The sequence below is a fragment of the Muntiacus reevesi genome, chromosome 7 (genome assembly GCF_963930625.1).
Source record: "Muntiacus reevesi chromosome 7, mMunRee1.1, whole genome shotgun sequence".
Classification (NCBI taxonomy): domain Eukaryota; kingdom Metazoa; phylum Chordata; class Mammalia; order Artiodactyla; family Cervidae; genus Muntiacus; species Muntiacus reevesi.
This window is the reverse complement of record NC_089255.1, coordinates 47,977,736-48,266,093: the sequence shown is the minus strand read 5'-3', so window position 1 is coordinate 48,266,093 and position 288,358 is coordinate 47,977,736. Positions and strand designations below refer to the sequence as shown.

At 39.7% G+C, this 288,358-nt stretch overlaps 3 protein-coding genes across 4 annotated transcripts; all 3 read right to left on the bottom strand.

Annotated features, from left to right (window-relative positions):
• Positions 1–8,684: 8,684 nt before the first annotated feature.
• Positions 8,685–53,283, bottom strand: ANXA2 (annexin A2). Its single transcript, XM_065941629.1, has 13 exons — positions 53,185–53,283; positions 42,075–42,133; positions 38,666–38,765; positions 23,202–23,296; positions 19,921–20,034; positions 16,706–16,796; positions 15,705–15,784; positions 14,308–14,367; positions 12,563–12,656; positions 11,889–11,984; positions 11,408–11,466; positions 10,040–10,162; positions 8,685–9,053 (listed from the first exon to the last, which is right to left on the bottom strand). The coding sequence occupies exons 2-13, from the start codon at positions 42,120–42,122 to the stop codon at positions 8,994–8,996; spliced, it is 1,020 nt and encodes a 339-aa protein (XP_065797701.1). The 5' UTR covers positions 42,123–42,133; positions 53,185–53,283; the 3' UTR covers positions 8,685–8,993.
• A 27,642-nt stretch (positions 53,284–80,925) lies between these two features.
• On the bottom strand, positions 80,926–140,395 carry ICE2 (interactor of little elongation complex ELL subunit 2). Of its 2 annotated transcripts, XM_065940921.1 has the most exons (16): positions 140,284–140,395; positions 139,237–139,371; positions 137,033–137,137; positions 131,141–131,402; positions 130,140–130,259; positions 120,527–120,664; positions 119,803–119,919; positions 119,470–119,629; positions 118,332–118,513; positions 109,871–110,870; positions 109,006–109,181; positions 103,806–103,935; positions 88,957–89,041; positions 87,433–87,483; positions 84,741–84,999; positions 80,926–83,059 (listed from the first exon to the last, which is right to left on the bottom strand). In XM_065940921.1, the coding sequence occupies exons 2-16, from the start codon at positions 139,275–139,277 to the stop codon at positions 82,937–82,939; spliced, it is 2,949 nt and encodes a 982-aa protein (XP_065796993.1). In that variant the 5' UTR covers positions 139,278–139,371; positions 140,284–140,395; the 3' UTR covers positions 80,926–82,936. The 2 variants fall into 2 exon arrangements, with proteins under 2 accessions (XP_065796993.1, XP_065796994.1); XM_065940922.1 differs by lacking the exons at positions 80,926–83,059; positions 84,741–84,999; positions 87,433–87,483; positions 88,957–89,041 and adding an exon at positions 97,172–100,710.
• Positions 140,396–145,260: 4,865 nt separating this feature from the next.
• On the bottom strand, positions 145,261–253,295 carry RORA (RAR related orphan receptor A). The gene is made up of 11 exons (XM_065940159.1): positions 253,132–253,295; positions 191,584–191,669; positions 171,529–171,670; positions 168,553–168,948; positions 162,333–162,454; positions 160,610–160,742; positions 158,887–158,994; positions 157,325–157,435; positions 156,250–156,362; positions 154,460–154,620; positions 145,261–154,236 (listed from the first exon to the last, which is right to left on the bottom strand). Exons 1-11 carry the CDS (start codon positions 253,160–253,162, stop codon positions 154,056–154,058), a joined length of 1,584 nt encoding a protein of 527 aa, XP_065796231.1. The 5' UTR covers positions 253,163–253,295; the 3' UTR covers positions 145,261–154,055.
• Positions 253,296–288,358: the final 35,063 nt, after the last annotated feature.

Genomic DNA, 288,358 nt, shown 5'->3' with positions numbered 1-288,358 from the left:
CTTCTGGTTCACTCTCCCTTTGCCCTATACTGTGGAGAACGAGACTGGGCAGGATGATTAGGGACACATAGCTGGTAACAGCACAAATGCAAAAGAGGACTTGCAAAGGGGAAAGTGTGTTTTTTTCTGTTTTAAGAAACCTGCTGACATAGGGAATGCTTCCGTTTTTCTGCAGAAATGCTGCCTTCAGTGGACAAAATTCAGCCACAATCAAGCTAATTGAATGCACAAATGTAATATTTTTCCAGGGCACCTCCAATTTAATGCTTGATGAAATCGTGTCTTTCGCATATATTTACAAAAGCTTTTCTTCATCCAGAAATGTCTGTTAAAATTGCTTATAGATGCTGAGATAGCAAATCACTCTTCTAATGTAATGAGATAAGTCATCTCTATAAACTTTGCTTGCTCAAATGTACTCGCATAAAAGAAATCAGGCTACAGGCTTTTTTCAATAAATAGAATGAACAACTAGAACTTGATGGCTATAGCATGTTCTGCCTCATTGCTAAGAGATGTTTAAAATTGCTCCCTCTCTCTCTCTCAAGCAGCGCAGTTTTCATTTTGGTAGTTGATGGAAAAAGGAGGTCAGATAAACTGATGTGGATAAGAAGCCAAAGCTGTTTGTCAAAATGTGGGGAGAGGCCTAGAGATTGGAGTCATTTTAAAAACTAAAAATTGATTTAAAAGATTTCTGTCCTCAAATCATTTTTCTTGCTAAATGTAGCCACTTTGTGAGCCTGGTTTCCTCTGCTCCAGCTATCTTTACTAATAATTTATGCCAAGGGAATTTCACCTACTGGGAAGAATCGTATGTACAATCATTGGTGCATATCACAGTAAGACAGGTCCAAAGATCAGAGTCCATGGAAAAGATGAGGCCTTGAGAGCTTTAGCCATCTGTTTCTTAAGATTTGTCTTCCAACTCTAATCTGGAAGCCAACAACGTGGCACAGAGGTTTAGTAGCCCACCTCACACACACCCAGGGTCACCACATAGGGCTGTGATGTATGGCTGCTCAGGCCGTGCACTGTGTAACTCTGAGGGGGCATGCCATTCACATACACTGCAACGTGAAGGGTGTCATCTGGAGCTGTGTAATGCGACAGTCCTGTCCAGCCCACCATGCGGGTCAGGAGAGGAAGAAAAAAATCATATCTTCTCATTCATAGTTTAATAAGTTATTAAATCATAGTTTAATAAGTTTAATAGGTTCCCATGGCTACACTGCATGCATTTATCTTTAACTTCTCCAAGAATACAATCAGAGTGCCAAAGTAAAATTGGGAGAAGAGTCAAATCCCCAGATGGTTCTTTACTTCAAGAAACGGTTTGGACAGCGGACTGTGGAGGACAGGCTGGAATTCAGAATACGAGATCGAATTCCATGTGCCATTTTTGTTGGCTTTGGAAAACGCTAGGCAGCCACTGACCCATTCAGGGGAGACAGCAGGCAGGATCTGGAATGGTGCTCTGGGGGCCTTCCTTTTGCCAGTCTGTCTCTTGGATTTCCTTTCACGCCTGCTGGGGGGTCTAGACCAGCCAGACCACTGCCCGGGAGAGCCTGCCCAGCCCTGCCTTCTCTCTCCAGTTTTCTGTCTGCTGGGGAACGGAGCCTAAATGCTGCTCAGCCCCATCCCTTCTGAGGCCAACACTAGGCTGTGAGGGGAAGCAGAAAGTCTCCACTTTTTAGGCAGTTCTTTGAACTCTGACCTCAAGCACATGAAAAAGTCTATTTTGGGATGAGAGGAATCAAATCTAATATGCATAGGAGGAAACATTTGAGAAAAAAAACCCATTTTTAGCCTAACTTGCATTTTTCTTTTTTAAAAAATGTTATTTATTTTTTATTGAAGGATAACTGCTCTACAGAATTTTGTTTTCTGCCAAACTTCAACATGAATCAGCCATATATCCCCTCCCTTTTGAGCCTCCCTCCCATCTCCCACCCCATCCCACCCCTCTGGCTGATACAGAGCCCCTGGGCTATCTATTTTACATATGGTAATGTAAGTTTCCATGTTACTCTTTCCATACATCTCACCCTCTCCTCCCCTCTCCCCATGTCCGTAAGTCTATTCTCTATGTCTGTTTCTCCATTGTTGCCCTGTAAATAAATTCTTCAGTACCATTTTTCTAGATTCCATATATATGCGTTAGAATAAGATACCTATCTTTCTCTTTCTGACTCACTTCACTCTGTATAAGAGGTTCTAGATTCATCTACCTCATCAGAACTGACTCAAATGCATTCCCTTTTATGGCTGAATAATATTCAATTGTGTATATGTACCACAACTTCTTTATCGATTGATTTGTTGATGGACATCTAGGTTGCTCCCATGTTCTAGCTATTGTAAACAGTGCTGCAATGAACAATGGGATACATGTGTCTTTTTCAATTATGGTTTCCTCAGGATATATGCCTAGGAGTGTGATTGCTGGGTCATAAGGTGGTTTTATTCCTAGATTTAAGGAATTTCCATACCGTCTTCCATAGCAGCTATCTCAATTTACATTCCCAACAGTGAAAAAGCATTCCCTTTTCTCCATACCCTCTCCAGCATTTATTGTTTGTAGACTTTTTGATGATGGCCATTCTGACTGGTGTGAGGTGATATCTCATTGTAGTTTTGATTTGCATTTATCCAATAATGAACAGTGTTGAACATCTTTTCATGTGTTCATTATCCATCTGTATGTCTTCTTTGGAGGAATGTTTGTTTAGGTCTTTTTCCCACTTTTTGATTGGGTTGTTTGTTTTTCTGGTATTGAGTTGTATGAGCTGCTAGTATAATTTAGAAATTAATCCTTTGTCAGTTGTTTCATTTGCTATTATTTTCTCCCATTCTGAGGGTTGTCTTTTCACCTTGTTTAAAGTTGTCTTTGCCGTGCAAAAGCTTTCAAGTTTAATCAGCTCCTACTTGTTTATTTATTTTTTTTATTTCCATTACTCTAGGAGGTAGGTCATAGAGAATCTGATTTATTTTATCAAGTATTCTGCCTATGTTTTCCTCTAAGAGTTTTATAGTTTCTGGTCTTACATTTAGGTCTTTAATCCATTTTGCGTTTATCTTTATGCATGGTGTTACAAAGTATTCTAATGTCATTGTTTTACATGTAGCTATCCAGTTTTCCCAGCACCACCTATTGAAGAGGCTATCTTTGCCCCATTGTATATTCTTGCCTCCTTTGTCAAAAATAAGGTACCTATAGGTGCACTGGTTTATTTCTGGGCTTTCTATCTGGTTCCATTGGTCTATATTTCTATTTTTGTGCCGGTACCATACCTTCCTGATAACTATAGCTTTGTAGTATAATCCAGGAAGGTTAATTCCTCCAGCTCCATTCTTCTTTCTCAAGACTGCTTTGGCTCTTCTGGGTCTTCTGTGTTTCCATATGAATTATGAATTTTTTTGTTCTAGCTCTGTGAAAAATGCCATTGGTAATTTGATAGGGATTGCATTGAATCTATTTCTACCATTTTATCTTCCAGCTCACTAATTTGTTCTTCTGCTTCAGATATTCTGCTATTGATTCCTTCTAGAGTATTTGTAATTTCAATAATTATGTTGTCTCTATATGTTTATTCTTTAATTCTTCTAGATTTTTGTTAATTGATTCTTGCATCTTCTCCATTTTGTTTTCAAGGTTTCTGATCATCTTTACTATCATTATTCTGAATTATTTTTCAGGTAGTTTGCCTATTTCCTCTTCATTTATTTGGACTTCTGTGTTTCTAGTTTGTTCCTTCATTTGTGTAGTATTTCTCCGCCTTTTCATTATTCTTTTTTAACTTATTGTGTTTGAGATTTTCTTTTCCCAGGCTTCAAGGTTGAATTCTTTCTTCCTTTTGGTTTCTGCCCTCCTAAGGTTGGGCCAGTGGTTTGTTTAAGCTTCATATAGGGTGAGATTTGTGCTGAGTTTTTGTTTGTTTGTTTTTTCCTCTGATGGGCAAGGTTGAGTGAGGTGGTAATCCTATCTACTGATGACTGGGTTTGTATTTTTTGTTTTGTTTGTTGTTTAGATGAAGTGTCCTGCACAGGGCACTACTGGTGCTTGGGTGATGCTGGGTCTTATATTCAAGTGGTTTTGTTTGTATGAGTTCTCACTATTTGATACCCCCTAGGGTTAGTTCTTTGGTAGTCTAGGGTCTTGGAGTCAGTACTCCCACTCCAAAGGCTCAGGGGTTTATCTCTGGTCAGGAACAAAGATTCCACAAGTGGTTTATTATGGAATTAAGTGAGATTAAAACAAATATCTAGTCAAGGCTATGGGTTTTCCAGTGGTCATGTATGGATGTGACAGTTGGACTGTGAAGAAAGCTGAGTGCCAAAAAATTGATGCTTTTGAACTGTGGTGTTGGAGAAGACTCTTAAGAGTCCCTTGGACTGCAAGGAGATCCAACCAGTCCATCCTAAAAGAGATCAGTCCTGGGTGTTCATTGGAAGGACTGATGCTGAAGCTGAAACTCCAATACTTTGGCCACCTCATGTGAACAGTTGACTCATTGGAAAAGACCCTGAGGCTGGAAGGGATTGAGGGCAGGAGAAGAAGGGGATGAGAGAGGATGAGATGGCTGGATGGTATCACCGACTGGATGGACATGAGTTTGAGTAAACTCCAGGAGTTGGTGATGGACAGGGAGGCCTGGCATGCTGCGATTCATGGGGTCACAAAGAGTCGGACACAACTGAGCAACTGAACTGAACTGAAAACAAATATCCAAAAACAAGAAACCAAAGATGAACCCCAGAACAACGGCAGTTCCAAAATCAGGCAAATAATAATTAAAATAATGGAATATACACCCATGAGCAAAGTAAAAACAGTCCAACAAAAACAGATTATGTAGATTGACCTGGCAAACAAAGGAAACCAAAAATTATATCTACCAGTTAAGAATGAAACTAATTAAAGCACAAACTGGAAAACAAAACTAAAGCAAGGTGCCAAGTGGGGAATAAAGCAATGAAAGCAAAACTAACAAATATGTTGAGAGGAAAGGAAAGAAAGAAAAGAAAGAATAGATATGCAAAGTTAAATAGAAGTAGATGAAGAAGATTTTCATACATTAAAGATTAACTGCAAGGGGAAAAGAACAGTAGGAAAGGCAAACAAAGGAATAAATGTAAAAAATATATAATAGGTTTAAAAATTTAAAATTATATAAAAAAGGAAAAAATGGAAGAAGAAAAAAAGGAAAAGGAAAACTCTACAGAACTGCAAAAGCCCAACGTAGAGGCAGAGGTTTATAACAACGAAAATCCCATGGATGGAGGAGCCTGGTAGGCTGCAGTCCATGGGGTTGCAAAGAGTCAGACATGACTGAGCAACTTCACTTTCACTTTTCACTTTTTTGCATTGGAGAAGAAAATGGCAACCCACTCCAGTGTTCTTGCCTGGAGAATCCCAGGGATGGGGTCGCACAAAGTCGGACACGACTGAAGTGACTTAGCAGTAGCAGTAGCAGTGCCAATAAAATCAACAACTACAACAGAGGGGGGAAAAAGGGGAAAAAAATCCAAAAGATTCTATAGAACAAGTCAAAAGATAAGAATAATAAATGTTTTTACTGTCACTGCTGTCAAGAGTCCTTTCCCACACTGGGAGTCACAGTCCACCTCATCTCCCTAGGATGCCCTTCAACACTCTGCTGATCTCTGGCCCTGCTGTGGGGGCAGCTGGTCCTGCTCCTGTGTGTTTTTGCCTCCAATGTCCACAGTTATCAGCACTAGTGCATTTTCTTTTGTGGGAGCTCTCAATGGCTTTTTATATATTCCAAAGACACAGAGTCTATCTAGTTGATCGTGTGAATTTAATCTGCAGCTTGTATAGCTGGTGGGAAGGTTTTTGGTCTTCTTCCTTAGCCACACTGCCCCTGGGTTTCAAATGTGGTTTTATTTCCACCTCTGCATGTGGGTAATCCACTGGGGTTTGCTCCTGAGGCTGCCCTGGAGGACTGGGGTTTGCCCCTGTGAGGGCCAGGTGTGGAGGTGGTGCAGCTGCTTGGGTCACAGGGGTTCTGGTAGCACCAGGTACTCAGGGGAGTTGGCGGCCAGGGCAGCAGGAAATATACTGCTCTATAAGGGTATGGCAACCAGTATTGGTCAATATGCTCCAGAATCCTTGCCTGAAGAACACCCCCTCCCTGACAGAGAAGCCTGGCAGGCCACAGTCTACAGGGGTGCAAAGAGTCGGCCACGACCGAAGCGACCCTGTGTGCATAGACGCAAGGCTTTTTTGGCCTGTGGCAGCTCGGCCCCAGTGAGAGCTGAGCATGAAGCTGGTGCAGCTGCTTGGCTTAGGGGGACCCTGTCAGTGCCAAGTGTGCAGGGACATGGACTGCCTTGCCACAGGAGTTATGGCCCTATCAGAGCCTCTGTTCCAGCCTCTTGTAGCTGACGATCAGGCCTCTTTGGCCAGTCTTTCTCTGTAGCTCCGCCTGTTCAGGCACTTAAAAGGCTCCGTGCCTGGGGTCCTTCTCTGTTCAGCGTATCAGGCACATAGAGGGGCCCCCTGGCTGGGGTCCTACTCCATGAATCAAGGCGGCAGGCACTTAAAGGAGCACCCTGGGTGGGGGTCCTACTCTGTAGTTCAGTGCCTTGGGTGCTTGATGGGCCAGCGTCTCTTTTGTTCAGCTGCCGATGCTGGTGTGTGCGGAGAGAGGCTATGGTGATGGCTCCACCCCCTATGCTGGACTCAGTGGTATCGCCTTGCTTCCATGGCTGCAGGGGTTTCCTCCACAGGCATTTTCCCCCACAGTCTCCTCCCTCACATCCCCTCGATCCCTCTCTCCACAGTCAACAGTAGCCCTCACCCTGGGATTGCTCCACAATCCCGACTCCAGCTCCCAGCCGCTGCACCCTCCAGGGGACTAGCGTTCCTGTCTGGGGTATATACGGCGGCGGCAAGGACTGTCTGATTCTCATCTTATTTAGGCTGCCAGAGATCAGTTGTTTTACTCTCAGCCTTAAATGACTTTTCTCTGCCTCAAACAATTGTCCTGATGTGGGGATCAGACCCCTGCTTCAGTTCCCCCACCTGTCGAGGGCAGGTCCAGTCCTAACATTCCTGTTTTTCCCCCTGGTTCCTTCGTCCTACCAACAGACATGACTCTATATATTCTTGTCCACTGGTCAGGTACTCCTGTTCACTCTCAAGTGGTGTTCTGCATGCACTTCTGTGTCTGAAGGTGTACTCCTGATGTATCCACGGAGAGAGATGCACTCCAGGTCCACCTAACCTTCTGCCATCTTGTTCTCCCCCCTAACTTGCATTTTAAAGAATATCTCATTGGATTTACAGGCACTTCATGGACCACTAGGGACTCAGAGAGTCATGTTCCATCTGAGTTTCTACCTAAAGTTTGCCAAAGGTCAAAACAGGAAATCAGTCAGCTCACAGATGTCTCATCATGTGCTTAATGTGGTGTTGTTTTCACCAGATCTGAAAGCTGAAAAGTGGGGCAGAGGTTCTCTAGATTCCCCTCTGTCCAACCAGCCCATTTCACACCTGCATTTCCATTACTGCCTAGACCTGCAGGGCTCTAAGTGCACTGGACATTAGCCAGACGTCAAGAATTAGCGACTGCCAGAGCATCCTCTACAAACAGGAAATGTAAGAATTTAGGGACAGTTATCAACACTGCCCCAGCCCTACCTCCAGCTGAGGGGAGGTACCTGTATGAGCAAGCTGTCCACAGGGTCCTGGGCTAGAACCTAAGAACAGCGTCTTCACCTGGTGAACGGAGATAGGTACATCAATACACATACCTGTTTAGCTTGCAGCCCAGCCTATCCATGGAAGGAAGGACCAGAAACCACGTGACTCTAGGAAAGCACCTGGCTGGTTGAGAGGAGAGTGGGAGGGATGTAATTTACACTGCACTGACCCTTTGTGCCTTGTGAAATGTGAACCAGGTGTAAGGATTAGCTCTCCTCCATGATCAAGACCATGTGAAGTGTGTGGAGAGCTTCCTCCCAGCTGTAATGCTCTCCCTTAGATTTCAGGGTGAGGTTGGAATGTCTCCTCTGGGTCATCCTTCTCAATCCTCCCAGGAAAACTGCTTTCTTCTCTGTGCCCCTGTCCACTTGCATCACACTGCCTGGACAAGAATGCTGTAGCCTGACTCACTGACACATGAGCCCTCGAGGTTGGGACAGGATGTTGTTTATTCCTCTGACTCTTCTGGGAACATTTGCAGTATTTGGAGAACACACCATCCCGCCCCTTTTCCCAGTTTAAGGCCCCTGCAGATACTGGTTTTCACCTGTATAAAGATGAGCAGAGATGGAGGGGGTCATCCTGGGATTTCTCCCAAAGGTACTATAAATCCCTTGGGTAAACAGATGCCCAACACAACCTTCTGTTTATAATGAGAAGTGCACCCATCCACTTTTGCTATGCTGCCTGTGCTGTTCAATACACTACGTGCTAACCACATATGGACACGGATTATTTGAAATGTCGATAGCATGACTGAGGAATTGAATTTTTAAATTATTTCATTTAAGTGAACGTAAATGTAAACAGCCACATCTGGATAGTAGCTACCATATTGGACAGCTCCTTTCAAGAGCTTTCTTCCTCGAGGGGATAGCCTTACCAGCTGAACAAGACAACCCTGAAGCAAGTCTTGATTTTGAAACAATTAATTGAGAGCAAGGTCCACAAGTACCTGTTCCTAAAGTAAAAATTCAGTTTATTCATCTGTTTATGACACAGTACTCGAGAGGCAAAGTGTTTCACATCATAGATTTCACTTCCAAATCCTTGGAATGTTCATTTCTTTGGCTATAAAGAGAGACTAGCCGGGAAAGCCAGGTAATGCATAGGAAACTAAACTAACAAAAGAGCGGGCGGGGTGGGCAGCGCTAATGTCATCCTCCCAGGGATGGGCACAGGGGGCCGTTAGCTGCAAGCTGATTGTGGAGAACCGTTAGCTGGAGCACGCAGCAGCCGTCCTGGATGCTCGGGCCGTCGCGGGGGCTCAGTCATCCCCACCACACAGGTACAGCAGCGCTTTCTGATAGTCGCCCTTGGTGTCTTGCTACAAATGGCCGAGGAGAAAAAAAGAAATTCTGGGTAAGGAGAAAGATCCAAATTCTGCAGGAACAGAGAAGCAGGCCCATGGCACATGAAGGTCCTGTGGGACCTACCCAGATGCCCCCAGCCCATCAGAGGATCCCCAGAGAGTGGTCCAGGGGGATTACTGCCACAAGCGTAGAGAACAGCGGGTTCTGGGATTAACATGGTAAGTGACCAGAGGACGGAACCTGGTCTGCTCCTCCTGCACTGAGGTCCTGCAGACACTACCCTCTTTCTCCCTGGCCTACACCCTCCCAGAGAAGACACACAAGGCCCCTTCCTGTCTCCCTGTGTTTTGTGGACTTTTAATGTCACACGGGAAGAAGCTGATAGATTAAGGCCATAATTACTTAGAGTCTAAATGGCCCCAGAATTTTAAACATATGCCCTGTGAAACCTAGTTGTAGTGAACTCAGCTCTGAATTCATCCCTGGTGACCACTGGCATGCCTTTGACATTTTCAGAAAAAGGGGTTTGCAGCATATGTCTGAACTAAACACAGTGGGAGGGACCACAGTGACTGCAATCAGTGCTTATAAAAGGATGCTCCATCCCTCCGAAACGGAGACAGGCTAGACCAGGGGAAGAGACGGAGGTTCTGAGTGAGGAAATCTGGCCCAGGCTTATCACAGAGGAGTTTCAAGAAATGGAAATATAATAAAATGCAGTTTGAATCGACTGAAGTCTTTTCAGGATGTCAGCAAGTCTTACAGGATCACTGTCATGAATGCCAACTATCACAGTGGAATAGGTATGGGAAATATAAAATATTTGCCTGATTCTTTAACTTTCCAGGACATGTCATAATAGCACTTTGAGAACAAACCCTGGTATTTGGTGAGTAGCATCTCTTCCCTGGGGACTTAGGAAACAGAAGACCACCACGTTGCCATTGCTCTGCCAGAAACCTGCCTGGGACCCCAGCCCCCTGGCGGCCGGGGGGCTTACCTGAATGTAGTAGTAGAGGGACTTCCCGTACTTCTTCTTGAATTCAGATCTAATTTTCAGCATGTCCACTTCACTGCGCGAGACCATGATTCTAATCAGCACCTTGTCGCGAGTGCCCTTGCCCTGAAAACCAAATGCACACTCCAAGTTACAATTCACTGACAGTGTTAATCATTAAGAAGGAATCTAGCGGGGACTTGGTGATCCAGTGGGTAAGATGCCAAGTTCGCAACTCAGGGGGCAGGGGTTCAATCCCTGACTGGGGAACTAAGAGCCTGCCTGCTGCCCAGGAAAAAAAAAAAAAGTCTAGTCGGTTCTCTTGCACATGGAACTGACCTAGGTTCTTGATGGTGCCCTAAGAGATTACAATAACAGTGAAACTGCTCCCTAAAGAACAATGAGCATCTTGGAATTCCAAATACACCAGTGGCACAAACCCCTGCACACCATGCATTTAAAAGCGTGAACTGAACACTAACTACTGCAGGGCTCAGAGTTAGAGCATGAGCGTTCACACGTGTAACACAAGGCTCCTGGCTCCTGGGGGCTCGGGGAGCACACGTAACCACGTTCACCACAGCTCTGCGCCATCATGAATGGCACAAACAATAAGGCACAAACCACTGAGTTTACTGAGTTTACTTCCAGAATCTTATACCAGACAACAGGTCAAATGTGACATGGAACCTACAGGGAAAGGGAAGAGAGGCCGTGTGGATGAGAGGGTGGCCCAGGAAGAGGCGGCCAAGGGATTGGAAGCCAGAAAGCATGAGGCACATGTGACAGGTGGAAAAGGGGATGGGGCTGTGGGAAGAGACAGCCACTGAAGGGAAAATCGCAGGGCTGGCTTTGGACTCAGACAGATCCAAGGTTCAAGTCTGGCTATGCAACCTCAAGCAAGCCAAAAGCTTTCCAAGCTCCATTCTCCTCCTCTAGAAAGAAGATGGCCACACAAGCCCCATAGATTTTTCAGTAATGATTAAAGATGAAGTCAGCAGCACAATGCCTACTGCACAGTGGTTGCTTAATAACCTCTCTCTTCCTCGCCCATTCTTACTCTGCGACACCAGGAGGGAATCGCTGAGAAATCTGAGCAGGAGTCTAATGTGATCACCATCTGGCATTTTCTATCCTACGGCACTTTGTTCTCTACCTGTCCACAAAAACACACTGAAGTCGCTGGGAGAGGCAGAAGACTGAAAACCACTGGACTGTGGGTCTCCATCTGGCAGGGACGGGCACAGCTGACCAGCGTGGTCACCTCGACAATGGGGTCTCTTCCGCCATCCACTAGTTAAGGAGACTTTGGGCCACAAAGAAAGGAAAGCCTAGTGTGGAAACATGGACCTCTCGGCCTGCTGTTCTTACCTTCATGGAGTCATACAGTCTGTCAGCAAAATACAGGGGCTTGTTCTGAATGCACTGGACTGCGGGGAGAAGAAAAGGGTCAGCACATGGGCTGCACAATGGAAAATGCTCAGGGAAAACTAGGGATCCTCTAAAGCCCTGCATGCTTTTAAACCAGGGGAGCCTGAGGGCCACAGAAACCGATGCATATATCTGCGTGCCCCCCAAGGAGAGAGCCCTTTCGCTGGTTATCTTATTCTGCCTGAGAAGCTCTCCATTTTACCAACGTAAGCCCTTCTTCAGTCCTACATCTTAAATTCATACGGTGAAGATTATGAAACTACCTACAACACGTAAAGAAGTCACACTTCCCAAAGCCACTTGAATGATCAGGATGGTCATTCGTTACTTCTCTGCTTCAGCACAGTGGACTGAAAGCTGACGTCCGCTAGGATGGGGCAGTGGCGGGGCTGGGGCATGGAAGGGGTGCACACTTGCTTACCCAGATTCAGAAAGGCATTTTCCAGGTCTCCTTTGACCTCCTTCTTGATGCTCTCCAGCATGTCATAAGGGCTGTAGCTCTTGTACCTTTCAAATACTGAAGAAGAGCAACAATTATTGTAACAGAGCCAATAAGAGAGCTGCCAATGGTCACCCACACGGTTACACATCACACACACACGGATGATCACAGCATTCTAGGGGTGAGGGACTGCCTTGTGAACCAGGGCCAACACTGCTCCAGTTGCCCTGGGACAGCCCTACCATGCATCCGTCCTGAATGGCACAGCCCAGGGCATGTATTTTGACCATCTTCATCTCTATAGAGTGGAACCCATTTTATTCAAGCTACAAGAAACAGTACGTAGCACCCAGCCAAGTCCCTTATTTCAAAAAATATGGTAAGATAAAATGACCTAGACAAGAAGAGGCAGCTCACCAAACAGGCACTAAACATGGAAAATATTTAGGGGGGAAAAAAGGATCCAAAATGGGAGAGAAGGTTGAATGGATTTGGTGAGGAAAAATGCATGAGATTACAGGGTACAGAGTGGAGAATGAACTCTGTTCTGGCAGACCCAAGCCTCAACACAGACACCTGTCAGCAATGGCCCAACTGAGAGGGCCCCTCATTCAGGCCCTGGGACTCTAAGACCTCCCCAGAGCAGCACCCACCTTTCTGGAGGTGGCACACGCTCCGCTCGGTCATGATGCTGATCCACTTGGGAACATCAGTTCCTTTCCTCTTCACACCAGCATCATAGAGATCCTATGAGCACAACCAGCCAGGAAAGTAAACACCACAATCCAGAGAGCAAGGTCATTAAAAACACATCATGCGAAAAAAAAAAAACAACCAAATCTATGCGTTCAAAATGCTAAGTGAGAAAGGAGGATGGCACTGCAGGTGCAGGAAAAATGTGCTATTTTCTTGATCAATGTCAAAATCTTGATCAAGAGCAGTCTTCCCGAGGCAGACATGCAGTATGAGACTAGGTTGTTCGTGAGGCTGATGCTGAACCAGTCTTCCCTGAACGCCGAGGGAAGAACTAAGAGCTTCTACTCATCTACAGAAGGACAAGCCAACGCTCACTAGCGCCTTCCATCTGCTGAAGACAGCGGCAGGTCAGGCACCCACCCCGGGCTTCTTAGAGACTGAGAAAATGATGTAGCTGGGAAAAAAAAGCAGCTTCAACCACATTCTCAGTTTCTAGAAAATTTAGGGGCTACAAGTAATGCTAAGAATGTCAAGGAAGGAGGGAGAAAGGCTTATGCAGGAGACAATACTCATTGAGTGACCGCCCACTATCTGGGTGCTGCAAAGCCTAACTTCCATTTCTTTATTAAAAAGCCTTTTCTACCTCCTGCTAAAAGTGCTGTGTGAACTATACTGAATTTTAAAACTAAAACGAATTAAAATTAACCTTGTTCGTCAGCTCCTGTGAAATACATTGAGACAGCTGTCGACCCTCTGGGAAAGGCAGGCAGTTCATAGTGATCTGCATCAGCTCCCCAGCTAGTTCTCAGTGACCATGGGATGGGAAGCAGCAGGACTTCTATCTGGCCAGAAAGGCTGACCTCTGCCTCCCTCGTCTTCTCCCCCGCCACCGGGGCCGTGAGCTTCCCTGCCCCTGGCCACGCCTCTACCATCTCCTTCCGCTGTAGCGTGCTGTATGCTGCATGAGGGTTTGTTTGGGGCGACTGCACACCAGTGCGCACAGCGGTAGCGCCCCCTGCGGAAACTGGCTCCTCCATGCAAAGCAAAGCTTGGACGAGCAGATGTGGGTCAGATGCCGATCCTGTAACTAACACCAGCATTACAAGGTCTTATAACTATGGCTCCCAGAAAGTGAAAATGAAGTCCACAGGTGCCTTGACATTTCTCCCTCCTAAAACATGGAGCCTACCTCTCTTCCGCTGTCTGGAGGGCTAGACCTAGGGACTTGCCTCTAATGAACAGAGTGTGACAGAAGTGACAGTGTGTGGCTCTTGAGATCACATCCTAAATGGCACCTGGCTTCCTCCGGACACTGACTCTCTCGGATCACTCCCTCTGGGAGAGCCTGCTGTCATGCTGTGGGAACACTCAGCCCCTTAGCGAGGCCCATGTGGAAAGAGACTGAGGCCTCCTGGCAACAGTCACGTGGGTGGGTCATCCGGGAAGCCTCCTGACGCAGTCAGGCCCTCAGAGGATGCAGCCCTGGCCAACAATTTGTCTCCAACCTCATGAGAAGCCCTGAGCCAGAACCACCCAGCCAAGCCACTTCCCAGTGCCTGACCCGCAGACACGGAGGGATAATACATGCTTGTGGTTCTATGCCACTGAGTTTCAAGGGAATTTTGTTACACAGGACAGATGACTACATTGACTATCCAGAGACTAGGAAACCAAACATCAAACCAAGAAGCTTGGCACTGACCCTGGCGTCCTGGTCAATCAGTTCATAATCAATGACAGAGCCATCCTCTGCTCTCCGACCCTAAAAAAAAAAAAAAAGAAAGAAAGAACATTAAATGTATATTTATATACATTTTAAAAATGAAAATGTTGATTTCTCCCCAACTCATGTAAGCCACTATTTACTGAATGGACAGCCTCTGAAAATTCTTCTTCACTTAAAAGTCTAGGCAAGACCAAGGACTGTTACAATGATTGAGGCAGTGAAGTGGGGCGCTGTACCCCCTGTGGTACTCATTCCTGGGCTAAGCACCTTACAGAATCCACCCTCTGTCCACCCCCCAAAAAGGTAATGATATCTAAATTCCTTCCCTCGGAGAGCACACAGTCCAGAAGGAGAAATAAGGATGGGATAAATAGTAGAGCAACACAGTATCTGTGGCTCTAAGTAGATGTGAAAAGCAAAAGAAGGCAGAAATCTGTCAAGCACCATCATCAGCAAAGTCTGTGGACAACGGACTACAGCTGAGGTAAACCCAAAGGATGCGTCAGATGAGGGTGGTACGGGGGAACGGGAGAAAGCCCCTCCACGCAAGAGGAAGGGCTCAGAGGAGTGAGGTGAGCAGGGGGAAAGCCTGGGGAGGAAGACTGAGGGAGGGCCAGGTACAGAGGATGCCTGAAGGCAGCTGAGAGCTTCTATCTGATACAGAAGAAATGAGTTTTGACGGGGGGGGGGTGAAATGGTACAAGTGGATTTTAAAATGATGGGTGGGTGGCCGTACCCAGGGCAGGTGGTAGAGAAGGGAGCTAGGGAGGGCGGTATGGAGCTGTGACAGCAATGGAGGTATGGGGGCCAGGATGGAGCGTGCCCACTTGTCTTCAGGGTTCCTGGGTGAAATTCCTCTTCCCTTGCAGTGCTCATAGGCATTAAACTGCACATGGGTCAGAACTCAGAAAGGAAATGCCTTTCATCTACAATTAATGTGTCAACCTTGGCAAACAAGTAAAGACCTTCTCCCCAGGCAAACCACTACCTGGGCAAACCATCCCTTAAGAAATGATAACAGATGAAAGAAACAAGAGGGTCACTTCCCACTGGGTCCTATGTGATGACAGAGAGAGGCAAAATGACTTTCCCCGAGTCACAAGGCTGGCACAGAAATCCAGGCCAGGAACTAAGAGCTGCCTCTTCCTCCTCTGGCCCCAAAGTCCACCTGACCATACGGTTTTGCAGGATAAGAAATCCTATTATACAAAAATGACAACTCTGCAGTTGACAGTGCAAACACACTGTCAAAATACAGCTGGAATTTCTAATGCAGGCCCAGAGGACTGAGTTAATTCGCTCCCAAGTATAAAATGAGGTATGCAACTTGCTTTGGGAGGAAGCAAGGGCAAAGAAACAAACCGGAAACTAACCTTCGCGAGGGCGACCATCAGCTTGCGGAAGTCGCCAGATGTGTCGGAAACGATGTCCTTCTCCAGATCGGTCTTGTACACTTGGAAAACAACACATCTGGTTTAACACTTCCTGCCTACGCAGCCAGCCACCCCACCCATCCCCTGCCCACTAAGCCTCTGAAAAGCAGATATCTGTGGCAGCGTGGATATACCCCTAAAAATGAGGGTGGATTCTCAAGAAGGAATTTTACCCTCATAAAATCAGAACTAGTATTATTATTTTATTATCACTGACAGGGGATACACAGAGCAGGATCAGACAGGGGATCCTCAAGCTCACCTTTGATCAGGGACCTCCTGTCTAGCTAAAATACTATTTCCCAAACTTCTTCATTATACTTATTTAGAACATCAAAATATTTGGAGGACTACACACACACACACACACACACAATTGTGCTTTTTATCTACTGATTGAGAAAATGCACAATGGCAAAAAACTAGTAAGAATTAAAGGGTACTTTTGAATGAATTTGTATTTTACTACTCAAAATAACACCTATGTTGAAATGAAGTACCACATATCAGGTAAGCTGCATCATCTACTCCACCTCTGGCCTCCTACACTGCTTGGTGCACATGGGTCCTCCTGCCTCCTGAAACAATGATCCGGAGTCAAGTCTGGGAATCTCCTCAGCAGAAACTGGACAGCACTCAGTACATGATATCCATGGGGGGTACTTTCTACTTCTCCCCATCAGATCTCTTTTGTTTCATAGTCTCTGCTTTCCCTCCTGTATATCCTTTTGCACTAGTTCTAGGGGGATGTAATCACAAAGCCCAGGCCATCAGGAAATGGAGGAGAGTGACCTGGTCACAGCAAACCCCTGGGCAGGCCAGAGGGCAGGTGTTTCTACATACGTAATCCAGGGATCCTATCCTGAACCAGACCAGGGGGCCAGGAGAGTGGTCCCAGAAACAAGGTGGAGTGGGAGCACCATGGACCTGGGGCTACTCACTTTCCTTGTAGACTCTGTTGATTTCCTGCAGCTCCTGGTTGGTCCTTGAGCAGATGATCTCAATGAGAGAGTCCTCATCAGTCCCTAGGCCCTGGGGACCAGGCAGCACAGACATTAGCAGGGAAACCCCCCAGCCACTAGCCCACTTCTCTGAACTCAGTCAGGTAAACTGCACACACGGGCTTGGTCTGCAGTGCGCCCCTTTTTGCATTCCACCTGAGGGATATGTACTGATTCCTTGACACAAGGTAATGTTATATTCTATTCCTTTAAAAAAAAAAAAAGCTTCACTAGAATAAAGGATGGTTTAACTGGCATGTTTTTTTTTAGCTCAACTATATATATATACACACATATGTATATATATACACACATATATATATTTCCCCACTATATATAAACATATAGTGAAATGGGAAGAGACAGTAATGGAATACACCAAAATGTTAAAATACAGCCCTTTTTGGCAATGGGTTTATAAAATGAATAACTGCATCTTCTCCCTATGTTTCTTTATTTTTCAACTCCTCTAATAATCTGCCATTATTTTCATAGACAAGAAATCATTTTCTTTATTACAGAATTCTGCTCATTAATTTAAAATAAAGGAATATAGAGATTTTGGGCTGTCGTTGGCGGCCAGCATTGTTAGACTGAAATAAGTCTTTTATGAGGGAAAGGTATAGATAAGATAAAATTTTTAGCTTTACCTCTTTGAAATGTAAAACTGGGTTAATGTTAAAAATTTCATTCTTGTACTTCCATTTTTGCTTGATTACTATGCACTCTTCAGGCATTTTAGAGAAGCAAAAGGAAATAATGAAGTGCCAAATAAACCTAGACACCAACACTTTATTAAGGAATGAGAATTTGATGGGTGATGTATTCAAATTTAATATATACACTTTTGAGCTGGCATGCCAGATAGCTTGAAAGGACTCAATGAAACATGTATTTCAAAGCTGGCTTCATGATCAAAGTCAAGATTTAATAATCAGGATTCTCTAATACTCATCTTTCCGAATATGGAAATATCACTTTGAACTAAGCAGAATTACAACTGTTTAAAATGTAAATCAATTATAAGGTGTTAATACAATAAGAAACTTACTTATCCACATGAAAAGTGTGTCAGCTATTAATTAAACTTATTAGAGTTTATATGCCCCTAAAAAAGTGGTTTGTATAATATGAGCTAAGCCTCAGGTTAATAGTTAATTCTGAATTTTATTCCTCAATCTAATCTATGAGCCAAGGCCTCTTCTCCCAGAGTTTTTAATCATGATTTGTAGAGGTGCTTGCAAAACCAAAATTCCTTCCCTTAGCAAAAGGTCTACACAACATTCTATATAAATATTATAGAGAGACTACCAAGCATCTTCAGATATTTTAAGGGGCAGTTTGTCAATCTTGAATGTAAATATAGTCTAAAAAATAACTCATGCATTGGAAGAAATGTTATTTCTTAACATTGTTGAAATATAAAACAGGTATAGCAACATAGATTTGTTTTCTTACATCACTGATATGCCCATTTTAACATAGGAAAATTCTGACAGTGTTTTTTCTCTATATTTAAAAGTGTGACCTTGGTTATTTCAAACTTGGCCCAAGCTCTCCACAGACTGTCCACAGCTCCCATCACAAGGGCAATGTCTACTGTAACATATGGCAGATATTGCCAGTGGTATTGCCAGAAGTCAAAACAGATTTTTTTTAAGCATTGTTCAGTTAATGTCACTCGGAGCTTTATGGATTTCAGAAGGGTACTCAGCTGTGATAGCTAATGGACGAGCTGGCCCAAGGTCAAAGATCCAGCAGTCAAAGCACCTTTCATTGGACCCAGTTACAGAGGTTACAATGGTGATGGACAGCTCTTTCAGGTCCGTTTCAGGTCACTAATACCTAGTAACAGATACAAGTAAAATTATACAAATCACAGCTAAATGAATTCTTGGAGAAAATAAGATAAACTGATCTGAAGTGATGATGGTCAGAAGAAATCTAGGAGAGGCTGGTTCATCCACAGTCCCAAAGGTCCCAAGACTGAGTGTTTTCAGTGTTCTTTTTATCAAGCAGGACCTTTAAGTGTTGTTGACATCTTATTCTTAATTACACCTTCCCTACAACATAGCCTACTTAGATAACTCAGAGCAAGTCTGCTCAAATAAACTGAGCACAGCTCAGACTTAAGCCGGAAAACTGATTTCAGAGCAAATAGCAGCCCTGAGCTATCAACTTCTGGGCCCTGGAAATGCCTGGCTGGGAGGCTGCCTCCCTTTCAAAGTGTTCTGTGGGAAAAGTGATGACAACTGAACTGTAACATTAGCTAGTGACAGGCTTACAGGTCTGTCTCTCCATTAATTCAGAAACGGTGGCATCACAGAAAACACACTCGGACTTAGAATGAAACATCAGAACTGAAGCTTTTCCCTCTATACTGAGGCTTTAACCAGCTTTACCAGCAGAGGGCAGTGACACATTATTCAAAGTGTCACAGGCACTTATGAAAAGGATTCTATGTTTTGCCGTAACATGCGTTTATGTTTCTGTATCTATTACATTTATATAACACTTGATGTTTCAGGTACACATAAAATACAGAGGCACTTGCAACCTAGAATTTTTACTATCTACTTTAACCTTAAAATCCATGTTCAAAATAACTGCAAAAATACAAACAACACTCAGTAGTATGTGCTTTGAAAACACAGGAACCATTCATGATCTGAAATCGCCCTTAATATCCACAGTGATATTCTGATTTTGCCCAAAATTTGAATCAAACAATGGGACCAGCAAGGAGAAGGTCAGAAGAAGAAACAACCAAAAAAGCATCAGCAGATTTCTGTTAAGCTTCACTTAACAAAAGCTACGAGTTTTACTTTTGCCTTAATGTCATAACAAATCTTTTTTAAGGAGGAAGTGTAATCAAGGAAGTAGTTTTTCCAAATGGTATTCCAATTGCCCAGGTGCCAAGCAGTAGCAGCTGGTAACTGACTTCTCTGCATCATGAAATTTCTTTACAGTCTTAAAAAAAGTAATTGAAATATTTTTGGTACAAATCCTGAGACTTAAAGCTTCAGTTCATTCCCCCAAAATGACTCCAAATGAGAATTCAACAAAACCGAAAATCACCTAATTATACTCAGAAAGCTGTAATTCACAAATATTAATGGCGGATTTGACAGAGATTGCATCTTACACGTGTTTACCTTCATGGACGCTTTCAGCTCGGAAGCATCATACTGAGCAGGTGTTTTCAATAGGCCCAAAATCACTGTCTCCAGGTGGCCGGACAAGGCTGACTTCAGTGCTGATGCAAGTTCCTTCAGAAAAACGGGCGAGAACATGGAAAAGTTGGTTGTTAACCGATGGTCCCTTTAAAACTAATAAGACAAAAATAGAGGCCTGCATTTGTAAAGCAGGCTGTGATTCTTTGACAACTCTGGGGTGTCGGGTCAAGGTATTCTTCAACTGCATTCCCTTTGGCCAGACCCAAAGGTCAGAAACTGGAAGATCAGACTTTGCTCTGATGATATCCAAGTTGATTTTGCCTTGTCCCCCATAAATAAAATGAAACCAGAGCAGCACACAGCCTCAAAAAGCTATGAGTGAATGCCTTTCATCACAACTTGCTTACACTCACCCGTCATTCAGCCTACAGAGGGCAGGGCCCTTTCCAGGGTCAAGGGCCTTGCTAAGAAGGAGGCAGTCAGAGTAGGGAGCTGCCAGAGAGGCAGAGCCCTCGAGGCCTGCTGACAACTTCCTGTAAAAGACTTTGTGCAACTGTGCCAGAGGTGGTTCCAGAAAGTCTCCAGTTGATACCAGAGGCTACCACGTGGCTGGAAGTAGGCTCATGAAGTTTTCCTATGCAAAACACTTCACCTATTAAGAGAACCTGTTTTCCATGCCAAGTTAGAATGGTGTTGACAGAGGTAGTGAGGATAAAGTCCCCCCATTCACTTCTTAACTTCCCCATTGTGTACTGTTTGTGTGTGTGTGTGTGTGTGTGTGTGTACTGTTTCTTAAAGGTTCCACTGTCACCATAAAATATCCACTGACTGATTTCAAGTCAGAGGCCTGAGTCAGCAACACACATGCAGACAGATATCCCAATTCGATGTGGCTTTTACAGATGCTTCTTCAGGGATTAAACTTCCTACAAACCATGAGCAGAGTGATGGCCGAACTCTCTTGTTAAAGTAACTTTTGTTCTTTCTTTTCCCTTTTTCCCTCTTCTTCTGTCCCTTCTTTCTTCCTCCCCTGCTCTCTAGCAGCACCCATGGCATCTATGATGTTTAGCCTCTAGAGGTGCATGCAGGCTCTAAGAGGTGATGGCAGCCTGCTTCAGAGAATCTTCTTAAATCATTCACAAATGTCGAGGACTGAGATGGGTCTTAGAGATCGTCTGGACCAACCCTTTCATCACCTACTTTCTCCGGCTTCCCCAAGTCCTAGTAACACCTAGCACTTAGGAGGGGACTTTCAAAGCTACTCCTTCCAATTATAGCATCAATTTTCTAACTTGGAACCTTGAGGTTAGGTAATTCCAAATTTAGTGTTCCCTCCATCCGTTCTCTGTTCAGATCTCAAATAGCATCTGGGCACCTACTGACTTCTTCCACTTCTATAATAAACTTCTCATGGGCGGTCAACTTCCTGCTTCTCACACTGTCAAGCACAGGGCTTTGCACTCTACAGAAACTCCAGATAATTTTGACAAATAAAATACGACCATTCCTTGTACAGAGAAACCTGGCATCTGCTTGGACATGAAAGAAACATTAAAATCAATCCTCTGTCACAGCGCCTGTCCACTTCTACTAGCTGTGCCCCTGCCTGCCTCTCACCCAGGCAGACTTGGTCCCTATTGTTAAAGACTCCACAATACAGGGCTTTCCCCATTATTATGCAAACAATACGGTTCTGCTTTGAGGATTTCCTTCAGAAAGTATCTCAAGGGACTTCCCTGAAAGTCCAGTGGTTAAGACTCCATGCTCCCAATGGAGGGGGCACAGGTTCGGGGAACTGAGATCCCACAAGCCGCACAGTGTGGGAAAAATAAAACAAAAATAAGTGTGCAGAAAGTTATCTTAAGTATTTTATGTATCTCACTTTAAAATAAGGACAACTTTCCTGAGTCCAAGGCTGACAGACATCAAGAATCAGTAGGACAGTGAGCTGACCCCAGCCCACAGCAAAGCTTGTGACGTCACCAAACCCAGCATGATTCTGTAGTATCTTCCCTCCAGCAGGGTATGTAAGAGCTTGGTTCTCCATCTATCTCATCTGAAATTGAGATCCAGGCTTCTATGATTCAATGTACACTTGTGTGTTCACACCCAACTGTGTTCGAAGATCACGCCCTGTGAGCAACAGCTGAAGGAGCAATTACAGGCATTTTCTGCAAAGAGTTGGGCCTTCTGCTCCAACTGAACTCAGCTCTACCAGTTCACAGATCCTTTTGGGAAAGTAGAGAAATAAACACTCCCTTCCATGCCTCACTACAGTAGGTGAGCAGAAGTCTAGGTGGAAGAACAGCTTTATTGCATATGAGAGGAAAGAAACCACATACTTTCTTATTTATGTCCTTTCCAACTGTTTGAGGTTGGGTTTGGGCTTGACCTGCAACTCCCTGGACCCTGGGGGTCATGTCACCCCACGTGTATGAACATCTTTTCTGGAATCCTTTCAGCTCACCTCCACTGTGACTATGAGTGAAAACTATAAAACGGGAGCTGCGGGAAGCCATGCTTACGGCACTGTCCAAGAATAAATCAAATGCTTTTAATAGCAAGAAGTTAAAAATAAAGCAGCTTGTCCTTAAAAATAAAATTTCCTAACACTGCGACAAAATAAAGGATGAACAAGTGCTGGGCTGATCCTTAGCCGCTAGTGGACAAGCAAGTGAAAAAAGCCAAAGACCCTTTCAGCAATGGCAGCATGGCATGTTGAAGATAGCCTGGAGACCAAATAAACTACACTAACTAAATCCTGGTGGTTCCAAAGGTCTTAAGAACTCAAGTGAATATTTTTTTTTACCTTAATGAGAGGTGTATGTCAGGATCAATACTCAATAGAGGTTAGTGTCCTAAGATTAAATTAAAAACATTTTATCAAGAGCCAGCAGAACTCATGAAGATGAAATGAGTGGCTACATGTAGAGAAGCGCATGCCCAGCACAAAGCAAGCATTCAGTAAACGATACCTGCTGCTGCTTTCCCCCAGCCTTTCTATTTCTATTTCCAGAACTGTTGCCTCTACATGCTCTGGCTTGGAAGAGGCTGTGGTCTTTATGAATGAGCTCCAAGCACCCCAGGGGCCACACATGTGTGAGTTGTGACTCCTACAAGGATGTAAGGGGAAAATTTTGGATCCCCTAGGGGTCCTGAAGGCGCTTGCTGGTAAGAGCCAGAATTCATGAAACGAAAAACTAACGGCTGAGGAACTGAAATTCAACAAGCAATGCCCTACAGCTCTGAGCCTGCTGTACCTTCTTGGTCCTCCTCTGGTAGGCGAAGGCAATATCCTGTCTCTGCTCATTGCTGCGGTTGGTCAGGATGTTGACGATGGTGACCTCATCCACACCTACAAAGATACAAGTTGTGAAGAGTTACTCAACCATATGCTCTAGTCCTTTGGGCTTACAAAGAAGGGTTTAAGCATTTTTTTTTTAACCTGATATATATATATATTGTTCTCTAAACTGAAATACCAAGACATTAAGATTTGTTCTCTTTTTTTCTGTCAGCACCCTCCACCCAATATGTACATCCTCTTTTTTTTCCTGACAGGCTCAAACCTCAAGTCCAACTGGACCTCTAAAATATCTGTATTAAAAAAAAAGAACTATTTTATTCACAAATTGCTTTCTGAAATCAACAGTAGGAGGTGCATTTGTGGGGCTTTGGCAGTCAAATGAACAACAAAGATTTAGAAGGATTTTAAATGAAGGTCCCCGAATTGCCATTTAACTGGGGATTTAATAGACAGTAACTGCGACCTGAATTAATAGAGACAATTATTTATATTTATTGCAGGATTATGGCTATATAAGAGTTAGGTATAATTTCTATAATTATAGAAACTGTCATGACAAATGAGTCAGATTTAATATGGCAGTTGTATTTTAATAGCGTAATTGATTAATACAATCCTACTTACAGAAGACTAAATTGTTTTGTAAGGAAAATAAACGTTCCACTGCTTTTAATCTTCAATAGGCAATTTTAATAATCAATTTTATAACTTTATTAAAAAGAGTAAGTGTTTTAATCTAAATTAAATCTAAATTGGGAGCTTTGAAGTGCCACCAAAATATTTTAGTACCTATTTTAATTGAAACATGTGTATTTACAAAGATAAGCAATGCCTTCTGGTATCTGAAAGTTTCCAATTTTACATCAGAAATACTCCTAACATGCCATTTAACTGAAGAAAGCACAATTTAAAAAATTCAGAAAGTGAAAGGTCTCTCTCCTGACTGATGATGAACTTTGTTTAACAAAAGGAAGAGCCTTTGCCATAATAGGATAGGTAATTTCTGAGTGAGAGAGAGCACAGTGGTTAAGCCTACAGGGTCATACATAAATTGCAAACAGCCTGGCCTCAAGGAAATCAGGAGTTGCCAAGGTCAGAACTGTCATGCTCTGAGGCAGAGGTCATGAGCAGACTGACAGAGAAGATACTCTAAACTCTCAAGTGTCTTAGAAAGATCAAAAGCAGAAAGTTAGAATTTCTGGGTATAAAAATAAATAAGATTTATTTTTGTATTTATATACTCATTTTTAAGTAATTTTATGCCCATGTTAGGGCTTCCCAGGTGGCTCAGCAATAAAGAATCTGCCTGCCAATACAGGAGGCATGGGTCCTATTCCTGTGTCAGGAAGATGCCCTGGAGAAGGAAAGGGCAACCCACTCTGGTTGCCATTCCTGCCTGGGAAATCCCAAGGACAGAGGAGCCTGGGGGGCTGTAGTCCACAGGGTAGCAAAAGTTAGGATGCAACTTAGCAACTAAACAACATACCAGTATTAGTCAGTTACCTTAACTGCATTTATACCTTTAGCCAATGTCAGTGTAGAAACCCAACTGCTGAATATGAAATTATTTCAAAGATGTTTATTTCAGCACAGCATATAATAAATAAACAGGGAAATATCTAATAACTGATTAAATAAATGTTTTTGTTCATATAATGGGGTACTATATAGACATTTTAAATGATGATATTAAGTATTAACTGACATGAAAAAATGTTCACAATATACTGTTAAGGAAAAAAATGGGTTGCAAAACAGTATGCTTAATCTAACCTGATTTTTGTAAAATGAATGGTCGTGTGTAAGAAAACATAAAAACCTCTTTAAACCAAAAATAAATTTTTTAAAATTTCTATTAGAGTATAGCTGATTTACAGTGTTGTGTTCAATTGTAATAGTGATCATCTGAGTGGTAGGATAGATAATTTCAAGTTTTCATCCTTTCAATTATCTAGAGTTTCCAAATTCACCATGATGAGTATAAAAAGGGTATTTTTTAAAAAACATACAGTGAAAGGCATAAAACCACTGATTTAGAGTCAACTAGTGGTTTCACCTCACGAGACTCCTAGTGTGGTTCTAAATAGTTTAGTTAGAATAAAACATGATATGCGTGACAGTCAGGAACTGTATCTGCATCATTCTCTTTGCTTTCTAAAGCATCCTAACGCAAACCATCTTACGTAACCTTCACAACAACACCGTGGCAGGGTGGTTCTTTCCCTTCCTAGTTTACAGGTGGGGAAGCTGCGGCTTCAGCTACTGTGACCCAGGGAAACGTCTGCCCTCCTGGGGTCCCGGTCTCTACATCTGCATGAGAAGGGATTTGAACCACGACCTCCAGTGCTGCTTCCACAAAACACTAACACATAAAATTGAACTTGAACCTACATTTAGTCTCAATTAGGTACAAGCCTGACAGATTTCCTCACAGACTCATTAAGGCTACGGGACTGCTTTGGGGTGTGTCTGGGCATGTGGGTATGCATGGCTACCCGCACAGGTGTGTTCACAGCTGCTCTCTCTCAACATTCTACAGCTCTAACTTTATACTAGAAAAACTGCTTGCTTATTTTATTTTTTTTAGCTTTCTTACCCAAATCTGAAAATGCTGGGAAATAACAAAATACAATTATATTCTCTAACCTCAACTCTAATATGTCCTGAAACCAATTTGGGGTTGCTGACCTGAATGCAGGCCAAGAATACTGACTCATAAACAATTATTCTCCCCTGGAAACAAATACAAGGTTGTGTTCGTGTCAGAAACAAATACAAGGTCCTGAGCCCACCTGAATGAGAATCATGTGAAGCTCGTTTTAAACACACAACACCCTGGGCCCCATCCTGAGATCTGATTACAGACAGTTGGGGACACGGGACCTGGGAAGCACCATGTCAACCAGCTCACTGGTGATTCTTGGAGAATCACCACTAGAGGTGGAAAAGCATGGGTAGGGATTGGAAAGGCTGTGATATTAAATTGCTTCTACCAACTGCTTCATACCATTTCTGTTCTTTACTGAGCCCATCTTTGCATGAGAAATTCCCTTGTGATCTCTAATTTTGTTGAAGAGATCTCTAGTCTTCCCCATTCTATTGTTTTCCTCTATATTGATCACTGAGGAAGGTTTTCTTATCTCTCCCTGCTATTCTTTGGAACTCTGCATTCAAATGGGTATTTCTTTCCTTTTCTCCTTTGCTTTTCACTTCTCTTTTTTTCTCAGCTACTTATAAGGCCTCTTCAGACAGCCGTTTTGCTTTTTTGGATTTCTTTTTCTTGGGGATGGTCTTGATCCCTGTCTCCTCTACAATGTCACAAACCTCCATTCATAGTTCATCAGGCACCCTGTCTATCAAATCTAGTCCCTTAAATCTGTTTCTCACTTCCACTGTATAATTGTAAGGGATTTGATTTAGGTCATATCTGAATGGTCTAGTGGTTTCCCCTACTTTCTTCAGTTTAAGTCTGAATTTGGCAATAAGGAGTTTATGATCTAAGCCACAGTCAGCTCTCAGTCTTGTTTTTGCTGACTGTATACACCTTCTTCATCTCTGGCTGCAAAGAATATAATCAATCTGATTTTGGTGTTGACCATCTGGTGATGTCCAGGTCTAGTCCTCTCTTGTGGTGGTGTTATTTGTTTTTTTTTTTCTTGTGTTGTTGGAAGAGGGTGTTTGCTATGACCAGTGTGTTCTCTTGGCAAAACTTTATTAGCCTTTGCCCTGCTTCATTCTGTACTCCAAGGCCAAATTTGCCTGTTACTCCAGGTGTTTCCTGACTTCCTACTTTTGCATTCCAGTCCCCTATAATGAAAAGGACATCTTTTGGGGGTGTTAGTTCTAGAAGGTCTTGTAGGTCTTCATAGAACCGTTCAATTTCAGCTTCTTCAGAATTAGTGGTTGGGGCATAGACTTGGATTACCGTGATATTGAATGGTTTGCCTTGGAGATGAACAGAAATCATTCTGTCGTTTTTGAGATTGCATCCAAGTACTGTATTTTGGACTCTTTTGTTAACTATGAGGGCTACTTCATTTTTTCTAAGGGATTCTTGCCCACAGTAGTAGACACAATGGTCATCGGAGTTAAATTTGTCCATTCTAGTCTATTTTAGTTCACTGATCCCTAAAATGTCAATGTTCACTCCTGCCATCTCCTGTTTGACCACTTCCAATTTACCTTGATTCATGGACCTAACATTCCAGGTTCCTATGCAATTCTGCTCTTTACAACATCGGACATTGCTTCCATCAACAGTTACACCCACAACTGAGTGTTCTTTTTGCACATCAATAACCTCAGATATGCAGATAACACTACCCTTATGGCAGAAAATGAAGAAGAACTAAAGAGCCTCTTGAGGAAAGTGAAAGAGGAGAGTGAAAAAGTTGGCTTAAAGCTCAGCATTCAGAAAACTAAGATCATGGCATCTGGTCCCATCACTTCATAGCAAATAGATGGGAAAACAGTGGAAACAGTGAAAGACTTTAATTTTGGGGGCTCCCAAATCACTGCAGATGGTGACTGCAGCCATGAAATTAAAAGAAGCTTACTCCTTGGAAGAAAAGTTATGACCAACCTAGACAACATATTAGAAAGCAGAGACATTACTTTGCCAACAAAGGTCCCTCTAGTCAAGGTTATGGTTTTTCCAGTAGTCAGGTATGGATATGAGAGTTGGACTATAAAGAAAGGTGAGCGCTGAAGAATTTATGCTTTTGAACTGTGTGTTGGAGAAGACTCTTGAGAGTCCCTTGAACTGCAAGGAGATCCAACCAGTCCATCCTGAAGGAAATCAGTCCTGAATATTCACTGGAAGGACTGATGTTGAAGCTGAAACTCCAATACTTCGGCCACCTGATGCGAAGAACTGACTCATTGAAGACCCTGATGCTGGGAAAGATTGAAGGCAGGAGGAGAAGGGGGTGACAGAGGATGAGATGGTTGGATGGCATCACCTACTCGATGGACATGAGTTTGAGTAAACTCTGGGAGTTGGTGATGGACAGGAAGGCCTGACGTGCTGCAGTCCATGGGGTTGCAAAGAGTCTGACATGACTGAGCGAATGAACTGAACTGAATTGACTGAACTGACCAACTGCTTCTGTGAGGTGCAGGGTCAGCTACAATCTTAGGGAAAGAAATGCTTACCTTTGTTCAAAACCCCAGGTAAGAAATAACACCTGAAGAAAGTTCACTTCACAAACTTCAGTGCAGCCCCATGCTCTTGATCAATGAAACCTCTCTTAGCAATCAAACAATGAAACTTTCTATTCACAGCAGCTTAGCGTTTAGCCAACAGTCAGAATCCAATCCAAGTACTCGAACTCCCCATAAAGAGCCTGGGTGGTTAACCTGAATCTCACCTGGGAGACAGCAACAGCTATAGCCTGAAGGCATCTCAGTGTATTTTACCTAAATTATTTATCACGCAAACAGCCTGCTGTGATGCAGTATTGAGCATGCTGGGACCCCTGACCAGTGAAGGATCTGATACATTACACAAATGCTAATACCAGCAACTGTAGACAACTGAAAATTGTCTACCAGTGGAAGCCCCTCCTCCTTCTGAGACCCTCACCTACATCAGCTGTTTCTCCCCTACCTTTGTCTTCAAGTTTCAAATTGAACTAGAAAGAGGAAAAAAAATCACAGGGTCTAGGATCAATGGTTGAGTCAAAACCACTTAAGGCATATCGTATGTTGGAACAGCAGAATGCAAACATCTGCCACTGGGATTTAATCATCTTATCTTCAGAACACCGCTGCTTCCTCTCGGACCTGCTATCGTAATTGGTAAGATGGTAATTCCTGCGGAAAATGGTTCAGTCCAGGTTGAAGCTGCAAGGGTCATCCGGTGACTCATCACTTCTGCCCAGGATGCAGCTGAAGGATGATGGCCGAACACTCAGCTGCCTATGACAGCACAATCACCGTCAAAAAATACACAGCGAGTACCAGCACTCCAGGAAACCTCTACACTGAACAAAGTTAATCCCGGCGCGGGTGCCTCTGCCACTCTGGATCTCTCTTTTGTGCCTGTGTGAAGGGAAGTGTTTGCCGAGAGAAGAAGCCCAGCTCAAAAATAAACTGTGTGAGTGAAGCAAAAGCATAAAGAAAACAACAAAGTTGAATAACGCCTCTTTCCTCTTCCCATTCCTCTTGTGTTGGATATGGACGGTCACAAAGTAATGTGAGCAAAGCCTCACCCTGGGAAACAGTCACACGGATAGGCGATCCCACAGAACGTGGGTGCAAACACAGTAAATTCTGTGATTAAAACAGATTTCTTTAAAATGTTTTTTCAATTTAATTTTTATTTTATATTGGAATATAGGCGACTTACAATGTTGCGCTAGTTTCAATGTATAGCAAAGAGATCCCATTATACATGTACATCTATCTACTCTTTTTCAGATTCTTTTCCCATAGAGGTTATTACAGAATTGAGTTCCCTGTGCTACACAGTAGGTCCTTCTTGGTTATCTATTTTATGTATAGTAGTGGGTATATGTTAATCCTAGCCTCCTAATTTATCCCTCCCTCCAACCTTTCCCCTTTGCTAAATATAAGTTTATTTTTGAAATCTGTTAGTCTGTTTTACAAATAAATTCATTTGTATCATACTTTTAGATTCCACATTTAAGTGATATCACATGATATTTGTCCTTCTCTGACTTACTTTACTTAGTATGATAATCTCTAGGTCCATCATTGATGCCACAAATGGCATTATTTCATTCTTTTTTATGACTGAGTAATATCCTATCATATATGTGTACCACATCTACTTGATCCAGTCCTCTGTCAACGGACATCAAATGTCTTTTCAGCACTAATAGAAGTTAAAATTTTTAAGACTGGTGAGGATCTAAGACACACATTTATTTGGCCCCGAGAGAAAACAGCACAGAAGTTTTTAAGCATTTATTCCTTGAATGAAAATGGCCGGCCAATCTTCTCAGCTAACTATAAAAATAGTCCACTCTGAGCTAGGGCATCTGGAAAATCAGTCCCTGATCTAAGTGTCAGTCACCTGAAGCCACAGTTCTGGCAAGTGACACCGTGGGAAGGCACCAGTGACAGCAGGGTTCACACAGAAAACTCAGGGGTCGTGGGTCTCCTAAACCATCAGTCATGGTCTTAAAACAAAGAACACTTGCAGTCTAAAATAATGGCTGAATCCAAACCCACAAAATGGGCCTCCTGGAGTCTCCTCCTCTCTGGGGTAAAAACCCCAGGCCTGCTCCACACGTGGCATTCCATGGAAAATGCGTATCCTTACTGACCATGGCAAGGAACCAAGAGGTCATTCTGAACAGGATGCTGACTCACATCTGCCAAGACACAATGGTTGCACAGAGAAAATAGATTTCATTCTGCTTGATAAAGGACTCAGGAGGCCCTCAGGGCAGGGCTGACTGGTTAGAAAATAAAGGAAAACTGCCCAGATTTGCTCCTTATCTAGATCAGAGGAAAAACCAGGACTTGGCTTAGGTTACTGGGCATATCAGTATCAAACCTTGGAACAAGGTCAAAGGAAGGCCACTGGGAGAGGAAGGCCATGGACCCATGGGTTTTATTAAAACAGTATCAACTATTCACTGAATACCTACAATGTGCCAGACATTTTACGAGGTACTTTGTAGAAACCACTCTCTATTGCAATTGTCACCACGTCTGTGTGTGAGGGGTGTTACGGTCACCTCTACTGCACCCGATGGGGAAACCAATGCTCACAAGGCAAGGGCTCACCCCAGGTCACACAAGGAAGGCATCTGCAGGGCTGGGGTTCAAGCCAGGATTAAAGAGCTGCATTGGGCTGTTCTGCTTCCTGTTAGAGAAAACTATCCAGAACTAAAACACGAGGCAAGAGGAAGGGAACATGTCCCCTGAGTGCGGCTACCTCCCCCCCAAGACTGTTTCTCCAGGGCTTGCTCTCACTCGACTGGCTACTCATCACTGATTATAGCACAGGTTCTATGCATTAGGTGTTCACTTGTAGATTTTGGTCCAGTAGAAAGGATAGTTCCCAAGATTATGGCTTCAGTGCCCTCAGATTCATGAACGGTCTTGTATCCAACCCAGTAAACTTCTTCTAACCTTCTTTTCTCAGTACTTATAAACAACCAGCCTCTCAAATTTCCCTTGAACCAACCCTACCTCAATGAATTAATGTTTGACATGTGTTTATTCTGTATCACGTGAGTATACTGTATACTCTAATGAGTCATATTTGTACCTTTCTGAAATTATACTTTGGTGCTTTTTTACACGACACTCCTCCATCTTGTTCCTAAAAAGCATCTGAGACAGTAATGCATCTATTTGTCTACAGAACTGGACTTACTGTTCAGAACATACAAAGGTACAACCATCAAATAATCTTTAGATAACATTTGCCACACAGTAACAATGCCCAGCCACTGATGAGATAACCTCACTGAGGTTTTTTTTAAGAGAAAGAGCTAGAAGACCCTCTTCTGAAAATAGCCATTCATAACTCTTGCGGGAACCTAAAGTGCCAACAAGAGTGATTTTAGGGACAGGGAAGCACGTGCATGCACGCGTGCGCGCGCACACACACACACCATGCCCAAAGTAACCCTCCTACCATCTGACACGGTGCTACCTGGCCTGATTCAGAGAAAGCACAGTTTAGCTAAGTACCTCGAAGGAGGAGGTTTGGCTGAGAAATTAAATTTCTTCTATTTCCACTCTGCTCTGGTTTCACCTCAGCTGAGTCCCTTAGAAAGGATTTAAGCATCATCTCTTTGGTAATCCCATGGATTCTTTAATAATCTAGAACCCTGTAGGCCTTCTGTGCATAATTATATTTCTGCGATACTACAGGACCAGCAGAAAAGCACAAGGGCCACTGCTCAAGATCCAAATCAAATAAAACTGCAAATGAAGGATCGTGCATAAAATGCAAGCAGCAATTTGTGCCCTGTCGCTCTATCAGCCTCCTGAGTCAGAAAGTAAAACATCTGAACAGACGCAAGAGAAACTGCCACACTCACCCTGAACTCAGCTGACAGAGAAGTTACTATTTATTGCCCCAGCACTGCAGACACCAGATAAGAACGCAGTGACTTCCATGGTCCCTGGGTGTCACTGCTATTTGGTTTCCTCAATGGACAAGAGGTAAGGGTTTTTCACAAAAGAAAGAACTGAGAGGCAGGCGACAACAGCCAAGGCCTACAATGAGAAAGGCACCATGGAATCCTTTACCCAGGTTTCACAGGCTCCTTAGCTTGAGTGTGGCCTCTACATACCTGAGTAGACAATGATCTTCTTGAGGAAAATCAGAAAATCTGTGCCCGGAATAAAGGTGGCTATGACTCAGCACTGGTCACTGTTCCCAGCAGTGCTGTAAGATGAGAACTCAGTCTAGAGTAAACTTGAACACAAAGAGAAAGTCTTCAACGGGAAGGTTGTGTTCCCTTCTGTTCAACTCCCAGGATGGTGAGAAGGCCCCGGGCTACGTGAGTCACAAAGGTCTTTCCCACAAGCTGGCTCGCACTCAAACTTGGGGGTTCTTAGTTTGGGCCCCCACCTCCAAAGCCCCTCCCAGAGGAGAGAGGCTACTTTTCCCAGCCAATCTGCCTCCCAGCATATTCAAGAAAATATATTCCTAATCGCCGTCTCAACTGAATGAATATACCTACAGGTATGCAGATGAAACGCAAAACACACATCCTGGCTTGCTTCCCACTGCCATGGGATGTTAGTCTTCTAGCCATGCTGGAAAACTTAAGCAGTTCCATTTTAAAAGTATACGAAAAAAAAAAAGTGCAAAAACTTGCAGCATTTATGCTTCTATACTTGTGCTAATAAGAAGTGGGGGAAAAACACCCGCTACTGCAACCCTTCCGGAGAACACAAATACAGCTAAAATCAAAACTGGCAATGATAATAGGGCAACTCATTACCCTCCCCTTCCAGAGAAAGAGAGACCAAAGCTGTACCAATTTATTGGCACTTACTCTAACTCTCGGGTTGTGCTGCTTCTAATTACAATCTATTTTATGGAGTCTAGATTCATCCTTTTCTAATTTAGCTGACTTTCCTTTCTAGTTATTTGGACCCATATGGTAAACCACTCACAGCTGTGTTGTACACTCCACAGTATATATTTAACCCAAGGCCAATCTAGACCAAGAGACTCCTACAGATTTAAGTCTCAGCAACCTCTTGTTAATTAAGCAATATTACTACTTTTGCACGACTTTATTCAGTTTCTAACTAGACATTAATTGAGGTAAGTAATTGCAGAGTCTACCTCAAGCCAGAACATACACAAAACAATCATGCATTTGGTTGAGGTGAGATACACAGACTACTGAGACCCCTTAAAACCAGAAACAAAGCAGACTTCCAAGGCATGAGCAAAATTCACTTTGGAAAAAAGGATCAAACCTCTCTAGGGGACTGTTAATCCTTTGTGGATATGGTCCAGATTCCGGATCTGTCTTTTGCTGCCTTATCTTGCCAGCCACGTGTCCACACTCACCTTTAAGCTCTGGTATCTGTGTGCATTTTCACTACTATTCAGGTTAAATATGTACGTTCTCACATGATCCCAGTGGCCTGGGTGTTAGAAAAGGTTAATGAAGTGAAGCCCTCACCCTCAGTGAGCTCACATGCTGGCATGAGGAGACAAATCCGTAGATAAATAACTTTAATACAATGTGACAAGAGCTATAAATGAGACGAAAAGTATTACAAGACACAGTCAAGGAATAATTGATTCTGCCTTCCTGCTAAGAGAAAGCTTGGAGAAGAGGCTTGTGCATTGGCTCAAGTCAAGAGATGAGTGGGGGGACTTCACTGTTGGTCTAGTAGTTAAGACTCCGTGATTCAAATCAGGGGGTGGTGGGTAGGAAGGTTCAATTCCTGGTTGGGGAACTAAGATCCCACATGCCACGTGGCATGGCCAAAAAAAGTTTTCCGAGAGAGAGAGAGAGAAATGGGAACTGCCCAGATGATAGAAGTGGGATAACACTCCCACTAGAGGAGGGCTGCATGCTCCTGAGAGAGCAAAGGCTCTATGCAGGGCATGAAGTAGCCTGGAGATGAGGCTAGACAGAGAATCTGTCATGAATGAGGCAAGGAGGCTCTTTAGAAATAAAGACAGATGCCCTCGCAGCCCAGATGAGAGATTGTAAGGGCAGAGGGGAAGGGAGGGATGAGAGCTACTTCGAGGCCTTCTGACCAGTCTATGCAGTCCCACCCTACAGATCTCAGCCAGGCCTGCCCCTCCTCACCCTCCCCACTGCAGGCTTGCCCCAGTTCACAGTTCTCGTGTTTAACAGCAGTGAGAAACCCTCAGCCACAGGTGACCAGCTCGCAGCCCTTCTTCCTTAGACCACTCAGACCACAGGACGGTCGATGTATGTTAGCAGTACAAGTAATGCCCAGCAAGCTCTACATCTGACACACACACGCACACACACACACACACACACACACACACACACACACACACACAAGTATGCACACACACCTGGGCTATACCATCTGAGAGGGAGGCCACAGACAGTCACCTTTCCATGGTCCTTTGGCTTTTGTTTGTATCAGCATTTGAGGTTTACCCTTTGTTTCCTTTGCTATCAAGGAAGCACCAATTAATTTGCACTGTGTTCTGGAAAAGGATTTGAGGTGGAAGCTGGGTAAGGCGTGGCACAAGCTTTTAATTACATTTAAAGTGAAAGGCATTCTAAAAGGGAAGGTAAGATCTTAATTAGCTCATTTAAAAAAAAAAAAGTAGTGTTAATATCTAAAAAGATCAAGAAGGAGGAGAAAAAAAACAAAAAAGGATGTGACTTTCTCAACTATAGCTGACCCTTGAACAACTCAGGGATTTAGGATGCTGACCCTCCCCACAGTGGAAAATCCACATATAACTTATAGTCAACCCTCCACATAACTGATTTCACACCCATGTATCTAACCAACCTCTGATTGTGTAGTACTTACTATTGAAAAATATCCATGTAAGTGTAGTTCAAACCCATGATGTTCAGGAGTCAATTGCAATAACTTCATTTGTTTTTAATTTGGTTTATTGCTTCCCGTTACAAAGGTAATATATGTCATCATAGAGAAATTGGAAAATACAGAATATATTGAATTATATATACACACACACACAGAATAACGCCTTATTTCTTCTTTCTGACATAAAAAAAATTGTTGTGGTGTGATCACACTGTATATACTATTTTGGGGAGAGGGAGCTTAACTGTGAGTCTTGTGAGATCTTAGTTCCCTGACCAGGAGTTGAACTTCAGGGGTTGAACAAGCCCCTGAAGCAGAAGCATGGAATCCTAACCAGTGAACCACCAGGGAATTCCCTGTATTTACTATTTCATGTCCATTTTTTATGCAACTGACAAATCTAAGGTGAAATTTATGTTAAAATGAGTGTTGCAAAATTGATTGCAAGGATGGTTGCACAAGTCTGTGAATATACTAGGAAAAAAAACAAACATTGAATTGTACATTTTCTATAGGTGAACTGTATGAGATGTGAATTTTATCTCAACAGCAATGTAAAACAACTGTTAATGAACTTTACTTTTCATATTGTGGTGACATTCTACAGATATTCTATAGAGAGCTATCATAATTTACTAAGTCACTCCCCAGCCAGAAGAGAGACCTGGGTTTTGTCACCATCATGACCAATACTGACAATAACATCTTTGCTACATCACTGAGCTCTGAATGGGTATCAGTCTTTCCTCTCAAGAGTGTCCTAGAAGAATTTAAGGTTCTAAATACACCAACAACCTAGAAACTATTTTATTTTATTTATTTATTTATTTTAGAAACTATTTTAAAGGGTCAACAGATTTAAGAAAATTCAGTTACTCTTTAAAACCACTAGGCACCAAAAATAAGTAAATAAAAAGCAGTCCTAAGTGGGACTCACTGGGCATTAAGTTTGGGAAAGACGACGACAGGGGACCAAAAGCTGGACCTGCAAATACGACATATATCTGATATCTCTAAGATCACAGACGGAAAATGGTCTCATGCCTGAACACAACTCATGGCCAAGTAGGAAGTCTGGTCCTGCCAAGCGGGTGGCGTAACATTAGGGTACGTGAGAACACAGCCCTGGGGCTGGACCGAATCACATTCAAATCCCAGTCTGAACCACAGTCAAGAGACCTGGAGCATGCTAATCCTCAGTTGTGTCCTCCATAAACTGGGGATGACAGCACCTAGTATAAGAGGATTAATCCAAAGTTCACCTAGGAATAATGGTCCTGAAGGGCTAGGTGCCATGCCAGCCCATAATGAGCAGCACTCAGTAAGGAGCTCCTGCAACCCTGATAACGGGTGATGTCAGCTGCATTTGACCAAACTGGAATGTAGGAATCCAAATCTTAGCTCTCCAGACGTTTCTGCTTAGAAACTTGAGTATTTTTCTAACTCAGAAAGGACCTGAAGGTATTTTTATTACCCTGGGAGTTTCAGCTGTTACCAGAGTTCACTTGTGCAATCTTTACATTCCAGTGCACTAAAAGCTTTCTCATGCAGGGATAAAAGCAGCCTTTGTCTCAAGCTTGTAAAAGGCACCATCTTTGTCAGATGAGTGAGCTGTTAAAACTTCGATTGTATCTCTACAATGGCTTGTTGGGAAACCCTAGGAATATAGGCACATCCAAATAGTGAGACGGGGTGAGTTTATAGGAGAGCGGACTGTGTGTGTGTGTTAAGGTAACATACTCTGAGTTGTCTATATGGCAGGCACCACGCTACGTGCCTCATACTTCACAACAACCCTGTGAGGTGGGAACTTTTATTAGCTCCCCCTTTATAGTAAGGAAGTTCAGGCTTAAGGAAGCTAAATGTTTTCCCAGAGTCTGTAGTTAGTAAATTAGCGGCAGAGCTAAGATTTGAAACCACAAACACATATGCTCTCATCCACCAGGTTCCACCAAGTAGAACTGACTGCAGGGAGATAATACCTGCAGATTTTAGTTTCACTTTCTGATCAGTGACTTCCTGACTTCCCAGCCTGGCCTTTGACAAGTACGGTCATTTAAAAGCACCAAAAGAGATGGCTTTTTGAAGGTTAGTTAGTTGGCCAGGCCAGATGTGCCCACAGTGTCCTCATGGAAACTAAGGTTGCTTTGAGGCTGATGATGCAAGCGTATGTCGCATCAGAACCACAGGACCTAAAGGATCTTTCTACATTCCTTCTTACCCCTGGAAACACAGTATTCAGTTTTTCCAAGGGTTTTAGGAAAGGTGACTATGCAATTTATCCTGCAAAATACAGCAGTTCTGAGGGTGCAAGGGGGCACAATCAGTAAATATGAAGGCAAAACGTGGACATATGGTTATCCCAGTTTTAGGCCCCCAGGTTACCCTGACTGAGGTCCCCAATCTGCAGTGACCTGTATGTGAACTGTTGGGGTGTGTCAACAAGCAAAAACATTCCATCATCCTAAAGTCCTGCGGCTCGTGAACAGGGGATGAACCAGCAGTCAGAATAGCTGCTGGATCACATCTATGTCTCACAAGCTTTGCATGTAAAGAAGTGCTTTGTCCAAAGTGGGGAAAGAGTGTGGTGAATCACAAGCATCACCACAATCATCGCAGTGTGTCCAGGGATCCAGGGATGGAGCAACCCCAGAGGTACATGCTTTATCAACAGAAACCTGAAAGTCTGGTCACAGGCTTTTGTAGACACAGAAAACAGCATGATGACCTGAACAGGTCCTTGCTCAACTCTACCTGCAAAATGCTTTATCTGCTTTATTTCAGAACGGAAGCTTTTATGCCTCCTGGTCCTCTCTTACTCATCCTGGAACTCTAGGAAATACAGTCATCCAGTCATACAGACAGCTCTTTAAATCTGAGCTCCAGGCCTAAGGAGTGACAAAACTCGTGGAGTTTAAAAAAAAAAAAAAAGCCTGGATTTTTTGCTCATTAGATCAATCTAAGAGCAAAGCAGCAAAATGTACCCAGCAATTTTCCAACAAAAGTGATGAAATTCAAGGGGACTTAGGACCAAAAAGAGGCCCTTAGGGATCACCATGACCAATTTCTTCCTTCCAATTCCAATTCTTCCAATTCCTTCCTCAGAGGCTGAAGCCTCTGAGCCCAAAGCACACACTCAGGGGATCAGGCCTCCTGGCCCGGAGATATAAGCCTATTTCCATGTCACTATGCCATTCGGTTAATTTCTCATGCTTTAAATCCTCTTCTTCTCTCCTAGGGGGGGAGGGAGGGAGGAAGGTGGAAGGAAGAAGGGAAGGATGGGATGGGGTAGGTTTGGATCACTTCATTAAAGCTCGATGACAATTTCAAATGACCTATGTATGAAGATGAAAGACAGAGACTGATAACATTTTTATGAGAGTCTGACAAGAGGATAAACACATGGCTTACCTTTGGTCTTGATGGCTGTTTCAATGTTCAGAGCATCCCGCTCAGCATCAAAGTTAGTGTATGCTTTGACTGACCCGTATGCACTTGGAGGTGTGGAGTGCTGAGGTTAAAAGGCAAACACTGAAGTCATACACATTTAAAATCCTTTGTTGAAATGTCAATTACTAAAATTTTTTCTCCTATTGTTTTGTTTTTAGCAATTCACATCATTCTTAGGCCAGGGAACTTGTAAGTATTAACACGCCATCACACATAGAATATAAAACTTCCTTGTTTCCAATGAGAATTCTTCAAAGGTTCAACTAGTTAAGAATTTGATAAATCTATTTTTACTTTTCATCTTACTTTGTGTGCAAGCTCAAAGTGGACAACGCAAAGCTGGGCACTTGAAACCACCTGTTTCTCTGGGGAAGGCTTTGAAGAGCACAAAACCGGGCTGGCAACAATTTGAAACAAGCTGGAAATGTGGAAATGCCTGAATGACAAGTGTGTTTCGCCAAGTTTTTGCTACAGGCACATGAATTTCCACTGGGCCTGTATCACAGTCCTTTAGAAAGCAAATGCAGAGTGCCTGCCTGCTTGTCTCTGACTATCTGGCAAGTGAGGGAAGTGTCTTCCTCCTACCTCCGACTTTAGCCACAGCCGTGGCACCAAGGTGGTCAGGCCATGTGGCCCACATCCTCTTCATACTGGCCAAGTTCTTTCTCTTTTCTCTCCTCTCTCTACCCTCCCTTCTGCTGTCTTTTCTTCTTTTTTTTAACTTTTTACTTTATATTGGGTGTATAGCCAAGTAACAATGTTATGATAGCTGCAGGCGCACAGCAAAGCGACTCAGCCATACATGACATGTATCCACTCTCCTCCAAATTCCCCTCCTATCCAGGCTCACTGAGCTCTACTCAAATGTCACATAACATTGAGCCGAGTTCCCAATGTATACATATTTCTCCAGACAAGACATACAGATGGCCAAGAGGCACACGAAAAGATGTTCAACACTGCTAATTATTAGAGAAATACAAATCATAACTGCAATGAGATATCACTTCACACCAGTCAGAATGGCCATCATCATAAAACCTCTCTGCTGTCTTTCACACAATCCCTTCCACCAACTATTCTTCCTAGAATTTTGTTTTTCTGTCTTTTAAACCATGCACTCACTCTTGCTTTCCAGGGCTTTAAAAAGCCCTGTTCTTGACACTGTTCTTGATCTGAGGGACCCACCCTAGACTGAGGTAACAGCACGGTTTTACATCAGTTCTCCTTTCCAAAATGTTAACTTTCTCCTTTGAAATGCTCTTGCAGCTTTATTCCCTCTTGCTATCCACTCTGAAAGCGAAGGACAGACTAAACAGCATTGACAATGTTCTTTAGGCTGGCTGAAGGGAGGTGGAGCTATCCATCACCTTCAGCATCAAGGCTCCCCCATCCTACCTCCTCCCAGAATACACTTCCCATCATACATGACTTTGTCAAGGCTCAGTTTCTGGAAAGAGTGAGACTGAGTCACCCCGACTTACCTTCCCACACACACACATCATGTTACAAGGCATCCCAGCATGTATTACTAATAGCAGTGAGGTTGCACAGGTAAACAACTAAGATGCCATCCTTTCAAATGTTTCCCAGGACAAACCCACAAATCTAAGTTCATGACTGGACAAAATATTTCAGACTAACTTGTGATCATCTTGGCTAAGCAGTAAATCCAGTTAATATATATAACTGAAACACAGTGGATTATCAAGGTGTTTTCATTATAATTTCACTAAACTTTCCAGTAAGATTAACTCAATGGAAATAGAGCACACAATCAAGAAAAGGTAAGGACAAAGTATTATTCTGAAATACGATTAACTCAATGGAAATAGAGCACACAATCAAGAAAAGGTAAGGACAAAGTATTATTCTGAAATACTTACTATATATGTTAGAGGGGCTACAAAATAAGTTAAGAAATCCATGGGAACACATTTTCTTATTTATTAACAATTCCAACCATTAATTACAAAAGGCAGGCAGTCTAGTCATTGAGCCATATGAAATGTGGCTTCGTATAGCAGGTGCTATGTCATCTCATTTCAAAAACAACATGAGTAGGGAAAAGTTTTGCACACTTTTATCTCTGGAAATAAAATTAAACGGGCAATTGAAGCAATCATCTGTAAAATCCATTTATCTGAACATCAAATTAAGAAGGCAAAAGTAATGTTTCTCTTCCCTCAATGTACTGAAGCATACATGACGTTTTCTGTTGCAGTCCCATCTCTGCCCACCAAGAAACACATCATACCTGAGGAACTTCAAAGGCCACCTGAAAAGCCCTCCTATGAAACCTGATACTAAAAACGAATTAATGATCTACTCCATTAAGAAAAAATTTATTTAGCCCTTAGACTTGTCTGGACCTCAATGTGCCACTCGTATGGTTGCAGCAACAGTATGCACAAGGTCCAAGAGGAAAGATGAAAACGGCGTAGGCTTTACACGCCATAAAACTTGTGCTTACACCAATGACATCATTGGAACAGTTTATTGGTAAGCACCGGGGACGGAGGATTCTGTTCCTCATGACCCAGGCTGCTGTCCACCCACTTGAGTGCTTTGTATTTTAATTTCAGTGATAGCATATTTTTTTTTTTTTAGTGACAGCATATTTTGAAATATCTGTAAGATATGCCTACAGACCAGTGTCACTGCTGAGTTTCTGTAAAAGCCAGTTCTGCCAAGATGACCTGGATGATGTATGGTATTACTAGGTAATTTACACATTCACAACTTATATTCTAAAAGCATTTGCAATGACTTATAATTTTGCATATAGCTTTCAAAATTTTGACCATAAAACAAACAAAAAACCGAATGCATCAGAATTTCTAGGTTCCTGTGAAACACAAATACAATTCTGAGCTCCCTGGTAACCAAAGCAAAAAAGGCATCATGATGAATTAGAATATAGAATACTTTTATTCCTTAGTTTAAAAAAATTCTAGCGGTTTTAGAGAAAAGCTTTTCCAAAACATGCAAGATCATTTTCAATATGGCTGCAGCTTGATGCAGCCATTAATAAAGTCTGAGGGCATGATGCTAAAAGTTCTGTGTCATCATAACAAGTACTATCACTGGCATGTTAAGTATATAGCAGGATAAAGTTCCAGGCACATCAATGTCACTAGTGTATGCCCAATTTTGATCTGACACCAAAACAGTTTCTGAAGCCATAACATTCCTTTCAAATTGAACTACTAGGAATAGCTAAAGTAATGGGGAAGACAGGAAACAAGAGGGGAACGAGTATCTTAATTCTGTCCTCATTTTCTTTAGATGCACAAGGAAAAGAAGGGGCACAGTTACCCAAAGATGCCCAACCATCAAAAATTACACCAAATGAAAATTATATACTTACATCACCCTCCAAACTGAGCTTGCACAGAATTTCATGAACGGTAGACATTTTGAAAGAAGCTGGAAAAAAAGTACAACAAAAAGTCCTTATTATGAAGAGACTTTCCTTTCCCCTGAAGCACAGTAATTCATTATACTAATCTCAACTTCTTGGACCATTTCATCTGGTGATATTAGAGTAATATTTGCAAATAGATGCAATTCTCATCTTGTGACTGAGAAAATTAAAGCTGAGAGATGGTTTGCACTGTTTGGGATGGATTACAGAACTAGCTAGTTTTGTTCCTGTTCTGCTTAAAGAGAACTTGGCATGACTGACTTATAAATACAAAAAACAAAATGCTTCCCAACAGCAGTGCAACTTGTCCAAACAGGATAAGACTGAATCTTTTGGTTCTCCTAAAAAACGGTAATCTTGTCAAACTAGCCGTTACTTCGGTATTTTTCACCAGTAATTTAATATATTGCAAAGGGTCTGAAAACTATGGATGTGAACTGAAATCAGCAGCCTTTTCATGGTGGCTCATTCCTAAATAGAGCCCTTTATTACTATCCCTAATGATTCTCTTAGCTCACCAATGATAAGAGGTATTAGAAGATATTAAATTGTTCATGAGAAAGACAATGGACATATCTTCTGATGTTAACTTATCCTATGAAAGAGTAATGCTTGTATTTAAGATTCAAAATGGCTGAAATGATGTCATCTTCCAGTTAATACACTTAACCGGGCAGTGATAACACAGCCTGATGAATTGGCTTTCCAGCTTTGCGATCACAGTTCTCGGAATTGATGCACCAACCCCTGCCAAAAAAAGTGCTCAACTGGCAGGAAATTTACCTCAGCTGAGACAAGACAGGTCATTCAGCAGCAGCCTCCCCAAAATAAAGAAAATAGAGCAGAGCTGTGTCCTCAAATAGTGGACATGACCTCTGAACTACAGCAACTTCTGTTTTGCTCTTTTATTGCTATTTTTATGTTTTTATACATTTGCACCAGGTCCCAGTCATGGCATGTGGGATCCCCGATCCTGAGGAAAGCAGAATCTTCAGCTGCAGCATGTGAGATCTAGCTCACCGAACAGGGAGAGAACCTGGGCCCTGCATTGGGGGTGCAGAGTCTTAGCCACTGGAGCACCCGGGAAGTCCCTGCTCTTCTTGCTTAATGTTCTTTGATCAAGAAATAGTGCCCATGCGATTCAACTTTCAGTTTTCTTCCAATCGTTTGCTTAGTTTACATGTTTTCATAGAACTGGCTTGGAGGGAGTATTTTGACACAGATATTTTCTCATTTATCAGAAGGCTCTGGACTGGCAGATTCCAGGCTCTGTGGAGAGTGAGTTATAAGAAAGTAAGAGAAGAGGATTTGCCTTTATTTGTGGTTATGGAAATATTTCTGCAAGACTTTCACAATGAATAGAAAAAAAAAAAAAAAGACTTTCATAATGAACTCTGTCCTACACCAACTCTTCTCTCTCAACTGATGCTTATAGATACTTTTTAAGCATGGCAAAAAAGAAAGTCACAGCTATTCCAACTCCTCCATTCCCACAACTCTCAGACACTAACACACATACACCCATTCCCTGCAATATACCCCACCACTGGGATATAGTCCTGATTTGTAAAGTTGTCCTCCATAAATAAACTGTGGTACCTCCAGATAATGTAGTATTATTCAGCACTAAAAAGAAATGAGCTAACAAGTTGTGAACAGACACGGAGGTAACAAATGCATATTACTAAGTGAAAAAGTCAATGTGAAAAGGCTACATATTGTATGATTCCAATTATATGCCATTCATGAAAAGGCACAACCATGGAGACAGTGAAAGGCTCAGTGGTTGCCAGGGACTAGAGGGTAAGGAGGGAGGGAAGAACTGGCGGAGCAGAGACTTTTAGGGCCGTGATACTCTAACAGTGGATACATGTTATTATACGTCTGTGAAAACCCATAGAATTTACAACGCCAAGAGTGAAGCCTAATATAAACTATGGGATTTGAGTGATAATGATATATCAATGTAGGTTCAGCAATTAAAACAAATGCACTGGTCTGGTGGGGGATCTTGAGAGTTAAGGAGGCTGTGTGTGTAGAGGGGGTGCTGGAAATACATACAAACTCTGTACTTCGCACTCAATTTTTCTGTGAACCTAAAACCGCCCTCAAAAGTCTACTTTCTTTAAGAGTAGCTAGACTATCCAAGGGCTTCCCTGGTAGCTCAGTTTGGTGAAGAATCTGCCTGCAATGCAGGAGACCTGGGTTTGATCCCTGGGTTGGGAAGACCCCCCTAGAGTAGGAAAATGAATACCCACTCCAGTACTCTTGCCTGGAGAATCCCTATAGACAGAGAAGCCTGGTGTGCTGCAGTCCATGGGGTCGCAGAGTTGGACACAACGGAGTGACTAAACACAGCACACAGCACAGACTGTCCAATATACTAGCCACCAGCCACATGGCTACCAGACATGGATAGCCATTTGATAGCCACCGGCTATCAAACATTGAAGGGTGCTCAGTCCAAACTGAGATATACTTAAGAGTAACGTACACACCCGATTTGGAAGACTCAGTGTGAGAAGAATATAAAATCTAATAATTCCTAACTTCACCTTGGGCCAAGAAACATTTTATAGGGTCACCTCAGTCTCCCGCTGAGATTCACCAAAGCGGAGGTGGATCCCCTAGGACATGGACCACCTGGCCTTGACTCACTCATGGGGCTCAGTCAGAACTGGACTAGGTCTCCGGTGAGGGATAAACTGTTATCCTCTGCCTTGTGGAATTCTAGGCCTCACTGTAAGCAGCTAAGAAATAAAAATGCCAAAACAAAAAGAAGACCAGTAAATCAGAACTGTTTCTGGATGGATTTATTAGACCAGGCACTTCACATCAGTTCTGATATTCAGGAATCCGCAGCCGGAGGCAGGTCAGGTTCTGCCAGGTAGCTCTTCCAAGTTGCCTTTCCGGCTCTGAGCACCAGCCTGGGAGACAGCTGCCTCACCGTGCCCTAGATGGATCCCTTGGTGCTGGGCAAACCACAGAACATGTGATTCAACTAATCCTTCTCACGCCCCCATCACACCGACACAGAAAATCAGGATTTTAAAAGGCCCACAGACTTCCCTTCCCATCCATAGTCGTGCTGCTCTTTCACCAACTCAGTGGCTCTTTCATGCCACCATCAACTACATTCCTCTATTTTATCTTGTCACAACAGTTCACTATCCATCCTTCTGTGATGTTCTCTAACTGCAGCTCCATCCAGCCCGCTATCGATTCCCTAGCACAGGTGGACTTGAAAGACTTCCCTGGTGGTCCAACAGTTACTTAAGAACCCACCTTTCAATGCAGCAGTTGTGGGTTCGATCCCTGGTCAGGGAACTAAGATCCTACACGTCGGGGGGCATCTAAGCACACACACCACAACTAGAGATGACCACATGCTGCAACTATTGAAGCCTGCATGGTACCAGGAAGAATCGGCACAGCCCCCTCAAAAAGAAGAAAAAATAAAGTGGACTTGAGCCAAATTGTTCCTTGCTTCTCCTCACACATACCGTAACTACTGTAATCCACAGCATCTTGACTCGTGTCTCCTATCTCACTGTCTTCCCCTCATCTTCTCCTAGTTACAGACTCTTCCCACTTCTCAAGTCACTAGCACTTTGGCATATGCTTCAATAGAGTGGTTGCAGCCCCCTCCCTGCAACCCTGTCTCCCACCTTTCGGTGTCAGAAACACTTTCTGATGCCACTCAACTTACTTGCCGTGAAACAGTATCCTGAGTTCCTGCCATGCATCACATATTCAAATGGCAATGACACAGTACAATTCAACAAAACAGTCATCTGCTGGACAGATGACCAGTTCCCCAACAGATTTAGGAGGGCTCTTCACACTTTAGATGCTAAATAAACTTTCAGAAACAATGAATTGATATTTTGCATAATTAACACTGATATGTTACTATTTACAAGCATTCTGCAGAAAAAGAATATCACAATAACCAAAAAACAAGATCCACGAAGCTTGCTATTTCTCCATGCAAGTGTGCTTCTGCATCCATATAAATACTTCCTACTTCATGCAAGCTTAACAGCAAAGACATTTTCACCTTAGAAATAAACATGGCCCTCAGTTCTTCACTACCGCCAATCTGTTTATTTCTTCCCCATATCCAGGTCTCTTCACTACATCCAATCTCCTGGCAATGCAAAGTCATTTTGCAGGTGATTAATTAATCTCCAGAAGAAACAGTCGGCTTTGCCACTCATAATATTTGTTAAAACATTAGCTTAATATAGTGCATTTGATTAATGAAAAGATGTCAGGTTGCTGCTACCCTTGAAAGTGGAAAGAGAAAGTCTTGGCAGGGCTACTGTAGGTTACAAACACTGGTGACACCCAGGAAATCAATCAACAAGCCCCTAACACACACACATACACACACACACACACACACACACACACACACTCCCTCAGCCTGCCCCTCGTTAAAAGCTGAGACAGACACACACAAAACTATGTAACACCGACTGCACTTCTGCAGGATTTTCTAGCTCTCTTCCTTTCTCGGCCCAGGAAGACAAGACCAGGCCACCCAGCTAATGAGGGAGGCAGGGGCCCAGGTCCAGGTCCTCAGACTCAAGGGCCCTTTCAACTTCACCACAGTGGGTCTTCATTCCAAGAGAAAGAGAAGAGAAGAGAAGAGAAAGATAAGAGCAGCATGCATGACGCTGGCTAAATATCTGAGAGGTGACATACTGACTAGTTTGAGGGCAATCACTCACTCTGGAAGGCTCAAGATAGAACAACAGGGGAAAGTCAGAGGAGATGAGGTGCGGGTGAGTATTCCGGGGTTGTGAAGACACAAGGCCAGGTTTAAAGCCAGCCACGTCTAATGTGGTGGCCTGAGAGGTAAGTTTCTGGATGGTGCATATTTAACTGTGGCTGTGGAAAGGGATTTGACCCCAATACTCACAGTATCCATTCACAGTATTTGCTCTGGAGGCTGAACTTTCTTACTGAAACAATAGCTCTGCCATGGTGTACCTATTGTTAGGAAGGTAACTGTCCATACCATAGGGTACAATTCCACCCCTACTGACCACTCATTACAATGAAAAATTCATAAGCCCATTATAAGCAGAACCACTACTTCTTTTCTGGCAGATCTCTCTATGGAACATGAAAATTGCATCACTCTTTCCAACACTACAGCCTCGCCCAGATCTCCAACTGGTTTCAACTTGTAGGAAAGGAAAAAAAAAAAAATCAGCAAATTCCATCTGTTGATGAGTACCTCCACATAACAGAGAAGGGCTGGGTGACTAAACAAGACTGTTAAAATTACCTTTATCAGGTAAAGTTTTTTAAGAAAATAGCCAGAGGGGTACAAGGAGACTGACTGAAAGAGCCACACCCATTTCAAACTGGCTTGAAATAACTCATCACTGGGAAGGGAACTCAGACACCCCACCTTAAAGAAGGGAACAGAATGGTTTCCTCTGGCCTTGAAAATATTAATAAATGAGGCTGTTAATTGCCTGACTACCAAAGATTTTAGAGTGCAAAGCTAGATGTTCAAGAAAGCTGTGCAGCTGCTGGAAAACAGGCAACTTACGTCGAACATAAAGATTATTGTAAGGATAACTTAAGGGTTTATCTTAAAAAAAAAAAGAAAGATTACACTGTACTTCAATGCTTCACTTCCACAACAGAGTTGCAACAAGTCGTACAAGTAAAACAGCCTTAAATTCTCCCCTAATCCTCACCCAGTAAAAAGTAAAACAAAGCTTGCAAAAAGGTAGAAAACAAACAAGCAAAGAAAACCAGAAGTGAGCATTTCAAATAATAAAAACAAGTTCTACTGATATGAATTATGAAGAACCAGATCCAGAAAGCCCAAATAGCAATTTGTACAAACAAACAAAAACATACTGCAACAGGTTCATCTGCACAACACAACGTGAGTATAACCCAGCAGTTTCGCGGGCACACCCACTTTGAAAATGTGGAGTGTTGATGTGTTACCGAAAAACACATCCCTAGCAACCATGATGAATCAATCAGGAACTGGATGATACAAACGATTTTTAAAACCAAAAAAAATGGGTGAGGGTGAGGGGGTGGAGGGCTGGGATTCCCCACCAAGCCTTTATTTGCAGTCCTATGTCTACCGGACCAGACTGAAATTTTAAATCAAAAGCAAGGGAAAAAAAAAAACAATGCATGAGTGGGGGGGAAGAGGTGGAGCTCCCACTATACTCCACTCTCCACCCCTTCCCCAAACCATTTTTATTTAACAGAACCTTTCTGAAAGCACCCAGTTTTCTCCTTGGTTTTTATGGTCTTGATTAATGCCTGAGTCACAGGCGCAAGTCATTCCCGAGAAATCCTGGAATTCTGCCCAGTGGCCTTGCTCAAACAGAGCAGGATGGACACAGCAGCACTTGCTCTGGCCTGTCCCTTTTGCTGCCTGATCTGAATCAATATTTGTTTGCTAACTTCAGACACAACGCAGCCTCGAGCTCTCAGAGCCTCTCAGTCAATCTCCTGATGCAGGGTTAGAGTAGGCGGAAAGAGACATGCAGAAGAATGATGTCACTTGGCTCCAAGCACTCTCAGGGTTGAGAAATCGAGGTCTTCGCATCTACAACTCAATTTCAGTGTTTTATGGTCCACATATTACATTTCCAGTGGGGCCCTGCTACTTACAGTAAAAAGTCTACACAGCATTCAAGATTATCCACACTCTGGACTCTACCTACTTTTCCTTAAATAAAGCACATGCATACACACACACACGCACACACACACACACGCACACATACAAGCATGTACACACACTCAGCACCAAAGTTGGAATGGATTGGTAATTCTCCAAACACACTCAGTGCTATTCCGTGACCTCCATGTCTGGGTTTTTCAAGTCCCCAGTACTGGGAATGCTCAATGTGGATCAGCTGACATCCTCATGCAACTTCAGGGTACAAAAATTACTGTGAACTTTCTCCTGCAGCTCTCCCTGCTCTAGGTTCCTGTCTCTCTTGGCGTGTCTGTGAAGTATCAGAGCTGAGAGTATAAACTCAGTCTTCCACTCAATTCACCCCTAGGGTTTCCGTCTTATTCACTGCCATTTCCCCATAGGTCTGAGCACAGTGCTCAGCACACTGGAGGTATTCACTAACATTTTGGCATGTTTTGCACACACTGGGTCTTCCCACATTCTGTCCTTTTCCCCTTCTTTTCCAAAACACTCTCGTTTCTCAATTTTCTTTCTCTTCCTCAGACTGAACATCTCAAATGCAGTTCTAGTTCCACACACACAGAGCTGGCGGCATCAATCCGCAGCCTCCATTCACATCTTTGTAGCTCCAGGTAGATCCGTTCAGGGGACAGACTCTCGCTCGTGATCTGCAGCTCTTCCCAACTCCCACAGCCCCTCACTTATACCACCGTTATACCATCAGGGCCCCCTGGGGCCTAGCTCTGTCCACAGGAAATGTGGAAAAGTAACCTACATCTGCCATGGCAAGCAAAGTGGGAAAGGAGGCAGGAGGGAGTAAGGGTTTGCAAGTGGCCTTGGGACTCTGATTTCCTCTGAGCTGGGAGTGTGGAGACGGGTGTGGCAGGAGACACAGGGCAGGGAGTCCATGTGACAGACACTCCCTTGACTCAGAACTTTCTGAACCAAGCCTGGGAGGATAACTCAGACCACTTGTATGCTACTGACTTCTCTCTTGATAAGACTGAACTAAGACGGTTTAAAAAGCTTCAGGCTGTACCTTACGAGAGAGCTTTGGAGGTCATCTCAGTGGACCCACTGAGAAGGACAAGCCTGGGCACCTCCTGACCCCTTCTGCTGACCTGCTCCCCAGCTAAGTAGATGCGGGCCGCATCTGGCAACTGGAGGAGGAAGAAGAGACCTGACGGTGAACGAGTTGGTGGGGGGAATCTTTTATTCAGAGACTGCTGTCCTCTGATATAGCCTACAATGAGAATAGGGTGTGGCACCAGGGGAGGAAAAAAAGGAGGTGGATTCCCGTATGCAAAAAAAAAAAAAGAGCATTCCATTTCTGTTCTCACAGTCAAATCCAAAAGGCAGGTTAAGTCATGATAACCTGCAACAACACATTGCCGAGCAGGTTAAACATGAAGCTCAGGTGTCTGGAACAGCTGGATTAAAGGGGAAATGAGCCCCAGTCAAGTTCGGAAGCTAATATTAATTCAGGAAAACGTAAAGTTCACAATCAATTACTGCCTATACAATTCACTCATTTTTGTTTTTCTCCTCACTAGATTTAAAACCTAAGGAGCAGGGTGGTGCTTTGTTTTCTTTTGGTCTGTTTTGTTCACTGCTGTATCCCTAAGTGTTGATATTAGGGATACTAGTGGAACATGAAGTGAAAATGAAGTGTGAGCTGCTCAGTCAGGTTCGACTCTTTGCGACCCCGTGGACTGTAGCCCACCAGGCTCCTCCGTCCATGGGATTCTTCAGGCAAGAATACTGGAGTGGGTTGCCATTTCCTTCTCCAGTGGATCTTCCCAATCCAGGGATTGAACCCAGATCTCCTGCATTGCAGGCAGAGTCTTTATAATCTGAGCCACCAGGGAAGCCATAGTGGAACACAGTAGATGGAACATCTGAGTGGAACATAGTAGATGTTTAATAAATATTGTTTAATGAAGATATGTTTAAGGCAGCCCAGGAGAGCCTGGGATGTTCATCTGGCACACCCACCCTCAGTCTGTAAGATGCTTCAGCAGGCCCACAGCCCCACACAAAGGAAGGATAAAGGCCAGATTCTAGGCCCATCGGTGCAGGAAGAGCCTACAAACCCCAAAATCAATAACAATTGTAGGAGGATATCTACCTTGCCAGGAAAAATACTTAAATTAGAAATCAGTCAGGAAACTAATGGCCATGACTGCAGACATCAATTGATACAGTATTTTTAATAGCTCAAAGACAGAGGATGTTGAATATTGACACTCCAGTCCCAAACCAAGTTCATGATCAAAGCCAGTGAGTCAGCAGTATTTCCTGAGCATTTACAACAGGTAAGCCATTTGGTACTACAGGAAATCACAAAATCCAGGCAGTCCCCCAATCATAAAACTCCAACTAAAAAAATTTAGCTTGATGGTCACACCCTTCCATGGCAGATGCAATTTATTTCTGGGGAAAGCACTGACTTAACCTTTGAGATAGCAGATGGAGTTAGAAGGGAGGAGAGTTCCACAGACAGTGGTCTTAAAAGCCCCTGACCAATAAGAACACTGAAACCTAGCCTCATATGAGATCTTCCTTCACACTGCCTGGATATTATGTGGCTTTCTGATTCCGTAGCCTCAAATGTTGTAAATTACGGATATTTAGGTTCAAAAAGGTGCCTTGCTATTTTTTAAATAACATAACTACCCTGAGTTGCTAAGGACTTTAGGACCATTAACATTCCTAATACTGAATATTAACAAATACTGATTCAATCTGCTACTCTCCAGCTGGATATAAGTACAATGAAGGAGGAGGGATGGGGGGAATGCACCAGAACTGGATAAGCATGGTTGGGCTTTTGCAATATGTCAGGGAAGAGGATCTCCAAGGAGGCAGGAGGAACACAGAGAAAAGTAGAGATGGTGATAAGGACATAATTACAATTACAATAATGTGATCAAGGCCAGCATTAAAACTAAGATGACTTCCAGTAAAATATTTCAGTGATTTTTTTCTTCTTACCTACACATCTTCCCTCACCCTCCTCCCATCTTCCCTCCCACTTCTCACCACTCCCAACCCCCAAGCTGGGCCTATACTATCAGTACTTTCTATAGAAGTGCCTTCTACATCCCAAATGACCAAGTTCGGGACAGGCACAGTATGGTACGTTTTGGATAGAACCTATCAAAACAGTTAGTATGAGCTCAAGGGTCCAGAACCCTGGACTCCGTGACCTTATGGTTCTGGATAAAGACCCAGTAAGCCCCTATGAGGGTACTGCTCTTTTATACACAAATTGAGAATACCTTCCAATAGCTTTAAGATGGCAAATCTTAATACAAAAAGAATGATACTGCTTTGGTATGACACAATGCTTTCAAGGTGCTTTACAAATTTATTTTTGAATGGACATGTTTTTTGGAACCTTTGATAATAACCCTCAGGGGCAATTCTTAAACCACTTTCATCGATAAGGAATAGATTTCATCGACCGTCTTAACCGTGCCTTGATGGAAAACAGCCCTCCACACCAGGCGCCAGGACCGATCTCACAGAGCTACAAGGAGAGGCCTAGGGGGCCACGCCCTGCTCTGTACCCTCTGTCTTTGACTCATTGTCGCATCTGCGCCAGTAAGTCAGTGACAACTCTGCCCGCAGAACCACGGGGGACACTTCCTTCCTCAAGCAAAAGTGGTCAGGGAAGTTGGAAACTCTCCAGATACACGGAAATCAGAAGTGCTCTCCTACAGGATAATCTAGACAAAGGAGAAGGAGCTGAGGTTCTTTCGTTCTGTTCTGTTCTGTAGGGGCAGGAGGTCGCTGCTAAAACCCCCTACCCCTTATCGTCCGTCCCGCTGCTTCCCTCCTGCTGGTTGGCACAAGTTCCACAAAAGCACATTTGTTTCAAGTCAAGTCAACTTGCAACAGATGGGGATCACTTTCTAGATGGCCGTGAGGCTCGTGTTCAGTGTGGAGGCTGCCGCACCGTCTGCTCTCCTCCCGACCCGGGGATCCTAGGGTGGCCACACCCAGCCCCCCTCATCGCCTGGCGCGTCTGGAATGTGGGGCCTCCCTCTGCCCCTCTCCCCGGCGCCACCTCGTCTGGCTTCCTACGAGCACTCAGGAGGGATGCCCGACCCCTCCTTCTGCCTGGCACCCCCCCTGCCGAAGCACACCCAGCGCCCCTCACTCCTGTTCAGACCTCCCCGCCACTGGGCACCCTCCCCGCCGAGCCCCTAGGGCAGACCACCCCTCCGGCCCCCTCCCGGGTCCCCGTCGCCAGGGCTTCTCTTTGCAAGGCTGACTCCTTCCCTGCCTCTCCGCAACCCCCGCTAGCTCGGCGGCCTCGGGCTGTAGCGGATGGGCGGGCGGGGCGTCGCTTACCTGGGCCGGGCGCAGTGCGCTTCGAGCGTCCCCAGAATCAGAACGGAGCCGGCTGGCCTGGGTGGGGCTTTTATAGTCACCACATCCTCGCGGTGCACTGGAGGCCCGCCCCGCCCCGCCTCCCCTCGCCCCTTCCCCTGCTCGCACCCGGACTTGGGGGTGACTCACCCGGCCCGCCCCGCGCGCCCGCCAGGGCCGCCTCGCCCTGGAACATTCCCTGGGCCGCGCCAGGGGGAGTGGCCCCGCGCCCACGGCCCTGCCCTCCGGTAAAGCGCCGCTGAGCCTTCCCCGAGGCCTGTTAGCGGCCTCTTTTTTCCTCCTTCTCTGCTTCTCCAGTGCCACGTCGAGTTCTCAGCCCTGCCTCAGGTTCATGTCAGTACAGTCGAAAGACTTTAGTCGACTACGAGGTTGGTTAAGTCATTTTTTTTTAAGGCGTCGGTGCAGTGTAAGGAAGAAGAGTTCCAAGAAACATAAATCGTGATTCCCCTGAGCTGGGCCGTTGGCATCCAGCCCCCGGTTGCCGTCTGCAAACATATTAGCTTAACCTCTGACCGGCCACTCCCGGGAGGAGCGCTGGGAGGGAGTTCCGCAGTGTCCTGGCGGGCAAAGGATTCCTTCGCCTTGGGGCGCGCTGGTGCCCAGGGAGCCCCTGTGGCTGTTGGGGAGCGGGTGGGAGGCCGAGCCAGGAGCAAGATCCCCCCCTCCAGCCCGGGGAGGCGCCCTTTCCCCAAAGCTCCCGAGACGCCGGGCCTCCCGCGTGTCGGGCAGCTGTGCGCGTCCTCGTGGCAGGCAGTCCCAGGCTGGGTGCGACCAGTGGCTTTGAACCTCGAGTTCCAACAAAGAAGTTCCTCCCTTCCTTCTTTCCTAACTGGCTTCCCGCCCGCCCCCCCCTTCTCAACCTCAGCTCCCAGGCTTGGTTTTGCTATTTCTCCCGTTTTTTTTTTTTTTCCATTCTCTGCTTCTATGAACCATCGTGGCAACAAGCACGCAAACATGACTTTGTGTGTGATTGTGAAAATACTGTACTCACACCTCAAAGTAGCCGGAAAGTTTTGCTAAGAATCCCCCAAATCTCACTCCGCACCTCTGAATTCTTTCCTTTCACACACCTCAGGTAGCTCTTTCTCCTGATGCTTCTGTGTTTTAATCTCCTGTCTCCCTTAAGGTCTGTTTTTACTTTCCAGTTGAGCGTCATTTCATTCCTGGGAATTAAGAAATGGTGAGGCCAAGACATCATTGCCAAGCTCAGTCAAGTCCAGACCGCAAATGGGGTCTCTAAACACTCAGCCCAGAGCTCACTGTTACCCGTTTCTTCCACTCATAATGAAACATGATAGACACCATCAGAAGGATAAATAGAAAATAAAGTATTTCTGTTGACACAATCTCTGATTTACATTTGTGTTCAGTTTGCTAAGGCCTATCTGACTTTTTACTACCCCACGAACTGTAGTCCTCCAGGCTCCTCTGTCCATGGGATTCTTAAGCAAGAATACTGAAGTGGATTGCCATTTCCTTCTCCAGGGGTTCTTCCCCACCCAAAGATCAAACCTGCCTCTCCTTAATTGGCAGGCGATTCTTTACCACTGAACCATCAGGGAAGCCCATTTACATTTATAGCTCCTCAATTCAGGCTGAAAGCTTTCCAACCAGAAATTGTGTTTTTCTGCCTACTCCCTGAATATTTTGGAACAGAAAGAGACCATAGACTGACAATAATGGTGGGCTGGATTCTGTCTCCCTTCTGTTCTCCCGGCTGGTTGCACAGCCTCTGATTCCCAGTTGTGTTGTGATAGGCACTCTACAGAAGATAAGATTTAATTCAAATCATGTGGAATACCTAGGAGCCAAGTATCCAAAAGAATGTTTTTGCTTATCTAGGGCATCTAGCAAATCCAAACATACAGATCTGTTCAATAGCCAGAGTCTGCTTCATACTGCAGAACTTCACACTGGTGTTTTCATAAACAGAAAGCTGTTGCAGGTCATGGATTGCTCTTTCTGAGGAATGTGGGGCCAGTTCTGCCAGTTGAAATGAGCTCTTGAAACTCTGTGCAAAGATCCTTTTTTTTTTTTTTCTTTCATTTCCCCTCATGGTTGGAAGAATGTTTACAACAACAAATCTCAGATTATGTCTCTGCTGCTGTGCATTCTGTCCTCCAAAGCCTTGACTTTATTTTCTTCACGCTTCATCTGCTGCACTTCAGCACTACTAATTGTGCCTAGCTAGCAGTGATAGGCACTCAGTAAAAGTAAACAATAGAATTATTCTCCCAATAATAGAATGTTAGAGCAGAGGGGGGCCTTAACAGGCTACTTATCCAGTCCTTGATTTTTATAGATGTAGAAATTGGAGCCCAAATAAAGTCTCCTGCCCAGGCCGGAGATGAAAAAATGCACTCAAGTTACTTATTGCAGTTTAACAAATTACCACCAAAACTTAGTGGTTCAAACATAAATAAAACCGTTTGCTCATGATTTTGCAATGTGGACAGGACTCAGGGGACAGCTAGTCTCTTCTCTGTAATGTTGGGTGGGGCTGCTCAACTGGGGTTGCAGGATGGAAAGGCATTTCACTCATTTGTCTGGTGCCTTCGCTGGGGTTGCTGGAATGCCTGGGAGCAGGCTGAATGTCTCTGTCCCTTGGACTGTCATCTGCCAGGTCCTCCTCTACACCAGGATAGTCATGGCAGCCAGCTCTCGAAGCAAAAGCTGGAGCTGCCAGGCCTCTTAGCTTGTGGGCTACCCCAAAACAGGTTGGATTGGTTTTGTGGGCTGTAGTTTGCTGATCTTCACTTTAATCTGTCATTTGATCAGTCTTTGGCTTTGCCTTCTGGCCTCTTGGTTCCACTCTCTGAGATGTCTTTCCTTTTCCTTAAGAATGGTCCATGTTTGTTCCTGAGTAGTTTTCTCAATCTGCTTCATGCTAGTAGAGACTCGAAGGCCCAGAAACTTCTTTTCATTTTTGAACTGTTTCTGTGTCCAACCTGGCAGTCCTTTCATTAATATGATTATATTTAAAATTCTGTGGGCTTTCTATACATCTTATTGAGGTTCTTTCCGTGCTCCAAAATTTATATCCGATGGAATTTTTCTCAAAACCTTTGAGGAATTTCTGTAAATTTTAATGAGGCTTAATATCCAAATGCTCCAAAATTCACATTGATTATTCATATTGATTATCCTTTCTAAAAAAGATCTCTCTTACTTTGAGTTTGTCAAGCTAGAACAATGCACTTAAAATTCTTAGAAGCCCTGAGATGGCCTTCAAAGTAACACATTAAATCTTTCTGGAATCTTAAAAATAAAGAAAAGGGACTTTTCTGTTGGCACAGTGGATGGGAATCTGTCTGCCAATGCAGGGAATCTGGGTTCCATCCCTGGTCTGGGAAGGTCCTTCATGCCTGGAACAGCTAAGCCTGTGCACCATAACTCCTAAACTTGCACTTTAGAGCCTCTGAGCCGCAACTACTGAGCCTGCAAATCACAACTACTGAAGCCTGTGCTCTGCAACAAGAGAAGACACTGCAATGAAAAGCTCATGCATTGCCACAAAAAGAAGCCCCCACTTGTCACAACTAGGGAAAGACTGTGCAAAGCAACAAAGATTCAGTGCAGTAAAAAATAGATAGATAAATAAAATTTTTTGAAAAAAAAAAAAAAGATTTTGCGACTACACATGATTTGATCTTTATCCCGGGGCCAGTTCTTATTTTCCAAATCTTTCATTGGCTAGAATTCTGCTTAAAAACCAAACATATGTTTACTTAGTGCTTTTTGTTTTTTACTTTATCATACACAGATAAAAGAAGACCACTGGCATTTTCAGCATTCTGCCTGGAAATCTCCTTGGCTAGATTCACAAGTTCATTAGGCAAATTTTCGATCACTTGTGTTACCACAGGCAACAGTAACATTAAACATTCTGCCAACACATAATCTGGGCTGCCTTTTTTTCCAAACTTCCATGGCAATTTCCTTACCACTTTTCCAAACTCTAGTAACAGTCTTCTCTCCAGTTACTGTCTGGAAGTAAAGTTCATGTCACATATTTTAGGTTTTTCTTACAGCAACACTTCATGTCCACATTCTAATTTCTGTTTCAGTCTCCTGTTACTAGGAAATAAGCCCACTTCCAAATATTAGAATCTTAGAACAGCAACGAATGTATCTGTTCTGATTCTATAAAGGGCAGAGTTCATGGAATCAGCTCATCTCTGGTCTATTTAGCATTGTTTAGGGAGACTCAAATGAGGCTGGAAGACCCATAAGGGCCTCCCTCCATCCAGCAGAGTAGTTACTGACCTTCAAAGGAGTGAAAGTGGAAGCTACCAGGCCCAGAAGTGAAACAGTGGCACTTCCCTGCATCCCATGGATCAAGGGAAGTGATATAACCCAGATTCAAGGGAAGGGGAAATAATTTCCACCTTTTCATAAAGGGAGTGATATATGTTTACATGAGTGGAAGGAGTTGTTGGCAACCACTTTTGCATACAATCCACCACAATCCTTAAACTAGTAAGTGGCAGAACTAAGGGTATCCTACGTCTGCCTTTCAATCCACTGCTTTTTCCATCATGCCATCTCTCTCACACACCACCACTGCTTCAGTAAGCAGCAGGCTGTCTCCAAGTCCTCTGCATTATATGGTTTAGAGTTTCACTAACCATAAAGCTGTTCTTACCTAGAAACTTGTTATATGCAATCAGTATATAATAATGTATTATATTTGAAGACATGGCCAGAAGAGGAAAAATACCTATTTGGAAAACCTGATATCCAGAATATCAGAATATTCAGATATCAGATATATCAGATATCAGAATATCAGAGTTCTATAAAGAAAAATAGGGAAAATGAAGGGGAGAACATCACCAAGAAATAACTGAGGACAATTTTCTAGGACTGGAGGCTATGAGGCTTTAGATTGGAAAAACCACAAGTAATGGGAAAACAAACCCAAGACACATGATTGTGAAATTTCAGAACACTGAGTGGGGCCAGGGGAAAGATCCTAAAAGATTTCAGAGGGATTTAAAAAACAACTCATTTAGGAAGGGTAACAAAGAAGACTGACATGATATTCAAAACTTAGATCTTAGTTTCCAAATATCATTCCCAGTAAATAAACCCGTTCTTAAAGCAATGGCTGGATCCAGAGGTGGAACAGAGAAAATCCGTGGTGAGCTTTGTCCTAAATGACTGATGGTAAAAAATCAAAAAGACACAAGAGACGATTTAAAGGAGTTCTCACTGGTTAAAATTGGGGGTAATTTGAGCATTATATTGAATAATGATAGGAACTGATGATACACATTGAATAGTCCAGTAGTAAAATAGAAAATACAGGAGTGGACAGGAGAAGTTCTTAATTAGAGAAGAATGCTAACTTATAAATGTATCAGGAAAGATAAATACAAAAAGAAATCATTATTTTGCAACTAGAATTCCATACCCAGCCAAACTATAAATCAAGAATGGATTTCCCTGGTGGCACAGTGGATAAGAATCCACCTGTCAAAGGAGGCAAGGATATACAATGGAAAAAAGACAACCTCTTTAACAAGTGGTGCTGGGAAAACTGGTCAACCACTTGTAAAAGAATGAAACTAGAACACTTTCTAACACCATACACAAAAATAAACTCAAAATGGATTAAAGATCTAAATGTAAGACCAGAAACTATAAAACTCCTAGAGGAGAACATAGGCAAAACACTCTCCGACATAAATCTCAGTGGGGTCCTCTATGACCCACCTCCCAGATATTGGAAATAAAAGCAAAACTAAACAAATGGGACCTAATGAAACTTAAAAGCTTCTGCACTACAAAGGAAACTATAAGTAAGGTGAAAAGACAGCCCTCAGATTGGGAGAAAATAATAGCAAATGAAGAAGCAGACAAAGGATTAATCTCAAAAATATACAAGCAACTCCTGAAGCTCAATTCCAGAAAAATAAATGACCCAATCAAAAAATGGGCCAAAGAACTGAACAGATATTTCTCCAAAGAAGACATACAGATGGCTAACAAACACATGAAAAGATGCTCAACATCACTCATTATTAGAGAAATGCAAATCAAAACCACAATGAGGTACCATTACAAGCCAGTCAGGATGGCTGCTATCCAAAAGTCTACAAGCAATAAATGCTGGAGAGGGTGTGGAGAAAAGGGAACCCTCTTACACTGTTGGTGGGAATGCAAACTAGTACAGCCACTATGGAAAACAGTGTGGAGATTTCTTAAAAAACTGGAAATAGAACTGCCATATGACCCAGCAATACCACTTCTGGGCATACACACCGAAGAAACCAGATCTGAAAGAGACACGTGCACCCCAATGTTCATCGCAGCACTGTTTATAATAGCCAGGACATGGAAGCAACCTAGATGCCCATCAGCAGATGAATGGATAAGGAAGCTGTGGTACATATACACCATGGAATATTACTCAACCGTTAAAAAGAATTCATTTGAATCAGTTCTAATGAGATGGATGAAACTGGAGCCCATTATACAGAGTGAAGTAAGCCAGAAAGATAAAGAACATTACAGCATACTAACACATATACATGGGATTTAGAAAGATGGTAACGATAACCCAATATGCAAAACAGAAAAAGAGACACAGAAGTACAGAACAGACTTTTGAACTCTGTGGGAGAAGGTGAGGGTGGGATGTTTCAAAATAACAGCATGTATATTATCTATGGTGAAACAGATCACTAGCCTGGGTGAGATGCATGAGACGAGTGCTCGGGCCTGGTGCACTGGGAGGACCCAGAGGAGTCGGGTGGAGGGCGGGGTGGGAGGGGTGATCGGGATGGGGAATATGTATAACTCTATGGCTGATTCGTGTTAATGTATGACAAAACCCACTGAAATGTTGTGAAGTAATTGGCCTCCAACTAATAAAATAAAATTAAAAAAAAAAAAAAAGAATCCACCTGTCAATGTAGGTGACATAAGTTAGATCCCTGGTGGAGGAAGATTTCAAATGCAATGGAACAACTAAGCCCATGTACTACAACTACTGAATCCCATGCACCTGGAGTCCATGCTTCACAAGAGAAGCTACTGCAATGAGAAGTCTGAGCACCGCAACAAAGAGTAGCCCCAGCTCACCACAACTAAGAAAGCGTGCACACAGCAACAAAGACCTAGCATAACCAAAAATACATAAATTAAAAAAGAATGCATGTATCATTAACATTTTCCAAAAATATTGTGTATGCCTATGTGTCCTGTGTTAATTTCCTAAGACTGCCATGAACAAATTGCAACAACCTGGTGGCTTAAAAGAACAGAAAAGTATTCTCTTGCAGTTCTGGAAGCCAGAAGTGTGAAATTGAGGTACCTGCAGGGCCACACTCCCTCCGGAGGCGCTAAGGCAGAACTCTTCTTGTCTCTTCCAGCTTCTGGTGGCTCCAGTCATTCCTTGTGGCTGCATCACACTAATCTCTTCCTCCAACTTTTCAAGGCCCTCTTCTCTGTTCCTGTGTCTTCTCCTTTTCTTTCAGAAGAACACTTCTCATTGGATTTAGGATCAATTGACCTAGATTCAGTTCAGTTCAGTCACTCAGTCATGTCTGACTCTTTGCAACCCCATGGAGTGCAGCACTCCAGGCCTTCCTGTCCATCACCAACTCCCAGAGTTTACTCAAACTCAAGTCCATTGAATCGGTGATGCCGTTCAACCATCTCATCCTCTGTCTTCCCCTTCTCCTCCTGCCTTCAATCTTTGCCAGCATCAGGGTCTTTTCAAATGAATCAGCTCTTCATATCAGGTGGCCAAAGTATTGGAGTTTCAGCTTCAACATCAGTCCTTCCGATGAACATTCAGGACTGATTTCCTTCAGGATGGACTGGTTGGATCTCCTTGCAGTCCAAGGGACTCTCAAGAATCTTCTCCAACATCACAGTTCAAAAACATCAGTTCTTTGGCACTCAGCTTTCTTTATAGTCCAACTCTCACATCGATACATGACTACTGGAAAAACTATAGCCTTGACTAGACGGACCTTTGTTGTTGGCAAAGTAATGTCTCTGCTTTGTAATATGCTGTCTAGATAATTGAGGATAATCTTATCTTCACATCTGTAACTTATCTTCAGCTCTGTAACTTAATTATATCTGCAAAGACTCTTTTTCCCAACAAGGAAATATTCACAGATTCTATAAGACTGAGGATGTAGACATAGCATTAGGGCACCACCATTCATCCCACAATTCACCCTAGTCTCAGACTTCTGAATGGTGTACTTCACCAAAACAGGAGAATAAAGCAAAATTAGGAAGCAGTGGATTCAGAAAACAAGGGATTCAATGCAAAAATAAGTGAACAGAATTCCCAGAATGATGGAGAGGAGAGAACTTGGAATGAGAGCTGTGCAGCAGGCAGTCAGGGCAACCAGTGTAGCTTGGAGAAGGGGACTAATGACTCTAGCACACGTGCCTCGGAAACAGTAGGAGGAAGCAATTACCACAGGGGTTTTAAGTTACTGAGAAGAAATTAACAGCTCCATGAATGTGAGCATGATAAGGAAAACTATCAATGAAAAGCTCTGGGAAAACAAAAACTTGTTGCAGTATGCTATAAACTGAATATTTATATCCCACCCATGATTCATATCTTGAAATCTAACCCTCTACATGAGGGTATTTAGAAACGGGGCTTTTGGGAAGTGAATAGGTCATGAGAGCAGAAGACTCATATGAGATTGGTACTTTTATAAAAGAGCCCAGGGAATTCCCTGTTGGTCCAGTGGTTAGGACTCTGTGTTGTTACTGCTGAGGGCCTGGGTTCAAAATCCCAGCTCGGGAAACTAAACTCCCAAAACCCACATGGGTCCTCATCAGATCTTGATCTTGGACTTACCCATCTCCAGAGCTATGAGAATTTGTGGCAGTTTGCTGTGGCAGCCCAAATGGACTAAGATACACATACTATATTCTCCAAAGATGACCCATCCCAGGCGCTCCTCTACAATTCTACCACTTTCCTCTCAAGAGGAGGAGGATATGCCCAGTTCCCTTGAATCTCATGACCTGTTGTGAATTATCTGACCAACAGAACACAGCATAAGTCATTCTGTGTGCCTTCTGAGGCTAGATCATGATTACATTTCTACTTTGTTTACTTGAGACATTTGCCTTGGAATCCAGCCACCATTCTGTGAGGAAGCGCAAGCAGCCTGTGGAGAGGTTCCAAAGTCTACAGCTGACAGCCAGTACCAACCTGACATAAAGCCATCTTAAAAGTGGGCCATGCCAGAAGCAGGGCACTCAAAAGCTGGGGCTCTGGGACAACCCAGAGGGTGGGGTGGGGAGGGGACGGGGTGGGGGGACACATGTGCACCCATGGCTGATTCATGGCAATGTATGGCAAAAACCATCAATTATCCTCCAATTAAAATAAATTAATTTTTTTTAAAGTGGACCATGGCAACTGAAGTTGAGTAGAGACAAGCCTCTTCCATCAAGTTCTGTCCAAACTGCAAATGAGTAAGCAAAACAAATGACTGTTTTAAGAAACTAAATTTGGAGGTGGTTAGTTATGCAACAATATAGAGCCAAAAACAGTCACTGTGAGAAGATAATGAAAACATAACACATTATGTTATACTATGGTTATGTTTCTATAATTATAATTCTATAAACAACATTAGAGAAAAATAATGTAATCATTTGTGTGTATATCATAGGTAAGGAGTAAAAGATCTCTTTTCATTAGAGCATAATACATGCTACTTAAAACTGAAAAATTAAGAAACAGTGGAATGTTATTCGGAAATAAATTGGTGAAACTCCTCAAGAAATAGCTGTAAGTGCTAAAAATATTTGGCTTCTTGGAGCATAAATTGTGAGTACTGGGGATTAGGGTGAGTAATTGTGTGTGTGTGTGTGTGTGTGTGTGTATGCTATCACAGAAGATCCAAATTCCCGACTCAATATACATTGATTATTTTCTTTAGCAACCTTTATCTTTAATGTGGGCAGCAATATACTCAGCTAAAAGATTGCAGTTTTCAGCTTCAAGAAAACCTCCTTAAAAAGAAAACAGCAGTTGACATGGGGTTTTAGTTTGTTTGGTCTGGTCAGTAACTTTTACCCTGAAATCCTCTTTCCTCCCTGCTTCCTTTGCCTAATACTTGCTGTGATATCTGGAGCTCTTGCAGTTACTGTGGGCGCTGAGAAAAACTGGAAGATGGAAACTAGGCACAAAGGATACAGAACAAAAAACTTGAGCATGAAAACAAAAGCATAGGGCAAAAAGTCAAGAGATTGTTTTCCTGATAATTGTTAAGCCATCAGTTCAATCCTGGACTGCTTTCCTCCAGATTTCTTTTACATGAAAGAAAAAAATAAATTTATACCTTAAAGTACTTACATTCAGTCTTTGTTACTAACAAATAAGCTTAATGCTAACTTACATAGAATTATATAGAATTCTTCTGTGAATATGTGCCTTGTACAACTATTCTCTTGTATAACTTAGCTCAAGATAAAAATTAGAAGAGGGAAGATGAAAGGAAGAGGGAGAGGGAAAGAAGGAAGGAAGGAAAGATGAAGGAAAGAAAGAGGAGAATCAGAGAGAATGAGTCAGTGAACAAGAATTGGGTTTGAAGTGAACCAGTCCTGAAGTCTTGTTCTGTGTCTGCTTTTTTGACAACCTCAGTTTTCTCACTTGTGATACTGCAAGACAAATGTAAAGATTAGACAAAGTACTAAAAAGTGCCTAATGTATTGTACTGTTGCAAAAAAAAAAAAAAAAAAAAAAGGGTATTTCACTGGCTTTTTGAGTTCTTCCAGCACTAGCCCTGTTGAATGGCAAGTCTTCAATAAACTCGTGTTGAATTAAGGTGCTTTCAGTGTGGCCTCATGCCAAGAGTTGACTCACTGGAAAAGACCCTAATGCTGGGAGGGATTGGGGGCAGGAGGAGAAGGGGACGACAGAGGATGAGATGGCTGGATGGCATCACTGACTGGATGGACATGAGTTTGAGTAAACTCTGGGAGTTGGTGACGGACAGGGAGGCCTGGCACGCTGTGATTCATGGGGTCGCAAAGAGTCCGACACGACTGAGCGACTGAACTGAACTGAGTGTGGACAAACCATAGTTTGTTTTGTTTTGAGATATTTTTCAGGGAAATGTATGCCTCTTTTTCCCAGTTGTAACATATACTTTTTGTTTCAGCTCATTCTATACAAGGCATCCAGAAAAACTTTCTAAGAAATAGTTCTGACTACATGAGCCCTCTCTGGAAATGCTTCTTGCTCCCCACATCTTTCCCTTCACTCCCACGTTGCACCCCTGCCAATCACACTCATGCCTCTTCAGACTGTTTCCTTGCCAGGAATGCCCTTTCTCACCTTCCTCGATAGTGAGTTTCTTTTCCCTCAAGCCTCTGAGCAAGTATTTTCTCATGAAGGGAAGCCTTTCCCAAGCCCTTCAGGTAGATCTGACTCCAGTCTGTTTCTCTTGATATTTTTGTGTCCCTCTCCTCTCTCAGTTATCACTTTGTATTGTTATTCTTTTATTTGCTGGTCTCTGCAACGAGGCAGGAGCTCCTTGAGGACAGGCCTTTGGTTGTGCTGACATAGTTTTTACCCAGTACCTGCTATTATTGTATTTCTCTTCACAAACACATTACCTTGTCCTTATTCAAAGTTAAACTTACCTGTTAAACATTAATGGGCTATTAGTATCCAGAGTGGCTGGAAATGGCTGAAATAGGAATTTTCAAATGTTACCAGTGAGAAGGCAATTTAGGAGTATCTATCAATATTTAAAATGTTCACACTAGGGAATTCCCTTGTGGCCCAGTGGTTAAGACTCTGTGCTTCCAATGCAGGGGGCACGGGTCTGATTCCTGGTCAGGGAATTAAGATCCAACATGTGCTGTGGCCAAAAATAAATAAAATTTTAAAAATTAAAAAAAAAAAGTCTTGGGGGCCCAGTGGTTAAGAGACTGCCTTGCAATGCAGGGGACAGATTCATTCCCTGATCGGAAACTAAGATCCCACATGCCACAGAGCTGCTGAGCTCACACACCACAAGTTAGGAGTCTCCACGCAGCAACGAAAGATCCCGCATGAAGCAATGAAGATCCCGCATGCCACAACTAAGACCCGAAGCAGCCAAATAAATAAATTAAATACTTTTTAAAATGTTCATACCCTTTGACTGAGTGATTTTGCTGCAAGAAAGCTATCCCGAAAAGGGTGTGTCATATATGATCACAACATATGTGTGTAAGGATTTTGATTGTAGCATTAAAAGACTGATATACCCTAAATGCTTATCAGTGAGGCTAAATTAAAATTATAAAATATCTGTATTATCAAGCTGAAATAGATCAATATGGACAGTTTTCAAAAATATAGAGTAGGGACTTCCCTGGTGGCCCTACTCTAGGCTAAAGTTAACCTACTCAGTGGCTAAAGCTCCCTGCTCCCACTGCTGGGGGCCTGGGTTCAATTCCTATCAGGAAACTAGATCCCGCTTGCAGCAGCGAAGATCAAAGATCCTGCATGCCTCAATTAAGATCTGGTGCAGCCAAATATATAAAATATTTTTTAAAATTTTAAAAAATAGAGTAAAACAAGAGAAAGCAGAATGTCAGTGTAGCCTGTGTCTTGTTGGTATGCTAAATTATGATAGTGATATATAAAACATTATAAAAACAGATTTGGCTATAAACATCTACCCTATCGTGATGATTCTTACATTAAATTGCTGAGATATTGGGATACTTCCTGAGTCATCATAGTGGCATGTTCTTACCTCAGCACATTTTGCTGCATGTTTATGGTTTGGCAAGTCAGAGGATAAATATTTCAAATTCTCCCAGCCTCTATTATTCCTTCAAACAGTATTTTCCACAGACTGTTGCACAACATATATACAAATATTTAGGTGCTGAGTGTTTGGAATGATCTTAATTCTATAATAAAAAATGTATCTTTTAGTCATAACAGTTTGCTCAAAATAATATTCTTCATAAAATAAAATATTTAGTTGAGTAAAAAAACACATAGAGATAGCTGCACCTCAAACATTTTCATATTTATCAAGTATCTACTAGATACTTTTTTGAGTGTTTTGAATATTTTTAAACCTTAAAGACCTTATGATTTGTGAGTTAAAAAGTCAATTAGACTAATAATAGTAATTTTATTTGAGTATTTATATTGTTATATATGTACATTTATATATTTACATATGTGTGTAAGTGTATACATATACTGGAAGGATATACACCAAGCTGATACTGGCTAGCTCTTGGGAAAGAAGAAGATTGGTGTATATGTGTAAAGGAGAATGCTCACCTTTTATCTTATACACTTCTTTATATTACTTGATTTTTGTTAACAATGAATATATGTTACTTCTATAATTGTCAACATGGTTTACATAGAAAAAATAAATATAGCTAGTGAAAAGAGGGCTTCCTTCTTTAAAGGAAGATTAAGATTATGACACATTAGGATTATGATAGTCTGTGCCAGGCTTTGGGGAAAAACTTCCATCCTCTTGATGGTATTTTTCAAATATATTCAAGAAAATACAATTAATAAACAATAGAGTGAAAGTTATATCACAGGACCCTCTGTGAAAAACTCAATCTGTGAGAAAACCATCTAGTAAAATTTCATTTGATTTTGACTCTTCTGATCATAATTTATGATAATACAACCTATGCAGGGCCAATGCTTACATAGTTCATATACTATACAGAAATAAAAAACTTTGCTAAATAGATTGATATAATAAATAAGATATATTGTGGTATAAGGTTTGTGGAAGGTAGAGTAGTATCTTTATTCAGATAACCTTTGTCTTACTTGTAGTACTTTATCTCAGGGCACCATGCCTGCTTATGTATCAAGCTGTACCATCAGACTGGGAGCGCCCCGTTCATCTTTGCAACCCCAGCACCTGACCCACTGTGGGCACACGACAGGCTCGCCATGTTTCAAGGTCTGACTTTGCCGGACTCTTCTCTATTGCTGAGTCCTGTGCTAGTGATCATCAGCCTCAGGAGGAAGAGGTTCTGGTCCTAGTTCTGATCTTAATTGAGTTTATTTGAACAAATCATCCAGGATCTATGAATCTGTTTATTACCTGGAAAACAAAATGAGGTGCTTTGACTAGAAAATCTTCAAATTCCCTTTTAACTCTAAAACTCAGTCTTTAATATGCAAATGTAACTGATTTAAGGCACATTAAAGTATATAAGCACTTGGATGTTACTAAACAGAAACAGGTCTTATCTATTCATTAAAACAGACCCAATAAGATTTCTAAATGGAAATATTTTGAACAACAAAATTACATCTCTTTACAAGGATATCAATAGATCATTTTTTATCAAATACAATTGGCCACCTTCTTTCTCTGCATTCCATTTTTGTCCAAATTAGGAAGCGTACCCCTTGTGCAACTGAATATATTTATATAAAGTTGTTTTAATTCATATCTTTGAGTCATGGGACCCCGGCATGTTTTTCATCCCTAAGTTATTCAAATGTATAGCTGTGACTGAGAAACATCAATTTAAAGTGAAATAAAGCTGTTAGGATATTATCAAAATAAAACAAAATAACAGGCCACTGTTGAATATCTCTCATGTTGCAAAGGACTTTAGATTTTTAATAACGTGAACCTGTGATAACATACTTAGGTAACTAGATATGGGAACTTACACTGGCATATTCAGATGCTATCAGCACTGATAAGGTTCAGAGTCCTCCCCATTTTGTAAGGGGACACTGGCAAAGAGCAAGCAGTAGGAAGCCGGTTTTGCAACCCAAGAGGCCAAAGCTGGTGCAGGGATGCTATAGAAGGATGTTGGAAACTAGGGGAGAACTAAGCTAGGTATCAAGGGAAGAGCTAAGGACATAATGATCTTTTAAAAATTTCAAAGGACAAAAAGCAAAGATGAAACCAAGATTATGTAGCTGGAACAACACAGAAGCAAATAGAAGGAGAGAAGGAGCCTGGCAGACAAGATCCAGGAGAGCTGAAGTGGCGTCTTGCCACACTTGCCTCTGTGACCAATGGACGCGTGATACGTGGTGGTCAGGCTTGGTTGATGTGAAGAGCAGACGAAGATGCTGAATCATATCTCCCATTGCTTCAACCAACAGTGCAAAAAAGACAAAAAGGAGAGAAGAGGAAGAAGATGACTGTGGAGGAGAGTACTGTGAGGGAGGATACTGTGCCACTGTGACACAGAGGGAAAAGGGCTGAGAGTCGGCACTCCTCACCTTGGCAGACCTGCCACCTCTTACCATCTCCACCTTAGTCTCTGCATCTGGGAACTAGGCATTTTAGCCCGGATCTTCAGTGAGGCTCTTGCTAGCTCTTAAATTTATAAGACCTAGTTAAAAACAGAGTTTAAAATTCTTTAAGATTCCATTCAAACAACCATTTAAAGATTCATAATCTGACTTTATTACTCAAGAAGCAGGACTTCAGTTTGACTCCTTAACACTTTGGCACCTGATTGTCCATGGGCCCTTGATAAGAATTCCTGATTGCTTTCTAATAGGGTGGATCTCAGGACTGTGTTAGAAGCAAAAGGCAAACAGATGGGTGGGCTGCTCTAAACAGCTCTAGTTGCAGTTTTTTCCTTTTCTTTTTTTTCAAATGAGAAGTTAGTCTTCCCCAAATCCCAGTGCTCCACTCCCTAATTTGGAGATGAACCAGATGATTTCACTGGTCTTTCCCTCCTCTGGTTTCTGTGACTCATCAGCTATAGCAACCAGGGTGGGGTTAAAATAAACAATGCTAATGTTCAGGTTATGCTGTAGCTCAAAAGGAAGGAATCTGAGAAAAACTGTTAAGATAGTCAAAGAATGAAAAAAAAAAAAAGACTCATAATACTCCTAACTCATTCATCTTTCCCAGGAGGTCATCCTATATCCGGTGCCCCCATTTTTCTTCTTTAATTAACAACTACATGCATGTTTTGTTTATTGAGTGTTTTATACATATATTTTTCTATGAAAACTGGTAAAATGGTTAATGTAGTATAGAGAGAAGCCTATTTGATTTTGATCACTCACATCCCCAAAAAAGCTCCAGAATCTATCTGACTATAGAAATCAAGGCAAATTCACTCCATTTAACCAACATGAAGTATCCACTAGGGCAAGATTGTATATAGCAGATGCATGACAGGAGAAAACACAGTAACTGCAATTTCAAGATCTGGTGGAGGCAAATGAATAATTATAATTTCACAAATGTATCAGAAATGAAATCAAAGCACTAGGGAAGCCTAGGAGCAGTTAACCTTAGAGAAAGGAAGTGAGATAGTCCCTCTAGACCAATGCATTCAAGGTTACTCATAGCTATTAATATTTGAAGTCATTGTGAAATCATAAAAGAGGAAATGTAACATACACCAAAGTATTCCATATCCATGTGAAGAATCAAAGTAGAGAGACATAGCTGGTAATTCTTAAAAAAACAACAACAGTCCATTACAAAAAAAGGTACAGAGGATTAGCCACTGGAGAAGGTGCCTATTTATTTAATGCCACTATTGTGAAAACTGTGGAAATATTTTTGAAAATTCTTCACTTAAGTATTTCCCTCAGAGCCCAAGGCAAATCCTAGTCACTTGAGAGAAGTTTTGTGGAACAGCTAAAGGTCACCCTGAGACAAGGCTCATGACTCAGAGAGTAAAGAAGAGCAGGAGAAGATACTGCCAACAGGGGTTAAAAATGCATGAAGGGGTGATCAAGTCCTCGTTTGATCACTTTGTTCAATGGATGAGTACGATCTCTTTTTTTTTTCTTTCTAGTTTTAAGGAAATTGATTGTTCTGATATGAGGTCTGAAGTCAGCCCAATGAGGTTTTCAGAGTTCTTGAGATACTAAATATTCACAATTATGTAATGCTATTTAAAAATGGTTTCTTTTTTTTTTTTTGGAGAAAATGTCCAAAAATATAGTGGACTGAAATGGAATCTTCAATAATGACATAAATGAGGATGAGGTATTTATATAACAACAAAAATTTCTCAAAAACCCAATACTCCCACAGGCAATGGAATGGTCAGGTTTGCTGCAGTTTCCAATGAATGACATCATCTTCCTGTAAGTCTCCATCAAAATGAATTCAGTCAATACTGTTAATCTCTTTTCCCTTCCAGAGCCTGTGGTATTCATGTGGGCATTCTGGAGAGCTGCAGCAAACTTAAGACAGAAACCCAGACAGCTGAAGAGGAAAAGGATAAGGCAGAGAGTTAGTGGATAGAGATCAGTCCAGAGACCTCCACCAGTCAGTCCTTACAAAGGCTGACCACCCTCCTGGAGCTGTAGTTATTTATCCTTCATAAACAGAGATCATCTCAGAGTTGTTGACATTGCTTCTGTTAGTCTTTAAACAAATTGGTCTGTTTATAAGTTAGGAACATTAAAAAAAAAAAAGTCATCCACCTTGTATTGTTTTAAAAAAAAAAATGAAGCCTGCATACACTCGATACCAAACCGAAAAGGAATGGGGAGGAGACGGAGGCATAGCCTGAGACCCACATGGGTTCTTAACTGGTTAAGTTCAATTTCTTCTTTCCAGGCTGTAGTAGCCATTTTAAATATTTAAACATTAACATAAATATCACACAAACATTAAAACAGGGGGAGGTCATGCCATTACTTACCCAAATGCTCAAGTCTCTGAGGGAGGGCAACTTGGGTTTCAGCTTGGGCTCAGCTGCTGGGATCACTTTTTCTTTTTTTCTTTTCTAGATGCCAGAGTCCAAGCATTAAAAGGTAAGGAGAGTCCAGCGAGGTGAAAGTAACATTTAAAGAGTTAACCATTCTTTTTTAAGCGACCTTCTTGGAAGGATACCAACTTTTTTGTTTTTTTTCCCCCAGATTTAGAATCCACTTCCAAATGATACAACTGGAATTTAATTCCCCAAAGAACAACTTTTGCAAAGGAACCTTTATCTCATTTCATATAGCTTTGGGCTCTAGAGGAAGGACAGCCATCTGACTTACCTTTTGTAAGGATCTGTGGTGTTGATTACCACCAGTTCTGACATGTCCAACTCCAGTAGACTTAAGATCTGCACTGTCAATCTCATTGGCTCAGCCACATCCTTACATATGTGGCGGCAGGCGTATTTGGTACCACAGAAACACAGGTGAACAGATTGCCAGTAAGACTGATCACTATAGCTTCAAGTTTAGGCTGAAAAAATAGCTCCCCTTGATTTCTCTGCCCTCAGATTTCCCTGGTTTCCATTCTGCCTCCCAACCTGGCTGACAGAGTTCAGCCACAGTTTCCATTATAGAAGTTTAATCACGTGGCCCACCTCTATTGCCACCCTCATTAAAAAGCTTTTGATTATGCCCCATCTCAAGACAATGGCTTCTGTCTCTAGGAAGGCATGTGGGGTTTTTTATTGACAACTGCTCCCCAGCACACTTTCTTAGGTACCTTTGGGTTCCTTCCCCATAAATACCCCTGGCCAGGTCTTAGGCACCCTGGAAGGCCTGCCATTCCAACAAGCAGTGCATGTTTCCACCTCTAGAGCATGGATTATACTTTGTCCCTCAGCTTGAAATTTCCCTTCCCATCTGACAAACTCCTTTCAAACTTCGGCTCTAACGATATCTCTCATTGATGTGATCTGACAATACTTCACATTTATACAGTGACTTACAGTTTAAAAATAACTTTTATATACATATATATACATACATATATATGTATTATTTATTGGAAGGCCACTAGAGTCTGTAGAATATGATGGGAAGGCATCAAATTCTGGATTTCACCGATGAAAAGATCCAGGCTCAAAAGGGGAGAGATACTGCCTTAGCAAATGGTACAGCTGAGACTCACTCAGTGCTCTCTGCCTCCCACTCATCGCTTGGTTCTTCCAACAAACTCTGGACTGGTTACATCTAAGATGCAGCCTCTCATACCTCTCCAAGTTACAGTTGACAATTCCCCAACTGCCGGATGTGAATTAACTTTAGCAGTGGCTCCTGGGAGGTGGAAGTCTTGGCTGACAGCACAGTCAGCACTCCCTGATATGCAAAATGACATTTTGGCCTTAGGCACTTAGTAAGTTACACAGTCCTTGCTCCTTAGGAGTAAAAGTTTTCAGGCACTAGAGTGTAGCATTAAAAAAAAGCCAAACTGAATTAGGAACTGACCTACTGCTTTATTAGCTTCCCAACATGCACACATATAGAGACATTCAAGCCTGATGCACTGTGATTTCAGTGTCCCTTATCCTCTTCCTGAACTCAAAAGAACTCAATGTGCAATTCTATGAGGCTGCATGTTGCAACTGGACAGAGGTTACTTCCCGCTGTCCACTGTGGCACTTGGGAAAACTATAATTTGCATCACTTTTGGTGGGGCAGAAAGCAGACATACTTGGGAAATGTATTCAATTATATTATTTTTCACATTAGTAAAACTGCTGTTTGCATATTGTTGGAACCCAAGACTAGTTAAAAATAAAACACAAACTTCATAAAATACATCCCATTTCTTATTTGTATAGAAATTGTTTACTTTCTCATTCAATTAAATAAAGATTGTAATCACTTTATTTTGGACTCATTTCTTTCAGTTGGAATCTTCAGGAGTAAATTTAAATATTGTCTCATGGAAGATTATGCAGTTAGTAAGACTGTTCCTGGACACAACATGCTATTTATTCGGAGTCTCATCTACCAGGTTAAAATAAAAAAAAACCTTAAAGTTTAGTGTCTGCTGTCTAAGGTTGGTAGAAGTTTGTTGAAAGGCCAGTTTGCAGAGTGGGAAGAAATTGAGTTTACTTGATGTTTGAGAACATCCCTGCAGCTGGAATGGCTTCCAGAGTTGTGTGAAAGAGTAGGTTTCTTTTTAGCATGCCAATGACTGGACATGGGTGGGCAAGGGTATCTCTTTGACAAACTTTTTTTTTTCTGTCACAGAAAGAATCACAGGTTACATATTCATGTCTAAACAAGTTTTGAGTGCTAGAAAGAATGTTTTTAAGAGGTTTTTAAATACCGTATCTGCTAACTATTAAATCTAACCTGAATCTGAACTTACCTTGTTGCTCTTAAATGAGATATAGTAACATTAAATGAGTTAGTATTATAAAACTGTATCCAAAACATGGGATTTCAGTCTTTTTGAGAGGTGACTGGTATGGCCTTTAATAAACATTAGTTTTTATTTTTTATTAGAAAAAAAAATTTGTTCTTTTTGGGGTGGGGGTGGGAATGGGCCTCGTGGGATCTTAGTTCCACAAGCAAAGATCGAACTCTGGCTCTCAGCAGTGAAAGTGTAGAGTTCTAACCACTGATCTGCCAGGGAATTCCCTAAATACAAGGTTTTAAACTTCTTTTCTTGCACAGGGTTCATAGCTGCCCACAGCCTTGCCCTTGTGAGTAAGGGGTCTAAGACTGAGTTACAGACAACTTAGCTACATGCTGGAATATGTGGAGGCTCTTATCAGTACAATTTAGTAGGTGTCAATGGTACATCTGGAGGCTGGCTAGTCCTGAGTTTGGTCTCAGGTTAGACATACATGTATACAAATGTAATTGTTGCCTCCAAGGAGCATCTGTTTAAGGACTTTTACAAAATACTTGAAAGAGAATAATATAGGTAAACAGCTGAAATTCAAAATCTGTAGTATTATAATAGGCAGAGTAGGAATTTAAAGCAGAAAAGTTTTGTTTTTAGGGTATTCAATTGTAAGGAATTTTCATGTCTGGGACTCTCAAAACAGGAGTCCCTAATTCCCTTACCCCTGCCATTTCATTTATGTACTTCTATTGCCTGATTGATTATTAAATCTAATTAGCCTTTTCCCCTCAGTCTTCATTCTTCCTGACCTTCCTATAACACTGGAACAATACTTTTTTTTTTCATAAACTTTCTCTAAAATAATCTCAAATTTATAAATAAGCTGTAGAAATAGCACATATAGCTCCTATACACCTTTCACCAAGATTCCCTGTTAACCTTTCTCTGCCCAAGTCCCTCCAATTTGAGGCAAAGTTGTAGACATGATGTCCCATTACCATATTATACTTCAGTGTCTATTTCCTAAGTACAGGGCATGCTCTGACATAACCACATCAAAGGAAATGAACAAAGATATATATAATCTACAAACTCCATTCAAATTTTGCCAACTGTTCTAATAATGTCCTTTATTGGACTATACAGACCAGGATTATGAGTCCCATTTGGTCAATCTTTAAGGAGAACAGCCCTCCGGTGTTTCTCTTTCTTGCATGATCATGACTTTTTAAGATCGCTGACCAATTACTTCACAGACTATGACTTTAGGTTTCCCTGGTATTTCCTTATAATTTATGTATATTGGCAAGAACAAACCACAAAAATGATGTGTTTTAGGTGCACACCTAGAAACACACATTGCTGATTTGTCCCATTACTGGTGATATCAACTTTAAGCACTTGGTTAAAATAGTTTCTGCAAGGTTTAAGCATTAAGTAAACTAGTAAGCATGTTGTGCTTATTATTAATAACTATCTGGCAGTGAGATTCTTTACAACTATGCAAATATTCTCATCTGCTATCAAATTTTCACCCATTGCATTTAGCATTCTTTGATGGTTTTTAGCTTATTATTATTGTAATGGTTGCAAATTGGTGAGCTTTCTAATGCCATCATTCTCTCTAGTATACTGACATTCTACTATAGAATATTCCCTTTTGTTCCATTTTTAATTCATTCATATAAGTATGAACTTGTGGACTACTATTTTACTCAAAGGATTTCAATCTGTTACTATCATTAATTCCTGCTCAAATGTCACCAGACCTGGGAACTCCTTTAAGCTAGCTCCTGTGTTCTCTTGACATGGAACCATCATTCTGTGAGCATATCCACACTTGCTAGTACAAGCTGATGTTCCAGGTTCATCTTTTTTTAAATATGTATAATTTTATTTTTTTTTTTGGCTGTGTTGTCTTCATTGCTGCACGGGGTTTCTCTAGTTGTGGCGAGCGGGAGCTACTCTCTAGTTGCGGTAGACAGGCTTCTCTCATGGAGCAGGGGCTCTGGGGTGCCTGGACTTCAGTAGTTGCAGCATGTGGGCTCTGCGGTTTCAGTTCTTGGGCTATAGAGCACAGGGTCAACAGTGGTGGTGCAGTATGTGGAGTCTCCTGTATTGGTAGGCAGGCTCCTCAACTACTCAACCACCAGGGAAGCCCTTCAGGTTCATCTTATAGTTTCCCTTCCCCATTCTCAGAATTAGTAATTTCTCCAAGGAGCATCAGTTTCTTTTAGTGACGAATGGGACTTAGAAACCAAGGTCTGGATGCGGGTGCTAGGTATGTTCATTACTACCAGAGTGCTGTTGCTTCTAGACCCTATCAGCAGAATTAGGCAGTATGGATGCATAGGTACACAAACACATCTATTCCACCACCTCTCTATTAAGTACTATGAATTCATTTCCAATTCCAAATCAATACCACAGGGTTTATTCTTGCTTTCTTCTTTCCCATTATTCTTCGTGTATTTGCTTGCTCAATTAACTTGGTATATAACGAAACTCCCAGCCGCTTGACCCAAAAAAAGGGGGAAGTGGAGAAAAGAAAAGAAAAAAGGCCACCTTGGTCCCAGACATGTCCCAATTTCTTAGTATGTCAGCCCAAAGGTGGGCCACTAACTTTCTTGTTTCTCTCTCCTAAGTTGCAGACCCACATCTTCAGTCTATAGGTTCTGTAGGATATCGCCTGAATCGTACTGCCAACATTTGGTTGAAAACATAACTAGTTGTCTTTTCACCCCATCCATATTCTCCAATATTTTCATAATATAAAATATTATGAAGTCTTTCTCCTTTCTGAATAAACCATTATACTGTAACTCTTACAAAAGATGTCTTCTTGCTCAAAAAGCCTTCAATATCTCTTCACTTTATAAATTTATTATTATTTTGGCCATGCTGCATAGCTTGTGGGATCTCGGTACGGCCCCTAGCAGTGAAGGGGCAGAGTTCTAACCACTGGACTGCCAGGGAATTCCCTCTTCATTGCTTTTAAAATCAAATCAAACAATCTGGGAATAATAGTCAATCCCTTCCACTACCAAGCTTTAACTTAACTCAACTTCATCCTTCATTTGTCATCCTATGTTGTTGTTCAGCTGCTAAGTCGTGTCCAACTCTGTCACCCCATGGACTGCAACACACCAGGTTTCCCTGGCCTTCATTATCTCCCAGTTTGCCCAAATTCATGTCCACTCAGTCCATTGATGCTATCTCACCATCTCATCCTCTGCTGCCCTCTTCTTGTTTTGCCTTCAATCTTTCCCAGTAACAGGGCCTTTTCCAATGAATCGGTTCCTTACATGAGGTGGCTAAAGTATTGGAGCTTCAGCATCAGTCCTTCCAATGAATATTATTTAGGGTTGATTTCCTTTAGGATTGACTGGTTTGATCTCTTTGCTGTCCAAGGGACCCTCAAGAATCTTCTCCAACATCACAATTTCAAAGCATCAATTCTTTGGCATTCAGCCTTTTTTATGGTCCAATTCTCATATCCATATATGACTACTGGAAAAACCATAGCTTTGACTATATGGACTTTTATCATCCTTTACCCTCATGCTTTTTAAATGAGCATATTAGCTACTTCCTAAAATCAGTTCTTTTCATAAAAATTTCTCTCATGTTCTAATGCTTTTCTTCCTCTTTATCCATATTAGTATTTTACTTGTTTTTCAAACACAGTTTAAAGGTCATTCCTACCATGAGTTTGCCTTACTTCTAATTATCCCTTTTTCTTACTCTTGTCACTATTGTGCTACTTGAATATCCTTCTCTGTGTTACAGCTAATTGTGTATATTCATCTTCCCGACTAGATTAGGAAATACCCTTAAGGCAGAAACCAGTATTATCTTTAAATCTCAAGAGACTGGTATATTACACCCAAATGATGCTCAAATCTGCACAATCAATTAAAGAGAGGACAAAGTTTTGACAGGTGTTAATAAATGCAAGAAGACATAGCTTTACATGGTGAAAACATGCAGGTAGGGACAAGAAAGGCTAATCTGTGTGCTGGTAAAGCCGGGATGGAGCAGATGCTGCCTTAATGCAGGATTTGGGAGAGATCTGAGACCCACGGCAATGGCGTGGTGCTGCCATACTGGAGCATGCTTCCTAAAGTGAACACGCACACACTCTCCTGTGCTGTGTATTTCTGAGTAAGCAAAACCGGGGATAGGGAATATGAAAAGATTAACTTTTCCCCCTCTAAGAAATGCACGTTTTCAAGAAAGGGGAAGGAGTGATGCAACTCACTAACCACAGATTCTTTAGGTGTCTTCACTTACAAAACATCAATTAAGTCACACTCATACTCCCTCTTCGCAACCCCAGTTCCTCAGAGGATTAACAAGGTTATACCATGCATGTACAACAAGAAAAACCAACCCTTGGTAGGTCCTTGCTTGATCACTTCTAGCAGCTCATATATAGAAAGCAAACATATATGCCAAGGTAACTAAATCTTCCTATTTGTTGAGATAACCTGGAGACCCATCCTAGAAATATACGTCTGGGCCTTGACACTTTGAGTAAGCTTTGCTCAGCAGATCAGCCTCAATCTCCAGATAGATGCTTATGTGTCTGCCCTTATGTACTCTGATAAGAAGTCTGGACACTAGCCAAGGGAACACAAGAGTGGAAGTGGAAGGATCAATGAAATACATAGCCTTTATTTCTACATCTCAATGAGAAGCTCAATAAATCCTGACATAAAATATTATAAGACTTGATTTTAAAGTACCTGCATATATCTATAAACATGAAAAACTATCTTAATATCTCTACCTGCATGTACATCAAAAACTTCAAATTGGGAGCAAAATATTAAAAAGTGTTCTCTCTCTACCCTAAACACATGCATCCTTCTGATATCTCTAAAATGTTCATGGTATCTAAACAGAGAATCCAAAAGAAATGAAAAGAAATAGGTTAACTTCCTTTGTAGTTGCAAAAGAAGATCCAAACAGAACTATTTCCAAGTTTTGCAATAAAGATTTTCATTGTTTCCACCTCAGTTTCTTATTCCTTAACAATTATAAGTCTGACTTCCATACTAGCCACTTTAATAAAATCCTCCTTTTACTAAAGTTCTATGGTTTTCCTGGGACCCCATTCATGGTCCATTCTTCATTCATTCTTGCTATGCCTTCTTTTTCTCTGATTTCAGTCACCACAGATACACCAAATCTGTACTTGAGTTTAAAACTCAAAGGATCAACTATCTTTGACACTATCTATCTCAGATTTAATATGTTGGTAATAAGACATTTAAAAAAAATGTCCTTTCTTTTCTCTCCACCCTAAACCTAATCTTTCTATATGCCTAAGTGTTCAATGGCATCATGGAGGTTTAAAAATAACTTCAATAAATCTTTCTAAACTCCTCCCTTGTGAATCCTCCGTGTGGGCTTGGGGACTTATTTCTAACAAGGAAAATGTGGCATAATTGACAGTACTTGACTTCTTGGACTGAGTCATAAAATACACCATGGCTTCCTTCTTGCCCTGTCTTGGACTGCTCACTCTGATAAGCCAGTTGCTACGTCATGAGGACACTCCAATAGACCTGTGGAGAGGTACATGTGGTGAGGATGAGCTACAGCTGACAACCAGTGAGAGACTGAGGAGGTCCACCATGACCACGGCGAGCTTTCTTGGAAGCAGATGTTCCAGCCCCATGCAAGCCTTCAGACAACTGCAACCCCAGCCAACAGCTTGACTGCAACTTGATGAGACCCTGAGCCTGAGGCACCCAGGTAAGCTGCATCTGAACTCGTGACCCACAGCCAAATCTGAGATAATTATTTACGGACTTGCCTGGTGGTAGAGTGGATAGGAATCCACCTGTCAGTGCAGGGGACACGGGCTCAGTCCCTGGTCTGGGAAGATTCCACATGCCAAGGAGCAGCTAAGTGTTTGCACCACAACTACTGAAGCCCATGAGCCTGGAGCCTGTGTCCCATAGCAAGAGAAGCCGCTGTAGGGAGAAGCCCATGCATCGCCATATAGCAGCCCTAAATCCCATGTGCAGCAGTGAAGACCCAGCGGGGCCAAAAAGAAACAAATTTTTAAAAAGTCTTAAAACATACCTACTCTTTTAAAAAAATAATCTGCGGTTTTAACTAGCTAAGTTTTGGGCTAATATTTTTTCTTTTTTTTAAAATTGTTTTCAATTGGAGGATAACTATTTTACAACATTGTGTTGGTTTCTGCCATATAGCAACATGAATTAGCCATAGGGATACATTACATCCTTTCTGTCTTAAAATTCCCTCCTACTTCCCACCCCATCCCACCCCTCTAGGTGTCACAAAGGACTGGATTTGATCTCCCTGTGTCATATAGCAAATTCCCACTGGCTATCTATTTTATATATGGTAATATAAATGTTTAAGTGCTACTGTCTCAATTCATCCCATCCTCTCCTTCCCTTCCTGTGTCCATAAATCTTTTCTTTATATCTGCATCTCCTTTGTTGCCCTGCAATTAGGTTCATTAGTATCATTTTTCTAGATTCCATATATATGGGTTACTATAAAGCATTTTTCTCTTTCTGACTAGCTTTACTCTGTATAACAGGCTCTAGGTTCAACCACTTCATTAGAGTTGACTCATATGTGTTCCTCTTTATAGCTGAGTAATATTCCATTGTGTATATGTACCACAGCTTCTTTGTTCATCTGTCAGTGGGCTTCTGTTGCTTCTGGGTCCTAGCTAGTGTGGGATAGTAATAGTCTATTATACGGTAATAATAGCACACCTGGCCCAGAATTCAAGGAATACAAGTGGTGAAAGGGAATGAACATGCTGAGCAAGCTCTCCTCTTGCTCTTCCACACTCCTCTTCATACTTTCTAAGTAGTGTATTTACAAAGTATCCCACGAGGAACTTGAAAGCCATATTTTATTCCCCCTACCAACTATATCACCAAGTTGTCAGTTTTTTTTCTCTTATCACTTGAGCCTGACCCTATTTTTATTACTTGAATTCATTTTTCAATTATTATAACATAACTTTGCAACTTATCTACTTCCCTACAGTCTTTCCCAGCTCCATTCCATTCTTTTTTTTTTTTTTCATTCCATTCTCTACACTAATGCCAACAAGAACTTTTTCAAAATTATACCTGATCATGTTATTTATTTTTAGTAAAAATCACTACTAGTTCCCACACTATAGAGGACAAAATTCAAATGCCATAGCATAGCATGCCTGTTCCTGTCCTATAGCCTTTTCTCTTATCTCCCATGTTCACAGCCTACAATCTGGCTGTCTTTCACCTCTGCATATGCTGCTTTCTTTCTGTGTGGAAGATCTTTCATTCTTTCCTTATAACTCTTACTTATTTTTAAAGACTCAGCTCAAGGTTTCTCCAGATTTCCTTAATTATCAGATCCTGGTTAGATGACTTCCTTACATTACTTTTCTGGGGTACTTACCACATATCAGTATTGTGTCTTCCACTAGAAGGTTAGCTCATGGGTAAACCAAAATCTATCTTCGATACTGAGATATTCATCTATTCATATATTCAACTTCTATCTACTGAGCAACTATGTATTATGTATGTTATACACAAGTGAACAAAACAAATATGCCCCACCTTGGCATAGCTTGTAGTCTATTTAAGAAGAAAGATAGTAATAAGTAAAATAAACAAATATTCTGATATATGAGTAAGAATTTTATGAGAGTAAACATGGGGACCAATTTTAGGTTGTGTGGCACACAGATACACTCAAACATTTACTGAGTGAAATGTTTATACCTTCACCACAGAGATGTAAGTGGGGCAGGCTCATCATATCCTTGCCAACAATGACTGCTTTTGTTTTTTTTAAAACATCTTTGCTCATATTGACAACGTCACTTTCTTGCTTATACATTCTCAGTACTAAAAATCAATAAAAAGAACATAAGACACGTTCAAATATACATTAGAAAAAAGAAGCTTGATTAAGCACAAGTGGAAAACAAAAACTAGCTTTATATATATTATCAGAGTTACTCTAATAAATGGCTAAGATAATTTTAAAATCTCTTATCACACATTTTATTAAGTAAAAACTAATACTAAAAAAATGAAAGCCATGTCTTTCTGGCATTCAGAAGTCTGAAGCAATCATTGCTTAGCTTTTCTAAAAGAGCAAATTACTAGGGAATCCCTGCCTCTCCCATGGTTCACTGCCAAATGAATCACAAGTGGAGTATTTCAGGAAACATGAGTATGTGACAAAAGTTAAAAAAACAACAAAACATAACCACTTGAAACAAAGCTCAATATTTTAAAAAGGGAATGGCAGGATGAGGAAACTATATATTAAAATACATAAGACAATTTCATTAATAACTAGTCATTAATTAAAAATATTATATAACCAACCAAAGAACTCAAAACAAAACTTGGTAGTAAAAAGAGTATTTAAATGCTACTTACAAAAAAAAATATGCTACTTACACCAGTTGAGACTGTTGATGGGGCTAATTTCCTATATTAATATAAAATGAATAAAAAATTCCAAAAACAAACTTTGCCTTGAATTATAAAGCTTGTATTTCATAAATGATGCACATATTTAATGCACATTAAAGAATAGGAATACAAAAATTAAATGAGTTCATCCCTTCATAAGTACAAATAGTTGGTTACGATAACATTAAATGATTGAAACTTTCCTAAATTCACCTTCATGGTCCTGAAAATTTTAAATTAATTAGTACAGATGAGGAAAAAGAGCTTCTGTTTTACCACACGTTAGTCTTTCTAGTTGAAATATGAGATTTTTCTGGAAAATACACTCATCTCTTTGTTTTTAGTACTATATTTCAACACCTAGCCAGGATTTGTGCCAAGGGACAGAGGCAGTCACCGATCCTGTTATACCACAAGCTTTTTTTGTTTAAAACAAACTGATGACTGCCCAACAAAAAACTGTTAATTTCCCTATGAATTTTCATAGGCAGAGAGCTTTTTATGTTTCTCTTTGGCTTCTGCAATGGAATTTTACCAAAGTTTTTAAAGGTATTAACTTTGTAACTTCCAACAATCATCATTTTAAATCAGTATAGAAGAACTGTCAGATGGATCAGAAATAGGGTTTACGTAAGTCAAAATTATCTCTGACAGTAGCAAGATTTAACCTTTTGAGCAAACCCCAATAGACCAGCATCACAACTGAAATTATTAACCTAATGTGTAGTTGCTAAGTCATGTCCGACTCTTTGCGACCCCATGGACTGTAGCCTGCCAGGTTCTCCTGTCCATGGGATCCTCCAGGCAAGAATACTGGAATGGCTTGCCATTTCCTCCTCGAGGATTAATCTAATACATAATGATAAATACTGCTCTTGAAAGAGCAAATTATTTTCCTACTTACAATTTTTTGCTAAAGGTCGAGTATAAAAATATTTTCTTCTCTCTATATTTCTCTGCCATGATAATGCTAAAACATATCTATAGTCTCCTCAAACCTCAGGTGTTAAGGGCATATTAGCCCGTTTGAGTTGGAACACTGCTTCACAATATTCAAAGTGTTTTTTTAAGGCACTCTAAGAACTCTCAAGGACAGTAAAACAAAAACATTCCTGTTGCCTACAGATTTTTCTGGCATATTTTCCCTCAAATTTTTCTAAACTAAATGTTGTGATAACTGGTTTTTCTTTGTTTTCCATGGTACAGTCTTTAAGTTATTTTTCTTTTACTTGAAGCCACTCCTTCATTTTCAACTTGCTGAGCAGGCAGGCTTTTCGTTTCCACAGAAACTGAATTCCTGTGGCTTCGGGTAGGCATTCTTGTTCCACCAATCTAGGAGAAGCAAAGAATAGGACAGTTTAACATGTTTACAATACAGTCAACTCTATTGTTTACACATGGAATAATTACCCTGCAAATTGTCCTTCATATATTTTTAGCCGCCAGCCACTTAATTGCTTCTAAGCAAGCTTTAATCTGACAGAGTTTTAAAGTATGACATTTTCAAATAACAATCAGGGAAACAGACAGATCAGAGTAATCTGAGGGGAGTGAAGAGGAAAATCACTCTTTTGTGTTAAATTTGGAAAAGTTTGAAATGTTAAATGAGGAAAGGAAGGAATGACAGAACTTTAGAGCAATGTGCTTACAATAATGAAATTGAAGGGCAGTAGAAAGGAAGAAATGAAAACTAAGAATGGAGGGAAAGGAACTATAAGAAGGTCAGAGATGGTAAAGACAGGGAAGAAATTATAAAATGGAGAAACAGACAAAGAGTAAGAAAAATATGAGTCCAAAAGAGAAGAAAGATACAAAGGATAAATGTGAAAGGAAGAGAAAATAAGACTCCAGTTTGAAAGGAAAACTGAAAAATATCTAACAAAAACTGTAGCTAAAATGGCTTAAAATACCAATAACTCATTCTGTCTATTCTTTTACTTGTTCCAACTAATTAATCACATTTATATATTCTCTTGGCCAAAGTTAACAATGTACAAGATGTTGTCATTTCTAAAAGGATTCTCTCAAGAGCGGAGAACTGAAAAACATAAACAACTTTTGTAAACCATAAAACCACTGCAAATTACAAAATAATCCTCAATATCTGCATTCTAGCTATTTCTCCAAAGGAACTGTGGGCATTTGCAGATTAATTTAATACAGCAAGGAAAAAAAAACCTGAAAATATCCACAGGATATACAAGTGATAGATGTTGTGGAGTGAAATATTGAGAACAGAGGCCTCAATAACTTTGACTCAAAGATTTTTGGCAGCAGGGAAGGAAAAGTCGGATTCACTCACAGAGGAGAAAAGTTTTCCTTCAATTAAACTCAAACTGGAACTTCTTACATGATATAAAGAATGAGCTACACAGTAAACAGTATCTCTAACCACGGTTTTACAAAAGTTTCTGAGAAATATCATTCAACTGTTATTTCTAGGAAGGATGCTATAAAGAGTGTAACATTATATCTAAAATATTGAGTTATAAAAAATACTTAGCATTAAAACACAATTTACTTAATATTTTATTGTACTTTTAATAAGGCAATGCAGTCACTAATTACTAACACTTGCTTTTATATTTTCCCATATCCTACTTATCAATTTTTAATTGCATCACCATAATTTTATTCTATGTATTCTTCTGCAAATTGCCTCAAATATTTAATGAAATAAAATAGTATACATAAAAACTGCAAAAAAATTATAACTGCTTTTCATAGGAACATAGGAATTTAACTGTGTGGTTGCCTTGCTCATGCCCTCACTGGGCAGGCTAATAGAAGTTTCTGTAGTTGAGGATAAACCTTACAAAAAACAGAAAGTTCCCCTAAAATGACTGGGTTCACAAGAGCATACAACTTTACCTATCCTTCCAATAAACATTGTTTTTAGAATGGTATTGTGATTAACATGGCAAATATGGACATCAAGTTGAAGTGCACAGTCAGTGAAACAGATTAATAATAAACAACCTAGTGGAACATTTTACTTCAGAAAAGATCCTACCTTTTGTTGTGCTGTGGGACCCAGTGACTTAGGTGGAAAAGTGCAGGGTATTCTTCCATGATGGATATGATATGGTAATAAGAGGCTGGGATCTAAAGGGACCCAGGGGACCGAGAGGCTGGAAGGCACACCAGGAAGGCCGCAATGCGTTTTATGCAAGTTGTACGCTGTCCTAGTAACTTTTCCATCAGAGGTTTTGTAGATCAAGAGTGAAGAATCTTCTGCGGCGTGAGACAACAAGTAGGAACCCTCCTGCAAGCTAAATCGACACAGTAAAACTCAACTCACTGATTCACTGTGCCAATTTCAATAGCACTTTCTTAATCACGATCTATTAATAAAATAAAAAAACAATTAGGGGAATGGGACATCATCTCTAAAAACACTCTGATGATCATGTAAGACTTAAGAATCTTCTAATCTATTTTCATATTTTCATGCCTTTTCAGCAACTAGTTTTAGTTCTTATTACAAATTCAGGATATATAATTATTTTCATTGTTATGTCAGTCAATTTGTAAGTTTTCAATAATTTAATGGGAAACAAATGTCTAACTCTCTAATTCCTGGACAACACGTAACGAAAAGTACACAAACATGTAAGTGTGTAAGAGCATATACATACATTCCTATACACAACATTTAATTAAACAAGCACTGTACTGACTTTCTGTCTACTAATAGGTGAACAGAGACAGAAAGGCGAATGTGACACACTACACTGGGAAGTTTAAAACAAAGTGGCAGAAACAGTCAACATGACAATCACAACACGAGAGGCCCTGAGAATAACAGCAACCTAAGCAGTTAATGGGTATTGAATGTTTATCATGAACTAACTGTTGCACTGTTTATGTCCTTTTTGTCATTAAATTCTACACAACAAATCTTGAAGGGATAAAATTATTAACTCCATATTACAGACAAACAAAAATTAGAGATGGTAAGTAATTTACCCAAGTTCTGAGTGCAGGACCTGCATATAAACCAAGGCAGTCAAACATCAAAGAAGCCCCATACCCTTAATTATGATCCTCTACTATCACATTAAGAAGTTCTGTCAAATCTACATTAAACCCTTTCTCTTTAGAAAGCTTTAAGGAATTCAGTGTAACAACATGAGAGCTAAAAGGATATGACTGACATACTGTGTGTTCCTTTTTTTTTTTTTTAACACTCTTCCAGCACAAGGGTACTATGGAGGATATCAGTTCTTCCTCACAAATTTATCATTAAAAACAAGGATTAATCATACTTATAAGTCATTCTTCCTCTCTAGAATTTCTGAACATTACCCATCAATGGCTTGTGAATGTGGTTAAAGACACAATGTAACAACAAAAGCAAAAATGTGAATGATGTACTTTGAAGATGGAATAAGGGGCTACAATCTAAGAAATATAGGTATTTTTCCAAAGAAGGCATACAGATGTCCAATACCACTAATCATCAGGGAAATGCAAATCAAAACCACAATGATATGCCACCTCACTCCTGTCAGAATGGCTATCACCAATAAGACAATAAATAAGTGTTGTCTAGGATGTGGAGAAAAAGGAAATCTTGTACACTATTGGTGGGATTATAAACTAGTGCAGCCACTATGGGAAATAGTAGGGAGGTACCTCAAAAAATTGAAAATTGAACTGTCATATGATCCAGCAATTCTACTCTTGGGTATTTATCATATATCAAAAAGATACATGAACACCAATGTTCACTGCAGTATTATTTATTAGAGCCAAGATACAGAAGCAAGTTAAGTGTCCATTGATGAACAGATAAATGTGATATAAGTACAATGGAATGCTACCCAGTCATAAAAAATGAAATCTTGCATTTGCAGCAACATGGATGTATCTAGAAGGTATTGTGCCATGTGAAATAAATCGGAAAAAGACAAATACCATATGACCTTATGTATATATGGAATCTGAAAAGCAAAAGAAACAAACAAAATTAAGATAGACTTACAGATATATAAACAAAAGGGTGGTTGCTGACTGGGGGAAGTGTGTGTGTGGAGAAACAAGCGCAGGGGCCTTAGGAGGTACAAACCTCCAATTATAAATAAGTCACAAGGATGTAACACACAGCATAAAGAATAAATACTATTGTAACAACTTTGTATGGAGATATATGGCTATTAGACTTATTGCAATCACTTCATAATGTATACAAATATCAAATCACTATCTAGTACACCTGAAACTAACATAATATTATACACTAACTATATATATTCCAACTAAAAAAAAAAAGAAATACAATCAGCCACTAGAAGCTGAAAATTAGGCAAGGAAACAACTGCCTCCTAAGAGCCTCCAGGAGAAGCCAGCCCTGTTGACACAAGTTTAGTCCAGTGACGAGAATTTCAGACCTTTGAGTTGCAGAACTATAAGAGAACAAATCTGTGTTGTCTGAAGCCACTAAGTTTGTGACAATTTGTTACAGTGCAAATAGGAAGCCATTATAATAGCTGTACAGAAAAAAATGTTTACCTGTAAGCCCAGGAAAGCCAGATGCTATTATATTTCCTTCTTATTTATATTTTCACAATTCCACTTTGACACAATAGAATAAATTTTGTATTTCTAGGTTATTTTCTGTCTATTCCTAAAAACATGTATTCAAAGTTTTTTCACCCAAGAAAATTACACATATCAATGAAAAATGCCTCCAGAGTACTTACCTACTTAATTTTCTTAGAATGTGTTGGAGGATGTTAAATAAACTTGAAATCCTATTAAATAGAAGAAATCCAAATAAAATTAAGGAACAAAAAAACTTAATCTTAACAACTGTAACTCCTCGGGAAGAGAAATGTCTCAATAACAAAAGAAAACAACAGATGAAATAATGTAAAACAAATATCAAAATGTATTTCTAACTTGACTGAATTTTAGTATTTACTTCATTTTTGCCATTTTCTGATTTCCCTTAAAAATCATAAAGTATTTTGGCTTGTGTCAGTCAGAGCAGTGATCAGTAAAGAGATCACTATTTTATATTCAAGCTATGATTTTTTTTAAAGAAATATATTTCCCTTTAGAGTTTGTGTTTTTTAAAAAACGTTTTTGTTTTGTTTTTTTGGCTGTACCATGCAGCATATGGGATCCTAGTTCCCCCACCAGGGGTCAAACCCCCCTGCACTGAAGCATGGAGTCTTAACCACTGGACTGACAGGAAAGTCTCTCAAACTATAAATATTTTAATACGTCTATAAGTTTAAAATTTTTTAAATTTAAAAGTTTAAAAAGTCTTTAGCAGAATTAATCTGCAGAAGAGTTTGCCTTTTAGAGGTAGTGGTGGTGAATTTCAAAGAAATTGACAGGTATTTTAAATGAATAAAAGGAAATGAAATTTAAGATATTGATTTAAATATCTCTTCTAGACCTACATTCATTCCCTTGATTTTTTATTTAAAAATGGTTTTCACTGGGAGAGGTAGAGCAGGCAGTGCATAAATGTATGGAAAAGCTTTTCTATTCATGTATATAAATAAAAAGTTACCCATCAAAAGAAGTAATACTTATAATAGATGTTTAAGTATAAGCAAAGAAGTCAAACTTGAATCTGCAGCCTTCAAAAACTATGACAAGCCCCAAAGCTGGAACTACAGAACTAATATAAGTCAGGGCGATTTCCCACCCTTTCAGATGAATCAAGTATATTAACTACCAAAGCTGTCATCCTAGCTCGGTTGTGTGCTCTGGGGAAAGTCACTCCAAGTTCCAGTTTCCTCATGTATAAAATGGAGATTAAAGGTACCACCAGATCTTCCTGGAAAGTTGTGAGATGCAAATTAAATTAATTTCAATCTGATGTACAGTAACATTTGGTAGAAGAACAAATTTTTAAAAGTTAGAATACCTGAATGAGTGTATATATCCCTGAGCTCAAAGTCTGACTGGCCTATTTTTTCCCACCTCTGGAAAGAAGTGAGATATATGTGCCCACAGTTCACCAAGATGGAAGATTCTCTATTGTTCTAGCCTCCTTTGTCTTAAGTAGAAATAGTGGTGCCACTAGAACATTTAATTTGGAGACGGAAATGATTAATGTGAAATGGATCATAAACTGGGTCGAGGAAAGCCTCAATTTATAAAAGGATGAAAGTCTTGAAAATAAATAATTTAAACCAATATTTAGTGATAAAGAAAAATTAATGATCATATCAACAAGCTTTTAAATTTCCTACCACAAAATTTCTTACTTGAGTGCTGAAATTTTTTCTTTCAATTCTTCTGAGGTAATTTCTTCAAGCAGGAAAAGCTTTGATGTAAATGCATCAATATGTCCTAAAATAAAAGATCAAACTTAAAAAGAACAATTGCTGTATTTAAAAATAAAAAAAGCTAAGTTATCCAAATTTTTAAAGATTTTTTTACACAATTGTCATAATTATAAAGGAACTTTATATTCTAAAAAGAGAAATAGACATTTTATTAAGTTTATTAAGTAAAACTATATTTTAAAATAACACCAGAAGTCAGATTATAAAGGAATATGTATTAATTCTAAAATATTTGCTGAAGATAGAAAAGGTTATACACGTCCACATCAAAAAAATCATCTCTAAGTCTACAATTTAAGAACAACAACTGTTAAAACAGTGGTTTCTAATTTCTATTAAACTTGCATTTTTATGGAAATTAAGTTTTTAGAGAGCTTCCCAGGTGGTGCTGGGCTTCCCGGTGGCTCAGCAGTAAAGAATCTGCCTGGAATGCAGGTGCCATAGGAGATGTGGGTTTGATCCCTGGGTCAGGAACATCCGCTGGAGCAGGGCATGGCAACCCACTCCAGTATTCCTGCCTGGAGAATCCCATGGACAGAAGAACCTGGCAGTCTATAGTCCACAGGGTCACAAAGAGCCATGACTGAAGCGATTTAGCATTCATGTATGCACATACCATATATTATAAAAGCAAGCAGATAAAATAAAATTTATAGTTTGTGTATGATAAATACATTTCTCAGAAAGATTTGGCTAAGGTAAAAACTTGGTTTAATTATTCACAATAGCCAAGATGTGCATAACCGAAGTGTCCACCAACAGATGAAAGGATAAAGGTGTGATACACACACAAATAATGGAATATTATTCATCCATGAGAAAAAAGGAAATACTGCTATTTGCAACAACATAAAGGACACTGAGGACACTATGCTAAGTGAAATAAGTCAGAAAGAGAAAGATAAATACTGCATGATAAATTATATGAGGAATCTGGGGGAATAAAAGTCAAACTCATAGAAAGAAGTAGAAAAGTGGTTCTCAGGGGTTGGGGGCTAAAAGGGTACAAACCTTCAGCTACAAGATGAATAAGGTCTGAGGATCTAATGTATAACACAGTGACTCTAGTTGATAATAGTATGCCATATAGCTGAAATTTGGTAAGAGAGTAGAACTCAAATGTTCTCATCAAAAAAAAAAAAAAAAAAAAAACCTGAAGGTGATGAATTTGTTAATTTAACTAGATGAGAGGAATTCTTTTACAATATATACATATATCAAATCATTATGATGTATGATTTAAATATCTTAAAATGTTATTAGTTTTTACCTCAATAAACCTCAAAAAATCTGGCTTACTTTTTAATTAAAGCATATGATAAGATTTCCTATGGTTAAAAAAAAAAAATCAAGAGAATCTGCTCCAAGTCTTACTTTCTTATAAACATGACCTAATTCTAGAATTCAAAGAAACAAAACAGCAAACTTTCATGTTTACACTTGCACATGTTCTCCAACAAAACAGGTTGAGACACAGCACTGAGGACTCGGAATGTTCCAGCGAAGTGATACAAAAGATTAAATGTTATATAATCACATTAATACAAAACCCATGTTATTATACCAGTCAAAAACATCAATTGCATAAGAGTATAATACTCACTAATGCTGAAAATCGGAGAAGGCAATGGCACCCCATCCAGTACTCTTGCCTGGAAAATCCCATGGACAGAGGAGCCTGGTAGGCTCCAGTCCATGGGATCGCTAAGAGTCGGACACGACTGAACAACTTCACTTTCACGCATTGGAGAAGGAAATGGCAACCCATTCCAGTGTTCTTGCCTTGAGAATCCCAGGGACGGGGGAGCCTGGTGGGCTGCCGTCTATGGGGTCGCACAGGGTCGGACATGATTGAAGTGACTTAGCAATGATGAAAATAATATCACTTTAATTTTTTTAGCTTCCAAAATTTGGTTATCAAAAGACATGACCTGGAGAGCTGACATCAATCATAATGCAAAAAAACTGCAAATATTTAATATCTCATATTTTATCTTGCCCCTTTTCATTTCATCTGCTTTGTGCTCATAAAAAAGAATTAGAAATATTTTTACCAGATACTTTTCTTCTAAGACAACAAATCTTTCCCCATGCCTACTTGTTCTTTCCTGTGCCAAATTTCAGTTCCACCTCTGCATTTCTAACACTCATTACACAGTGACGTTTCTAATAAAAAGGACACAGTTTAATGGTTTAAAGACTATCAAAAGGCAATAAGTATTAAGTACAATAAAACAGTTTAGACATTTACTAAATGTGTCTTTAAGGAAACTCATAGTTCTTACCTTTTTAAAGCAATCTCAATGAAAAGTATGTATTATATGTCAAATACAGTTAGTCAAAAATATACAGAGAATACTGTACTAAGTTCTATGAGGGCTTCAATTCTCAACATTGGAACATTTTAACCTGTGGGCCTCAAATGAGTTCAGATGTTTATCTCCTCAGTCTTTGGGGCAATAGCTTCCTGGCCATTAACCCTTATAGACTCTTATGCATATCACAGTATGGTATCCAAATACTTTTTTAACTGTGTCAAGGTTGGAAAGGTTAGATAATACAAATCAGGGCTTTACATACATGCATGAATTCATACATACACATATATACACACACACACACATATATAGGCAGTTCCTATTCTACATGAAGTAGGGGCTGATAAAAATAATCATGCATAAGCCAAAACTATGCAAGCAATTTTAATAATCAATGGGAAAAATTACAATTGTTCCATTACCTTTAAGGTTTTTTAGTCAAAACATTATAAATTCCCAATCAGTTATAAATGCATGGAGAAATGAAGACAGTAAAAAGTAATCTTTATTGAGTAGACTATAAATTGCAAACACTGATTTAAAGTGTTATTTCATTATAAAAAACTCATTAAGAGTCGTCTGAATAGTGCTTGTCACCTTCTCCTGTTACAACTTATGATAGGGAGCAAGCACCTTTTCTATGCTGTGGAGGATGGTCACACTTTGCAACTTTTAAGGTCATGACATATCTCAAAGAGTTCCTTCAATGTAAAACACTGTGCCAGGGTCATTTCTTCATCCTTTACGCCACAAGCACTTTCCTTACTTATGTGAGTCAGTTCACTTTCACTAAGTTCCTCTGGTGGCTTATCTTGTCTCTTAAACCTCAGCACTATCAACATTTCTACTGTCAGTTATTTCTTCCATAACTCCATTTATATTCAATTCAAATTCCATTTTTAACAGTACGGTCTTTTGTTTCTTTACTGTGCTTTAATCTTTGTTGGCCAATTCCCTCTTCTGATTATCCACTTTTACAAAAAACATCATGTGAGGTCTTTTGTTTCTTTACTGTGCTTTAATCTTTGTTGGCCAATTCCCTCTTCTGATTATCCACTTTTACAAAAAACATCATGTGAGTTTATCACTGGGAGACAAGGAGGGAACACAACCAGACATTTTGCTTTCTATGCACGAACTCAGTAACAGGTACACAATGACCAAAAACATTAACAGACTTTTAAAGGAGTGATATGACTGGTGACTGGTCATGATGCACGTCTGTTATTTATGTAGTGATCTGTGGACTGAAGAGTCAGCAGTAAAGCTGGTAGTTTACACAATTACAGTTAACATACCTTTGTAACTGACATTTGTGGATATCAGAATAGCACAAAGGAAGGACTGCTTGTATGTTGACTATGCAGAATTGATATACATTAGATAACTGAAAAGTAGGGAGGATTCAAAATATTGCAAAGTAGCTAAAGCCCGTGCACCGCAGCTGCTGAACCTGCATGCTGCAACTACTGAAGCCCATGTGTAAGAGTCTGTGCTCCGCAACAAGAGACGCCCTTGCTCACCGCAACTAGAAAAGTCCATGTGCAGCAACAAAGACCCAGCAAAACCAAAAATAAATACATAATTGAAAAAACCTGACTAAATTCTGATCCTGCTACTGATGGACTCTGTGGCATATATGAGGGTTTCTTTTTGTTGTTGTTGCTGCATCTTTCATTTTCAGCCACAAAGTCATCCTTAAACCTGAGGACGCTGTACTGCACCACTCTGAGGGTGACCTTTCATATGGAATGGACTGGGCACGCTGTCTCCTGGATGGTGTACAACGTGGAGATAATAAAAAACATTCTACTTTATATGTAACAGGACTCCACAACAACATTCAAAGGAGAGGACCACCTGTCAGCCCACTTACTTAACATGAATAATATTCAATTTTTCATTTCTTTAGAGAAAAAATAAAAGCTATAATATTTTCTAATTGTATTCCAATGGCTTGTCTTACACACATCTAGGAACAGTAAAATGAATAAAGTATATAAATTCTGTGGTTTGTTATCTACCATTTCCCTTCTCCTTGACTTTTACTGTTCCTTCAACCAATTATCCAAGCCAACTTCACTCTCTAAAAAATACTTATTGAGCACCTCTGTGTGTCAGATACTATCCCAGGTGCTTATGATATATCAATAACAAAACAGACAGAGACAGGCCATAAATACCATAAGTGATTAAATTACATAATTTGTTAGTGGTTACCAGAAAAAGGGAATGGGACTATATTCAGAGCCAAAAACCAGCAGAAGAAAGACACCTGGAGATGTGAGTCTGTCACTGATGGCTGCACCTCTCTTAGGAGCACCCGTTAATCTGGAGAAAGCAACTGAGACCTAAGAGGTGAACCAGAGTTTTTAACAGCCTCTCAGGATTAGAAGAACAAAAACTGGTCTGTGAATCAGATAAACACTGAGTTGGGACCCTGGCTCAGTGCTTCTCTACAAGGACTTATAGCTTCAACATACAGTGGCACATATGCATAAGATTTATTATAGCAAAAGGAATGCATAAGATTTATTATAGCAAAAGGATACAAATAAAAGGAGAATCCAAAAAAGGAAAAGAAGTGTGGGATAAAGTTGAGAAAAAATGAGATGCAATCTTCAAAAGTCCTTTCCTGGCTTTCTATTTGGGATGATAAAAAAGCTCGGGAAATGGACAGTGATGATGGTTACATGGCAATATGAATGTACGTAATCATAGTAAATCATATACTAAAAACTGCACAGTAGGACTTCCCTAGCAATTCAGTGGTTAAGACACTGTGCTTCCATGCAGGGGGTATGATTTAGATCCCTGATCGGGGAACTAAGAGCCCACATTCCATGGCCATAAAATAAACAGATAAATTTTTTTTAATGTATAGTGAATTGTAGCTTGGAATTGTTAAAATGGTACGTTTTATGGTACAAACATTTTTCTACAATTAAATAAAAAAGGCCTTTCTCACTGGAGTCACACAAGATTTACTTAATTCCTCCAGCAACATCATCTTTTTGTACCAGATAAACTTAATGAAGACTCCACACTCAATGCTTCTATTGGGCAATGCATCATGCAGGCAACCCTCTGTCTAATACATACAAAAATTCCAGACACTGAGAAAGCAGATGTTCAGAATAAGGCATATTTACACAAACAATGTAGGTACAATGAGCCCTCCTTATCAGCTAATGGAGTCTTACATCAGCATAGGAAACTGTTTACTAGCCAAGTTCCCAGACGCTAGCAGAGCCAGCCTTGCAAGCAGACTTTTCCAAAGACTGGCAATGTCAGACCATGAATGGCAGCATCCCAGCAGTAAGTGGGAAGCATACTGGCCTTTCTAGGGTGCAAAGCCAAGCTTCAAACCACCCAACTCCCTGTAATTGGATTACAGTGAATCCAGATTGCTAGTGTAGTCAAAAGTAATACAGGAAGACAACACTGTAGCTTTGACATCATGTCCAGAATTTTTCATATACAATTTTCTGGCCCCTGATAAAGAATACTGACATACAATGAAGAACCATGGAATAAACAAGAAGAGAGAAAAACAACATGGCACGGAATGAAGTGTCCCTGAAAAAAGATATGTTGAAACCCTAAATTCCTACTCTCTCAGAAAGTGACTTTCCTTGGAAATAGAATTGTTGTAGATGTAATTAGCTATGATGGGTGAACCTTTAATTCAATATGAATGGTGTCCTTATAGGAAGAGGATAGAGACATACAGGAAAAAAGATCCTGCATGATGACAGAGACAGAGATGAAAATGATAGATCTACAAGCCAGGAATGCCAAGGATTGCTGGCAAACACCAAAAGGAAAAAGGGGCAACAAAGAATTCTCTCTTTTAGGTTTCAGAAGGAGCATGGCCTTTTAAAACCTTTATTTTAAACTTCCAGCCTTCAGACTTGTGAAACAAGAATTATCTATTGTGTTAAGCTATCCAGTTTGTGGTACTTTGTTATGGAAGCCTTATAAAATTAACACACACACAGATAATAGAAAAGACTTGCAAAGACTCTAGATAACAGAGGTATTAGATACAGACTTTAAAGCAATTTTGCTTAATACACCTAAGATGTAGTCACTGTGCCTAAGACATAATTGAGACTTTTGTAGAAACTATACAAAAAAATTTCTACAGAAATATGGGAAAAGAACCAAATGAAAAGTCTAGAACTAAAAAATACAGTAAATGAAATTAAGGACTCAAGTGATGGGTGAAATAGTGTATTAGGGATAGTTGAAGAGGAAATCAGTAAACTAGAAGAAAACACTGAGAATCATGCATGAAGAGTCAAAAGGAAGGTAAATACAGAAGAGCACGTAAGGGATGTTTAGAACACAGTAAGATGTAACACTACAACCTAGATCCTAGAAGAGAAAGCAAATGAGGAGGAAGTGATGTTTGGTGAGATAATGACAGAGAATTTTCCCAAACTGGTAAAGGCCATCAAATCACATACCAAGGAGCAATATGTTATAAAATGAACAACCTATAAAAAGGAATATTTACAACAACAAAAGACTAACATAGTTTAACACAGTTACAATGTAGGACAACTGTTGAAAGGGGGAGAGATCAAATTTAAAGTCTGACAAAGAAAAGAAACATATTACTTGCAAAGCAGCATAAATGGATAAACAGCTGACTTTTCAACAGAACAAAGCCAGGAAATATGTAGTGGGGAGGGGCAGGTTGGGAGTCTGGGGTTAGCAGATGTAAGTTACTATATACAGAATGGATAAACAGCAATGTCTTACTGTACAGCACAAGGAATTATATTTAATATCCCATGATTAAAATATAATGGAAAATAATACAAAAAGAATGTGTATATATATATTAATGCAACACTGTAAATCAACTATACTTCAATTTAAAAACAGAGCAAACATTGAACTGATAATTAGAAACTCCTCAAAAAGAAAACTCAAGGCCCGCAAGCTTCACATGTCAATTTTACCAAACATTTAAGTAAGAAATAACACTGATTTTTACAGAAATTCTACCAGATAACAGAAAAAGAAGAAATAGATCCCAAATCATTTAAGACATAAATTTAATCTTAATACCAATACCTCACAAGGAAACTTACAGGTCAATCTAACTTATAAACACAAATGTCAAGATAAATATTAATAAATTGAATCTACCAATTTTTGGACAGAGGCATGGGGTCGCAAAGAGTTGGACATGACTAAGTGACTAACACTTTCACCAGTATTTAAAAAGAGTAATATATCATGAGCAAGCTTGAATTATGGCAGGAACACAAGTTTGGATTAACATTTTTAAATTACTTAATATGATTCATCACATTGGTAGAATAAAAAAGTTATACCATCATATAATCTCAATAAATACAGAGAAAATATCTGATAAATTTTTTTTAATCTGTTCATTATTAAAATTCTTAACTAAGCATAGAAAGGAACTTCTTTCTTCAAACAAAAGGCATACACAAACACCCATACAAAACACTACATAAAATGGTGAAATGTTGAAAATCTCCTCCTTTTAAGATCAGACACAGGCAAGGACATCCATTATTTACCTTCTATTTGAATTCCAGGCAAAGGTAGCAAGGAATAAAAAGGTATAATGATTGTAAAGAACAAGTAAGATGGCCATTATTTGCCGAGAACATAATTGTTTAACTTGAAAATATAATTTATTAGAATGAGCTTAGCCAAGTTACTAAGATACAAGATCAACATACAAAATTAATATGCAAATAAACCCTGTATTATCAGTAACAGCCTATAAGATAAAATTTCAGAAATATTTATAATAATATATCAGCCACCAACAAAAATATTTAACAAAAGATGCGCAAGAACTTTACAAAGAAAATCATAAAGATATTAATAGAAATTAAAGATATAAATAGAAGAATATCTAACTAAAGTTTACAGATTGAAGGATTTGTTATTATAAAGCTGTTAATCTGTTCCACATTGACTGAGTTAATGCACTTCCTAACAAAAAGCCCAATCTTCCTGTTGCTGTTGGCTGAAACTGATAAGCTGATCCCAAAATCTGTAAATGCAAAGAACCAAGAACAGCCAAGAAATTCTTGAAGAAAAACAAGTTGACATGGAACTCTACTCCATACTCTGTCATGACCTATATGGAAAAAGAATCTAAAAAAGAGTGGATATGTGTGTCTATATTATTGATTCACTATGCTGCACACCTGAAACACAACATTGCAAATCCAAGATACTCCAATAAAAGTTAATTTAAAACAAAAGCTGACAAGATTTGCCCCACCAAACAATAAAAGATTTTATAAAGCTAAAGTAATTAAGACAGTGCTAACTGTCTACCTAGAGTAATTACCCTAACTAGAGTAATTAAAACAGGATAAAGAAACAGGGAGTCCAGCTTAGATTCATGTATATAACTCAAGTAAAATGGGACAGCAGAGAACAGATAGTCTTTTTCAATAAATGGTGCTGAAAACTGGAAAAAAAAACTTAATATTCCATGCAAAAATAAATACCATATAAACTATGTATCTGGAAATTTAAAAATAATTTTAGAAAGGTTTCCAGAAGATATTATATTCATGACGCTGCTGTAAGGAAGACTTGCTAAACTAGGCAAAAAAACAACACTATTCATAAAGAAAATGGCTAAATATTGGTTTTTATTGAATCCAAAAGACACCATTAAGAGACTGAAAAGGCAAGAACAGGAGAAAATTACTTGTAACATTTAAAACCAACAAAGAACTAACACGCAAATAAACAAAAACTTGACGACAGTAAAAGAGGTTTGAATACGCAATTCACAAAAGGTGAACATCCAAATGATTATTAAGCACATGAAAAAGTGTCCAACTTCATAAATAACCAAGGAAAAGCAAATTAAAACAATAATGAGATGTTAATAATACATACCCACCAGCGTGACTAAAATTAAACTGATAATGCCAAGTGTGGGCAAAGATGTAGAGAAGATATAACCCTCACATACTGCTGATTTAAGTGTATATTGGTATAATCATTTTGGAAAGCTTTCTGGAATTATCTAAGTGAAGATAATGTAGCTTAAGCTACGACCCAGTAATTCCACTCTCAGGTATGTGCCCAATAGGAATACATACACATTGCTCTAACAGACACTTATGTTCACAGCTGCATGAACATAGAAACAACCGAAACAGGCTCCCAAAGTTAAATGCATAAATAAATGGTAGTATGTTCTTAAAAAGGAAAATGTCAAAAAGAAAAATATTGTTATATACAACATAAACTTCAAAAACTATTAAGTAAAAGAAGGTACAAATGAAAGAACTTTATGATTCCATCCGTACAGAGCTGGCGAAAACCAAATGATTACGTTAGAAGGTGGGACACTGGTTACTAGCGGAGAAGAGGAAGAAGGCTGTATTGGGAAGTGGCACAAGATGGGTCTCTGACAGTTTTCAGCTTCTTGATCTGGGTGTGAGTTATAGAGGTGCAGATGTTGTTACGTAATTCCTTGAGCTGTACATTTTTCACTTCTCTCCTGCATTGGCAGGTGCGTTCTTTACCACCTGGGAGGTTCTTTTCTTTTCACTTTTCTGAATGTATGTTATACTTAAAAATAACATATAGGAAAGAAAAATATTATCAAAGCAAAGGTATATGTTACAACTGACAATATTTTAGGACAGTAGTAGTACTATGTAGATCTTTTTGAAAATTATTCATAAATATAGAGAAGTTCTCCGTTTTTTTGTTGTTGTTGTTTTAGCCTACTTTTAATCTTTGGTTAAGAAATCCTTTTTTACTCTCATATTTTTATCTAAATTTTAGGTTAATAGCTATTTTTTTCTCAGTACAAAAATATATGAATTATAACTTGTGGTATTTGTTTTCATTAAGGAGAAGTGTACTTTTAGGGCATTATATTATGAAGGACAGGGAAGTCTGACATGCTGCAGTCCATGGGGTCACAAAGAGACATGACTGAGCAATTGAACAACAACAAAAATTACATAATCGTTGTAAGAAAAAGGATTTGTGTATACAGTCCCTGAGGTAGATTCAACAAAATATTATTATTACTTTTTGACTGCACTGTGCGGCTTGCGGTATCTTTTCCTCAATCAGGGATTGAACACAGGGCCATGGCAGTGAAAGCACTGAGCTGTAACCACTGGACTGCCAGAGAATTCCTTGAACAAAATATTATTATGTCCATTATCTACAGATGAAAAAGTTGAGGACTCACAAGCTTACATGATTTTACCCAAAGTAAAAAGAAAATTGTAAAGTATGAAGTACTCATATACATATCTCTGACTCACACATTCAGCATGATTTCTACATTCCATTATAATGGAAAAGCACAGGCTGTGGAATCAGAAAACACATGAATATAAATCCCGGATTTCCCACAAATTGTAATCTTGAGCAATGAACTCAGTAAGCCTCAGTTTCCTCATCTGTGAAACAAAGACAGACAACACTTATTTTACAGAATAGTGAGGATTAGTAATAATGGATTAGTAGTCCTTGACCTCCATCACATACTTCATTAATGACAATTAGAAATACTGCTGTATTAACTTTATATATAGAAAAATACACATATACATGTATACACACACACACATATACAGTTTCTAAGGAAAATTTTGGAGTATTTCAAGTGTATTATATTATAATTTGGTTTGAGAGTGGTAGATACATAAGGAAGCGAAAGGAGAGAACAAAACAAAATACACAGCAATACCCTAAGAGCTGTTATACTGGGAGCCTAAGAGGAACAGAAACTAAAAGGACAAGAAGAGTACAGGAAGACTGACACACAGAATAAAAAACAGAACACCTGAAAAGAAAGACATTACTAATTTCAAGTGTATTGTTCAGTTGCTAAGCCGAGTCCAACGCTTTGTGACCCCATGAACTGCAGCATGCCAGGCTTCCTTGTCCTTCACTATCTGCTGGAGTTTGCTCAAACTCATGTCCATTGAATCAGTGATGCCAATCCAACCGTATCATCCTCTGTCACCCTCTTCTCTTGTCCTCAATTTTTCCCAGCATCAGTCCTTCCAATGAATATTCAGGGTTGATTTCCTTTAGGATTGACTGGTTTGATCTCCTTGCAGTCCAAGGGACTCTTAAGAGTCTTTTCTGACATCACAGTTCAAAGCATCAATTCTTCAGCGCTCAGCCTTCTTTATGATCCAACTCTCATATATGTACATGACTACTAGAAAAACAGCAGCTTTGACTTTAAAGATTTTTGTTGACAAAGTGATGTCTCTGCTTTTTAATATGCTGTCTAGATTTGTCATAGCTTTTCTTCCAAGGAGCAGGCGTCTTTCAATTTTGTGGCTGCAGTCACCATCTGCAGTGATTTTGGAGTCCAAGAAAATGAAATCTGTCACTGTTTTCATTTTTTCCCCATCTATTTGCCATGAAGTATATACTGTAACTCATATCTAGCAAAGCATCATACAGGTAAAAACAATGTTCAATTAGCCTTTATTTAGATGTCAAAGGAAAATAATAAATAATTTTTAAGAGAGAAGTACTAAATAATATTTTGTACACATTTTTTACCTCTTGACCATCTGTAGATAGGACTCTTCTTTAAAACTAAAACCACTAAGTCTACACAATGTAAGGTAGAGCTACAAAATAAAGAGAGTAAGTAATGAGTCACACATGGTACTTTAGAGTCATACCTGATATGTAACTTATTTTAATTATATTCAGTCATTCCAGACACCACGAGGACAAACTGACTATTACTTTCTGTTTTTATCTTATTTCTTGAAAGTAACTGCAGCAAAACCTTACTTAGGAGTCCATTCTCCTCAACTCCCTGCCTGTTGCAACATTTCTCTTAAATTAAAAGAGTAATAAAATTGTAAAAACCCTCAAAACTCACAGATGTTTTTAAAATAGTATTTTGGAACATTCATCCCCACATAAAAAACAAAAAACCCAAACAAAGCAAACACACCATATAAGAATACAGCATAAGTTTCTCACCAAACAGTTGCCAAAGACACTAAATACACTACCTCATTACATCAAAATAAATGGCCTATCAGTAGATAGGATTCACTGATGATAAATAGCACGTAAGGCAATGATTACTTATGACTTTACAGAGTACAGTAGTCCCCCCTTATCCACAGGTGACACAATCTAACAGCCCTCCAGTAGATGCCTAAAACTGATAGTACCAAACTTTACATATACTGTTTTTTTCTACACATACATACCTATAATAAAGTTTAATGTATAAATTACGCACAGTAAGAGTTTAACAATAACTAATTATAAGATAGACCAATTTTAACAATATACTATAATAAAAGATTTCTGAATGTGGTGTGTCTCTCCCTCCCTCTCTCTCAAAATATCTTACAAATTGAATGCCTTTCCCATTTTAACTAATATTTATCTGCTCTGTGACAATAACCTTTGCAGTTTGAGGTTTGTTTTGCAGTTTGACAGCAAAAACAAACATACGTTCTTTATCCTTCAAAACTTCAAGATAGAAGATTCGTTCTGACCACAGATCTTTGCCACACAGCATATAAATTTTCATTCCTAATTAAGAAAAGAAAGCTGAAAACTTTCACCTTTTCACTTAAAGGAAGCAGTCTGCAGTTTTTCCTAAGCATATCTAAATCGCCAGCATCACATACTCTTGCACTTTGGGGCTATTAAGTAAAAAAAGGGTTACTTGAAGATAAGCACTGATAGCTGGGATACTACAAAGTGACTAATGGGCTGGAGAGACTAGAAAAGGGGTGATTCACATCCCAGGCACGATACAAAATGGTGTGCTTTTTAAAACTTAACGATTTGCTTATTTCTGGACTCTTTCATTTACTATTTCAGACCACGGTTGACTAGTTGAAGATAACTGAAGCCACAGAGTAAAACTGCAATTAAGGGGTGACTATTGCAGTTTTGATTAAGTAAATCACATAGATATAAATGACGGTAGTTTTATTTGTTAAATTTTACATTAAAGAAAATACTTAAATGCTTAAGTCAAGAAGGTCTATTCTTTGTTAGTACTTAAAAAGGATTTCAATAGTAAGTTTTTGTTTGGTCCCCTCCTAACACAGACATGGCTGAAAATTGTTTTCAAATAGTTTACATGAAGACTGTTGATGGGTTTCATGGCAACAGGTCTTTGGAGGAACACTGAAATTGTGGTTGTTGACTGAAAACTACTACAACAAACTTCTGGCAGTATGTATGAAGAGGCAGAAAGAGGCTAGAGCACCAACAATCTTTAGCTACTTCCTTTTGGGGTTAAGTAGAGAGAGTGAATCAATGATCTTATTAACACTCTCATCAAACATGAAGACAAATTATTGATTAACCAAAATACAGAAAAGGTTTTCAAGTGAGTGACCTATTTTTGGATCAACCAAGAAAAGCACACTTATAAACACTTAATTACATACTAGAAATTATGCTAAGTACTACAAGAATATAAAGTTTCATCAGACTCTGACTTTTAAAGCAGTTATTGTCTACTGGGAAGATAGTGAAGTGAAAGTCGCTCAGTCGTGTCTGACTCTTTGCGACCCCGTGGACTATACAATCCATGGAATTCTCTAGGCCAGAATACAGGGGTGGGTAACCCTTCCCTTCTCCAGGGGATCTTCCCAACCCAGGGATAGAACCCGGGTTTCTCACATTGCAGGTGGGTTCTTTACCAGTTGAGCCACAAGAGAAGCCCAATGGGAAGATAGGACAGGCTTTAAAAAAACAATTAAGTAGAAAGCAACAAAGTGTAAAAGTGGTTTAAAAAAAGGCAATGCATTGAGATATCAAAGGAAGGAAATCACATGAAGGAAGCGCAGCTTGAGATGGCTGGCATGCAGTGAAATACAAGGGATGAATTAAGAAGTATAGGAGTAAGCATTCCAATGGAATGGAACAATATCAATAATGATTATCAAGTAATCCTTTGTATGAAGTATGTTAAACTGTACATGAACCCAGTCAACACAAATTAAGATCCTGCCTAACTATTCCCCTAACAAAAAACAAAACAAAGTAAATAAACTATTTCATCAAGATAATATGTGAGATTTAAAAAACAAAGTCATAAATTTAAGAAAATTTCAAAAAATATATTTTAAAACCAATTATACATTACTTTTAAAAGAAGCTTGTTAGAAAACACATCTGTATTTTTTCATTACACTCCTAAATATTTTAAAAATAAAATGACTACACTGACATTCATATATAACTAACAGGGGAATAAGAGAGAAATCAAAACATATGATAATCACTACTCACACTCTGCTATTTAACTCAGCAGTAGAAATGTTTTAATAGAAAGAAATACTAATACAATCAGAAAACTGAAAATTAAAAGTACAGAATTTACAGATGAATTAAACTGTGTATATTTACAAAGGAATTAAAAAGGAGAACAAAGCTTCTTGTTTAACTTACCAACATAAAACGAGGAGTTGGAATGCAATAAACTTTCAGTCCATAAGCGACAGAGTTCACTTTCAGTCAGAGCTTCAACTCCATAACAAGCTTGATACTCCACTTTTGGTAGTACATAAACTGGAAATTGCTGCAATTCAAGGTTATACTCTTATAAAGATTTATTAATTTACCATTAACAGTAAATACATTTGCCTATATAACTTTGCCACTTTTCAAAATGCTTTCAGGTAATCTTATTTCATCCTTTCAAATACAGTTGGATGCAGGCAGAAATATGGGTAGAACCCTTAGTAGACATGGGCAGTGGTGGATAAAAAAGATTGTGAACCAAGAGCCTCCCCTGCTGCTGCTACTGCTAAGTCGCTTCAGTCGTGTCCGACTCTGTGTGATCCCATAGACAGTAGCCCGCCAGGCTCCCCCGTCCCTGAGATTCTCCGGGCAAAAACACTGGAGTGGGTTGCCATTTCCTTCTCCAATGTGTGAAAGTGAAAAGTGAAAGTGAAGTCGCTCAGTCGTGTCCAACTCTTAGCGACCCCATGGACCGCAGCCTACCAGGCTCCTCTGTCCATGGGATTTTCCAGGCAAGAGTACTGGAGTGGGGTGCCATTGCCTTCTCCGAGAGCCTCCCCTACCCCCAACCAAAATCAACCTCTTCATACCTCTTCATACACACCTTCAATCATACCTCTTCATACATAAACATATTTTATTTCTGTCACTGAACATGACTGACAGAATTCTTGGAATAAAGCCTGGGTTACATAAATTGCCCAAAGGTTCAAAACTAGAAGGTGGGAAGCCATGACTGTAATACATACTAATAATTCTCAAGAGGGTTAAAAGAAAGTATGATTTTTTTTGCCCATTTAAACCATTAGTCACATTGTCTCAGGCTTAAATACCCTGAGCAGCTTGTTTTCATTCTATGAATGTATGAGCACTAATACTTACATTAATACACATGGATGTTGCTCTCTTCATTAATACAAAAGACTTTATTCCAGACACTACGTATTTGACAAATTAGCCATTTAGCATTTATTGGTCAGGACTGTACAGATTAAGCAAAATGACTATACTTGTGACTAGTCTAAATGAGATGTAAGGAAATCCATGCCTGTAAAATAATATAATGCTAGTCATGTTCACTGTGCTCATATTAACTCATTTCTGTCAAAGAAAATTCTAATCTTAATAGCAGTCTGTTCATTTCTAACTGCAGAGGGAAAAACACATGATTGAAGGAACTTATATAGCCAGTTAGTACTTGTGAGACTGGGCTTCCCTGGGGCCCAGGTGGCTCAGTGGTAAGAATCCACCTGCCAACACAGGAGATGCAGGCAATGCAGGTTTGATTCCTGGGTCAGGAGGATTCCCTGGAGGAGGAAATGGCAACCCACTCCAATATTCTTGCTTGGGACATCCTATGGACAGAAGAGCCTGGTGGGCTACAGTCCATGGGGTTGCAAAGAATCAGACATGACTTAGCAACTTAACAACAACTTCTGAAATTATACTAAGCTGTCTTTCACTTTTATACTTGAAACTACTTCATAAATGATTCAGAATGACCGATTTTCATTAACTGGCGAATTTAGTGGGCCTAACATAATGGTGGTGTTAAGAATAATTCAAATCCAGGAAAATTTCTATGAACAATAACTTTGGTTCATTATTACCTTTGAATATTGTAAAACTAATGATAGTTTTACAATAGCAGTGCTTCTTAAATTTCAATGTGCATGTGAATAACTATTTAAAAATAAATGTGGAATCTGAGGTGAAAACCAAGCTAAACATGTTTAACAAGCCGTTGTTTCTGGGCCCAAAGTTTGAGAGGTAAGCTCCCTACAGTGTCGCCTTAATTAAAAAAAAAAATTATAATTAGGATAATATTATTGCTGTGTGCTAAGTCGCTTCAGTTGTGGTTGACTTTTTGCGGCCCTATAGACTCTAACCTGCCAGGCTCCTGTGTCCGTGGGATTCTCCAGGCAAGAATATTGGAGTGGGCTGCCTTGCTAAAATCACTTAATTGTATAATAATTCTTCAGCAATTGGTAATCTGCATTTATGGTTGCTTATAGTTGCAAATAAAACCCAGAGATAAAGAAATGAAGGCTCAAAGGGTTAAGATACGTGCTCAAGGACACATCACCAGTTCCCAGCAGAGTTAGAAAACGAATAATTGAGAAAGAAGATCCTCTTTTGGATCATGAATAGGTAATAGAATTAACTCAAGATTTCTTTTCAAATTAAAAAACATTACTCTTTCTGAAGAAAGTACTCTGGGGAATTTTCTTTGATAATACTGTCATATCTATAAAACTAAGTCTTGAATCTGGTATTAATTTATGTATTCTACTGCCATCTCCAGGAAGCCAAGGGAAGGAAAAGTCTGAATATTTTATCTCAGTACTCCAAAATTAAAGTGAAATTTTAAGTACAAAGTTTCCAAATTATATAAATTAAACTTACTGTTTTCTTTATCCCTTAATTGTTCACTTCTAAGTAAAAGCTTCTCTTGGTCTTCTGTCTTCCAACCTTTGTAAACCTTTCAAATTTTTCCATACATTCCAAAATATTTCATGGCTAGTATCCTGTCACTAGGATAGTGACATAGCTCTTATCCCAATAGGTACATTTCTGTTGTTTCCTAAGATTCAAGCACCTTCAGGATACTTTTCTCTGGACTAAGAATGCCAATATAAACTTCAAGATAACTGGATCTAAGTTTTTTAATCACTTCAGAATATAACTCATAGGAAATTTGGTTAACTGAGACAGACAATAATATAATATTAAATTATTTAGAGGTATTTGGTCTGGATTTCATAACTACATGTAGAACTCAGTAAGTTCTAGCTGCATCTTGTGTTCCAAATGAGCCTCTTTTTCATCACTTGAGAGTGGCCGCTGTTCTAGGTTCCCCTCTGTTGTACAAGATTAAGCAGAATCTTGATGAGAAAAAATAAATGACACTGGAAACTAAAATCTCAACTACAGTAACAGAGAACTGAAGAACCAAAGGAAAAACAAAAAGAAGAAATGAGGTTCTTGGATAGAAGCTGAAGAAGTTGAAGAGACTTCTGAGTGTTTTAAAACTTGATCTAAACCAGTAGGTTTTTAAGGCGGAAATGTTAATGAGGATGTATTCTTACCTAATTGAAGTTTAAACACTACCACTTCAAAATTTCAACTAATGCCTCAATTTCCCTTCCCTAACACCCTCCTCTCTCCTCATGCCTTAATTTTTTCTCACTTATTCAATATTTATTTATTGAGTTTCTATGGAACAAAACATTTGAGAAATACAGATGACTAGATGATTCTGAAGGGAACATATTCTACTAAGGAACTTAAAATATGTCTATTAAACTATTACATATAATGATAGATAAAATAAGTATTTGCTAAAAATTTTAAAATTATACTAAGGGTCTGACATAATCAGAAACAGAAGGCTCCTATTTAGCTATTCTTTGGGACTTGGTGGTTTTGATATATTTTGACAAAGAGTGAATACACTTCTGTAAGGTTTTACAAATTTCACTGTGGTCAAGTGAATGACAATGTCCTTAACAGCTTATCTCACTGAACAACTAAATCAGGGTCCAAAATATTCCTAGGCTTACTTAAGAGATCCTGCCCATCAATAATTTCTAAGCGTTGTAAGCTGGTAGATCAATACATAGTGTTATGGGCTCACAGAAATGATGTTAGCCTCCAAATAATCCAAGTAGCAGGTAAGAATGAATGAGATAAAATCTTGAAAATACAATCCAAAGCACTGACACTATATGTATTTAAGATATGCATGCTATGGCCACAAACTTAATCACAGTTAAGTACAGATGAGACAGGAAAAAATTAGGAAACAAAATCTTCTAATACAGAGAATACTTGTATTTATCGAAAAGGAGACTAAAATCAGACCTATAGCATTTTGTCATTCCCTAATGTTCTCTTTTAAAAAACTCTCTACCATATGTTTCATTCAAAACCAGCTGGTTTCTAAAATTTCAAGTCTGAACCAGTGACGAATACCAATTATGAGAACTTTTCTTTTCTTCTTCTTCTTTTTTAAATTCAGTTACACCTTAATATGATAAAAATAGTAGTCAGGGACTTCATCCACAAGGGTCAATGCTGGAACATCACAGTTTCTTACCCCCAAACACACTGATATTCTACAGTGATCACTCATGATTCTTAATGGGTGACAGGTTAAACAGCAAGAAACAGAGAACATCAAAAAAGGAAGGAACTGGGACTTCCAATGTAGGGGGTGTGGGTTCAATCCCTGGTTGGGGAACTAACAACCCACATGCCTCACAGGATGGCCAAAAACATTAAAAAAAACAATAAAATAAAAAGAAAGGGAGGGAGGGAAAAAAGAAGGGAAGAAAGGAAAGCAGGAGGAGGAAAGGAGGGGGGAAGGTAAGAAGGAAGGAAGGAAGACAAAAGGAAAGGAAAAGGAAGAAAAAGTGAACTATAATAAAATGGACAAAACAGAAAAAATCTTATTAGGAAATAGAGGAGAGACTTATTTCTTACATAATCATTTATAGCATAAAAGCTCCTCTTTCTTTACCTAAATTCATTGGTTACACACACAAAAATCAAACTAACCTTAAAGAGAACTTAAAATATCAAATATAACAAACTGCAAAAAGAACCAATTACTCAAACTGTAGCAAAAACTTTAACTAAGGAAAATATTTATATCAAAGCCCCAAAGAAACAATAGAGGAAAAAGAAAAGAAGACATTTAATCTTCTATCAAGCCTGGGAAGACATCTTCAAATGTGCATAAAAGCCCACCTTTCAAAATGCAAAGTTCTAAAATAACTCAAAAAGATTCTCAAAGAAAGAAAGGAAGGGGCCAATAAAGGAAAATCCAAATTCACAGAGAAAGCTGGAACATATGTGCCAGTCTAGGTCAAGTCTATAATGGTGCAGTTTTTCACAAAGTTTATATATAGTCCACACAAGAATGTTATCAGCACTCATGATTATTACATTCAATTAAACTTTATTAAAAGTGTTTTCAGTATTTTACTAAAAAAATCTCAACCTAAAAAAACTACTGTAAGAATAATCAATAGCTTAAAATCAAACTTCATCACAATGGCATGTTCAATATTTGCTGCCCACCTACTTATGCTATGATATCTTAACTCCCCAAGTAACAACTTACTCTTCTGATTTTCTTCCGTTTCTTAGAACGTGGTCTGGTCTCTATCCTCTGGACGCTGCATCGCACAAGTAGCAACAGGTCTTGCAGGCTAAACAGCTTATAAACAAAATTTCCTTCCTGAGGAGCTACATATTCTGATGTATCTTCAACATAGTCCTGAAGTTCATATGGCAATCCTTTAAAAATAATTATATTCATTATTTTTATTTTAAACTACATTAGCCCTTATCCATCATAATCCAACATAAAACTATTGAACTACCAGCTTTCTATTTCCTCTGACCATTACACTATTAGCATTTCTGTTTACTTTAACTGCAATTTCAGCAAGAGCCGAAATGAAAGCTTTAAGGTTCTCTTCCTTTTACCCTACTACCCTCACTGACAAATTTATCAGCGAGACAACATACGAAGTAAAAAGGAGAAAAGTTTTAAAAAGTAGTGTTATTCATAATAGAGACAGACCTGAGGTGCAGCCTAATATCTATTTTACAAAATGAAAAAGTAGAAAACTGCAGTCTAACACCAAGAATAAGTAAATTTATATTAATACATATTTATCATTTTTGACACACTTCCCCTTCATCATTTCAGCAAACTATATTATCTATAGCTTATTGGCCATTGTAAATGTTGAATAAACATAGGTTACAAAAATCCATACAACTGTCAGTGCATTTCTGGAGTGAAGGTTTTACACAGTCAATGATATAGTTCATTTTCCAATCAAAATGAACCGTCAGTGACTATGTAAAGATCATAAACGTTATTACAAAGAGAAAGGAGGGGAATGAGGGGGAAATAACCTAAGGACAAGGAACAGGCAAAGCAGTTAATATGAAATTCTTTGTAAATATTTACTTACGTCCTTTTGGCTTCTGAAAGGCAGAAGGCCAGATAGACTTCGACCAGCTAGAGGCATCTGATAGAGCAGAGGGTTGCTCAGAAGTAGGAGGCTGTTTAGAATTTTCTGAATTCATTAAGGGCAATTCAGGTATTTTTCTGGAAATTGGTTTTAAGAGTTCATCCTGCATTTTTAAAATTTCTCCAACTGGATCAAATTTTTTATATACTCGTTTGATAGGTTTTTTTAAAACACATGACTCTTCAGGACTACAAGTACTATTGGTCTGGTTTCCTGCAGAAGTCTGTCCTGAGGAAGAATTTAGGCTAGCTGGTTTAGAACTTAAATTAGAACCCACTTCAGCTGTCTTTCCATTACTATTATTTTGACACTCCATATCAATGATTAAACAGTCTTCATCTGTATCACTACTGTCAAGAACTACATCTTCAGCATTAGCTGCTTCTGATGTAACAGTCTTTTCCTTTGAATTACTGTCTGTGTTCTCCAGAACATTTACTCTTTCATCAACACTCTCCATTTCAGTGGCCATATCATTTTTATTAGAGGTTTCAATTTCCATAGAACTTTCTAATTGTAAGGGATCAGATGTTTTCAAGTCACTATCTTGCACCAAAGACTTGTCAGAATTTGATACCTTTTCACCACATGGTATAACTCTCTGATCATCTTTATTTTTGGACTCTTCAGGGCCATTGTCTATCATACCAGTCACCAGCTGTTTCTCCTTCTGCAACTGTTCCATCAGAATCTGAGATAAACTTCTAGAATGAGCAGAAATGTCTGGTGAAGTTGGTGCCTCAGATGTGTCTGCTATGCTGGGGGCTGTGAGCGTATCTGTCATGGTGGGTACTGTGGAGGTACTTGCTGGACTTGGTGACTTTGATGGTTTGGTAGTGGTTGCTCCAAAAGTTTCAAGTTCTGTGACATCATCATCAAACTCCAGATCCAAATTTTCTCGGGCCTCAATTTTTCGGCACTCGTTAACTTCATAAGATATCTTAAGAAAATATATTGGCAAACTATTAGCAACAATTCTAGGCCACCCCTCACCTATCAGTGACCCATCACAAACACAGTTCATACTCTTTAAAAGGAGAAAGAAAAGTCGAATGGCTTTGAAAGGTTCTTGCTTTGACAAAGTATTAGCAACTATTACCCTTATCTTCCCAATGAAATGTTGACGAAACACAGAAACATTTTCCAAGTTGCTATACCATAGGAAATGGGAAATACTTGTGAACTACTACATCTCAAGAGGTATTCCCACTAATCAAAAACAGGTAGGACCTCAAGGAGGAAATGTGAGGCCAGAAGGAAGGCAGTGGATTTCCCTTCACACCCACTTTATATGCTCTTGCAGGGACACAGGTGACCAGGAGAAAAGCCTCTTGCCACTCTAAGGAAACTGCAACTGTGGAACTGTAGAATGTAACTGTCGAAGAGTCACCAGCCTCTAACATCAATCAGTACCTTTCTTCACACATCCACTCAGGGAAAATAGCTCTCAGCAGTATGAGGGAAAATGGATAGGAAAAGGTTTTACTGCATCTTGGGACATGAAGCCATTGAAGGTTATAGTTTTTTACGTACAGTTTTAGTCATGGAAGAACTCCAGACAGTTTTAATTTATTCAGGAATAAACTGTCTTGTCAAGTAACAAAATCTCTCCTCAGTCTGGCAGAATATTTTAGATAAACACCATGAAATTGTCTTATAGATTAGGATTTGAGAGAAAAATATTCTGACAGCCTCAGGCAGTGAGTAAGAAAGATCTGTGTAAATTACCTCTCTGAAACTCAATTTCCTCGTCAGTAAAATAATGATAAAAGGGTCATCATCTTAGGTTTGTTCTAAGCATTAAAAGTGCAATTATATATAGAAAATTTCTTGGTATAGTCAATCATAGTAGTTTCTCACTAAACAATACCACATTTAGTAAAAAAATAAAATAAAGCTATACACTGTTTACATAAGGCATTCTTACACAAAAAAGGTTCACAGAGAAACAATGGGACATGACATCAAGAAATAAAGAAAGAAGGACTAACAATATTAAGTGTTAGAGAAAAGTCAATGCAAAAAGCACTGGATAGAAAAAGGAATCCTATGTTGAAAAAAAGATGAAGTCCAGGAAATTCCCGGACAGTCCAGGGGTTAGGACTCTGTACTACCACTGCCAAGGGCATGGGTTTAACCCCTGGTCAGGGAAGTAACATTCCACAAGCCACATGGCTTGACCGAATTAAAAAAAAAAAACCTAAAAGAAAAAAGATGAAATCCATGATGAATAGATAATGATTTGTGACATGCCAAATAAAATTGTCAAAACTGAAAAATAAAAGAAAAATTTGAAAGAAACAACTGTACTTGGTCAATGATACACTGTTTCAAAGTAAGTAAAGAAAGGGATGTAGAAAGTATGAATATTTAATAACTGAATCAGATACATGAATGACTGAAAACATACACATAGACTACAAAGATATACCTTTCCCCGCCCAAGGATCGAAGCAGTATTTCCAAAGATGGACTACAAATTAATACACAAAGAAAATATCAATAGAGTACAAAGCAGAATCTACTAAGGTCTGACTGTTTAGAAGGAAATAAAATTAGAAATCATTAAGGAAAAAGTCAACAAACAACAATAAATGCAAGCACTTGGAAATTTAAAACTGCCCAAACTGCTAGATAAAAGAAATTAGAGTGATAATTACTGATTATTTAAAAAGTAACAAAAATGAGAACAGTGAATATTAAAAATCAGAAGTATCATTCATAGCCTTTTCAATAGGTAAAGAATAATATATTCAAAATAATAAAAATTTCATAAATATAAAACCAAAATTAATGAACTGAAAAACAATGCTCTCACCGCTGACAGAACAAATTTGGGTAAAATTAAAAAGTGGTATTTACCTGTAAATATGTGCTTATAAAAGGATTCTTCTGTTAAACATATTAACTATATCAATAAAATTAACACTTCCTTAATGTCATGAAATACCTAATTGGTGTTAAAATTTTCTAGTCTGATAGATACATTTCTTTTTACAACTGTTTATTGCAATAAGGATCCCACCAAGATCCTGACTCTACATTTGGTTGATTTCTCTCAATTTTCTCTGTCAAAAACCTCTCCCTTACGCTCTTCCAATTCCCATATCCACCAGATATTTGTAGAAGAAACTAGATCAGTTATCCTGTGGAATTTTCCAAATTCTGGATTTTGCATCCCTATGATACCATTTAACACATGCTTCCCCTACATTTCCTATTAAATGATCTAGTAGCTTGATCAGATTCAGGCACATTTAAAAAAAAATCCTCAAATGTTGTATGTGGTAATGTATACCTCCCACTTCAATCAGGAGGCTAATGATGTTTTGTTATCTTTCTTCTTGTGATACTACAATTGCTCCGTTGCTTCATCAAGTGTCAACAACCTATTCTATCAAAATTCTTTACTGATTTTTTAATGATTTTAGCAGTCATTGATGATGATCACTGCCTAGATTTACTATTTCATTAGGAGTTGCAAGGTCTTCTCTGGTGGCTCAGAAGGTAAAGAATATGCCTGCAATACAGGAGACCCGTGTTCAACCCCTGGGTCAGGAAGATCCCCTGGAGAAGGGAATGACGACCCACTCCAGTATTCTTCCCTAGAGAAAGTAGTCTTCCACGGACAGAGGAATGCTGGTGGGATTGCAGAGTTGAATTTGACTGAGTGAGTAACATTTTCACATTCACTTAGAAGCTGCAAAATGGTGACAGTAAAATTCTAGCATTACCATGAAATACAGTTTGTACTGGAAAAGACAGATATTTGAAATTTTAAAAGTTTTCAGAATAATGACTTGATATACTAGCATCCTCTGAAGGTGACTAACACTCTTTTAAAAAGATATTATTTTTAATTCATGGATTTTAACATATTTCATATGTTTCCATGTACCACAGAGTTGTTTTTTGTGACAGTCAAGCTAACACATCTCTGGCCAATGGGAAAACCTTCAAGCATCTTTTTTACACAATTCCAGTACTATTATAAGATTTTTGCTTCTTTGATTGGCATTTGTACCTCCTATGCTACAATTTTTGGTATCTAATACAAAAATAAGTACTTATGTGTTTTATCATATCTAATATGAACTATCTAATATGTTCAAAATAAGAACCGCAATATCATTACTAACAATATGATTATTAAATGAAATTTTAGATTTTTTGGCAATTCTTTCTGAACATGATATAAATTTTTAGTCACTAAATTATCTGAGTGACCATTTTCACTTAATATCTATTAGATATCACATTATAGTTGCATACCTAAAGCTTTCTGATTCTTTTTATAGGCATACCTTGGAGATATTGTATATTTCAGTTCTAAACCACTCCAATAAAGCAATATCACAAAAAAAGTGACTCACACAAATTTTCTGTTTCCCAGCGCATATAAAGATATATTTACATTATAGTCTATTAAGTGTGCAATGACATTATGTCTTTAAAAGTATACACATCTTAATCATGAAATACTTCACTGCTAAAAAGTGCTAACAATCATCTGAGCCTTCAGCAAGCTGTAATAGTAACATAAAAAATCACAGATCACCATAACAAATATAATTATTTTGAAATACTCGAGAATTACCAAAACATGTCACAGTGACATGAAATGAGAAAATGCTATTGGAAAATGGCGATGAGTGACCTGCCTGAGGCAGGGTTACCAGAAACCTACCACTTGTAAAAACCCAAAACAGCATCTTTGAAGCACAATAAGCAATATGTGCCTGTAATAGCTGCACAGTAGGCCACTGAAGATGTATAGTTTATTTAATAAATACCCTATTAAGGGACATGAGGACTGTTTCCAATAAATACCTTAGAGCTGCAATGAATATCCTGCACAAATATTTCATTCTTTTCTTAGTGTACCTTTGAGCTACATTACTAGAAGTGAGAATTCTAGGGCAAAGGATGAACATATTAGCTTTCCTCTGTGCTGTTGGTACATCTTTCTTCTATTTTTGACTGTAAAAATGTTACAGCAATCATCTTTTTTTCCTCTAATAACTTTGTAAGAACTTCCATCAACAATCCTCTTTTGCTTCTCATGTTTAATTGAGATGGGTTTATCTGCTCAGATTGTTACCTGTAGAACAATTCTGTGTGGGACTGTCCCAGGACAGCATTCATAGACTCATGGCTCTAAGCGCATGTTTCATTGTTACCACTAGATATGTATGTATGCATGAAGGTTGGTTTGTGTTCGTGTGTGCATATAAAATCTTTAGTACATTCTAATATCTGCTTCCTCTATTCCCTTCTACCACAACTGTCTGAAAACTTATTTTTCCTTTACCTTTAATGTCCTTGTTTTGCTCAATACAGACTTTACCACTAACGATTTTTCCTGAGTGAAGGCTTCTGTCTAGGAAGGAACTTTGGTTGGTTAGTTTCTCGAGTTCTTAGGGCCCAGGTCATCCCAGAACTATGTTGAGGTCCTGAGTGTCCCTGCACTCACCTACAAATTAGAGTCCATTCACATTATCTTCACTTTTTTTATTCTTACATCTTTCACCATCCTCTTTCCATCTGGGATTATTTTCCTTGTGCTTAAAGAATATCCAGGCTTCCTTGGTGGCTCAGTGGTAAAGAATCTACCTGCCAATGCAGCAGACGTGGGTTCGATCCCTGGGTTGGGAAGATCCCCCAGAGAAGGAAATGGCAACCCACTCTAGTATTCTTGCTTGGGAAATCACATGGACAGAGGAGCCTTGAGGGCTACAGTCCAGAGGGTTGCAAAGAGTTGGACATGACTTAGCAACTAACCACCACAACAAAGAACATCCAGTACAGAGGGTCTGTGAGTAGCAAATGCAGCTTTTATTAATGCCTGAAAATATCTTTATTAATTTTTTTATTATTTAAGGATATTTCACTGGCTGTTTTCTCCCACCACAATATACTGTCCCAACAAGTCTCCTGGCTTCCACTGTTGCTGTTCAGAAGTTATTTGCCAGTCTAATGCTCAGTCCTTTGCAGGCAATGTGCCTTTTGGTTCTTTGCTGGCTTTTAAGAGTAGTTTTTGTCTCCAAGTATGGTTTTGTCCCCTTATCTCTCTTATACCTTCCTTCTGGGTGAAACTACACAAATGCTGGACATTCTCTCTATATTCTCTATACCTTGTGCCCTATTCTCCATATTTTCTTTTTGTTGTTTGTTTCATTACAAATAGTTATTTCAGACCCAACTTCAGTTTATTAATTCTCTTATCAGTTTTATCTAATGTGCTAATAACTATCTTTACAGAATTCTTAACTGTACTTGATATATTTTTCATTAAAATTTTTTTAACTTAGTTCTTTTTCAAATCATTGTTTGTGATGGTTCTTGCTCAGAGTATCCAGTCTCCTTCAGTGTCTAGTTATCTTTAAATGCTTTCTGGATGCTATATTTGAAAGTTATTTGTAGAAATAATATGAAGCTCAAAATGTTATTCTGTTCCTCTAAGAATTATTTCCACTTGCTTTTGCTAGGTATCTAGAGATACCAGCAATCCAAAAGCATCTGAATCCAAGTTCAAGGCCTGAAAACCCAGGATACAATCTATGAGAAAGCGGATTTATTTCTGGTTCATCCTTACTCCTGGGGTACAGCCCTGCAGAGTCTAAGCTCATGGTGGAAAAGTGACTGGTCCTGTGATGCTGCCAAAAAGCACATTTTCTGTTGCCTCTTCAGAACTGGCAAATATCATTAGAGCAAAAATTACCCTACGTGACAGGCTTACCAACCTAGATTCCAGTTTTCTTTACTATCTGAGTCCTTTAAGTTTCCCTTATCTTGTTAGGTCTTTGATGATTCTAAGAAATAAATTTATATAATATGTACAGTGTTTTTCAGTTGACATCAGTAATGGATGGTCCAAATTATCTGGCCTGCCATTACTGAAAGAAGTTATTCCGTCATTTTTTATCCCTCTGAACCTATTTCATTTTTTTCATAGTACTTGTTATTTGCTGACATTCATCTCACACCAATGTAAATTTTAAGTAGATTTTAAAATGTAAAACAAAACAGAAAACAACCTATAAAAACTTAAGAAAAGTTGGAAGTGCTTTATGACATACACATCACAAAAACACTGAAAGGCAAATAGTAAACCAAAAACTACATAGGCCAACATGAAAAACAAAAAGTCAATATTCTTAAAATAGTATGATTTCTTATGTGTAAATAAGAACAACATTTTCCTATTTTATTTTCTAATCTGGTTTGCACTCTCATTTTATTCAAGTACTTTTTCATATTTCCTGTCCTTGGAAAAGCATCCCTGATCATGAATCCTATTCTCATCTCTTTTCCCTAACCTGCTCCATTTTTCTGAATAGCATTTATTAATATTTGTTTTTGATACTGTTTCAATTATGTGTCCTAACACTGATGTAAATTCTGAGAAAAAAGAGACTTCATTTTTATTTACTGTTGTATCCTCAGTGCATGCAATAGTATCTGCTCAATAAATATTTGTGGGATAGATAAATAAAAGTTTTGTAAAATAGAATGTCTTACTTTAATAATCACAGGAAAATATTTTACAATACACAAAATAATAAAGGTTAGTATTTATGAAATGCCAAGCACTGTTCTAAATGCTTTAGATGCATTAACTCATTTAATCTTAAATAATTCTACGAGTTAGGTTATCATTATGTGTGCCTACATGCTCAGTTGTGTCTGATTCTTTTTTGACACCATAGACTGTAGCCCGCCAGGCTCTTTTGTTCATGGGATTATCCTGGGAAGAATACTGGAGTGGGATGCCAATTTCCTCCTCCAGAGGATCTTTCCTGCTCAGGGATGGAACCTGTGTCTCCTGCAGCCGCAAGCAGATTCTTTATCACTGAGTCACTTGGGAAGCCCAGGTTATCATGATATCCATCTTACAGACAGCAAACTAGACACAGATGGATTATGTAGTTTGCCTAAGGTCACATAGATAATAAGTATATACTAAGAAGGATTAACAATTCAGCTAAATACTTTCTGCATCAATCAAACTCATCTGATCCTTTTCATACCTAAAAACTATTGAATACTAATGAAACCAATTAAATAAAACCATTACCACAATGACCGCCATTACTGAGTTCTTAGTATATAAATACTACTAAATACTGTGTTCAACATTTTATGTATAAGTATCAAATTTAATCCTGACAGTAATTTTATGAAGCAGGTATTATCATCCTTCTTCCATAATAGAAGAAAACTGAGGCTGAAGGAGGTTAAATTAGCTGTCTAAAGTCTAGATCCACCAGGGGTTCAATTTTAAGTTTTAATCTAATGTTTATATTTTTAATTACCAGATTTAGAGACTTGTAGTAAAACATCACACTTTAAAAGGATAAACAAGTACATTCTCTTAAGGGAAAAAAAAAGTGTTACATACATCCATTTCAGATATATATTCTTCTGGCTTGTCCATAAATACTGCAGACACTGGAACAGATGTATTTTTGGACATCATGAATTTTAAGGGAACTTCATGGAAGATTTGATTTCTCTCTCTCATTGTCATTTTCTTTTGGGGAAGTGGTGAGTTAATATAAATTACTTTAACTGGTTTTGAACCTTAAAACAGAAAAAGAATGGGAGTGATTAGTTTGCAGGAGTCATATAAAAATAAAACAATATAGGATGTACAACAGAAGAATTACTAAACAAAGAGACACAAGATAGGCAAGTGGAAGCACATGTCCCATACATGAGCCTTGAACATGAAGAAATTTAAAGACTCTTAGAGATCTAAGGGCAAGAGATTCTTACTGGCAAAAAAATATGTTCTGTTTCTAACAAGTTTTTAGAGGGTTTTCTGTTGTTTATTATTAATATTATGCTTTTACTGTCATTATTACTCAGTTACTCTTGAGTTATACTTTCAAAAAGTGATAAAATGGTTACCAGAGAATATATATTTAACCTTAACTTGTAGTTTTATTTTTAGACATAGTCCTTCATTTACTAGAATTGTGCTATTACATATAAGAATATTAATTCTAGAAGATACAAAAATCTATTAAATATGAACAAAAACAGAAGGGAAATAATACTTTATACAGAATTCATGTTCAAATACTAATTTTACCGTCAAGAGAGAAATTATCTTATGTTTATAAGTATAGACTTACTTTAAATCTGAATTCCATTAATAGGTAAGTAAACAAGCCCTGGAAACTAATCCATTTGAGGCTGTCTAATAAAATATTACATTCCTTTCATTTCAGTGAAAGAACAACCTTTCCCATTTCATGTGTTTCTGGCCACCCTAAACTATAATTTTTTCCCACTTCTCACAAACCTAGCATGCATACAGGTCCTGCAGATCTAATAACTCACTTATGAGAGTCAAGCCTAGGGCAGCACTATATATTAAAAAGTTCTCCTGAACATAACTGTCGAGTATACATCCTCCTTAAATCAAAACTTAAGCTTTTTGTATTTGACAAATGACCACCTGTATTCAGAGAGCTGAAAGAGAACTGTTTGAACTCTTTTGAGAGCGTTACTTGACATGGCAAATCACACACCTGCAACAGGTATTACTTGAATACACACTGGAATTTCCCACTGTTCCTTGTAGCTTGGTCCGTGATTATTTAATAAGGTAAATAATGATTGACTAGTTAAAGCTATCTGAGGGTGGTATCTTGCAACAAGCTTCTCTGCATTTGGGTCTTTACTAATGTCCTGAAAAACAACATAAAACTTGTTACTTGATTATACTTACTGGAAACTTTGACTAAGTCATGAGAAAGGAGAAATTAAGAAAGGGTACTTTAACAGTTTACATGTACTTTATGAGGTAAAGAAGATTACCTCATAAAGTTTTAAGGAAGATCCAAAACCATCTTACTACTTACATAATGCATAGCTGCAGCTATTTGTTCTGGTGTTTCAATGGCTGGTATGGTATCTTTTGACAGCTGCAACTTTGCAGGCATTGAAGGAAATACTGTTTTCACATATTTTACACTTCCCTAAATAAGAAAAAAATGAATGTTTTATAGAGAAATCTTGATGTATTTTTTCCTGAACTATCTTTTCATTAAACTTAAAATTCTTCATTCTACTAAATGCAAATTATCAAATTTAGAGCCTTCTTAAGACAAGATTTTCATGTTTTTACTTAACAATCACCATATATGTGTTTTTAAAAAAAGGATCCAAGATAAGGATGCCATGGAATTTTCTCTGTCACTTTAAATTCTAACCTCTTATTTTATTCAGTACAAGTCATAACTGGGAGTAAGAGAATATATCTTCTCCACACACATACTTCCAATATAATTGTGAGTAAAATCCTTTAAAGGGGCTTTTTGCTTGTATTCATGAACATTAAAAAAGATGGAAACTAAGAAAATCAAGAAATAAAGTTGGTAGTAATAACTTTTAAAACATCAAATACTTGTAGCCATACAGTAAAAGGGGACACATTTATATTGCATATTTTAAAAGTTACATCTTGCTACTGCTCAAAATTTAAGCATAAATACTGAAATATATTTAAATTATGTTTCTATTGAAATATAGATGATATTTCAGACAAAAATATATTTATTTTTATTTTCATATGGCAAACCTTACCAATGCGAGAAGAGTTTTTTCTAACTTGAATCCCATCTCTATTCTGAATGGGAAGAATCCCATTAAGCTGGTGACTTCATGGAGAGTATAGAATTCTGGATAGTTTTTCACTTGTTCAATACAAGCTTTTAAAATTTGCTAAAAATTAAAAATTAAGAGAAATTCATTTTCATTGTACTTCTCTAATAATGCAACAAAAATAATTTAGTTACATATGACTATATAATTATTTACTTCAAATATGAGTCTCATTCATTAACTGAACTTCTAATAACTCAGGCATACTGTATATTCCTTATTTGATTCAAACTCTTATTTTTCACAACAATTCTTTTTAGCTTAATTTCTTTAAAAAATGATGTTTAATAATACTAAAAATAGCAATTGTATTAGAATTCTCCAGGCCAGGATACTGGAGTGGGTAGCTTTTCCCTTCTCCAGGGGATCTTCCCAACCCAAAGATCCAACCCAGGTCTCTCACACTGCAGGCAGATTCTTTACCAGCTGAACCACAAGGGAAGCCCAAGAATACTGGAGTTGGTAGCCTATCCCTTCTTCAGTGGATCTTCCCAACCCAGGAATTGAACTAGGGTCTCCTGTATCATAGGCGTATTCTTTAACAACTGAGCTATCAAGGAAGCCCTAGAATTTAAAGTTAGAGAAGACATATTTTCTATGCTATTTAAGAAACTGTCAAAGAAATAGAGACATGTGAAAATTTTCACACTTTGTGGCAATAAAATCAGCTACATGAATGATTAGAAATAAGTTTAATACCCTAAAAAGCGTCCCAAGCACAATGAATTAATGAAGTAGTTATTTTACAGGTTATTCTAATCTTCAATCTAAAAACTAAATGAGAAAGGTTATAATTAATTTGTATTTTCTTCTCTCCAAAATGTTCTCAAAATATTAATGACTTACAAGGATATGTAATGAGGAAGGAAAATTCACTGTTTCACCTAAATAGAATCTATGCCACCTGTGATGACATGTAAATAACTCAAAGAAGCACAGCAATTTTGGAGGGGGTAGGGGAGTTATAATGTAAAACCATACACACTACATTATCTTCTAAGATACAGGTGTCTCTTGGTATCTATGGAATTGTCCATGGACACCAAAATCTGAGGATGCTCAAATGGCTCATGTAAAATGGTATATAGTACCATCAGCCATCCATATAAAGTGACGCAGAGCTGGCAGATATGCAGATATGGAGGACCAAATGGATGTGTTTTTTCTTCTTCTCTCAATGAACTTTAATCTGAACCTGTTAGAATATAGTTTATATCACAAAAGCTTTTAGCAATAAGTATACTTTTTATATTTTATATCCCCTTTCCCTTCAGACATTTATAAAATGTGTCATTACAAGTCAGTATCATTACTCCAATACCTTTTCATACAGTTTCTTCTTCTCTTCTTTAATCCTCTCTCCCTGCTATCTTTCACAATTTTCCCCTCAATTCTATGCTTTTTAACAATGACTATGATATTTAATTCAGGATATTATCTGCAATTGGGCTTCACCGGTGGCTCAGATGGTAAAGAATCTGCCTGCAATCCAGGAGACCTGGGTTTGATCCCTGGGTTGGGAAGATCTCCTGGAAAAGGGAATGGCTACTCACTCCTTGGAGGGACAGAGGAGCCTGACAGGCTCCAGTTCATGGGGTTGCAAAAGTTGAACGTGACTGAGCAATTAACACACACACACACTACTTGCAATTAAGGCACATGTAGGATAACATGGGGAAGGTCTGTTTGTTTTTAACAACCCGAGTCAAGGGACTTCCCTGGTGGTCCAGTGGCTAACAGTATGTGCTCCCAAAGCAGGGAGTCTGGGTTTGATCCCTGGTCAGGGAACTAGATCCTACATGCTACAACTAAGACAGGTGCAGCCAAATAAATATTAACAACAACAACACAAAAAACCTAGTTAACTGCAAACTCATATCTGCATAATATCTTTGCTCCTCATTTATAATATTAGTCAGCTTTCACCCTTAACATTCCTGTCCTAAAGTAGTCATTACAAAAATCTGAACATGCAAAAGAAAGCAATATATAAGAACTATGTGACATACAGACTATCCTGATTCGATATTTATCTTAACATCTTTCTTGGTAAAACTCTGTTGAATATCACAGTGCTCATTAAGTAACTTTACTCAGTCATAATGGCAAGAGAAAAATTCAGTGTAAATCTATGACAGTTTTATACCTATACTCAGATATATTACATAGTTTTAAAGGTATTTCACAGCTGGTAGGTATTAAGTAACCAAAAGATCTTCTTTAAAATATTTAATTTAAAAATTTTAATTAGTAATTTACTTACATTGGAAAAACAACTAAGAGTGAACAAATGAGGTTAAGAGATTCAGGCTGATCCCTATCACCCACCCACGAATATTATTTAACACTCAAAGTATCTTGAAAATTAAAAACACCAAAAACACATACATGTACACATCATTACAAAGAAAGATGAAAATGACTATGCTCCAGAGAGAGAAAATACATTTTCATACATGTTTCAAGCTTAACATTTAACAGACACTACTTCTGGCAATATGCTAAAGTAGTATCTTGAACAGCACTCCTATCCAAATAACACTAGATGCTGGCTAGGTTACAACTAGCAATTTTCATGCATTGCTGGGCTTGGTAAAAGCGAGAAGAATTTCTAAGAACCATAACTAAATAAACAAACTCCAAATAACCTGGAATTAGGAAAAACAGGAGCAGTGAGCAGTAAGAAATACGTGAAGAGGCTTGAGAGCAAATGTCTCAACTAGTTCTAAGATTAGGTAGGCAGCTGAACATGACAGTGCTACATTGAATGCTTGAGAAGCAGAGATCTTGATAGATATCTGTATACCCACATTCACAGCAGCAGTATTCACAACAGATGCAAATCAAGTTTCCATCAATGGATGAATGGATAAACAAAATGTCCATATACATACAATGGAATATTCAGCCTTAGAAAGGAAGTTCTGCCACACACTACAACTGGATGAATCTTGAAGACATCATGGTAAGTAAAGTAAGTCAATCACAAAAAGACAAATACTATGATTCCACTTATATGGGGGTATCTATAGCAGACAAATTTAGAGACAGAAAGTAAATGGTGTGTGATACAATAAGAAAAAGTTTGTGTTTGTTCCTTATTCCTGACACATAGCTCCTAAAGCTCTTGGAACCTCCTAAGTGATAAGAATGTCTTCTTTATGCTAATGACATGACAAAAGGCCCAGAGGCAGCTAGTCACAAGCAGCCAATGATTTGATCAAGCATGCCACTAAGTAACCTCCATAGAAGCCTCCTCAACAATCTCAAGAATGGGATCCAGAGAGCCTCTGGGTTGAAGACACAGAGGTCTGGGAGGGTAGTGTGCTTGGAAAGGGCATGGAAGCTCTGTGCCTCTTCCTCACAACTTGCGTTATGCGTCTTTCTCTTCCATTTGGCTGTTCCTCAGTTGTATTCTTTATATTAAACTGGAAATAGCAAGTATTCTCTAAGCCATTCTACCTAATTATTGAACTCAAGGCAGGGGTGAGTCATGGAAACCCTACGCTCAGTGTCTCAAGAGCTGGAGAATCAGTTGGTATGAGGGAAAAATCCCACATAAATGGTTTCAGAAGTGTTGTGAATAGAAACAGTTCAGAAACAGGGATAGTCTCCGTTTTACAGGATGAAAAGAGTTCTGGAGATTGGCCATACAAAAATATGAATATAGTTAATACTATAGAACTGCACATTTAAAAATGGTTAAGCCAGTAAATATAATGTTATCTGTTTTACCATAACTAAAATGAATTTTTTAAAAAGGTAAGGAAATTCTCACACAAGCTACAAAATGGTTGAATTCTGAAGACATTATGCTAAGTAAAATAAACCAATCACAAAAGGACAAACACTGTAATGACTCCACTTATATAAGGTACCTAGTGAAGTTAAATTCATAGAAATAAAAAGTAGAATGGTGGTTGTAAGGGACTGGGTGGAGAGCAAATGATAAGTTATTTAATGAATATAGTTTCAATTTGAGAAGATGGAATAGTTTGGGAATGAATGATGAAAATCTATTCACAACAGTGTTCAAGTATTTAATGCTACTGAACGATCCTTAAAAATGGTTAAAATGGTAAAATTTGTTATATATTTTACCACACCAAAAAAAGAGAAATGTAAGACAGACTGAAATCTAGTTAAGTTTGCGAATCCCAAAAAGAGACTTGAGAAAATGAAAAAGAGGCAATTAATTGAAAATGGCTGAGAATTGTAAAGACTTGATTATGAATTTAAATATAAAGATACAAGAGACACAATGAACCAAGTAGGATTTTCTTTTTATAAAGTACATTGTAATGAAACTGTAATATATCAAAAATAAAGAGCAGTCAGAAAGAAAAGACAGATTCCCTAAAATAAATTGACAATTAAACAATACATTTTTCAATAAAAATACATGAGCCAGAAACAGGAGAATTATATCATCAAACACTGAGAAATAAAACAAACTGTCAACTTAGAACCATGTATGGACTAAAGCTATCTTATTAAAATGAGAACAAAGTAAAAATATTTCCGGGTAAACAAAAAAGAAGACTGTTCACCACCAGGAGATCTTCACGAAAGGAACATCTAGAACATAAAGCATTTTAGAAATAATGAAGAGGATCTCAGAATGTATATTTGAAAAGTAAGAGGAGATGGAAAGGTAGGAAAAAGGTCCAAATTTGTAGTTAAATGAAGACAAATATTGCCCATATGAAATAATAATGCAGGTTGGTTTGAAAGAGAGACAGGATTATCATATGACCCTACAACCACATTCCTGGGCATATATCCAGAGAAAATGCATGGTTTGAAAGGATACATGCACCCCGGTGTTCACTGCAAGCGCTGTTTACAGCAGCCAAGACATGGAAGCAACCTAAACGTCCACTGACAGAGGAGTGGATAAAGAAGATGTGGTGCACATATATGATGGAATATATTACTCATCCATTAAAAAGAATGAAAGAGTGCCATTTGCAGCAACATGGATGGATCTATAAAGAGTTATACTGAATGAAATAGGTCAGACAGAGAAGGAGAAATATCACATGACATCCCTTATATGTGGAATCTGAAAGGAAATGATACAAATGAACTTACTTAAAAAACAGAAAGAAACTCACAGACTTACAAAACAAACTTATGGTTGCTGGGGGTAGGGAACAGTTAGGCAGTTTGGTATGGTCATGTACACACTGATCTATTTAAAATGGATAGCCAACAAGAACACGCACATGGAACTCTGCTCAATGTTAGGTGGCAGCCTGGATGAGAGAAGAGTTTGGGGGAGAATGGATACATGTACATGTATGGCTGAGTCCCTTCGCTGTTCACCTAAGACTATCACGGCATTGTTAATTGGCTATAAACCAATACAAAATAAACAGTTTTTAAAACTTTTATTTTTTTGGCTGTGCCAGGTCTTAGTTCTGGCATGGGGGATATAGTTCCCTCATTAGGAACTGAACCCAGGCCCCCTGCACTGGGAGCATGGAGTCTTAGCCAGAGGACCACCAGGGAAGTCCATTTTTTCTTTAAAATATACTTTTTCTATCTCCATAAACTCAAATGTTCTCAGAAACACTGATCAACGTAGGTGCAGTGAGCATCCCCAATGCCCAGACTGTAGTCTTGAAATACCACTAGAAACTAAGGCTCTAGGAGATTCTCGATTCCAGGGCTCGGTCAGGTATTGTACAAAACAAGCCTCAAAGACTACTAGAGTGACTCAAAGCCAGTATGAAGAACCCATCACTGTTCAAAGCTGGTATTATCTGAGTTTCAAAAAGGATAATTGTAGTGGACTAAAACCCATCAAATATGCTTATCTTCATGATTCAATAATATTTTTCAAAAAACAGTGATCACCATTGTAAAGTAAGATGGGGCCAATTATGTTTTTGAAAACTGATAAAGAAGCTAGCATTTTTTTTCTGCTACATGAAATGGGAAGCCAAATAGTAGACGAGGAAAAATTTCTTTATAAAATTGTTCCAATTAATGAATAAAAATAATGATGCAATTAGAATCTTATAATTTTGCAGACCAAGTGAATCAATGAATCCAGGCATTAAACCTCAATAGCTCCTAACATCTCAAAATCAGACATTATGTGTCACCTGATTAAAGAATATACCACCATCTATATGTTCAATCCCTTTGGCAAGACTATAGTTCTGATCAAGTTTTGGATCCAGCTGATAATTTCTAAGAAATACAGAGCAGAGAGGAACATACTGAGGATTATTATGAATATATAATTATCAAAATCCAGACTGTAGGAAAGTCTACGGGTCAAATGATCCAGGTTCTTGAAAAGATAGTTAAAGGCAAAAAAAAAAAATATGAAGGGGTAACTTGCAGATTAAAAGAAACTGTTTTATCAGGTAAAGGAAAAAACTTCCTATGTATACAGTAGTTCCCTTTATCCAGGGGGGGATATACTCCAAGACTCTCAGTGGCTGTCTGAAATCACAGGTAAAACCAAATATCATTTTAATCCATTTATATATCTATGATAAATCTAATTTAAAAATTAGACACAGTAAGAGACGAAAAACAATAAAATAAAAACAGAACAATTATAGTGATACTGTAATAAGTTATGTGCATGTGGTCTCTGCCCTCAAAATATCTTACAAAGTCAAGGTCTCTTCAGTCTTAACTAAGCACTGCAGATGTAACTTGGGCAGTTTGAAGTGGGACAACAAAACAGAACACAAATTTCTTTTTCCTTCATTATAATTTCATGGATAGAAGATTCGTTTCTGATGTAAATCTTAGCAACTGCAGCATGTGATTTTTGTTCTTTCCTTACTAAGTTGAGAACTTACCTTTTTACTTAAAAGAAACACTCTGTGGCTTCTTGTGACATACCCAAATCAGCAGCGTCACTACACCGGCACTACTGGGCTATTATCAAGCTAAATAAGGGTGACTTGAACATAAGCACTGTGACACCTCAACTGTCATCTGATAACCGAGGGGTTTACTAAGAGACTCATGGGTGGGAGAGGCTAGACAAAAGGATGATTCACATCCCAGGTGGGCTGAAGCAGGAAGCTGAGAGAGTTCATCATGCTACTCAAAATGATATGTCAATAATTCATCACATGATGAATTATTTCTGCAATTTTCCACTCGTGGATAACTGAACCTGAGGAAAGTAAGTGAAACTGAGTTTAAGGAGGGACTACTATACAAGTCATAAAACTTCTGCATTTAGAATATTCAAAAAACTCCCACAGATCAGCAACAAAAAGGGAAAATCCAACAGAATAAAGGGAAAAACCTGAACAATCAATTCACAAGAAATGACCAAAAGACATGTGAAAACGTATACAGTCTTTTGTACATAGCACCCCATCCTCTAGTTTGATTAAAACTAACATGACTAAGTATCAATTTGCTGAGAATATGGAGTAAAAACTTCTCAAAACCTGATGGGTAGAATGTAAAGTGGCATAATCAGTTTGGAAAACAGTCTAACATTATCTATTGAAGTTGAAGATGTGCCTATTCTATACCCACAATTTCATTCCTAATCATATATCCAGTAGAAATGTGTGCACATGTGCACCAAGGGACATGTATGACAATTTTCACAGGGGCACGGCCTTGAATAGCGCAAATCTAGAAACAGTTCCAATTTTTAAAAATTTATTTATTTTTTAATTGAAGGATAATTGCTTTACAGAATGTTGTTGTTTTCTGGCAAACCACAACATGAATCAGTCATAGGTATATATATACCTATGGCTGCCGTTTGAGCTTCCCTCCTATCTCCCTCCCCATCCCACCCCTCTAGGCTGATACAGAGCCCCTGTTTGAGTTTACTGAGCCGTACATCAAATTCCCATTGGCTGTCTATTTTACATATGGTAATGTATGTTTCCATGTTACTCTTTCCATACATCTCACCCTCTCCTCCCCTCTCCCCAAGTCCGTAAGTCTATTCTGTCTGTACAAACAGCTCAAATTTTGATCAGCAGAATAAACTATTTATGTGCATTCATAATGTACAGAAATGAAAATGAATGAAATACAACTATACACATACATATACATGAAACTCACTAACATACTATTGAGTAACACAAGAATTCTGTTCACATAGTACAAAAGAGGGGACTCCCCAGGTGGTCCACTGGTTAAGAAAACACCTTGCAATGCAGGGTATGTGGGTTTGACCCCTAGTCAGAGAAATAAGATCCCACAGGCCACGGAGAAACCAAGCCTATACGCCTCAACTAGAGAGGTCAGCACTCTCTGGAGCCTAAGTGCCGCAACTAGAGAGTCTACGCCCTGCCAGGAAGGATCCCACATGACACAACAGAGATCCCATGTGCCACAACTAAGACTCAACACAGCCAGATAAATACATACATAAATATTAAAAAAAAAAAAAAAAAAGAATTCACATAAAACTTAAAAACAGACAAAAGAAAGCCTGAACGACCAAAAAAAATTTTTTTAAGGCATGGAAATTATCAAACCAGTCACTTGGCACAGTGATTATTTCTTCAACATGGGAAACATTATTTAGGGGGGTAACACAGAGGGCTTCCAGGTTAATGGTTTTACTTCTTGACTTGGAAGAGTCACAAAGGTGTTCACTATAAAATTATTTGTTGGAAAGCTATATATATATATTTGCTCTAAATACTTTTCCATAGGTACATTACATTTCATAGCATAAAATTAAAATTTGAAAACAATAAAAAATTAGATAAATATCAGTGAGTCTTTGGGGTGAGATGTAAAACATAACAAGACAATGTGCTGCTAAGTCAATCTGGGTAAAAAGACTTAAAGCTGATTGCTAGCTATCAAATAATGCACTTTGTTAATAAACATGCTTATTTTATAAAAGTGGTAAAATACCCTTAAAATCTACATCTTAACCATTTTTAAGTGTAGAGTTCAATACTATTAAGTGTATCACATTGATTTGTACAGAGACTAGCTTTAAAGGCTTAAAAATAATTCAGACTGGGGTTGATGTTTCTAGATGAATACTATAACTCTAAATTTTTACTATGTCCACTAAATGATGGGAGGTTGCAAGGCAGAGCAATTTACATGCTTTTTTCTTTTTTGCTAATAAATCTACATGAATAATTTATGTATAATAAGAAAAAAATTATCTGATGAAATTTATCATCTGGTGGCTGTTTACCATGAGGATAGTGAACACAAATTTATGACTCAGTTCTAAAGGATCATTCAGATTTTTAAGGACTAAGATAACTCCTTAAATCCCTCTCTCATAAGGCAAATCAGTTCATCACATCAGATCACCCATATGAGTAAAATACAATTCAAATACAGTAGCTAGAGCATTAAAAGTAGTGTCTGATTTTGAGGTGTTATTATTTCTAGTATTTCCATCACTTAAATACATGATGAATAAAAGACCTATATACAATTTGGTCTCTAATTTGATAACATTAATATATACTTTTGGAAAATCATCACACATTTTAAAATGCTGCTATTGCCTATCACTTGGCAGCTTAAATAAATTGTGATTTTTCTTTACCTCTGTGAAGATATGAGCATCGTCAGAAAGCATATTATAGTCCTGGGCACATTTCTTTGCAGAATTCTGCAAAAATTTTAGGAATTCTGTAACTTCTTCATTCACATGTTTTTTCATATCCTGATTTTGGAAAAAAAAAAAAAGACATATCTTGGAATAAGACACCTTGTTAAAAACAATCACTTCTCAATCACTGTACTAATAATTTGAACTTAAATGATCATTTCCAAAGCAGAAATCACAAAACAGATAACCGCAAAAAGAGAAAAGCTGATGACTAACACTACAATCAGAAATTAATAAATTAACTTAATAAAATGTTCTGAATTAACATAAAAAGGGACAAACACTCAAATGGAAAAATAAGCACATATATGAACAGGCAAGTTACAAAACAAGAATTAGAAATGGCTTATAAACACATGCAAAGTGCTTATTTTCATTAGTAACCACTATAATATAAAGCAAAAGATTGTCATTTTTTCCCATATGTTCAGTATTAGTGAAGATATTCTGGAAAAACCTTTGTACAATAGTGGTACATACACACTGGTTTAAAATTACTGCAGAACGATTTGCTCATGTGTAACTGCAGCTCAAAGCCTTAAGAACATGTATAGTTTTTCATCTGGTAATTATATTTCTAAGAATTTATCTCAAGGAAATGATCACAGATATGAACAATGAGTTTGCAACAGTGATGTTCAACACAGCAACACATAATTGAGAATTCGGAAACTACTTAAGTAATAATTACACAAAAATTTTAAAGTGATTCAAGGTAAAGTTCTACTACTAGTACTTAACATGAACTAGGGTGAAATATACTCAGAACTAGAGCAAAATGCCTTAACTATGAATTAAAGCATTAATATTCTGTCAGTTAAATTCCTTTTATTTTTAATTTTTATTAATAATATTTATTGTACCTAAAAAGCAAATTTAAAATACTTTCTAACTTTTAAATATTTTTTATGGAAGCTGAAGAACAGAATACATACCAAGTACTGCAAGTAGTCATTTTTATTTATTCCAACAGTTTTGGAATTTGCAGGGACTTTTGCATATTTAACCAATAAATCCACATAATTTCTCTGTTCTCTCTGGGAGAAACGAGAGAAACGAGGATAAGGGACTCTTGGTTTTGGAAGAAGAACCATTCCAACTGTGGTTTTAACTTTTTCCTTTGCTTGAGCTGCTGAATTAACTGTCGGCTCATTTCCTACAGAACCTGCTGAGGCATTCAAATTTTCTCCTATACGTCTGGAAAAAAAAAATACAGTTTACAAATATGTGCTTTTCATAAGAAGATTACTATCATGAAACTTCATGATTCTCAATCACCAGGGAGAATATAGAGTGATTAACAGACTAAATTCTGGATTATTATCTAACTGCCACCTGCATTTTGATATTTAGCCATTTAGTATAAATTAAGTATTCTGCAGGATAGTATCATATCACAAGTCTACCTTCAATTATCTGATGGAGAGGAAGAGGCATATTCTTAAACAAGTTATTCAGTTTGGAAGTTTCTCCCCTTTACTGAAGAGGAGTTAATCACTCCTGCCAATTATATATGCAGGTATTTTGGATTTACATTTTATTACAATGCAAGTTGCTTTTTTAATACTCAAATTCTTCAATAAGATATATCAGTTAATGTACCGAACAAAAGCCACTAGGAACAGGATAGGATGAGGTCACAAATTCATTGAGATTCTAAATTTTCTGGTTTCCCCTGCATTTATTATCTCAAGAGTTAAAAAGAAAGCCTGAACACTGTGTGGATATATTCTATGGAAGCAATGGTTGTTTGAAAAAAGTTGTATAATCCTCTATCACTCATGCACATGGCTGAGTCGATGGAAATGTCTTGTATGAATACAGGAAATCTTGGCACATCTATAGTGAAATGCACTAGAGGAAAAAGTAGTGAGTAGCTAGAGAACCTGTTACCGTATTTGTTTATGAAACACCACCCCCAATGAAAAAAAAAATCATCTTATTATCCCAGTTAAGGTACATTAACACAAATTTCTTACCTGGTACATATTCTGTCTCTGTTACTGCTATTCAGTGTTATAATCTATACTTTTCACAAGAGTCTTAAAGTACACACACAAAACTACATTTTCTTAGCCTCTGCAACTTTAATTTCCACCCCAGTAATCATACCCTATGATTTGGTTCCAAACTAAACAACAATAACCAAAAGGAAGGGAAACTAATGAAAGGATGAATGTCTGCTGATTCATTCTTCATTCCTCCATTCATTAGTATATATTTTGAGTGTCTACTACCATGTGCCAGCCCTATGCTGGGTAGTAGACATACAGCCATACAACCAACACTGAGTGTGCTAAGTCTCTACTCTCCAGGATTTTATAATCAAGTGGATCAGACAAATGAATGGGGAAGAAACAGAAGTAAATACGTACATCAATACAATGTGACTATGGAGACCTCGGGTTTCCAAACTGAACATATTGAATAGGTGACTGGGGAGAATCCTAAGGATATGAAAATCAGGGATTAAGAGGAAGAAACGGGAGGGGAAAGAAATATCCAGAGCAATGATTCTCAATCTAACAGTATTAACCCTCAGAGCATTCTGGAAGCCTGTGCATGTATCTGGGTTTTCCCAAAAAAAGAAGAATAGAAGGCATTTAGAGGTCAAGAACACTAGAGTTTTATAATATGTGGTAGTGTCCTGTACAACATTCAGAAGTCATTTCAAACTTTCCCTTCTCATATACAAATAAGTGTAGTCTGTTATTATTACTGTATTATTATTATTATCCAGCAATAAATTTTACTTTTATTTTTATGATTTTTTTGTGATATAGTTTATCTTAAATCCAATTTTATTCATGTTAGCTGGTGCATCTGACTACTTCATTAAATCTTCTGGTGCAGTAGCATCTACTATAGTACACGACAAAAATGATTTTCCTTTTATTTCACATTTACGTAAAGCATTATTTTAAAGTATTATGTCTGTGGCTACTAATATCTATGGATTTTAATTCATAGCAAAGAGATGTCTTATTTCTTATTAACATTTGTCATGCAAAGTAGGAAAGTTTCAGTCTCATAAGTCTGAGGATTACCAATATCTGTGTCTGGATGAAGGGTGAGTCAAACCCCATCTAAAACTACCACTAATGTGTTTTAGATCACCTTTAAAATACTAGAATAAAAACAGTAAACATTTCAAAATTCTTTAAAAATTTTTCTTTAAAAAAATTCTTTAAAAAGATTTCTTTAAAAAAAAAGAAAGACTTAAAAGGCCCCCCAATAAGCAAAATATTCAAGACTACTCTTTTAGAACTAAACTCTGTATGGAAAACTAATCAAGAGGGTAGGTTAGTGAACAAAAAAAGAATATTGGAAATTAAAATAAGGATGCTTAGATTGGCTCTGAAAATAATACAGGTGAAGACATACTTAGCTACTAAAGTTTCTCCAATAACTGCATAAAAAATAAGCATATTTTAGGTTAACAAAATGAATATTAACTGCTGATCTTGGGAGAAATGTAATACAGCAAATTGATTTCTCACTAGAAAATGTCTTGAGAGCTATTCAAACCTAACAGTATTGTGTCCACAACTCTTAACAATACTGCTTCACAGCTGTCTCTCTGAATATGAGAACATGTCTGTCCTTGTGGCACAAACTGGCAAATTTAATTAAGCTGCTGCAGCAACAAGATGCTGACTCAGATATGCCAGAGTAGGAACGTCAAGAAATTCTAGCAGTTTAAATTGGCTACATTCAGCAAAGAATGAAATGGCAGCGCATCAAGATCATTTCTGTGTGCAGTGCTGTCAAAATCTTCATCAGGGAGCCAGTCAAAAGCATCTGACAGGGTTTCTCTATCCACATTTACAGCATTATATTTAATTTAAGTTGATAGTTTGAAGTTTTCTTCCTTCATTTTGTCAACTACCCGCTCTCCTATTTTACCTTAAGTTTCTATGAAAAAAAGGCAGAATTCAAAACTTTTTGCTTCCTGTACTTTAAAGTTTCCTGGTTTGGGTAGCTTCTTTAAGTAGCATTTGGAAATGGTGCTTCTAGCTCCCGTCTCAAGTCTACCTGTACCCACTGAATTTGATTTACTTATGTACATTAAACATGTTAAAATTTTTTTTCTTCTTTTTTTTGTATTTGAAGCTACTTTCCCTTTTGCTGCCTTAAAACTCAGTTATAAATATCTATAATCAGAAACTAATTTTTTTTTTGAAACTTATTTTTTAAAAGGCAAAATTTTTATCTTTTAGTGGAGGGAGAAGGGTTGAATTAAAAACCTCACGTTGAAAGTAGCATAAACAGAGGTATTAATATTTTCTCAAATATGCTATTTATAGAACATAAAAAATTTGCAAAATTAGGGCTAATAAATTTACGTTCTATTTCTAGGTTTTTTTAATCAAGAAAACTGGTAATTAAATATAGTCTGAAAATTCATTCTTACTATAAGAAAAAAAGATTTTAGGAGTTAAGTGTACTCAGCTTCCAGTAATATGTCCTCTTCTTTACATATTTCAGACTATAACCCACACTTGGGATATGCTGAATAGAACCAGATTCACAAAGAATCATAAAATATTTAAGAAGCAGAAGCAGAATGAATAAGACTAATACTGGAAATTTTTAGTCTGGAAAGATGAGGCTGAGATAAAAGTTAATAAAAGTGAGTGTTTTTATTTTTTTAAGAGTAAAGATATATGTGCACTAAATCTCAGGACATGAATATTGGTAGGCATTCTTTGATTCAAATAAACAAAGGCAATCGTTTAACTGATAACAAGCTTTAAGAAGTTAGTTATCTCCAAGAAGTGGTACAAACTGGATAATAGAAATAGCTTCTGAAAAATATTCATAGATGCACACTGATAAGGAATTTATAGTCTTAACCTTTTGTAGTTGATACTTGCAAAGAAAATAATTATGCACTTCGGCAAGAAATGTTGCTCCTGAAACTTCCTTTTTAAAGCAGTTCTGAAAATGTCTCATTAATACAACTTCTGCTTGCCTTTATTTGAACTTACCTATTTATCTGATGGAATCAAAAAAGGACTTGTTTAATGTTTTTAATGGCAATCTGGCAATATCTATAAAAATTAAAATCACACACACATCTTCCTCTCATAGGGACTTATTCTTTTACCAGCAAGTATACAGAAAGGATGCTCACTGTTTCTAATAGCAAAGGAATGAAAACAGCCTAAATGAATATCAGTGGTAGTAATGAGTTGATTCCACTAGAAATACCACAGTCACCAGAAAACTAGGAGGAAAATTAGAGGTGAGTGAGATACCTTCATAGAAAATAGCTCATTATCTTTACAGGAGTAGTTTTAACAGCCTAGTGAGGGTAGGAGACAGATCATAGGGAGATGTTCAGTGAAAGCAAGTGCAATGGGATGTGCAGTAAAGGGAAGGTGTTCTTTTTTTTCCCCTCATTCTGTTTCTCAAATAGATGCTCCAAATTTGTCTTTTGGCTGAAGCATTTAATCCATTTAAAGTAATTTTTGGTAATGCTATCTTGTTAACTGTAGGTCTTATAGCTTTTTTGTCCCTTATGTCTCCCCAGCAAACATATACAAGTACAAAGAAGTCTAAGTGCAAATGAGAGAAGAGGTAACACTACCTAGGAGGGAAGGTGAAATTCAGGGATTGAGACAGGACAAACTTGAGCATGCTTAAATACTGATCGAGAGAGAAGAAAGAGGGAATTCCCTGATGGTCTAGCAGTTAGGACTGAGCTTCCACTGTAGGGGGCACTGGTTTGATCCCTGGTTGAAGAACTAAGACCCTGCAAGTTTGCGCCACTTGACCAAAGTGTCCCCCACCCAAAAACAAAAGAGAGAGAGAAGTGGGAGTAACGGGATGCTAATTGACAGGGCACTGAAAAAGTGGAAAAGATGGGTTCCTATTCCATGCAGAGGGTGGAAATATGTTTCCTCCATTGCAAAAGAAGTGGAGAAAAGATGAAAGTAAACATTGAGCTCTCCTAGGGGAGCTCCCCAATTCTTCATCTGGCACATTATCATTTCTTTCTAGTAAACTTCATGACTCAGTTTTAAGATTCATCCACAACAGAGTAGATGCAGCCAATCACAAAGGAAAGAAGAGCTGTTATAGGCAGGTAAGCAGTGAGAAGGGGAAATTGTTACTGTCACAACACACATTCTCATACCAGAAATTTGGTGGCATGAAATCTATGGCAATTTGGTGGTATCTATTAAAATATAAAATGTTTATAGTATCTGCCCAAATAATTCAATTTCCATAAATTCATCTTATAGAAATAATTACAAGAAATTTATAAATGTTACTGTTAAAACTGCACAAACATTTTACAATGTAAAACTGGCGAAAAGAATTAAAAGTATCTCTGTATAATAAAGTAATATGCAGCCATTAAGAAGACTGAGATAATATAGGGGCACAAAATACCTAAAGTATTATGTTAAATGAAAAAACCAAATTGCAAAAGTTTTATAGTGTTTATAGTATTTATAGTGTGATTTCCAACCTACATCCCTCTTTTTTGGGCCGCATACTGCATGGCTTGTTTGCTGACCAGGGATTGAACCCGGGCCCTCAGCAGTGAAAGCATGAAGTCCTAATCACTGGCCATCCAGGGAACTACCCCCATTTTTAATATGTATCTGTTCATGTGTAGAGAAAGGTCTTAAAAGATGTTACATATGTACACCAAAGAGTGGTCTTTTAGGGATACTAAGTTCTTCTATTTTCTAATTTTTACATTCCTATAATTCCAATGTTTCACAGTAGATATAGACAGGTAGATATAAAACTTCAAGTATCAGAAAAATATCAAATATGTATATAAACAACCAAATAAATAAGCATATTACCTGCTAGATAAAATACATAGTTCTTTTAAACTTGGAGCCATGGAATGATCTTTATAATTTTCTCGAGAAAAAAACGTCTTAAGACCATTTTTTGGTGAAACATCCCTGAAAAACAAAGTAATTTACTTGGACTTGAAAACTGAAATATCAGGCAAGATTAACAAGCATAATGGTACAACTGTAATTTAAAACTACATGTCCCCGACCTCTCCTTTCCCAGAAAATCACTTCTTAATGTTTTAACTTCCCATACCAGATGTGTGAGTTTAGATGTTTTACTTCTTATATAGTTTTTAAGCTAGGCCCATTCTGAAATTCTCCAATTTCAATAATCAGCCTTGTTTTTTCCTTTAGTACTCATTTTAGGCTCTGTGGCATAACATTAAGCTGTTTGATTGCTCAAAGAAAATGCTTCCCAACTTATTTTTGTCTCATTCACTATTGTGTTTGGGCAAAAAACACTACAAAGACTGATTATCCAATTATTTTTGTTTGCTTGGCAAATGTGATCAATAGTGTGCCTCTGCTAAAACCACTTGTAAGGTCATATACGATTTTCCATACTGTAATTAACTTACAGACTAACATACTGTAGTCAAGGTTTTCCATCTAGTAAGTGTCAAATAAATGCTGGTTTAAGGAAGCAATTTAAAAATTAAATACACGGAGACCCATTAATCTAGGGAGGACAAAAATTAGTAGGATTCTCTAGAAAAGAACAGTTTCAAGGTCTATAATACATTACAAAGGCAATGCAAAGGCCCTGAACCACACTTGGCTTCACAATATCAATGGTACAGAACAGCATCTGTGTTGCATTTGAACATATTCTTTACAGCAAGAAGCATAAATGAGCATATCTCTAGGAACTTATAACAGAACAATCTAATCAAATAGCACCTGCAGCTGGCCATTCCTAAAATGGGAAATTCTAGCATATTTGCCTCATATTCATTTCTATTTTTAAAGGTGTTTATCTAAAAAACAATGATTAACGTAGAAACAACAAAATTAAAAAATCTTATTTGCTATACACCAGGGTAGTTTCTTATTACTTGCTATGTATTTGTGACATCTCATTAAATTCTAAAATTTTTGCACAACATACAAAAACAAAGTCACAGGCCCAGGGATTGTGAGCTCCTTGGACTAAGGGAGCACTGTTTGCAATAAGCATGTACTTATTAAGCACATACTGATTTTATCTGATACATTTGACATTTTACACTTTGTAAATTGAAGGTGTATAGCATGTTAGTTCGATAACATTTCTATATTGTAATATGATTGCTAGTGAAGTAATATGAATATTACATCATTATACACAATATCATCATCTACATTATACTAGAATACATACTGATTGAATCTTTGAGTCAGGTGCTATCTTAGCTATTATTGTTATCTCTTGTAACTTCTATATTCTCCTCTGCTAGCAAACTCCTTCACTAGTATAGATGTTCAGTAAATGTGTCTCAAATTGACCTAAAGCAGCACATACATTAGATTTCTATTGCCACTGTATTACTTAATAGAGTCCTTTATTTGGGATGGTCTCATACACTTCTAAAATAGTCTATGCATTTACATTATCACTTGATATAGATTCCAATATTAAAAAAAAAGCTTGTCAATTCTTAAAGAAGGTCTATTCCTTGTACAGATATGGGCTAGGTTCTTGAATACAAGAATATTCCAGTACCTCTCCTTCACTAAGACCAACAATAAATACAGGATGGACTTATACACAGATGCAATCCAAGTGCTGAAATGTCATCACTTTAGGAGAAGAAGTACAGTCAAAGGTAACTCAAAACTGCTCAGTAGGTGTGGATGAGAATTGTAAACTCCTAAGCTACTGAACTTATCCTCTTGTTTCCTCCAGATCTCTTCAGGCCAGATACCCTCCTTTCCTAATCTAGTCACCAGACCCACTTCAATCTTGTTGCGTAGGTGCCTAGTCAGTTCCTCAGTTGTATCCGACTCTTCAAGACCCCCATGGACTGCAGCCTGCCAATCTCCTCTGTCCTTGGCATTTTCCAGGTAAGAATACTGGAGCAGGTTGCCATCTCCTTCTCCAGGGAATCTTTCTGACCCAGGGACTGCACCTGTGTCTCCTAAATTGGTAGGCGAATTCTTTACAGCGGAGCCACCTGGAAAGCCCCTCAGTCCACTTTAGGGGATTACAAACAGATGTAACTCACCAGTTCAACCTTGGTTCACCCATGGCCATCATGGAGTTCATATTCCTAGATTTCTCCTTCACTCTAGTTAACAATTGTGCTGCCTGGCTGTGCAGGCTCTTAAAAGAAGAGGATTTCTCCAGAATTTGCACTCAACTGAGGAAAAACCAAAGATCAAGAACAAAATCAGGTGACTGGCAGGCCAGATACTGTTAACTCAGATGAGGCAAGAACCTGTTCCTAACACCTACCCTCACCCGACACAGACACTTAAAAAAAAAAAAAGCAGACAGATGACTATTTCCAAGGTCTTTGAGGCAGAACCGCGAAGCTGACACAGGATCAGTCCTTCTCCATTTAACTTATTCCAAGAACTTCGCGAAATAAGACGGAAACACATTGGCATTCTCACTGCTCATATACTAAATCCCTTTAGGGCACGGGATGTATATCTTCACTCAGCCTCCTGCCCCGACTCCCTTACTGCCAAAATAAATCATGCTTCCACCTTCCCAACGATAATTACGGGCAAATTCTGGGGAGCGACGAAGGGCTCTGGATATCAAGAATCTTTCAAACAGAACCTCACTTTTGCGGAGGCTGATGTCTAGATAACCTAAGCGGCATTTAACGGGATCACGAAGAGGAATCACTAGCACTACAAATCTGGTCTGAACATCAACACTCCAAGTTCAGTGCGTCTCCTGTCATCCTGTGCGTACAGATAGAGTTTGAGGGCAACGCAGCCAAATGCTAGAGTCTCTCTCTCAGTAACGGACGGGCCTCACCTGTTCCTACTGAGCCCACCTTCCACACTTTTGCCCGGAGAGAGGCTAGGGCGAGAGAGCCGAGGAAGACACAAGGAAGGCTGAGGGAAAGGGAACCAAAGGAGAAGCAAGGTTTCAGAGAGCTAAGAAAACGGCCAACAAAGCCGGAGAACAGGTCTGCGCTAGCACCAGCTGTTCAGGGTCCCGGCACGGCCAACGGGCCGCCATGTTCCCGCCTCCCGACTCTCACGAGCGCGCGCTCCCCACCGCGTCTCCGTCACAAAGCTGCCTTGCCGCCCACCTCGTGTTCCGCGGCGGCTCTGGCCCAGACCGCGACCCCCCGAAACAAAAACACATCCTCCACCCGACTCCTCTCTCGCCCGCGCGCTCCCTGGGAAGGCCTTATTTAAAGGACGCGGCGGCGCCGCCTCGACCCTGCGTGATGGCGTCACCAGTGACGCAGTGGGCGGGGCCCTCTCCAGGTCCCCAGACTCCTGGTAGTCTGCCCTGGAAGCTGAGACAGGATTTGCTGGACACTCGCTTGAGGGGCTGCTGCTGCTAAGTCGCTTCAGTCGTGTCCGACTCTGTGCGACCCCACAGACGGCAGCACACCAGGCTCCTCTGTCCTTTGGATTCTCCAGGCAAGAATACTGGAGTGGGTTGCCATTTCCTTCTCCGGGCTGCATATTGTCCTAGAAACTCCTCCACCTTGAGGGTATGGTAAGTAGGAAGGAGGACAGGAGACAAGCACAGTACTGGAAATACCCAGACTTTGTTGTGACTTTACTCAAGTGTCTTAACTGACTCATCAATAAAATAGAGATATTGTGAGCACGTGTGTGTGAGCGTGGAACACCTATTCAGTAGTTTTTTGAGAGGATTAAATGCATTTTCCTATACTTAGAAAAGCGCTAACAACCATTAAGCTGGCTGTCTGTCTTGACTAGCAGCAACCTTTTACCAAGAAGGTTTGCTTGGTTACATCTCCCTTCCAGAATACCACATGTATACTGACCTGTCCCCTTACCTCTTTGGTTCCTCAGAGCTGAGAGGCAGTCTCCTAGGTTATACTCTTCAGTAAGTCCCGAAATAAAATTGAAACTCACAGCTCTCATGTTGTGTGTGTTTATTTCAGTGGCGTGTGTGGGCACACACACACACACACACACACACACACACACACTATAGATACTATGGGAACCCTCATGTTGTGTGTGTTTATTTCAGTGGCGTGTGTGGGCACACACACAGACACACACACACACAGACACACACACACTATAGATACTATGGGAACCCTCATGTTGTGTGTGTTTATTTCAGTGGCGTGTGTGGGCACACACACACAGACACACACAGACACACACACACACACACTATAGATACTATGGGAACCCAATGAGAAGGGAACTCATTCTGACTGAGACAACTTAGAGGCTACTTCAGAGAAGAAGTTTCATTTAGCTGGGTCTTGTAGAACTAGTAGGAGTTCATTGGATAAAGGGGCTGTGGTTTTGGGGGTGTGAAGAGGACACAGGTATAAAACAGGGTTGCATGGTGTGGGGAGGAGAACAGCTACTGTATCACTGTGTTGGGGAAGTGAAGGCCGGCCCTTAGATGGGGAAAAGGGAGGGGCCTAAGAGGGTCTTCCTACCATGCTAAAGAATTTAGAACTTTGGACTTACTGAGTTATAGGGAAAACACGTGTGTGTGTGTGTGTGTGTGTGTGTGTGTATAAAAGTTTTTTATTGAGGTGTAATCCATGTTCCATAAAACTTACTTCAGTTATTCACTGATTTTTAGTAAGTGCACAGCTGTGCAACTCTCAACACTACCAAGTTTTAGAACATCTCCATCGCCCTGAGAAATCCTGTGTGCTCCTTTTCAGTTAATCCCTCTTCCCATCTCTATCTCTGGCCAAACACTAAGCAGCTTCATAATTCTACAAGCTTACCTTTTCTGGATGCTTCAGATAAATAGAATTATACAGTATATAATCTTTTGCATCTGGATTCTTTTCTTCTAGTAGATCATCCATTTTTGAGGATCATCCATGTTGTAGCAAGTATTAGTAATTGATTTGTTGCTAAATGGTAGCACATTTATGTGTATACCCATTTTGTTTATCCTGTCGACACAATGAATGTTAGATGGTTCCCACTTTCTGGTTATTATGAGTTATCTTGATATGAATGATTGTATACAAGTCTTTGTGTGAAATTTGTGTTTTCATTTCCCTTGGGCAGATACATAGAAATAGAATTGTTGGGTTGTATGGTAAATTTGTGTTCGACTTTTTAAAACACTGCCAAATGTTTTTCAAAGTGATTGTTCCATTTTATTCTGTAGATATTCAAGCAGAAGAAAGATTTTACTTCCATTTTTGCGAAAACTGAGAAATAAACTTGTAAGTTGTACAAGAAGCCAATTTCACTTTGAAAGAATTTACAAGAGTAGTTACTCATTTTGAGTTTATAAAATGGTTCAGTGGACTACAATTTCAAAAAGAACTTTAAAATACAAGTACCTGACTAAGTGAAGTTATCAGACTTGTTATGTGTTTTTCTTCTTGTCAACCAAATCAAGATAGAGAAATGTGCAAGGTCATCTATTTTTTTTTCTTTTTTTAAAATCAATACCATGTTATTTTCCTACCCCTCAGCTAACAAACTTCCTTTGCTTGATCTGGGATGAACTTGGCCATGAAGTGAAGCTGCTAACTACTTCACTCAGGGAATTTCTTCTGGAATTTACAGTTATCCATAAGGTCTTTTCAAAGCGAGAATCCAGAAATAGCCCCCTAGCAAAGATGTTTCAATCTAGTAATTGATTCAGAAACTAATGGGAGAAATACTGTTGCCAGTAGTAGTTTGTTCTAATTAGGCTTTTCAGCAATAAAGGATACTTCAAGTGAGGAGGAATTATCATTACTCCTGAAAAGCCAAAGAAATGCTGTCAGAACAGAATCACTAAAGTATTCAAATTTTTCTATTCAGAAGATAATAGTTTTGAAGTATATTTTATTGGATTCTTTATAAGATGGTCTCTGGGCTAAAATAAGACCCAGAATTAACTGTTCATTTGAATGCCAATCTTTTTTTTTTTCATTTTTAAAATTTGAAGTATAGTTGATTTAAAATGTTGTGTTACTTTCTAGGTTATCACAGGATTTTGAATATAATTCTCTTTGCTATTCCATAGGATCCTGCTGTTTATTGATTGATACACATAATAGTTTTTAACTGCTAATCCTAAACTCCTAATTTATCCCTCCCTATCCCCTTTCCTTTTTGGTAACCATAAGTTCATTCTCTATGACTGTGAGCCTGTTTATATTTTGTAAATAAGTTCATTTGTATATTTTAGATTCCTCTTTTAAGTGTTACACATGGTATCTGTTTTTCTCTTTCTGACTTATTTCACTTAATACAATAATCTCTAGGTTCATCCATGTTGCTCCAAATGGCATTATTTCATTCCCTTTTTTTAAATGGCTGAGTCCACTGTATGTATGTACAACATCATCTTTATCCATCCCTCTGTCAAAGGAGATTTAAGTTGCTTCCTTGTCTTGGCTATTGTAAACAGTGCTGCTATATTTTTGAATTTGTTTCCTCTGGATATTTGCCCAGGAGTGAGATTGCTGAATCACATGGAAACTCTATTTTTAGGTTTTTTTTTTTTTTTTTTTTTTCCCAACCTCCATACTGTTTTCCACATTGGTTGCACCAATTTCTCAGCAGTTTTTTTTTTTTTTTCCCTCCACACTCACTCCATGGATGCTAGTTATTTATAGGTAGACCCTAACTATCCCACAGAGAGAAGGTAATAATAGCAGAAATAATTACAAGTAGGATAACTAAATAAGTATTTGTCTTTAGAATACAATGTGTATTTTATGGAAACAGTAAAGAAAGAATGGTAAAAGATAGATGTGAGACTTGTTAGGGGGTGGCTATTGTAATTAATTGTGAGGAAGGCTAAAATTAATTTTGTTCTGTAGGCAAAGAACAAGTCACAGTTGAAGCATCTTCTCCCCTACAAAGAAATCATTCTGGAATTAAAAATACTGTTTGAGAAATCTATCAGGCAGATAAGTAACAAATGGGTTACTGAGACATGACTGTATCTTACTAGAGTCAATATTTCCCCTCCAAAAGAGAAAAAAATCCAGAATCATAGTAAACACACAAAGACTTTTGTTAACTCCTTAATCATAGATAAATGACATCAGGAAAACAAGCTCACAACTGATGGTGCAGGAAAAGGAAAAAGTGGCTGTTAATCTAGCAAGAGGCTTCTGCCACTCTTGGGTGTTTAGGTTTGCCTCCGGACAAACTGGGGATCCATTAATGTGATTCATGATGTTTGTTATATGCAGTCACTTTGGGGATCATTTCAAATATTTATTTTACTAAGTGCAAGAGATGCTTAGGAATGTGGGTGGAGCAAAAGCCAAACTCAGTTGCCTTTAGTCTGACTTCAGTCTGACTTCCAAATATTTTATAATGTCAATGTTCTTGAGATTACTTTGAAAATAATTTATGATGAGGCTCTGCATCATTAAAATTATGTGATATTTAGCTGAAGTTAACTCTATTGGTTTACTCCTATCTGATCTACTCAAGAGAAGGGGCCAGGCTGGGATGGTACCATGATAGCCCAGGTAAAGTCAGAGTTTTAAAAAGTCTTTGGCATCCTTAAAGCCTGTGGTATCATTCTGACATTCTCCTTTAATGATTTCTAAAGCAAAGATGACAAAGTGTGGTGTGAGTTTAGGTTTTCTCCCCTCCTACATTGAGGGTAGATATCACCGATCAGTCATGGCACTCCTTTGAGAATCCTCATTTCTGCAATTCTGACAGCTACTATCAACCAATAGACGTTTCCTCACAAGTTGAAATTTCCTTTGCATTTTCTGATCAAAGGGTAGCTCAATCCTTGTATATGTTTTGTTCCCTGCAAAATAGAGATGAATTATATTTTTTAAAAGTACTACCTTATAGACTAGTGCTTCTCAAATGTTAATAGGCAAACCAGTCACCTGGGGATTTTGTGAAAATACACATCCCGTTTTAGTAGGTCTGGGATAGTGCCTAGGTTTTTGCATTTCTGACAAGGTCAAGGTCATGAGTGATGCCAGTGCCACAGGTCTATGGACCCACTTTGAGTAGCAAGGTTGTCCTACTCCATTCTATGGAGACAAGCTAGAAAACTGTACATGCAACTCAAGAACCAAGAAAAAGAAAGAAAAATGAGGCAAGTGGTCCATTAGAAGCTGAAATTTTATTATAGGATAACAGTACATAAAGCACATCTAAAATTGATGTGTTCAATGCACTTTTAATAAAGGTAATGTAATATTAAAGGTACAGTTTCTAAGTACAATATAACAACATTCATATTAGAATGAAAATCGGAGTATTTAAAAGACAACATTAAATCTCTCTTTTTTACAGCTTGTATTTACAAAATGAATCAAAATATTTTTTTTTTTTAATTGAGGACTCAATAAAATAACAAACGGCTGGAAATAAGCAGACTACTGTAAGAGTGAATTGAAAAGAAAACCCAATGTCAGTGAAAAGTTGGATGATCCTCTAACAAAGATCATTAGCAAAGTTTTAGTACAATACTATTTTTTAGGATTCCCATAAATGGCTTGCATTTTTAGTGTGGCAGAAAAGGAGTTTTTACATACTGTACACAAAACAGACAGCGCATATTTATAGGTACAGTATTACTGTTTCCGAACTTGCATGTATATTTACAGAAGGCTGAGTTTGTTACTCACAGAGTTTTGTGAAATTTGTGTGCTTAATCCTCAAGACCTACACACAATTAGAATCAGCATTTCATGTGGTCTTTGAAAATGTGGCTTTAAAACTTGGTTGTAGAAGAAAGTATTAACCATAAGGCTTGGCATACTTTATAAATTTACCAAAACAACCCAGGAAAAAAGTTGGAATTGGGGCACACTTGTTGTCATTTAACAATTATCAAATGCTGACATGTGCTGGCCACTGTGCAGACACAAAGAGATACTATCTCTATCCTTAGGAACCTTAAGATACGAAATGGTGCTAAAAAAAAAATTTCAATCCCTTTCTAAGCGAAGCAAGAAGGAATGAAATGATTTGTATTCAAAGAGATTTCTCCCTAAACTGTAGCCAATTCACTTTAAAAGGTTAACTATTAGCATTAGCTCTCATTAACCACATGATTGCATTTATAATTAAGGTAACAGCAACTCTTCCATAAAAATGGAAAATGTCTAGAATTGTGGGTAAATATTCAGTGCATGGAAGCCAATAACCATGGCTTGAGAATTTATCACCTTCAATTACAAAAAGTGCAGTAAACAGAAACATTTGCTCTATATTTATAAATTGCTCAAAAATCTTTGCTAAAGATCTTACAAATTCAGTAATATTACAGAACAATTCTAATCAATATTTAATAAGGTTAACTACATCCTTAGTTAGATATTTGATATACGTGGATTTTTTTTTTTTAAGAAAGCCAATAGGTCTTGGGAGAACACGTGAAAGAATTAACTAAGCTCATTATTAAATGACTTTTAAATGAAGGTCCTTCACTCAGTTCATGGAACTGGTTGAGGTCAAGTTAACACAGAACATCCCTTGTCAAAGCTGCTTTATTGCCCATGTTCTGCCATGATAGCGGATGTCTCTATACTTCTCATGGCTCAGGTAGGAGGGGAAAGGTTTATTCTGCCATCAAGCCAACAAGGATATTTTATATAAATGTGTATTATCTATTATAGGAGCTAAGTACACAACTCTGTCAGGTGCCAATAATAAGGTGCCTTAGTAAGAAAAAAAAATAATACTCCTTTAAACTAGAGTGTTTCTTTAGGATCTTGAAGGCCTGGCAAATTATTTTTCAGCTTAGGAGATATGGTATAAAGCCAAGTAGCAAACATAAAGTAAATGCTAATACATTTTCATATATCCATATTTATAAACAAATTCACCCTATAGATGTCAAATATCCATACTAAGGAAGTAATTTTATCCTAATTAAATACACTCTAGAATAATTTATATCATGATATTATGTATTTAAAGAGAAAAGCATGTCCCAAATCCAGCACTCTGATACAGCTGCCGTTGGGCACAGGTAGATATATATATATGTATATATATACAAATATATAGTTATACTCAGTGAAATTAACAAGACCCAAAGGTGGTATTGTCTAGGAATAAAAGGGTTTTTTTGTTGTTGTTGTTCACAAAAGTAACTTATCTAGCACCACACATCAGAAAAACACAAAAATAGCACACTCTAGTTCTAAACAGCTATGTCTAAAATAGATTATATAGTAAAACCAGTATTATACAGCATATTGTGGATTTGATAAACAGATAAATATTTGCACTGAGTAGGCTGTTTATAATATAACATTTTCTTATCTATACAGAATGAAAGCCAAAAAGTTAACTGTATAGAGATGTGCAGAACAACATTAAATATTATGACTCAAAAGCAGGGACGAAGGTAAATTTGAAAGAAGAGTAAGAGAGAAAATGTTTACAGGCCATTACAAGTTCTTAAGTTAATAGTAAATAAGGAATCAATTGCTCAAGTTGAAGAAAGCAGTAAACAAGAGATTGCATTTACATGCAGATGTCTAAAATTTGTATTTTTTTAAGTCTATGCACAAAAGTCATTTGTTTTATTGCTTGACATTCAGTTATGGCTAGATTATTTAACCTATTTTTTTTTTGTACTTTGGAAACAAGAATATTGTTAAAGGTGCCATAAAAATGGACAACATTGAAAACGGTTTGCAAATAAACCACCTAACACTGCAGTTCTTTATACATATTAAAAGCCTTGTCTGGGGTTTGTCGTATGTTAAATATATTTAAACTGGGAAAATATGTTGTTGCTTGAAGCCTCCCATTGGCCCAAACATCCAATACAAAAACACATCTCCACAAAAGGAGCAGGCAGACAATACAGGTACATTTAAAGAAGCAGCCAGCTAATGTCCTAATGTTTAAAAATTTACCACTGTTTTATATGAGATTTCAAACCATTGTGGCTAAGAAGAGAGTTTTAGATTCAGGAAGATGTGTACAGTACATATAGATTTGTGTGTGTGTGAAATCATATTCACTATATTGCTCAAGAATTATCTGCATTTACATATGCAATCTGTTCAATGATAACCAAGTTCGTAGGAATACTATTCATCCATGTTAAAGTAATAACGAGGAGAAAAGAATCACACACAAACACTGCAAAGAACTTAGTTGCTCTTGGAGAACAACATAATGGCACATGCAGCATGTCAAAGCTAATAGGAAGCTATCTTTCATCAGTTCTTAGAAGGGAAACAGAAAAAGAGGTGTGATGTTTGTTGTGGCAAACACTAAATGTCAACAGCAAATATGGATTTTCGAGGCATCTCCTTAAAATTCTCATATTCACCTTCTTAACACAAGACTCCATGTTATGTTGCATTGCTGAAAAGACATTGTTTCTATTTGGACTGAATATTCTGTCATTCATTTATAAATAAATAAATGACTGAACGTATTTATTGCTCTAAGTTCTGAGGGTCTGCTTAAACATGGAGATCCCCTCCATCTACAATATCTCCTTAGCATGAAGCCAGGCTTCTGGATTATTTTAAAAACTGTACTGAGAGCCTGACAAAAATGAGCTCACTTACACAAACAAGCAAACAGACCCAGAAGTGAAACCAACTACTTTGTAAAGATAGTGCTTGCCAGCCTTATCTTAAGAATAAACAATAATAGGAAAGTCTTTTTCATCAAATCTGGTGGAATCTCTTTAATAATACTAGTGTTTTGGAAATACAATGACGATGTGTATCATGGACTGTTAGTAATAGATAATGTACTGCTGCAACTGCATTTATGGGCATATACCCTGATCTATAGGATAAAGTTGTTTTTATGGGCTTCTGCTGTGTCATATCTTTGTTTTAAGAACTGGGAACTAAATGGTATAATATGTATGTCAATAACTTCTGTGTGTGTACGTGTATGTGTGTGTATATACATATATATATGTATATGGGGAGAGAGATTTCTGCTAGTTTTCATAGTCTTTATCATCAAAACAAGGTGATGGTTTCTTTTTTATCCAAACAACATGGAAAGTTATCCTAAATTTTGCTTTTCCTTGGGGATAAGAAAACATATAAAGCTTCTTCTGAAAGTGTACTCTAGGTGTGGAAGAATCAAAGCGAACAATTACACTGAGGTTCAGTGAGGTTATGAAAAGTAACATATTGAAATGATTACTTTCAAAATGTTTCAAAAACATAAAATGTTACCCTAAAAGCTGGCTCATGTTGCTGTTACATTGGTGGGTTTTGTTTGTCTTTATAGCCATTTGCTCTTATATTAACTCAACAGATGACAAATGTGGAAGTAGAAGACAGTTAAAATCCCCCCAAAAGGAATTTTTTTGTTTCTAGAGGAGAACACAGTGAAAAAAGGAGTTACTTGCTGGTATTTGAAAAAAAAAAAAAAAGTTTCATCTTTTACCTCTCTCACTGCGCTGATAGGCAGGGCTCTTATCTCATGACTGCTCCTAAAAATTTTTATCCATACTATATAGAATTTGAAATACCTTTTAATATATAATGCTATAAATAAAATCAATAATATTTTAATTATTAGAGAAACAATGAGTGAAGTATGCAGGACTGTACTTTGAATGATGCTCTTGGTTGATTATGACCTACTAGTTTATCTTTTGAACATACTGGCATCACTTTATACTGCTCTAGAAGTTATTCAATGTTTTTAAGCACATAAGACTGAAGAACATATACATTTTGAACAAAACAAAATGAACAATAGTGAGGTTTACACACACGCAGTTCTACACAGTTCACTTGTGCCTTGGAGGGATAGTATTATCATAATTATTAACAATACAAAACACAATTTTGTCCCAGTAGTACTGGCCACCCTGTTTTAAGAGTTTTAGAAGATCCCTGAGCGCATTGTTTGTTTCTTATAACCCGAACTCCAAAATGATAGGGCTTCTATTATTGATATCAAGATGGATTGTCATTCACAGTAAGTCAATCGTAAGGTGCTTATTTACCCATTTTTTTTTTCCCACCAATCAGCACAAAGAACTGTCAGAAAATAATTTTTTATTATTATCTTCAAATAATAGCATTGGAAGGACACATGATTTAAACAATCAATGTTGGAAACAGTGGCTTTAGGATTATTATCTGGCTGCCCCTCAACAATAACAAGTGATTCAATCGACATTCCTTAGCCAAAAACAAAAGGCAAAAAAAAAAAAAACAAGAAACAAAAACCAAAAAAACTGTACAAATATGTAATTTTCCCTGAGGGATCAAAGTACACCTGGAAGTGCTCTATGTACATATTGCACTAGAGAGGAATGAAGAACATGTGCAAAAAAGCAACAATGAGAGACGCTTACATCCTACTTAAACCTTTTCATTAAAGATTCTACTAGGTTGTTTTGCATTTTGGAATGTCGGAACACAAACAGCTATTCCTTAAGTCTAAAACTAAAAACACGTATTTCTACTATGGCACATTCAATGAAATAAAAAGTTCTCCAAAGACAGATAGACAAATTCCATCAAGAAAATAATACAAAGTTTGTTTGTTTGTATTTCTTTTTTTAGAAAATTACATTACTTTCTTTCTTTGTTTCACATTACAAAATCTTTTTTTTCTTTACACAAATCACATTTTATTGCAGGAATATTTCAAGTGCCATCAAATATTTATAGAAGGGTTAAAAAAATAGAAGTCTCTCTAAAGTGGTCCAGACAAGGCTTTGTATAGAATAAATCTTTTTTTTTTCCATCTTCTAGTTTTGATTTAAGTATTTTGAATACATTTTCTTTTCCATTGACACTTAGTAGCCTAGAAGCGGTCCGACACATACACATCATACATACAAAAACCACATGCGCGTGCGTACGCACACGCACGCACACACACACACACACACACACACACTCCCTCCTCACCTGACCCTCAGCCCATCCCCATACGCTCACAGAGATCTGAATATCCACACTATAAAGAACAACCAAACTTAGAAGCAGTGTCTTAAGTAATGTTTTCTTTAAGTTAGAAAGGGTGAATTAGGATGCTGAAGACTTAAAAAAAAAATCCACACCTTTAAAGCAAATTAGGATGCTGAACACTTAAAAAAAAAATCCATAGCTTTAACCACAATTTGCAAACTGCCCCCAAAAGCACTTTCATCTGCACTTTTGATTTCATTGTGACCAAGGCCAGTTTCTTCACAACACAGTGCAACCATTTGGACACCACTGTAACCGAAGGTATTCAGGCTTTGTACAAAAGCCTTATTTACCATACGTTTAAAAATTGTATAAGAGGCATTATAGCAGTCAGGATAACAATGATGTGATTCCAATCTTTAAAAGACTATTGGACATTTACGTTTAGGCAATTTTAATTACAAGAACGATTAAGAATAATTGTTCTATATCACCAAGTATTTTGTGTCATCACACAGGTATTTCTATAATAAGGAAGAAATTAAAAATACAAAGTTTTTCACATCCTTCTCTGCACTTCATATTTTTTCAACAAAAATTGTTTAACTTCAGATCCCAACTTCGATCCGTATAATAGTTGTTCCCTCATTTCACCGAGCACGCCTCTACGACTCTGTTCCTACACTGTCGATGTACTTCGTCTTAAAGTCCACACCCTGTTTTTCTTTCACAAAGACCTAGTAGCAGCATCATGTCAATGTATCTTGGTTTACTCCAAAAGCAACGTCACCATGGAGTGACTTACTGAGATTAGAGCATTTTTTTTTTTTTTTGCATTAGTTACATGCAAAATCCTTTCTGGGAAAAGAAATTTATGTTCAACATTGTGTTCTCTCTCACCCTCAGAGAAGTCCAATTAGCTCTCATCATTTCACAAATGGACACTGGAATTAGGTTTAGTTGCTCTTTAATGCGCTAGCACCTGAGGCTGGTCATATTCAGAAAGCTTTGGTTAAAAAGAAGTTAATAGACTTTAATAAAATCATCCCCAAATTTAGTGAATCAAAATGACAAAAAAACAAAAACAACCCAAACCAAAATAAAACACACCGTTTCTTCCCAAAAGGAGAAATACCGGGGCGGGGGGTGGAGGGGAAGGATGAATAAATAACTGAACTAAAGTTGGTACTCTATTCAGAGTATAAATACTATTGATTTTTCAAGGAACTATGTTTATTTAAATTAAAAATTTGATTTAACCCTTCTTGCCCAAATATAAATACTATACTTTGACAGTTACCTCTCTATATATAAAGTCACATAAAGTTTTATATGCTTGTAAGAAATTTAAGTAAGTACTATTCTCATCTTTTACTTATGCTTAAACCCTTACTGTATTTTTGAAAAAAAACCTTTTGTTAAAAGATGTTATTTAGGCTTCATACACACTTCTGTGTGAATAGTTCCTTCCCCTTTTCCAAGTCCCTCAGGAAACAAGTCAGAAAGTCAGTGGAGTTAAAAACAGAGTGGAGGGCTCTGGGTGACCCAGCAGGAGTTGAATTCCTGCAGAAGATTGGAGGATGGGGGAAGAAACCCTGGTGGTAGAGGAGATCCTTTCTTCCCTGTAAAAGGGTGCTAGGAAACGCTCACCTTTACACTATGGGAAGATGTTCTCTCTTCTCTATAGACATGGTCTTTGATGTCAGGCCAGGAGTTTGAATCCCACTCCAAGTGTGACTAAAATCATCTAAATGCCTATATTCCCAAAGGTCACTTATTTTAGAATATGCACACTTGCCTTATCAGACTGTTCCTTTCCCCTCCCCCCCACTGGGAATTATGTAAAAAACAAAAAACACACACATACACAAAATTAAACAAGAACAACTCAATATTTCTCACCTGAATACAAAAGCCAAACTGTCTTCTATTAATAAAATAAATTACAGTCCACAGTTTTCTAGTGAAGATAAATACAAAAGAAAATGTTTGCAGCTTGCATCGACTTCACTTTAAAGACTTAACAATAGTCAACACTTAAATAAGAGAAACTGGTTGAACATCGTATGTTTCTTTTGCCCTCCTGTCCACTGACTGTGAAATATGGAGAAGAGTGTTCTAGAATGACACCATGGAGAGGCAGTTAGTCTAGAAACCATTCACTCTGAAAGTCTCAGGGTTCCTAGACGATACCAAGAACATAAACATTCACGAACTAAATGCTTCATGTCTTCACACATAGGGAGTGTGCATTTGCTCCAGACAAAATCTTTGGGTCCTTCTTCTACTAAAAGCTAGATTCTGATAAATATTCTGGTTACTGATTTGTTCTTAAAGCCTAAGAATTCCAAGTTGAGACTGAGTCTACTCAACTGTGTAAAATGAGCACCCCCCACCCCCCAATCTCCATGAGGTGGCATGTTCAAAAGCTTTTGAAAAATACTGTGCATGAGGGTGTAAATCCACCCGAATCAATCACTCAACTTTGTATGAAGCATAAACACATCTATCCTTAAACTTATCCAAAAGCAAAGTACAATTTAGGGAGAGTTCTGTGTCTAATTCCAAATTCACATGTGAAAAAAAAAAAATTAATCCAACAGCATGATTTCTAGATATGACCAGCCAGTCTTTTAAAAATAATTGTGTAAACAGCAGCATAAATACCTCCCGACGTACCTTCCAAGCCTTCTCAGTTAAACTTGTGTTTCTGGTGCACATGCGACACGACAGTGAACACGCTAGCATTTAATTTAAAGAAAAAAGGTGCAAAATGAAAGTGCCTTATCAATTCAACAGGAAAAGCTACTCCAGTAACTACATTTTATATTAATTAAAACAATATATAAACAATATCTCTTTTTAGCTATATATAGTCTTCATGCCCATTTACCCTGTAATATATTATAATGCTATTGTTGCTAGTGCCATGGACCCTTTTCGTGCCATCCTGCTGACTGGCAATAATCGGTGAAAAAAATAAAAACTTCCTTCATGAGACAAAGAGCAAGTTGTGCAAAGTAATGCCGCAACCTCCGCTATGCACACCAGTCACCGATTAGTGCTGGACCCTCTGTGGTTACCGACAGATGGGTGACTCTGTAGAAAGTCTGTGGGCAGTGAGCTACAAGAAAAGGACATCTTCCAACTTTAGTACCCGCCTTCTGTTGTAAACAGAGGTCAACGATCAAGAAGTCGAGACAGAAAAAGGGTCCATATCTGTAGGCATAATGGAAATCATATGCATGAGAAAAACAAGTTCAACTTTTATTTGTTTTCATTGTTTCCCCTCCTTTGCCTGACCCCGATCACCAAAGGATGTGCAGTGTGTTGGCGCTCCAGGTCTGTGCAGGGCCATATAAAGTGTCTCGGTTAATTGATTTGTTTGCTTTTCATTGTTTGGACTTCAGACATTCTAGAAGTGCTTAGGTGATACATTTACCCATCAATCTGCATGGCTGGCTCAAATTCTGAAGTGAACAACTCCTTGTATAATGGAGGAAAATGAAGTCGCACAATGTCTGGGTATATTGCTTTAAACGCCATTAGCTTTTCTGTATGCCGTCCACATAAGGCTCTTAATGTAGACACCTTGCATATTAGCTGTAAGTGGAAGAAAGGACACGGGGTTAGGAGAGAAGAGATGCGAGAATCAAAAATCAGGGAATCTGGACAATCGTCACAACGCTGTTTACAAAGATGAAACACATTTGAAACAGCTTAAACATCTAGTAATAGAGGGATGGTAAAAATAAATGATATACTCATAGAATACCAGGTATATGTTAAATATGATTTTGAAGACAAATATTGTCTTCAATAATTTGTAACCCGAAAAGATGATCATAAGCAAAAGAACCCAAGTCTCTTACTTCCTCCTCCTATTCCAACATGCTTTCTGCTCTATCATCCTGAACCTTGTCTTTTACCCCTGGGGAAAAGGAAGAGATGTGGTGAGAGAGAACAGAGAAGCGGGTCAAGGGGCAGCCACGGGTAGACAAAGTCACTGCTACTACAGGCAAAGCCATCTTTAGATATTTTATGCAAAAGGAATACTAGCCAACTCCAAGGACAAATTTCTTCACTAGAAAGAGCTCTGCCTAGAACAAAGCAATTCTGGGTCTGAGCAAAAGGCCTTGGTTTGAAAAAAAAATAAGTTAACAGGACTGGTGGAGTCTCAGCACTGACTATTTACCTGCTGAGGACAGTAGCATGACTTGCACAAATGCTTTTTAAACTCTACAGCACTGTACAGCACAAAATATCCAACTCAGAATCATCCTAGAAATGTTTCACCAGAGCATCGATCTTGACCATGTGTTATGTGTTAGGTGCTCTCTATAATCAAAGACCCTAATGGTATCCTGGCACTGGGGCAAGAAGATAGAGAAGGGTGGTTCTTCCATTTCCCATTCCTGCCTCAGTGTCTCATTTAATAGACGCAAAATCAAAAACAAACTGCAATTAACCCCCAACTTCTCCTTTCTGACCTTGCCTAGCTATCAGGAGAAAAGAATGAAAGTAAACAGGAAGAAAATCCCAAACCTTTCAAATCATCATCTGGAACAATAAAACAAATAAAATAATCCAAGAAAGAACAGGGCTGATTTTTCTAAGACTAAATACATACTACTAGCACTAGCATCAAAGGATATTAGCCTATTTTAAATTGCCATCCTAATTATATCTTTATTGTGAAAGATAATAAGCACAAATGAAATCTTATGTTTTGCATACAGGGTAGTAATGAGAAATTGCTGAAGAAAATACAAAAGTCATTTACTGTTGATTATTAATGAATTTAATGGAAATAGAACTAAAATTAAAATAGATGGTTACTCTGGTTGCTTTAGTCCTTCATCACTTCCTTCTTCTAAATTCCAAGATTTAAATTCTAAGTTCTCTAGTTTATATCAGTGTGGAACATTAACTCTGCTTTTCGCCTATCTCTTATGGAATAGTTGGGGGAGAGTTTCAGAATGATTAGTGCTTTAAAAAAAATTCTATCATTGCTCCATTATTCCAGGACACTTTATAACCAGTGATAATAAATAGAACTTAACCTGAATTTTGGCACAAGAGAATTTTCTGAAATGGAGATAACTCTTTCTTTTCAGTAGCTTGCCTCTTACTGAGGATTCTGCGGTCTGGTGGGATGACTTACAAACATGATTGGCGTGATCACTGGCAAGGGGTAATCAGCTATGTCAGTTGGAAACCTTTGGCTCTCACCTTTGTTAGTATTCCATCTTCTCGGTGATTCTTCTGTAGGACATGTTGAAGAGCTAGCTGAATTTTCTGTTGCAGCTTTTCGATTTTTACCTTTTCCTGCAGCCATGAACGATCTAAGTGTGAAAAACCAGACTGCTTAGTATTCTTCCAATTGGTGTCAGAACACCCAATTCCTCCTGACTCTTAGATATAGATTATTACACCACAATACAGAGTCAGGGACTATTAGGCCACTTTCACCCCTCATTCAAAATTTGCTCCTAAAGAAGAAGAAAACTAATCTATGACACAAAACAGTGCTAAGCCTTTCCATTTTTACTGACATCTGAAGGGAAGGAGGGTCCTCCTCTTCCCAAAAGAGAGTCATTTAAATCTAAAACCATGCTCAAACAAGTGCAAATGCAACCACCACAGCCCCTCAACACTTTCTGAAAGTTACATTTCTAAAGGAAATACTCATATCAATTCTCCCAGCCATTCCAAAAAATATGAAAATTGTCTTAAGAGTACAAGGCAACTAAAATTGTCAAGAGAAAGCCAAATTAATTAAGGGCTGTTAGTTATTAGTTTAGGACAGAGTCTATATGACTAAGAATTCCAAAAAGAAGATAGCAAATTTTCAAAAGTGATTATCACCAAGAGGCAGTACTGGTTAAAAACAGAGATTAAATTCAGATAAACTTGTAGATGATATCCAAATGGACTTTAAGAAAAAGGAGAAGGTTTTAAACACCACATTATCTTGGAGATTGGTGTTTAAGGAGGGCAAGCCTACTCTGCCACAGCATTTCTCTTGTTATCAGGAGGTCAATTGTAGACAGGATTTTATTCAATTCTCATCTCTTAAGAGTTTATCAGAATGGCATGAGGTCTTCTTAAAATAGTACATGTACAAATGTGTGTATCAGAGGGATTGTTACCTGAAAAACTGAAAATTAGATTTTAACAAGGGTGGCAGTCTCTCTTTGTATCCCCCTGAATATACTATAGCCATTATAAGTTGTGTACTTGTAAAAATTCTTTACCTGGACAATTTAAACCAATACAATTTAACCATTGTATTTGGTTGTCTTACCTGCTGACATCAGGACAAATGCAGAAAATAATGCAATTTCATCTTCAGTCAGGTGCATAGAACATAAACTCTTTCCAAATTCAAATACAAAGCTAATAAAGTCTTCACAACCTGCCAAAATTAAAGACAGGTTAGGATTTTAGTTATTATCTTAGAAAAAAAGATGGAAAAAAGTGAAGAGAGATCTAGTAGTTGAAGATCAGAGAGAATACTAATAACATTTCTTGTAGTGTAATACTTTCAAACCTTAAAAGAAAAAACCAGTTTAGCCACCATCACCATTACTACCAATATCATCATTCACAATGAGAGGAAACTTTAAAAAATATTGTAATTTAAGATATATACATGTATTCTTTTATTGATCACACCACATGGCATGTGGGATCTTAGTTCCCTGACCATGGATTTAATCAGTATCCCCTGCAGAGGAAGCACAGCGCCTTAACGACTGGATTGCCAGAGAAGTGCCATTGACAGTGAACTTTTAGTAGGTGATTACTACATTAGGTGCTGCTCTGAGAGGATTCTTTGGGCATTCTATCAATACTACAACAGCCCTATGAAGAAAGTATTATTGTTACTATCCCCACTGTAAAGACAAGGAAACAAACTTGGGAAGAAAAGGAATGTACTCAAGATTCCACATATAGGAAGTAACAGCGTGAGATTCAAAGCTAGATGCCTAACTTCAGGGCCCACACTCTTAACCAACAGAGCCTAACAGCTATAGTCTGAGATGCTAATTTCACTCATTTTTTGCTTTCCTTAAAACAAACAAGCGTGTTAAAACAACATGCTTAAAAATGAAAACAAATGACACTTTATGGTAGTAAAACCATTATAATTATTATAGAACTGAAAACACAGAATGTGGAAGTCCCATAAAATAAAAATCCACCCCCCAAAACTGGTTAACTTTGGTGTCTGTTCTTTCAGATTTCCATATTATGTACATATAATTAAATGTCAGTGGGCTATTCTCAAGTATATATACCTCTCAAATATATATTCTCAAGTATATATGCCATTTACTTGTTTTTGAAATCATTTAACAACATATCTTGGATACTATCCCAATTTTAATGACTTTATCTCACTTTATTTAAATTATAGACATCTAAAATAATTTATTTCTAAGGTATATGCCATAGTTTCACTTAACTATACTTTCTTTCTTTGATATCTCATTAACATTGTTATTTGAGAGGTATGGAAGGGCAGACTTTCAGATCTTTGCTTGATTTTATGTAGTAAATCATATCTTCCAGTTTATTGAATAACATATCCCCTGGAAACCCAGTTCTTAAAATCTGGAAGGGAACTGGAAGAATATACCAAATAGATAAAATGAAACTCTAGGCCTTTACATGTCATATGGACACAAAGCTGTCAATTTTCTATGGTAATTAATTAGAAAGTATTATTAACACAGGTATGCATTAGTGTATAACATCCTTTAACTCTTATATCCAAAAAAACCCACGATTTCCATTTTGTTCAAGAGCTATCACCCAACTCCCAACTTTTCCCCTAGCCCTGATTTGGAGACGTTTTCTTACCTAAGGATTTGAAGACATCGGGGCTAGCATATTTCCCATCAAAGTACACGGTATTGTTCTGAGAGTCAAAGGCACGGCACATTCTGATAAATACCACCTCTAGAGAACCTGAGCAAAGGCAGAAATGGAATGGGTTATTCTGTCTTGGTGAGTGGATTTTGACCTTAGAGACCCCTTTCTGAGTCAACAGGGCTGGGCTTAGCCCATGGGCACGCAGTCACCTTATCTCTTTAGTTAGAGGGGCAGAGTTCTCTAGAGTAATTAAGGACTTCTGCCTAAGCTAAGGCCTGTATTACATAAGCGAGATTGTGTCCTGCAATAATCCAGTCTTGGAGTTGCTACAAACACAAGTATGCGTGTGTGCTCAGCTGTGTCTGACTCTGCAACCCCATGGACTGCAGCCCTCCAGGCTCCTCTGTCCATGGAATGTTTCAGGCAAGAATACTGGAACAGTTGTCATTTTCATACTCCAGGGGATCTTCCTGACCCAGGAATGGAACCAGCGACTACTGGGTCTCCTACACTGACATGCGGATTCTTTATCATTGAGCCACCTGGGAAGCCCAGAAACACATAGACTCCTGTTATTAAAACAAACAAACAAAAAGCCAGGGATATCTCTCTGAATTCCATAAACAGCCATCTTCCTAACAACTTGTCAAAACCTCCTGAGGGCCTGGGGCGCAGAAACGAAACACAGGTGATGGTTAGGGCTGGGGAATGCAGGTATCTCAAATTAATCTTTTTTTTTTTTAATAATAATTTTTTTCATTTATTTTTACTAGTTAGAGGCTAATTACTTTACAATATTGTAGTGGGTTTTGTCATACATTGACATGAATCAGCCATGGAGTTACATGTATTCCCCATCCCTATTCCCCCTCCCACCTCCCTCTCCACCAGATTCCTCTGGGTCTTCCCAGTGCACCAGCCCCGAGCACTTGTCTCATCCATCCAACCTGGGCTGGTGATCTGTTTCACTTTAGATAGTATACATGCTGTTCTCTCGAAATATCCCACCCTCGCCTTCTCCCACCAAGTCCAAAAGTCTGTTCTGTACATCTGTGTCTCTTTTTCTGTTTTGCATATAGGGTTATTGTTACCATCTTTCTAAATTCCATATATATGTGTTAGTATGCTGTAATGTTCTTTATCTTTCTGGCTTACTTCACTCTGTATAATGGGTTCCAGTTTCATCCATCTCATTAGAACTGATTCAAATGAATTCTTTTTAATGGCTGAGTAATATTCCATGGTGTATATGTACCACAGCTTCCTTATCCATTCGTCTGCTGATGGGCATCTAGGTTGCTTCCATGTCCTGGCTATTATAAACAGTGCTGTGATGAACATTGGGGTGCACGTGTCTCTTTCAGATCTGGTTTCCTCAGTGTGTATGCCCAGAAGTGGGATTGTTGGGTCATATGGTAGTTCTATTTCCAGTTTTTAAAGAAATCTCCACACTGTTCTCCATAGTGGCTGTACTAGTTTGCATTCTCACCTCAAATTAATCTTTTCACAGAGAGAAGCAAAATGGAGGAATGTTTCCTTCAAAAAACTCAAACATTAAAAAAAAAATTCCTTAGTTTCTGCAAAGTGAAACCTGAGCTATTATCATTTGGAGAAAAACTGTTCGCGACACCTTCCTTACCAAGCATTTCTTTAATAAGCTGGTGAAAGCAGGTTAGGAAGAGATCTCAAAATTCACTTGCAAAGCACATACCTGCTTTGAGAAGCACAATTTGATCATTTTGACATAGTTCCATAAATCCATCAATGCGTTTGGCAAACTCCACCACGTACTGTATAGCTTCTGTAATTTTGATGGCACACAATTGCCACATCACCTCCCGCTGCTGTTGAAGAGGGAAATACATTAACATCCACAGTTACCCATATCCTTGACACAGTTGTTCTAAGTTTTCCTATTGTGTACAATCCTTCTTTGGAAATAGATTCCCAAAAGCTAGAGGATTTAAGAATAAACAATTGGCCGGTTACTTGGGTTACAATGATTGCTTCCAAGTTCTTTCTCGTCTCCTTCAATTCCTCTCTTGCCATCTTGTTAGCAAAGGGCAGGGGGGAGATGTTATGGGCATATATGCAGCAGAAGATGAAAACCCATGTGAGGAAAGTCACGCATGCCACTGCTTTAACCCTGGGCCACAGAGAGCAGGAAAGTAGAATCTCCTTTTAAGCAATTACTTAGCCTCGGGGAATTTCATGCCACTTTACTTGAGGAAGACAAGAAAGGCGGAGTCAGTTACATTTTCTGTGCACCTGCTATGAGCTGGGTGCTTTCTGACATCCTTGTCTCATTTCACTTTCACAAGAACGTTTTTCCATTTGCCATAAATGAACACAAACACTCAAAGAGGTTTCACAGCCAGGAGGTACTGCAGCCGGGATTTAAACCCCAGCATTTCTGGCTCTGAATCCTATTTTGCACACCTTGTGGCTGTTTAATGCTTTCCTGCTTCCCATTGTAACTGTGGCTGCTGGTGTTATCTCAAAGGCAAACAAGGTGATATGCTGCTATTTCCCAACCTGTCGTGCTTAATTCCTTTTTATATAGCCACTCTCCAATTTAGTTACTGGCTAATCTGGGTCCGTGTTGCTGCTCATTTACTTCCCCAATCGTAGTTTAAGGCTGTTTCCACCAATATAAGAGGGTGGGAGAAATACTGAATTAGGAGCCAGGGCTCATGGTCTAGTCCTGATGTTTTCAATCTCCAGCCATATGCAAAGGGATGTTAGCTTCCTTGTACGTTAAATGAAGAGGAGGATTAACCTCAATAATCTCCACGGCACTTCCTAAGCCAGCATTTCCGTGATTTGGGGGCGGGGGGCGGTGGTGGAAATCGAAGCATTTTCTTTTACTAAGGGCAGAATGGATAATTAAATGTCCCCCTTCTCCAGCCCTGCCCTGAGCAGTGTGTTTTATAGAAAAAAATGATTGCCAGCAGCACTACTTGTCAGCCTCATATTTCTAGATTCAGGCTGGAGTTAGGATCATAGCTTCCAAATCTTTTTTTTTTCTTTTAACACATATTCTCTAAACTCCTTCTTTTTAACCTCTGAAACCATGAGGCTAACATTATTTTACGTCAACTTCTAGACCGTGAAATCTCCCATTGTGATATCGGGAAAAATCCCAACTCACTGAGGCTTTTGGAAGCAACTTAATCTAGCCCCCCGTAGATAAGTGATGGGACAAACAGGTACAGTTATCAGAACAACAGAATCTCTGCTATTTCTGAAATTTCGTACAGTGACATTTCAGTAAGGCAACAAAGCCCCAGGAACATAATCAGCTCTGGAAGAAAGATTATTAAATAGAAATCTGCTATTTGATGAAAGACATTCATTTTTTGGTCTGTTTGTATTCACATTTTCTACATGTCCCAGCGTTGCCTCAATCTTAGGTAAAATTGTTCAGAGCCTACCTTGTTTTGATAATTCTCAATCTCCTCCTGCAGAAAGGTCTGCCACGTTATCTGCTGCAGCTCTTCTCTCAAGTATTGGCAAGTTTCCAGATGTGATTTAGATATATTCTGTGCAAGGTGTTCTAAGGAGAAAAACAGGAGATCACGACATGAAAAGCCATTCTTCTTTGGATAATCAGTGTTTTCCCTACTCAGTTATTCAATTTAAAATGTAACAAGTATAAAGCAACAGGCTGAACCAGGTTTAATTATCTTGACATATTTAAGTAAGTAATCTGGAACTATTCTGTGTTTTAGAGCAGGAAGAAGGACAGGCAAAGCCAACATTTAACAATAAGACTGCATGCTTTCAAAGAGCCTGCTAATCTGACCTTCTTCTGTGCCTATGTGAGCAAATATTGACCTAGACAAGTGTGAAAAATGACTGACACAATCTCTACTTGGCATTTTTATGAAGATACATCTGCCACATACATTTATGGGGGAGATTATTCTTGAAAAATTAGCAAATGGTATTTTTTTATGACGACAATTATGTGTGGTGTTTGTTTTTCCTGAAAAATCCAGAATAAGCATTGCTGAAAGCCTACCCAGTCGCTATATATAGTGTGGTGGTTAAGAGCTGGACTTTGCAGCCAGATTGACTGGGTTGGAATCTCAGCTCTGCTGTTCTGTAGTTCTGTGATCTTAGGTAAGTTACTTCACCTCTCTGCTTAAATCTCCTGATCTGTAAAATGAGAAAATAGTACCTATTTCATAGGGCTTCTGTGAGAATTAAAGGAGTTGAGCACTCAGAATAGAGAGGATAACACAGCATCTGTTACGTAAAACATTTGTTGTCATACTGAAGTGTAAGGATTTTGAAGACATTAAGGAAATAGAAACCAAATAATTTCTCCAGGAACTTATAATCTGGTGAACATGTACAGACACACAGAAAGGTCAATTTAAGACATTAGACAATAAAGCATGAGGTTGAATTATATGAGAAGAGAAAGAAAAACAAAGGTAATAGGTGCTATCAGGGAAGGGAGAGATAAGCGAAATTAGGCGATGCTTCTAGGCAGACGAGGAACATATGCACTGGATCCTGAAGAATGGGGAGGTTTTGGTAGGCAGAGGCCAGTGGTGTGAGGCAGTGGGCCAGTTCCACATTCGAGGGATGGTAATTGAAAGAACAAACATGACATTTGTAGGAGACAGGAAGATTTGATAAAGTGATGGTTCAAAACAGGAATATTGGTAGGTAAGAGTCCAAATACTGAAGGATCTGAATAGACTGAGTATGGACTTGATTGACAAAAGGAGTCAGTGGGATTCTCAAGGAGACATAATGAACATTGTACTTGGGGAAACAGAACATGTAGTTTTGCCATTGGTGGACTGAAGGATGGAGAGGTTGGAGGACCAATTAGAAGGCCACTGAAATCTAGATGTAAGGGACTAACAGCTTGAAATAAGTTGTTAATAATTGTTATGGAAGGGAAAGACAATTAAAGAAGTATTTTAAGGAAATTCCCTGGTGGCCCAGTGGTTAGGATTCCAGGCTTCCACTGCAACAGGTGTGGGTTCAATCCCCGGTTGGGGAACTAAGATCCTACAAGCTGTGGGTGTGGCTAAAAAAAGAAATATTCTAAAGAAAAATTGATAAGATTCCAAGAATACAAAATCATACCCCAAAGTGATCGCCTCCTTGCATCTTGAATATATAATAAGAAAGTTACTTAAAACAATGGTGCCAAGCGCAAACTTAGCAACACTAATAAGACTATTTATTTAGAAATTTGTTACTGCTTTCCTCAAACAGAATCAGATTTGTTTGTGTGAAAACAGAGCCAGGATCACGTAAATGAAGCTTGAAACTAGAATCTCCTTAGAGAAACAAACACAGTAAACCTCAACAACCCTACTTGGCAACACACAGACATGAAAACAACATAAGGAAACATCATAAACAATAAAACATAGATTGAAAGAAAAAAATAAAGGAAAGAAAGAGACAAACTGAGAGAGAGAAAGAGGGAGAAACCAGTAAATTATTTGTCTTAGAATCAGTGATGCTTGTGAAGAGAATTGGGGAGTAAAGACAAAAATAACGGGGAAGCTGGGAGAATCCTGGAAGGAGAAGAATGGGAAGAGGCTCTCAGTATTAGCTTCCAGATCCTGTTTTCTTCTAGTTAACATGGTCAAGCATCTTCTTGTTTCATTTCATCCTAAAACTTGTCACCCCTACCTGTTTGAGTCCAGCTTTGAGAAGCAATAACAAATGATGCAATGTTCCATGACCAGTAGAGGGCAGTGGCTGCATTCTCACCAGCTGCCTTTGATCAAAATTCATATTTGATTTGGCAAGTGTAAGATTTTAGACACTTTCCTATTTTTAAGTCTCTATTTCAGCAGAGAAGAAAATGCTCAGATGGAGTAAAAGCTAAGGAGTTAGTGCAGTCTCTCAGACAAACAGTCTGGTATAGTGAAATACCTTGGAACTAAGAGTTAGGAGACCTGTTTTCTGGTCTGAGCTCAGCTGGGTAACTCATTTTGTGACAAGCAAATCAGCTCAGTTCCTCAACCATGACCGTGCATCAGCAGAGCCAAGGTGTAGATACTTCAGATAGAAAATCCTGACTTCTAAGTCACAGATTTTCATAGTGGGATGGAACTTTAGATATTACCTGGTCCAAACTCTCCTCACTTTGTAGATAATAACATTAACAATGATGATAAAAGTTGACACTGAGGTAGAGTTTACTATGTGCTATGCTCACATATACATACACACATACATATACATATACACAGTCATATATATATACATACACACACACACATATATATATACATATTTCGTCCTTAGTCTTTATGACAACAATTCTAGGAGGAAAGACTAATGACAATTGTACTAATTACCCCATTTTACAGATGAAAAAACCAAGCCACAGAGAGGTTAAGTGACTTTTCAAGGGTCATGGCTGGCAAGTAGACAGTGATTCAAACATATACAAAAGCTCCAGAATCTATGCTCTGAATCTTTATATTCCATGGGTAGGGAGTTTACAGCTTACAGAGGTAATATGACTTATACTAGGTTGTACAACCTACAGCAAAGCTAGAACCACCCATATAAGCTGACTTCTTGTCTCATTCTTTGCCCAACATATCAGTTGTCTCTCATAGAAGGCCTTAGTAATTATAGTAATAAGTGCAATTAGCTGTTTTATTTTTAATTTCTTTTTCTTTTTTTTTTTGCTACACCAGTTGACTTGTTGGATCTTGGTTCCCTAGTCAGATTTGTTTGTGTGAAAACAGAGCCAGGATCACCTAAATGAAACTTGAAACTAGATTCCCTAACCAGGGATGGAACCAAGGACCCATGGCAGTGAAAGCACCATGTCCTAACCACTGGCACACCAGTGAATTCCCAAGTTAACTTTTTTTAAAAAATGAACATAGATTGTTTATCTGGTGTATGTAATTCAGCTACTAAGTGTATTGGTTGGGCCAAAAATTTGTTTGGGCTTTTCCGTAAGATGTTACAGAAAAACCCAAACAAACTTTTTGGCCCACCCAATACATAAAGGGCAAAATTTCACAGCCAGGAAGTCAGATATATTTCACTAAAAGTAATGGAGTATAGATACTATTAAGGAAAGACTTGATCTTAGGATATGTTAATTTATAATTTATTTTCCAATTGCACAAATGGTTTCATTTGTTTCAAATCTAATGACAAAATTTAGCCTAAAATGAAGTCATTAGTTAAAGAAAGAGCAAGGACTTAAACCCTAAAGGAAATGTCAGGGAATTTCGGAGAGCTTTACAGAAACATTAGCAAAGTCTTTGACCACTTTTAAGCCACTCTTAAGCCCTCAAACTATTTTGCACATGTAAATGGGACAGAAAATCAGAGCCCCATTACATCCTTTTTCCAGATAAATTCTTGTTTAGTTTTGGGTTTGCGGAAAATCCTGATGACGACTTAATTTTATTCATTGTGGAAAATGCCACAATACATGTGAACAGTCCCTAGTTTAGGAGAAAGTGGAGAATGGATGACAGCACAGGGCTCCCAGGCTCACTGGGAGGTGACAGCTATGGAAGAGGACAGAGATTGGTCAGGGAAGAGGGGCTGGGGAAACTGAGTGCACTTTCAGCCCAAGTGCCATGTTCAAGGGCCACACACAGGCCAAGCTGTGTGGGTTACCTCCGGGTTGAACATCCGACAAGCAAACAGGAGAGATTCACTCGTATTTATCATAAAGTAGAAGCACACCTAAAGTGAGCCAGGTCATCTTTCACGATATCATGTCAGCTTTCAATCAAATCCTTATTCATTTCTGAAAATTTTACTTTCATTACAGCTCTGCTTAAGGTTCAGCCAACCAAGATCTCCTGACAAAAACGGAAGGTTTTTGTTCTAGTTCAAGGAAAAAAAAAAAAAAAATCAAACCTACCTCTGCTCAGCTTGGCTTCTAGTTCAGAGGTTTCTCTGTTAATCAAAAGAGCTGTGCTACACCTTTAATGCTGTGCAGTGGTTAAAGACCAGGCTTAAAATGTCCCTGCTCTTGAGGATTTAAATTTAGACCCATAAAAAGGTGCTTGTGTAAAAACCGTAAAGAACATTCAATTTGTTATATTTGGAGAAAGATTTTACTGGAAATATAAATTTCACTTAAAAACTGTTTTGTGGGGTACAGAGGTAGAGGAAACCATCTAAAGAACACAACCGTTATTTCTGTGAACCAAGGACATCTGTGCTCAAGTCAGAACCTGCTGGTTCTTTTCCATGTGAAGTCTTCCTTCTCTCCTGGTCTTAACTTAGTCACCCCCACAGCAACTAATTGAAATATCCCAGAGGATTATGACCTTGTATGAGGAACCACGGGGTGAAACAGATCAAATTCGCAAACAGCAAAGGTCCTTATCAAAGTTTCTCTAATAATAGTGCTGTACTTAAAAATCGATTAAATATAACAGAGGATGTTATAACACGACTCCCTTGAAATGAAAAGCTTTCCATTGTCTGTGCTAACATTTCTAGGTCACATCCCCCAAGAAGCACCAATGTCACAGGAATGAGGAAATGATAGGGTTTTTTGGTTTTTTTTTTTTTTTTGCATGGTGAGTCTTCTATGAAATACATCAGTTTTGTCATTAACATCCATCACCAAAATTTTGGAAAGTAAAGAAGCCAATTTCCCTTTAATGTTTATAGACTACATCACAGTTGCAAAGGTTAGATGCATACAGGGACTGGGCAGTGATATAAATGCTGAGTGGGATGGACCCATTGAAAGGTGGGAGGCCCTGACTGGAACCAGTTAGTTGTTGACATTTACAAATACTGATCCAATATAATTAGATCATTTCTCCCCCCTCCCACAAGAAACTGAAAATCTGAACTTGCAGATGGAACCCTCCAGGTTTAAATTTTCAGCAACTAATTCAAAAATTGTAAAGCTCTGCACTGGTTAAAAACCATGCCTATGGGCCAGGTTAAGTTGGTGGGTTGCCATTTTTATAACTTTCAGTATAAAGCAATACTTAGAACATATTGAAAGCAATGGAGTTGGTGGGGCCATTCCCTGAGCTTACAGTTTTCTATGGAATTTAAGACCACTTTAAGTTTATGTTGTCTTAGCTCTGAAGCTGAGAGGTCAATCAGTTTCTTGGATATGTGATGGGAGACAGTGGAGAGTCAAAAGCAAGGGGAAAGGTAGGAATTATGAAGTGCTTCCAAGGGAGACTACCCTGCTGGCTCAGATGGTACAGAATCTGCCTGCAGCGCAGAAGACCTGGATTCAATCCCTGGGTTAGGAAGATCCCCTGGGGAAGGGAATGACTACCTGCTCCAGTATTCTTGCCTGGGGACTTCCATGGACAAAGGAGCCTGGAGGGCTACAGTCCATGCGGTCACAAAGAGTTGGACAAGACTGAGCAACTATCACTTTCACTTTCCCAATGGTACAGGTGAATTGCCCTTCTAGATGCATCTCTCTCTCTCTTTTTTTTTTGCTGTGGAGCATGTGGGATCTTAGTTCCCTGACCAAGCAACAAACCAGTACCCCTGGCATTGGAAACACAGAGTCTTACCATGGACAACCAGGGAAGTCCCTAGATGCACCATGTTAATACCATAACTTAGCAGAGGAAAGTCAGACATATCCCATTTCCTTCAAAGGGCATGAGGAGTACATCCCAATGGAAACACAGAAGCCATTACCTAGTTCTGCCATGGACACAGTTGGGGAAGTCTCTCCGTTGGTGAAAGAGCAGTAGGGGAAGAAGCCTGACGCTGGTGTGTAGTCACATATGGGTTCTGGTTTGATTCCATTGATATCAAGACCTGACTGGTCCGGGGAAGGCTGTATGTCCAGATAGAAGCTGCTGACGGCAGAGTCTGCCTTGCTGCCCTCGGGGGTGTGCCCGTCGATGTAGTTGCTGAGGTCATCGTGAAGCTCCGTGAGCCCGTTGGCCGAGATGTTATAGGTGGGAGTCAGCGGCTCGGCTTCTCCAGGCTGCTGTTGGTGGTCTCGCTGCTGCTGCTGCATCCGGTGTTTCTGTACTTCTGCGTACAAGCTGTCTCTCTGCTTTTTCGACATGCGGCCAAATTTTACAGCTGGAAGAAAAAAGCCAAGCCACACCATGTACAATATGTTTTTCTCCATGATCCTCTCTGGTATGCTTTAGGACTTCCTTTGAAGTTGCAGATAATTTTAATCAAAAACCACATAACCACCAAATAAGGACATGATCCAGAGGTGAAAATGGTCCTACCTCACAGAGGCTTGCTCCACATCCCTGACAGCAAAGACATATCCTGGAGGAGCTAAGTTTCAGAAACAGACCCAGGGCTGGCAGAAGAGACCTAGAGCAATGATCACCTTTGTTTTCATGCTGTCACATAACCCTATGCTCAGTGGGAGCTACTGAACTGCGGTTTGATGGGCTTGTTCCCTCTTGACCCAGGCAGTTGGTCTAGACACTTCTTTTCTTAGTGTTCAGACCCAAGCACAGGGATGCGCAAACTCACCGGTCTACATCAGGACACAAGCAGTCAAACCTCCACATGCATTCATTTCACTAATCCATATGCTTAGATGAGTTTCTTTCTGATCAAATAGCCAAATCTGGGGCTTCCCAGAGCAAGCTCAAGACTGAATGAAGCGTTTGCAATTCCCTGGATTACATCTCTGAGTGTACCCCTTGCCTGCTCCTGGGTCATGTGACCCCTTTGAAACCCTTGGACCCATCTTAAAAGAATACTTTCTGCTATTCTCATTGAGCCTCAAGTAAAAAAGAATATTAGGATTTTGGAAATGGTAGGCTCTGGGGAAAATCCCTGCCAGGAGAATTTGTTTGCAGCCCTTCTCTGTGCCATGTGTCCTCATATTTAAAGTGGAACAGTGACTGGAGTAACATTCCAGTTCATTTAGCATTTCAAATGATTTCTCTTGAAACATCCAGATAACTGAGAAAAAAAAAAATCCTGTGATTTCCTGGTCTGAACTCCTCCACTAACCCATTTATTTCTCAGCCTAAGTAGGTATAGATAAAGCCTCTGGTGGAGGGACTAAAGTCTCCTGATTGTGGGTAAATTTACACCCAGCTGGGTAGATGAATTCACCCATTTGACCATCAACAAAATTCTGTGAGTCTTGGGGCAGGAGGCAGGGCAGATGGAAGTGAAGTTGGGAACCAGTGCCCAGCCCAACTTGTGAGATCCTTTTCCTGCCAAAGAGGATGTGGTTTCCTTTTGCATAGAGGAAACAAGTGAGCAGGATTCTGGGCAACTTCCAGCATCCATGGCTCAGGTGACAAATTGGGTGGGACTGGTTAGATAGCAGTCAGGCTGATGTGTGCTATGAATTTCAGGCCTAACTCTATCATTGTCTAGTCGCTAAGTCATGTCCGACTCTTCTGCGACCCCGTGGACTGTAGCCTGCCAGCCTCCTCTGTCCTTGAGATTTCCCAGGCAAGAATACTGGAGTGGGTTGCCATTTCCTCCTCCAGGGGATCTTCTGGAACCAGGAGTTGAATCCATGTCTCCTGCATTGGCAGGTGGATGCTTTGCTGCTAAGCCACCAGGGAGACCCTGTCTAAAATCTCAAGACCCTGGATTAGGTCTTGAGAAAATGCACTCCCATCTGTGATTTTTTAACTTACAGATTCATAAGCGATAACCTAGTTGTGTGAGTTCAGGGCAACCGGAAGTTGAAATCTGTAGAGGTGCATATCACAGGAATTTCTGAGGCTACAGTGTAAGTTTTATGACTTGTATCTTCCGATCTGCAAAACTTCCCTTTGGTTCTACAAATTCTAAGAGGCAATCCTGTGTACAACTTGCGCCTGGGTAGGTCCACAGGCCCGAGAACTTCTGATTCTAGGGAAAGCAGACCTTCAGAACACCTGTCTAGCAGCCTGAAGTTATTTTTCCAGGGGCTGAAGCTCCACTGCAAGTCATGTTTCCTTCAGAGGGATCTCTCAAGGGAGCCAACCAGTCAGTATATTCAGAAAAGCCCTTAAACTGTATCCATTGTACTATCAGCCCAATTTTCTTATATAAGAATAGTCTTGAAATCTGGTGTTGATTATTCAGTGCACTGAAGACAGTTTTCCAGGAAGATCTTAAACTGTTTTGCAACTGTTAAAATAGCTTGTTTTAATGAAAAGAACATTTGTCATTGAGGCCTGCTTTGCACTATTTTCACACATACTGGATGTACAAATATTTGACTTTGGATCCAGTTAGCATAAAAGCTAATTCATCCCAACTGCCAATAAGCTGACTAGTATAAAGTGCATAACAATTAGCTCTGCCTTGTGTTTTCTATGGGGAAAAAAATATGCTTCTAGAAGGTATCCTTTTTCAGACCCTCAGGTGACACCTTACCTCCCATCAATTCATCCACCTGCAATGTCTTAAACATCAAAAACCTGAAGGTGTTCTGACCACATAGACATTTCTTCTCCATGCCCCCCCCCCCCCCATCCTGCCCTGCATCAGCCAGTGAGCTGACCTGGATGGTTTCTAGACGAGGAAGTAACTGCTGTGATACCCACGGGGATGCCAGAAGAGGGGAGACTGGAGGGGGTGGTGAGGGACAGAGGGGACATATTCTGGCAGACTTGGGTCCAGGCTTCAGAAGGTACTTTCACAACCCTGTGCTATTATGCAACATAGGCCGCGAGAGCTCACCATCTCGAGACATCCCCACGGCAAGGCATTTCTGTAATCGACAGTGCTGGCAGCGGTTTCTACTGGTTCGATCAATCAAACAGTTCTTTTGACGAGGACAGGAGTAGGTGGCATTGCTTTGCTGACTTCTCCTGAAAAAGCCCTGTGATTCAGTTATGAAATAGAAAACAGGTTAGTGTCAGCTTGAGCTGAATGATACTAAAGGCAGGAAAGGAAGCGCCCGTCGGCATGAATATTTAATGGAGAATTAAACTTGTAGCACAATCATCCTGGAAACCATTAATGAAATTAAAGTCACTTCTTTTTCCTTGAGCAAAATGGGTCCCCAGAGCCCAATCCTCTGTCCCTTACACATGCAAAACTTTCTTTAATTGCAACAGACATTTGCCTATGTAGAAGGAAGAGGACCAGGCCCTGTTCTTGGCTTCTGATGATTGAAAGCTATATGCTTAATAACAATGGTACAAAGGCACTCATCTTTAACCTTCATCTCCAAAACATTTTTAGTAGAATAAACACAGAATGCTTCTCTGTATGTCCCGAGACGAGAAAGTGCAGCCTCACGCTAACCTAAGTGGACACTGTGGCAGTCTCAACCAGACCACATAAATCCACCACTCTTTAGGTATCTTTCATTCCCCAAGTCAGAATCTACTGCTCCAAGAAGTTAAATGACACGTGGGTGGATTATCTTGGCAGATCAATCAGACTGGGAATACTCTACCCTTGAGAGTGTGGAAAAACCATCTTTTCAGCATCATGGACTTTCAGATTGAACAAATCCAACCTGATGTTCATCAAGTCCCATGTATTTGTTAAGCATTGTTTTGTAAATGAGAATGCATAAGGAGTACTGACCTCAAGGATTTCATTCATTTGCTCATTTATTCATTGATTCATTCATTTTTGCTAACTCCTTGAGCTAGATTCTTTCTAGCTCATTAATGTTCATTGCTTAGTCTTTTCCTAAAGCCATCAGTGTTCCTTTTAGTTACATTTTGGTAGCAACCCATGAGTCTTGGTATATAGTATTTTCATGATTATTCAATATGAAACATGTTCTACTTTTCAATAGACCTCTTTTTTAATCCATATGTTATTTAGAAGCACATTTTAAAAAGCTAAAGTAAGGTTGATTTAAATGTTGTATTTGTTTCTGGTGTACAGCAAAGTAACTCAGTTATATATACTTTTTTTCAGATTCTTTTCCATCATAGGTTATTACAAGGTATTGAATATAGTTTCCTGGGCTATATAATAGAAACTTGTTATTTATACAAGCACATTCCTTTATTTTACAAATGTATGTGGGGTTTGTTTCTGGTTATCGCTTGATAGTTGACTTATCCATCAGTGGTTTTGCAAACTAGGAATGTATTCTGAAAAAAAAAAAAGAAGGTAACCAGAGCCATTTCTATGAAGCAGAACCATGAAGGTTACAAAAGTCTATTATCATCTTCAAATCTTTAATGGCAAAGATAGTTGGCCATGACCCAGGGGACACCAGTACTGAAGGGTGAGGTGAAATCCTGACAAATGGATGGAATGACCAAGTGCTGGGCAAGCTGATAAGAGTACTCTCTCACCAGATTTTTCTGGAGGCCAACTTGGCAGTTATACTAAAATCCTTAAAAAACATGCTTATCCACTAACTAGAAATTACTCTTTAAGGAATATATTTTAAAGGAATGATAAGAAAGGTACAAGGATTTACCTATGTGGATGTTCATCACAGCACTATCTTTAAGGTACGACAAATTTATAAAGATGCTAAATGTCCAACAGTAGTGAACTGGAAGAGTCATGTTGGATATCTGTATATTCAGCAACCACTAAAAATGGTATTTCAGAAGTACAATTATTGACATAAGGTGGTGATAGAAATGTACTGCTGAATAAAAAAAAAAAACAGCTAAAGAACTAAACACAATACAATCCAATTTTGGAAGGAAAATCCATATATTTAACACAGAAGAAACCTTTGGAAAATTATGCCCTCAAATGAAAACAAATGCTGATCTTTTTCTTTTGTTTTATTTGTGCTTTTTGATTTGTCTATAATATGTGAGTGGAAAGGTATACGAGCTACTCAGGAAGAACTATTCACTACATCTGCTTTCTTCCCTGACAGCTGGGGACTCTGTGGATTAAGTCATGGTTATGATGGATATAACCTCAGTTCCCAGTTCTTTCCTTTTGGAGACCAACCAAGGATGGGAGGGGCAGGCACTGACCTCTTACCAACTCTCTGATGTCTACCAAGCTATTCACTGACCAACATGGGCAAGGTTAGGGACCCAGGATCTCAATCTGTCTCTCTGCTGTACTTCAAATTTTCCTGATATCAAGTCTGATCTCTTCTGTGAGGCAATTCCTCTTTTCTCAAAATATCTAAAGCTGTTTTTCTTTTTTTCCTTAATGTGTTTCTTTTCTCTGTGACAAGAAAGTGAGAAGTAAAACTTTCTTTGGCACTTAATAGACTTCAAGAAAATATAAACGGTAACAGAGGCAGATGATCCTTGGGAAGAGATACCAAGAGGTCACCTGTCTATGTATTCAGTTGATTCAGAGACATATAACCTCTGCCAAGGCCGAAAGGTATTTCATTCTTTCTTGAGACTATACCACTCCGCGTTTGCTGTCACTGCCGGGGCTTGTTTGATCAATTGCTCAGTCACGTCCAACCCTTTGTGACCCCACGGACTGCAGCATACCAGGCTTCCTTGCCCTTCACCATCTCCCAGAGCTTGCTCAAACTCATGTCGATTGAGTAGGTATTGCCATCTAACCATCTCGTCCTCTGTCATCCCCTTCTCCTCCTGCCTTCAATCTTTCTCAGCATCAGAGTCTTTTGCAATGAGGTGGCTCTTCACATCAGATGACCAAAGTATGGGAGTTTCAGTTTCAGGATCAATCCTTCCAATGAATATTCAGGATTGATTGGTTTGATCTCCTTGCAGTCCAGGGTACTCTCAAGAGTCTTCTCTTACACTACAGTTTGAAAGCATCAATTCTTCGGCGCTCAGCCTTCTTTATGGAAGTGGAAGTGACAAACAGATTCAAGGGATTAGATCTGATAGACAGAGTGCCTGAAGAACTATGTACAGAGGTTCATAACATTGTACAGGAGGCAGTGATCAAAACCATCCCCAAGAAAAAGAAATGCAAAAAGGCAAAATGGTTGTCTGAGGAGGCCTTACAAATAGCTGAGAAAAGTAGTGAAAGGCAAAGGAGAAAAGGAAAGACATACCCATCTGAATGCAGAGTTCCAAAGAACAGTAAGGAGATAAGAAAGCCTTCCTAAATGCACAATGCAAAGATATAGAAGAAAACGATAGAATGGGAAAGACTAGAGATCTCTTCAAGAAAATTAGAGATACCAAGGGAACATTTCATGCAAAGATGGGCACAATAAAGGACAGAAATGGTATGGACCTAACAGAAGCAGAAGATATTAAGACGAGGTGGCAAGAATTCACAGAACATTTACACAAAAAAGATATTAATGACGTGGATAACCATGATGGTGTGATCACTCACCTAGAGACAGACATCTTGGAGTGCAAAGTCAAGTGGGTCTTAGGAAGCATCACTACAAACAAAGCTAGTGGAGGTGATGGAATTCCAGCTGAGCTATTTCAAACCCTAAAAGATGATGCTGTGAAAGTGCTGTACTCAACATGCCAGCAAATTTGGAAAACTCAGCAGTGGCCACAGGACTGGAAAAGGTCAGTTTTCATTCCAATCCCAAAGAATGTTCAAACTACCACATAACTACTCATCTCACATGCTAGCAAAGTAATGCTCAAAATATTCCAAGCTAGGCTTCAATAATACATGAACCGAGAACTTCCAGATGTACAGGCTGGTTTTACACATGGCAGAGGAACCAGAGATCAAATTGCCAACATCTTCTGGGGGTCACAGAAAAATCAAGAGAACTCCAGAAAAAACATCTACTTCTGCTTCATTGACTATGCTAAAGCCTTTCACTGTGTAGATCACAACAAACTGTGGAAAATCCTTCAAGAGTTGGGAATATCAGACTACTTTACCTGCCTCCTACAAAACCTGTATCCTTGTCAAGAAGCAACAGTTAGAACTGGACATGGAACAATGGACTGGTTCCAAACTGGGGAAGGAGTACATCAAGGCTGTATATCGTCACCCTGCTTATTTAACTTATATACAGACTACATCAGGTGAAATGCTGGGCTGGATAGAGCACAAGCTGGAATCAAGATTGCTGGGAGAAATATCAATAACCTCAAATATGCAGATGACACCAGCCTAATGGCAGAAAGTGAAGAGGAACCAAAGAACACCTTGATGAAGGTGAAAGAGGAGAGTGAAAAAGCTGGCTTAAAACCCAATATTCAAAAAACGAAGATCATGGCATCCGGTCTCATTACTTAATGGCAAATAGATGGGGAAACAATGGAAACAGTGAGAACCTTTACTGTCTTGAGCTCCAAAATCACTGTGGATGGTTACTGTAGCCATGAAATGAAGACACTCCTTGGAAGAAAAGCTATGACAGACCTAGACAGCATATTAAAAAGCAGAGACATTACTTGCTGACAAAGGTCCATTAATCAAAGCTATGGTTTTTTCGGTAGTCATGTATAGATGTGAGAGTTGGACCTAAGCAGGGATTTAGGATCACAAATTATTTGCGTTTCCTTTTGCTGAAAATAGGAAAGAAAACAGTCTGCGTCACAAGAGTCTGCTCCAGTTTGTTCCCTAATCACTGAATATGAAGAATGACTACATGCTCTCTCTTGTTCTTTGAATGGAGCCAGTACATACAGCCTGCACCATTATCTCCCAGGGCCTCATCTACAGACCAAATCACAGTATCTGCCACCTTTCTTTCTAGGTTCTTTTGTACCTTTAGCATTCTTAGGATCCTTTACAATGTCTCCATTTTCTTAAAAACTAAGAAAGACATGTCTAGACACCATTCTTGAATAATGCTTGGGTCATTATCAAAGGGAAAAAAGGCTACCCTTTAGTTTTTACACATTAAACTGAAGTGAACATCAAACTACCACTAATCAAGTTCCAAAATGTTAGCACAGAAGCCATATACAACCACCAGTTTGCTCTGCTAAAAGGGAACCCTGAGAGGGAATAATAATGATACTGGGGAAGATATGATGATGATGGAAGGAGAGATCTTAATGAATGTATTATTTTAAATATTTTTTTAAATGTGGACTGTTTTTAAAATCTTTCCTGCATTTGTTACAATATTGCTTCTGTTGTTTGTGTTCTGTTTTTTTGGCCATGATGCATGTGGGGTCTCAGCTCCCTGACCAGGGATTGAACTCACGTTCCTTGCATTGGAAGGCGAAGTCTTAACCACTGATCTGCCACGGAAGTCTTTTAATCATATCTATTTATACTGTATTTTTAATGCTTTGACATCTTGAGGTTTTGCTAACTCAGAGGAGATTGTACTTTCCAGGGCTACCTAGTTTCTAGAAATAGCAAACAACTTGCCTGGGAGCATACTTTTCACATGCAGACCAACCAATCCAGAGACTAGGCCAGTCACCTCCTCCCAGGTTTTCCTCTCCCTCTCTCTGCCTCTGACTGACACGGCTTCTCACTGTGGTCCCCTGTGTCGCATGCTGTGCCTCCTATTTCTAGGGACCTATGTTATTTTTTTTGGGGGGGGGGACCTATGTTATAACCAATTTCTCTCCCTTCATGGTGGTCATGTTTGTGTCTTAGGTGTCTTACCCTATCTGATTAAAACCAATCCCAGGTAGCGTTAAAACATGTTTATTATTTGCTTGTCACCCTGTGCTTTATATGGATTCCATCACTTAATTTTTTTAGATTAATTGGAGGATAATTGCTTTATAACGTTGTGTTGGTTTCTGCCGTACAACAACATGAATCAGTCTTTGAGTATACGTGTATCCTCTCCCTCTGAAGCCTCCCTCGCCCTGCCAGCCCACCCCTCTAGGTTGTCAGAGAGTGTCAGGCTGGGCTCTGCAACCTGGGGCAAAGGCAGCTTCCCCCAGCTGTCTGTTTCACAGGTGGTAGTGTACACACGTCAACGCTGCTCTCTCAGTCCATGCCCTGCTCCTTCCCCCGCTGCGTCCACAAGTCCACTCTCCACGTCTGTGTCTCCATTCCCGCCCTGCAAATAGGCTCATCAGAACCATTTTTTAGGTTCCATATATATGATTAATATATGACATTTGTTTTTCTCTTCCTGACTTACTTCATTCTGTGTAAGAGGCTTTAATTTTGACCAGGGCAGCATGAGGCAGGCACTATCATTTTCCTGGTTTTTAGGTCAAAGAACCTGAGGCTTAGAGAGGCACTAGCTCAGAACCCAAACCCCTCCCCACTCCCCCCACCCCAGCCCCCAGCGTGGGATAAAGTCAGGATCTGAATTCAGGTGGTTTAATTCCAGAACTCACACTTATATCCCTTTTGTTGTTCTTCTGCTTCTTTTGTGTGTCAAAAAGGATTCCCACTTGGGGGTTCTTATAGAAGGTGACCATTAAAGGAAGCAGTGTCAAGACACAACGTATGCATGACAAAGGGGCAAGACTGATCTGTTCTGAAACTAGTTTTCCTCCCGGTTAACCCCTTTAGCTGACCATGCTGTCACTGCCCAGGCATTTAATAAATTCCTCTTCTATAGCCACCTCCTGATGTGGGATATTCACACGAGAAAGTCAGTTTCACCATTTCATGATTTTCTCTCATTTCTCACCAGGAGGGTTATGTCCTCTTTAATTCACCTTATTTGTTTCTAAATTACTTTGGCTCATTTAGAAAACAAAACACTAACAACACAAACTGAGTCCAAGGACACAGTCACTATCTTTAAAGATGTCTGAGAAATTATACTATCTATTTGCAAGACAAATCCATGAGGCTTTCCACACCCTCTTGGAGCAATGGTGCTGAGGCTGGAACCAATATCTGAAAAAGGACCCCACTTCTGTAGATGTCTCGGCTCTGAAGGGCTTGGGGAAAGCAAATGTGCAAATGGACACGCCTTACTCTTTACAACCCCATTTACTTCTCACTGAGTCATCTGAGCAAGTGCCTGTGCAAAGTTCAGGGAGTGGCAGCGCTAAGAGCCACAGAAGAAACCTTTCTTTTGGACTAAGCTGACAGCCCACAAGGCTAGCTATCAAATCCCAAAGGGGAGGGGTCAGGCAGGTTTACAAGGTGAGAGCCACGCATGGAGGGAAAGGGTAAGCCTAGGTGTATCAGACACACCAAACTTTGCTTTTCAGATACAACGAGGGCTTGGTGCTCCTTTTCTGCCCCTTGTCTCCCCTTTAAAACAAAACAAAACACAACACAACTCTATAGGGATTTCCCCGGTGGTACAGTGGTTAAGATTCCGAACTTTCGATGCAAGGCACTTGGGTTCGATCCTTGATCAGGGAACAAGAATGCCACATGTCACAAGGCATGGCCGATAAACAAAAAAATAAAAGCTCTTCATCTCAGTATATCCTTGGGGTTTCTCAGAGGATTTGGGCGGTTAAACTGATAAAGTATTTAAAGCGAATGAGCATATAAGAGGAGAAGGATTAGAAGAGCAAGAAGGAAGAAAGAGAGAAAGTATGGTAGGTGTCTTCCTTCATAAAGAGAGAAGCCTGCTCACAAATGCAGAAGCCAGATCTTGACCGACAGTGGGACCTGGAGAGGGCCCCACTGAGAATTGATGCTGGGACCCCGGTTCTAGGGACGCTGGAAGCCACACAGCCGTGACAGCACAAGGCCGTGCTTGGAGTTTTGGGGAGGAACGGAGGAGGTATGTGTAAGGAAGAAAGCACAGAAGCTGTGAGTCAGCTGGGACAGATGTTAAATATGCAATGGTGGAGTTCCACTTCTAAAAGCTGAGCTAATGAATGCCTTCTTTGGCTTTCTTGAAAGTTCACTGTTTACGGCTGTCAAGGTGCATGGAGATGTGCCATTACACACACGGTGGGTTGGAGCAGAGGGCCACCATGATGAAATGCAGGGTAGGAGACCGGTATGCGGTGTGACTGTGGCACGCTACCACCACCTCGTGGCAGCAAACTCACATGCAGTCATTGCAAACAGTAAATGAGAATATGCACACAGCCTTTAGAGATGAAAGGCAGTTGAGATTACTTGACTCAGTAGTTCTCCAACTGAACATGTATCAGAATCATCCGTGGAACTTTTAAAAAATACACCTGAGATCTTCTGAACCAGAACGTTTGAGGGTATAGTCACTGACATACATGCTAGTTTGAACAATGTGATCTACAACATTTTTGTAAATCAAAAAAGAAGACACGTCATTCTGTATGGTAAACATTTTAACAAAGCCTCCTGAAGACTCTGCTGCCTTCCCTTTGTTAAGAATCAGCGATCTACTCTAGCTCTCTGACTTCGCAGACAACAAAAATGAAGCTGAGAAAGCTAAGTGACATGTCCAAGGCTGTCCCGTGACTTCGTGTCATTGCTGGGACTTGAACTCCAGCATCCTCATTTTAAGTGTAGTGCCTCCCACATAAGCATCTCCCCTGCAGTGTTGGGCTAACAAAACCCCTCTTACTCAGTCTTGATTTTCTCACATTCATCAACCTTCCGCCTCCATTTCCACTGCCTCAAAGAGAATTTGCCAGTGTTTCCTGCCTTATTTCACCACGCCTTTCAAAGTGCCTTTTGTTGAGTTTTATTTCTAAATTCTGCCTCTGTTCCTCGGAAAATTCTATTGCCTAATTAAAAATAATTATTTGGCCGTGCCAGATCTTAGTTGTTGCATGCAAGATCTTCTATCTTTACTGTGGGATCTCTAGGTGTATCATTGTGGGATATGGTTCCCTGACCAGGGATCGAACCTAGGTCCCCTGTATTGGGAGTGCAGAGTCTTAGCCAGGGAAGACCCTATTGCTATTAAAAAAAAATCTGGCTGTATACTCTGAAAATTTTCATTGATCCTGTTAGATTGGAGTTCCCCAGCTTGGGGACAGAGGCCATGGGTATGGGAAAAGGCTGATACTGGGTTGCAAGAGCTGAATGTAAAAATTTTAGGAATTCTGTGAACCAATTGTTAAACATAACCATTATTAAACTTTAACTTACGAGATATACATACTGCTGCTGCTACTGCTAAGTCGCTTCAGTTGTGTCTGACTCTGTGCGACCCCATAGACGGCAGCCCACCAGGCTCCCCCGTCCCTGGGATTCTCCAGGCAAGAACACTGGAGTGGGTTGCCATTGCACTACTATATATAAAATGGGCTTCCCAGGTGGCTCAGTGATAAGATTCCACCTGCCAAGCAGGAGATGTGGGTTCAATCCCTGGGTCGCAAGATCCCCTAGAGAGGGAAATGGTTACTCACTCCAGAATTTGTGCGTGGGAAATCCCACCATGCACAGAGGAGTCTGGTGGGCTGCAGTCCATGGGGTTGCAAAGAATCAGACACAACTTAGTGACTAAACCACTACCACCATATATAAAATAACCAACAAGGACCTACTGTATAGCACAGGAAACTATACTCACTATTCTGTAATAATCTATATAAGGTAAAGAATCTGAAAAAGAATGAATATATGTATATGTATAACTTAATCACTTCGCTGTACATCTGAAACTAACACAACCTTGTAAATCAACTATATTTCAATAAATTTTTTTTAAAAAGTAATGAAGAAAATGGAATAATGCAGGTTCAATTTAAAAGCATGTAATGTTTATAGCCATCACATTGTGAGGAGCACAAAAAATGTGAAGATCGATCTTTCCAATCTTTAAAAACTATTATCTGATTCAGAAAGTAGCTGCTCACATCATTACTGACGAATGAGAGAAGTTCCAAAACACGCTCTTCCTTGTTTCACTTTCCTCTTATTCATTATTGTAAATGAAAAATCACGCTGACACTACAGTCTTTCATCAACCACAACCACAAGTGTGGACGTAAGAGTTCAGCAAAAATCAATGAGTGTATTCAGTGAGAATCATCTGTCTACCTACATACTATACATCACATATATAATATATACTATATATTATATGGGTGGCTCAGATGGTAAAGAATCTGCCTATAATGTAGGAGACCCGGGTTCGATCCCTGGGATGGGACGATCCCCTGGAGAAGGGAATGGCTGCCCACTATATTATTCTTGCCTGGGAAATCCCATGGAGGGAGGAGCTTGGCGGGCTACAGTCCAAGGGGTCGCAGAGAGTCGGACACGACTGAGAGTCCAACACTTTCACTTCCATTTCATATATTATATATTCTGTTTATAATGATGTATTGTCAGCTGCACTACTTGTAAATTGTATGAAATCGTATCAGTGGCATACATACTAAAGTTATGTACATATGTATAGACACTGTGCTCCAGAGAGTTGACTGTTAAAAACTGACCAGCGGGTGACTGGACTGAGCCCAGTCCTTGCTGGATGCTCAGCTTTCCAACAGGCTGTCTGAGTGGCTCCTCCCTATTTTGGATTGGCACTACCCAGAGTTGTGGCTTGGCCTTCCACAGCCCCATCATCCCCACCACCAACACACAAATACACAAACCTTCTCCAGAAACTTTAGCTGAATGGCTTTATCTTTTTTAAAAATTAAACTATAGTTGATTTATAATATGCTAATTTCTGCTGTATAGAAAAGTGATTCAGTTATATATGCCTTCTTTTTTATGTTCTTTTCTATTATGTTTATCATAGGATATATTTTTAAAATATATTTAAGTATTATTTTTGCCTGTGCTGGGTCTTCACTGCTGAGTGGGCTTTTCTCTAGCTGTGGCAAGTAGGGGTTACTCTAGTTGTGGAGTGTGGGCTTTTCGCTGCAGTGGCTTCTCTTGTTGTGGAGCACAGGCTCTAGGGCGTGTGGGCTTCAGAGTGCAGACTCGAGAGTCGAGGTGCACAGGCTTACTTGCTCTGCGGCATGTGGGATCTTCCCGGATCAGGGATCAGACCCATGTCCTGTGTTGGCAGATGGATTCTTTACCACTGAGACACCAGGGGAGCCCTATCATAGGATTCTGAATATATATTTCCTTTGTGCTATACAGTAGGACCTTATTGTTTATTCATTCAATACATACTGAATGGCTTGATCTTCATTCCGAATAGAACACTTCCTGACCCACTGATCATTTTCCCAGTCTCTTTTCCTCCAGTGTTTCCTTGCTCAGGCAAGGATTCCACCCTTAACCCAGATATTTAAAGCAGAAAAATGGGCTTCCCTGCTCCCTCCCCATCCATATCCATGCAGTCACTAAATTAGGCTGTTTCTGGTCATCTTCATATTCCGCAGATCCATCTGCTTTTCTCTATCTTCATCGCAATTTTCTCAGGTCCCCACACCTGCCATCTCCTGAATGGGTTATTGCACAGCCTAGTACTTGCGGCAGTCAACAAACACTTGTGGAATGAAGGACCAGAGGAAAAATGATGCCAGTGGTAACAACCACATGGCGAGCTCCTCTTCTACACCAAGCACCGTGGAGGACACTTCACAAACATGATTCATGTGCAACTCACAACAACTTTACAGAGCAGGTATTTTTATGTCTATTTACAAATGAGAAAACTCCAGTTCAGAGAGGTTAAACCATCTTTTCAAAGACACACAGCAGTTGAAGGAGAGGAGCCAAGATTTGAATTCTTGAACTCTGGGTACATCTTAACCCAAAGGCCAGAGACTTCTTAATATACTACCCAGAAGACATGCATACAAAGATACAGGGCAGACCAAACAAAAACAGATAAACAACAAACAGGCAAAAAAGCCTCACTTTTCAGTTGTACAAAGTTCCATATAATGGTTCAGACATGAGCTGAGGGAGATGGCATTTTATAGGATATCAAATATTAGGTTTACACAAGTAGGAAAACAACTTTCCTTTGCTAGATCTCCTTAATAAGAGACTTTGAAATAGACGTGACATTTCCTATTGGAGTTATTAATATCTTTGCCCCCAAGTGGGCCTTAGTGGCAGAGACCTGTAAGTGTGGCTGGGAAGGTGCTGGGGTGGGATTCTGGCTCTCAGGGGCTCCCCTCCTGCTCAGGGCTCCTTCCCAGGGAGGCACAGGCTGAAATGCTGATCTGATGTTTGGTCTTTTGACAATTTTCACTTAATGAATTGATTCCTACAGTTCATTAACATACCCACTTCCACTTCTGTATACACATATGTCTTAATTAGCTGCTCATTGGCTGTTTAATTACAAGAAAACAGCTGACAGCTGCCTTGCTGAATTCTAATGGCAGACGCGTTGGAACGGCTACACATTTGCTTTTGACAACCAAGATTTATTCATAACTCTATGATTTATTGTGAATGCTCATATGCCTGAGTGGATTATTGTATTTTCCAAGCCAACTGAAATGTTGGGATCTGGGAGACTATGGAAGTGGGAATCCCTCTCATTTCACTCCTGAGCCTGAGAAGAGCCGAGAATCCTAGCTAGAAAGGCATGAATTCGATTTCAGTTTTATTTATTTTGGGAACTTCCTGTTGGAACGTTCAGAAGTATGGGGGTGAGCAAGAAGACATATCTTTGGATAAATGTGGGCTTGAAAGTTAAGGATTTAAAGTTAAGAAAGAATATAACTGGCAACTTAATTTTACTGAGGGGAAAAGAGAGGGCATGCATAGATTAAAATCAAAGAAAGGAAGAGGCAGAAGAAGTGATAAAACTAAAGTGGGGGGAGGCAGGAATAACATTCCAAAAGGAAGCAAAAGAAAAAGGAAATTTGTTCTTTAGAAAAAAACAAAGCAAAACAGGAAACATCATTTGCCAAAGTGAGCTGGTATGGCCCCACACTCAGGCAGCTGGTAGCAATAAATCACGGCAAGATGGATCTTCTCAACTACTTTCCTGTTCAATAGTGACTGAACTCCCTGCAGAATTGTATGTGCAAATACTCTCTGATTAAAACTGACCTCATGTGTCGTATTTGGTAAGAGGAGATGTCTGTTTTGCCATACATCTGGTGATCTGCCATGCTCAGATCCAATCCCAGTGACACATTCAGCAACAGTGATTCCCAAGCAGGCATGAGAAGCCCTACTCTGAGCCAGACACCATGGTACACCCTATGCACCACAAGTTCACAAGCCCAGCATTTTCTATGAGCAGAGGCATGATTAAGACCAAACCAAAGAAACTGAAAAAAAAAAAAAATCATAAAACAAAAAAACCCCTCAAATATCCAAATCATCTTGATGCAAATTGGGGTTTAACACATCCAACCACTTGTGCATTTATTTCATCACAGGCCTGGAAGATTTTGCTAAATAAAAAATTTGTTCTTACCACCTGTCTATAACAGAAATGAAACTCTGATGTCACAGGATGTAATAACAGCCAAACCTAATTTTCATTTTAAATGGCTAGCTCTAATACTGGGGCCAAGTGCTATAAAGTACTGAAGTAAAAATGTTGAGCATAAATGTACTAATGCTGAAAAGTGGACAAGATTGACCCAGGGTGAGTGAAATTTTACAACTGAAATGAAAACATTAGAACTCTTAAAAAAGAAAAACAATTTGGGCCTAAAAGGAACATTTGTGGATATGTGTTTTTAACCTAAAACATAAACAACTCCAGAAAACACTTTAACTCTTTAACAGAAAAAAAAAAAAGTACTGATTTATGTGTTCTGGGATATCTCTGAAAAGACTTGCTAATTTCAGAGAGAGTATTTGTCAATGCAAAGAAAAAAAAATTCCAAGTTCTCTCTTTCCTGGGTGGAAGAGAAAGCTTTTCATAAGACATCATCTTAAATGCATTAATTAATGAATAAATATTTGACACATGCATGGACTCTAAGACTTATCACAAGGTAAAGGGTCTTAAATGTAATCAGAAATCAATTTACTAACTTCAATACTCAACTGTACAATATTATTTAAGAAGTTAGGGACTTCCCTGGCAGTGCAGTGGTTAAGACTCCATGCTTCCACTGTAGGGACCATGGGTTTTAAACACTGGTTGGGGAACTAAGATTCCCGCATGGCATGGCCAAAAACTAAATAAAAATTAAAACTGGCGCCAAAAAAAAAAAAAAAAAAAAAAAATCCATGATGGACAAAAGCATTCAAAACTTAAAAAAGAAATCATAGTTGAATGATAATCATAATTAACACTACCGTATGATATGTAGGAAAGTTGATATGAGAATAAATCCTAAGAGTTTTCATCACAAGGAGAAAAAATATTCCCTTTCTTTTTTTTTTTTTAATTGTATCTGCAGTTAACCTTTGAACAATGCAAGGGTTAGGGGTTGTAAACCCCCATTTAGTCAAAAATCCAAGTTTAACTTTTGACTCCCTGCAAACTGAATTACTAACAACGTAAATAGTTAACAAAAATTTTGTATGTTGTATGAGCTATACAACATATTCTTACAATAAAATAAGCTAGAGAAAAGAAAATGTTATTAAAAAATCACAGGGAGGAGAAAATATACTGACAGTCCTCTATTGTATTTATCAATACTATAAGTTTATGTCTTTTGTTTTCAAGATGAATTGTCTGTCAGTATCTACATCCATATTGTCATATACAATATAGGAGATGTTATATGCATTGCCAACGGTAGACATCAAATATGAAAAGATAACATTAAAAAGAAATTCATATTTATTTACAATTTCTCCTCAGTATTTTTTTTTCCCAGTATTATTTATTGAAAAAAATCTGTGTGAGTATAAGTCAGTGGACCCACGCAGTTCAAACTCAAGTTGTTCAAGCATCATATGTGTACGAGAAAATGAATGTTAGCTGAAATTATTTTGATAACCATTTCAAAAGATATGTAAATCATACCATCATGCTGAATGCCTTAAATTTATACAGTAGCATATGCTAATTATTTTTCAATAAAACTGGGGGGAAAAGTTATGGTAGAGCCCCAAAGACTAAAAGAATATGGATGAAAAACTGTGTGTGTGTGTTTTAATCTTGAGATAAATGTTTCATCAATATCCCCTAAGCAGCCACTGTATCTAATACTAAAGGTAGGAACTGAAGTCGGATGATAAACAGAACCATGTTTCAGAAGAAAAGTGAAAAAGAAAGTGAAAGTCACTCAGTCAAGTCTGACTCTTTGCGAACGCATGGAACTATATCCATGGAATTCTCCAGGCCAGAATACTGGAGTGGGTAGCCTTTCCCTTCTCCAGGGTATCTTCCCAACCCAGGGATCGACCCCTGGTCTCTCCCATTGCGGGTGGATTCTTTACCAGCTGAGCCACTAGGAAAGCCAAGAATACTGGAGGGGGTAGCCTATCCCTTCTCCAGTGGATCTTCCCAACTCAGGAATCACACCGGGATCTCCTGCATTGCAGGCAGATTCTTAAAAAGCTGAGCTAACAGGGAAGCCATATCTCAAAAGAAAGCCTCAACCATAAACACTTCAGCATTTGTATTCACTTTGAAGAGCCAACCTGAACCCTGAAAAGCAGCCTCTCATTTTATTTCTGGCCTTCTCCTCTGTCTCCATGCTCCATGAGCTGGCCCCTCCTCCCTGGCAAGCATGCCCAGCCTACACGACACTCCCTGCTGGTGCGCACCCAGGGCTGGGACTACTTTCTGTTCCAAAAGCTCAGAAACATCTTTTCTGACAGAGCTAAGCCCTTCTAGGCCTGGATTCAACAGTCTTCTGAAATGCAATATTCAGGGCTTGCCCAGTGCTAATACATTGTTCCTTCATTATTTCCAAAGAACAAGGACAATATTTTTATAATAAAAACCTTGGCATAACAGAGCTCTTAAAAACTTGGGATGGCATACCTGTCTAACCTTATCTTCCACTGTCTAGAGAAAGTACCCCACTGCTCTTGTCAAACCAGGTTACTACATCTTGTCCCTAGAATACAACCAAGACTTGCCCATTTTTAGGCTCTGGTTGCCTAGTGGATGTGTGATTTGCGGGTCACATCTCAGACTGTGGCCTCACCCCAGTATTGCGTTCTTCAAATGTCTCATCTCCACAAGTAGACTGTGAGCTGCATGAAGGAAGGATTTGGTCATCTTACTTTTTCTTTGTTTTTGACTGTGCTGCATCTTTGCTGTGGCAGGTGGGATTTGTATAGTTTTGCCACTCAGGGGCTTTCCCAGTTGCAGAGCATGGGCTCTTGAGCTCATTTCCTCAGTAGTTGGGCTTGGTTGCCCTGCGGCACATGGGACCTTAGACCTTAGTTCCCCAACCAGGGATCGAACCTGAGTCCTCTGCAATGGAAGCATGGAATTTTAATTACTAAACTGCCATGTCTATAGCCACACCACCCTGAATGCACCCAATCTTATCTTCTGTGTCTTTAGATTCCTTATAGCGTTTATAAAGCACCCAAGGGGGTGCTTGTATTTTTGTTGTTTTTATTGGCAGAGCTGCATATCAAATTACGAATGGTCACAAAATCAAGACTGGACCCACGGATGTCCTGGAAATAGCGTCTGCCTGTACAGAGCACATTACTCAGGCTTGCCCAAGAATAACAACCAGAACCAATACTCAGTGAGTGCTTCTTACACCAGCACTCTTGTGAGTGCTTTACCTAAACGTCTGCAACAACAGAGGAGCTGCTCAAACTGGTAAACAGCACAATTCTGACTTGAACCCAGGCAGTCTGGTTCAAGAATCAGAATGTAAGTCTGACACTATGCTGTCTCTCTGCATACAGTCAAGGGGACTTAGAGTGAACTGGGAATACTCAGGAACCAGAAAAAGAGCTACCAAAACCTCCACTTGGGCTGTTCACGTGTAATGCTTACCTGAGCAAGTATGTGGTGAAGACAGAATTGTTTCAGTGACTATATACAGGTTCTATGATTTCTTGTGGCTTCAGGCTGTTGCTTTTAAAGTGCAGTTTAAAATACATTCACAAAGTCACTTTTTTCAGACAAAGACTGAGTCACTTTTTTTTCTCTTATTAGATATCTATTTATATATCTAATCAGAAAAGTGAAAGTGAAGTTGCTCAGTCGTGTCCGATTCTTTGTGACCCCATGGCATATAGCCTACCACACTCCTCTGTCTATGGGATTTTCCAGGCAAGAGTATTGGAGTGGGTTGCCATTTCCTTCTCCAGCGAATCTTCCTAATCCAGGGATTGAACCCGGGTTTCCTGCATTGTAGGCAGATGCTTTACCATCTGAGCCACCAGGGAAGTCTAATCAGAAATTTTCCTTAAATCTGATGATTCTATCACAGAGATAAATTATTGACAATCTGTCCTGATACAACCACCTTCATCTGGTTAGAATATGATAAATCATTAACACCATTGGCAAAAGTAGAAACCTCTTGACTTCATTGCTACTAGAGATGAAAATGTTAGTTGTCATGTACATACCACCATATATAAAATAGATAACCAACAAAGACCTACTGTATAGACTAGGGGATTATACTCGGGTGTTAAAGAATCTGCCTGCAATGTGGGAGACCCAGGTTCAATCCCTGGGTTGGGCAGATCCCCTGGAGAAGGAAATGGCAACCACCTCCAGTATTATTGCCTGAAAATCCCATGGACAAACGAGCTTGGTGGGCTATAGTCCATAGGGCTGCAAAGAGTTGGACACGACTGAGCAACTAACACACACATAAGGGAAAATAGTCCGGAAAAGATTCTGAATAACTGTGCTGTATATCTGAAACTACCATGACATTGTAAATCAACTATACTTTAATTAAAAGAATGTTAATTGAGGCAGAAACTATGGTGCAGAGCAAATACTACATGAATCAAATATAAACACATACCACTGTATAGATCCTAGACTGGGCATAGGCCCAATCTGTTAATAAAATTAAGTTTTAATTGTTTTTGATATTTCCATTGTATAAAGTCAATAGTGATGAGAAACTGCAGATAACCAAAAACACTTTGGCACTGAGGCTGCACAAGATCTGGAAGAGAATCTAGGAAAATGACAACAGGGAAATAATAGCTGCCCTTTGCTTTCTTATCACTTTCATTTTTGTCATAAATAAACAAAGAAAACACACATTGTTTCTGCCTCTGTAAACAGTGGTACTCAGGGAATCAATTAAAATCTTTTTGAATAGCATGTTGTTAATCTTCAGAACTGCTGGGGTGTTTCCTATGAAGTAGCCCGGGCCCTCTCCCTGGCCCTGCCCTGGATGCCATCCCTAGGTTCTGTATCCAATTCAATTTGCCACATTAAACTATGTGTGGCATTACTGAGAGATACAGACAGAGTGAGCAGCTTTGTGAATAGCACAAAGGTACCTGTGGTTAATGCTTGGGACCCTGTCAACTCAAGAAAACACCTAGGTGATACGCAGTGCACAAAAATCAAGTCTGCTTGGACCTCCTGGTAAGGAGCACTGCTGGCTATACACCGTTCATCAAGAAAGGCCATGCCAAGCAATTATCCTCCAATTAAAAACAGGAAAAAAAAAAGAGAAAAAAGAGGCTATGCCATCCCCTACAAGGGACAAGAAGGTGCGAACACAGAGTGGGTGAGGATGACGTCTGACAACTGTCCAGTCACATTAGCCAAATTAACCTCAAAAATCAATGAAATGACAGCTGTCACAGATAGATCCCTCTCTTCCTTACAGCTTGGGGTAACATAGGCCAGGCAGCTGGTTTCATTTGTTTTAATTTTAATTCAGTAATTAATTTGGAGGGAGGGCAAATTGAGGAAATAATTTATTTTCCTTGCTAATACAGAACCTTGAGGTCTTGAGGGTTACCACAGAGATGAATAATTCAGTTTCCTTTGAGTAAAAAGTTCTCTATTTCTAAAGATGAGTGAATTAAAAAAAAAAAAAAGTATGTAGTCGGTAAGCAGAAATCTCAAGCTTCCCCAAGATGAGATCAATATGAAGCATTTGTACACTTACAAAGTGGTAAATGTTACAATGAGTGATTAACAGTAAAACAAAGACATAAGGATGCTATGAGGGAAATTTCTATTAAGTCTTTCAGTAGTTATTTGTGTGTGAAGGTGGTTTTGCATTTTATGACATTGTATTTTCAAATTTCACTAAGGAAAGCTAACCATATATATGGATTTTATTTTTTTGCTTCGGCCTCCAAACGCTTTAGGGCTAATCCAGGCCTGGTTCCGTAGCAAGCAACTGTCTCAGAGGCCTCCTGCGTGTCTAAATAGCTTCTCTCCTGTTTATTTTGCACTGTTTAATCCTGTAAGCAAGCTGTCTCAAGGCCCTTCCAAGATAAGCAGGAGGATTTAAATCTTAATAAATTGAAATTTGAATAACAGAGGCAATCTAGGTTCAGGGGTCTTGAATGATTAGGAGAAACATCTCTATTTTCCATTCCCACGTTATGTATGCACTGTTCATGTTGCTCTGTGATCAGCATCAGTAATGATTAAAAAAGCAACAACAGCAAGAAGACTATTAGATTTAAATAGCACTTTTCAGCTTATAAGGACTTTTATTTATAGTTTTTATTTCTATTCTTGGAATAGTTCTAAAAGACAGGAAGAATGTCACTTTATGGATGAAGAAACAGAGTCATTAAAAGATGAAGATGTGCCTAAAACAACAGGAACAAGTGGTGGCCCTGGGACCAGAACTCACTTCTTCCCAAAAACCTTGCCACAGTTTGACTAGATGTGTCAACATCTGTGTGGAGCAAAAAGATTTTCAACTGCATTCCCATTAAACTTCTCGGAAACACCTTCTTATAAAGCTTATAACAGGGACATTATGGAAGTCTGGAGTCATCTCTTTTTTGAAAGAAGATAACCAGAGAGATATCAGTGCTGGGATTGGAAGTGACAAATGAGCCACACTCAAACACTTCTCTCCAGCCTCCCATTATCTTGATGGGAGGCATTTTATATGTGTGTGTCTGTGTTTGTGTATACACACATATATCTATATATAAAATTTCCTTCATTATAATGAACACCCCAATGCTTATTTCGTCCTGTTGCTTCTCATCACTCAAAATGCCAAGGGGTTGAATTTTTAGGCATTGTAGAAGTAAAAAATAAAAGTCACAAAGATACCCTCACTCTGAACATTAATAGAAACAACAACAACAATTAAAAAGGCTTACCTTGCAGCCTTCGCATGTAATGACACCGTAATGGATTCCTGATGATTTGTCTCCACAGATCTTGCATGGAATAATTTCAATTTGAGCTGCAACAGAAGCACGCAACCAGTTAATTACATTTTCTTTTAAACACCTTATAAAAGCGTTCCCTGATCAGCATTTGTATCGTGAAAACTAATAACCTGCTAAACATTATACTGCATTAACTATTCATTGCTGAACTGTGAGGGTCCCCCTAGAGCCCTGGACTAAATTATGGCTGCTCGTTATATAATAGCTTTCGGGTTATTAAAATGGGTCATTTGAGAAGGTGTTTAAGAACCCACAAGAAGACTGGAATCAGCATTTCAAAGCCTTCAAGAACTGGAGAGTTCGCAGTTTAGGCCTCAGAGCAAAGCAGATACTAAAATGTTTCCTCCGATCTCATTTTCCATCATTATTTTTAAAAGGTCATAAATCTGTGTTGGCTAGAGCATTGTAGCTTGGCGGGTGAAGAAAAATAGACTCCAAAAAGTTAAGACTACTTAGGAAAACGATTCAATTCAAGATATTAATAAGTTACATATGTTGGTAAGAATTCCTTACTCATCTTTTTTTAATTAATGGACTTGCCATGTGTTAAAAATTAGTCCACTTGTGTATGATCAAAACCTTTCAACCATAACGTTAATATCCTATCAGAATTTAATAGTGATGAATCTGGACAAATGGAATATATAGCTTCTGAGTTTTTTATGCTGAAAATTGATTTTCTGGTACAGCATGCATGTGTTTCTATCTAACTGATTACTTAAAGATGTCTCATACTGGAAGAATAACCAAATAATTAATATAGATTACACCAAAGTTCCCAAATATGATAAAGCACATTTCTAAGCAAACATATTTTATCTTGAGCAGAGTTGGAAAGAGCATAATTAAGGATTAAAAAATAACCTAAGGAATAGAATAATTAGGCAAAACAAAGTACTTGGACCACCTCTTAAATATAATTTATATGTGAAATAAAGAATCAACACTAGGCTAAATATACAGGATGGTAACATTCACCAGTTTACCTGAAACACGCCATTACACTAAATTTATTTCCATGGTTTTCACTATTGGATATGTTAGATTATCTACTAAGTCACACACATGAACACAAATTGCAAGTGCCCAGGTATATTTCATTTTCATAAAGACCTACCTAGTGCCATGCCTCACACAAAGCAATGACTGGTCTATGGGATGTATTGATATTGCATGATGTAACTACCACACGTACACAGAGTCCATGTCATATTGAGCCCAATTTCTTCCAATGTCGTATCCCATCATATCCAGGGATAATTTCCACAACCACTTACCCTAGATCTGATGTAATGTTATATTCGATACTTTGAAAGAGCACACATTACTGGACTTAACCTCATTATACATGATATGTTCCCGTTAACCCCCTTTCAAGGGCACTACAAGTACTGCAGGGTCTTTTAGTGAGTCCTTTTCCTATCAACCACTTTTAGTGTTGACATATTGAGTTTCATTGTCCAGAGTTAGAGACTGTTCAAAATCTCACATCCAATAAACGTGCCATAATCCCAAGGCCTTCTAATACCCCAGTAATGGTGTCTTTGTACACTAATACGTCTATTTGGAATTATGCAGCTTAACATGTTATAAGATCACACTCAACAAAAAGATCATCTTTAAGTTGGCCTCCTCATCTTGGAGACTAGCTTTATTTCTTCAAAGAGAATTCTTTGTTAAATCTAAACTCTAGTAATGTTACACAATTATGGCTCCTCCAATATTTTTACTATATGGTAGAGGCAAAGTTTTATGCCACAGATCATTTGCAGCTCTAGAGAGAGATGGTTTTGCCCAGTGTTTTTTGGAGACAAAAGCTAAGTGGTAGTAGAAAAAGCCTAAAAGGTGATATCAACTGAAAGTTAATGCCTGGATCCTCCTATGTGAATGAACTAGTCTGTAACGAGAACCAGCCTCCCCCATTCCAAACCCTCAGGAAGAGAATAAATAGACAACACAAAGTACTTGAAAGTGTTCATCATTCAGTCATGTCCGACTCTTTGCAACCTCATGGACTGTAGCCTACCAGGCTCCTCTGACAATGGTTATTTCCCAGGCAAGAATATTGGAGTGGGTTGCTATTTCCCCCTCCAGGGGATGGGATCGAACCTGGGTCTCCTGTATTGCAAGCAAATTATTTACCATCAGAGCCACCAGGGAAGCCCCATCTATTAAATTCAACTGATATAAGAAATAAGGAAGACAGGCACTCAGCTGTTCTGCTTATACCTCACCTCAAACTGTGTTAAGAAAAATTAGACAAATCTTGTTAGTCTATGTAGCTTAAGTCAGCATCAAAGTGAAAAGCAATACTAGCACTAAACTGAGGCCTTTCAAGAGTTATTTTCATTTTTAAAATAATTGTTTATTTATCTATCTTTGACTGCACTGGGTCTTCATGGCTTTGTGCTGGCTTTCTCTAGCAATGGGTCTTCATTGTGAGCTGCATTATGGTGAGAGGGGGCTGTTTTTCATTTTGGCCTGCGGGCTTTCCACTGTGATGGCTTCTTTTGTTGTGGAGCATGGGCTTCAGTAGTTGCTGCACATGGGCTCAGGAGTTGTGGCACATGGGCTTAGCTGCCTGGAGTCATGTGGATCTTCCCGGGCCAGGGATAGAACACATATCCCTTGCATTGGCAAGGAAATTCTTAACCATTGACCACCAAGGAAGCCTAAGGGTTATTTTCATTTCATCTTAGCAATGGAGAGATCAAGCATACCTATTTAGTCCTTTATAAGAGAGGAAAAACACCAGGCAGGCCAGATAGGGAACACTGAGTAGAACTATACATATCTGGATCAAATGGAAAACGGTGTACAGTTGTTCACTGCCTGGACTGCTAGTGGGTGATCTAAGAGAAGTGCCAGGATGATGATTAAGGTGGTGACCAAAATGCCTACTAATGGCTCCTGGAATCTTGAAAGCGGTCTGGAAGCCTGGGAGCGAAGTGTCTGCTCATGATGGGGGTGCCCCTGGGATTGACACCCCAACCCAGAACTTCTACCCTTGGAAAGGCTCTCAACCAGGCTGGGAAGAGGTTGGGAGTGGGGGTGGGAAAGTCACTGTGGTATAAATCCAGAGTTCGGTGCTATTACCACAAAGGACCATTAGTGTAAGTCAGGCTCCCAAACTCTTGCTCTTCAGTCTTGATGTAGCTCTCAGGGTCTTTCAGATCTGGAGGGCACTCTAGCTGAGACATATTTTACAAGACTTCATGGAAGCCAAGATGCTTCCTATGAATGGACTCACCGTAGACTGACCTGCACTGTCAAGCGAGGGGTGAACTGCCTAGACCTTTGGTCCCTGCACTGTGTTTGTGCTTGGCTCCAGTGGGCAGTGTTGGCCAAAGATTCCAGATTAGGACAAGCTTCCCTAGGAATCTCGTGATGAGGTGATGGGAGGGTTCGCCAAAGCCAGGTTCTGATATTTTAATTCATCGGGTTAAAGTATTCTCCTAGGCTACCTCTTTGGGTGGCTCTCGTGGCTCAGAAGACAATTTCAACTGCAAGTGTTCTTTAGGAAATGACTAAAATCCACTTGCCCCAAAAAGCAAATTCTCTGAAAGTGATCTGATCACATGTGTTGATCTTTCCAGAAAGCAAACATTTGCAGATCACAGTAGGGCACTTACTCAATCTTCCATTCAATCCAACAATGCAGAAAAAACCACCGCCTTCTACCTTTGTGAGTCAAGGGACAGAACTCAGACATATCAAAGAGGAGAAAACAACAGTCAATGCCTCAGAAATTTTTCAAGAGGAAAGCAGTTCAGCTTCACAAATTGGCATTTTCAGACCAATAAGAGGGAACAGGACAAAAATCTCCCTGCCCTTCGCTTTCCATCCCTCAGGCTTTTCCATTTTCTAACAGGCAGTGTTGCGTCTTTTCAAAATAATCTTCTTGTAACAAAAATTATGAGTCTTGGCCCATATATATACTGCACATATTAACTCAGCCAGTATTTCAAAGGATGAAATCTGTCAGACACCACTACTGTCACAAGTATATTGATTAAATTAGTCCACATCCATATTCATTGCAGCAAAGAGAGTTTATTGTGTAGCGTGGAATAGCTGAAGCAAGACGCACACATATAATCATGAATTGGCTTAACAATGAACAATCTTGCTATGAAAAATTCTAATTTGCCCACATTTTCAGCTCTATTGCCTAAATAATTTGCTCTTTCACGCACCCTAAATAATTCAAGCAGCTCTCCACACCTGCACAGGCAAATTTCTGCAGTTTTCAAGGAGCTAACAAGTGGCAACGGGGCGTCAGGAAATTCTGGAATGCAGGTGTGCTAATTAGCCAAGTGGTCCTTAGACTGGGCTGTCATTTAGCACTGCACCTCTGAAAAAACTTTGCTTTCTACTTTTCATTATAGAAGATAACAAGACACTGGTGTTCTCAACACCAGACTTGCTTCTCAGACTTATTTCTGGTGTTATCTTGGTCCAGAGAAAAATGCCCATTCTCCCCAAGAATTAAAAAATAAAAAAAATTTTAAAAAATGTATTGCACAAGAGTTGTATCCATCACTTCAATATGTGGGTGAAGAGTGATCTCTCAACAGTAATCTAAATGGATAGATAGTAATCAATAATATCTACAAATATTCAGGCTTATAACATGTCAGGCATTATCTAATCTGCTGTTCTAACAACCCTACAATGTAGGTGGTATCATTGTGATCATCATCTGTATTTTTTTAGGTGACAAAACTGAAGCTCAGAGAGGCTAGATAACTTGCCCAACGTCAGAGAGCTAGGAAGAGGTAAGGCTGGAAGGTGAACACATTTTGTCTTTTTCTCTAGCTCAAAGTCTTGCACCCCCTTGGGCCTGCCCCTTCCTCATACTGCACAGTCAAGTTGAATGGCTCCAACACCTTCAAACATCAGGACAAACTGCTCCTGGTAAGAAACCATTAACCGAGGATCAAAAGACATTCCATAGGTAATCTAGTTAAACTTAATACTACTGAGAACTGATGTCAAGATGTCTTTCTAGTTTATAACTGGAAATAATCATCAACCTTCTGAGACCATTCTTCTCAATTTTATAAAATACCAAGTAGAGTTTTTGGACCTCAGGGTGACCAATACCAATGCTGAACACTTCTTAAGACCAGGAAAGTTACTTCACCTACCTTTCAGTCTCAGTTTCCTATTTGAAGAGTCAATGGTATAATGTCTAAATGGCACAGTACATACGACCATTTTATCTATGTATTCCACATATATGCATACCACACAATTCTTAGAAAGAGTTGGCACTCAAAAAACAGTTATTATTATTGCTATTGTTGATAAGAAATCCTGCCTTATAGCGAAATGAAATTCTTTTCTGCAGACTTTAAGCTCTTTCCAAAGTGAGGATAGAGAAAAGCAGCTTATCCTCCAAATAATATGACAGGCAGTTCATACCAACTACCGCAGCAATCCTTTACAACATTGGCACTTAACTGTTTAGTACAACACAGCAGCATGTTGCAATCAATGTGGGATGTGTCACAAGGCCTTCATCGCTAATAATAGCAAAAAAAAAAAAAAAAATTAAAGATTTTAATGGCTCATGTAAAAAATAAACTAATACAGACCTAAGCTTATCCCAATAATATCTTTCACTCTAGCTCACTTGCATAACCATATACTTTCTTGAATTGGGCCGAACAGGGTGGGATTACTGCTAGCCTTGCTAGGAAATGGGCAAACCTTGGGTACACCCATGACAGTATGTCACATATATGAATGCCAAGCAATTGTGTGTGTCTTGCAAAAACTGTCAAGAACTGCTGCTTAAAAAAAAAAAAGTAGTTTTACACCAATCTGTTGACAGTATTTTTCCTGGAAGGCTGAGGATATGAAGGACTTTTCACCTGCTATGTTACATATTCCTCTAATGTTTGAAATTTTTTTTACTACCAACATGTATTACTTTTGTAAGCAGAAAAACCAATAAAGATTAAAGAAAAACCCGAAGGCATTTGATTTTATTTTCAGCAAAAATGGCCTGAGTCCTTTATGGATTAGTCACTTTATTTTATCCCCTGTTTAAAACTGCTGGGGTATTAAAGGCTTCAGCAGCTGCCTGGATGGCAGTCTGGCTTGCATGTCAAGGCCAGCTGTGGGGGGAATACGGAGTCTTCACCTGGCTCCCTGGAGGGACTCTGGTGACTCCTGACTTCTACAGTTTTGTGGCCCCTCTGGTCTGGCATCACTAGTTTCAGGGTCTCCAAGGACTGTCTGATGGTGCCCGGCTGAGGGGGCAGAAGTAGGGGCTGAAATTCACCTGCTTGTGAGCCCTGGGACAGAGTGGCTGGAGTAGCCTGGAGTAAGGGAGACTTTTTCTCTCTCCACTCTCTCACTGTTGTTGCCCAAGGGCCCAGGCCACCATCAGGGTTTGCAGAGAGCTCGCAACGCAGCTTCATGGGGGGAGAGAATAGACTGTGGACTTCGAACAGTCTGGCATATTCTGTCACCCTGAACCTAAGGCTTGGAGTATAGCATGCATTTGTTTCCCAGGCCAGGCATGGTCAATAGTCCTTCTGGATGAGGAGGGCTGAGTTCCAATTACATACCCTGCAAACTAATAATCACCTTGTTCTGCCATTTTGTCTACTAAATATAATACTGGTATGTGTCCCTGGTATAGTCTTTTCTTCCACTGATTTTTGGATTTTCTTTATTATATTACTTGATCTTAGTTGAACATCACCAAAGCAATGACTCCCCCTTTGGTCGAGCTGTCCTGTGGTCATTTCTGGCAGCAACGGTAATGCTTGATATTTGCAGAGTTCTGTAACAGTTTTTAAAGTTTTTGTCCTCATTGGCTTCTTTTGGTTTTGGTGTTCACAGCAACTCTGAAGTAGGCAGATGGGTCTTATTAAGCCCCATTTTGCACATGTGGAAACTGAACCTCAGGAGGGTTAAATGGTTTCTTCTCTATGTCTAGATTTCTCAGGGTTTAATTGTAGAGGCAGCCACCAAAGAGGGGGAAAAAAACAATAAACCTTGGTGTCTCTTCCTCAGAATTATTTGATGCCTTTAGGTTTACGTCATCATCAATCTGGGGCTCTCAAGTGGAAATGCCACGAGAGAGTAACAGCGGAGGTTGACCCAGCTAAGAAATGGAATTGGCAATCCTGCATTTCCCCGTGACCCTCAACTCCCTGGGTGGCCTCAAGCAAGCCGCTTACATCTCTACTTCCTCCATCTATAAAATGGGAATAACTCCTACCTCCCAGGCAGGTGGTGGTAAATGAATGCTCACAAAACTCTTTGAAGATGAAAAGACCTATATAAACGGGACGCTTTAGGAAGCTTGGCATATCATCCTTGGCAAGGACCAGGACGCGGTTCCCTCACTACCCACAACAGGCTCTGCCACAAAGAGAGTAAAGAAAAACCCAAAGAACTGTAATTTTCATCTGCTAACTAGACTCACTTAAAGTTTTTCTTTAATTGTTGGTTTCCAAAATGCCTTCCTGAGGGATTGAGTATGTGTGTGTAAGTTGCTTCAGTTGTGTCAGATTCTTTGTGACCCTATGGACTGTAGCCCACCAGGCTCCTCTGTCCATGGGGATTCTCCAGGCAAGAATACTGGAGTGGGCTGCCATGCCCTCGTCCAGGAATCTTCCCGACCCAGGGATCGAACCCACATCTCCTTAAGTCTTCTGCATTGGCAGGCAGGTTCTTTACAACTAGCGCCACCTGGGAAGCCCCGAGGTGACTAATGAATTCAAATGTCACTATCTTTGTCTCAGCTTGACAGACATATAGTCACTTCTAACAGTGTCACAAGCAAAGTCACTGAACTAAGCCTTTCACTAGGACCTGGGCTGTCTTGCAGAGGGATCATGGAAATGGCATGATTTCTACATTTTATACACAATAAACATACAAGTTCAGTTCAGTTGCTCAGTCGTGTCCGACTCTTTGCGACCCCATGAATCGCAGCATGCCAAGCCTCCCTGTCCATCACCAATTCCCGGAGTTTACTCAAACCCATGTCCATCGAGTCGGTGATGCCATCCAGCCATCTCATCCTCTCCCCTTCTCCTCCTGTCCCCAAGCCCTCCCAGCATCAGGGTCTTTTCCAATGAATCAACTCTTCGCATGAAGTGGCCAAAGTACTGGAGTTTCCCCTCTGACATTCTGATCCTCGGTATTAAGTTTATGTCTGACTCAAGTGTTAGTCGCTCAGTCCTGTCCAACTCTTTGCAACCCCATGGACTGTAGCCTGCCAAGGCTCCTCTGTCTATGGAATTCTCCAGGAAAGAATATTGGAGTGGGTAGCCATTCCCTTCTCCAAGGGATCTTCCTAACCCAGGGATCGATCCCGGGTGTCCTGCACTGCAGGCAGATTCCTTACCGTCTAAGCCACCAGGGAAGTCTGACTCAAAGGACCCTGTTAAATTACAGCCATGCAAAAAAAAAAAAAAAAAAAAAAGTCTTGTACCTTACTTCACCTTCCCCCACCCCACCGAAGTTCTATACCTTTTGTACTATTTAAAGTTACTTCTTAAAAGCTTTAACTTGATTGTGGTTTCTGCTGAAAATGTAACAGCTTTTTAAAAATCATTTTTAAAAATAAAAGTGTTACATATACTTGCCAAATACTTACACATAAACATACTTCAAACTCTCCAACAGATCAAGCATTTGCAAATGAAATTTAAAATATGACAAAATCAGAGTTTTGAAACAGTAACTCTTTCCTTCAGTCTTTAGCAAGTAAAATTTAGGCACTTAAGAGTTAAAACTCTGGGCCAGAAGGCCCCATATGAATTCAAAGAAAGCTGAGCCTTGTATGCAGGAAATCTCTGAAGAATGAGGAAGATAGGCACATGCTGTCATGTGGCTTTCTGTGAATATGCAGGTAGTTCTGACAACGGAACTGAGTACTAATCCTTTGTGATATGTTTCTATCTCTGCTGGATTAAGCTTTCCAGAGAAACTGACTCGCATTCCCTGATGCACATGCGTCTTTGCTAAAAGCCAAATCCAAACGGGTACTTTTATCCCTAGACAGGGAAATTATGTCAAATTGGAGAAGAAACAGATTTTTCATATACAAGATCAGTGGATGGCTTTGATTTTTAGACCAAATTCTCTCTCTTGAATTCTCCTACTACACAGCCATGCACAGAAGACCTCAATTTAAGGCAGCATACTCTATTTTTTTTGGTAATTACTGGTGACCAACTAAAACTTTGGACAAAATAATTGAACAGTAAGAGAAATTGCTTCCTAATTTTACTTAACCAGGAGGTCAAATACTGAATAAATTCTCACCCAACAAAAGATGATGCTGTTAAAATCAGCAACACAGACATTTTTCTCTTTTTTGAGGTCTTTCCTAATCTAATCTCCATCACTTTTGTGAACAATGGAATATACTTGTTTTTGAGGATTTGTGGGGTTATGTGAAATCAAGGATGAAGACAAAGGTAACTGGCCATTCAGCTAATTATTCTCAGTTGAGATAATGCCCCTCTAAGATTCTAGAATTAACTACATTTTTTCAATATAAAGTTGTTAGAGAGTTTCTAGGACCTTGAGATAAGATATATCTAATCAAAATCCTTCTCTTAAGTTTCTCAATGTGGGTTAAGTCATTTAATATCAGCAAGAAAAAGAATCCATCTTATCTTACTAACAGGTTAGACTATGATCAAGAGAATTTCTTAAAAACTTTTATTCTGACAATAGACATATGTCCCTTATATAATTCTGGATAATACTAGACCAAAAAAAAACGTGTCATCTGACTCACAGAACTGCAGCTAATCTTTTCTAGCGGTCAACCTCACTTTAGACACCAAGTCCTTTTTTCCCCTTAACAAGAGCAATTGTGCCACATTTAGGTTACGTCTTCCTTTGCTCACAGTTGAGAGCAATGGGGTCAGCTCTTTGCTTTCATCATTCAAGGTCTGTTTTTGACAACAACAGAAAAGAACATCTTTAAAACCAAAGCAAATCTGTAGATCTTATCTAGTTTCTGCTTTACCAAAAACATCAAAATTACTCTAACTGCGTTTTATGAAATGACCTTACTTTACACCATTACCTCAAAATTCTCACACCTAAGTCCAAGAGATAAGCACTTTATTTTACAGCCCTCTTAACTTTGTACGTGCCTATGCACACCTCAAATTATAGTCATTCTATGATTTTGGTAATTCAATTTACAAGATTTTATTTTTCAGTGGATAATCGAAATGTTATAAAAATGAACAAATCTGGTGATTCAATCACCAGTTCAAAGACAGAAAAATCCATTGACACAGTATGTGTGTGCTAAGTTGCTTCAGTTGTGTCAGACTCTTTATGACTCTATGGACTAGTCCACCAGGCTCCTCTGTCCATGAGATTCTCCTGGCAAGAATACTAGAGTGGGTTGCCATTTCCTCCTCTAGGGGGAGTCTTCTCGACCCAGGGATCGAACCTGCATCTCTTATGTTTCCTGCATTACAGGTAGGTTCTTTACAACTAGACTAACCTGGGAAGCCCCACAGAAATCTATTTGTTCTATATGATTTCTTATGAGTCTGGTCCATTGCATGCTTAGCACATAGCATCACAATTCCCTGAATAAATCAATCAAAACATTCTGTTTGTCTCAGAATCCTCTTTAAAGGGCCAAAGTCTCCTGTCTAAAAAGTCAGCAACTGAGTGCAAATTCCAACTGCACAATTTCTCTGACTCCTTAACAGTGCTATAACCTGCTGAAGATGTGTAGAAGTAGGTAGAAATAACAAGAATCCAGGTTAAGTCATCATAGATCATCAGGCAAAGGAACCTATTGTTTCTTTCCATTAGCCTGATTTTGGTGAAGATCAATTACTGTTCACTGGATATTAGATCATGTTGTTTAAGAAATATTCCCTAAGCAAATTGTTTGGATTCATGGGAAAAAAAAAAAAAAGGAAATAACTTGTAACTTTAAACCTTGAAAATACATTTGCTTTCCTCTATATTAAGCCACTGAAGGCTAAGATGATAACACATGCATAGCCACAGAAACACAGACTGGGGACACCAAAAATGTGCTCTACAGATCATTTCAGTGGGTGACGACGGTTAAGATGCTTACCTCACAGCCCAGACCCCTACTCTACCTTTGCACTGCTCCCCACTTTACAAAGTCACCATAGAATTAATGGGGAGAATGGAGTTCTGGGCAAGAGATCAAGGAAGGCTCTGGTTTTTATTAAAAATCACAAGCAAATTATTTAGACTTGCCAGAAGCAGAAGTGTAGATGTTGTCATACTAATCATTCTAAGACTTTAGGATCTTGAAGGATTAGTGACCAATTCCTAGAAGACAAATTCTACTAGGTTTCCACCTCCAATTTCCAGAACCTAGCCAATAGCATCTAAGAAACAGATACGGCAAGTTCTAAGCCTCTGAATACAGCAGTGCTGTATTTCTGGATTACAGGCCAACAATAATTTTTCTTTAAAAAATTCTCTTTTATAATGTTCCTCTAAGACAATCCACTCAGCCAGACAAAGACCCCAAGGAATTTTTTTCTGACTATCTAAATGCGTGTTCTTTAAACTTGCTTATTAAAGAAACATTTCCATTCTTAGTTATAATATATAACATCACTTAGACAATAGATAACAATACGCATTGATAGCTGAAGCCCAGTTGTTTTTTATGTCTGTTCCCAAGGGGAGAAAGCAGGAGCGTGTAGCTTTTTCCTCACTGGAAAGGGAAATACAGAAAAAGGCAGCAGAACCTTGAGGATATTAAGCGGTAGTGAGACAGGAGGAGAATGGAGGCTCCAGACCAAGCTTAGAGATCATCAGATTTATTTTAAGAAGGTCTGACATCTAAGCATCAATTCCCAGACCATAACACCTAATAAATGTCACGTATCTCTGCAAGAAAAAAAATGTATATCTTGGGGGTTTACTTTGAAACTATCTATTTTTATGTAAGTCATACACTAGGGGTGGGGTAAGAATCTTTTCACAGCCGTTAAAAGATAGCAAGATAAGGTTCACAGCACTCTCCTTCCTATTCCATTTTCAATTTTTGCTCCTCTAATCCAAGGAGCTTCTTTTGCCTGCAGACAAACATTTCAGATGACATTTTATGACTGTCCTGCACAGACTCCTATCAGCTAGCCAGCACTTAGCAATGTGTGTCTCTGTCATTTAAAACAGCCTGAGTGAGCATGATGACACTATCGTTGGCATATGTGAATCTTTCTAATTTGCAGTAAAAATGCACCATTCACACACTTTGGTACTTTGGAACGGCAAGGTTTTGAAATCTACTTCACAAGCAATGGCAGCACATTTCACATCAGATAGAAACATACTGATTGCTAACAGCTGCTACAGGCACATCTCACTGTCAGAGCCAGAGCTCAGAATAGCAGGTCCTTTTTAATGCCACTGGTTGCTACCATCTTAAATCATCATAACACACACACAAACACACACACACACACGTTCCACACGCTCACACATGGGGGTCTCTCCAGCTATAAGTTTCACCATCACTAGCTGGGAACCTGCACCACCAGGCAGACCAAGAGGGTACATAGAAGCCACAAACACACTTCATCTTGTTACATCAGCTTTCCTGTATGTGAATTAAGGATGACAGCGAACCACCCCCGCCCTTTTTTAAAATTTTTTAATTTTTTTTTTTTACAAATTCATTATTTAATTTATTACTGAGTACCTATTATGTGCAAGTAAAACACTGCTGGGTTGAGTTGACTTTTTTTTTTCATTTATTTTTATTAGTTGGAGGCTAATTACTTTACAATATTGTAGTGGTTTTTGTCATACATTGACATGAATCAGCCATGGATTTACATGTAAAGGGAGAAGAAAGAAAAGTCTAACCTTGAAAGTAAAGTGGAGAGGCTCACTTTGCAAACTCTAGAGGATGGGATTGAATTCCTGCCCTGTTACTTACTAGCTTTGTGAACCTGGGCGGCGTTTTAAAATCTCTCTGTGCTTTATTTTCCTCACCTTTAAAATAAGCCCTACCTCCTTACTGGGTTTTCCTGATGGTTCAGCAGTAAAGAATCCACCTTCAATACAGGAGATACAGGACCCTGGGTTGGGAAGATTCCCTGGAGAAGGAAATGGCAACCAGCTCCAGTATGCTTGCCTGGGAAATCCCATGCACAGAGGGGCTGGACGGGCTATAGTCCACGGGGTCGCCAGAGTCAGACACAGCCGAGCACAGCCTACACACACATCCTTATTACAGGGTAACTAGTGCTCGTAGAGTAAGTGCTAATACACGTGTGCTTAGTCGCTCAATCCTGTCCGACTCTTGGTGACCTCATGAACTGTAGTCCACCAGGCTCCTCTGTCCATGGGAATTCTCCAGGCAAGAACACTGGAGTGGGTTGCATGCCCTCCTCCAGGGGATCTTCCCAACCCAGGGGTCAAACCCAGGTCTCTTGTATTAAAGGTGGATTCTTTACGATCTGAGCCACCAGGGAAGCCCATGGATACTGGAGTGGGTAGCCTATCCGTTCTCCAGGGGTTCCTCCCAACCCAGGAATTGAACCGGGTCTCCCACCCTGCAGGCTGATTCTTTACCAGCTGAGCTGCCAGGGAAGACCAAGTGCATAGTACATACTAAGTGCTTAAAAAGTATTAGCTATTGTCGTCGTCATCATCATCATCATCATCTATCTTTCAAGGACAGTAGCATTTGGCAAGGGCTGCTCCTGGAATTGCAGGAGTGAGCAGAAGAGGGATAGGTCATTATATACCTTTTCAGATACAGACAGTGAGTTCAGCAGCGTTATTTCTACTGCAGAGGCCTCATATGAGATGTAACACCAAGCAGGTACAAAATGTGGTGGAAAGAAACCACTGGGATCAAGCAGCTCCCCCACCTTCTAGGTAAAGCCCACAGCAAGGCTGGCGTCACGAAGAGATGGGAAGCAGAGGAAAGGACACAGCTGCTGGATTAGGAGGCTGCGAAATATACCAGATATGCGTGAAAGTTTGTGAACCTCTTTCTCCAGGGCTCAGCTTCCCTCTTAGGGAACAGTGTAGATATCCCCTGCCCCAAGGTGCAGTGTTGTACTGGATAATCTTTCAGATCCCGTCCTGCTATATTTCATGGTGATATGATGATTTAGAGTGAGTTGAACCCTTGTTTCCCTAACAGTTGGGACATCTTAAATGGCAAAACCCGGCAGGTGTCATCTAAGGTGTCAGGAGAAGTAGACACAGAATGTGGAAGAGAACTCCATCTGGCAACCAGTTTGTCCATGTTAATGGCATTTGGTTCAGGAAAGGGAGTGCACTGAAATGTTCTCACCAAGGTCCAGAGAAAAGCTCTGGCAGAATACCCACTGGAGCTAGAACACTCTGTTTCTATACACCTGCCCCTCTTTTTCTGGCCTTGTTATTTATTTTTTAATAAGGTTTATTACTATCAATCAAAGAGAATTCCTTTCAATATCACACCTGTCATACAGAAGAGACAGGACAACAAAATGCAAACACGATGTAGATGGAAAATATTCTTTTCCTTTCATGGTAAACAATTTCAATTGAATGTCCTAGGGCAGAATTAGGATGCTTTAATTTTTCTCTCTTTCATTGTTGTTGTTCAGTTGCTAAGCTATATCTGACTCTTTGTGACTCCATGGACTGCAGCACACCAGGCTTCCCTGTCCTTCACTGTGTCCCAGAGTTTGCTCAAACTCAACTCCATTGAATCGGTGATGCCATCCAACCATCTCATTCACTATCGTCCCCTTCAATCTTTCTCAGCATCACGGTCTTTTTCAGTGAGCTGGCTCTGTATCAAGTGGCCAAAGTATTGGAGGTTCCAATGTACATCCAAAGTATTCAGTCCTTCCAATGACTATTTGGGGTTGATTTCCTTTAGGACTGACTGGTTTGATCTCCTTTTATGGAAGGCCACAATAGGTGTGCTTTTGCTTTAAATCCTTAGAGGCAAAGACTCATCAGTAATGCACATCTATTTCCCATTGTTACTTATTTTTCAAAACAAAACTATCTCTGTCAGTGAAGCATTTTAGGACCTCAAGCTACATGCTTCCCAGTAATAATTTTCTTAGTCAAGGACTAAGTCCAATGCCATGTCAGGGACCATCAGGACATAGAGAAGTAACTTCGAAAGCAAGGTCTGGCTGTAACATCAAAATGTACTCATCAGACAAAAAGAGACTTCCCTGTGAGATGTAGTCTAGTGCTAAAGGAAAATCAACCTAACTACTTACCATTTCCTGCCCTGATCTTGCCTTTTTTGTTATTTAAAGGGACTGAAAGCAGTCATAGGCTTCCCTGGTGGCTCACTGGTACAGAATCCTGCCAGCACAGGAGACGCAGGTTCGATCCCTGGGTTGAGAAGATCCCCTGAAGAAGGAGATGGCAACCCCCTGAAGTAGTCTTGCCTGGGAAATTCCATGGACAGAGAAGCCTGGTGCGCTACAGCCTATGGGGCTGCAAAAGAGTCGGACGTGACTTAGTGACTAAACAACAAGTCACCGAAAGCAATTCCCAAAAATATAGAGCTCAAAAAAATTAAGGCTTAGAAAAAAAATCATTTGCATAAGTGTACAGATGTTCAAATTGAAATTCTGAATGGGACAGGATTTTTTCAGGTGCATATCCTTGGTAACTTTGTTTAAAAAATCAGTCACACCTCAAACATAACCACCAATAATCAGAAAGATGGCTAGCACTTATGAGGAATTATTATTCGTTTAAAACATTTTGAAAATATGTCACAAGTATAAGCTTGACCAAGTCCTTACCCATCCCCACCCTCTAAAATAAACAAACAGCTTTTCTATTAAAGCCAATTTCCTGTTCTTGGAATTAGCTTTTTGAGTTGTCAGTTAGACAAGATGAACTGATAATTTACCAAAGCAGGTAACTCTACCAGAGAAATATCCAAATGTTTCTTTAGAGTGAATTACTTCATCTATGAAAGAGCAATCCTTTCCCATCTTTTGGTCTATTAAGCTAAATGGTGCTCAAGAGGGAACACTTCATTGCCCAATTAGACAGGACAGTTCATTTTAAAGTGAATTTATTATTTTCCTTTCTTTCCTCATTCCTTTCCTTCTTGACTTCTGGACATTACTAATTCATTTCAAAAAATGTTTTCTCAGGGCATAATTTTACAAATATTCTTTGAGAACCTGCATCAAAGTTCAGTGCACTTTGCAAAAACATAATGCTATCTATAAGGCAGGGAGTTCTCAGGCATAGTGAATGAGAGCAATGATTATAAAAGGTCTGAGTGACTTTTATGTTGTGTCATTCCAGGGGCTTTCCTTAAAGGGGCTTTCAGGAAGAGACTAAAATGGAGAAAATCAAACCCTGAAAGCAGTCTTTCAAACTCTGAAAAGCTGCCTTTTCTCTGAAAGCTGTCTTTGGTCTAACCTATGTCAAAGGGTCAAAGGGTTGGGGAACCCTCAGCCCCACCAGATACCACATTTCTTCACTCCTCTCCTAACCTGATAAATAGCTATGTTGCTTCTCTAGCCCTACTGATTTTACCAGGCCCATGTTCTATTCAGCTAAAACCGAGAGATGGGGAGGTAAGAGAGGATGATATAGGAAAATGCTGAAAACCCTGAGGGTCAACTAATGAACTCCCTGAACTCATGATGTATTTTATTTTACCTTTTTTATCCTTTTTCGGCAGAACATTTTTTGTTTTTTATTTTAACTGTAGCCAAAGTCTCTTCAAATATCTTGATATCAGTGATATCAATGAATTCAAAGAAACAAATTCTACCAGTTTTTTTTCATGATTCAGATCATTAGTGCTTAATACATTTAACACACCCAAGATCTGTACATTTGCAATGTGCTTTCTCTGACCCATTCCTATTTGCACTGTAGCTTGGTTCTCTGACCTCTTAATCTACAGGTCCCCATTTCAACTGCTTTTAAAGGCACAAGTTAAAATAGGCAACATAATGATGTATTTTAACATTCTAGGGATTAAAATTTGTATTCATTGTTATTTGAATTAATGTTTGGCCAGTCTATGGAGAGAATAATTGCTAAATGGGGGTGGGGGTGGGGGTGGGGAGATGAGCCACAAAGACTTTAGCAATGGGCTTAGAGGGCCAAAGGGTCTGAGATCACGAGGGGTAGATCTAAGAATGAACATTTCTTCTAGGATTGCTGCCATATTTCATGACCCTGTGGCTATTTTCCTCCATCTGCAACAAGTCAAAACAATCCCTGGGTGAAAGGCACAGGGACAAGAAAATCAGTAACAGTTCTACATATTATCCAGTAAGTAGCATTTGAGAAACCTTACAAAAAAGAAACGTGAAGAAAGTCCATTTTTATACTCCCAAACACTGAACTGTGAAACAAGACAAAATATGGGTAGGACTTCTCATGGAGAAAATGTCATTGCCACACCTCCCATTTTCCATCAAATTCCCCAGGGTGCTCTTGTCCTGAAGCCCATGCTGAGTAAGGAGGTGAGATTCGCCCAGCCTGGAACCAGGGAGCTCTGCATTGCCTAGCAGGAAAAGCACCAAGAGGCTCCACAGTGCTTGAGAACCTAACTCTGCTTCCCCTTAGTGATTTCTCAACTGGTGCTGCAGTCAGAATTCTCCTGTGACCCCCATCGGGTTGTGACAGTGGGAATCATCACTCTGTGGTCTTCCCAGGCAGGAGTTTCCCTTCTATTTCCCCTCCATTCGGCTTCCCACCCTCGCTGCTTGCTGCCCAGCTGTGTTAGTCAGTGGAATAGCAATTCTGACACAAATGAAAACATGTACGATCGAGGTGGGGTGGTTGTCGGGACAACGGACACACAGTGGATGTGGAGGTGCTCCCGGGCTGTGACAGAGGATGGCTTTGACCACCCTTTGTTTCTGTCGTGACCATCACGTGTGCATGCTGACTCGTGAGCCCCACAAGGCTCCTCTGTCCATGGGATTTCTCAGGCGAGAATACTGCATTGGGTTGCCATTTCCTACTCCAGCGGATCTTCCCGACCCAGGGACTGAACCCCTGTCTCCTGTGTCTCCTGCATCGGCAAGCAGATTCTTTACCATTGAGCCACATGGGAAGCCCCTTTGGACCATTATCTACATATTAATTTTCTGGAAGAAGACAATTAGCCACCAATGTTTTCTTCCAGCAAAGTCACTGGCACCAGCCTCTACCCTAGAATGAGGACTGATCCTCAAAGTATGATGCTATCATTACCACAGACCACTTTGAACTCCTTTGGCAACTGCTCTTATTGCCAACGGGATGAGAAAGACAACTTGTCACTTAAGAGTCGCTTTTTTTTTTTAAAGGTGCACAGCCTGGCTTGGTCTCTTTATTCATCCCAGTAACTACTGGCTGTTTTTAAAAATAAAATGTGCTTTTTCAGAGGAACAATGGTCACTATGGAGAATATTCAAACTTTGCCAGAGGAATGGAAAGTGGTTCCAGAAAAGAAATCACATATTAGTTTTTGGCCGTGACAGTGTTTTTGGCACAGAGGTTTAGCCTCCCCGGTCGACTGCTCTGAAGGGGCAAAGTTCACGTGGAAGCATACCTTCTAGTACATTTGTTAAAATAAAATCAGCCTCATTACCTAATAATCTAAATGACTTTGGGAGGAACTTCTGGGTCGCCTATTTCCTCCTCCTTAAGTTACTGTTCAATTCGTGCGGACTTTGTGGAAATTTTGATTCAATGACCCATCACTGCTGCATTAAAATATGCTTTCTGATGTCATGTTCTGAAATAAACTAAGTTGTTTGCAACAACTACCTACACACAAATTAGAAAATTATATGACGAGGGGTTCAATACAGCCTGCAGCAGGGACCCAGGTTATTACTGGAAGTCGCCATCGGCATGGTTTCTGGTTTCACAGTAAAAGAAGACGACTTGAAAGTAGTCAGTGGTTTTGATTCTCTTCTGAAATGAAAACATTCAGTGAGTGCATAGCACTGGGTTGTCATTAATGTCAGCCATGCGAAAACACTGTCTCCATGAACACAACAGTCACTCCCCATCCAGACCATGACTTTCCACTCTCTGGTATTTTGGACATTGTGCTGGTACTTTTCCAAAAGAGAATCTTTGGGCAATCCAGTCTAGGTACTCGAACAATATAACACTCTTCAATGAACAGGTGGCCTGAATTTGCTGAAGTTACTCAATAATTTCCATGAGAGAATATGTTCCTTTCTGAGAAATACTGAGAGTGAGTGATGAAATCCTCAAACTTTGAAAGGCAAGAAGTATAAATACTACATTTAAAGGTGCACAGGATGGGAATTCCTTGTCAGTCCAGTGGTTAGGACTCCATGCTTCCACTGCAAGGGGCACAGATTCGATCCCTAGTTGGGGAAATAAGATTCCACAAGCTGTGCAGTGGAGAAAAAAAAAAAAGAAAAAAAGAAGGGTTGGTTCAAAATAATTTAGTGGATAAAAATCAGATTTTATCAAATACCAGGATATCAAAGTAGCTTTACATTGCTCCCATTGAACTTCTTAGTAAGTATGGTTGTACAGTCTTATTGATCATAGCAGAAAACTTTGGCATTCTTGATATGGTTGATGATGTATAGTATCTTTTATGTACAGTGTCTGTTGCCTGAGTATATTGTAAATAAGCAACAAAAACATGACGCTTCATCTCAAAGTTATGAGGAATGAGGAATGAAGCATGTTGTATAGGGGGGATTTAACAGTACATTAAAAAACAGTTGCCACCTATTTTTTTTCCTCTATGCAATCAAGTTGGGCACAAGAGAGAAGAAAATAAAACTTATTTTCTGAGGCTTGAGAGTGTTAGGAAGTGGTATTCGTTATCATATCATCAGTGTATTTTGCTTTTGTTATTCCCACCCCTCCACGCATTGCCCATGAATTAATTTAAGAAACAAGGAAGGCATCATGGACTAGGCAAAATTTATAATCTATGTATCAATAGTTTCTTCCTTTAGAGCTCACCAAAAAGACATAAAAAAATGTTTTGGACTATAGAATTATATCTGGAAAATATCAATAGACATGTTATCAGTTATCAATCCTCTTCATCTGAACATTAAGGACATTCAAGTTACTGTAGGCATATAATAAACTTTCACTGGAAAAGAATCTTTCTTGACATCATTTGTTTTCCTTAAGGATAGTCAGAAAAGAGATGTAAATGGAGGTAAATATTATCATGTAAATGGTGACTCTCAAAAGAGATGAAGGAATCTAAATAGCACTGTCTTCATTCTGAAACAATAACAGTTTGATGGCTGAACTCACAACTTAATATTACACCAAACACAGGCTTATAAAAATAAATTTTCAGTTGTGTGAAATCATTACCACACTTACAGAAAACAAGAGGAGCACTGTGCAGAACCACAATGGTTTTGCTGCTCTTTCTGCTAATTTAGTTTGTGCAAAAGGTGTGCTGTGTGGACCACTTATTCTTTATCACACCAAACCAACACCTTTAGAAGAAGATAAGACAGCTATGAATCAAGTTGCATCTTTCAGATTTCTACAAGATGTCTCAGGGTTCCATAGTGATATCGACTGAGTGACAACTATAGCTACACAAGGCATGTATAAACATTAATACACCTTTGTAGAATAGATCGACGTACATTTATCTTCAGCATTTGGAAATTACTGGTAAGAGTGATTCAGTACCCTTGCCCTTTGCCTTGATAATCTCATATCTTTTAAGCAGAAGGAAACAAATACTGCATAAGAGCCTTACCACACTGACCTCAATGTGGAGTAAAATGACAGATACCAAGGAAGTAGAAACCAGGCATTTACACAAGTGATTCTGATGGTTTGGCTCCTTCTGGTCTCTGCTCAGTTCCTACATCATGGTCAGCAGATGTGACAGACTTAATTAAAACCTGCTATTTCTAAGGTTTAAGATATTAAAGATGATTTGGGTATATGAAAAGTCATCTCTGTTCTCATTTCATTAACAGTCTTCATAAGAGTCCATCATACTAACTGTTCCATACTAACATTTCCTTCCTCTGGAAGGAAAGTTAGAAAACCTTGAATAATTTCTCTTACTGCCCCTGTAACGACACCTCACCGGCAACCTTCCGTGTCTGAAACTCTTTCTCTGGATTAGACAATAAAAGTATGATTCTCCTCTTGTGAATCATAGTTTTGTTTTGTTTAGTGTGCTCTAAGGAATTAAATTTAACCTTTCAGACAGAATTCCAGGCCTGTAAAGACCTCTGAGATCACCCAGTCACACCCCTGACTTTTTAGCCAAGGCAACTTGGGCTCAGAGAGGTACAGTGACTGTCCCGAGATTCCCAAGTTGGTGAGAGACACAGGAGAGATTTCCTATCCACATCTTCTCAGTCTCCAGCCATCCTTCCCACTAGGTTGACCCTTACCTCCTCATTTCACAGATGAAAACACAGAAGCGGTATCAACAGAAATCACTCACTTGGGAGGAGTGAGCAGAGGTTAATTTATCAGAGTGGCTGGTGGAGGTCTTGGCAGCCACAGTGGGCCTGACCTTGATGACATGAAACGCAGGACAGGTCATGGTTCACGGTGGTGGGAAGGGAGATGCAGAGGGCTTTGGAATCACAGGCACAACAGCAGGCAGCTGGGGGTGGAGAGAGTTATCAAGGGGGAGAAGGTCCTGGCAGATTGAAAAAAATTATGGTGTTACCAAAGAGGAAAATTATATTGAAAGAAAACTGTGTCCACTGGACATTTTCTCCCAGTCTCAGTCCTGGCCACCATGCACTGTAGACGTACCTGCTGCTGCTGAGTCGCTCAGTCATGTCCGACTCTGTGCGACCCCATAGACGGCAGCCCACCAGGCTCCCCCGTCCCAGGGATTCTCCAGGCAAGAACACGGGAGTGGGTTGCCATTTCCTTCTCCAATGCATGAAAGTGAAAAGTGAAAGTGAAGTCGCTCAGTCGTGTCCGAGTCTTACCGATCCCATGGACTGCAGCCTACCAGGCTCCTCCGTCCATGGGATTTTCCAGGCAAGAGTACTGGAGTAGGGTGCCATTGCCTTCTCCGGTAGACGTACCTAGAGATACAGAAACTTAACTTGCCTTTACCACTCCCTGGAAGGCTAGGTAATTATTAGCTGTCTCCACTCTCCATATGTTGAGAATGAAAGGTATACAGAACAGGGACCAGTCTTTCCTCCTCATCCAGTACCCCTAGTGCCTAGTTTCGTGCATGACACACATAGGAATGAACAGATTAGAGAATTTCATCTCCTGCTTCTTCTAGAGGGAATGAAAGGGTTGTCAAAGCTATCCTAGGCAGTTCTAGGCATTTCCTTCATGGAAACATGAAGAGAACCAAAATAAATGAAAGAATTCCTAATTTATCATAAAAACAAAACAAACATAAATCACTTGGGGAAAGCAAGTGATTCTTTTCTGAACTACATTTACTACATTTGCCACCCATAGTTGTCAAAGGAACTTACAGGATTAAAAAAAAAAGGCCAGGGTTAGGGGTGGGGAGGCAAGGAGGACTCTAAGGGTGAGAAGTGTAGTAATATTTCTCTAATATCGTAGGCTGGTTCGTAGGTGGTCAGCACATGGATGGCCTGTGTGGGCTGTCAGATGGCAAGAAGCAGCTTTAGAGATAGAAATCTGGACCCAAAAGCTGAGCAGGCCACTTATTAACTCAGTGACCACAGGCAAGTTATTTAACCTCCCATCCTCCATTGTGTAATTTGTACCTCAGAGGTAGCAGTAATGACTTCACAAGGTTGTTAGAAGGCTCAATGTAAGAAGATATATAAATGACTATCTCAATGCCTGCTACACACTGGTAGCCCTATTACTATTATTACATGAGCTGTTGGTCTCTTTATCTGATCTCAGATAATACTCAATAATCAAAGTCAACCTCCATCTGCTTTTCTGAACCAGGCGTTACTGTTTTACCCTGGGATTACTATAAGGTCAAGGCGGCATGTGGGCTTCAGCTCATTTTCCCAAGTCAGATGGATTTCTAGTGGATGCTTGGGATGTTGGTGGTGATGAACCGTGCTCTGATTGTGATGTGACGTCTGCCAAAGGTGTGGCGCCAGGCTTGTTGGTGCTAATATTAGAAGTGGTAAGCCTCTTCTAGTGTCACAGAGTAACAGCTACATTAATATTAATATAACAAAGCATAAAGAAACAGAAAGAAGGGGTTAAGAGTCAGGTGGTCTGGGTTCTAACTCTAGCTCTGTAACTAACTAGCTAAAATGATTTTGTTCCAGTCACTGCTTCTCCATGAAATCACTTTCTATTCAAATTCTGTGATTTACCAATTTTGATTTTTAAAATGCAGGCAAAAAAATACGTAAGGCAGGGCCTGGCCTCCAGGAAGTCCTTGATGGTTATCTGTTGAGACCATGTGAACAAAAAATAAAAGCCCAAGTTTGTCACACAGAAGTGTAACAGTTAAGTATTTTCTATCCTCATTCAAAAAGTTTGACTCTTCCAGCAATGAAGAATAAATTTGAAAGGAGAAAAAAAATTACCATATTTTTGGCACTAAAAAAAAGAAAGATCAGCTAGTGCTTAGGGATGCTCTAAGAAAGACAAGGCTGTTGAGAATATGGCAGCTCTTTAATAACCAAGGCACCATTTAAAAATAGCTGAAATTAATTACAGAGCTAATGACCCATTGAAAGGCTGATTTAAATACCAAAGGCAGCACTGAACGATCATGGAAAATATGGTTTAAAAGGGTTTTAGAGAGCAGAAACCAGGAACGGCAATTGAAACAAAAACCACACTATCCGAGGACACTAGCTACTTTGGTGAGAAACATTCAGGATGTGAACATCTCAGGGGAGCTTTCAGACTGGATAAGAGAAGCCACTGGGATCAAGAGAGAGACAAGAAGATGCCACAGACAGTCACCTGGTTGGAAAAGAAAGGCCTCTATTGAGCATTCACCCTAACAAACAGCTCCCTCCATCACCCAGACTTTTCCCCATCCCCGTACCAGCCCCACCCCTACTTTCCTGATATCCCTACCCATCTTTACAGTGCCATAGGATAAAATGAAAGTTTCCACACAGAGGAAAACAGATACTTAAATAAGTCTCTGTGGCTATTTTAGAGCTGTATTATCTTCGTGAGTTTCCTGTGTCTCGGTCCTCTGTGCCTTGCATCCACACCACCGTCAGCCAAAGAAGAGGTGATAATCTTCTTCGCTGTGCCCTACTTGCCAGGCAAAAGTGATACCACTGCACTTTTGTAGCTTCTCTCTGTACCAAAATGGCCTTTCTGCATGTCAGTACCCTGGGAGCACAGTGGGTGGCCAGAGCTGGAAGAGTTTCATTACTTCATTCATACCCATTTATTAAGTACATTACTCCTACCCCTATTTACTGCAGCCCAGACGTGCCTTGCAGTTGCCTTGCTGAGTTAAAAGTGCAGTGGAATCAAAAGGTTCCAAAGCCCTTGAGATCTCAAGGTGGAGAGGTGGGGGTGGTGGTGAGGCACTCTTGACGTATATTGGTTTCAAGGAGCAAATATAAATTTTAGTATAAATTGCTGCTCACAATAACGCTTTTAAACCCACAATTATTTATACTGTACTACTCGAGGAACCCTATAATTATTCCGAAAGCGCTTGCCAACGTCTGCCCTGTTTCATAATTGCCAACACAGCCTTGTTGAAAAGAATGAGTGGCTATCTTTAAATTCTGTTTGGTATTAGGTTCCTGTTTGAAATGAGAAGTGATTGCATGACGTTGTAATCTTCAAGCAGAATGGGGCCAATAAAGGAAAAAAGAACTGTGTTCACAGGTGGGAAGAGAGGGAAGACCAGAGAACACTCATATCACTTGACATTTTCTTCTACTGCTTTTCTAAGAAAGACTGTCATCTGTTGAGCAAAATGACTTTGAAGAAACTTAAAACAAAATGTTTCAAGCAGTAGTTACTTGAAAGAAAAATGATAAACCCTCTTTTCCATCATGCCCAGAGAACATCTTCCCACTTCCGGCCTTTACTTTCAGTGAATCTGGGTAGTGACTGTGGAACCACAGCTTACACATCTCGAAACACCCATCTGTAGGTCACTTGACTTTGTTGACCTATTTTCTGCTATTTCTTTCTGTTACACAAATCTCCCCAACTTGAAATAGGAGCTTGTCTACGTTCCCAAAAAGCACAGATGACAGAGGGTTTCCCATTAACCGTAATGGATGCTTTTAGAGCATCTGGCATCTCAGATGAGTATTTCGGGGAAAAAAATGGGATACCTCTTGGGTGCTTCTCATCTTTATTTCATGCTCTCTCTCCTTCAGACCTATCCAATTGTTTGTGGGTGGCGGGGTGGGGTGGGTGGTGCTCTGCATTGCCTGTGTGTGTGTGTGTGTGTGTGTGTGTGTGTGTGTATGCATGCTAAGTTGATTTAGTTATGCCCAACTCTTTGCAGCCCTATGGACTGTTGTTCACTAGGCTCCTTGGTCGACGGGATTCTCCAGACAAGAATATTGTAGTGGATTGCCATGCCCTTCTCCAGGGGATCTTCCCAATCCAGGGATTGAACCCACATCTCTTACATCTCCTGCATTGGCAGGCAGGTTCTTTACCACTAGTGCCACCTACATTCCCTAGTCATCTCCAAATGAAATCTATCCTCAAAACAAAAAACTCAGTTTGTTTCATCTTCAACTTGGTGCTATGTAGTGACATAAAGGGGTTGGGGGGTGGGTGGGTGGGAGGCTCAAGAGAGAAAGGATATATGTATACATGTGACTGATCTACTTTGTTTTACAGCAGAAACTAACACAACATTGTAAAGCAACTATACTAAACAAACAAACAAAACTGAAGGTGCTGTGGATAGTTTTATGAATAGGAACAGGGAGAAAGAAATCTGGCCTCAGTGATAACTTCTGATCTTAAACCATTGATCCTTACCTTATCCCATGCCCCTTCTCTTTCACAAACTCATCATAGAAACATAGACAACTAAGGTAGTTATCTGAAAACACGTTTTGAAAAACTCAGCTAAGTATTTTAGGGAAACTTTCTCCTACTCTGAGGATGCAGGCTATCTCCCTAGTTCTGTTTATTCTGTAGGTGAAGAGAGTACCACTGACTACTCCTCACACTCTGAGAAGGTAGGGCAGGTGAAAGTGCTGTGGGCCCATCAAAGTCAGCAGCCACAAACCCACTGGCCATTCACAGAGGTCCCCTACACCTGGGACTTCATGCTTTCCCTTTGCTAGCCATCATTCCAGGTTCTACTGGAGACTCCGAGTTTGATTCAAACTGTACTTCCTCCAAAAAGCCTTCTAAAATGAAGAAACCTTGTATATAAAATAGATGTTTCCCTCCACCATTCATGGATCCAGTGTGAACTTCCTTATCTTCCTTTTATGAATATGTTACCTTCCCTTCTTCCCTCCAGGAACATTTGCATGTCCACACTAATTCAACAATAAACGACAAGGAACAGACTTATTAGAACATGTATTTCCTTCCTTTTTTTTTTTTTTTTTTTTTAAGGTAAGAAGTGGATTTATTTAGAGAGAATCACACCCCACAGACAGAGTGTGGGCCCTCACAGCAGACAAGAAGCTCTGGAATATGGTGTGGTTAGTTTTTATGGGCTGGGTAATTTCACAGGCTGACGAATGGGAGGATGATTTCAACTATTTTGGAGGAGTGGACATTTCCAGGAATTGGGCCACTGCCCACTTTTCACCTTTTATGGTTGGCTTCAGAACTGTCATGGTGCTGGTGGGTGTGTCATTCAGCCTATGCTAAGGTATTACAACGAGTGTATAATGAAGCTCAAGGTCTACTGTAAATTGAATCTTCTGTCATCTTAGACCAAGTTGGTTCTAACCAGTTTGTGTCATGTTGAAACATACATTTCTGCAACATCTCCAAATGTCTGAGCATCCCCAAATGCTTGAACAGCAATAAATACCCCATCAGTTCAGTTCAGTCACTCAGTCGTGTCTGACTCTTTGCGACCCCATGAATTGCAGCATGCCAGGCCTCCCTGTCCATCACCAACTCCCAGAGTTTACTCAAACTCATGTCCATTGAGTCGGTGATGCCATCCAGCCATCTCATCCTCTGTCGTCCCCTTCTCCTCCTGCCCCCAATCCCTCCCAGCATCAGGGTCTTTTCCAGTGAGTCAACTCTTCGAATGAGGTGACCAAAGTATTGGAGTTTCAGCTTCAGCATCAGTCCTTCCAATGAACACCCAGGACTGATCTCCTTTAGGATGGACTGGTTGGATCTCCTTGCAGTCCAAGGGACTCTCAAGAGTCTTCTCCAACATCACAGTTCAAAAGCATCAATTTTTTGGCGCTCAGCTTTCTTCACAGTCCAACTGTCACATCCATACATGACCACTGGAAAAACCATAGCCTTGACTAGATGGACCTTTGTTGCCAAAGTAATGTCTCTGCTTTTTAATATGCTATCTAGGTTGGTCATAACTTTCCTTCTAAAAAGTAAGCGTCTTTTAATTTCATGACTGTAATCACCATCTGCAGTGATTTTGGAGCCCCCCAAAATAAAGTCTGACACTGCTTCCACTGTTTCCCCATCTATTTGCCATGAAGTGATGGGACCAGATGCCATGATCTTAGTTTTCTGAATGTTGAGCCTTAAGTCAACTTTTTCACTCTCCTCTTTCACTTTCATCAAGAGGCTTTTTAGTTCCTCTTCACTTTCTGCCATAAGGGTGGTGTCATCTGCATGTCTGAGGTTATTGATATTTCTCCTGGCAATCTTGATTCCAGCTTGTGCTTCTTCCAGCCCAGCGTTTCTCATGATGTACTCTGCATATAAGTTAAATAAGCAGGGTGACAATATACAGCCTTGACGTACTACTTTTGCAAATACTCCATAGTACCCCTTTAAACAGTCAACTCTAACTTTCTGATTTTATTTTCTTGGGCTCCAAAATCACTGCAGATGGTGACTGCAGCCATAAATTAAAAGACATTTGCTCCTTGGAAGAAAAGCTATGACAAACCTGGACAGCATATTAAAAAGCAGAGACATTACCGACAAAGGTCCATATATATTTTCCAGTAGTCAGGTATGGATGTGAGACTTGAACTATAAAGAAAGCTGAGCACTGAAGAATTGATGCTTTTGAACTGTGGTGTTGGAGAAGACTCTTGAGAGTCCCTTGGACTGCAAGGAGATCCAACCAGTCCATCCTAAGGGAAATCATTCCTGAGTATTCATTGGAAGGACTGATGCTGAAGCTGAAACGCCAATACTTTGGTCACCTGGTGTGAAGAACTGACTCATTTGAAAAGACCCTGGTGGTGGGAAAGATTGAAGATGGAGGAGAAGAGGACGACAGAAGATGGCATCAATGATGCCATCATTGCTCAATGGACACAAGTTTAAGTAAATTCCAGGAGTTGTTGATGAACAGGGAAGCCTGGCATGATATAGTTCATGGGATTTCAGAGTCGGACATGACTGAGCAACTGAACTGAACTGAACTTTCTGATTTCATTCCACTGTCACTGGATGTCTTTTTCTCCTTTTGTACTAATGAAATTCCTCCTGCTTCTTGCTGGAGGGAAAATTTTTCTGTTACTTGTATTCTTTCTGGCCAGTATTCTGATTCTGTGAAGGCTAAACTTCAAGTTGTTGTGGAAGAATCTGCCTTACTCCTCTACAGTCATACCTAAAATTAACCCACTTCCTTAAGTAAGATCTAAATTGCACACAACAGTCATGGTTACCTGGGAACTAGACAGTGGGGCTTTTTGGCCCTAGAAGAGGATGTGTAAGATGTGGTTTGGCCTTCATTTGGAAGCAGCAAACATCAGAGGTCATGGTTACATGACAGGAAGGGCCAGGATGGTGAACACTGTTTTGGCTAAGTTACTTTGTACTATTATGTAATGAAGTACAAGCTCAGCCTTGCTTGCAGAGTTTAAATAACCAGAGTCAACTGTTACAAGCTCTGGGATGGGAGGATAAACATAGGAAATTCTGTCCTCCATCCTCCCATGTGTCAAGCCCACCATTCATCAGGAACATATTACTTTGAGCTACGAGAGAAACATCTTACAAATCAGAAACAAACAGAAGTCACTCTCTAGATAGTCCTCTCAAAGAATGCGATGAAGTAAATTCTCCTAACTGCCGAAACCTTTGTGAACATTATGTATTTTAGAGTATCACCAGAGCAAACAGCAATGAATCTCAGATGATTGGAGCCTTACTGAGTAATTTGGGATAGTTAAATTTTCTAATAGTTGGGTTTTATCCAAGCAAACACATAAAAACAAAGGGGGTAGTTATCCTAAATCTTTGTTATGAAACATTTCTAAAATCATGATATATGTCTCTTCTTCTTAGAATATTTAGAATATAATTTGCTCTTTCCTGATGATGAAGTGTCATTACAAAACTTATTTTCAAACATATTAGAAACTTTTCAAACAGTACAAAATTATACGCTGTAATACTCTTAAGACCGTTTATGTGACATTTTGCCCCAAAGCTAAATGCCTTAGTCTCTTGTCCCTTTTATAGTTTCTTGTTCTTTACCATTTTGTTTTCTTCTATCCATAGACATATGCTACGTGTTATGAGGCTTTCTACTTATAATTAATATTTCCTCTTAGAATTATCTATGTGCTTGGAACCCTACCAGATAATCAAACCTGTCAGAGGACTCATATAAAAACCAGTTATAAATAGGATGTATTGGGTCTACAGGGATTTCCTCTGAATCAAGCTCATGAGCTGTCGAGCTTGAACTGTGGGACTCTGTTTTGGCAACCAAAGGGCCTGTTTGCTTACTGCTTAAATCCTCAGATATGTCCTGATAGATGAGGTTGCAAAAGGACAGATTTACCATAGGCGAAGTACTGCTATAGCAGGAAGGCAAAGTTATTGTAAGACCATGTTCTACAAGCGACCCAGAGAAAGTGTATGCAGAGAATATAACACTCACCTTCTGTTACTGGCATTAAGGCCTGATAATTATAGAAAGCTCATTCAGTTTATGAAAGTTTTTCAGACACTTCTCAATGCCTTCAAGGAGATATGTTTTAAGAAATAGCAAATTGATTTGATATTACTTTAGCAAGACAAATTTTATGCTCTCCCCAAATATTCCAAGCCAAATATACAGACTTTATAAATTCTGGCTACTGTCTTTTTTCCTTTGTTATAGATAGCATTACTGACTCAATGGACATGAATCTGAGCAAACTCCAGGAGATAATGAAGGACAGGGGAGCCTGGCATGTTGCAGTCCATGGGTGGCAAAGAGTCAGACACAACCTACTGACTGAACAATAACAACAGCATAGTCAAAAGCTACTATTGTTGATATTTGTAAAGGGCTCACTTAAGTTATAACAAGAAGTCTATGAATGATTTGAATGTGTGATTTGATTCCATTTTGAACCATCATCTGTCAACCAATCATCTGTCATTCATATATAGCAGAGCAAGAAGTTTGTCAGGAGCAAGTCTTTATGTTTCCTATGAGACTATATTAAATGTAAATCTCTCTAGAGAATCTGACTCACTTCTGAAGGAAATTTAGGTTGAAAATGATTATGCTGTTAGTTGCTCAGTCAAGTCCAACTCTTTGAGACCCCAAGAACCACAGCACGATAGGCTTCCCTGCCCTTCACTATCTCCTGGAGTCTGCTCAAACTCATGTCCATTGAGTTGATGATGCCATCCAACCATCTCATTCCCTGTTGCCCCCTTCTCCTCTGTTAAAATCTCATCACTTAAAAACACAGAGTAACAGGAGTACTTGAAAAACTGTTTTTCTTTTCTTTGGGTTTCTTTTTGTTTTCAAGAGTGCTTTTTGAAACAATCAAAAATCATGTGCTCTAACCAGGGTCAAGTTGCCCCAGTCACACCCTTAATATTTTATGAACACAGAACCTGAGCTGCCATTCCATTTTTTAAATGTGTATGCTTAATAACTGTATTCAAGTAGTTATCGTCCCTCTAATGTGGCTGCTTGGGCAATTTGTGGATTTGCCCTTAGCAGCAGCTGCTAATATTTAACTGTAATTTTAGACTAAATCTTTTTTCCTATTTAAAATTTATGCAGGCTTATTTTTACTTAAAAGAATTTACTGAAAAGAATTTAGAAAATAAAGTATTAAAAAAATGTTTTCACAGTCTTCACTCCTAGAGATAATCAAGGTTTTAAATATGTGCATGCCTTTATGCATATATCTTCACATATATATTGTGATGGTGATATTTTAACATATGAGTGCTCCCATACACACAATTTTAATTTGAACTTTTTGAATATTAGAAAACACAAATATTCATAAATAATTGACACAATTGCAGTTGTGATAAAAAGTGATAAAGAATATTTTAAACTCTTTAACTCTGAAATGAATACAATAATTTCACACAGTGTTGTCGATCCAGGAAAACTTAAGGCGGGTGCTTTAACCACAAGATGGCTCCCGAGGTTTTGGACTTCCTTCCATAGATTCCAAAGTGTAAAATACCAAAGTATTTTTTTTTTTAAGGGTCAAGTAAAACAGAAGGAAAGTAAATAAAAATCCAAAACTATATCCATAGAAGTTGAAATTCTTCCAAAATGAACACAGAGCCAGTCTACCAAAGCAAATCCAAAATGAGGCGAGTATTCAAACATTCAGACAAAATTCCATTACTGGAAAAAAACCACAATACTTGCTGAACACCTACTATGTGCAAGATGCTGACTATGCAAATACCAGGTGTGCCAGACAACTTCCCAGCCCTTTTTGCTTCTCTGCCTAAATGGATACGCCTGCCATTTTCCACATGGGATTACACTCCCTGTATTTTGGCTTAAGTGTACATTTATTCTAATGGACATAAGATATTAAATAGGCTTTGATTTAGAAGGTATCTCATTTCACTTCAAAATAAAGTCTGCTTTCTGTGGTGACCTAAATGGGAAGGAAATCCAAAAAAGATGGGATAGACGTAAGCATACAGCTGATTTACTTTGCCATACAGCAGAAACTAACACATTGTAAAGCAACTATATTTCATTAAAAAAAAATGAAATCTACCTTAAGAGTTTGATAGGAAAGTTTCATGAGATTTTATTTTAGCCCCTGTGTATATTTTCCATTTATGGTAGTGCTGAAGATCATAGGATTTCTCTTTTGCCACTTATACAAATAGATCTTAGGAAAATTTCCTTAAGCTTCGGTTTCTTCATGTGTAACATGGGGATCTTTTTTTTTTTTTTTGACAACACCTTTAATTCATGCATTTCAAAGAATGATGCAGATGAAAAGTATTACCAATATGCAAGGTTTTTCTTAAAAATTCTTTGTAAATACAAATAGCACATCATAAAGAGAGTTTTTTAATTGATATTTTCTTCCTTTTTTTTTCTCTTTGCCATATCCCATAGCCTAGGGGAAAATGTAGAAAAAGTGGAAAAGTAAAAAAGAAAAATGAACAAATTAAGAGGGATATAGCCTGCAGAGCTTTTTTTTTTTAAGTTTTAAAAATTTGACTTACAGGGGTCTTACCACTCCCTTTATTTCATGGTGTTCTAAAAACAAAATGAGATAGTACAGTGCTTGTGGGACAAAGGACTCTGAGTAAATGTAGGAAATTGGCTTTCCAGAAGTTCAAATCATGGCTTTTCCTGTGTAGCGACATCACAGACACTGCTTATCAGAGAATGTGGGTTTTAATTCACTGTGGCTGACTCTGAGTTGTCACTGGGAAATTGATTCCAATATGGTGGATACACACATTGGTAAAGTGAACGTGCTACCTGCACAGTTGTGTCCCACTCTCTGAGACCCCCCATGGACTGTAGCCCGCCAGGCTCCTCTGTCCATGGGATTTCGCAGGCAAGAATACCGAAATGGGTAGCCATTCCCTTCTCCAGGGGATCTTCCCAACCCAGGGATTGAACTCAGGTGTCCTGCATTGCAGGCAGATTCTTTACCATCTGAGCCACCAGAGAAGCCACAGAGACATTTATAACAGTGGCCTATATATTTATTCAGCAGGGCTCATGGCCCTCAGGATTGGGTGAAACGCTCTCATGGTATTTCACGGCCTTGGATTCAGCCTTCACTTGTCTTCTCATGTGCAACCCCCCACCAGCCTTCTAACTTAAGCCTGCTTGTCACCACACACTTCTTTGCTTTAGAAGAAGTGAATTACGTGTCTGGACAATGACTCTGACTGTTGAGAAATGTGTATGCTTACAGTCAGTTCACAGCACGGCTATGGAGACACGCTTGAGAGGCTTAGGGGTCAGACACCCAAATGCAAATCCCAGTTCACAAATCCCTTGCACCATGTCGCCTCATGCGAGTCACTCTGACCTCTCCAATCCTCAGCTCCCCTCATCTGTAAGAGGGAAGTAACCACGGTTCCTACGTAGGGAGCTGTTAAAAGTGAAATGTAACCAGGCATGTGGACTACTGAGGCCAGGGCCTGAAAAATAGAAAAGATGCAATAAATGACAGCTTGTGTTGAAACTGTTGCTGACTTTATCCTAACGTAGCATCACAGCCGGCCCTCCAACTAGGATCTTCTTCCGGAGCTGGTTTTTAACTTGCAGGGGTGATAACTTGCAGAGAATCATCCACACACTCTCATCCAGTTTCTTTTCCTTCCACTTAGGAGAGAGCTTGCTAGGGTTAGGAGTACAATGGAGGCCTACAAACAAATTGCTTTCTTTTGTTTGAAGTCTCCTGGGCTGACATAAATCTGATCTTTCGGTCTCATTAGGACAATCCTCTAACCATGAAAGATAGGGGCCCACGGGAGCAAGTTATCTTCCACTTGCTGAACTTTCAACAGATGTACTGTTCAAATATATGTGGGAGAATGGGAACCAGAGAGGATTCTAGATTAAATAGTTTTCTCAAAGTAAAATAATGACTACTCTCAGGAAATTATAGCAGAACCTACAAATACTGATATTTAAATCACTCGATACCCAAATGACACCTGAGTGACACCCTAAAACCAGGGCAATAATAGCATCATTATACATTTTTGTTTCAATTTTTGGGGCTTTTAATTTCAGTGCCACAACCAATTGCTTACAGAATGCTATGGGCAAGCAGTGTTCTCACCGTGAGCTCAATGGATATTATCTGTTGTGTTCTACCAGGATCTTAGCAAAGAGACCAAGTGTTCCCAGAAACCTTAGCCTCTGCATTCATCCTCCAGCACTCTGAAGAACACTGTCTTCTTCCCATATGGACTGATTTCAAGAGGAACAGAGGTTGCACAGAGGATACTACAATCAAAGTTGATAAAACTGGTGGATTCCCAAGAATTCTTCCATAAAGGTAAATCCCACAGAAAAGACATTGATCTTCTTTTTCTTTTTAAAGGAGCTGTTTCTTATAACCAGAAGCTCAAGAACTGTTGCTATTCAAACAGGATTGGTTTCAGACAGCGGTAGAAGTGGCAAAAATATTTTTGCAAATGTGACTCACAGTGTGCATGCTATATGCAAATCTATTTTTATGTGTTCATTAGGCATTTGGAATACCTCACTGCTGAATAATGAAATATACTGCATTTGTCCAATATCTTCCCATTTGTACCATATTTATATTTAGCCTTGAGCCTGAGCCTATGTTATTCAACAAACAACTCTGTCTTCTTCATAATGGATTTTCCCCAAATGAATCTGTTTCATGTTAAAATTAATAATAAAGGTAGTTTTTTAAAGTGATAGGCAGCAGGCGACTGCAACTTCTGAAAGCATAACTGAAGGGGGATGACTTAATTATTAACTGTATCATCTACACAGAACGAGGAAGGTAATAAAACTCAATTTGGCTCAAACACATATATCTATCATTCCTGTTTTTAAACAAAAATTAGATAATTGTGATGTGGCCTGAATTGAGAAAGTCAACACATCCCTTTGAACAACCACTCAAACACTTAAAGAAAATAAATTGTCCTTGATTTCAGGCCAGGTATTTGATCTATTTATAAACACCACTTGCCTTCTGGCTTGAAAACAGAAGTTAAGACTGATATAAGTTTCTTGCCCACCTATCCCCTTGATGTTGGTAAACTGTTAAGTAAGCATTTGGGTAATATAATGCAAAGTTAATAACAGAGGTCTATAATTAACATATGCTCCTATACACACTCTAAAAATAGGGTACCAAGGAAAGTCTTCTTATTAGGCAATATGATCAAGAATTAATTGGTTAATATCTATATAGCCCAACTATATATAAATAAACTGTATGATTATTATAATTATGAAAAGTACAGTTCGAAATCCACTTCAAGTTCAAAGAATAGTAATTTATATGTCTAAGTATAGACGCAAATACTTAACTATGTAAAAACACTATTTTAATGATATTTCAAATGTTTAATAAGTATTACTCATCTCTGAAGTTTTATATTTTTTTCTCTTAATAAAAGGTCTTAGATGATGCAAAAATTTAACAATTCCCTTATTGCCATTAATAACATTATCTGAATGTTATTTTAATTTGGGGGGAAAGCTGGTCATAGGAAGGGAAGAGAGAAAGTCTGCCAGTTTGACAGAAACTACTGTATTAGTCACAATGCATATTGGTGGATGGTTAAGAGGAGGGTGATTTAAATTTACTGAAAGCTAAGTTTACACGAAGGAGAGAACAATAAATAAAGTTGAGTTCCTAGTCTCCAAGTCTTATATATTTCTTGAAATGGAGAGATGACTAGATGAATACATGGTAAGGTGTAAAGATCATGATAACATAAAACACCAAACCAGATTTTTTTTTTTTGAGAGAGTTCAGGAAGATTCTTTGTCACTTGATCTGGGCAATGAGTAATGAATATCACAGTTCAATAGACAAAGAAAGTTGAGATGGGAGTGAGGAAAAAGTCAGGTTGAGGTCCCCACATATGCATGTGTGGTGTGTTCTAAGAAAGGGTGGAGACAAGCTAATGTCTGGAAATTAGGTAGCCAGGTTGGTGAGACCTAATCTTAAGGGGGCTTGAACACGTTGCAAAAGAATGTGAACTTATTTTCTAAGTCACTGAGAGTTTTCGAACGGAGTGAGTAGGCAGCCTCTTCAGATCCATGTATTAGAAGAGATTCTGTCTCATCTGCTCTGTGTTCAGTGGCATAAAGTTTATGAGTTTTAAAATTTGTTTTCAAAAGTTAATAGCCGGGGAATTTCAATAAAAGCCCAGCTCTCCAGTTTTTCTTGAAAAAAGCAAAAGACCTGGCAATGGTGGACTAGTTATTCTAAATGGGGACAGGTGGTCAGAGCCAAGGGAGGTGGCTTGCTCCAGATGGCACATGTGCTATCCAGTGGCCCAGGTGCCTCTTCTCTCTGCCACCCTCATATCTATCACCTGCCCAGGGGCAGTGAGCATTTGAGTCTGTGCCTTCCTTTTAAAGAGATGTCCTCTCTCAACAGCACATGTCTTTCTACCACTGCAAGCAGCATGAATTGACTTTAATGAGTTAATTTACATTGATCATCTCTGAGTTCTTTGGGGTTCCTCCTGCCAGTGAGGTTTTCCATTTATACCTTTATTTAAAAGGGAAGATAGATACTTTAAAATAAAATGTACTTGGGCTGAAAAGGCAGATGTCATATGCGAGGGGCCCACAGTGAACAGAGGGTAAAGGACATGCTCTGTGGCAGGATTTCTCAACCTCAGCACTATTGACATTTAGGGCTGGATAATTATTTATTTTGGGAAGCTGCCCTGGACATGGTGGAATGTTTAGCAGCATCCCTGGCCTCCACCCACTGGATGCTAGTAGTACTCTCCAGTTGTGATAATCAAACGAGCCTCCAGACATTGATAAATGTCCCCAAGGAGTTAGAATCGCTCCCTGCTGAAAACTGTTGCTCTGTAGGGAAGAGGGTTTCCAGGAAAATAGGCTCTGGATATAGGAGTTGGGAAGATTTCCTGGAGGAGGGCATGACAACCCACTCTGGTATTCTTGCCTAGAGAATCCCATGGACAGAGGAGCCTGGTGAGCTATAGTCCATAGGGTCGCTCAGCATCTGACAAGACTGAAGCAACTCAGAACACACGCACAGAGGAGTGCTCTGCTGGAAAGGGATAGGATGATGCCCTGTACCTCCTGCTGTAGCTTCTGCCTCTCTGCACCCTTCCGTTCTGCAGAAATAAAGCTTGCCCCAACCACCGGGAGGCAGAACAGCCAGGCAGCCTCAGCTAGTGATGCCAAAATTGGCCCCTAGGGCCCCTCCTACCTGCGAGAACCTTCAGACATCTCCAGGAGGTGATGCAGCAGTGACGGCTCCTCCTTCTATGCTCTTTATTACTGGGATCGTTGAGGGAAAGAAGACAGAACTGACATGATTTACTCTCAAGACCCAAACCTCTCCATTCATATACCCTGGCCAAGTGTTAGAAAGCCTCTGAGGACAGAGGATGCCTCTTCACCTCAACAAGGTAGTGGCGAGTCCACACTGGGTGTGACCAGGGAGGGCAGAGCTTGCTGTGTTAACTCCTGGGAGAGGCCAGGTACGATCTCGGAACACATCTGACCACTTCCAGGGCCTCCACGTCCTCCAAATCTAAGGCCTCCGACACAGAGCTCACTTATCTGACAGCATCCTTCATTCTTCTGGAAGTATAAGTTTACCTTGCATCTAAGCCTTATCCTCCTATAAGCAACCTGTCAGGGTGATTTTGCATGCCTCCCCAGGATACATAAAAAAGAAGAGCTTCTTTTGCATGGTGGAAGAGTGGGCAACTTTTGAATGACAAAGCCAAGAAGTAGGTAAAAGTTGATGGGAGAGTTTTTATATTTTTCACATGGATTTCCCAGGTGGTGCTACTGGTAGAGAACCTGTTTGCCAGTGCAGGAGACATAAGGGATGAGGGTTCGATCTCTGGTTTGGAAAGAACCCTGGAGGAGGGCATGGCAACCCACTCCAGTATTCTTGCCTGGGAAATGCCATAGACAGAGGAGCCTGGCGGGCTGTGGTCCAGAGAGTCACAGAGTCAGACATGACTTAAGTGACCCTAGCATGCACACATGCATGGATTTCAGGTTGGACTGGTTCTGAACTAAGAAAAAAACACTAAGATTATGACATTTCCTGGAGTATAAAATAGAGTGTAAAATAAGCTGATGATATGACTTACAAAATCAAATTTTTGTGGTTAGTGCTTTTCACACTTCCTTCTTTTGGCATATAGAATCTAATCTAATTTCTCTCTGGGGAGAGGTATTACACAGAGAAAATTGGTTGAATTAAATTAATCAATGAAAGTGGCTTGCTCATTGTGCTCTCCTTCTCAAAAGAAACCAAAGGCTCATATTTTACATAATTCAAGTCTTCCCTTTAGCAAATAGGGAATAGATACTCAATAAGGTTTAACTCATGACAATAAGGATTCTAGTCCTCACGATAATTTGGGGAGGGGTGATGGGTAAAAGTAAAAACTGGACAACAGCAAAGAAAAATGACAATTGGTCTTCTCATTCAGTAAATAATAAGTAAATGAAATCTCAGGCACCTCCGCAAACAGATATCATGTTGATAGTAACGACAGTCCAAAAGGATGAGCCGGCTTGAACAGGAGGAGGATGAACAATACAGGGGTAACAGAGGGACAAGGACAAGGAGGGTTTTGAGTAAGTTAAACCTACTGGTGACAAAGAAGGGACAGAGAGCAGGGCTGGCCAGCTGAAGCATCCTTTTATGCACAAATCAATAGAAGCTATTCAATCCAATATGGTTTGATTTAGCAGATGTTAACTGCAGCTAAAGTGATGCAAATACGTCAGCGAGTGGAGAGTAAGAGAAACAGGAGAAACCCACACTGGCTAGAAAAGAAGAGAACAGAGACTGACATTTAGAGACTAGATTAAAAGGATAGGAAAATGTAGAGGACAGTGAGACGATGTGAGCATGACATCCTTAGACAGAAGGGAGGTGAAGTGGACAGATCCAGTGCTCCCCTTCCGAGAAGAGAGAGAAGATAACTGAGCCTGGACCACAGGTCACACAAACACTGCACAGGCACTCAGTAAGTATTTGTTGCATAACTAGACATGAAAAGTTCCTTCCTTTCTGGATCTGATGACAGCTTACGGTTTTAAGCAATATCAAATTAACAAGTTTTTGCCCTTTGGAGATGATTTTAAAACATCTATCTATTTAGAGAAATTTCTATGAGCCTCATCTTGTACCCCTGATGCCACTCCTGTCATAGATTCAATTAGGGGGTCACGCTACAGTTGTTGGAACACTGGACTGACAGGCAGGAGACCAGGGTTCCAAAATTGGCTTTGCTGTGAAGTGTATGAGGCGGGGTCAGCCACTTAACCTTTTCGAGTTTCTGTTTCCTCTGGAGTAACAGGAGCGGCCCAGATCAGATAACACTCAGGCTCAGGACCCTCTTGTGATCCTACGCATGCGATGATGTACATTACCATGTTAATCACGTCTTTTGCTCTGTTTCGCTCCTGCCTCCTAAGCCCAGAGTTGAATGGCAGATAAAAGTCATCTTTTCCACTCTCTCCTTATTTTGCCTGCTCGTGGCTTGTCAACAGTATTTTATATAATCAATGCTGGAAATGTTTACCCATCTGTATTATCTAAGGGTTGTTATTTACTGTTCCTGCTATTATTTTGTTCCCCCCTTGGGGAGGAATTTCGATGTGCCCCTTGCCAGGAGACCACAGCAAACAATGAGGATAGATTTTCACAGTACTCAGCAGGAAGGGACAGAGTTCTGTGGGCTTCTCTGACACAGTCTGAACTCATTGTGATGGTGTATTTGAAGCGGTTTCCTGTGTTTTTCTGTGTTTTTAAAACTAAATGAAAGCCCAGGGCTTCTCTGTGATGCTGCTGTTAGCTGGAATTAATTTTTGTTCCTTTTCTATGAAAATACAAATAATGACACAAACGGCATTTTGATAAAAATGAGTGGCCTTGTTACTAAAGAGTTAAACAGACTTATCACATCACTCATACAGCCCTTTCTGATATAAGATTATTTCCAGTAAACTCTTCGCAAATCTCTTAATGAAACACAAACAGTAAAAACAATTCTAGAAGAGAAGTAAGGAGGTGCTGAGTCTACTTAACCTGCCACTAGCTTACCCTGGGGTAGGGCATTTCATCTCCCAAGGACTTGCTGTGTAAAGTACAGATTGGACTAGATGATTTTTGAAGTTGCTATGTGTCAAATATCCTATAAAATGCCTGACTAGCCAAGGGACTGTTGTTTTCAGCTATGTCACTTTCCACGATCAGAATTCTGCTTCCATCTGGGGAGTTATCAAAACTCATCAGAACACTACACCAACTCCTAAACTGACCTCACTGCTTTTCTCATTAAAATGTAATAATCCATGCAAAATGGCAGAGTGTGAGTTATATAAATAGAATAATGCCCTAACTTACATACACCAGAGCATGCTGCACGGGTCATAAATTCCAGCACTCTGAGATGGGGAGAAGGAGGCTTCAGCTCTAAGTTCCATGCATGAGATTCCATAGATTCTGCAGAAAAGATGCTAAGTGTACTCGCCTCTGTTTCTCAGTACCCATAATCTGAATTTAATGATTAAATGACATTGTGAACTTGAGTAGCCTTAAATGCAGAAAGCAACTCAGTATAAAGTGGGTTTAAAGTGGATTCAGTGGTTGGAGAAGATGCTGGCCTGCATTTCACATGGCTCATGCAGGGCAAGCGGGGAGAATGACTGAAATTTGTAACACAAGGGGAAGAACCCACGAGAAACCAATCACAAAATGGGCATGATACCTCACATTTGCAGATTTCTACCATGGCTTTCCCAAACACTTGGATAATGTGAGCATGTTATCTAACCACCAGAAATGTAGGAAGTCTAACTCAAAGAATTTAATTAGCCCACGGCTATTACAGATAGCTGGACTATTCTGCCTTTATCAACGGTAGCCAGAAAAAAAAAAGGGTGGCATGTAAGTCATACTCCTGCCCATTGTTTAAGAAAATCTATAAACAATAAAACTAAATTACATTATGGATAAACAACAAGGTCCTATGGTACAGCACAGGGAACTGTATTGAATACCCTGAGATAAAACCATTGCATCTGCGTTCAGTTGTGTCTGACTCTTTGTGACCCTGTGGACTGTAGCCCGCAAGGCTCCTCTGTCCATGGAATTTTTCAGGCAAGAACACTGGAGTTGGTTGCCATTTGCTATCCAGGGGATCTTCCTGAGCCAGGGTTCAAACCTACATCCCTTGCGCCTCTTGCATTGGCGGCTGGATTCTTTACCACGGGCACCAGCTAAACCATAATGGATAAGAAGAGTACTTTTATAAAAGGATATACGTCTAAGTGAATCACTTTGCTATAGAGCAGACATCAACATAACATTGCAAATCAACTATGTCAGTAAATATATACACTGAGTCACCTTAAAGAGACACTATATTATGAAGCACTCAGGGATGGGCCAAGCACCATAAAGGTATTATCTCATTTAGTCCTCAAAACAATCCACTGAAGGGAAGGTTATTATTATCCCCACTGGCAGATGAGAGCTGAGAGAGGTCAGTTACCCGTTTTCAGGTCAGGGAGTCAAATTCCTCTCTTCTGGATGTGTCTGCCTGGTGCCAAGTGTTGATCTTGAATCCATGAAGGAGAACCAACCTGAGAGGCAGCTGGCAATGGTATTTACTGCTTCACAGTTTGGGCCTAAGTCCTGACTAACACGGATTCGATTACCAAGTGTATCTTTAAATAAACGTGTGCTCCAGCCTCTTGAATTCAAACAGCAGGCTTCCATGTCATAATTACGCTGGCTGTGACACGAGCCTAGCCGAGAGTGGATTTTTATTTTAACAAGCTTGAGTAGGTGCACGCGTGTGGGCTGAGCTTTTTGCTTGCTAGTCAATACTTGAAAGCGGGCTCCAACCTTTAATTTAAGCATTCGCTTGTAGCACCAACAGGGCTACAGGGTTTCCAGTATCAAAGACACGCTCCCGCATCCTTTCATGGCCGTACTTCTGTAAGCAGCGTGATTGAACTGCAGCACCACAGAACCTTGTTTTCCCTCCTCCCGGCAGCGCAAACACTGCTGCCCCATTCATCTTGGCGACATCATAATGAAGTCCCCGAATCAATTTCTAACAAGCAAAGCGCAAAAATCCACCGAAGGAGTCTTGTGGCAGATGCCTTTCATATATCAACAGCTCACGAGAGGTGAAGTGCCTGCACAGAAACCCAAATTGTACCACAGAAGTGTCTTTTGCTACATCCGAAAAGTGTTTTTTTTTTTCCTTCACTGAAATGATTAAGAGAAAGGAGGATACTGAGAACATCTGATTCTTCCTAGTGATTCCATGTGCCTTAAAAATGCTGGGTGACCTCCCTCCGTGGTTTACCATCACCTGTTTTAAGAGAACAACCCCCTCAGAGCGACAGCTGGGGCCTTTCATGGTCTGAACCCCACCACCTCCTCTAGCTGCTTCGTCTCCTGCAGTCCCTGCAGGCCACTCAAGTACCTGCTGCCCCCAAACTCACCTCCCTCGCTGTATTGCCTTTGAGAATTTTCACAAGCTCTACCCTTTGTTGGAAATACCTTCCTTCACTTTATAGCTCAGCTAAGCCTTGGCCTCCTATAGAAAGCTGCTCCTGACTCAGTCTGATTCTGGCTGCTCCTGTGTGCTTCCAACAACCGCCCCCACCCCCATTACTCCAATCTGGCAATTATACTGTATCACGATCTTATTTCCACCTTGGGTTCTCACTGGCCTGTGAGCCCCTTGAAGGCAGGGACTCCATCATCCCTTCTCTCTGCTTCGAGCGCTTTGCACTGCCACACAGTAGATGCTCAATGATACCTGTGCAAACTTTGCCTACCTGCCACTCCACTAAAGTGCTCTGAAGGAGCTCACAACCCCAGTTTGCTGGCAACCCAAGTCCAGAGTCTGGAACCATGTATCTCTGTGAGACCCCCTTGTGCCGTGCTGTTGAGTCAGAGTAGCGAGGAGGTTCAATGCATGGGCTCAGGAGTCAGATAGGCCTGACCTCCAGAGGCTGCTACGTGCTGGTTCTGTGGTTGTGGATAGGCTGCCCTGCCTCCAAGGGGGCATGAAAGGCTCACAGGGGCATGAAATGTGTGAATCCACTTCACACAGCTTGGCACAGAGGAACCACTTTAAAAAATGGCAGGCCGAGGACATGTACTACTGTTCACAGTGGCAGGGCTTGCTTGGTGTAGAATTTAAAACCTCTTAGGCTGTATGATGAGAAATACCATCAGAGTTTGACTTCCATCAGCCCCTATCTGACCAGCTCACATAACTCACGTCTTTGGGCACAAGCAAAGGCCCCTGTTAAAATGCCAGCGTGCGTCAGCTGAGATCAGATGGGATGAAGTCATTGCCCTGACTTTAAACTTATGTGTGTCCCATTCCCCCATGTGAATATGATGTGGATGGTATTATTTATCATAATGTCTGTTCACTGCCTACCATGGGCCAAGCACCTCTTATAGTGAAACATTGTAGAAAGCAGCTTGGATGTGTTACTTTCTACTTTTCAAAACCCATGAGGTTCATGTTATTATTCTTTAATTTTACAGTTGATATAATTGAGGTATATGTGTAAAGTAGAGAGCTAATGGGAAGCTGCTATATAACACAGTGGGGCCCAGTCTGGAACTCTGTAATGAGCTAGAGGGGTGGGGTTGGGAGGGAGGCTCAGGAGGTCGGGGGTATATACATATACTTATGCTGATTCTTGCTTTTGTATGGCAGAAACCAACCCAACATTGTAAAGCAATTGTCTGCCAGCTTTAAAAAATAACAACAACAACTGAGGTTTAGAGAGGTTATATGATTTGCCTAAGATCTTTCAGCTGGCATGGCATGCAGTATTCCTGGGACTTAAACTTTCTACTTGGAAAAATTTCCAAATCCATCCACGGTCTTATACTTATGCCAAATTTCTTATATTCTTTCTTTATTTGTTTCCCTCATATCACCTGGAAGACCTGGGAGAGAATGGGATACAAGAGGAAACGCTGAGTTTAAGGAGAGGGAAGAGGAGGTGGTGTGGGAAGAGGCACCACTAGTCTCTAAGTTCTGGAGGGCTGGGGCAACTTTGCCCTTGGCTGCTAAGCTAGGTGACCATCGGGAGCACTGAGAAAACAGATGATAAACTTTGAAAACACAGCCAGTGGGCTCAGCCCATCCTTACCTAAAGCCAGACCCTTTAGCGAAGCATCAACTGATTCACTTTCTCCTCCTATCTTCCTCCTGGATCATTCAAAAGCCAACATTAGGAAAAAAGAAAAGGAAAGAACAGTGTAAAGTGGCTACTGTGATACAGTGAAGTCAACAAATGCCATTAGTTCTTCTTGCATCAGGTCACAGATTCAGTCTTCTGTTTATGAGGTGGTGGTATGAAGGAATTGAGAATAAACAAAATGTGTGTTAAGTCAGTGAAAAATCCCAAAGCTTAGAGTCTCGAGAATATTTTCAGTACTGTGAGCGTTTTATTTACAAAAGGGTACTAGAATGCCCCCACCTTTTAGTAAGCTTTTTATCGAAGTGCAACATACACAGAAATAGGCCCGACTCACAAATGTAAGCTTGATGAATTTTCACAGTAAACACTCTCAGATCAAGTAAAGAAAAAAAATGCCTTTTGGGGTTTTTAGTTTTTCTACGCCTGGGTTAAAACTACTGACTAATGCAAAGCTAAACATATAAAATTTATGATTTTAAGTTAGGAGGAAAATGTTAGAAATTGAATAAAATACAATGTCTATAAAGGGCCATTTTACTTCAGAGAGAATTAATTATCTCAGAGATTTGGAGGCAATTTTGTTTTCTCTGTAACCATGAGTAGGCCTGCAGTTGAATCTCTAACCCTTCTGACAGAGGTGAGGACTTGGCCTTCCCCACAGCTTTTCTAAGGAAGACAGGATGCTATCTTCGTTTCCTTCCTCTCCACTCCCATCCTTCCCTCACGTTATCACTGTGTGTTGTTCTGAAGCGAGGTCACCTTACTCTCCTGCTCTCCTCAGCCCTCCTGATTTTGAGTAGATCCAAGAGGAAATGAGGTGATCTTTCTCCTGTCCAGGCTCACTCTGGACCATTGCAGAACCTCTATTTACACATGTTTCAGCTTAACCTTTAATTGGTTAATAAAACCATGACGGGAGTGAGGGGTTCTGATTACTCTGACACTGAGCTGGCTATAGAAGCACGAATTCCTCTCTTAGCTGCAGGAGTGAGAAGAAAGACCCTGGCAATGCAGATCTGTCAAAATGCCTTTGCTCCCAGTCAACTGACCATCTGCTGAAAGGAAACCAAATGGAGCCAAGACCTGTGTGCCCCTTATTTGATAACAATAAAGAGGCCGATGGTCCAGCAACAAAAAGCCATGATTATAAAATTAAGAACAAGCATTTGGACATTGCTTTCTAATTATTTTTCACAAGAAGTTTCAGGGAAGGTCGGACTTTCCTATAGTTCATCAGTATAATGGAACTGATTCTGCCAAGTGCATCTGAAGTCAGTTAAAGGTTCACCTTCTTGTCACACTCTAGGTGCCAATGGCTATTTGGGCAGAACTCTTCTCTCTTGGAGAGGATCTATAGGACTGGTGAACCTCAAAGGAAGGTACACATCACTTGAGAGGTGGCAGAATCTTGCGAGTTTTCCACCTCTACAAACAGCAATAAAATTCTCCAAAGCACTCATATTAAGGACAAACATCTCATATCTACCAGGACTTGAGATCCTTCTGAAGTTGTACTCATTGTACAAAATTTTTTTTGTATATTTTTTATTAAAACAAAAAAGAGAGTGAGAGAACAAAAAGGCCACCATAAGCAATGGCTGTCCACAACCAACAAAGAGGAAAATATTATAAAGAAATGGGGATTAGAAAATTTGTTCTTGAACTTACATTTGAAAGTGCTTTGTTTGATACATAATCTGGGAATTGTCTGCTAAATTCTGCCTAAATATAAAGTCCATCTCTATTGTTACTTTGTGCTTTGTCACAAAATCTTTTATGCCTCTTAAATTGTAGAGAACAGTTTTCAAACTCTGGCTGTCTGGATTATTTCATGCTCTTATAAGAGCTTTTGTTTATGTGGGCTAAATATCAATACCATATAAGAAATTAAAACTGAAAACACTGAACATGTATCTATAATTAATTTGAAAATAATAATAATAAACTCATTACATATTGACACAAGGTATTTTTATGAAAAATAGATATTTACCAAACAAAAGGTTAGTTAAAAATGCCATTATTTTTGTATCTTTAATTTCTGGCTTAAATAACCCAGATATATTCTCATATCTGCTTCTGCACTGAATTTGTTGTGTTCTTTTCATTGAAGTAGATGAAGAAAATCTGCCCTCACACAGATATGAAGGTGGAAAAGGGAGAAGCATTTTAGTAGTCTTTTCAGGTAACTCTGGATTTTCTGCTTTGATACTATACCAAAACTCAACAAGTGGCAGTTTCTTAAAGGTTAGTTGAAATATGGAACCTGAAACTATGTCAGTAATTTTCTATACCTTCTATTAAATTCAAATACATTGGTATACTTTGTACTGTGAATGATCTTTTATATCCATCCATATTTTTATAATAGCATGCATTGGTCCTTTGGATTCTTTACCATCTGAGCCACCAGGGAAGCCTGTGAAAGTATCAGTATTAGATAAATGAGTTACATAGCTCTTTTAGGTGCTGACATGTTGTATTACCTAATTTCATTACCAAATGGAATTATATCCAATAATCACATTTATTGATATCACTACCTACATTAACAGAAAACTCTACATAGCGGGATACTGTGAAGTTCATGGTGTTGGATAAAGGTGTTCCAAAATTTGAATATTTGCCTGAAAGTTTATATCTACTGGTAACAGACACTGGCAACATTTTCTTGAGGGCTTCCCTGGTGGTTCAGTGGTAAAGAATCTGTCTGCCAATGTAAGAGATGTGGGTTGGATCCCTGGGTCGGGAAGATCCCCTGAAGAGGAACTGGCAACCCACTCCAGTATTCTTGCCTGGAAAATCCCATGGACACAGGAGCCAAGCGGGTTACAGGCCATGGAATTGCAAAAGAGTCAGACATAACTTAAAGACTAAACAACAAACATTTTTTTTTTTTTTTAATAATGGGCTTACTTGATTCATTTTTGAGAAAATGTAAGACATGTATGTAAGTCAGAGAACTCTAGTGGTTCTAATAAGAAAATGGCCCGGGGTCGCCTGCATTGCAGGGAGATTCTTTATCAACTGAGCTATCAGGGAAGCCCTTAAGAAAATGGCATTCCACCAAAAAAGCAGTGAGTTCAGCTTTTCTTTTTTTAAAAATCTTTTGGCTGTGCCAAAAGAGCATGTGGGATCCTAGTTCCTGGAGCAGAGACTGAACCCGATCTCCTGGCACTGGCAAGGTGGCGTCTTAACCACTGGACCACCAGGGAAGTCGGGGCTCAGCTCGTAACTCAAATAGTGGCACAAGTACTTATCCCGGAGAACAACATCCTTCTTCGGTGAGCAGCAGAAGCGCTCTCTGTGCTTTCTGTGTACCTCCCATTTCGTCAAAAAGACTTGTACTCAAGGGTCAAAATTTAATAAGCTTAATAATTTTTACTGCTTCATCAGGACAGCCTCAAATGAACTTGGTAATGTTTTGTTACCAGAGAGTCCATAGTAATAGTGAAAATGACTACTGCCTTGATTCCTGCAAAGGCACCAAGAGTGTCACCCTGCCTTGTCACTATCAATGCAAATGGCCAGTACAGTCAAAAGGGCAAATAATGTCTTAGTGTTATTATGCAAAGAGTTTTAATCTCTTGGAACCTCTGAAAAGACCTTGGGGACCCCCAGGGGTACCCGGATCACACGTGGGGGACCACTGCTGTAGAGGATAGCATCGGTATAAATCTACTCTCTAATCCGCTCAATGCTCATGTCCTTGTGGGGTTCACAGAAAGAAGATTTAAAAGGTTTATTTCTGTCTCCACATTCCTGTGCTCCCCGCTTAAAAAAAATTCCATTGTGGCAATCCAACATAAATTGTGTGTATAGAACAAAGAAACAGCAGTACTCTTGAGTACATCAGCATTTTTCTCCCTGACAAAGAAAGCTACTCCAACAAGCTACTGGGAAAACTATGGTGAGTTATAGGAAATATGACATGCTCAGTCCCCTCTCTATCCCATCTAACTCCCAAACCACCCAAACCTTTCACTTCGGGGATATTTTGGATGAGCTCTTCATAGTGTCCTCAGAAATAATTGGGTGTCCTAATTCAGCCACATGCAAATTAATGCTCCCCTAAAGAGGCCTTATTATAATTTCCAACCCTTGATGTCTACATAATCCCCTATAGTTCTTTAACTTCTTGCTTTCTAACTTCTGTTTACCAATGCACTACTTTTGTCAGCTCCGTATAGCATCAATTAGTAACACAGTTGTGTTTATTAGGTCTCCCTAGAGCCTTGAGAAAGCTGCTTTGTATTTATTAATGATTACACAGAGCACTACTATTTTTCAATAGCATTTAAAAATGAGTAAATTACTGAAGATGAACGATAAAAGAACTCCAGATTTCAAAGGCAAGCAAAAAAAAAAAAAAGCATATTATTTCAAAATACCCATAATGCTTGCATAGTTAATTTTATTTTCTATTTAATAACAAGGAAGGGGAATCAAATCTAGACTCTTCTTCCTGTTCTACTTTTGGTATTCGGGAGGACACACCATTGGCTTTAGAGATTGAGGTACAGATCTGGTGATTAATGAAGAGCCGGTTTAACAGGTCTAAATTTCATTATCACACACACCTGTTAGGTAACGCACACCTGATTCAGCAAAAATCCACCCACAAGGCGAAGTTGAAAAAATTTAAGAGACAGAGAGAACTCCAGAAACTTAGGTCCAGCTTTTTGTCAAGCATAATGCAAAACAACCAACCTGAAATGTGTCCAATTTGTATTCTCTTATCTTGTGAATAATTCCCCCGACCCTATTAGGTGAAGTCAGAGTTGCCCTTGTCGGTACGGAATTTGCTCTTTAAGGAAACCAAAGGGACCAATCTCTCCGGCGATGAGTTTCTCCTAACCAAACTTAGAGTAATGGGGAGCAATTACAACGCTCATTTGCCCTCCTTTCACATTCCTGGTCATTTATGAGATGAAAACTATGATCGGCAAAAAAAATCATTTTGCATTCAAGAGAGGAGCTCTGGGAGCTCCCCGTGCACATTTGGCTACCAGGCAGAAACACACCTCCGTGCACTTCCTTTGTCTTGCGCTCCCTCTTTGATGTGCAAGTCACTGGTGGAGTAAGCTGTGATCGCTTTGATGTTGAACTTCTAGACTTTATTGTTACTAGCATGCCTACAAGGAGAGCTGTCAGTCATGTCTTACATCTGAACAACCATGTTTCTTTATGGCACCTCTTTACAAGCATCAATCCTTAAGTACATGTTTTCCCATTTCTGCTGATTACCACACTATCTTTGTTGGGGGAGGGCTGTGCTCAAATATAACTACAGCACCCACATTTTCTGTAAACACCCTGAGGCGTCATCAGATGGCTGGTAACCAACCTTCTTCAACAAGAGAAGCCTGAGTGCAAAACATATTTCTAGCAAATGAAAACATTCTGAAAACACTCAAGCCATCTTAACAGTCAAAATGAGGAGTTTAGCCAATATTTCCCCTAAGCAGCCATTGAAATCACATGGAAACTTCTAAAAGAGATTCTGAATGCAACAGCAGCAGGGGGCTTAGAAAGTCTGCCAAAACTTTGAGACATCTTAACTCATATTAAACGACTTTGTTTCTCTGCAGTGGTGGAAACAAAAACATTTCTGTTCTACATGATTATGCTTGTGATAGAAACATTGCTTTTGAAATAGATTTCTGCCAATTATTTTGTTAAATGGTATCATTTTTCAGAAGGTGCTTGCTATTATGGATACAACTTCAGTTACAGGAAGATGGTGTTCCATAATTTTCTGTTTTAGAATAAATGGATGTATATTATTGGGTGTCCAATTTCTTAAATATATACATGCAAAATAGGCAATGTGCTTATTCTAAAAAAAAAAAAAACAACACTCTTGAAAAAGGCATGGCTCTAATTTCAAGTGCCAGCTTCTATGAGATTTACTTTTCAAACTCCTTTATCACTTGTGCAACTGCCTAATATTATCAAACCCCACTGGGAGATTCCACACAAAAAGGAAATAAGTTAAGGTGCTTACATCATACCATGCTGGTTTATAATGAACTGCGATCTTTCTGAATAAATGTTTCAATGAAACCCAAGTTTTAGAGATACAGGGTCACAGATGAGGAAGACAGACTTTCAATGACAGACTTTCGTTCCATAGTTCTCTTTTATAAGCTGGCAACACAGGAGATACACGGTTTCTGCTTGTTCAAAAAAAAAAAAAATGCAAACAATATACGGAGAAGACCCAGTGTCTTTGGATTTCTGGCCTGGAATTTTTGGGAAAGAATAAAATTTCTGCGGTGTGCAATGGTTAAGACTATTCCAGGGTTTCCATTTTTAAGCAGTCTCTCTATCCCAACCTCCTCGGTTTTAACTCAACCATCAAAAATGGAAAAGGCTTTTGGCTAGAATTTGATAATATATGACTGTAATTTACCAGAACTAAGTCTGGGCATTAATATTAATGAAAGTTTGCTCATTCTTAAACTTAGTTAAATAATCGGCAAAAAGCAATCACTTCTGTCTACTTTAAATTTTCACTCCCCAAAGGAGCTGATCAGCTGATGGAGGCACCCCTAGCAATGAGGAGATAAAAGACAAGGAATAAGGAAACTAGAAGGGAATTGTTATGGACAATAAACATCACCCTTTTCTTATTTTAGGAAACATTTCCACAGAATGGGAGAGTTGGAAAAGCTCTTGATGGCTATCAAAATTTCCCCAACTTTACAAAAGGGAAAAGTGAGCAGTTGAGCTATTCTTACAAGTACTGAGTAGCTGACTTGGGAAGAGAATCCATGTGTCCACCCGAACCCTACGGGGTGGGGGTGGCGGTTTCCACTATCCAACGCTACTGCCCTGTACTGGGACAGATGACTCACATGATAAGTAAGGGTGTTGGACCTTGGAAGTTTCTCCACCGTAGTCATCTGGACAGTTTTTTTAAAATACAGTATCAATATTTGAGACCCACCTCAGAACAATAAAATCAAGAGCTTCCAGGAGTGGAGCCTGGGCTCGTATTTTTCATAAAGCTCTCTAGACAAGTCTAATGGGCAGACAAGGCTGAGCACTAAGAGAACAGATGACCTCTAGATTCCCTCCTGGGTTATGGCAGAACGCTCAACACCTGTTAGAAAAAAAAAAAATCTCGGATTTTGTTGCCTCCTGTTCATCCATGAGGCCATAAGCAATTCTAAGCCATTCCACTTTCTGTGTTGGCCATGCTGTTGTCACGATCTGTATTTCTCTAGTTCATTTATATTTACTTAGGTTTCATCTGGGCTTCCCTCACAGCTCAGTTAGTAAAGGATCTGCCTGCAATGCAGGAGACCCAGATTTGATTCCTGGGTTGAGAAGATCCCCTGGAGAAGGAAATGGCAACCCACTCCGGTATTCTTGCCTGGAGAATCCCATGGACAGAGGAGCCTGGCGGGCTACATACAGTCCATGGCGTCGCAAGAGTTGGACACGACTGAGCGACTAAAGAGAGAGAGAGAGGTATCATGTGCCTCTTTCCGTCAGAACATACACTCACAAGACCAGAGATGAACATTGCTCTGCTTGGCATCGCTCCCACAGCGTCTTGTCTGCCACATGACAGGCTATGGCGCCTATATTTTCCAAAGAAGGAGCGGGCTGGAGTTGGTGCGGAAGGGCGTCGGCCTTCCCCCGCTCACCCAGCATAGTTCCACTTGTATCTGTTTCACCAGACTAGAATCTAAGTTGCAAGAAGGCAGGGTTGTGTCTTTGACATTCAGATTTTGCGCTTCTAGAGCCTGGGCACTGGCAGATAGAAGCAGGGTACTCATGGCTTCAGAAACACCATCTTGTAAATAGGAAACATTTGCAAACGTTCAGGGCTCTGAAACCTGCACTTTGTTGGTGGAAAAAAAAGCAACATAGAAAAAAGTCATCACTGTTTCCACTGGAGTCGGCCTTGACTTCTGTAGCACAATCCTCGGCCTGCCCCCACTGAGTGGTCACCATGGTGGCGAGACCCAGCCCGGTGGCTCACCCAGGGCTAGAAAGCCAGAGAGACTGGTTTCATCTTTCTGATGGAAACCCTGAGCAAGATTTCTGCAGAAGAGGAATATGGTCCTCTCCTGTTCGGGCCATTTCAGGGAACAGACTGGGAGTCTGACCACTTGTTCCTACCCACTAGTTGATAGAAAAGCCAGAAGTAATAAGAGTATCTCAGATGTGTTAATAACATGCACACTATGGCAGAAATTACTCATAGTGGGCACCTCTTCCACTCTGAAAGGAGACTTCAACGGCCTCAAAAGGAAAGTGTCTGCTTACTTTAATATCCCTGACCTTCTAAGTATCCTTCCCTCACGATGGCGAGGAGAGGGTGAGACCAGAGCAGCGGTTCCCAAACATGTCAGAACCTCAGTCCCCAAGGGGACATTTTACAAGTTCAAATTCCTTGGCCTCAGCCCAGACCATCAGAATCAGAACCAGGCAGGTAGTGATGGAGACTGGGCATTTATTTTTTAAATATTTCTCAGCTAACTGTGAAGACTGATGATATTTGAGAACCACGGAAGGGTTGGAGGACTCCACTCTGCAGAGAGAGGGAGAACCCTCTGAATTGGCAAAACCTGAGACACCTTTTAAAAACTCACCTGCCCAGCTGAGACCAGGCTGACGGAATCAGGGTCTCCTCAGGAATCTGCCTTTGTAACTCTCCGGGTTATGGGTTGCTCTCCAAAGTTTCAGAGCCGCTGCTTAGGCAGGATTTTAGAGCTACTCTGTGGCTTATTTGGAAGGAAATCATGTTCACATGTAAACTGAAGGACTAACTTTATCCAGTTACATTAATGTTTCATTGCATGTTGCAAAGTCTTTGTTTTAAATGGCGTGGAGCTCACAGAAACTACGAACCTGTAAGCTCAGTAGTCTTAGAGCAGTTTTCCCTGGTTAAGCACGGCTGCCAGTTGCTCAGTACGTGTCTTTAAATGCTGATTCATAGCTTAAGATGGGGAGGGAGGTGTCTTTGTTCTCTTATGAAATCACACGGGTGGTACCTGAATAACGCAGCACACAGTAGGCACTTCACAAATATTTGTTGAGATCAATTCAGTTTGTTATTTATATCCAGAGTTCTACTGAAGATATGACATGAGATAAAGAAAAGAAGATAAAAATAAAAAAAACCCAATGACTGAAAAATGAAAATAACATTCTGTGAAAAAGAGGATATTTCTCATGTGGTGAAAGAATCACACTTCTGGGTGGCGCAGTTTGAAAAACGGTCTGCTTCAAGACCAGATCTGAGACTTAACCACAAGTCTTCACTTCTGAACCACTACCTTATTTCTATGATGAAAAAGTTTAAACGGTATGTTTTCCTGGCTTTTTAAAAAAAAATTCCCTTCCTTCTTTTTCACGTAAAGATGAAATTTCATCTTTCCAGTAGGAACAAGCCAGCACTGTCATCCTTTAAAATCCTGGTGATTATCTGTCATTGTGATCACCCTGGTTATCAAGGCTCAGCTCAGAAACCTCGACTACTTGAGCAATGCAAAATTCACGTAAACTTGCATTCTCCTCTCTTCCCAAAGCCATCAGTGACAAATGATATTTAAGGAAATAGCAAAATCAATAGTTATTTCTTTGATTCCGATACAGAAACCGAATTGTTTCATAACTGTTTCACACTCAGCAGACCACAGAAATCTAAGCACACATTTCATTTGTATTATCTATTTATCCTAAAAATGACACAAATGAATGCTTACCTCTACTTCGTGCAGTGTTTTAAAGCATATGTGATATAATGTTATATAAACCTGTGCAATAAACTGCTCAATTTCTTTGGCAAATTGTGTATACTTAGGTGAGCAGGATGCTATAGCACTAAATCTTCAGAAACAAAACAGGTTAATAGATATGCATCCACTGATAAACAGTTTTATTGCCAAAAAGAGCTATAGTAGTTGACTTCTTTCTAAGTGTCTCCCTTTTTTGAAAACAAACGAAAAACTCCCAAAGCTTTAGACTTAAAAAAGGGAAATGCTGGATTTCTCTGATCAAGATGACTGACAATCTCTATTTTAAAAAAATATTTAATGGTTGAGGAAGAGAATTAAGTTTGAAATTCTTTTTTTTTTAAAGGATTACCACAAAAGTCATAATAATTGTTTACTTACAAACCAAATATCACTTAAATATTTACACTTAATATGAAGCCAAATGGAATTTTATAAACCAACTTTAATCTATCTTAAGTTTTTAAAAAATATTCCCTTACTTTCTTCAAGAAAATTCAAAAAATTTATTATCTCTACTACAGATACATTTCTATTAACCATGCACAATGATACATTACACTTTTGAATCTGATATAGAATGCCCCACAGCAATCGAGAAAATAATTTCAACCTTTGACCTTCTCCACTAGCCTGATGGGAAATTCATTGGCACCATTACCCTTTCAGCGTTCCATGGGAAAGTACCCACTAGAGGGCAGCCTTATCTCAGCTCTGACACTGGAGAAAAAACACCTCAGAAATGCTCCAAATGTTCCTTTATTTTTTCAATATCCTTGATTTTCTTGGATATTTAGTATCAACTTCAGCTCATCTAAAAGTATTTCTAAGCAGGTTAAAAGTCCACTTCCAAAAATTACAGTGGCATCACAAAGGCCATTCATGACATGGTCAAAAGATACAGCCTAGCTCATGTATCTCAAATAAATTAAAACAAAATTTAAAATCTTTACTCTTTACTGCCTAGTGGGTTAAGTGCTGAGTCAGTCATATCACAACTAGGATTTGGGTTGTGGTATGAAAACTTGGTATAAAAATGTTAAGAAATTCTAGACAAACTGAAATGTGTTTGAGGAAGAAGCTAACCAAGGATGCTGGAAGGCTGACTGTGAATATAATGAGTGGAGAGGGAAAGCAGAGACTGAGAATGTAGTGTGGGTGTGTTTCATACTCAGTCTTCAGATAACTGACAATCTTTTTTTCATACGAAAGATGGATTAAATGTGTTGTGCATTAACCCCAAAGAAAGAATCAGAATAGAATCAAAGGATTAAAAGTACAAAAGAGACAGCTACACTTGATATAAAAAGAATTTTCATATTCAAGATGGAATAAGCTTCCTTTAATGATAGTGAGCTCCCCATCACAGGAGGTGTTCAAGCAAAACCAGACAATTATTGGCAGGAAGGCTGCAGAGAGGAACTGAATGCCAATAGGGTGTGTATCGAAATGACATTTTAGGTTTCCACTCCTCCCAGGACTCTATGAGATGATGCTTGTCTGCTTTCAGGCAGACAGCTCAATCCAGTTGCCAGAGAAATAAACCCCAATCAAGTGAGAAATGAGCTTTTGCAGATCTATCTACTCGGAAACTTTGACTCTGGTTTCCTAAAAGACAACAGATTTCTCAAGATTACATCCATGATCATGCCCCTTAACTGTCACGGAAACAACCAGGACAGTACTCACAAGTCCAAGGAATCAAGAGCTTTCTACTCCATAAAGGGATATTAAGATGTACCTGTGAATGCTTCCTTTGCCTAAAGATATGTGGATGTATCGATAAATCTCCAGCTTGATTGTACCATGATGGAGATAGGTTACACAGGTTAGCTGTGTATCACAGTATTCCATATTCTTTAGGAAAATAATGCTTGCATTTCACCCAGATCCTCTTACAACATGCAGACTTAATGAAAATCGTGGATGAAGAGGACTAATGGTAACCAAATAAGAATAACCCCATTTGTAGCAAATTGATTTTATTAAATAGTAATTTAAAGATATTAAGCTCAGCAAAGCATTACATAATTGAATCTATTTTTTTTTCTTATAAATGCCAGAGTTATAATTTCTACTAACTAGAGACAAAGTTACATCCAGGACATTTTCACAGCTTCCTCCAGGAGAGGCAGCATGAAGACAGTAGAAATTAGGACTCTAGTCCTTGCTTCGCCATGTACCAGCTAGAAGAGTTTGGTTGTAACACATAACCTTTTTTGGCCTCAGTTTCTTCAACTAAAAACCAGGACAGAGTCAATGACTTTTTAGGGAGGATTAAATGAGACAAGAATGTAAGCCATAAAGCAAAAAACAAATATAGATTAACATCCTCCCTCTATTTATTTATGAAATGCCTCATAAATTTCAGAGGCAATGAAATCAAAAGCAAAAAATCAAATTGCTGGCAAACCTAGGGAATAGGTTTGACATTCCTTTTTAAAATTTTATCTATTTGTTAATTGAAGGATAATTGCTTTATAGAAGTTTGTTGTTTTCTGTCAAACCTCAAGATGAATCAGCCATAGGTATACATATATCCCTCCCTTTTGAACTTCCCTCCCATCTCCCTCCCCACCCTACCCGACGTTACTTCTTATACAAAGATTTTAAAGTTATTGGGTTACCTCCTTAGAATAATGATGAGGGCTAACAAATGTCACTTAGAAAAAGAAAATCTAGAAACAAAAGATTTCAACTGCTTTCTTGTATTAATATTTTGCCTGTTGGCTAATATACGCTATTTTCTGTCAGTTTAGACCTTTTATCGCTGGATATAGTGCTTTGACAGTGAAAAACCATGTTCCATCATGTTACAGATGATATGACAGATACAGAAAGCTCTGACTGCAAATCTCTAAGTCCATGCCTCAAAGGCTGGTGTGAAAGGGAGGTATCCTTAGTGGAGGAGCTAGAGGGGGGAGAAAGAATGAGTAAATCATTCATCAATGGGTCAATATGTGGTCTCTGAGATAATATCAAATGTGAATTCACACCTGTGTTGTCACTGGTGGACGTCTCCAAATTATTATTTTTAAAGCAGAGAAATATAAACACAGTGTAGCTGCTAACTCTGAGCATCTAATTATGATTTATAAAATTAATAAATATAAAATATATAGGTTAAGGTAGGCTTGATTTCTTACTAATAAACACTGAAAATCTAGAATCCACGCAGAAAACATTTCTACAATGAAGTATTTATAGATTTGTTCCTAAATGTTACTTTTATTATTTTTTATTCTTCTTTTTTAAAATTGGAATACAGTTGCTTTACAAAGTTGTGGTAGTTTCTGCTGTATAGCAAAGTGAATCAGCTATAGGTTTATATACATCCCCATGGTTTTTTGGATTTCCTTCCCATTTAGGTCACGGGAGAGCATTAAGTAGAGTTCCCTGTGCTATATAGTAGGTTCTTGCTAGTTATCTATATTACACATAGCATCAGTAATATGTGTACGTGTGTGTGTGTGTATCTCTCAACCCTAATCTCCGAAATCATCCCACCTTCCTTTTCCCCAAGGGGTTTTATTGATCACTAAAATAACTTCAGAAAAATTTTAAGATAATTGAACTCTACCTCTGCAGATCTATCTATCCATTCAGTAACTTTTTCTCCCATAAAAGGTCATTTGTAAATGTTATTTTTTTAGGTGCCCCAGAACAAATTACAAATAGCTGGGTGCTATTGCAGATGCTCTGCAATTATCTACTTGCTGATCTCACCCATTTTATTGTGATTCACTTGACTGGGAGGGAGAAAGAGAAGTCTGGTAAGAACTATTAATATATTTACTTATATATTTACTAGATAGTAAAAAACCCTAACATTTAAATTACATATATATTTAAATATATATGTACATAGACATATTTAAAGGACTAAGTCTATTAAAGACTATCATTTTATAACTGGGCAGTATTAAATAAATTATACAGTACTCAATTCAAATCGAGGGCAAGGTGGTTTACTTGAGTATGATATTGCTTTGCATTTCAAGTGATGTGACTGAAATATACAAAATCAAGAGGCTTCTCATGAAAACAGGGCTTCTAAAATATTCTCAACTTCATAGATGGTCTGAACTCCCTCTATCACCCATGGGCAAATGAACTCAGAGACCCTCCTTGTCTATAAAAGTGACCTCTCCTTTCCTGCTAAGCACTCCGCTCACTGAAATAGCCATTTGGGTTTTCTCTTTCCAAGATCCAGCCATTACCCTCTCCCAATCCTACCCATCAAAGGTCATGAAAGTGGAACAAAAGTCCCAGCTGAGGGATATACTACTGACACAGTGCTTAAAATAAGATGAGGGATAAGTTCAAACTTCATTTGGGAAAGAGAAAATCCACATTCTTCAAAACTATAAAATCACATTTATTAGAGTTGGAAACACCCCTGGTCACCCACATATACAGTATTTTCAGAGTAGTATCGCGCCTTGTGTTTGCGCATGGATTGTGCACACGGAACAATCTATTATGGGACAGACATTCCCCTTAAGCCTCCCTTCACTCTCCTAACTCCATTTACATGAACACTGGCTGAGGGCTCCTAGGAAGCAAAGGGGGCATAATCTACTGAAACTGATGAGGCACTCGCATTTCCTTTCAGCACTGGCTGCCGCCTGACGTTTGGCCAAAGCACTTTTGTGATGAGCAGAACGAGTGCTCCCCTGATTATAAATGTTATCGCTGGCTCTCTCCGTTTGCCCAAGAAGCCATCCAAATGGTATTGGAATTCTGTTGTTAATTAAACAAAAACAAAACTGAAAGATGAGCCTAGAGTTGCTCCAATGAAGATTTATTACTTCTAAGCATGAATCCACTTTAAGCCTAAACTTATTTGACAACGAACGCAGAGGAAGGATTTTCTTCTTTCGTGAGTTCAAAAGGCCTGATTTACTGATGTTTAAAAAACATCAGTAAATCAGCCAACAAAGCGCATGTTTCTCTTTTATGGCGGCTTGTTCTACCCTCCCCTTGCTACATGCATACACATACTGAAAAGCTATATTGTAAAAAGTGTTTCTGTTTCGTATGAAAAAAATCTAATTATACAAACTCCCTTCCATATGGAACCAATTTAACTATTAAAACTGAGAGGCAGCAGGGAAGTATTTAATATGATTCTGGGCCAGTTTCCGCTGTCCTCTTCCCTACCCCACTCCCACTTAAATCTGATATGGAAATATTTACAGCATTCCTTATTTTCCCAGAAACGATTTTTCTTCAATTTAAATATGCATCAGAGCAAGATAACCCTATTAAGACACAGGATATTATGATACTTGGAATGAAATATTCTAATTGTCTAGATGCATCGCCCCTTTTCCCCCCGCCTCCCCCCCTCCAGCTGAGCTTATAGAAAAACTGCATTGCCAGTGTATCTGAGCCACTTTTCCCAAAGCACAATACTCTGAATCTATTATCTTCTGGCAGCCAGAGGTCACTCCAAGACAAATGTGTGGGCTAGAGCTCTGGGGGGGATACGGTGGTGTGATTCCGGTGATAATAATCACTAAGTGATAGTATGGAGCTTCATTTTGTACTAGAACTACAAAAGCAAAAGCCTAAGTACTTAGAAACATCAAAATTAAGTTAAAATCTTAAAACGCACTTTCCTTATTGTTTGGTGGTTACTGTTCATTAGGGGAAACAGTCTCTGCTTCTTACCCTTCCCCAATCGACACCAATTATATCAAATAAAGTAGAGAAGGACTAGGATTAACACCTCCCCTGAATCTATTTCATGCTGTAAAGAAAAAAAAAAAAAAGGAGAAAAATGTCTTAACAAAGGCGGCTGTCTGAATCGTTTTACAGGATTAATGAACTGCAGGAAATAGCATAAAAGTTTTTTTTTGCGAGGGAGGGGAGGAGCATACACTTCTACAGAAAAAGTCGGTAAGAAAATCTTAAAATCATTTTGGGAAGGGGGAAAAAAAACTTCAGGCTTAAGAACGTGGATCACAGGGAGGTCTCCTCCCTTTCCCTTTATCCGTTGCATATTCTAAAAATGATTAAATTCCATTTCCCTCAAACCACCGGAGAAAGGACAAAAATTTTGCTCTGGGCACGTCGGATAAGAAGATTTCATCTCAAGCAGCTCATCTTAGCGTCCAGTACGTTTCGGCCTGTTAATAATTAATAAAAGAGATGCCACCCAATCTCTAGTGAAGAAAGGCAAAGCTCGGTGATCCGAAAGTAAACCTAGGCCAGATACCGAACATGTTTCCTTCATCCAGGATTGCAACAAAACCTCCACCTTAGCAAACGTTTAACGAGCGCCCCGCGCCCACTCTGACGCGCAGACCCCGCAGGACTGTCTAGGTCTGAGAAACTGCGGCGCGTTAAGGGAGCCCGGTCCGCGGCAAACAGATGGGGCTCTAAATCCCCGCTCCCAGCGGCCGGGTCTGCGAAGCCACTCGGGCAGATTAACCACCCCGAAGAACCTGCTGGCGCACAAGCGGGCGGCGGGGTGCGGGCTGAGTTTCTCTCGGGCTGTTGGCTCGTCTCGGCTTCTCCCGACCGCGCAGGCGACTTCCAGCACACCGCCAAACTTTGGCTTTCTCATTAGAAACTTCCCTGACTTGCCACGGTTTCTTTCCTCCTCACCTAGGGGGACCTGAAGCCAGTCCTCTCTCCAGCCAGTGCCCCCTGCCATCCGGCCACCGGCCCGGCTGAGGACTTCTGATCCGGGCCGGAGGCCAGGCGAGGAGGCTCGACTGAGTCTTGACCGCTACTAATCTGCGCCCGCCGGCTCCACCACTGCCCGCGAATCCTGTGGGGGGTGAAGTTGCTTCCCCACATCCATCCACAACCCAAAAGTATCAAGTCGGGGTGCGCTGCGGCTGCGGGCGGCCCCCGAGGGAGTCTTGGCACGTTCCAGAAGCCGTCTCGCTAGGGCCTGGGCGCTTTCGGAAGTGGCCCGGGCGGGCACGCAGCGCGGACCGCCGCTCGGGGCTGCCCGGCCGCAGAGGAGGGGAGGGCCCAAGGCCCGGGGCGCTGACCAGTCCCCGGGGATGACACCGCACCCGCGCGCACGCTCGGCCCGGCCTGGCCGCGGCGCCTTCCCTACGCAGGCCAGAGCTGTCCCGGGTGCGGGCCCTGGGGACCCGTCGCGGGCGCCCCGGCTTCCTCCTAGCTCCTCAGACCCTCCCCTCTCTGCCAGAAGCGCGGCGACTCCCAGCAAACTTTCTTCCGGGAGCCCCGCCGGGTGCCAGGAGGACCCGGGCGACTGACAGGAGCCAGAAGGGACTGAAGTTGGGGGCGGGGGGGCGTCCAGCCCCTGCGCCTTTGCCCCGACAGAAGGCAGGCAGATCCCGTGACCCGGCTCAGGGGGCGCCGCTGCAGGGGCCCAAAAAACCCTGGCGGGGTTCCCGCGGCCAGCCTCGGGCAGTACGTGCGCTCGGGCAGGCGCGCCCACCCCTCCCCCTGCACGCCCGCCTCCCCGCCCCCCGGAGCAGCCAGCCCACCCGGCCCCGGTGGGGCGCCCGGGCTCACCTTTCATCGCTGCGATCACAAAATACATCATTTAAGCCGCGGTGAGGAGAGCGCAGGGAGAGCGGATGGTCCGACCCCGGAGCCCCCTCTGCCGCCGCCGCGCCGCCGCCGCCCGAGCCACAGCAGCAGCTGCAGCAGCTGCCCGCCCGCCGAGAGCCATCCCGAGCCATAAGAGGCTCCATGTGACCGGCTGACATCACGGCCGCCGCTCTGTTTACACCGCGCCCCTCCACTTCCTCCCCGGGCGGGAGGCGGGCGGCGGGAGGCGGCGCGCCCCGGCACCGCGCCCCGCCCCGCCCCCGCGGGCAGGTGAGCGGCCGCGGCTCCCGGGCGCACCCCGGCTGGCGCTGTCCTCTGGCACCCCCGGCCCGCATCCGGACCCCCAGCCTTCTGCCCGCTTCCCAGGGCACCTGTGGCCTCCCGGGCGCAGAGCGCCCTTCTGATCGCGCATCTACTTTCTCCCCCGACCCCTTGGGCAAGAAGGGCGCAACCTGACGCTACTTTCCCGCTCCCTTCCCGGCCCTTCCAGGGGTGACAAAAGCGCCAACTCCTTGGCGGAAAAGCAGGGTTTGTTCGGTCTGGCGGGGGCGAGGGGTGGGCTATAGTCTCCCTCACTTCCAACTTCTCAGATCACCCCAGTTTTATTCGGAAGGTAGAGCCCCCTCCGAGGCGGTGGAGAACCGGAGTCACCCTGACTGTTCCAGGAGTAATAGTTTCCTCAGTCTTTCCTGGGAGACTCGGCCTGAGAAAAGGGAATTCTGCCCACCGAGACACTGATATTTCTCATCCCACCAACATTTAAGGTCCTGGTTTACACCTCTCCCTTTCTGCAGGACCACCGATACCTGGAAGGAGAACAGACAACTGTATGTGAATCACCTAAATGTACTCCAGTTGCCAGCCAATATGAGCCACTAATTTCCCAGGCTCTTCCATATCCACCATTCTCTCCAGAGAACCCATCTACAAGTGGAAAAGGTTCTAGTTTTCACATTCTAAAAGTGAGATGTTTCGGTACTTTAGACAGGAGAAAAAAAAAAAAAATCATCTCCACCACCACCACCACCACCAAATAACCAAGCAACCTCTAAAGGTCAACTTTGTGAATTTTAACTTGCAACTAAGGCTTAATTCCCTCCAAACTTTGAAGCTTAATTCTTTTAACTGGCCTTATGGAAACTTAAATCATGATATTATTATCAGATGAATCTCTTTACTATGAACTTCAGATGCTACATACCCAGAGACCACATTATTTAAAATTTCAGCAGGCTTGTCAACAGTATTTAGTATAGCAGAAAAAATTATCAAAAGCCAAGATCGCTACTTACTACTGTTCCTTCACACAATTTCAACTCTGCTTTCTTTTCTGATGGTCTATGTTTCCATTCACAACTCAGATATTAGATGGTTATTAGTTGTTGCATTCATGGTAATTAAGCAAAAGAGTCCTAACATTTTCTCCCATATAACTGAGTTGGGACATAATTTAAAATACATGCAGACAATCAGCACTGCAAAAACTAAGATTTATACCTCTCCCACCCCCCAACCCCCCTTCAAGGCAAAATTTACAGAGTGCTCTAATTTAAAAGGTACCTTTTTTCATGATACCTTAAATCAAGCCATACCTTTATAAAAGTTTGATTTCAGCTAAAGTTATCCTAACAGTTTTTTTCCCCTAATAAAACCACAAAAATCAGAAATCATAACAGTGTGAAGCCAAGACCTACCCATGTTAACTCAGCTGTCCAGCCATAGCGAAGTGGACAAGAATTTCAAATGAATCAACCATACCCACTGTGATGTTTACAGTGATGAAATTAAATCACACCACGTTCCCATGATGCAACTGCATCTCCCAGTGAGGCAACGCCCCTCAGTTATACGGATACTGTCCTTCATATGTGGCTCTTGATTTCCCTTGTCCTACTGACTTGAATAAGGACAGGTAATGCTGAGCTATCCTATTGGTAGGTCTGGGTACAGTTTTCTTTCCTTTGTATTGTTAAAGGATAGAAAAACATCAGAGATTGCATACTCCTAGGGAAGTTTTTCCATACTCACTGCAAATGAATCCAGATAAACGACTCTGAAAATTCAGTGTTACTTTAAAACAGCATCCTGCTTTAGAAAATAATGCTTTGAAAATGACCAAATCCATTAGCTCCAGCCTGCCTGTCAGACATCTGACTCCAAGGTAAATAGTCTTACATTACTAGTAATCGGTATTTATTTCCAGACCATTTCAAATGAAATCAGTAATCGGGAATGACATGTAACATGACATATGCTCCTGCAATTACAAGGAAAAGAATCATTCATCCTATACATATGTCCCCAATAGAAATATAATGTCATAATACTTAAACTTGAAATATTTATACTTTTATTCAACAAAGACATTTCTATGATAAGGTAACACCGACCTTGCCCTTTAGAAATGTATTTCATTCTCACCATACAACTAATGAACAACAGAATTTCAGATATTAAGTCACAGTAACCTTCCTGTGTGGCTAGATGCTATTTGTAATACTTGCCTCTAATAAATGCATTTTTTCATTTTCAATACAACTTTTAACCCAGAGTATATTAGTGTTTATATTAACACAAAACTCTCAGGAAACTTCAAAGGTAAATATGAGAGGTTTCTTTTTCTTTAAAAACCCTCTTGAAATACAATTTTTCTACAGAGTTACAAGTCCTCAACCAAGTAAATTAGTCAGGAATGAAAGGATCTGTATTTCCCTTCAGTACTTCCACATTGAAGCCAAAAAGGAAGCACATTTCGGTGCAAACTTTTCCCAGCGAAATATTAAAATACAGGAATAATTATTTGGTTTCCATAAAACACACACGCCTGGAGTACCAACTATGGGGGTAAAACAGTGTTAAGTAGTTTACTTTTTCCATTTGAAAAATTTTTACCAAGTGTTCTGAAGGAAAAAAAAAGTGTAAAAAAAATTGATTACAGGAAGGTAATTAAACAAGATGAGAACTCTTTACCATGAATGGGATTATATCATACATGAATATCTCAAGTCAAATATTTCTGTTGGCTAACCTCAGAAAAAGAAGGCATATTGCATACTTGAAAAAACATGTAATTCAACTCAGAATCCTCTATAGACAGCTCCATGTGGTGTCTCTATGTACTGGGTTTCACATTGGATCTGTCACTTAGCCAGGAAGTGGAAGGACATGACTGACGGCAAGTTATCCCAAAATGCCCATGAGGAAAGCTTGCTGGATTTCTGCAGGAGTCTAGGCTGGAGTGTAATCAGTAAATTAGTGCCTATCTTCCCATTTTCAGAAGTTAAATAAGGAAATGATACTTGACTTTAGAAAGGTACATTTGACTTTCTGCTAAACAGAATCTGATCTCATGGTACACCACATTGATTCACACCTGGAGTGCTACTGGGGAGAATGGCAAAATGACGGATTGACAAACTTAGCCAGAATTGCCAAGTGGCTCCCCGTGCAATGATGTTTTCAAAGTTGGTTGATGCACATGAGAGGGAAGCTAGATTTTGACTCTGAAGTTCTGTCTCGCCCGGGTCCTGGTTCTCTCTCTCCAGTGTGTGGCAGCTTGCTAATTCAATTAACTTCTTTCTAGCTGAACAAGAAAGGGATCAGTGAAAGGTTAATATGGTCCTGGGCAGCTTGATTCAGCTGAATCCTTAGCCTCCATGGCACTGTGATCTGTAGGAGCTGAGCCGTTTGGGCCAACATAAAGCTAGGGGACCAGGTCTCCTACATACAAACAAGGTCTGGGAGTTTGAGACCCTGGTCTCTAGGTCTGAGACCCAGAGAGTTCTAAGTAAGATTACTTGGGAAACTAAAGAGTAGACACAAACTTACCTATAATAGATTACAGCCTTGCTTAATTTTGAGTCTGAAAGTGTCTCATAAAGAAACATTTATAAATGGAATAATGTTGATAAGACCTGGACACCAAGGTAACAGAGGGGTCTCTTTCTTTATGTGTGTTAAGGAAGAGGGGTGATCAGATTAATATAACCTGTTTTATTCATGATTTTAAAGCAAATATAGATGCCAGATTTAAATGTACATGTACACATACATAGTCCATGAAAATAATGAAATTAATGGTATTTTGATGGCAAGAGACATCTTCAATTTTATAAACACACTCACACACACATATGTATTTCTTATATTTCACATCATCAAGCACATTTACTGAATACTTATTATACGACTGGCCCTTTACTAGAGACTCAAACAAGAATGAAATAAGCTCTGTTCTTGAGAAGCTTTCTAATCAGGTGACCTTGCTCTGAAAACTCTATACAGAAGTCAGTTCCCTGAGTTCAAACTTCCCTAAAGAAAGGCAGTGTCCAGCCGCCTGCTGAAAAGATGTTTGCACAGTGCTTCACCTCTCACGGTTAATGAATGGCTCTAAGTCATTAGTGTGGCGGTTAGGGTGATAGGATGTTGGAAGTGAAGGATTTGACTGAATGGAGACAACAGTGAAGGGATTCTGAGATCCTATGAACCACGTGTCTCACATATCTATTAGGAAACTCAAGAACTGACAGGTGTTTTGTAACCATCACAAGGAGGGAAAGGGTAAAGTTCACAGGCATTCAGACCTAAGCAACCTCCACAGAATAGGTAGGTGGCAGATGCCTCACTACACACACACCTGCTCAGAGCAGCAAGGAAGATGACTCATATCACAAGCCAGAGGGACTGCCATAACTGTGTTCCCATGGGATATCTTCACCCTGCTCCTACATCTGGCAGTGGAACAGGCACTCAGGAAATGATGAGTCTGTTTAAAAAATTATTTTATTAAAGTATAGTTGATTTACAGCATGTTAATTTCTCCTATACAGCAAAGTGACACAGTTATATATATATGTGTGTGTGTGTGTGTGTGTATGTGTGTGTATATATTCTTTTTCATATTTTTTTCTATTTGGTTTATTATAGGATATTGAATATAGTTCCCTGTGCTATACAGTAGGGCCCTGTTGTTTAACTTCTATGTATAATAGTTTGTATCTGCTAATCCCAAACTCCCAATCCATCCCTCCACCCTCTCCTGCCCCTTGGCAACCACACATCTGTTCTCTACATCTGTGAGTCTTCCGGTTTCATAGATAAGTTCATCTGTTTCATATTTTAGATTCCACACATAAATGATATTGTATGATATTTGTCTTTCTCTGTCTGATTTACTTCACTTAGTAAGATAATCTCTAGGCCCATCCACATTGCTGCAGATGGCTTTATTCCATTCTTTTTTATGGCTAAGTAGTATTCCATTATATATACGTGCCATGTCATCTTATCCATTCGTCTGTTGATGGACAGTTTGATTGTTTCCGTGTCTTAGCTACTGTAAGGAGTGCAGGAACTTCAGATTTTTCTTTTAGTTAAAGGAATATAGGCAGTAGAAGCCAACTCAGAACTAGGAGCCCTGGGTTCAAGTTTCACACTTGCTACTTGGTGTTCTCTGTCACCCTGGGCAAGTCATCTCCCTCCGCAGGCTGTCAGGCCCCTGAATGTAGAATGAAGGAATGGGAAAGACTTCAAAGGGCTCCTGCAGCTCAGATACCCCATGGCTACTTTCAGGACCAGGTCCCAGCTCCTCCTCAGAAACACCTTCATCCCCTTCTCTCTACTAAGCCACGGTGACCTCCTTCTCCAAGGAGCCTTCCTTGTTTCACTGAACCCCAAAGAACGATACCATGAGCTCTGGCATTAGATTAAACTAGGCTCCAAACCAACCTTTATCCTACTCACTAGCTGAGTGAGCTTGAGCAAACCTTTGTTTCCTCATATGTGAAATAGGATAGTAGAGCCTTATAGGGACATTGGAAGGAGTAAGTGAAAAAATTTAGAAAGGGCAAAGTGATTATCTCTTAGTAGGGTTACAAGAGGAAATACTATCACCCCATATTGTTATACACACAGACCATGTGCCTGGTAAAAAATTATTGACCTTAATAAGGATATGTTGAAATGATTATCAGCAAGTACTTTTGAAAAGCTTGGAAATGTGTGTGTGTGTGAATGCACATGTGTGTAATAAGTATTTATTATGTACCTGCTAAGTATTAGAAATATAAAGATGAATAAAAATTAAATTACCCCTTGGCATAAGGGCCCTCTTTTTATGCACTATATTCTATAAGACTGCAAGCTTTTTTTATGTCTTGTTTCCTATAAGAATGCAAGTTCCCATCCAATGAACAATGACAAACATCTGTGCATTACATTGTGCTGGGACATGGAGAGGAAAGGAAAAAAGATTAAAATGTCAGACCTTCCCTCAAGGAGCTTGCAATCTAGTAGGAAAATAAATGCAATGCTTATATTGTAAGGTAGAATATGTGACACATACTCTAAGCCAGGTGCTATGTGGGCCAAGAGTAAAAGAGGTTACCTTGTGCAGGGTTAATCTTAAACTTTATGAGCAGAAGGACTTCATGGAGGAGGTACCACTTAAACTAGACTTTGAAGACTAATCAGATTCTAGTAGACAAAAAAAGGAATAAAGACCATCTAAGAAGGAGAGCAGAACACACATAAGAACATAGAGACAGAAATCATGCATGTTTTACTTAAGAAAACGTGATGGCTTAGAGTAACATGAAGTACATATAGATAAGGAGGGGAAGAAAGCTCAAAATGTAGGCTGTAGGTGTTCCTTTTGCTTTCCTTCAAAGTGCCTAGTACAGAGCTTTGCAAACTATACTGTATACGTTCAGAGAACAAGTTCTGAAAAAAGAATTGAGGGCAGGAGACAGGAATCGCACTTTCAAAAATAAATCTCTTTACAGCTTGCCTATTTCATAGTCTTATTCTAAGGATTAATAGTTGGTTTGATAGTCATAAAGTTAAATTACACTTAATAAAACACATAGAGCAAAAGAGTTCCACATCACAGCACACCGGGGAAGAATAAAACTGGAAATGGGTGTTATTTCATCAGAGCGAAAAGCTAAGCAGAGCATTTTAAGAGGAACAAGATAAATTGAATGTTATTTGATTTCGTATCTCATCCATTTCAGTTCTGAAAATGATCTGAGACAGTTCTATTAATACAGATGCTTCGTGTAGAGGCCATATTTTTTAAGAACTCTCTTAAATATAGATATATATATATTTCAAATAATGGAGAGAAGATAAGCAGTTACAGATGGTTTTCCCTATTTTTGTCATGCATGATCAAGGACCACAGTATAATGTGGGCTTCACTGGGAAATCTGAGTCTCACAGCTAGGAATGTTCCAGGAGCAAAGGCTGGCATTATTTTGCTTTCACAGAGAAAATATGTTCCTGTTCAGTCAAGCAAAGTAATCAATTATTCTGCATTATGAAATACTCATTTTATAACTATTGACATTTCAGACAGTTGTGCCACATGTCAATAGTGGTTTGGAGGCTCACATTTGAGCTTCAGCTCATAGGATGGAATTTACTGGGCTGGCAATGTCAGGTCAGGAGTCTGTTCGCTGCCCTCAGAAGCACACTTATTATTTATCTCTAGTCCTGCACTGCAGAAGTACGCTGTGAGGACTGAAACAAGAACAGACTTGAGGGTGTTTTTCTACTTTCATTAAAAAATATTAACTCTTCTAAATATGTTAGATTCATATTAAAATTCTATACTTTTCTTGTGAATTAAAAAAACAAGATTCCTACATTTGGTAAGGTGGAGGTTGATTAAATTAGATATTCCATTCAGAGGTTCCAAAATTCACATGAGATTTTGAGTATCCAGTTAAACCTTGTGCCCCCCAAAGATGATTTTCTGAAATCAAAATGACTTTCTAATAATTATATCACACTGCAGCTCTTGCTTTCACCTCACCTGTTGGCTCACAATTCTTTGGGACTCATTCTTTAGCAGGCACTTTTTCACATTGAATTCACTCAAAACTCTCTTTTGAGGAAACTGACAGATAAATTAAGTAACTTGTCCAAGAACACAGGAACCATAAGAAAAATCCATGTGAATGGAATCTGGGGTGTGTACTCTTAACCGATATGTTATGACTCTCAAACATTTTCTGAATTTTCCTTGAATTGTGCACTACTCACTATTTTGAAAAAGACAAGCTGACTTCTTCAGAAATTAAAATTGACTAATAAAATGTAGGCATGTGTGCAAGAACTTCTATCACTAGCTCCTGTAATTGAGCAGGGTTAGCATGTGCCATTATGAATTATTGCACAATTTAGTAAATTATTTAATTACTTACTAATGAAGAAACATACTGTACACGGTTGCAATTATCCTGTTTGAAAACAATCTTGTCATTTGTCCATTTAAGAAACACTTGCTACACATTAAATTAACTCTTGAGGGGAATTCTAGTCTCTTTTGGAAAAAGTAAACAACTCTAAACATTGGCAACAGAATGGGACAGAGGAACAGAAGAAAACTAACAACTTAAAAAAGCCAAAGCTGGCATTTCCAAAAGATTTCAGACAAAATAACAAATCTGCTGGAAACACACACAAAAAATAATAATTTTGGACTTCATGCTCTTCTACAGGAAAAGCACAAGATAGAGATAGTTACTGATTTTACTTTTCTAAATTGTACCAAGGCTACTGTTTTTATAAATAATTTTGTAACACGTGATATAATATAGCATTTCCTGCACCTACTTTAATCACCAAACAAATGGTTTACGCAGCATAATAATCTTAAGCAGAGCTACTTAGTTTTCAATACAGTTTGAATAAATCATTGTCTACATTTATTAAGTGACTACAGTCATGCATGGCCTCGTTATCTGTATAGAGACATAGTACATATACAGCCTCAAGATGTTTTAGCAACACATCTTTAGTAACATAGAGTACTTTCTTTTTTACTTTACCACATCTTGTCCTTGAAATATAACAGAGATAATGTGGCAGAGCCACTGTAAACAAGGAAAGGTTTCAAAAAAGACACATCAGAATTGGGAGATACTCAAAGACGTCATGCTTCCTGCTTCCAGGACCATAAGCTGCTAAACAGTTTCCATGTGTGACAGTTGCCTATCATTGCTGGTGTTGCTCAGTCGCTAAGTCATGACTGTCTCTTTTGTGACCCCATGGACTGTAGCCCTCCATGTTCCTCTGTCCATGGGATTTCCCAGGCAGATACTGGAGTGGGTTGCCATCTCCTTCTCCAGGTGCCTATCATTAAAGAATCCTATATAAGCAAGAAAAATGATATTACATATTTTTTCTTTTGTTGTGTTTTCTTTCCTACCCCAGGGTCAATATGCCATCAGTTCAGTCAGTCAGTTCAGCAGCTCAGTCGTGTCCGACTCTTTTGTGACCCCATGAATCGCAGCACGCCAGGCCTCCCTGTCCATCACCAACTCCCGGAGTTCACTCAAATTCACGTCCATCGAGTCGGTGATGCCATCCAGCCATCTCATCCTCTGTTGTCCCTTTCTCCTCCTGCCCCCAATCCCTCCCAGCAATATGCCATATCACTGGGTACTTGAAGTTAAATGAAAGTTTGTTCTCCTATGAATAACATGTATATTAGAGCTATAGTATTGTTGTTTAGTCGCTCAGTTGTGTCCGACACTTTGCAACCCCATAGACTGTAGACCACCAGCTCCCCTGTCCATAGGGTTCTCCAGAAAGAATACTGGAGTGGGTTGCCATTTCCTTCTCTAGGGAGAGTTATACTATACTTTACAGAATTCACCACTTGCCAAAATATAGTAAGAAACTATTTCCTGTAAACCAGTAAGAACTTCATTAAATTTGAGCATTATGAAAGAATAGAAAGAAAAACATATTTTATATGTTCACAGCATCCACTGCTCAATTTATAGTGTAACATAAATTTCTACATCATATTTGTTTTATACTCATAGTGTTTTATCAACAAGAACACTAGTAAAACACAGGCTTTAATAGTATTTTCTGATGTTACCTTGGCAAACTAGAAGAACTATATTTTGATCAAAATTCATCCTTTAGATATATTTTTATTTCATTTCTTATCAAAATATAACACATACAGTAAAAGTCACTCTTCTTAGTGTATAGTTCTATAAATTTGACAAAGGGTTTTAATTTCGTAATGACCAACACACTCAAGATATGAGAGGATTCCATCTCCCTTACCTCCCAAATTCTTTTGTGCCCTTCTGTTGTCAACTTATTTCCCCTCTCCAAACCCTTGTAACCACAGATCTGTCTTCTGTCCCTATATTTTTGCCCTTAAAAGATATCATTTAAGTGGAAAAATATATTAACATAGCCCTTGACTCTGATTTCTTTACTCAGTACATTACATTTCACATACATTCCATGAACAAATCAATAATTTGCTACTTTCTATAGTTGAGTGGTATTCCATTCTGCAATTTATTCATTTCCTAATTGAAGAACATTTACGTTGAATCCATTTCTTAGCAATCACAAATAAAGCAGCTATGAACACTCATGTATAGGTTTTTGTGTGAATGTAAGGTTTTATTTTACTTGGATAAATATCTAGTTATGGGACTTTTAGATTATATGGGCTATAGAAGTTTAATTATAAGAAATGCCAGGGCCTTCCTTAGTGATCAAGTGGTTAAGAATACGCCTTCCAATGCAGGGAATGTGAGTTTGATCCCTGACTAGGGATCTAAGATCCCACATGCCTCAGGGCACCTAAGCCCACACACCACAGCTGCTAAGCCCCAGTGCCACAACTAGAGAGAAGCCTGTGTGCTGCAGCTAAGATCAGATGCAGCAAAAAAGAAATAAAAATCAAGGAAATATTAAAAAGAAATGTCAAATGGTTTTCCAGAATGGCAGCACCATTTCTGCATTCCTTATTAGCAATATGAGAGTTCCAGTTGCTTCAGATCCTCATTAGCACTTGGTGTTGGCAGATATTTATCTATCTTGTTATCTGAAGTAGTTATGTTGTATAAAGTTCCTGGGATCACTGAATTAGTGAATACTGAATAATTTTCTCTAGGAGAAATATGGGGTGAGGTTCCTATGAGTCTGTGCTTGTAACATTTTTGTCAGTTGATCAAGATACAACCTTATTTCTTTGTGCTTCTACTTAAAGACATTTTCTGTTAATTCATTAACATTGAACCAACATGCAACAGCAATGGACAAAGCTTATCAAACGTGTATTTTCTCTGTAGGGCACATCACAATGGGAACAGTAGCCAGTACTTCAGCACTATGCTTGGGGTCCACTTTAAACAGCAGTATCACCGACAAAAAGCAGACAAATGAGAAAAATGTGGCACTGAGAAGACTGTAAAAACGGGACACTTGTTTACAGGATGAGAGCTGAAACAAGAAGGCAGAGCGTTGGCTCATCTGATCTCAGCTGGGAACATGTGTGTCAGGATGCTCTGTGCTTGCGTAAGTGTGAGAAAAGGCAGTATTTTTTTTTAATAGTTGAAGTATAGTTGATTTACAGTATAGTTGATTTATAATACTGTGTTAGTTTCAGGTATGCAGCAAAGTAATTCAGTTATACATTATTTCAGATTATTATTCCATGATAGGTTATTCCAAGATATTGAATGTAGTTCCCTGTGCTATAGAGTAAATCCCTATTGCTTATCTATTTTATGTATAGTAGTGTGTATCTGTTAACTCCATACCTCTAAACCCCCCTCCCTTTCCTCTTTGGGAGAGTTTGCTTTCTACGTGACTCTCTTTCTGTTTTGTATTTAGTTTCATTTGTTTTATTTAGATTTCACATATAAAAGAAATCATTAAATATTAATTTTTCTCTGACTTACTGCGCTAAGTATAATATTTTCTAGGTCCATTCATGTTGCTTCAAACGGCATTATTTCATTCTTTTTTATGGCTGAGTAATGTTAAGGGCAGCACATATTGATTCTGGAGTTATAAATAAATTTTGGTGAGTAGGCAAATATGCAAATATAGAACCTGCCAATAATATCAATTAACTCTATCTATCTATCTCTATCTAATCTAATCTAATCTGTCTTGCCATCCTATAGTCTCAGTTTAAATGTCACAAATTTCCAGGATATCATGTCCAAACTGTTAGCCTCCATCAGATGAGCTCCAGGCTCCCACTGGCATCCTATACTTTCCTTTCTAAAAACCTGATTCTTCATATTGTGTTGTTTTTGTTATTTTATAATCATTTGTTCTCTTTTCTGTCTTTTTCACTGGACTTTATACTCTAAGAGGCAAGGATTTACCTTTGTATCTCCTGTAACATGAAGATTTAGCACAGTGCCTGGTACATGTTGGATAAATATTTGTTGAATAAATGAATGCTTCTTTCAAAGCAGCAAATATGGTAAAAAGAGAACTAGAATTAGAGTTGGAAAATCTGTCTTCCCATCCTAGTTCTAATACCTCTTGGTTGTGTGACTGGTGACAAGTTACTTATAATCCTAGAGCTTCAGTTTTCTCACCTGTAAAACTGGAAAAAACAATACCCATATAAATATATAAAAATATTAAAGCTTTAAAGTCAGACAATAAACATGAAAACATTAGTATCTGGCACACTGTTGGTATCCAATAGTCACTGGATTGGAGTGCTTTATGAAGCACAACTAGACTTTTATAACTATATGAGCAAAATAAAATATACTGATGACTACTATGGACAGTGAGTTTATTTAGCCATCCACATACTACCAACTCTTCATGTAATTAGTTTTATGAATTCAGGGGACTTCAACAGTGGAAATGATTTTTCACTTTAGAAGTAGAAGTTTTGGCACTTCATCAAGCCACACTCTTCAGGATCAAAGGTTATGTATACTATATACTATGAATATATCTTCATATGAACTGATGATATACCTGCTACATTTCAAAAATATTTTCTGAATGTTTGAAAGTCACTCTTCAATAACACAGTGTTCGTATTCTTTGCCAACAAGATTTTTACTCTTTCAAACACTACTGAAAAAACAAAGAATTAAATTTAAATGTAAGCATATAATGATTCTGCCTGAAATGTTTTCTTACAAAGATCTATTATGTCCCTTAAGACTTCAAGGCAATAAAAATCAATCATTTCTATAAAATTATCACAATCCTTTTTGTGTGTGTAACTAAGGGTAACAAAATAAACTAAATGTTCAAGTCCTGTTGAAAAGAAATTGCATAAACAATACGATGGTTACATCACTCAAAATTTATACAGAGGATTGCCTTACAAAATCATGATGATCAGATATGATTAAGTGACACTATTTAAGATTATTGGTCTTTAGTGGATACAAAGCATGATGACTCACTGGTAAAGCAAGTTAATGGTAGGGAGGGAGAGATGTAACTTTGTGTTTTGATTACAAAGCAGAACAGATAGTAAAGCCTCAGAATCAATAATCACCATTTTCTATGAAACTTTCATTGCTTCCTAAATTAGATTCATAGTAATTTTCTTGGCGATGACATTTTTTTTCAACACATACATTCTTATAAGTAACCTAACCACAGGCCTAAATTAAACCTAGAGTTTAAAACATTATTTGCTGACAGGCATCCTCCAAGTGTTTTCCACAGAGAGACATCACTTCCGATTGTTTCCAGGCTATTCTAAATGATCTTGGACAGGGCTACTGAGTGACTTGTCAGGGAACAGGAAAACATTATGACACCGTTTCTCCAGATTTCTTCCCAGAACATGAAATATTTGGGATTGCTCTAATGGAATCAAGGCTAGTTTCACGTTAAGCGTCAGTTTTAACTGGGGGAATGCTTTTAACATATGGCTGCTGGGCTCTGACTCACAGCAACCTTCAAATTCTGGCCAAAATGTCTGTTTCCTGAGATTGTGTCTGAGGGCCTGGGCATCCCTGTTGGGGCCCGGCAGGCTTCAATAAATGCTATTGTTGGAACAAATGAATGAATGAAAGAGTTCCTAATTAGGAGCTACAAATTCCTCCATCAACAAAATAATCCCATAGGAAAGTGGCAATGGATTTGGAATTCATATTTATGAAGAGTTCTATTTTCAGCCCCTTTACAATTTTTTTTCTTCATTTCTGCTCAACCTGATCTTTGATTTTTTTTTTAAACACAAAAAACTAAGGCGTGAAAAGCACTGAAGCATTTTTCAGAATATGAAAGACAAGTGTAGTTCTTGGAAAGTTTCATTTGTATGTAGCTTGGGCATGAAAATTATTTTTAAATCTCAGTAAATCACCAGATATTTTCTGAGAGCAGACTGTGGGGGAGACACTATGTGAGATGTTTGAAAAATAAGGTTAAAAACATCCTATTCTTGCTTATGCACCAAGAAGTGTTATTAAGACTAGTAGAAAGTGTGCAGGGTCTGGAATATCCACAGGTGAGGCAAATGTTTATCTAAGTGTCACTAAATTAGAACTGCTATCAAAGTAATATAAATAATTGTTATCACACTTTTCATAATTAGAGAGGTCTCAGTTGAAAACCTTATGAAATCCAACATGGAAGAAAACAAAATAGAAAGATCCACAAAGATATCACTAAAATTCGAATAACTAAAGCTTGTATTTGTGCTTTAAAAAATCCCTCAGGCATTTGCTCGGAAACTATTTACTCTTATGTAAGACACAGTTCTGACAACCTTGATATCTGATTTTCCAGTATACAGAATATATTAAAAAAAAAAAATCCCAGCAGAAAGGGGTAGAGAGTTCTGCTCATAGGAATAAGGAGAAATGGTAAATACTAAAGGAAGAGATAAAAAATGATTAAAAGTTAGACCCAAGAACTAAAAAAATATAGCAGCATGGGACTGCTTAGCATAGGGGCAAACAATGAACCACACCTGCAAAGTCTCCGAGGACATCCTGTGTTACAGCATACTACACACACCATCATAATTGGTGTTTATAATGACTTTGAAACATTAAGAATGGATTAACCCATGATCTCTAAGAAGCCAGGGACTTACATAATATATTTTGAAAGGCTTCTCCCACCACCGAACAGAGTGAAATAATTTAGGCACTTAGATAGACTCCAGAAAATTAATTTACATGTAGAATCTCATTTTCTAATAAGGCTATGAATGTGGTATTGATATAAATACTTCAAATCATAACCCTAATTACTTAAGACCTTACAATTAGGGTCTAGGTTATTTCAGTTTCAGTAAGCAATACTCTGAAGCCAGCAGGAAAAATAAAGGCCTTTCCAGAGTAGGAATAACTGTGTTCTACACCGGCATTTCATTCAATTATATCATAGCCAAATATCAATAAAATAAAAACCGTTTAAACACCTCCTCTATTTTTAAAGCAACAATGTTTTTGTAAATGTTTACTTGAATTATGAGTATTCAGGGCTAAGGTTTAAATATATATCATTATATTAAGATACTTGCTATTTATATCTTAGTAAAAGCTATTTATATAATAATGTTTAACCTGCCCTTATTCTGGAGAAGGAAAAGTTAGTCAAATAAGTTCAAGGAGGGGTAAAAAAAGGAAAGAAAAACACCTCAGCCTAACTTGGCATTGCTTTCATTCAGGGCAGGTGAAGTGATAGGTTTTGAAAAGGACGCTTTTTACATGCACACACATGACACCAACACCCTTCTTCATGGCTGCGATAATTTTTTCAAAACTGCAAGCCTGTTTCCAGGGCAGCTGCAAAACATCCGTGAACACTCGTTAATTTATTGGAGTCATGGAAACTGCTGCCTCTACACCTGCCAGCTACATCCACATTGTGCAGACTCCACAATGCAGGATCCGAAGGTGCCGAGATGAATTCTCTTCGCTCCAGGCTGGCTGGAGGAAAAGGGAGCCGCTGCTCAGGCCAAGACTGTACTTTCGGATTTCTGCTGCTTTCGCTCCATCTATTGTCCAGGCTCCAAAATAATGCTTTCTGCATTAAAATCACCTTGGCCACCTTTAAATTGCAATTAAATGTATTATTACCTTCATCACTATTGCTGTTGTTAATGAGAACGCAGCTTAAAGGCTACCACTGGGCACTCACCAATGGCTGGGGAAAGACAGCAGGTAGGGTCAACATGCTCACTCGCGGATGGGGTGGCTGAAGCTTGCAGAGGTTTCCCAGCTTAGCCTGGGACATGGAGAAAGGGAGAACTGAGACTTCAGCCTGGGTTTCTGACTCTTGGTCCAGTGCTCAATCAATTTTGCTACAGGCTGGATACTGAGAACCAATTTCTTATTCTTTAGGAATTTACATCCTGAGAAACTCAGATTGGCAAGTGTAAGGAAAATTTCAACTGTAGTATTTCTGAAAGTGAAACATGAGGCTGTCGTTATTTTTTCAGAAAACTTTGGTCATATATCTTCCTTTTGGTTATTACGTTTTTGTGTTATCTATTTATTCCTGCCACAAAAGACAATTTACATGGCTCTTCAACAATATGCCACCAATAAATCACCAATTAAATGTTAATTATTGGACTTCATGGCAATCCACAGAAAACTAGCTCATATGATGCAGGTTATAAATCAAGCCTGATCATATGATTGTCGTTTCATAATTTCTAGCCCTTTCTGAGTGATAGAGATACACAGAGCGCTTGCAAGGGGGCCCAATACCCGTTACTACAATGGCCTCGAAGTTAAGACTAGCATACTTTGAAGTTATATCTCATTTTTTATATATATTTTTTTCATTAATCAACTTAAACTTTTCTGGTACTTTTTAATATTTTATCTATTCAAGTTGGGAAGGGGGTGGTCCAGACAGGCTGTATTACATGTGCTTTCCAATAGCATAAGGGAGTGATTCTTATGATTAATTCCAAAATTCCTTCCACATTGAAAAGGGTACTCATTTGACATCTCTGCTCCAGCCCATAATCTTGCTCTTACCAGCCTTTGTTTGGCATAAAATACTAAATTAGTTTATCAAAGAACCATAATAAGTCACCTTTAAAAGTTATACTATTTGATGGCAGGGCTTTTGAAATAAAATGTTAAAATTTTAATTGGGCAAAATAACAGGTGATATTTATTTGTGGCAAGGATTATAGACAGAACAAAAGTGTGGCAGTTCTAGGGTAAAAGTCTCGAGTAGAGATACAGATACAGCCAGACCCAAAAATGAAATCCTCAAGGTCTCATTCCTATTCAATGTTCTGAATATTTGGCCACACTCTAGGAAGAGACAATAAATACACATCCATGGAAAGTCCAGAGATGGAAATGAGGTGGTCTGACTTTCATCATTTGCAATGATCAGAGCTGAAGCCATTTATAAAGATACCGGCCATAACAGAAACCTCTGTGTGTCGACTAAAAATGGGAAGACAGAGAAGAGGTTGATAAAAACGAGATCATGATATACTCATCCTTATCCTATCACCAAAGTGGTTGCCCAAAGAGGGGTCTCCACAGTGGTGTGATGAAAGGCATAAATCATGGACCACCCACTGGGGCAGCCAGGCCAGAGAGGGGAGGAAATGGCCTTTTCCTCAGAGGGCTGAATGACCGGACTCGCTCGGATGAATAGATAACACCATCGCGGAACAGACAGCAGAGATGAAAGTGGAAACCAACGAAAACAGAAGAACGGAGGAAAACCATCAAAGGCGTGGAAAATAACAAAAGTTCAGGGACTGGTGCGATCAGCACCCAAATGCTAAAACTGCAGCACGAATGAGCTGTTTGAAGCTGCTAAAGGGATTGAATACAATCTGGAATGAACAGAATTTGCCATCAAATAGAACAGAAGGGCCACTAAGAGGCCTCAAGGAAGGACAACCTAATGGAACGTGAGCCCTGCTAAGAGTTCACACGGCAATGTCCTTTTGAACATCTCAATCATTCTAAAGTGGTGTTTAACACACACACACACACACACACACACACATGGTCCGGAGTCTGTGGGGAATTTTGATGGGAGCTGCTCATCAAAACTCTTAAATAATGCAAGGCAATGGCAATCTATCCGATCTTCCACTCTGAGGACCCGGAGCAGAGAACAGACGCGGGTTTTATCAAAGCAGCCTCTAATCCTTGCAGCACATCCGCAATGTCCATCTCACCAGGGGCGACCTTCTGAGTGAACTTGGGAGAGATGTGCTCTTTGGTTTTGTCTGGGTTGCAGTTTAATTCAGCAGGAAGCAGGCCATGGCTGGGAACCACAGCACAAAGAAACCCACGGTAAGGAGGTGAAAAATGCAGGACTGATCGACCATAAGTGAGATGAAATAAGTGACTGGTAGTTTTTTATGAGACCAGCAGAATTAAAAAAAAAAATACAATGGGTTATCACTTTTATGGCTCATTTCCCATTGCTGTTACTAAGTAGGCAATGACAGAAACAGCACAATTGAGCAATCACACACAGATCAGAAAGAGACAGAGTAGAAGAGAAAATGAAAGAATCAGAGAGACTTGAAGACTGTGTCCTATCCAGGGCAAACATCCGAATAAAAAGGTGTCAATTTCACTCAAATATAGTGCATATAAATTTCACTGGGAAGATACATAGACTTAAAAATTATTCTGTTTTTATGCAGATAATTGTCTCTAACACCTCTGGATCGAAAGAGTTTTGGTTCAGGTAAGGTGCAAAATCTTCAGATGATCAAAAGGGACGTATGTATTTGTAGTAAAGCTAAGAAATCATGTTATCTAAAGTTTATGAGCTAGTGGTTTTCCGTGTGCTAACCATTAACCTAATTTTGGACCAAAGGGAGGGAGGAGATATTCCTTAGAAGGGATAAGTCAAAGGAGATCTGCATACGAAGGGAAATAAACCAAGCCTTCCCACTTGCTTATCTTCACTTTGTCAGGCTGGGTATCATTACATAGGCAGTGGGGAACAGAGAATTCTTTACTCCTGAATGGGTTCAATCTTGCAAAAGATCTCCAAGCAAGTCTCTAGAACAGGAGTGGCTGGAGCCTAGTTCTGATTGCTTCCATTCCTTTGGCTGTTGATTCCATACCCCATCAGGCATCCAGCACTGAATCAGCATGAGAAAAGGGCACAGAAGGAGGGAAAAGGGGATTCAGTTCAGCATATCTTTAACTGTCCTCAAAGATTCTGGTGTTTGTACACTACTGGATTCCTATGGATATGAAAACATGTTTCTTGTTATTATTCCATTCAACATAAAATATCCACCTCAAACAATCTTAAGCTCAGCAACAATAAAGAAGGATGGAGTCTTCTTTGCACGATGGGTTTAGAGTCGTCTGAGCACCTAGTAGGTGCTCAATAAATACTAGCCAACAGACAGGGCTCTTTTCCTCCGACAGCCTCCCAGAGACGCAAACTGCTTTGGGAAACCTGATGAAGAGGCCCGCCTTTCTGGCAGAGCCATCCTCACTCTTTCATCACTGTACTCAAAGATATTACTGATGTTGGTCCTCTGGTTTAGCTGCTTTTTTCCTCTGACTGGACTAACTGAGTCTACTCTGCTCACTAGCTGTCACTTCAGAATCCTGTCATGCAGCGGAAGGCCAAAGGACATTTTCCCCTAAGTCCTTTTAACTTCCTGGCATTCCGTTTTTCAACCCCACATTAAAGGTGCTCATGTTTCATCCTAGTCCTACCAGCCAATGGGTGGCCTCAAGTTAGACTAGTCAGGGCTTCTCTCCGCTCTTTCCCTGTTGGGCACAGGGAGAAGGAACCCAGAAAAATGTTTCCTCAAGCTCATTTTGTAATTTTCCCTTGGATGCTATCTCTGAAGTTCTGAGATCATGCACTAAGAAATAGACACACTTGAAACTAACGTACAACAGATGTCAACCCAGGGCCACTGTTGGCCAGCAAGACCTCTTTCTTGCAAGTTCTCAAAAAAAATTTTTTTTTCTTTTTCACTTGTCTTTTTCTTCCCCTTCTGCTCTCACCCAACGCTCAGTCATCTTACAACCCATTCAACCTGGTATACCAATTCAGTTTCTTTTCCAAGACAAGACCTGCCAACCTGAAAAACAAAAATGAACCACCCCTAATGTTGGCAAGTTTCTCCAAGTCTCAACTAACCCCAGGCAGAGATTGGTGGACGTGAGCCCAGTGGAAGCCTGAGGTGAGAGCCATCATTTTCTACCTGCTTTAGCGAACAATCTCCTGATATGTTCTTCAGTTCTCATCCTTGGTATATTCCAGGCCCAGGAATTAGCAAGCCTGGACGACTGGCATTCTTTGCAGTTTAGCAAACCAAGCCATCTGTCCCTAGAAGCCGAGATCTGAGACGCCCCTGCTCCCATAAGAATCTCTCTGTGTTTCTCTGATTTACCCTGTTCCCGGTGGTAAAAAATTAGTTTATATTTTAAGGGCTTTGGAATGACTAATTTCGACTAAGTTAAACAGGGCAGAGTAATGACTCCCGAGTGACTCGATCTGTGATTCTTAGGAAGAATTTAATGGACAGATTTTATTTTCGTTCAGGGTGACCTCACTGATCATTGTGCAAAATGCTGCTTCTTTACTTTTTTTCCCTTTAAAACAAAATCATCACAATTTTCTCGGCATTTTGTAGCGAAGAAAACTCTAATTACATTTTACTTATGTTTAAGGCCACTGTTCAGAAATTACTATTTTTTAAAAGACCTCTATTTTAAAAAGAAAAGTGCAGGTGAAGGTGATTATATCTTTCCAAAGTCAGTAAAACAAATGTGTTGCATAAGACATTTCAATTCAATTAAGAGAAACAGGTCAGATGCTAAAATATTAGTAAAATCAATTATGAGTAATAGGTCTCCTGTTAACATGTATCACTAACAGCTACCTCTCTCATAATTTTTGAGTATGTTTACATTTGTTTCATATTCTCTGTGTGCCTGTAATATGTGTATGTGTTACTGACTGTAAAACCTGGTCCATTTCCTTTTCTTCCTTGCCTTGCCTCTCGTATGCCTTGGAAAGTGACACGGACTGACACTTTTTTAGTGAAGATTTTTCCAAGAGAAAAGTCAGGTGGCACGTTGAAAAGAGCTTTGACTCTTGTCCTGTCACTTGTCAGCAGGGCAGGGAGCACCACCCTTCCGAACCTTGGTTTCCTCATCTGTGAATGAGAGCAACAGTACATTCCCCCCAGGGTTGCTGTGTGACTGAAACCCAGCTCAATACAATGTGCCCCCCAGGGTGTCAGGGGCGTGGTGTTCAAGGATTGTCTCTTTCTGAACTTTGAAAAGACCAGATTCGTGAGTATGGAAGAGAGTATGTTAATCATAACATCTCAAATATGAAATGGCAACCCACTCCTGTATTCTTGCCTCCAGTATCCCATGGACAGAGGAGCCTGGCAGGCTACAATCCATGGGGTCACGGTCAGTCAGACATGACTAAGTGACTAACACTTTCACTTGCCTTTCAGGGTCATTAAACAGACCTGAAAAGAGGGTGCCAAAGAGAAGGATATCTTCCCTTCATTTTTACTGTTTATTAAAGGAGCACCTTCAAATTTCCACGTTGATAACTCATGAAAAGGCAGCACTAGGGGGACAAAAAAATTTGCCTCTGTAACTTCCATTAGCCTTTCCTTCAGTCAGGTGAAACCTGATATGGGGAAATTATATAGGAAAAAAGTAATATCACTAAGAATCTATACTATAATTACAAAAACATAAAAGTGACCTATATGTATATGATAAAACATGAAAGAGTAAAGCTGGAAATATTTTTGGTAGATGAGTGAAAAAAATAGGTACATTTTTTTCTCCTGTGTGTTTTATCATCCATATAATGAAGTTAGATGTTTAGGTGGAAAATTGGGTATCTGTTTAGGTTGGTGGGCTATCTGGTCAAAAAGTAAGTATCTCAGAAGTAGAACTGAAATCAAGTTTAGCTTCATGGAATGTTTTCCTCCTAAGAGCACAGACTGAATGTGAGTGTTGATCGAGCTGAGGAAGAGGAAGGAAGGACAATTTTGGAGGATGGCCACCTGCTGAGGGGAGCAGACTTAGACAAAATGGTCTATATTTAGAGGTCGAGTGGGTGGAAAATAGAAATGAAAAGTTGTAGAGGGAAGGCAAGTAATACAGTGAGGAACATTAAAGCATTGATTATTTTGGGGTGTGTATGTATACTTTTGAAGAAAAGAGGCACCCATAAAGTGCATTCCTAAAGAAGGGAATGGCAACCCACTCCAGTATTCTTGCCTGGAGAATACCATGGTCAGAAGAGCATGGCTACAGTTCATGGGGTCACAAAGAGTTGGACATGACTGAGTGACTAACACTTCCCAGTTAAAGTGCATTGATGAGCTCAATACCTCTTGAGAAGGCCCCAGGTATTCAAGAGTTTAGAATATAGTTCACATTGGCACTTCCCTGGTAGTCTGCACTTCCAATAGGGGAGTGCAGGTTTAATTCTAGATCAGGAAACTAAGATCCCACATGCCTCATGGCACAGCCAAAAAAAAAAAAAAAAAGAGTATAGCTCACTGACACTCTGGCTTACAAAGGCATTGTGTCTACCTTTGGTCCTACAAACTCTGGGAGGTATGGGGCAGCCTGGCTCAGCAAGAAGGACAAGGCTTCAGGGCTTGACAGAAGCAGCTTGGCTCAAGCCCACCTCTACCACTCACTAGCTATGTGGGTTGGGCAAGTTGCTTAATATGTGAAACTCAGCTTCCTCAATTAATATTCATAGTTATACTTAATAGTTACCATGAGCTTTAAATATGATTACACACACAAACACACATACACACCCACATATATATAAAATGAGTGCAACATAGTAAATTACATACCTATTCTCGCGATATGGATGAGAAAAAAAAAAGAACTCCCACCCTGAGATAATAGACAAATTAGTAAGGTTAAGGTTGTGTCTCCATCCAGGTTTTTATGCCCAAGGAGGGACCAGGACAATTTTCTCTGGAAGGAAGTCATGCTTTAAGAGCTGCCACTGGAAAGAGGGAGTGCCAGCTCGCAGGCCCCCACTCTGCTTCCACGAACACAGTGGTGGATTAGTTGCCATTATCCACACTCGAAAGTCCTAATGCTCTTTCGTTCATCTTAGAGCTGGAGCACTTGGCTGAGCTGATCGCTCTGATTCCTGTATTCTGAATCCTGTAATACACCACGCTTGGGGTCAGGAGATACAGATAAAGGGGCATGGGGTGGCTTCTGTTCTCTACTGAGCCCCGACATAGATTGCTTCTAAGTCCTGGAGGTCTGCCTATCTCCTCGGGGAGGCTGGTAAGAGGAAAGAATAACACCCCAGCCGATATCTCTTGCCTGCGCCTTGCAACATGTATACAATGAGAAAGGAAGGGAAGGTGCTCCCCTGACTCTCGTGAGATGAGGAGTCTGAACTGGGAGCCAGCAGGTGACGATACCTGAGGCTCCGTCAGCAGCCGGGGCCCAGAAGGTTAGTGACGCCCTGTGAGTGTACCAGTAAAACCCCCGACAGGCAGAGCCTGGTGGGCAGAGGAAGAACGTGACCACACAAGAGCCAGGGTCTGCCAGGGGCGGCTGCTCCGTCCCAGCACAGCTCATACGGAAACTGTTGATGTTTTCTGTTTGCCAGAAAACCCTTTGTGGGTTGCTGAACCTGTTTGTCCTGAACTCCTAACAACAAACACATGGCAACCAGTTCTCCAGATGACAAGTCCTTTTGTTAATGAGCAGAGAAGGACTGATGAGGCCCCGCTGCTGTGAAAACCCTTAGCTGCCTGGAACCTGGTGGACCAAGGGTAACAGGGCTGCTTTGAAAGGGGGGGTCTGTTTTCTCACCCTCCATCTCACTCCTTCACATGTGGGCAACCCAGAAGCAAAAGTGTAGGTAAAGTAAGTGTTAGTCACTCAGTTGTGTCCGGCTCTTTGCGACGCCCTGGACTGTACCTCTGTCTATGGAATTCTCCAGGCAAGAATACTGGAGTTGATTGACATTTCCTACTCCAGGGGGTCTTCCCAACCCAGGAATTGAACCCAGGTCTCCTTTATCACAGGCAAATTCTTTATTGTCTGAGCCACCAGGGAAGCCCTAACCTGGAAGCATGCCTATCTGGATATGTCTCATTCAGGTGAGCTGAATTTACTTTACCCCCAAAGTGCCACTGCTCCAGGGGCAGCCAATGCAACTCCGTTCGACTCGTAAGATGCAGCAGGAACAGGATTAGAAAATACAGAAAGTTTTGTAAATACAGACACCCTTATGTACATAACACACTTTCTCTCCTATTTCATGCATGGGTGCATATATACATTCACATATGTGTAGCTGTGGTTTGGGGAATCAACAAGAGTAAGGTCAATTCGAGAACACGTGACTTGAGAGTGCTAATTAAATACAAGTGGTGATCAAACCCCATAAGGGTGTGCATCTCTCCAGGGTGGTGTGGTGACGTGTCTTCAGGGAGTATGAGACAGACGCTAGCACGTGCATCTGCTCTCCCCTTCCTGTCCCCTTCTTGTCTATTAAAATCTGTCTCTCACACCTGCCCGGTACCCTCCCCATTGCACCAGGGGTGTTGCTGGTTGGCGATGATTGAGAAATTTTGACTTCTGTTCATTGCTTTACCCATATCTGCTGTTTACCAAACACTGGAAAACATCCCTGTCATCCTCAGAAAGGTTCAGAGAGAAATCAAGAGTCTGGAAGAGCCCCAGAGGAGTGTTGAGGGGAAGTCTCAAGGAATTCCCGTGGTCACAGGGTTTAAGAGATTCTGATCTTAGAACCAAAACAGACCCCAAATATGTCAGAAAGAAGTTCTACGAAAAGAGCTTGGAAAAAGAAAGCCCGTCAGGTAAAAGTAAACTGATTTTCCCTGAACAATCTTGTACTTTGTACAAGTAAAAATAACCACACCATTCTATGCCTGGGGCAGATCCAGAGTGAGTCTGGCTTGCCCAAAGGTGTGCCGAGTCCACAACAAGGCTGTAGAAAGCCCCTTGCTCTCAGCCCAGTGTCATGCACACACCTCTGAGCAGTTCTCTGCGAGAATAACTTAAAGAAGTTTTGATGGAAATGGTCTTACTGTGAAAGACAAGCTTCATTTAAAAAGTGCATTTCATGAAAACTTATGGAATACAGAAATGCTTTAAAACAAACAACATCAAAAACCAGAAAACAAAAACCACCAACAGCCCCATGATCTTTTCCGTTTAATCTTACCATAACTTATCAAAGGCAGGGCTTATACGTACTCTTTGGTGGTGGACCCGTTAGAATGGGGACTGTCTCTGTCTGACTCGGTGCCAAGTTTCGGAGCCCACTGTGCCGTGCTAGGCACACAAGGCATGCCATTTTTGTTGCTCATAAGGAAATGGCAACCCACTCCAGGGCTCTCGCCTAGAAAATCCTGTGGACAGAGAAGCCTAGTGGACTAGAGTCCATGGGGTTGCAGAGAGTCAGACATGACTGAGCACAATTGCTGATCAATCATGCAGTGTGGGGGATCCAGTGGGTTCCCAATAAGGGCTTGTTCACTAAGCAAGGCAAAATTTACACCTGGCACCAGTGAAATGTAGGGCCTCTACTTTTACCTGAGAAATACAGAAGCAAAAGGTGAACCCTGTACAGTCTCAAAGGGTAGCAAAGTCTGAGGTAGCCACTCAGCAAGAAGTAGAACAGCGACAGTGAGAAGCCCTCTCAGAGAATACCCCGTCCACAGGCTCCCTCAGAGGGACTCACAGCAGAGCTGTCATGTGCCAATTCTGATGCCTGTAACGGTTTCATAACACAGTGGGCGACAAGCCCTATTACTCAGGAAGAGAGAATAAAGCAAAAAAAATATAATATATTCACTCACACAGAAAAACCTGTAACTGTGAGCTTCTCCACAGAGCAGTCTTCATTAAGTCTTCAAACCTGCCCCATGGAGGGCAGAAAGCCTGGCTTCCTCTGGTCCTTGACAACCGTTGTTAGGCTTAACTTGGGGCGGAGCTGTTTCAGAGGTAGGGTGCTACTGTGTTAGAGACTGGGGTAGCCCTGTGTGCAGCTGGGAATGAGAGATTCCTGGAAAGGGTGTTGTGCTCTTAAGAGTGATGATGGTAAGTCAAACTCTGATTCTCAAAACTATTAAGTCATAGAGAAGTGACTGGGGTTTGTATCTGAGGGCAATTTTTAATGATCCAGTTGGGACAGGACAACTATAGACCACAGATAAGTTGTTAAATATCCTTCTAATTATTACCACATATATTATCTTTTCTTAACCATTTAGCTTGGCTGGATCTTCCCCATTATGTTCCTGGAGGTGAGGCATATGTAAATGGGGACTCCAAGAATGTGATGGCAACGCCATGCTCAGAAATAGTGATGGAGCAATGCTTGGGTATCAGGACTCCAGCCTCTCCCAACTTTGACCAAGCCCAAGAGAGGACCTCTGCCATGTTCCCTCCCCTTTCTGCCTCTCATCTACCCATATAGCCTCCCACAAACACTCAAGAGCACTTGCTGACACAGAGCACTTACACACATACATATACACTTTCTGAAGTGTGTCCTGTTGTGTACACTCCAGCAACTGGCACACAGCACTGTCCAATAAATACACCTGTCCCTTAGTATCCATGGGGGATTGGTTCAAGGACCCCCACAGATACCAAAATCCAAGGATGCTCAAGTCCGTTACAAAATATGGCATGGTATTTGCATATATTCTATGCATATCCTCCTGTATACTTTAAATCATCTCTAGCTTACTTATAATACCTAATACAATATAAATGCCATGTAAATAGTTGCCGGGACCAAGGAAAATTAGAGTTTTCCTTTTTGGAACTTTCTGGAATTTGTTTTTCTAAGTAATTTCCATTGGTGGTTACTTGAACCAGTGAAGGTGGAACTGCATGTCAAATGTTGAGTGATTGGATTAAAACATTAGGAGACAGGGTTCCTACTCATGCTGTATTTGACCCTACCAAGCTTTGACTTATTATAATATTAGGTGGATACAACTTTCTCTCCACATATTTATTGTCCATAAAAGAGCTTTATAAAAGTTAGGACACATAGGTAACATATTCTTCATACTGTGGTGACAAAAATAAAAATAATTTATTTTCCCATTTCAAGAGAAAAGTCATCTTTCTTGTGAATTTTATTTTTGAAACACAATCCCTTCCTCACCACCCCCCATCCCCCACCCAGAATAACCCTCCAAATATCAGTTCTCAAAATTTACTTAAATGAGATACAAAAGGACAATTTCTTTGAAAAAAAAATTTTTTTTTTCTGTCTTGCCCATTTCTCCAAATCTCGCTAATCTGCTGGGGTTGAAGCTGGTATACACACACACACACACACACACACACACACACACACACACACATATTTATCTTTCCCAACACCTCCTGCCCATTTCTCCAAATCTCGCTAATCTGCTGGGGTTGAAGCTGGTATACACACACACACACACACACACACACATATTTATCTTTCCCAACACCTCCTGCTGATACAGGCCCAAAGGTGCTCAGCTTAAGAAGGGAGTGGTCTTCGAAAACATAAATTAGGTGTTCCCTGTTCAAATGAAAACTTGACAGATATTCTCACAGGGAATACTGGAACCTTTCCCTCAATAGCTGTACAAAGGTTAAAACTTGTTCCTGGCAAAGGACTTCACATGGATGTATCCTACATGGATTGTCCCTTCCTGTGGTTCACTAAACTCTAATTGCAATCATGTCCAACACAAGTTGCTTACTGTAACGTTTCATAATGAAAAGCACACTCTCCAGAATTCAACACACAGTCATGGCTTCTTTTATTTAAAGCATGATTATGGTAATAAAATCATGACAAAAACTGACACATCTTCTTCAGTAGATTATCCTTCTTTGGAGACAAAAGCGAGTTCTGATTACTCTGATGATAGAGGACTGAATTTAGAGTCTTGCACTTCAGCAGTCATTTCAGCTTTTTTTGACCAATTTTTGTGTAAAATATCTTGGGGCTACCACTACGGCTATCCCGTATTACAGATAATGTATCATGATGACTCCTTTGGGGAGCATTTGTAATTAGTAGGTTTGAAAAATATTTTTTTTTCTTTAATTGCTAAAAAAATTAAATTTTACTGCATAAGAATACCATAACGTAAAAGGGAATTGAGAAACTCACAATCCTGGAAACTTAAGCGCATTAATTACTTTCCTTCTTCATGGATCTCCTTGAATTGAAATCTGTCTACATTTAAGCTGTATTTCCACACTCCCCCATGCTTCTCTATATTATCACTTCACCATATGAGTCATGACAGATTGGAACACAAGGGTCAGGCATCCTAAACCATCACTAGGGCTCACGAGATGGCAGAACAAGCAAACTACCCAAGACTTTAGGGCTTTATAATTTTCAGCTGTAGAACCAAAGACATTACTTGAGACACCTCTGCACAAGGTATATAACAACTATGCCTGTATTTTCAGGCCTCAAAGCCCAGGAAGCTATTGCCCATACAAAGCTGATCTTTTTGGTTCCATTTATCCAAAGGTGATCTAATTTTCAAAGAGTTCCATCCACCTTCTCTAAGGCCTTTCCCAACCATTCCTGCCCGTAAGAGGACACTCTCCTACTTTCAACTCCTGGAAGCTCTCAAGGTCACCATCTCTCACCTTCTCCTTCTGTTGCTAAAGTGTAGATGTTTCACCTCCCTAACCAAATTCTACTGTACTTAGAGGGAGGAATGTTCTTCAGACTTCTCTGGAGAGCATGGGAAATATCAATGCATATTTATAGATTGATCCAAACAACAATGTGGATGAGATCATTGCCAAATGGAAAAGTAGGTAAGTAAAAAACAATGTAGACTATATGAAAGGAAAAAAAAATACTGCAGTATTAGTTTAAAAAAGGACAGAAACCCAGTCCCACCCTCTGTTACTTGACCTTTCTGCATGGCCCCAAATTGAAATAACAATACTAACAGACTTCATAGGCTGTCATGAGGATTAAATGAGTTCATGTTTGTAAACTGTTTAGAACACGTGACAGGCATGCAGCAAACTGCCACACAGGCATTTGTTACATGAACATGAAATACCATCCCAATACCCAAACCTACCCTAGTCCTGCTCAATAAAGGTTGAACTCAACCACGGTCTTTGTTTTCAGACATCTAAATCAGCATGGAGCAGCTGCCAGGGGTGGTGGGTGACAGCGCCTTCCAGAAAGAGCAGCTCCAGGGAACACAGTGAGCTCCACGTTCCAGTTCAAGGGCTCTGGAAGTTCCCAGGTTCCGCCACAAACTCGGCTGGAGCGCTCCCTGGATAGGGACATGTGGCTTTTCGGGTTAGCCCGGGGAAGAGCGGCCGCGGAGCACCCTGGCGCCCGCCGGTGGTGGCTGCGCCGCGAGGGGACAGCTTGGAGCCCCGCCCCCGCCTCGCCGCCCGCCTGGAGCCGGCGGAAAGTTACTGCGTGCTAACGTGGCAGGAACCGAGGAGCGCCCGGGGCTGCCAAGTGCTGAAATCCTGGGCTGCGTTTCTTATGCTCACAGGCAAGGCTCTTCTGAGAGTCTAGTCTATACACGTCTCCGGCACATAACTGTATTCTTTTAAGCAGTTACAGTATTTTGGAGCAGAGGGAGGAGAAGAGAGTTTGAGTGAGTGGCCGGAAGGCAGGAGCCAAGATCCCCTGGTTTTTTTTTTTTTTTTTTCTGCCTGCCCCAAGATGTTCCTAAAATGGATGTATAATCTTACCTCCTGTATTGTGTACCGCTGAATATTCAGCATATAGATTTAAAAAAACAATCTAACTCTTTATCAAGTTCAACTAACCTGAGGCTTCCATTCTATGTGATCATTCTTCTTTTTTTAAATTGGGATATAGTTGCTTTACAACGTTGTGTTAGTTCCTGCTGTACAATGAAGGTGATCAGATATATGTATACATATATCCCCTCCCTCTTGGACCTCCTCCAGCTTCTATCCCACTGGGCATACACCCTGAGAAAACCATAATTCAAAAAGACACAGGAACCCCCAGTGTTCATGCAGTGCTATTTACAACAGCCAGGACATAGAAGTTGCTCATACATTTTTTTAACAAACATTTCCTAAGCACCGGCGATCTGTCAGTTACGCAAGGGGCCCTGGGAACCCTGAGAAGCTCACAGTCCGGTGTGGACAGACAGTATAAATGGTAGCTGTGGGTTAGAAGGGCTATCTCTGCACAGAGAGCTGCCGGGCAGAGAAGGTTTTTTTCTGCCAGATGGGAGAGAAGACACAAAGGCTTTCAGGGGAGCCTTGTTAGAGCTGGGGCTTTGAAGAATGACTCTGGCGAGAAGGTCACCAGGTGAACAAGTGGCCTAATTAGGCTGTGATATACATTTATCATCTTTGTCCCATACCTGCTTTTTCAAGGGAAGCTTTAAAAAGACAAAAACTGGATTGGAGGTTGGAGGAAAGTCTTGTATCAACATTACATTCTCTGATTATGATCATTGTACTGTGGTCACAGAAGAGAGAGACCATATTCCTAGGAAATCCACACTGAGAAAGGGTAAAGGGAAATGTCTTATTCCTCCCCATCTCTCTCTCTCTTTCTCTCTCTCTATATATAATATATAGACACACATATATATGCATAATATATATGTATATATACACATATCCACACATTTGTGTATGGTGAGGGGCAGAGAGAGACCGAGAATGAGACTGATAAAGCAAATAAGACAAAATATTAACAAGTGATAAATCTGGATAAAGAGCACTTGTGCTATACTTGCAAATTTCTATAAATTTGAAATCACAGCAATACAAAAAGCTAAAAAAAAAAATGTAAAGTACAAAACATACTCAATTTGTTTGAAAACTGCCAGAATGATAATGTCTTTCATTACCATCATTCTGAAAGGCAATAATCAGAACACCTAGGCCAGATGGATGCAGCGAGCCCCCTGGGCTTTGGGAACTCTGAGGAGTGCAGCATCTTCTGTGGTTACCTCTTCACTCCCCCACCCTGTTCTTTTTTTTTAATTGATGTATAGTTGATGTGCAATATTCCCACTCTATTTTTTTTTCTTAAAACCTTTGAGACTTGAAAGGTGAGAGGGTCAGGTCAGCGGTGAAGCCCATAGCAGGTGTGGTCTGCAGAGGGTCTTGAAGGAAAGGGCCTAAAAGATGCTGCCTGTTCCTCTGCAGTGGAACCCCCCCACCCCCAGGAACCTAAAGGAGGTAGCGCCACCAGGAGTGGGCAATCAGATTAGTAAGGGTTTGTGATCTATCAAACAATTTTTTCTGTACTTGCTTTCAATATATTTTAAAAAGCAGAGAGCAAAATTTTATAATAATATAAATGCCAGCAGCATCAGCAGCTGACTTATACCAGAAGCAGACTATATTCTAGGCACTTTGCTAACTACTTAATATGGATATTTCATTGGTTCTCCACAATACCTCCATGAGGTGGGTACTGAACTAAGGCCCAGCTACTCAAACAGTGGAATTGGATATATAAGCACAAGTGGCCAGGCTCCAGTGCCTGGGCTCTTGCCCACTTTTTTATACTCTCAAGGTTCTAGCTATTAGTTTATGTGCATGTAGACTCAGAATTTCAGAGGCCATGGACAGGAGATGAAAGCAGTATGCTTGGTTGGGGCAGTGGGACTGCAGTAATGTTTACTTTCATTTCATTCTTCAGTGTTATTTGTATATAATTTTTAAAAATCAACCCTATGCATGGATAATTCCTGATCTAGTAGATGTAGTTTGGTATATGTGTGTTTAACACTGAATCTCTGTCACTAAATAAATTACGGCTTCTCTGTGCCTTGGTTTCTGTATCTGAAATATGAGATGCTATTTGCTAACATTTTCTCACTAAGATACTAGCTCTGTGGTTGATATTCTGTGCATAATATGTGTAGAATATGGAGATTGTGGAGACTATGGGGTAGAGAAAATGTAGGGAGGAGTAGGGTGGAGTGAGGCAAATATCTATGAAGATAGCTACTTTCCGGTGGGATCAGATATGCATGAGGCAGCACTGGGCTTTCTGACAGTCCACCATGGAATGAAAACATCAGATCCAAATTAGACCTTCCCCTCCGCTTGTGTGCCTCCCTTTTTTTCCACCCTCTGCCCTGTCTCCCTTCTTCCTTTCTTTTCCTGGGCCAGTGAAAGTTGTGTTCTATTGTATTTACATTTTCTCAGATAGAAAAGATGAGCAGAGACTCAGATCTGTGAGAATGTGAGTGGTCTGAAGACCTAAGCATATGTCTGCTTGCATCCAGGAAATCACTCCTGGATATCATTTAACTCATTTACCACATGCATGGAAGAGACACTTTTCTATTTGTTGCTTATACACAGACAATTCACTGGAAAAGCATCTAGAAAAAGGTTAAAAAAAAAGAAAGAAAAGAAAAATTAGAGCAACCAAAGTTATTTGCTGCTATGGTAGAAACTATGCTGATCCATTTGCATTCTCTTCCGAGTCACCTTTCAAACAATCTGGCTAGAAAGCAGGGTTTTCATTTCTTTGCATTATCCATCTAGGTTCAAAGATGCTTTTGAGAGAGCCAAGGGAATGATGATTTACTGTTGTCAGGTACTTTGAGATCTCAGACAAAGAAACTCTGTAAATACTGTGAATTACTGGGCATTACTGGCCCCAGTATCCATCCCCTCAGTATTAGCAGGGCTTTGGAAAAATTAATGAAGAAATGGGTCCTGACATACTGGCAGCAGTAATTGCTTCTGCAAAGATTAAGAGACCCTCTGCATTGAGGACTGTGGTACTCAGTGAAAATACTCACCCAAGAATTACCTTTCTTTCTTTCTTTTTTTTTTTTTTGCAAATGGAAACCACCAAAGATGAAAACCTACTGCAATATGAAAAAGCAAGAATCAAAGCTTTTAAAGTCAAACAAGGGAGAGGGCAAGGCTTTGTGTCATGTACCTATCTGTACAGGAGCAGAGAAGAGAGAAACATTCAGAGGGGACAGACTGGCCTTCAGGAAAAAAAAAGCTGGGCAAAAGGTTTTCGCTCATATGTTTATATTTGCTACAAAACCAGATCCTTTAAAACAAGAACAACAACAACAATAACAACAAACCATATGCATTCTGGTTGGTGAGGGTGTAGGGCAATAGGCACTCACATACATTCTTGGTGGGCATGTAAACTGGTAAAATCTCTATGGAGGACCCCTTGGCAGTATTCACTGACATTACACATGCATCTTTCCCATTATCTTAACAACTCCACATTCAGGGATTTATCAAGTACATCTATTTGCATACATACAAAATGGCATATTCTTGAAGCTATTCGCAGCAGTGCTGTTTGTATCAGTCAAGTCTGAAACAACTTAAAAGTTGATTAGTAAAGGATTAGGTAACTTTTGGTATATCCATAAATGGAGTATTACCCAGTCGTTAAAAAGAATAATGCAGTTCTGTATGGACTCTATAGAATTAGCTCTAAAGACGTAGTGTTCATTGACCTGGTGGTCCAGTAGTTAAGACACTGTGCTCCCAATGCAGGGGACACAGGTTTGATCTCTGGTTAGGGAACTAGATCCTGTGTGCTGAAACTAAGAACTTGCATGCTACAACTAAAACCCAGTACAGACAATTAAAATATATATATATATATATAGTGTTAATTGAGAAGAACCAGTATGTAGAACAGTATATGTTTGTGTGTGTATAAATACATTTGAATACATATGTTTGGATTCATCATGCTCATATATTCATAGAATGGATTATTTCTAACAGATTGTCTAAGAAACTGATAACTGGCTAAAAGATAGAGCTTACCTTTGCTTAAAGGGCTTCCCAGGTGGCGCTAGTGGTAAAGAACCCACCTACCAATGCAAGAGATGTCAGGGACATGGGTTTGATCCCTGGGTCAGGAAGTTCCCCTAGAGTAAGAAATGGCCACCCACTCCCCTATTTTTGGAATCCCATGCACAGAGGAGCCTGGTGGGCTATGTTCCAAAGGGTCGCAAAGATTGAGACACAACTGAAGTGACCAAGCATGAACACACCTCTGCTTTACATGCTTTCAAATATTGTATCATGTACCCTTTCAAAACAATTAAATAAACAGTGTTAATGTGTGTGAAACCACTGATTAAATGACAAAGTAAAAAGATGAACCTTTTACCATTTTCTGGGGGTGGGGCTGGGTAAGATGTATTTTCAGAGCTCTCTCAACACCTGACTTCCCTGGTTACCCACAGCTCAATTCAGGTGGGTCAGCCTTGGAACAAAGACACACTAGGCTAGGGGATGCTCATCTCAAGGCTGTAGGTGGAGTAATAAGATTTCTGTTCTCCTGAGAATCTAATAAGAACAATAAAATAATAATGATCTCAAAAATAAATATGGAACACTTAGGTGCCAAGCATTGTGCTAGGAGCTTTGTGCAGATAACGTTGCTTCAATCCCACCACAAACCATGATGCTGTCGGTGTAATTACCTCCACTTTACAGGTCATTGTAGAGGTCCTTGGTACCATGGAGCCATGGGGCCCTTGCAAATGGAAAATCTGCCGCTGCCCCAGTCTCACTGCCCTGGGCAGCACAGCATCTCTCAGGGCCGTGGCTCCTGCCTGTATGTTGGCTTCTCTTCTCTGACACCAGTTGGTTTATTCACTATCTCCTGGACTCACTCACTCATCTTGCTTTCTCAAATCCTTTGAGCATGGTCCTTCGACACCCTTCTCCACCCCCAGTTCTCCTCTGTGCTTCAGCTGCCTCCTAACTGCCTCCTCTTCTTGGACCACCTGTTCTGGTCTCATGAGAGACGACTTGAGAAGCCATCCCCACTGAAGGTCAGCCACTTCCAGACTCGAGGGTGGGCTGTCCCAGGCCAGGTTCCCATTCTGCTTCATTTCCCTGTGGCTGAGGGCTTGGGGATCAGCCTTTTCTTTCACTCATCAAATCTTTCTCTGAGAACTGACCAGCCACAGGGACACTGGGGGTGCAGCACCAACAAAGCACAAAGCCCTTGCTCTCCGTGGACTCACCCTCTGCCTCCTGGACCTGCAGTCATGGGGGTGGCAGACATTCTGGCCTGGCCAGTTAGGAGATAATAACCATGCCTGACCACTGAGCTCTTGTCTCAGTCCTTACGTTACAGCTCCTGTGCTTCTCTGCACTCTTGTCTTTTCCTGGTTTTCTATCCACCTCCCGAAACTTGGTCCCGTGAACTTCAAAGTCCAAGATGACAAAGCAGATGGCCAGCACAGTTGGGTGGAGAGTAATGGGAGGGAATTCTGCTGGACAATAATGCTCAAGCCTGAGCCACCAATAATGAGGTTACCAACGGTTCTACCAAAACTGGTCAGCAAATACCCAAGTGGTGCTTTTCGCTTTTCTTCCTTATTTCTCATCGGTTGATGCCAAACTGCTTGAAAGGATTCCATGCT

Excerpts from the sequence above, each read along its gene's own strand:
- ANXA2 (XM_065941629.1), bottom strand. The coding sequence starts at position 42,122 with ATGTCTACCGTTCATGAAATTCTGTGCAAGCTCAGTTTGGAGGGTGAT. Across the intron at positions 20,035-23,201 it reads ACCAGAGGAGGACCAAGAAG|GAACTTGCATCAGCACTGAA; the intron begins GTACAGCAGGCT and ends GTTTTTCTGAAG. Across the intron at positions 11,985-12,562 it reads CGTGTGCCACCTCCAGAAAG|TATTTGAAAGGTACAAGAGC; the intron begins GTGGGTGCTGCT and ends GCTCTTCTTCAG.
- ICE2 (XM_065940921.1), bottom strand. The coding sequence starts at position 139,277 with ATGAACTCCATGATGGCCATGGGTGAACCAAGGTTGAACTG. Across the intron at positions 131,403-137,032 it reads CTATGTATTTTATCTAGCAG|ACGTATAGGAGAAAATTTGA; the intron begins GTAATATGCTTA and ends TTTTTTTTCCAG. Across the intron at positions 130,260-131,140 it reads ATGACTACTTGCAGTACTTG|GATATGAAAAAACATGTGAA; the intron begins GTATGTATTCTG and ends TTCCAAAATCAG.
- RORA (XM_065940159.1), bottom strand. The coding sequence starts at position 253,162 with ATGATGTATTTTGTGATCGCAGCGATGAAAG. Across the intron at positions 168,949-171,528 it reads CGTGGGGATGTCTCGAGATG|CTGTAAAATTTGGCCGCATG; the intron begins GTGAGCTCTCGC and ends TTTTTCTTCCAG. Across the intron at positions 162,455-168,552 it reads TGTGTCCATGGCAGAACTAG|AACACCTTGCACAGAATATA; the intron begins GTAATGGCTTCT and ends TTTTCTCCTTAG.